At 43.5% G+C, this 288,358-nt stretch overlaps 8 protein-coding genes and 2 long non-coding RNA genes across 18 annotated transcripts in view; 4 read left to right on the forward strand and 6 right to left on the reverse strand.

Moving 5' to 3' along the window:
• LOC115106414 (uncharacterized) overlaps positions 1-16,440 on the reverse strand; it is an 81,313-nt gene extending 64,873 nt beyond the window's left edge. The window contains exon 1 of the long non-coding RNA XR_003860039.2: positions 14,630-16,440. This is a non-coding gene — a long non-coding RNA (uncharacterized LOC115106414). The remainder of the gene's footprint in view (positions 1-14,629) is intronic.
• An 8,468-nt stretch (positions 16,441-24,908) lies between these two features.
• On the reverse strand, positions 24,909-160,982 carry LOC115106415 (zinc transporter ZIP11-like). 2 transcript variants are annotated; one of them, XM_029629128.2, is made up of 10 exons: positions 160,908-160,982; positions 160,193-160,309; positions 159,414-159,452; positions 138,424-138,582; positions 89,253-89,361; positions 63,325-63,507; positions 49,779-49,848; positions 28,860-28,958; positions 27,613-27,771; positions 24,909-26,519 (listed from the first exon to the last, which is right to left on the reverse strand). In XM_029629128.2, exons 2-10 carry the CDS (start codon positions 160,298-160,300, stop codon positions 26,441-26,443), a joined length of 1,005 nt encoding a protein of 334 aa, XP_029484988.2. In that variant the 5' UTR covers positions 160,301-160,309; positions 160,908-160,982; the 3' UTR covers positions 24,909-26,440. The 2 variants fall into 2 exon arrangements, with proteins under 2 accessions (XP_029484988.2, XP_029484987.2); XM_029629127.2 differs by having other exon boundaries at positions 89,232-89,361.
• On the reverse strand, positions 116,982-120,467 carry LOC115106416 (uncharacterized). The gene is made up of 2 exons (XR_003860040.2): positions 117,770-120,467; positions 116,982-117,583 (listed from the first exon to the last, which is right to left on the reverse strand). It is a non-coding gene; the product is annotated as an uncharacterized LOC115106416 (long non-coding RNA).
• Positions 160,983-167,325: 6,343 nt separating the features above from the next.
• Positions 167,326-171,334, forward strand: LOC115106163 (somatostatin receptor type 5-like). The gene has a single exon (XM_029628721.2). It carries the CDS (start codon positions 167,930-167,932, stop codon positions 168,980-168,982), a length of 1,053 nt encoding a protein of 350 aa, XP_029484581.1. The 5' UTR covers positions 167,326-167,929; the 3' UTR covers positions 168,983-171,334.
• A 12,249-nt stretch (positions 171,335-183,583) lies between these two features.
• On the forward strand, positions 183,584-195,626 carry sstr2a (somatostatin receptor 2a). Its single transcript, XM_029629129.2, has 3 exons — positions 183,584-184,165; positions 187,738-188,526; positions 188,742-195,626. Exons 2-3 carry the CDS (start codon positions 187,801-187,803, stop codon positions 189,156-189,158), a joined length of 1,143 nt encoding a protein of 380 aa, XP_029484989.1. The 5' UTR covers positions 183,584-184,165; positions 187,738-187,800; the 3' UTR covers positions 189,159-195,626.
• A 9,130-nt stretch (positions 195,627-204,756) lies between these two features.
• Positions 204,757-210,903, forward strand: LOC115106418 (tumor necrosis factor receptor superfamily member 13B). 2 transcript variants are annotated; one of them, XM_029629131.2, is made up of 5 exons: positions 204,757-204,860; positions 205,679-205,828; positions 208,171-208,287; positions 209,218-209,502; positions 210,021-210,903. In XM_029629131.2, exons 2-5 carry the CDS (start codon positions 205,714-205,716, stop codon positions 210,272-210,274), a joined length of 771 nt encoding a protein of 256 aa, XP_029484991.1. In that variant the 5' UTR covers positions 204,757-204,860; positions 205,679-205,713; the 3' UTR covers positions 210,275-210,903. The 2 variants fall into 2 exon arrangements, with proteins under 2 accessions (XP_029484991.1, XP_029484990.1); XM_029629130.2 differs by lacking the exons at positions 204,757-204,860; positions 205,679-205,828 and having other exon boundaries at positions 205,835-208,287.
• Positions 210,904-211,389: 486 nt separating this feature from the next.
• Positions 211,390-249,829, reverse strand: usp22 (ubiquitin specific peptidase 22). 7 transcript variants are annotated; one of them, XM_029629133.2, is made up of 13 exons: positions 249,362-249,829; positions 231,456-231,588; positions 227,869-227,982; positions 227,273-227,374; positions 223,242-223,408; positions 222,750-222,897; positions 219,304-219,406; positions 217,036-217,194; positions 216,655-216,781; positions 216,412-216,503; positions 213,855-213,917; positions 213,549-213,698; positions 211,390-212,747 (listed from the first exon to the last, which is right to left on the reverse strand). In XM_029629133.2, the coding sequence occupies exons 1-13, from the start codon at positions 249,479-249,481 to the stop codon at positions 212,705-212,707; spliced, it is 1,521 nt and encodes a 506-aa protein (XP_029484993.1). In that variant the 5' UTR covers positions 249,482-249,829; the 3' UTR covers positions 211,390-212,704. The 7 variants fall into 7 exon arrangements, with proteins under 7 accessions (XP_029484993.1, XP_029484992.1, XP_029484994.1 ...); XM_029629132.2 differs by having other exon boundaries at positions 219,304-219,409; XM_029629134.2 differs by lacking the exon at positions 231,456-231,588 and having other exon boundaries at positions 219,304-219,409; positions 249,362-249,828.
• A 783-nt stretch (positions 249,830-250,612) lies between these two features.
• On the reverse strand, positions 250,613-252,426 carry LOC135563944 (general transcription factor II-I repeat domain-containing protein 2-like). The gene is made up of 2 exons (XM_065007929.1): positions 251,417-252,426; positions 250,613-251,236 (listed from the first exon to the last, which is right to left on the reverse strand). Exon 1 carries the CDS (start codon positions 252,342-252,344, stop codon positions 251,430-251,432), a length of 915 nt encoding a protein of 304 aa, XP_064864001.1. The 5' UTR covers positions 252,345-252,426; the 3' UTR covers positions 250,613-251,236; positions 251,417-251,429.
• A 4,449-nt stretch (positions 252,427-256,875) lies between these two features.
• Positions 256,876-270,663, reverse strand: cops3 (COP9 signalosome subunit 3). Its single transcript, XM_029629135.2, has 12 exons — positions 269,077-270,663; positions 267,901-268,030; positions 267,327-267,439; positions 266,184-266,233; positions 265,549-265,641; positions 265,247-265,426; positions 264,818-264,958; positions 261,622-261,795; positions 258,281-258,367; positions 258,029-258,142; positions 257,833-257,913; positions 256,876-257,626 (listed from the first exon to the last, which is right to left on the reverse strand). Exons 1-12 carry the CDS (start codon positions 269,129-269,131, stop codon positions 257,573-257,575), a joined length of 1,272 nt encoding a protein of 423 aa, XP_029484995.1. The 5' UTR covers positions 269,132-270,663; the 3' UTR covers positions 256,876-257,572.
• Positions 270,664-270,697: 34 nt separating this feature from the next.
• On the forward strand, positions 270,698-275,849 carry LOC115106422 (5'(3')-deoxyribonucleotidase, mitochondrial). The gene is made up of 5 exons (XM_029629137.2): positions 270,698-271,410; positions 271,912-272,012; positions 272,771-272,831; positions 272,945-273,059; positions 273,243-275,849. The coding sequence occupies exons 1-5, from the start codon at positions 271,141-271,143 to the stop codon at positions 273,380-273,382; spliced, it is 687 nt and encodes a 228-aa protein (XP_029484997.1). The 5' UTR covers positions 270,698-271,140; the 3' UTR covers positions 273,383-275,849.
• Positions 275,850-288,358: the final 12,509 nt, after the last annotated feature.

Genomic DNA, 288,358 nt, shown 5'->3' on the forward strand with positions numbered 1-288,358 from the left:
ACAGAGAGAGAGAGAGAGTGAGAGAGAGAGAGAGAGAGAGAGAGAGAGAGAAAAGAAAGAAAGAGAGAGAGAAAGAGAGACAGAGAAAGAAAGAGAGACAGAGAAAGAAAGAGAGACAGAGAGAGAGAGAGAGACAGAGAGAGACAGAGAGAGAGAGAGATAGAGAGAGAGAGGGAGAAAGAAAGAGAGAGAGAGACAGAGAGAGACAGAGAGAGAGACAGAGAGAGAGAGAGAGAGAGAGAGAGAGAGAGAAAGAAAGAAAGAAAGAAAGAAAGAAAGAAAGAAAGAAAGAAAGAAAGAAAGAAATATAGAGACTGCACACTCTCTAGCTACCCACTTAGAGCCGGGTCGGCCTTGGGTGTCTCAGAAGTGGAAAGAAATGAAGAGTGTTTCTTTTATTGTTTGTTTTTCTAGCACTTTGTGTTATTCTGGTTCCCTCTCTGTTCTCTCTGTCTTTACGTTACATAATGAGGTCCATCCATCCCAATTAGGAGGTGTTGCTTCCTGACGAGGAGTGTGTTTTGTGGGTGAGGGGAGGGGAGGGGAGAGAAGGGCGGAGGGGGGGACTCGGTTTTGCGTTGTTCTTCTGAGAACTTTTTTAATTGTGTATAAAAGAAACGGGTGTGCTGAGCATCAATCATTAGCTCATACAATTATCAAGAGGGGTAAAGCTAACCCAACTTCCCCTAAGGATTACACTATGGATTCGGTATGCAGAGCAACTGTGGTTCATCAATCTGGATGAACCCCGGGCAAAACCAATCAATCTACTCCTCATGAAATATGACAGTAAACCCTCAATTCAGTACTTTCAGCTTCCCTAGCTAGTCTCCAAAGAGAAACACGGAGACTACTCCACAAACGCACGTGCACAAACACCAAACACACACACACACACACACACACACACATTTCTCTCCCTCTATCACACATGCGGAGCTGGTGCTTTTGTTTTGGAAGGAAGAGGGGTTAATAACTTGCACTTCTCAATCAGAAACATCTTTACTGAGTTTCTCCCCCCCCCTCTTTTCTATTTAATTCTGGGGGAGGGAGGCAGGAAGGGAGGGAGTAGGGGGTTAACTCTGTGTGTCTCAATGGAGAACAGCTGCTGGGTGCGGGCCAGAGATAGTTCCACTTGGCTAGAGAGAAGACCAGAGACCCCCTGGGGAGGACAGGAGAGAGGAGAGGAGCTAGAACGATATAGTAGGAGCGGGAAGGAGATGGAGGGGGTAGAGAGATAGAGCAGGAAAGGAAAGAGAGGAGAATAAGATGAGGATTGGGGGGGATAATAGAAGTGCTTAGTGGTTCCCATAAACAGGACCTGGTTCAACAGATGATGGGAGCCTGAGAATATCACAACACAGTGGAGTGATTCAAAAACACACAACTTCATGCGCTAGCAGAGGACTAACAAACAGTCGTTGAAAGAGACCGATACTGGGATATCAACAGAAAATAACTTTACGAGCATACAGCAACATAACTGCCAACAAACAACCAAACTCAAACAACAACATGCATCATGAGTCTGTAAAAATGTTTAAAAAAATAAACCCCCCCAGAGCAAGAGGCACTGTGGGAACATGTTTGGTAGCGAAGCATTCTGGGTAAGGACACAAACATGTGTCAAGGCTCACCTGGGTGATTTACTACACTGGCGGTTTCTCTCCAGTCAATCAGGCATTGTTAATGCTTTAACGAACTGGCTGTCAGGACATGATGAGTTGTGTGTGACACCGCAGGAATGACACCTTATGTAAACAGCCCCTTCTCGGGATATAGGCTAGAATCAGAAAGGGGAGGGAGTCGTTCATAAAGGCGAGTGGTGATGATGAATTAGTGCAGCATGGTTCTGGGGTGTTACAGCTGTTGTCTGGTTTTGATCAAAAACGGACCGTGTTGCCAACGATGCAGACAACTCCATACTTTTTGGATTGTTCCTCTTGCCGTTCATGAGAGTTAGTATCTACATAGGACTATGTATCTGGCAATGCTGGAATCTGTAAGTTGGGTAATAAGGCCAGAAGACCGTTTTGGCTGGGACTGTTAACCAATAGCTACACGCGCTATCTGCATTAACCCTTTATGCACTAACTCTTTGAACTCATCACATGAGCTGTTATAGTTTGTTTCTCCTGTTGCCCAATCACTTTATCCCTACCTATATGTACATATATACCTCAATTACCTTGTACCCCTGCCCATCGACTCGGTACTGGTACCCTGGGTATATAGCCAAGTTATCGTTACTCATTGTGTATTTATTCCTTGTGTTATAATTTCTCGATATTTCTATTATCTCTCATTTTTTCCCTCTCTGCATCATTGGGAAGGGCCTTAAGTAACCGTTTCAGAGTTAGTCTACACCTGTCGTTTACAAAGCATGTGACGAATAAAATGTGATTTGTAACCCACAAATCCCAGTCCTCTGTGATTCTTTAACCACTGGGCACTTCATGCACTGAGCGTTGCTTCCACCCGGTGGTCAACTGGAGTATAACCTCTTCCCTGCAGTACTCTGTGACCAACTCTAGCACTTCCTGCTCCATTTCTGACCAATCAGGGGACAAGGAGGAGTAAGTACCATACTGCTTATACCTGTCAAGTCATTTCAGAACTATTTCAGGTGGCTCTAGGGTAGCGTTTCCCAAACTCTGTCCTGGGGACCCCAAGGGGCCCTACACAGCTGATTCAAATAATCACAGCTTGATGATGAGCTAATTATTTGAATCAGCTGTGTAGTGCTAGGGCAAAAAAAAAATGTGCACCCAGGGGAGGCCCCAGGACCAACTCTAGGGGTAAGATTTGGAATTAGGCAGTAGCCATCTGAACTCAAATGTGTGTGTGTGTGTGTGTGTGTGTGTGTGTGTGTGTGTGTGTGTGTGTGTGTGTGTGCGTGTGTGTGTGCGTGCCCACCTGTGCAAGCATGCGAGCGTAAAATCTTCAAAGTTGGACGTTTCTAACTTTCGATAATGCATTTCTTCACTATAAAGTTCTACAATAAAAGTAAACACTAACCAAAATATCTCACCAGGTGGTGTAGATAGCCAGATCACTAAGGACTTAACATAGTCCACACAAACCTGCAAAGTTGTGAAGAGAGCACGCCAGCACCTCTTCCCCCTCAGGAGGCTGAAAAGATTTGGCATGGGCCCTCAGATCCTCAAAAGGTTCTACAGCTGCACCATCGAGAGCATCTTGACTGGCTGCATTACCGCTTGGTATGGCAATTGCATGGCCCTTGACTGCAAAGCACTACAAAGGATGGTGCGAACACCAATGTACTTTACATCACTGGGGCCGAGCTCCCTGCCATCCAGGACCTCTATATCAGGCGGTGTCAGAGGAAGGCCCTAAAAATTGTCAAAGACTCCAACCACCCAAGCCATAGACTGTTCTCTATGCTACCGCACGGCAAACAGTACCGGAGCATCGGCCCTTGGACCAACAGGCGCCGAGACAGCTTCTCCCCCCAAGCCATAAGACCGTTAAATAGCCAGACTGCTAAATAGTCAATGAATGGTACACAAATGATCTACACTAGACTTTATATACACACACACGCCACTGTCACTCCCACACACATTCAAACAGCACATTCTCTCACACACTTTAACACACACCATTTGCTGGTGCTACTCTGTTCTTTGTTTTACTCTTATTATCTTTCCTGATGCCAATTCACTTTACCCTGCCTTCATGTACATATCTACCTCAAGTACCTTTACACATTATGCTAGGGGTCGTTGTCCATTTGGAAGACCCATTTGCGACCAAGCTTTAACTTCCTGACTAATGCCAGGAAGTTAAAGGCTTGCAAGCCTCCCCCTTTTTCCTGCAAACATAACGATGGTCATTATGGCCAAACAGCTCTATTTTTGTTTCATCACACCAGAGGACATTTCTACAAAAAGTACAATCTTTGTCCCCATGTGCAGTTGCAAACCGTAGTCTGGCTTTTTTTTTATGGCAGTTTAGGAGCAGTGTTTTCTTCCTTGCTGAGCGTCCTTTCAGGTTAAGTCGATATAGGACTCATTATATTGTGGATATAGATACTTTTGTACCGGTTTCCTCCAGCATCTTCACAAGGTCCTTTGCTGTTGTTCTGGGATTGATTTGCACTTTTCGCACCAAAGAACATGAATCTCTAGGAGTCTGAACGCGTCTCCTTCCTGAATGGTATGACGGCTGCGTGGTCCCATGGTGTTCATACTATCGTACTATTGTTTGTTCAGATGAACGTGGTACCTTCAGGTATTTGGAAATTGCTCCCAAGAATGAACCAGACTTGTGGAGGTCTACATTTGTTTTTCTGTGGTCTTTGCTGATTTCTTTTGATTTTCCCATTTTGTCAAGCAAAGAGGCACTGAGTTTGAAGGTAGGCCTTGAAATACATCCACAGGTACACCTCCAATTGACTCAAATGATGTCAATTAGCCTATCAGAAACTTCTAAAGCCATGACATCATTTTCTGGAATTTTCCAAGCTGTTTAAAGGCACAGTCAACTTAGTGTATGTAAACTTCTGACCCACTGGAATTGTGATACAGTGAGTTATTTGTGAAATAATCTGTCTGTAAACAATTGTTGGAAAAATGACTTGAGTCATGCACAGAGTAGATGTCCTAACCGACTTGCCAAAACTATAGTTTGTAAACAAGAAATTTGTGGAGTGGGTTAAAAATGAGTTTTAATGACTCCAACCTAAGTGTATGTAAACTTCCGACTGTAGCAAAGTGGATGCTCCTCAGAGGAGGAAGGGGAGGAACCATCCTCCTCAGTGAATTAAAAAATATTTATATTTTTAAACATTTAAAAAGTTATCCTTTTGAGATAAACCTACACTAAAATATAACCACGTCACCAAAAAAAACACAAAAAAAACACTGTTTTGCAATGAAGGTCTACAGTAGCCTCAACAGCACTCTGTAGGGTAGCACCATGGTGTAGTCGGGCGACAGCTAGCTTCTGTCCTCCTCTGGGTACATTGACTTCAATACAAAACCTAGGAGGCTAATTATTCTCACCCCCTTCCATAGACTTACACAGTAATTATGACAGGCTGGAGGACATCCTCCGGAAGTTATCAGAGCTCTTGTAGCATGAACTGACATGTTGTCCACTCAATCAAAGGATCAGAGAATAAATCTAGTACTGAAAGCATAAGCTACAGCTAGCTAGCACTGCAGTGCATAACATGTGGTGAGTAGTTGACTCATAGAGAGAGAGAAATGAAGAAGCAAGATAGATTTTGTCATTTTCTTTCACTTTCAGTTTCACTTACTTAGTTAGGAAATGCAGCTAGCTAGTTTAGCCTACTCAAACACCCTGCTCAAACAGAGGGATGCTATGTTAGCTAGCTGGCTATCACTATCCAACACAACACTGGAACTCTTCCAAGTCAAGGTAAGCTTTTGGTTTGACTCATTTATTGCCACAGGGGCCCGTCGGTGTAACTGCTTACTGATTGTACACTGTAACTTTACTGCGTGATTGTAGTGGGTTTACTAACGCATTAGTTCTATTAGCTATGTTGACTAGGACGTTACTTTAGTTAATATAGTGACAACGATGTAGGCTGTGTGTATCAGATGTGATATGGTTTGGCTTGAAAAGTTTTTTTTTCTGCCTGGTCGCATACAGCTGATTTGTTATGCGCTGAAGTCCACTGGCGAAGGGGAAAGGTGAGAAGGGGTGAGCGTGTACAATAGATACGAGTAGAAATACAACTTGGCTGCTATGAAAGTGAACTGTGTCTACTTGTGATCAGGGGTGTATTCATTCCACCGATTCTTAAACGGAAGCAAACGAAACGGCGATGAATTTACCTGAATTTGTCCAAAGTCTCTTTTGCAACTGTTGGACGAATGTTTACACCCTGTCTCAGCTAGATGCAGGCAAGAGTGTGCAAGGCGGTATTGAATGTCACTGTCTGTCCATATGTCTGTCACCTCAAATGTTTTCTCTCGACCTGTGTGCACCTACGTTGTAAACTTTCATTCATAGGCTAGGTTGTAGCAACCTCATGATGGGTATAGGGGAAATGTTTGTATCGTGTAGTAGCCTAATCCTATAAAATGTTACATTGAACTGGGTGAATGGAATATGAATGACAGTCATCTAATATGCTGTAATAGAAATAAAGCCGATCTCATGAACAAAACAAAATTGTTCTCCCTCATCTTAAACGATACTGACCACCACTGGCATATCTCCGTTCGAGTGTATTTTATTTGATTCCTCGTGTTAGTATTTCATTTTGTATTATTATCTGCATCGTTGGGAAAGGCTCGTAAGCAAGCATTTCACTGTGAAGTCTACACCAGTTGTATTCGGTGCATGTGGTTAATACAATTTGATTCGATTTAGTACACACTAGTGGTGGTGACCAAGATGGTTATTTTCCTTCTAATATAAAAATGCCTTGCTGCAGTACTAAGTCTTCACCATGAGGTGGGGGTATTTGACCATGTTGGGCATCTTGTGGTACATTGAGCGGGATCTAGGAGACTCCAAGATGTTGTAACCCGTTTAAACCACAAGGTGTCAGCAGAGCCTTTACTACAGACATGATAGATGCACCTGTACTTCAACAGGTAATAAATACACACACACACACACACACACACACACTACATGTTCTGTTTCACTGTTTAGGTCCACTGTTTTGTTCTAAAGGTCAATGTAAAGGTCTAATAAAGATTTACTTCATCACATACTGAACAGATCAGTTGCCAAACATAAGGACACCATTCAATGAACATCCCAGTGGAGGGAGAAGACAAAGGCCATTCATAAATTACATTCCACACCGAGAACATCACCCACATTGAACAAGTGGCCTTGGCTCCTCCAAGGGGAAAACAGCTCCTGCTCCCCAGCCGACACAAACCCACAGGGGGGCCAAGCTGAGTCAGGAATCCCTTTACCAGGTCTGAAGAACATTTTCCCATCATTACAAGTTTGTTTATTTCACTGTTGTTGCGTTTGAGGGGGCTAGCCGGAGTGCCAGTCTGTTTGTGCTAACATGTCAAATCCTTGTCACTAATTATTTTGGCTTGACAATAAGCAATGGAGTTGGCGAGAGCACCAACAAATCAGGGACCAGGCTGTGAGGGGGCCAAATGGGACTTGAAGCAGTGACCCTGCCGTTACATAACAACATAACCTGTGCCATAAAGGTTGCGCTAACTTGGCAGAAGTAAAGAAACATTTCCCCCACTGGGAGGGAAAACTGATATTGAATTGTATGAAAAAGTTGGAACAAGTCACCAGCGCTTCAGAGCAGCAGAGACAATAAGAACTTCAGTTCTCTGAATGTCACCATAGAAACGGCCTGTACAAAGTTGCTTGACATAGGCTACCTTTACGTTTATGATGGGATTATAAACTCTTTGGACCAAATGACAGCTTCTTACAGCCTTGCAGGAAACCATCTGACAGGAAACATGACTGATCAACCCAACATGACTGAAGCCATGACATTTTCATGGTTTCAGTAAGGCTATCACAACTAATTCAGGCAATACCATCTGAATTCCCATAACTGTACACATATCAATAATAGTGTGAACCCTTGTCAGAAGGACATGAAATGAAATCACATAAACTATCCTCCCCCAGGGGTAATTCTGTGTCGCGTTTCATAATTAACAGCAGACATCTTGACATGGTCCATAAAGATAAATTGAGTTCAAATCTCCGCTGCTCATACAGACAAAAGCCCGTGCGCAACACTAACTCTGCATTCTGTTTCCCCAGGCATGATCTACAAACAACACACAGACTCCGAATAAGTAAATAAGTAAACAAACAGTAGCTTATAAACAATATCATCAATGACTTGAATCCATTTTTATAAGTGATGGGCTCACAGCTTCGTCACATTTCCTCCCCCTTCTGACGAAGCAGAAAGTGCAGTGGAGAAAGATTCAGCAAAGCCGGGGTTGACCACACATTTTTAAGGACAAGAAGACCACAGATAATAAAGCCCATCTCGTGAGGAAATAATAGTGCATATCTGTCCATGGGTGGTAAGAAGGCGCAGCACACACTGGTAGTAGAATGTAGCCTACACCGTCAACCAGTACAATGGCTGCACTAGCCATTCAGGAGAAAAAAGGGAGCAGGAGAGTTGAAGGGTAATATTTGCTTGAGTCGGTAGGTAGGCCCTAAGGCTGGCTAGCCCATCTGATCTGACGACAGTGGCCACATCAGTAGGGAGACGATTTGGGACGTCAGGCCCAGAGCCATGGTCGCTTTCCAGACAGAACCTGCAGTACTCCTACTCCGCACACTCAAGATGACAGGAACGTGGCTCCCGCCCTGGTGAGATGTCGGGTCCCAGCAGATGCAGCAGGAATCTCTGGCCCCTGAAGCACTCCTCCTCGAGGGCCAGCAGGGTAGAGCTCCCCCAGCCATCAGGGAAACTGCACCCCAGGGCGTCAACCAGGAAAGGGGTGGCCTGCAGCTGGAGCCACTCCCAAAAGGTAGTCCACTTCGTCCAATGTCCTCCATCACCTCAGTAATAGCCGCCTCCATCGACGGCTCAGGCCCCAGCGGCTCCTCTGCTGGAATGGGTAGGCACTGCACCAGCTCGGGTAGATCAGTGAGGAGGCAGACAGGAGGTAGTGCTCACCCAATGTGCCAGAGTTCCAGGATTCTCAAGATAAATATATACTATTTATAAATATATGCAAAATGTACAAATTAAAGAAAGACTATACAGTGCATTCAGAAAGTATTCAGAACCCTCAACTTCTTCCACGCTTTGATACTTTACAACTGTCACGCGTGCTCCCTCTCCGGCCTCTAAGTCACCAGGCTTGCTCATTATGTCGCACACCTGCCACCATCATTACGCGCACCTGTTAGTCGTCAGGCTCACCTGGACTCCATCACTTCTCTGATTACCTTCCCTATACATGTCACTCCCTTTGGATCCTTCCCCAGGAGTCATTGTTTCTGTTCCAGTGTCCTATCTGTGCGTTGTTCGTGTTTTTCTGTTTTGTTTTATGTTTTATGTTACATTTATTTATTAACACTCACTCCATGAACTTGCTTCCCGACTCTCAGCGCACAAGTTACAACAGCCTTATTTTAAATTGTATTAAATTGTTTATTCACCTCATCAATCTACCCACAATACTCCATAATTACAAAACAAAAACCGGTTCATTTATTTTTGCAAATGTATAAAAAAAATACTGTAATATCACATTTACATAAGTATTCAGACCTTTTACTCAGTACTTTTTTGACACACCTTTGGCAGCGATTACAGCCTCGAGTCTTCTTGGGTATGACGCTACAAGTGTGGCAAACCTGTATTTGGGGAGTTTCTCCCATTCTCTGTAGATACTCTGAAGCTCTGACAGGTTGGATAGGGAGCGTCACTGCACAGCGATTTCCAGGTCTCTCCAAAGATGTACAGTCGGATTCAAGTCCAGGCTCTGGCTGGGCCTCTCAAGGACATTCAGAGACTTGTGCCGAAATCACTTCTGCTTTGTCTTAGCTGTATGCTTAGGGTCGTTGTCCTGTTGGATATTGAACCTTTGCCCCAGTCTGATGTCCTGAGTGCTCTGGAGCAGGTTTTCATCAAGGATCTCTCTGTACTTTTCTCCGTTCATCTTTCCCTTGATCCTGACGAGTCTCCCAGTCCCTGCCGCTGAAAAACATACCCACAGCATGATGCTGCCACCACCATGCTTCACTGTAGGGATGGTGCCAGGTTTCCTCCAGACGTGACGCTTGGAATTCAGGACAAAGAGTTCAATCTTGGTTTCATCAGACAAGAGAATCTTGTTTTTCATGGTCTGAGAGTCTTTAGGTGCCTTTTGACAAACTCCAAGCAGGCTGTCATGTGCCTTTTACTAAGAAGTGGCTTCCGTCTGGCCACACTACGATAACGCCTGATTAGTGGAGTGCTGCAGAGATGGTTGCCATTCTTGAAGGTTCTCCCATTTCTACAGAGGATCTCTAGAGCTCTGTCAGAGTGACCATCGGGATCTTGGTCACCTCCTTGACCAAGGCCCTTCTCCCCCGATTGCTCAGTTTGGCCGGGCGGACAGCTCTAGGAAAACTTCTTCCCCAGATCTGTGCCTCGACACAATCCTGTCTCGGGGCTCTATGACCAATTCCTTCGACCTCATGGCTTGGTTTTTGCTCTGACATGCACTGTCAACTATGGGACCTTATATAGATTGTTGAACCAAGATGGCGTAGCAGTTCAGACGTCTTTGTCTTCGTCTTGTCGTGTCCCGTGTATATATCTTTTTTTCCCTTTGTATATATATTTTTTTATATTTTAACCTCAGTTTCAACATACTATCCTGCAACCCGCCTCACCTAATGTGGTATGGATCTGCTATTTTCTATACTATAGAACCGGAACCCCCAACAGAAGGTAGCCAGCTAACTAGCTACTAGCTAATAGTCAGTTAGCCACGGCTAGCGGTCATCAGCTAACCTTAGCCTGGTCAACTCCTGCCAGTCTGCACAGCGTATTTCAACCCAGAGCTTACCGGACTGCTCTTTCTCCATCTCCGGTTTCCTACCGCAAGCTATGAGAACCTTTTCACCTGGATCATCACAGCTAGCTAGCTGCTATCCGAGTGGCTACCCCCCTGGCTAACGTCTGTGTCCCGAAGCAAGCACCAGTGAGCCAGGAACTAGCCTCATGCGAGGCCAAGCCCCCGGCTAGCTGAAGCGGTCCATAAGCCACTCCTTGGGCTACAATACATATTTTGCCAGGACCCCTTTTACTGCTGAAATGGAGCCCTGCCGATTCCACCACGACTGGTCTACCAACGTAAACCGCCCGAGGGGTGTCAACAGGCTCCTCTGTCACGACGTCCCCTGACGGCCCATCCACTAGCTGCTAGCCACTAGCTGTCAAGAGCATGTCGGACTGCTAGTGAAGAGGACCATCAGCCAATTTATTGGGCTACAATACCTATTTTGCCAAATTGGCCTGGACCCTTTTACTGCCTACACAGAGACCTGCCAATCCAACACGACTGGTCTGCCAATGCAAGAAACTCCAGCCCTGCTCAATATGCCTTAATATGCCCTTTTGTTTCACCTCCCACACATGCGGTGAGCTCACCTGGTCTAAATGATGACTCTAGAGACAAAACCTCTCTCATCGTCACGCAATGCCTAGGTTTACCTCCACTGTATTCACATCCAACCATACCCTTGTCTGTACATTATGCCTTGAATCTATTCTTCCACGCCCAGAAACCTGTTCCTTTTACTCTCTGTTCCAAACGCACTAGATGACCAGTCCTTATAGCCTTTAGCTGTACCCTTATCCTACTCCTCCTCTGTTCCTCTGGTGGTGTAGAGGTTAATCCAGGCCCTGCAGCGCCTAGCTCCACTCCCATTCCCCAGGCGCTCTCATTTGTTGTTTTCTGTAACTGTAAAAGCCTTGGTTTCATGCATGTTAACATTAGAAGCATCCTCCCTAAGTTTGTTTGATTCACTGCCTTAGCACACTCTGCCAACCCGGATGTCCGCGTCGTGTCTGAATCCTGGCTTAGGAAGGCCACCAAAAATCCTGAAATTTCCATCCGTAACTATAACACTTTCCGACAAGATAGTACTGCGAAAGGGGGCAAAGTTGCGTTGCAATCTACTGCAGAGACAGCCTGCATAGTTCTGTCATACTATCCAGGTCTGTGCCCAAACCATTTGAGTTTCTACTTCTAAAAATACACCTTTCCAGAAACAAGTCTCTCACCATTACCGCTTGTTATAGACCACCTTCTGCCCCCAGCTGTACCCCAGACACCATATGTGAATTGATTGCCCCCATCTAACTTCAGAGATCGTACTGTTAGGTGACCAGAACTGGGACATGCTTAACAACCTGGCCGTCCTACAATCTAAGCCAGATGCCCTCAATCTCACACAAATGATCAATGAACCTACCAGGTACAACCCCAAATCTGTAAACACAGGCACCCTCATAGATATCATCCTGACCAAACTGCCCAATAAATACACCTCTTCTGTCTCCAACCAGGATCTCAGCGATCACTGCCTCATTGCCTGCGTCCGTAATGGGTCTGCGGTCAAACAACCACTCCTCATAACTGTCAAACACTCCCTAAAACACTTCAGCGAGCAGGCCTTTCTAATTGACCTGGCCCGGGTATCCTGGAAGGATATTGACCTCATTCTGTCAGTAGAGGATGCCTGGTTATTCTTTAAAAAGTGCTTTCCTCACCATCTTAAATAAGCATGCCCCATTCAAAACATTTAGAACCAGGAACAGATATGCTAGCAAAGGCTAGCATTTTCAAACAGAAATTTGCATCCTGTAGCACAAACTCCCAAAAGTTCTGGGACATTGTAAAGTCTATGGAGAATAAGAGGTCCTCCTCCCAGCTGCCCACTGCACTGAGGCTAGGAAACACTGTCACCACGATAATTGAGAATTTCAATAAACATTTTTCTACAGCTGGCAATGCTTTCCACCTGGCTATCCCTAACCCAGTCAACAGCCCTGCACCCCCCACAGCAACTTGCCCAAACCTCCCCCATTTCTCCTTCACCAAAATCCAGATAGCTGATGTTCTGAAAATGTTGCAAAATCTGGACCCCTACAAATCAGCTGGGCTAGACAACCGTCATTCATCACATTCTTATCGGCAGACTCAACAGCCTTGGTTTCTCAAACGACTGCCTCGCCTGGTTCACCAACTACTTCTCAGACAGAGTTCAGTGTGTCAAATCGGAGGGCCTGTTGTCCGGACCTCTGGCAGTCTCTATGGGGGTGCCACAGGGTTCAATTCTCGGGCCGACTCTTTTCTCTGTATACATCAATGATGTCGCTCTTGCTGCTGGTGATTCTCTGATCCACCTCTATGCAGACGACACCATTCGGTATACTTCTGGCCCTTCTTTAGACACTGTGTTAACTAACCTCCAGATGAGCTTCAATGCATTACAACTCTCCTTCCGTGGCCTCCAACTGCTCTTAAAACGCAAGTAAAACTAAATTCATATCTTTAAGCATCAGCTGTCAGAGCAGCTCACAAATCACTGCATCTGTACATAGCCCAACTGTAAATAGCCCATCCAACTACCTCATCCCCATATTGTTATTTATTTATTTTTTGCACCTTTTCACCCCAGTATCTCTACTTGCACATGCATCTTCTTCACATCTATCACTCCAGTGTTTAATTGCTCAATTGTAATTACTTCACCACTATGGCCTATTTTTTATTTGACCTTTATTTAACTAGGCAAGTCAGTTAAGAACAAATTCTTATTTTCAATGACGGCCTAGGAACAGTGAGTTAACTGCCTTGTTCAGGGGCAGAACGACCGATTTGTACCTTGTCAGCTCGGGGATTCGATCTTGCAACCTTCCGGTTACTAGTCCAACGCTCTAACCACTAGGCTACCCTGCCGCCTCATTTATTGCTATTTATTCCCTTTACCTTCCTAATATTACCTCATTTGCACACACTGTATATAGATTTTTTCCCCCCTATTGTGTTATTGACTGTACGTTTGTTTATTCCATGTGTAACTCTGTGTTGTTGTTTGTGTCGCTTTGCTTTATCTTGGCCAGGTTGCAGTCGTAAATGAGAACTTGTTCTCAACTGGCCTACCTGGTTAAATATTTTTGTTTTTTTTAATAGACAGGTGTGTGCCTTTCCAAATCATGTCCAATCAATTGAATTTACCACAGATGGACTGAAATCAAGTTGTAGAAACATCTTAAAAGTGATTCATGGAAACAGGATGCATCCGAGATCAATTTTGAGTCGGAATACTTATGTAAATAAGGTACTTCTGTTTTTGCTTTGTCATTATGGGGTATAGTGTGTAGCTTGATGAGGGAAACAATGTATTTAATCAATTTTAGAATAAGTCTGTAATGTAACAAAATGTGGAAAAGGTCAAGGGGTCTGAATACTTCCCGAATGCACTGTATATACAAGGCTCAAAGTATTCTCTTTCAAGGCTTTTTGCTCTGGCCTGCATAACCCTCTCTCCTCCATGTCAAATGACAGCCTCTTATAGCCTTGTAGGAAACCACTTGACAGGAAACATGACTGATCAATCAACAAACATTAACATGGTTTAAACAAGGCAATAAATCAAAATGAACACATCCAGGTTAAACCATCTGAATTCCCATGAATGTACACGTCAATAATAGTGTGAACATTTGTCAAAAGGACATGAAATGAAACCATACAAGCTGTCCTCCCACTGGGATAATTCCCAGTGTTGGGAATTCCCAATGTTAAAATTGCTTATCTCCAATAAATCTGTTTGACACTTGATAACTGACCAAGCCATGCGGCGCCAGAACCCTCGCCAAACACAAGCGACAGGAGGACTCTTAAATGACTTGCACAAAGATTTACAATTATACGGCATAACATTACAGAATTAACGTAGGACATCTTGACATTGTCTATAACGATACATTGCGGTACAGACAAATTACCACGCGTAATAATAACCCGGTATGCTTTGTTGCCACTGTCACGTGATCTACAAACAACACGTCTCGTAATGAATAAATAACTAAACAAACAGTATAAACAACATCATCAATAACGGGCTCACAGCTTTATCACAAATAGGGAAAGTGATTTACCTGTAAGGCCACTTCAAAATGATGTTCTTGCCACGTCTTATCCAGGTGTGCCATTTTACAATCCAAAATCGAGTTTCTTCTTACATTTAAGCAAAGGGCCGTTATGTGGCAAGTTGTAAAACACGAGCTTGTTGACATCCACCTGTGTCATTGATGCTGATGCGTTCTATAGTTCTAACCCAACTCCTGGGCAACTGTCGCCAATGGGTCCGCGGGATATGAATATCCATAAGCATGGTGAGTAAAAAGCGATCCAAGTCGGATGTCGACATCTAAATGTTGAACCTCAAGCATGCGTAAATCGATCCACAGCTGAACATAACTCGATATATAACTCCATAACGCACAGCACGCACATCTGGCCGTGGGTCCAGGGATATCCAATGAGATCTGACAGTCAACGAACCACGGAGCAGATGCCGACGAAACCTGCTTAATTAATAAACATCGATTTAAACCGTATAAATCCGTTGGTGTGGATTAAAAGTCCAGTCAGTTCGTTGCGATGCCTTGTTCGACTGTAGCATGCTCCTGCAGTTTGGAGTGTGGTTTCTCACGCATCTCTACAGTTCCAGAGAGTCGCTTCTCACGCGGTGAAAGCCAGCACGAGTGCCAATTTATGCTTGATCCGAAAATGTATTCGGAGGCGCCGTATGGATATTGTGATGCAATCGCGGAGTCTCCAGAGGGACCCTGAGGCCAAATTGAGCTCCGTACCGCATCACCTAGCGCCTCTCAAATGTAACAATGTGGAGGGCTACATATAGCTCCGCATTTAAATGATTGGGTGGTGGTAGGTGAGGGATGGAGGTCCAGCATAAACACAAACTCACTTCCTTGATAACAGCCCTGCGCTGCTCAGCGAAGCGCAAGAAGTATGAATGATCTAACTTCTGCAGAGGCCATATAGCGCGTTTAACTGCAGATTGACCATGTAGCTAGCGCCTTTAACTGAGCCATGTGGAGAGCTGCTAACCCAAAGAATTCGGGCAGTGGCAGATGGGATATGTCCCCACCCACAACACTTTGTTACTCCAACAGTGTCCCCCAAGGTGAGTAACACACAGAATTATATTCAAAATGTGCACATTTGTCCTGTTGATGCAAGTAAGTAGGCTTTTTTCCTGTATATTCCTGGTCTCGCTTCAATCAAAATGAGCAGAATTTAGCAATAACACTAACGCTACATCCAATTGGTCCTTCTCTGCCTGAAAGCTCTGCTCGCGGTCTTACATCACCTCGAGGTATCCCTGCCTGCAGGCATGCTGTTATTTTTGGACTATTTTAAGTTACTAGCACGCATAAACTCGGTTTGGCTGGCTAAGGAGATGAGCGGATCTTTCCATAGAATGGACTGGATGGGTGTGGGAATTGTACATAAAAGGGCCAATCAACGGGAAGCCAACTGTCACAATCATGTCGGAAATAATTCATTCACAATCACTGCATCTCAGTTGGGCTCCAATCACCCATTTTTAAGCATATGCTTCAATATTTAAATGCATTCGTGAGAGATTATAGTTGTTTTATACAGCATATTGTCTCTTTATATTTTTTCTTGCAATAGACACATACGCAACTTTAAACTGCGTTATATAAGCAGTTATAAATTCCAGTTGTTCCTTTATTCGGGTTGGTTCCCTGTGTTGATGTATATTTCCAAGACGCAGAAAAAAGCTTGGAAGTCAAACTGCCAGATGTTTCGGTTCCACTCAATGTTTTTGTCCACACCGCGTTTTCCCTCCTACACTCACACCTGGATTCGCTCCAGTGCCCCCCAAGCACCTGAACTGCACGCGATCCTGTAGAGATGCAGGTACTTGATCACGCTCTTCTGCGAGCAGGGCTGAGCGGTTACGGAAAGTGTGCTCACACAGCGTTGCGTGACTACAGGTCGGGCCGGGGAACACAAAGACATTGTTCAGTGTGTGATCAGTTAGTCAGTCCGCCTCTCCAGCAACACAGCAACATTCCTTTGGCGTTCCTCAGCCTCCCTCTCCCGCCACAACTGCACAGGCTGCTGCTGAGGGTTAAGCAGGGAAAGCGAAAGTGATGTTTTTGTATTTATGTGTTATGGTGGTTCCAGCCATTTGTGTGGTTTTCTATATTTAACAACATGTCAGGGAGAAATTAGAGAGGAAACCTTATAAACACTAAAAACAGTGACTACAAATGATTCCTATTCACAAAGTCACTATGAGAACATGACATAAATCGATCAACAAATGTGTGTCAGAAGAACCCACTACTAGAGGAATTACTGAGAGATCTTAAGTCTTCATGATCACGTGTTTTAGGGTTTCGGGACACCACTTTCTATCTCTCTGGTCTCTCTCTTTCTCTCTGTCCCGTCTGTGTTTTTCTCCACTGACACAAGGGCTCATTCAGAGGCTGAAGAACAAATGTTTCCTTATGTAGCCTAGCTGTGAGGGATGCCAGCAACGGGGGCAACACAAGAGAGGCTGCCCTCTGCTTTTCTCTCCTCTCAGCACACTACAGCCCTTCAGCCTGGCTGGCTGCCGGCACTATCTGTGTCTGTCTTTCACTAATATGTGTGTGTGTGTGAGAGAGAGAGAGAGAGAGAGAATGAGTGAGTGAGAGACTGACAAACGCATGCACACACACACACACAGGATGGTCAGTGTTTGTGATAATGAGTTCTTAAGCATTATCCTATGGGGTTTGTCCATCTGCATTTACCCCATTGGACACAACATCCTGACTGTTATTATTATTATAATACCATGGCATTGTTGAATACTTGTTTCTGATTGGCTTGAAGGGCATTCTAGAGGGTGCATTATTTCCCTATAACACACAGTAGATTTGAATGCTTGAATTCTATGGCTATAGTTCATTCTTACATGTTCTATGTTTGAGATGCTTTTGAAAGCAAAAGTCGAATGAAAACAATATTGGAATTGTTGAATTCGATTTTCATAATGGCAAGCTAGGACTGATGGTTTGGTTAGCTAAACGAGCAAGTCTGGTTGTTTGGTTACCACAGCAACTACTGTAGCTATCTAGTAAACTTGCTAGCGACTTCAGTGTATGTTGAACACATTTCTACCTGCAAATGAACACCTTTCTAGAGGTGAATGTGTTAAATTATAGCCATGGTATAAATAATCAACTCGGGGCTCTATGTATTCTCTGGAGAAAAAAATGCAGCTCTGTGGGAGGTCAGTTCCACACCTTCCAGGTCGTTCATTATTTTCCATAGAACACAGCCCCTCGTTGATTATTCCTTACTTATTTTAAACAATTCTATAAACAATTATTAGTCACAAAAATTGTTGATTTTTTGGGGTTTCTATTACAAAGTATGTTATTGGCCTTTTAAGACACCATTGCCACTTTAAGATCTCTATTGGAGAAGTGGGTAGATGCATCTCAATATGGTGACTGGAGTATGGGCGAGTGGGCGTGTGGAAAGTAGAGGACGCCTGGAAAGGCAGTGGTGGAAAAGTACCCAATTGTCATACTTGAGTAAAAGTATAGATCTCTTAATAGAAAGTTACTCAAGTAACAGTGAAAGTCACTCAGTAAAATACTTCTTGAGGAAAAGTCAAAGTATTTGGCTCTAAATGTGGTTAAGTATCAAAAGTAAACATAACTGCTAAAATATACTTACGTTTCAAAAGTAAAAGTATAAATCATATAAAATTCCTTATAATAAGAAAAGCAGACAGCACCAATTTCTTGTTTAAAAAATGACATATAACCAGGGGCACACTCCAACACTCAGATATCATTAACAAAAGATGCATTTGTGTTTAGTGGGATGATCACGTGTTCTCTTGATATGTCTGTGAATTGGGCCATTTTCCAGTCCTGCTAAGCATTCAAAATGTAACGAGTACTTTTGGGTATCAGGTAAAATGTTTATTTATTCATTATTTCCTTTGGGAATGTAGTGAAGTGAAAGTACAGATACCCCAAAAAAACTACCTAAGAGGTACTTTAAAGTATTTTTTACTTAAGTACTTTACACCACTGTGGAAAGGAGTGGATGTGTAGAAAGGAAAGTAGTTGGGCGTGTGGGTGTATCGAAAGCACTCTGCTATAGGTTTGACTGTTTTGATTCAGCTTTGATTTATTCCTTCCATTTCTTACGCAACAAACTGACGATTGTTTTATTTTTGATTAAAAGTATCGATGATGGGTGTTGCTTAATGCCAGCAGCTACAGACCGCTGTTTGATTTGAGTAGCACAGTGGTGTGCGTTGTCGACTATTTAATTCCCTTCATCTGACCATCGGAGTCAGATGAAGCAACAATCACGCATGTCAGTTCAGTGCACACAGCGTGGCAGAGAACGCGTCACATTTGAGAATACATTTATTTGGGAATATATTTCGTCGAACAGACATGCTGCTGTCTGTATTAGGCAATGCCATGACTCAGGTATTAGGATCTATCACTGAAATCTCCCCTTTGTCTGAGCATGAGAGAGAAAGAGAGCGAGTCGGCCGTTGCGATGCAGCCTTCATAAAGGTAGTATTGTTAAGTTGCGTGCGAAGCTCCTGCTTTGAGCTTTGGGTCTCCGCCCACTCTTGTTCACCACAGACATATTTTTCTTCTTCTTTTACATCTTCCCCTTTCTTTCAGCTTCAGGTAAGCATTTGATGTCCGCACGCAATCCCTGGAGTGTCTCCTCCCCCGTTTCGCTGTTTGACTCCTCCTCACGCACGCACATATTGTCCCAGGGCATGAGTAAGCGCCTATCAATAACGTCTACTGTCATTGGTGGATGCTGTAGCCTTCCAAGAGACCATCTTCAGAGCTAAACTATCGTTCCTTTCTTGACACCCTCTATCTGATTGAGACAATACCTTATTTGAGATACTCTGTACTCATCCACTCACTATCTTCTCACACATTAGCTATATCTCTCATGCTCCCTTACCTCACGGTATCCCACTTTTAGCACCTACCCAACATCCTTACATCATGCTTTACTCAGCACTCTCCTACTCTAACAGTGATGTACTGTTCTTTGCCTTTGGAGTGTTTTTTTCTGACATTATTTGACCGCTCTCCAGACCAGATTGTTAGCAGACTGCCTGTGGTCAATGCTCTCCACTGTTTTCCTCGTACAGGACTATGAACCAGAAGGTTGCCATTCGAAACACAAAGCAAAGAAAGGGTCCCTTCTCTCGGATCCTGTGTGCGAGCGAGTGAGCGAGCGAGAGAGAGAGAAGGGAGCGCGAGAGAGAGAGACCAAGTGAGTGTTTGTATCTGTGTGTGTGTGCGATCCATGCCTGTGGCTTACCTCTCTCCGGTGCCCAATAAAGTCAGGGGAGATGTCCTGGCTTTACCAATCTCTGCCCACAGCGAGGTGGGCATGTTCGCCGCTGGCACACGGCGGCTGTGAAAGGGGTTCTTTGTCCTTCGCAACAAGGTGTGTTTCCTGAACTGGCATTCCGACTCAATAAGCGGCTAAACCACGTCTCGCCTCTCCCTATCACACATCACTTTCACAGCTCAAAAGAAAAACAAATAGGAGAAAGAGGGAGCGAACCCGCACTCGCATACATCTCTCTGTGTGTGCCAGTCGACTAGCTGCCAGGTCCTAGGCTTACAGTTGAGTATTGTTACACAAGGATGGGTCATGGTTCGGGATACTGCTACAGTGCCATTGTGTAGCACTCTGAACCTGCGTGGACAACGTGTATACATAGCACATTTATACAGCTCTGAGAGCCCCTTTGCTTGTGTTTGACCTCAGAAACGTCGCCATTCCATAGACTCGTGAGGGAAATAAAAATGTTGGAGTCAAGAGACTCGGGTAGAGAGCGGAGTCAAGAGAGAGTGAACTATGGCTCAACTCGAGACCAGGTCTCCGACAGAGTAAGGTCTCACTTCTCAACACGGATTCTCTCCAATGAGAGCTAAGGACTGAAATTACGAGAGAGAGAGAGAGAGAGAGAAAGAGAACATATGACAGAATCAGAGAGAGAGAGAGAGAGAGAGAGAGAGAGAAAGAACAGATGACAGAGTCAGAGAGACAGAGAGAAAGAGAGAGGCCCAGTACCTAGACTTGTAGAGTTGACCCTTTCTGTACTTTACCATCTCTCCACGGTCTCATGTCTACTGTTCATAGCACTGGCCAAACACACACACGTCCTGCCAACACAGAAGTGCAGTGTACACTCCATTGTAACTGTATGAAAATTGTACATTAGTTAGTACCTTCAGAAAGTATTCATACCTCTTAATTTATTCCACATTTTGTTGTGTTACAGCCTGAATTCAATTAATTTGGATTTGGGGATGTTCTCCCATTATTCCTTGAAGATTCTAAAATTGTACTAAGCTAACATTTGAAATTGTTTTAAGATGGTCATACCATAGATAATTTAGCTATTTCATTTAGAATTAAAAAAAAAAAAAAAAAGAATAAGAAATAAGGTTTTGTCCTAAATCTCAGAGAAGAAGAAAGCTCAGGAAATATACACTGCTCAAAAAAATAAAGGGAACACTAAAATAACACATCCTAGATCTGAATGAATGAAATATTCTTATTAAATACTTTTTTCTTTACATAGTTGAATGTGCTGACAACAGAATCACACAACGATTATCAATGGAAATCAAATTTATCAACCCATGGAGGTCTGGATTTGGAGTCACACTCAAAATTAAAGTGGAAAACCACACTACAGGCTGATCCAACTTTGATGTAATGTCCTTAAAACAAGTCAAAATGAGGCTCAGTAGTGTGTGTGACCTCCAGATGCCTGTATGACCTCCCTACAACGCCTGGGCATACTCCTGACGAGGTGGCGGATGGTCTCCTGAGGGATCTCCTGGACCTCCTGTGGACGCCGGGCCCTCATACCACCCCCATGGAGTCTGTTTCTGACCGTTTGAGCAGACACATGCACATTTGTGGCCTGCTGGAGGTCATTTTGCAGGGCTCTGGCAGTGCTCCTCTTGCTCCTCCTTGCACAAAGGCAGAGGTAGCGGTCCTGCTGCTGGGTTGTTGCCCTCCTACGGCCTCCTCCACGTCTCCTGATGTACTGGCCTGTCTCCTGGTAACGCCTCCATGCTCTGGACACTACGCTGACAGACACAGCAAACCTTCTTGCCACAGCTCACATTGATGTACCATCCTGGATGAGCTGCACTACCTGAGCCACTTGTGTGGGTTGTAGACTCCGTCTCATGCTACCACTATAGTGAAAGCACTGCCAGCATTCAAAAGTGACCAAAACATCAGCCAGGAAGCATAGGAACTGAGAAATGGACTGTGGTCACCACCTGCAGAACCACTCCTTTATTGGGGGTGTCTTGCTAATTGCCTATAATTTCCACCTGTTGTCTATTCCATTTGCACAACAGCATGTGAAATTTGTCAATCAGTGTTGCTTCCGAAGTGGACAGTTTGATTTCACAGAAGTGTGATTGACTTGGAGTTACACAACACAATGTAAGTGTTCCCTTTATTTTTTTGAGCAGTGTATTTATATATACAGTCCCAGTCAAAAGTTTAGACACACCTACTCATTCAAGGGTTCTTCTTATTTTTACTATTTTTCTACATTGGTGGGAGCAGTATCACCTCAGGTTATTTATGTATTTTAGCTCTTTTGTAAAGTAATAGTAAAGACATAACTATGAAATAACACATATGGAATCATGTAGTAACCAAATATATTTAATATTCTCTCAACCAGCTTCATGAGGAATGCTTTTCAAATAGTCTTGAAGGAGTTCCCACATATGCTGAGCACTTGTTGGCTGCTTTTCCTTCCCTCTCGGGAACCACACATGCGGAGATCATCCACTCACCTACTCTGTGTCTCACAAAGACACGGCAGTTGGAACCAGAAATTGACAGATTTCCTCCGGTCTAAGGTCCATTGCTCGTGTTCTTTGGCCCAAGCAAGTCTTTTATTATTATTATTGGTGTCCTTTAGTAGTGGTTTCTTTGCAGCAATTTGATCAGATAGGCCTGATTCAATGTAGTCCCCTCTGAACAGTTGATTTCGAGATGTCTCTGTGACTTGAACTCTGTGAAGCATTTATTTGGGCTGCAATTTCTGAGGCTGGTAACTAATGAACTTATCCTCTGGCGGTCCTCATGAGAGCCAGTTTCATCATAGCGCTTGATGGTTTTTGCGACTGCACTTGGAGAAACTTTCAAAGTTCTTGACATTTTCCGAATTGACTGTGTGGTGGTTAATTTCTTTACCATCAAATGAGAGACAAAGTTACCACACAAGTCAGAGTTATACTCACACTAAATCTTTAATAGTGAGAGCTTTGCAATAGCAATGGCTTGTCGACAAATCACCGTTTCTGATGATCTGTTGAAAAGCGACGAGACAAAAGTACAAAGTTATTTTATAACCAAGATACACACCTTTCAACCTACATGACGAACAAAATATATATAGAATGGGTCACAAGGTTAAGATTTGTATGAAAGTTACCTATAATACAAAGCAGACAGCATCTGCTGTGTCAACAGTTTTCATTTTATAGACCAGTGTCTGGCCCTCCGACTCCAAACTGGAACCATCTCTGTCTGGTACCATATAGAACAGAAACATTAACTCATGCTCTGGAATGCTCTTTAGGTTTCATCACCCAAAGACATAGGCCCATCCTCAGTATAAAACACACACAATATCTATAAGAATACTCTTATGTTGAATAAAACAACCATTTGATGCAATAAAAGTATTATAACAATCTTTCTCTCACAACTGACCTTCATGTCTTAAAGAAATTATGGACTTTCGTTTCTCTTTGCTTATTTGAGCTGTTCTTGCGATAATACGGACATGGTCTTTCACCAAATAGGGGTATCTTCTGTATACCACCCCTACCTTTTCACAACACAACTGATTGGCTCAAACACATTAAGGAAATAAATTCCACGAATTACCTTTTGTAGAGCAAATCGGAGAACACCACCGTGTTCATGAGTCTCCCGTTTCCAGAGTGGTCATAATATTTTGTAGGCCATTCGGACGCTACATATGTTTTCGTGAATGTGGTGGATTGAGATGCCTTCCATGAAAAACCCCTAATCTCTCTACCTTAAACTGACTGGTTTTTAATGAGGATTCTTTGATTATGTTACTTAGATTGACGCACTACTGTGTCAATAAACTCTTAAGGATTAAGTTAGATGGGCAGTGGCGGTAAACAGCCATCTTCAAGTCTTTCCACAGATTTTCATTTGGATTCAAGTCTGGCCTTTGGCTGAAGCCATTCCAGCCTTGGTTTGGCTATATGTTTGGGGTCATTGTCCTGTTGGAATGTGAATCTTCACCCCAGACTAAGGTCGTTTGCACTCTGAAGCAGGTTCTCATCAAGGATTTGTCTGTATTTGGCCACATTCATTGTTCTCTCTATCCTTAACAGTCTCCCAGTCCCTGCCGCTGAAAAGCATCCCCATAGCATGATGCTGCCACCACCATGCTTCACGGTAGGGATGGTGTTAGACAGGTGATGAGCTGTGCCTGGTTTGACCACATAATATTTTTGCCTTATGATCTGTTTTTCACTTGCCTTTTTGCAAACTCCAGGCGCGCAGTCATGTGGCTGTCTCTCAGGAGTGGCTTCCGTCTGTTCACTCTCCCATTAAGCCCAGATTGTTGAAGTGCCGCAGAGACTTGTCCTTCTGGCAGGTTCTGCCATCTCAACCAAAAAACTCAGTATTTCTGTCAGAATGGTCATTGGGTTCTTGGTCACCTCATTGCCCGGTTGCTCAGTTTGGTCATACGGACAGCTCTAGGTATGGGTAGTTCAATATTTTTTAATATGCCAATGATGGAGATCACTGCTCTCTTGGAAACTTTCAACACTCAATTTGGGAGTGTAGTAGCAAAGGGGAGTGAATACTTATGTGAATGAGACATTCCTCTATTTCATTTTCAATAAATGTGCAAACCTTTCTAAAAACATGTTTTCACTTTGTCATTATGGGGTATTGTGTGTAGATGGGAGAGATTTAAAAAAAAAAATTACACATCAGGCTGCAACACAACAAAATGTGGAATAAGTCAAGTGGTATGAATACTTTCTGAATGCACTGTATCGTGTTTTTATACATATCTCCCAATGGCATCAAAGCATGATTTACAAGAACCTTTAAGTTATTACATATCTTTTCAGTTAGGCTTAGACCCTGTGCAGTAAGAGCACAGTTGCATTTACGGTAAAGGTCTACAGTACAATATGTTAATGATTCCAGTGAATCGTGAGTCAGTGACTGAACCAGGGTTGACACCTCTAACTAACAACGGAGAAAAACGCATAGTGGAATCAGTTTTGGTTTATTACATCATCACCACATCTCTCTCCATGACACTTTTCCTTGGGAATGGTTCTATCCAGGCCCCGCCAAGAATAGAATCAGGCAGGGAGACCTGAGGGGTATACCGCGACGCAGGATCAATGAGTTAGCCAGCTAACTTGGATAAACAACCCAAAATAACTATTGCTTTTCTGTTTCATTAAGTAATCTAAGCTAAGATATGTGTTTTTGGTTGAGTTAAATCAGACCATGCCCGTTTCAGGCTAATCAAACACATTTAAAAAATAATAATTTATGTAAGTTTACTGGCTAACTCATTGATCCTGCTTTGTAGTATACTCCTCAGGGTTCATTTCAATCAAGCGTGTCCGAGTAAGAGTGCTGATCTAGGATCATTTTTTACTTTTTTAAATCACAATTAATAAGATTACATGAACGGGGGGGGGGCTGATCCTAGATCAGCACTCCTACTCTGAGACGTTGTCCCATACATAGCTGTAAGGCCAGGAGGTCTGCAGTACAATAAGGCCAGAGGGTTTAGAAGCCCCCACCAAACTCCAGCAGTACAGTACAGTTCATGAACATACAAATGAACAAGCAAAAAGGAGGTTGCATCTGGGTTGTGTAGCTAGCATTGCATTTGGCTAGCTGCAATATCGCTCTTTTCACAAACATGTCGTATTAGTAATTATATGTAATTTCACCTGTAATGATAACTGAATGTCATATTATAATAACGCAATACGAATGGAATGTGTATGCCGTAGTTGAGAAAAAGATAAGGAGAAGCTAGCTGTAAAATGTTGCTATTCACATTCTCTTCATCCACACCACATTCCCTTCATCCAAACACACACAATGGCCAGCCTGAGGTTGATAGAGAATGTATGCGAGAAAAAGCTAAATAAAGCAAGGAAAAAACAGACGGAACCACTTGGTCATTTAAATGTTTGATAATTGAGGAAGAAAAAAACATTCCATCCTGAATGAATCAGGGTGTGCACAATTTGTAAATACATTACATCGTTATCCGAGCAAAGATCCTTCTCAAGGATCAGGCAAGCCGACACATTCAGCTGGTTATTTGTGACATATCTGTAGACACAGATCCCTGTGTTTCCTTCAGTGACCATAACTAGCCTTCAAAACACAGTCTTGAGGTCCAACTGTGGAGTGGGCTGACACAGCTGGAGCCAAAATGGACTTAGCCCTTAGAGGTGTAAACCCAATTACACACACACACTCCATAAACATCTATTCAAAATCAACTATACATTTTTCATACATGGCTGTCTCAGTACCAGTCTAAACTAGTCATACAAACACCACTTTTCAAGTATCATCACATTTTATAATAAGGATCCAGTATCCCAAAAAGCAACAACCAAATTCACAAAATGTCAAAATAAAAATAAATACAACAAAAGCAAGCAATTAGAGAAGGCAGATTTGGTCCCTTTTTTCCCCAAGGTCTGGCGATTAGCCGTGACATCATTCTGTGACATCAGCGAGGTGTTCTACGTGGAGGTGAGGCCTCAGCCCAGCCCAACGTCAAGTGACATCATCACTACAAAGCCCAGGATGGAGGTCCAGGAAGCCAACTTACCGTTCCCACTTCAAGACAATATACATGGACAGTGTTAATCAATGTTGGTGTATTTATACAGTACTTCAATCATATACAATACATTGAGACACAGAGATAAGCCGAGCACATGGAAATCTGTCAGGTTACTAAAACACACACACAGACCCTAAACATGCTAGCAGGCACACACTTCACAGTGACAGTGGACCCACACAAGTCAAAAGGACAGCTCGTTCCCTGTCTCACTTCTTAAAGAAAACAACACGCCCAGGGTTGTGAAAACCAGAACATTCCAGGGGGACAGTGTCGTTGCTCCGCTCCCACTCTTCCTCCTCGCGACTAACACAAAGACAGCAATTGATCTAGTCCAGCTCAGAGTCACAGAGCTATGAACAACTACTGTACGCACAGAGTTGGAACCAGGGTAGAAAAATCTGTTAATGGACAGTATCAGTCAAAAGTTTGGGCACACCTACTCATTCAAGGGTTTTCCTTTATTTTCACTATTTTCTACATCGTAGAATAATAGTGAAGACATCAAAATGATGTAATAACACATATGGAATCATGCAGTAACCAAGCATTTCACTACACTCGCAATACCATCTGCTAACCATGTGTATGTGATCAATACAATTTGATTTGATTTGAAAAAGTGTTAAACAAATATAAATATATTTTATAGTTGAGATTCTTCAAAGTAGCCACCCTATGTATGGATGACAGTTTTGCACTCTCTTGGCATTCTCTCAACCAGCTTCATGAGGTAGTCACCTGGAATGCATTTCAATGAACAGGTGTGCCTTGTCAAAAGTTAATTTGTGGAATTTCTTTGAAGCATCTAAACTGTAAAATATCATTTGATTTGTTTAACACTTTTTTTTTGTTACTACTGGATTATATATGTGTTACTTCATAGTTTTGATGTCTTCACTATTATTCTACATGTAGGAAAAAAAAAAAAACTCTTGAATGAGTAGGTGCATCCTAACTTTTGACTGGTACTGTATTACTAGGAAATATTGTTCCAGTGTTTTCTAAAGGGTTGGACATGGACTAAGCCTTGACTAAGACATGGGTTAGGAGAGCACAGTAAAAAAATAACCTCTCTCTACACACCTGAGTTGAGCCTCTGGGATGATGTCATCAACCACCACATACACCATAGCTCCTGCAGCGAATGCCAGGGCGTACGGTAACAGTGGTTCTGCCAGCACCACGGCAACAGCTCCTAGCAACCCGGCGATTGGTTCTACCATTCCACTGAGCTGTCCGTACCTGAGAGAGGAGTTAGTCAAAACCCTAGATAGTACCCTTTATGTCATTTGCTGTCAAACAAAAACAATTATTTTAATATACAGTTTAATATACAGGAAGTATTCACACCCTTTGACTTTTTCCGTTACAAAATGGGATTAAAATGGATATAATTGTCATTTTTGGTCAACGATCAACACAAAATACTGTAATGTCAAAGTGGAAGAAAATGTACAACATTTAGGAAAAAAATGTATGAAGAAATAAAAACATCTTGATTCGATAAGTCTTCAAAGCATCCCATCATCTGGTGAGTCTTCTGCCCTCCACAGACAGGGGGTTAAGGGACTGTACGGGGCTCTGCCTGGCTAAAACTAGAAACTATTCCTGGAGATACAAGGCTGATTTGCCCCAAACATAACGCTTTGTATTCAGGACAAAAAGTTAATTTCTCTGCCAATTTGTTTTGCATTATTACTTAAGTACCTTGTTGCAAACAGGATGCATGTTTTGGAATATTTGTTTATTCTGTTCCAGCTTCCTTCTTTTCTTTCTGTCGTTTAGGTTGGTGCTTTTTTTTTTTTGCACATCTACCAATTGGTGCCCTTCTTTGCGAGGCATTGAAAACCTCCCTGGCCTTTGTGGTTGAATCTGTGCTTGAAATTCACTACTTGATTGGGGGACCTTACAGATAATTGTATATGTGGGGTACAGAGATGGGGTCATTCAAAAATCATGTTAACCACTATTATTGAACACAGAATGAGTCCACGCAACTTATTATGGGACTTGTTTTTACTCCTGAACTTATTTAGGCTTGCCATAAAGGGCTTGAATACTTGTTGATCAAGACATTTCAGCTTTTCATTTTTAATGAATATGTAAACATTTAAACAAACGTAATTACACTTTTACATTATGGGGTATTATGTGTAGATCAGCGCCACAAAATCTAAATTGAATCCATTTTAAATGCAGGCTGTAACACAACAAAACATGGAAAAAGTCAAGGGGTGTGAATACTTTCTGAAGGCCCTGTGAGTTAAGGTGCAGAGAAACAGTGATGATCATGTGGAGATACTGTTTGGATATTAAGAGTTGTTACTCACCAGAAGGCTTTCCATGTGGACATCCCTGCACCTCGCAGAGGGAGGCTCACCGCAAGGCCCTCTGGGAAATTCTGGATCCCTATGCCAATGGCCAAGTTCCTGTGGAACACATGATAACACTTTAGAGGACACCACTTCTTAGATCATTGTCTGATGGCCTTTCAGATGACATTTCTGATTGCCATTACCCTAATCAATGGGTCGCTCATTGACATTGGTTTAGAGGTCTAAATGGGAGAGATTCCAGAGCGTCGAGTTTGCATGTGAAGCATTACATTCACTTTAACCTCGCTGCTTCAATAGAGTTGGAGATGTATCGTGGCTACGTGTGGTAGACGTCTGGTTGGAGGGTGGGCGGGTGGTTGGTTGGTTAGCGAGGAGGAAACTGTATTTGAATGATGTACAGTACATAACATGGGGGGAAACTGTGTTATTTTGCTGCTGGCAGTTTCCGGGGTCAGTTAAAAGGCAGTAGTGCTCAGTCTAAAGAGTCAACACTGGAGGAGATCGCCATCACAATAAAACCGCAGACTATGGATCGGGGCTCATTCTCAGGACAGGAAATGACTTGGAAACAATTGCTAAGGAGACACACGAGGAGTCAGTTGGATATGAAGAGTTGGGAGAAAATGCATACTGCTGAACAATTAGAAGAGAAGAAACTCAAATCTATTCAAAACAACAACACAGCACTCATGTCACCCCATCCTAGGCCCTCCGGAGCATCAATAAACTGAGGCTAACAGCACACTCCTGTCCACACTATTAGCAGCCAGGGTGGTAATTCAAAGACATGCTCATAAGTGGTGTTAGTGCTCCTCGCACTCCACTGCATCCTTGTCGGACCGCATCAGTTCCCAGGGGGCAAAGAACACAGCAACACCACACACGGGTGTGTTTGGGAGGAACGTTTTAAGTTTCCTCTCTCCCTGTGAACCACTGTAACAGGCACAGAGTCAAGAGCCTGCCCCTGGAGAGAGAAGATTAATGACAGCTAGTCACGGAAAGGTTTACAGCAGTCACTGCCTAGGGGAGGGGGGGGGGGGAGACAGAGAGAGAGACAGAGAGAGAGAGACAGAGAGAGAGAGATGTGTTTTCAACATGCTAGAAAGAGTGTTTCTGTGTCAAGGAAAGAATGGGGATACAATGACAGGGAGAGAATCCATAAAAAAATGAAGAGAAGGCTGGAGTATAGAACGAGGGAAGTACGACAGAGAAGAACATCTGGGCCGCATGAGACAGAGAGAGGAGGAAAAAGAAAGAGGAAAAAGTGGATAGAAGAGACGAAGGAATAGTCTGGAGAGAGTGAGGGAGTAGACCCTGTGGGGTGTGGTTGAAGTGAACCCAGTCACTGGTCACATGGGGGCTGTGTTGGCAGGAAACACCTTTGTATACAGTACTATTTCATAAATCTGAGCTACATTTCCCCATTACAGCACAGCAGAACAGGGATAATGCAGCATAATGCAGTAATAGTAAGTTGCATGCTAGGCTAGTAGACCAAACCCTACGGGCTAGGCTACTATACACAATACAGTTAGGCTAACAAGGATATGACCATGGGGGCAGCCATTCTGGATGGGCCACATGACCATTGGATTGTGTAACAACAATCACCTGGAGAGAGAGAGAGACAGAGGCAGACCAAAGAGAAGGGTGGAGTATTGGAACGAGGGAAGGATGGCAGAGAGAAACATCTGGGCCGCATGAGAGAGGAGACCGAGAAGGAGGAAAAATAAAGAGAAAAGGGATAGAAAAAGGAGGTCAGGAAGTCCTGAGTGAGTCAGGGAGACCCTGTGCCTTTGGTGTGGTAGAGGTGAACCCCAGTCACCCAGTTCTGTTTTCACTGCTCATCACATGGGGGCTGTATTGGCAGGAAACACCTCCTTAAACAGTACTAATTAATACATGTGAGCTACATTTCCCCATTACAGCACAGCAGCATTTCATGGCAGCTATGTTTGTTCAGCTGCGGCATCAGGACAGGACTGGCCCAGAACAGATGGAACCACGCCTGTCCAGTCCTCAGTACTGAGGGAGGGAGAGAAAGAGAGCGAGAATGAAGAGAATGAGAAAGAGATTTCTGTCTGTAATAGAGCGAAATAAAGCAGGTATTGCACAGTGGTAATACATTAATAGCGATGTTGTGCTTTGGCCTGCTAGCCTAGCTAGCTAACTTACTGGTACTGCAATAAGCTGCTAGTTGGCCCTGTTCATATGGTGTGCTTGGTTATCCTCTGCATATAGTGTGCTTTTCCATTGTGCTATGGTTATATTAGGCTATGTTAGCCTGCTAGCCTTAATAACGTAACACAGCATAACATAGCACATAGCTATAACGTAACACTGTATGTAGCAGCATATCATAGCACATAGCTATAACGTAACACTGTATATAGCAGCATAACATAGCTATAACGTAACACTGTATATAGCAGCATATCATAGCTATAACGTAACACTGTATATAGCAGCATATCATAGCACATAGCTATAACGTAACACTGTATATAGCAGCATAACATAGCACATAGCTATAACGTAACACTGTATGTAGCAGCATATCATAGCACATAGCTATAACGTAACACTGTATATAGCAGCATAACATAGCTATAACATAGCAGCATATCATAGCTATAACGTAACACTGTATATAGCAGCATATCATAGCACATAGCTATAACGTAACACTGTATATAGCAGCATATCATAGCACATAGCTATAACGTAACACTGTATAACATAGCATAGCATAACACTGTATGTAGCACATACGTAACACTATATATAGCAGCATATCATAGCTATAACGTAACACTGTATGTAGCAGCATATCATAGCACATAGCTATAACGTAACACTGTATGTAGCAGCATATCATAGCACATAGCTATAACGTAACACTGTATATAGCAGCATATCATAGCTATAACGTAACACTGTATGTAGCAGCATATCATAGCACATAGCTATAACGTAACACTGTATATAGCAGCATATCATAGCTATAACGTAACACTGTATGTAGCAGCATATCATAGCACAGCTATAACGTAACACTGTATATAGCAGCATAACATAGCTATAACGTAACACTGTATGTGGCAGCATAACATAGCTATAACGTAACACTGTATGTAGCAGCATAACATAGCTATAACGTAACACTGTATGTAGCAGCATAACATAGCTATAACGTAATTGTCACGCCTTGGTCATTATATTTTGTGTTTTTGGTATATGTTTGGGTAAGCCAGGGTGTGACATGGGTTTATATGTTGTGTTTCGTATTGGGGTTTGTAGTAATTGGGATTGTGTTGATTAGGGGTGTGTCTAGTTAGGCTTGGCTGCCTGAGGCGGTTCTCAATTAGAGTCAGGTGCTTCTCGTTGTCTCGGATTGGGAACCGTATTTAGGTAGCCTGTGTTCACGTTGTATTTCGTGGGTGATTGTACCTGTCTTTGTGTATTCACCAGATAGGCTGTATAGTTTCACGTTCCGTTTGTTGTTTTGTATCTCACAGTTATTTCATGTATCGCTATTTCCTTTATTAAAGCACATGAGTAACCTACACGCTGCATTTTGGTCCGACTCTCCTTCACCATTAGAAAACCGTTACAGAATCACCCACCGTAAACGGACCGAGCAGCGTGTAAACTGGCAGCAGCTAAAGGACGACGTTATGGACAGCAGAAGTATGGAGTATACTACGTGGGAAGAAATCGACAGGTGGGCGGCCGACCCAGAGCGAGTGCAGGAGCCCGCCTGGGATTCCCTACAGCAGTGCGAAGAGGGCTACAGGCTAATGGAGTCAAAAAGGAAAACACGGCGACGCAGAGCAAAAACCGAAAGTAACGGGGGAGAGCGCAGAGAGAGAGTGGCTGAGTCAGGAATCAGACCTGAGCCTACTCTTCCTGTTAATTGTGAGGAGCAGCAATATAAGGACTTCTGGTCTTGGGAGAGGATCTTAGACGGAAAAGGACCCTGGGCGCAGCCGGGAGAATATCGCCGTCCCAAGGAGGAAATAGAAGCAGCTAAAGCGGAGAGGCGCAGGTATGAGGAAGCAGCACGGCGACTCGGTTGGAAACTGGAAAGTCACCCCAAAAAATGTATTGGGGGGAGGCTAGAAGGGAGAATAGTTATGCCAGGTAGGAAACCTGCGCATACTCCCTGTGCTCACCGTTGGGCTAGAGAGACCGGGCAGGCACCGTGTTATGCTATGGAGCGCACGGTGTTTCCAGTGCGGGTGCAGAGCCAGCTGCGACACATACCAGCTCTTCCTATTGGCCGGGCTAGAGTGGGCATCGAGCCAGGTAAGCTTGGGCAGGCTCGGTGCTCAAGAGCTCCAGTGCGCCTGCACGGTCCGGTCTATCCAGAGCCACCTCTACACAACAGTCCTCCGGTAGCAGCTCCCCCGCACCAGGCTTCCTGTGCGTGTCCTCGATCAAATACCACCAGTTCTAGCACCACGCACCAGGCCTTCAGTGCGCCTCGCCTGTTCAACACAGCCAGAGCCTTCCTTCCCTCCTACGCTGTCGGAGTCTCCCGCCTGTTCAGCGCAGCCAGAGCCTGTCTCCTCTCCTGCGCTGCCGGAGCCTCCCGCCTGTTCAGCGCAGCCAGAGCCTGTATCCTCTCCTGCGCTGCCGGAGCCTCCTGCCTGTTCGGAGCAGCCTGAGCTGCCAGTCTGCAGAGATCTGTCAGTCTGCCAAGTGCTGTCAGTCTGCATGAAGCAGCCAGATGCCAGTCTGCCCAGCGCCGCCAGTGCTCCCAGTCTGCCCAGCGCCGCCAGTGCTCCCAGTCTGCCCAGTGTCGCCAGTCTGCCCAGCGCCGCCAGTCTGCCAGGATCCGCCAGAAGTGCCAGACAACCAGTCTCTTCCAGATCCGCCAGACAACCAGTCTCTTCCAGATCTGCCAGACAACCAGTCTCTTCCAGATCTGCCAGACAACCAGTCTCTTCCAGATCTGCCAGACAACCAGTCTCTTCCAGATCTGCCAGACAACCAGTCTCTTCCAGATCTGCCAGACAACCAGTCTCTTCCAGATCTGCCAGACAACCAGTCTCTTCCAGATCTGCCCGACAACCAGTCTCTTCCAGATCTGCCCGACAACCAGTCTCTTCCAGATCTGCCAGACAACCAGTCTCTTCCAGATCTGCCAGACAACCAGTCTCTTCCAGATCTGCCAGACAACCAGTCTCTTCCAGATCTGCCAGACAACCAGTCTCTTCCAGATCTGCCAGACAACCAGAATCTTCCAGTTCCGCCAGCCAGCCAGGATTTACCGGAGCCTACTACCTGTCTGAGCTTCATCTCAGTACTGAGCTTCCTCACAGTCCCGGGCTTCCCCTCGGTCCCGGGCTTCCCCTCGGTCCCGGGCATCCCCTCGGTCCCGAGCTGCCCCTCTGTCCCGAGCTGCCCCTCTGTCCCGAGCTGCCCCTCTGTCCCGAGCTGCCCCTCTGTCCCGAGCTGCCCCTCTGTCCCGAGTGGCTCCTCAGTTATGTGGGGATCTGGGTGAGGACTATTAGGCCATGGTCGGCGGAGAGGGTGGATTATCCCAGGACGCGAAGGGGAGGAACTAGGACATTCATGGAGTGGGGTCCACGTCCCGAGCCAGAACCGGCACCATTGACAGACGCCCACCCGGACCCTCCCTATGCTCTTGAGGTGCGTCCCGGAGTCCGCACCTTAGGGGGGTTCTGTCACGCCTTGGTCATTATATTTTGTGTTTTTGGTATATGTTTGGGTAAGCCAGGGTGTGACATGGGTTTATATGTTGTGTTTCGTATTGGGGTTTGTAGTAATTGGGATTGTGTTGATTAGGGGTGTGTCTAGTTAGGCTTGGCTGCCTGAGGCGGTTCTCAATTAGAGTCAGGTGCTTCTCGTTGTCTCGGATTGGGAACCGTATTTAGGTAGCCTGTGTTCACGTTGTATTTCGTGGGTGATTGTACCTGTCTTTGTGTATTCACCAGATAGGCTGTATAGTTTCACGTTCCGTTTGTTGTTTTGTATCTCACAGTTATTTCATGTATCGCTATTTCCTTTATTAAAGCACATGAGTAACCTACACGCTGCATTTCGGTCCGACTCTCTTTCTTCCACAAACGAAGAACGCCGTTACAGTAACACTGTATATAGCAGCATATCATAGCTATAACGTAACACTGTATGTAGCAGCATATCATAGCACATAGCTATAACGTAACACTGTATGTAGCAGCATATCATAGCACATAGCTATAACGTAACACTGTATATAGCAGCATAACATAGCACATAGCTATAACGTAACACTGTATGTAGCAGCATATCATAGCACATAGCTATAACGTAACACTGTATATAGCAGCATAACATAGCTATAACGTAACACTGTATATAGCAGCATAACATAGCTATAACGTAACACTGTATGTGGCAGCATATCATAGCACATAGCTATAACGTAACACTGTATGTAGCAGCATATCATAGCACATAGCTATAACGTAACACTGTATATAGCAGCATATCATAGCACATAGCTATAACGTAACACTGTATATAGCAGCATAACATAGCTATAACGTAACACTGTATATAGCAGCATAACATAGCTATAACGTAACACTGTATGTGGCAGCATAACATAGCTATAACGTAACACTGTATGTGGCAGCATAACATAGCTATAACGTAACACTGTATGTAGCAGCATAACATAGCTATAACGTAACACTGTGTGTAGCAGCATATCATAGCACATAGCTATAACGTAACACTGTATGTAGCAGCATAACATAGCTATAACGTAACACTGTATATAGCAGCATAACATAGCTATAACGTAACACTGTATGTAGCAGCATATCATAGCACATAGCTATAACGTAACACTGTATATAGCAGCATAACATAGCTATAACGTAACACTGTATGTGGCAGCATAACATAGCTATAACGTAACACTGTATGTAGCAGCATATCATAGCACATAGCTATAACACTGTATATAGCAGCATATCATAGCACATAGCTATAACGTAACACTGTATGTAGCAGCATATCATAGCACATAGCTATAACGTAACACTGTATGTGGCAGCATATCATAGCACATAGCTATAACGTAACACTGTATATAGCAGCATATCATAGCACATAGCTATAACGTAACACTGTATATAGCAGCATAACATAGCTATAACGTAACACTGTATGTAGCAGCATAACATAGCTATAACGTAACACTGTATGTAGCAGCATAACATAGCTATAACGTAACACTGTATGTAGCAGCATATCATAGCACATAGCTATAACGTAACACTGTATATAGCAGCATAACATAGCACATAGCTATAACGTAACACTGTATGTAGCAGCATATCATAGCACATAGCTATAACACTGTATATAGCAGCATATCATAGCACATAGCTATAACGTAACACTGTATGTAGCAGCATATCATAGCACATAGCTATAACGTAACACTGTATGTGGCAGCATATCATAGCACATAGCTATAACGTAACACTGTATATAGCAGCATATCATAGCACATAGCTATAACGTAACACTGTATATAGCAGCATATCATAGCACATAGCTATAACGTAACACTGTATATAGCAGCATAACATAGCACATAGCTATAACGTAACACTGTATATAGCAGCATAACATAGCACATAGCTATAACGTAACACTGTATATAGCAGCATAACATAGCACATAGCTATAACGTAACACTGTATATAGCAGCATAACATAGCACATAGCTATAACGTAAAACTGTATATAGCAGCATAACATAGCACATAGCTATAACGTAACACTGTATATACCAGTGCTATAACCACTGTGTAATACCTGCTCTATTTCTGTCCATTACAAAAAAACAGTAATAGTTGACATTGGCAATATGCAGGGACCACTATCACTTCCACTTCTCATTGCCAATGTTGTATGTGCCCGTTAGGCGCAAAAGTGTGTTCTGTACATCTGTCTCCTACTGGTCATTCAGCCTTCTAACCCAAGGCCCCAGGCCAATTGTTCTATTCTAAACTGACACATCTTTCAAAGACAACCAACCAACCAACCAACAGGTGGCACTCTTTTTCAGTATTAAAGGTACAATCTGCAATATTTACAACTGTTCACTTTATTTATTTTTTACATTTATTTAAGTAGGCAAGTCAGTTAAGAACAAATTCTTATTTACAACGACGGCCATGTTCAGGGAAGAACGACAGATAGTTTTACCTCGTCAGCTCGGGGATTTGATCTTGCAACCTTTCGGTTAGTAGTCCAATGCTCTAACCACTAGGCTACCTGCCGCGTCAATGGTCATCTCATCTCAGTGATTGGTCTGTTTGAAACCTAAACAACATTGTTTTAGACTATTACATTATTTATAACTAAAATAATTTCATTATAAAAATATAACCACATCACAGGGACCATATTGTTAACACTGGCGACAATTCTACCAGACAAAAATATATCGACAAACTGTGCAAAGAAATTAGTAGATAAGTTACTAAAGAACAGTTGCAGATTTCTCAACGTCTTGGACAGCATCGGTTGAAATGACTTGCTACGTGGCTAAACTTATCTGACCAAATGTTCTCTCAAATCTTGGGCTTTAGTTGAACAAAAAATTTTCCATGATGAACCGGTCTCACGTAGCTCTACCTAGGATGTGTGTGTGCGTATAAAGACCGGGACTGAGCATCATCAACTGCATCATATCTGAAGAGGCATTGTTTCAGAATGAAGGGTGCTGTAGCTCTGCTGGTGTTGCTGTTCTGTCTGTCTGGGTCACGGGCTCAGGGAGGGAGTGGATGGCTCAGAGAGAATGACATCACTCAACAGGGTCACAGCACAGGCAGAGAGAGCACAGTGAGTGGAGTTCAGTGCGCAGAGGGACTGAAGCTACTGTCACGACCGACGAACGCACACCCACCGGACATGACTGCTTGACTGAGGTGCAGAAGCTGAGAGAATATGTCCTGAAGCTGAAAGAATTTGCGCTGAAGCTGAGAGATATCGTTTCAGAGGAGCGAGACAAGCTGTGAGTTATGGAGGCAAGAACGACAGCAACCGAGGGCTAGGTAGAGAAACTAAAGAAAGAGAATGCAGGTAACTCATTTCTCCTTACTGGGTGTATGAACAAGATTTTATATAGACTGTCAAAATGAACGGCTTTCGTTTCCATTAACGGCTTTTGTTTCAGGCCAAGGATCTGAACTGTCAGCCATGGGCGCCAGAGTGACAGCCAGCGAGAGAGAGGTGGAGGAGCTGGAGAAGGGAGATGTGGTGTACATGAGGCTCCCCTCAAAGAACCAGCTCTTGGATAGTGATTATAATCACAATATCTTTAGTGGCTTCCTGCTCTTCCCTATGTGAGAACGCCAACTGCTGTAATGGTCTCAGGTGAGTCTGTACTGTAACACCCTCTTGGAGACCCAACGCTCCTCTTACTACAACGAATAAAGCATTAAAAAGCAATAATACAGTGTATGTGTTATTCCTTTACAAATGCATGGTTTACAAATACTAAAGTAAAACAACTTGGCTCATAAGGCTCTTTAAGTTATATTTTTCCAGAATCAATGGGACTATAATATCATTCATTCATTGATATGACCATTGAAGAGTTGTAGATATCTTTAAGAGTGCCACCTGTTGGTTGGTTGGTTGTCTCTGAAAGAGGTGTCGGTTTAGAATGGAACAATTGGCCTGGGGCCTCGGGTTGGAAGGCTGAATGACCAGTAGGAGACAGATGTACAGAACATACTTTTACACCTAACGGGCACATACAACATTGGCAATGAGAAGTGAAAAGTGGATGTGATAGTGTTTTTTGTAATAGACAAATAGAGCAGGTATTGCACATGGGTAAAAGTCTAATAGCGATGTACTATGTTATCATTCATTTAGGAATAGTGTACAAACATTTAAAAAAATAAAAAACATGATATGCATTTCGAATATCCGGATAACCATATTTTAGGGGGGATATTATTGGAATAGCGAAATCATTTCAAATGCCTGACCACTACGTCCGAGTCTTCCCTGTGTGAGAACATTCTGAATGCGCAATGAATGCTATAATGATCTCAGGTGAAAAGTCTGTATTGAAAGACCCTCTTGGAGATCCAAACGCTCCTCTTGCTACTATTAATTAAACATTTCAAATCAATTATACTGTGTGTGTGTGTGTGTGTGTGTGTGTGTGTGTAAATTGTTCACAAAAACAATGTGTACAAAAAGTTAAACAATGTATTGTAACATGGGGTATGAGAATAAGGTACACAACATGACCAAATGTATGTGAACACCTGCCAACATCTCATTCCAAAATCATGCACATTGATATGGAGTTGGTTCCCCTTTCCTGCTATAACGGCCTCCACACTCTTCTGGGAAAGATTTCCACTAGATGTTGGAACATTGCTGTGGAGACCTTCTTCCATTCAGTCACAAGAGCATTAGTGAGGTCGGGAACTGATGTTGGGCGATTAGGCCTGGCTCGCAGTCGGTGTTCCAATTCATCCCAAAAGGGGTTTGCTGGGGTTGAGGTCAGGGTTCTGTGCAGGCCAGTCAAGTTCTTGCACACCGACCTTGACAAACCATTTCTGTATGGACCTCGCGTTGTGCACAGGAGGGATTGTCTTGATGAAACAGGAAAGGGCCTTCCCCAAACTTTTGCCACAAAGTTGGAAGCACAGAATGATCTGGAATGTTGATGAATCAAGGAATGTTTTTTTGCTCTACTGAAAGTGATTTACTTTGAAAACTTGACTGCTGATATACACAACTTTGGTGGATTTTATTAAGAGTGGACGAATGTACAAAACACCAAAACAATGTGAGTGTTGTATTACTCATGTGATCAAGTGAAAAGTTGCACATTAAAGGCCCAGTGCAGTGAAAAATGTGAATTGCCTGCGTTTTATATATACTGACCAAAAATATAAACACAACATTCAACTATTTCAAAGATTTTAATGAGTAACAGCTCATATAAGAAAATCAGTCAATTGAAATAAATAAATTAGGCCCCAGTCTATGGATTTCACCTGACTGTAAAAACAGATATGCATCTGTTGGTGACATATACCTTTATAAAAAAAAGTAGGGGCGTGGATCAGAAAACCAGTCAGTATCTAGTGTGACCACCATCTGCCTCATGCAGCGCGACACATCTCCTTCTCATAGAGTTGATCAGGCTGTTGATTGTGGCCTGTGGAATGTTGTCCCATTCCTCTTCAATGACTGTACAAAGTAGCTGGATATTTTTAGCTTTCAGGAATTGTGTACAGATCCTTGCAACATGGGGCTGTGCATTACCATGCTGAAACATGAGGTGATGGCGGAGGATGAATGGCACGACAATGGGCATCAGGATCTCGTCACAGTATCTCTGCGCATTCAAATTGCCATCGATAAAATCCAATTGTGTTCATTATCCGTAGCTTATGCCTGCCAATACAATAACTCCACCGCCACCATGGGGAACTCTGTTCATAATATTTACATCAGCAAACCGCTCGTCCACATGTTGCCATGCAAGTGGTCTGTGGTTGTGAGTCCGGGTTGGACGTGCCTCCAAATTCTCTAAAACGATGTTGGAGGCGGCTTATGATAGAGAAATTAACATTCAATTCTTTGGCAACAGCTCTGGTGGACATTCATACTGTCAGCATGCCAATTGCGCGCTCCCTCAAAACATTTTAGAGTGGCCTTTTATTGGCCCCAGAACAAGGTTCACCTGTGTAATGATCACACTGTTTAATGAGCTTCTTGATATGCCACAATGAATTATCTTGGCAAAGGAGAAATGCTCACTAACAGGGAAGTAAATACATTTGTGCACAAATTAGAGATCTCTTATTTATTTATTTTTATTATTATTTATTTTTTTTACCCCTTTTTCTCCCCAATTTCGTGGTATCCAATTGTTGTAGTAGCTACTATCTTGTCTCATCGCTACAACTCCTGTACGGGCTCGGGAGAGACGAAGGTCGAAAGTCGTGCGTCCTCCGAAACACAACCCAACCAAGCCGCACTGCTTCTTAACGCAGCACGCATCCAACCCGGAAGCCAGCCGCACCAATGTGTCGGAGGAAACACCGTGCACTGCACCCAGCCCGCCACAGGAGTCGCTGGTGCGCGATGAGACAAGGATATCCCTACCGGGCCAAACCCTCCCTAACCCGGATGACGCTAGGCCAATTGTGTGTCGCCCCACGGACCTCCCAGTCGCGGCCGGCAGCGACAGAGCCTGGGCGCGAACCCAGCGTCTCTGGTGGCACAGCTAGCGCTGCGATGCAGTGCCCTAGAACACTGCGCCACCGGGGAGCCTGCCACACATATTGAGAAACACCCACAGTACACACACACCAATATACAAATCTATCAATCTAAGCCAGTCAGCATGCAGCAAGCTTAAAGTGACAGTGCTACTCTCCAACCCCTCTCATAGTTGCTACATTAATCGACCTCCAGTGTTAGTCCTTGGGGATCTCTCGCTCAGTCGTCCTACAGTTCACTGTAGAGGCCCCCTCAGCCCTCACACACCGCTAGGCCCTCAGCAGTCTGGAGCGCCACACAATGTCCTCTGACATCCCACCCAGAATGACATTGACACTAAGGGCCTTCACGCTCACTGTCTTAGAACCGACACAGAGTCTGAAATGAGTACACCATGTAGGGAATAGTGTGCTATTTGGGACAATGTCACCGCCTGCCTGTCTACCTGACCTGGTTCACTTTCACTGGGCTTCTAGTCACTCTTCTTCACCCTCCTCCTTTTCTCCTCGCACACACACACACACACACACACACACACACACACACACACACACACACACACACACGCCATTGGATGGCTGTCTAAATTATCTCAGCCCAGTCTATAGAAGTGTTATGCCCAGCACTGGGAACTAACAGAATTGGCTGAGGGGCCTGTCAGGGGGAGACTGTACAGTACACTGAAAATCTACTGCCAGACACACAAGTCCTCCTTAAAATAATGCCGTTGAGTGACTGTGCAAATTTGTTATAAGCAGTGTGAATTACAGCGTATCAAACATCTGTCAGCTGCTTTAAGAGGGCCTGAGTGCCATAGTGGAACCTGACTTCATAAAGACACTATTCTTGTGCTGGGTGAGAGAAAGAGAGCCGAGTGGTTAGTGAAGGAGTGAAACACCATGCACACCAACACCCTATACCTCCCTCTCATTGACATCTCATTGACATCTGTAATTATGGCAGGATTTGGCTGCACTCCGGCCCTCATAGCCACCTGTGTGTGTGTGTTTGTTTGTGTGTGTGAAATGGCATAGGGGACGATTCAGTTCAATTGGCTGACACAACACAGTGCAAGCTCCGCCCACCACTGCCACCTCCGATAGAAGAGCCCGGATGCAGCGAGTCACAATGGCTTTGATCTCTGCTCCAGGAAAAACGTCCAGCTAACAGGAAGAACATGAGCTCAATGTTACAGAAATATCAAAAGGTTTTCACAGTAAGGCATGATTCTGTTTTGATTCCATATCTCATGCCAAATAGTATAGTACTTTTTCCATATTGGGTTCATTATGACAGCTATATTATGACTGAAAACAGCCAATTTCTGCCCTGGCCAATCCAGGAGGCGAGAGACAGAGGCAGAGAGAGAGAGGCAGAGAGAGAGAGAGAGGGAGGCAGAGAGAGAGAGAGGCAGAGAGAGAGAGAGAGAGAGAGAGAGAGAGAGAGAGAGAGGCAGAGAGAGGCAGAGAGAGAGGCAGAGAGAGGCAGAGAGAGAGAGAGAGGAGAGGCAGAGAGAGAGAGAGAGAGAGAGAGAGAGAGGCAGAGAGAGAGAGAGAGAGAGAGAGAGAGAGGCAGAGAGAGAGAGAGAGAGAGGAGAGAGAGAGAGAGAGAGAGAGAGAGAGAGAGAGAGAGAGAGAGAGGCAGAGAGAGAGAGAGGCAGAGAGAGAGGCAGAGAGAGAGAGAGAGGCAGAGAGAGAGAGAGAGAGAGAGGCAGAGAGAGAGAGAGAGAGAGGCAGAGAGAGAGAGAGAGAGAGAGAGGCAGAGAGAGCAGAGAGAGAGGCAGAGAGAGAGAGAGGCAGAGAGAGCAGAGAGAGAGAGAGAGAGAGAGAGAGGAGAGAGAGAGAGGCAGAGAGAGAGAGAGAGAGAGAGAGAGAGAGAGAGAGAGAGGCAGAGAGAGAGAGAGAGAGAGAGAGAGAGAGAGGCAGAGAGAGAGAGGAGAGAGAGGCAGAGAGAGAGAGAGAGAGAGAGGCAGAGAGAGAGAGAGAGAGAGAGGCAGAGAGAGAGAGAGGCAGAGAGAGAGAGAGGCAGAGAGGCAGAGAGCAGAGAGAGAGAGAGGCAGAGAGAGAGAGTGGTGCTAAACCCACCGAGCTCAGAGGGGCTCTCTGCTGGGGAGGGCCGGACCTCTGCAGACCCCAGAGGACTGAGCCAACAGCACAGGAATGCTGTGGTTTGGACCACTGTGTGTGTGTGAGTGTGTCAGGGTTCCTGTTAGGAAAATGTGGCACCGGACATTTGACCAGCAGCATTTTAATTTACCGGAAGTTTGACAAATTTACCGGACCCATATGCATTGGGGTGCGTAACCTGATTATGGCATCCAGACACAGTGCTCAGAACGACATAAGATGAATTACCACAATCTAAATGTAATTTAACAGAACATGCAAGTCAAGGATGCAGTGGTATATGTCCTTTTTACCGAATTCTGATGCTCACTATGAAGATGTTAGAATAACTGTCCACATTGACTTTTCCCCAGCCGACGAGACGAGCAACAAACAGAAGAATCACTAGCCTATGTCAATCTACGATCCCCCACAGTAGAAAAGTTGACCTCTTCTATTGGTCAGCTTGTCGTTCTGGACTGGTTTCCTGATAGGGAATGAACATAGGCTTACGAGTGTTTTAACGATGCATCTTTCCTACAACGGCCGAAGACGTAACATGCATTTCCCAAAACACAACGCAGAGAGAACGTTTGCTAAGTGCTTCGTTGGAGCATGTGTCAATACGGTACTGGTTGTATGAATCGAAAGAAAGGGAGCGCTGCTCTCGGATCAGCTTTCTCTCCTCAAATCTTTGGCCGGCATAAGATTGAGCATTTTAAAGTGCAATGTTAATTATGAGGATTTTTGGAAACAGCTCAGAGATTTAACGATGCTCCTACGAAAGGTTCTAACGATGAACTTAGCCTTAAGATGACTTTGGGAAACCGGGCCCTGTGCAAGAAATAGACTGAGACAGATGTGGAACGATAGATCCCCAAATTCAAACAACCAGTACATCAAACTAACTTCAAAAATAATTGAGGCTGAGGCAATACATCCGAAACATTTAGCAAAAATTTTTGATAAACAAATATTTCTTCACATTATAGCTATGCAGCAATGCACGCACGGCAGGAGGCTACACGCAAATGTTCGTTCCATAATGTAATTAGCGGAAAACACCATTGTCAAAAAGCTCACTCCCCCTGCAAGCGGTTTCATGTGACAGTTGAAAATATCTGTTTGAAATGTTGAAAGATGGGAGATCTGAAGACGCAACAGCTAGCATGGGTTGCTAATATGACCAAAATGGTGCCTTTGGCTACTGGACAATGAAAGAAAGAAAGCGGATTTAAAAACAATAGAACATGATAGAAATAGGCTACTTATTTCAATGGCACAAGTCTTTATAAAATAATTGCCTCCACGTATATAGAAATGGATTTTGTCTCGGCTACTTTGAAACAAGGTAAGACATGCATGGTAATATGAAGTTAAACGTTCAGGTTTCGAACAATTAAGTATATGTTTGCAAAATGCTTATTGCCTTCAGCTCACATTGCAAAGTGGTGATTGACGCACTAAAGCCTGCGTATCGCTGCTTCAATTACCAGTTGAAAAATAAAAATAGCAGTTATTTTTAATTCATGGCCATCAAAACCTATTTTAACACGTAACTGAGTTTATAATGGTTGCACAATAATTGGGCTTATAAAAGAATGTCTCACTCCAGCAGGAACAGGAACATGCAACACCTCTCAAACTAATCTCTGATCTGTATTCGTTGCACATGTAAAAAATAAGATGCATTACGACAAAATAAAATACACACGCACCAATTTAGCTCCTAAATTATGCAAATGTACCTATAGACCAGGGATCGACTAGGTTCAGTATCAGAACAATTTTTTATTGAGCGGATGGTCGGGGTGCCGGAACATAATTACAAATCATTTGTAGACTGCAAATTGACTGCAAGAAGACCAAACAGATATATTGTTTCACCAAAATATAATAATTTCAAACCTTGCTTAGATTCTCTATTATACGTGGGAATAGTTGAGAACAGTTTTCCTAAATTAAAATCACTTGGAACGGATTCTTGGTGTTTTTACAGTCTTATGTCCAACAATGAAAATTCAACAACAACAAAAAACTTAGGGGAGCAAATAAAAAACCCGCAGGCCACATTCGGCCCGCGGGCCGCAAGTTGGGGAACCCTGCTATAGACCATGTGTCAAACTCATTCCAAGATGGGCAGTGTCTGCGGGTTTTCGCTCCTCCCTTGTACTTGATTGATGAAATAAGGTCACTAATTAGTGAAGAACTCACAGTGCCTAGTTGTCTAGGGCTTAATTGAAAGGAAAAAACAAAAACCCACAGACACTAGGCCCTCCATGGAATGAGTTTGACACCCGATAAACATGACAGCTCAAATGCATTTACATCAATTATAATTTATTGGCTTTTCATTTTGGTGATCTTCCAAAAATCCGGCTAACAGAAACCCTATTGGACTGACTGGGTCTGCTGCAGTGACAAAGACTTTCTTGATTTTCCTGTCCGGGTTGGCGCCCCGCCTTAGGTTCGTGCCGTGGGGGAGATCTTCGTGGGCTATACTCGGCCTTGTCTCAGGATAGTAATTTGGTGGTTGAAGATATCCCTCTAGTGGTGTGGGGGCTGTGCTTTGGAAAAGTGGGTGGGGTTATAACCTGCCTGTTTGGCCCTCTCTGGGGGTATTGTGTCTCCCGACCCCTCTTGTCTCAGCCTCCAGTATTTATGCTGCAATATTTTGTGTCGGGGGGCTAGGGTCAGTCTGTTATATCTGGAGTATTTCTCCAATCTTATCCGGTGTCCTGTGTGAATTTAAGTATGTAAGTATCTAAATTTAAGAATTTAAGTATTTAAGTATCTAATTCTCTCTCTCTCGGAGGACCTGAGCCCTAGGACCATGCCTCAGGACTACTGGCCTGATGACTCCTTGCTGTCCCCAGTCCACCTGGTCATGCTGCTGCTCCAGTTTCAACTGTTCTGCCTGCACCTATGGAACTCTGACCTGTTCAAGGACATGCTACCTTGTTCCAGACCTGCTGTTTTCAACTCTCTTGAGACAGCAGGAGTCGTAGAGATACTCTGAATGATCGGCTATGAAAAACCAACTGACATTTACTCCTGAGGTGCTGACCTGTTGCACCCTCTACAACCACTGTGATTATTATTATTTGACCCTGCTGGTCATCTATGAACATTTGAACATCTTGGCCATGTTCTGTTATAATCTCCACCCGGCACAGACAGAAGAGGACTGGCCACCCCTCATAGCCTGGTTCCTCTCTAGGTTTCTTCCTAGGGAGTTTTTCCTAGCCACATTTGATTGATTGACTCTCTTCCTATTCACACTAAGGACTACAATACACTCTAAGAGGCTGCGCACAAGAGGCCACTTTACACTCAATTTGCAGACAATTCACACAAATAGGCATACTGTAATCCTACATTTAGACTTTCATTGACTGTCCCCCAAAACATATTGGGTTAAGATAGGTAGAAACGCATTGCAATACCACTGATTATGTGAAAGAATGTAGCCTCAAAGAATAAAAAAAGCAAATACATTTGGGATTGTTTTCCTCAGCTTGGCTGAAGAGGCCTCTTTGTTTAAATCACTACATTACCTGACTACCACCCTTTTCCTCTGGCTGACAGCACACACACACACACACACACACACACACACACACACACACACACTGCAGCTGGAGAAAGGCAAAGCCACTGGGATGGAGAGAACCTGCTCACGGCGTCCAGTCTACCTCCTGTGAAGAGGGTCTGCTAGAACACATCAAGGAGAAAGAGGTCAGGGCTGAGCCAAGCATAAACCGAGGAGCTGCACCTGAAGGAGAGCTAACACAGCTACCAGAGGACAAGAGGCTTTCACTAGGAGAGAGAGGGAGCGAGCGAGAGAAAGAGCGTGAGAGAAAAAGCGAGCGAGCGGACCAGCACCAGCGGCTAGTCCGCATCTGGAGGGCGATCTCCACACATTCCTCTGGATTCCTGCTCCCCTCCCTCCCGCCTCTCAATCGAACCATTAACAGACACACACAAATGCATGCCCAGGCATGCGCACACATACCCAGACACACAAACATGGAGACACACACACACACAAGCAGGTGAAACATGCACAGACACCAACAAACAGATGGACAGATGTATGCATGCGCGGACAGACAAATAGATATGCTCACTCCAGTTGCGGTCAGTGCCCTTCAATTTGATTTTCTTCATGAGCATGGCCTTATTTCGATTACAGCATATTGGATGACTGTCATTCACATTCCATTCACCCAGTTCAATCTAACAGCGATAGGTTTAGGCTATTACATGATACTCAAATTTTCCCTATACCCATCATGAGGTTGCTACAACCTAGCTTATGAATGAAAGTTTACAACGTAGGTACACACAGGTCGAGAGACCAATTCGATGTGACACACAGTGACATGGACAGACAGTGACATTCAATATCGCCATGCACACTCTTGCCTGCATCTAGCTGATCTCGGGTGTAATCATTAGTCCAACAGTTGCAAAAGAGAGTTTCTATTGGACAAATTCAGATATGTTCATCCCCGTTTTGTTCCGTTTAAAAAAATATTTCAACAGAATCGAATGAATTCACCCCTGATCACATGTAAACACAGTTCACTTTCATAGCAGCCACATTGTATTCCTTCTCACATCTACACGCTCTCCTCTTCTCACCTTTTCCCTTCACCAGTGGACTTCAATGCACAACACATCAACTATATGTGACCAGGTGAAAAAAACTTTCCAAACCATAACTGCTACACACAGCCTACATCGTTGTCACTATATTAACTAAAGTAACGTCCTAGTCAACATAGCTAATAGAACTAATGCGTTAGTAAACCCACTACAATCACGCAGTAAAGTTAGTGTACAATCAGTAAGCAGTTACACCGACAGGCCCCTGTGGCAATAAATGAGTCAAACCAAAAGCTTACCTTGACTTGGAAGAGTTCCAGTGTTGTATTAATAGTACATTTTGGTAGATAGAAGGTGCTCTTTGGTAAAAGGGGCGAATTGGTCGTCAAAAAGAAAGGAGGACCAAGGCACTCTTCATATACTTAATTAAAACTTTATTTTCATATACTTAATTAAAATGCGTTTATTTGTATGGCATGTTCAAAGAAATAAAACTCTTTTGAAATGTCCTCTTTTGACAATGTCCTTTCAGCTTTTGCATGGCCTCTTTTGAGTGCAAAGAAATAATACAATGTCCTCTTTTGACAATGTCCTCTTTTGACAATGTCCTCTTTCTTTTCAAAAGAGAACATCGTATAATTTCTTTGTACTCCCTGACGAAGGCGATGCAGACGAAACGCGTCGGATTTTTAAAACCTTGTTTCTATTGAACATGCCATACAAAAAGGCGTTTTAATTAAGTATATGAAGAGTGCCTTGGTCCTCCTTTCTTTTTGAGTTCCAGTGTTGTGTTGGATAGTGATAGCCAGCTAGGCAACATAGCATCATTCTGTTTGAGCAGGGTGTTTGAGTTGGCTAAACTAGCTAGCTGCATTTGCTAGCTAAAAAATGAAATTCGGTCTCATGCTTCTCCTTCATTTTGGAAGAAATGTATTTGTTCAAAACTGCTTCTGTCTCTGGGTCAACTACTCTCCACATTTGATGCACTGCAGTGCTAGCTAGCTGTAGCTTATGCTTTCAGTATTAGATTCATTCTCTGATCCTTTGATTGGGTGGACAACATGTCAGTTCATGCTGCAAGAGCTCTGATAACTTCCGGAGGATGTCCTCCAGCCTGTCATAATTACTGTGTAAGTCTATGGAAGGGGTGAGAACCATGAGCCTCCTTGGTTTTGTATTGAAGTCAATGTACCCAGAGGAGGACAGAAGCTAGCTGTTGTCCAGCTACACCATGGTGCTACTCTACAGAGTGCCATTAAGGCTACTGTAGACCTTCCTTGCAAAATAATGTGTTTTAATCAATTATTTGTTGACGTGAATATATTTAGTATAGTTTAATCTAAAAATGATAACTTTTTAAATTGTTCTCCCTTCCTCCTCTGAGGAGTCTCCACTGTCATCCTCGGAGGCTCATGCATTATTTATAAATTAAATATGGAGTACCAGTGGTGGCCACCGGGTGGTAGCAGCACACAGCAGAGAGCCGGGGCCCAGACAAAGCAGAGCAGCCAGGCACAAATACGGGCTGTTTTGTCCTCCTCATCCCCACAGAGTAAACAGTGCTTTCTCAACGGGAGGAACAAGTGATGCTCCTGTCTACTGATCACATGGTATGTGGAGGAGGATTATGATGACACACACACACACACAGATAAACGCACGCACACATCAAATCCCAGGCTCTTATGGCCGAGACCTAAAGCAAGGGCATCTGATCGTGGTCGAACCATTAACCAGACGTGTCCAAATCCTAAAGGGGCTGTGGGCTGTGGCCATAAACATAGGTCACATTAACCAATAGTGTAGACTCGGGCCTGGGTGATATGGTGACAAAGGTGATATCTACACAGTGTTGGAACACAGGTATGGAAGGCAGTTGTGGTATAAGTCTCTGTTTTCTTACCTGGCACTCTCAAATGTGGCAGATGAGGTCTTTCCTATGGCTCCAAACCCTACACCCACAGCCAGGCCCTCTGCAAGAGAACACACACAGCCATGGAGGTTAAAATGTGTGTGTGTTTGTGAGAGAGAGAGACAGCCAGAGAGAGAGAGAGAGAGAGGCAGAGAGAAAGACAGAGGGAGAGCGACAGAGAGAGAGAGAGCGACAGAGAGAGAGGGAGAAAACGGTAGAAAGAGAGCAGTAGAGACATAGATAGGTAGAGAGAGAGAAAGAGAGAGGGAGACAGAGAGACAGAGAGGGAGAAAACGGTAGAAAGACATAGATAGGTGTAGAGAGAGAAAGAGAGAGGGAGACAGAGAGACAGAAAACGGTAGAAAGAGAGCGGTAGAGACAGGTAGAGAGAGAGAGAGAAAGAGAGAGCGAGACCGAGAGAGAGAGAGCGACAGAGACAGAGAGGGAGAAAACGGTAGAAAGAGAGCGGTAGAGAGACATAGATAGGTAGAGAGAGAGAAAGAGAGAGAGAGACAGAGAGAGACAGAGGGAGAAAATGGTAGAAAGAGAGCAGGAGAGACATAGATAGGTAGAGAGAGAGAAAGAGAGGGGGAGACAGAGAGAGACAGAAAAGTAGAGAGAGAGAAAGACAGAGAGAGAGAGCGACAGAGAGCGACAGATGGAGAAAAACGGTAGAAAGAGTGCGGTAGAGAGACATAGATAGGTAGAGAGAGCGACAAAGAGACAGAGAGCGACAGAGACAGAGGGAGAAAACGGTAGAAAGAGAGCAGTTGAGAGACATAGATAGGTAGAGAGAAAGCGACAGAGAGAGAGAGAGAGCGACAAAGAGACAGAGAGCGACAGAGAGACAGAGGGAGAAAACGGTAGAAAGAGAACGGTAGAGAGACAGAGGGAGAAAACGGTAGAAAGAGAGCAGTTGAGAGACATAGATAGGTAGAGAGAGAGCGACAGAGAGAGAGAGAAAGACAGAGAGAGAGAGAGCGACGCAGAGAGATAGAGAGGGAGATTGAAAGAGCATGGACATGTGAGAATAGGTAGGGAACGGTTATAAAGAGCTGGTGAGTCAGAATTTACAGTCAGAGTTTTTCCAGCTGCTTGGCTCATCAACCAGAATGAATAAGAGTCCACATCTGTATTGAGTGTACTATTGAGAGTAAGAAGAGGAGGAAGGCAGAAAGAGAGAGACAGCTCTCCGTCTTCTCTGTCTACTGAAGGAAAGACGAGTAACACCCGCAGCAGGACAGACAGGATCCATGCCTCCAGGCTATTCACAATGAAGTGTGCTAATATAATAGATTTATCAATGAATGACTATGATTTCCTAGTCTATCAAATCTAATTCCCTCACTATGAGCGGCTGGGTGCGTGCTGGGTGTGCGATATAGTCTTGCATGAGCACCCACTCTCTCTCGCACTTATGCTGGTGTGAGCATGAAAGCACGCACACACTTGTACCAGCAACCAACTCCCTCTAATTGGACACAGCAGCTTCCAGCAGGGCATCTCTCTCCCTCTTTTCCCTCTCCCCTCTCTTCTTCCCCCTTTCATTTTTAACACTTGGATACAAATACAGCTGAAAAGGCCACAGGTTAGACTGACAGCCGTACACAAACACAGGTAATGATACTCCTAAAGGTCTGTGTGTGTGCGTGTGTGTAAAGCCTGGCTGAAAAACACACACAGAGCTCCATACTTAAAACATGAAGCCTGCAGGAGTACTGTATTAATACCGCCTATAGGTCCTAGTAGACTATAGTATTGTATATGGAATTAAGAATATATAATATATGGATGAGTAATTTCAGAGCGGCATAGACTAAGATACAGAAGAACAGAACACAGTATATACAAATGAGATGAGAATGCAAAATATGTTTAAAAAAAATAAATAATAATAAAGTAAAGTGACCAGTGTTCCATTTATAAAAGTGGCCAGTTATTTCAAGTCTGTGTGTATAGGGCAGCAGCCTCTAATGTGCTAGGGATGGCTATTTAACAGTCTGATGGCCTTGAGATAGAAGCTGCTTTTCAGTTTCTTGGTCCCAGCTTTGATGCACCTGTACTGACCTTGCCTTCTGGATGATTTGGGGTGAACAGGCAGTGGCTGGGCTCGTTGTTGTCCTTCATTATCTTTTTGGCCTTCCTGTGACATCTGGTGCTGTAGGTGTCCTGGAAGGCAGGTAGTTTGCCCTAGGTGATGTGTTGGGCAGACCGCACCACCCTCTGGAGAGCCCTGCGGTTTCGGGCGGTGCAGTAGTCATTCCAGGCGGTGATACAGCCCGAAAAGGATGCTCTCAATTGTGCATCTGTAAAAGTTAGTGAGAGTTCTAGGTGCCAAGCCACATTTCTTCAGCCTCCTGAGGTTGTTGCACCTTCTTCACCACACTGTCTGTGTGGGTGGACCATTTCTGTTTGTCAGTGATGTGTACGCCGAGGAACTTGAAGCTTTCCAACTTCTCCACTGCAGTCCTGTCGATGTGGATAGGGGCGTGCTCCCTCTGCTATCTCCTGAAGTCCACGATCATCTCCTTAGATTTGACGACGTTGAGTGAGAGGTTATTTTCCTGGCACCACACTCCAAGACCCCACACCTCCTCCCGGTATCGTCATTTTCGGTCAAGCCTACTACTGTTGTATCGTCAGTTAACTTGCTTATAGAGTTGGAGGCGTGCTTTGCTACACAGTCATGGGTGAACAGGGAGTACAGGAGGGGTTGAGCATGCACCCTTGTGTTGTTTCCTACCTGGACTGCGCATGCTCTGAAGATGCGGCTGGGAATGCCGTCTGGACCAGCAGCCCTGCGAGGGTTAACACACTTAAATGTCTTACTCACGTCGGCCACGGAGAAGGAGAACCCACCGTCTTTGGTAGAGGGCCACGTCGGTGGCACTGCGTTATCCTCAAAGCAGCCATTAGCCGTGGTACATTGGCAGTATACCACAAACCACCCAACTTTCGGCATATCTGACCACGACCCATGTGGTCAGATTTGCTTAAGTATAGCATAGTTACAGTGCATTCAGAAAGTATTCAGACCCCTTGACATTTTCCACATTTCGTTACGTTTCGTGTCTTTGGCATCATTCAAGTGAAGACTTTATCAAATCAATTCTCTGTAATTATTATTATGTGATTAAACTAATGTAATTAAGTAGGAAGTTGGGGCACCAAGGAAAATCTTCAGATTACAAAGTTATACTTTTCCTAATATATCTCTTCAGATATATAAATATGTGATAAATTAGTCTTCTAATTAATCAATTATTCTTTACCTCACGTTAGTCTCATTCCAAAGGTCGTAAATGGTTGGTTTTCTGCACGAACCCAGCCTTTACTATGAATCATCCATACACCAATTGGCTTAATCATTTATTTACTAACTAACTAAATAATCACAGAAATGCATAAACAAACAGTAGATATGGTTACAAGGAAATGATAGGGGAGGTTCCCTAGTGGGCTAAGCTGATATGACGGCTTGGTGGACAAAGGAAAGAGGGTGTGGACTGAGAAGGGCAGGAAAGATAAAAGGAATCCCTACACAGTTGATAATTATATTAATTGAAATGCTAATCCTTTGCACATGAACACTCACTCATTCGGAACAAATTGAAATCAATAAATATTTTCGCTCAGTGTGTCGTCTTTGTCTCTGTTGGAATCGTCCGTCTTTCGGTTGGAAAGTTCATCCACGCATCATTCTCTCTGCTTCCTTGAAGTCTTTCGTGGTTAGAATGGATACTTCAGAGTACCATTCAGAAATCTTCTTATAGAATAGATGTTTCGGCAGTTGTCGGTCTTCGCATCCAATGGTACATCATTTCTAGCTGCAGACTAGTAGTTAGTATCTAAGATTTGCATTTATTCTGTAGGGATCGATAGTCTCAGCGTTTAACCATTTCCAACCGTGTAGCCAATGCTCCATGTGGTTTGGTTAGGAATTCAACAACCATTACAACCTTAGCTTATACTGAGGTTTTTGTGGTCTCTACTCAAACCTTTGCCCCCTCGGTGATCGAGGGGGCATGGTCTGAAGAGGATTTCTTCAGATGGGTTTTTTAATCCTAACAGTAGAAAAGGGCTGTCCCATGAGCCAGATCATGTCGGTGCTCATGGTAGACGGGCCAACGACTGAGTTAAACTTTAAAGGGAATACAATTCTCTCACATTAACAGTTTAAAATCACATTACATAATTTCGCAAATAGTTTCATCTTTACTCATTCATTTTATACAATAACTAGACGCAAACCTCATAACCCAGGCTCCTGTATAAACAGAGTTATGGTAATGTGGCTGTATTGTCTTTCATGAGGTCACAACATGAAACAAAATGGGCAAAGTCGTAGCTGGCTTCTCCACCGACCGTTTACACATTCTCCAAAACATGGATATTGTTCAGTTCTCAAGTTCTGTGATGTAGAAGAAGTTCCTTTGTTCTACTGTGAAACTCTCTCTCTCTCTCTATACTGCCTGGCCAGGAAGAGAGTCTCTTCAAGGAATTTACGACCTGAGATAACAGAACCTGGGTGTAGGAGGGAGAGAGAGAGAGGGATGGTACTCGCTATACCCAAAGAGGGCCACGTCATGACATACGTTACAGCCTAATTCTAAAATGGATTAAATGTTTTTTTCCCCCCACTCATCAATCTACACACAATACCCCATAATGACAAAACAAAAACAGGTTTTTAGACATTTTTGCAAATTTATTACAAATAAAAAACTGAAATATTACATTTACGTCAGTATTCAGACCCTTTACTCAGTACTTTGTTGAAGCACCTTTGGCAGTGATTACAGCCTCAAGTCCACTTGGGTATGACGCCTACAAGCGTGGCGCACCTGTTTTGGGGAGTTTATCCCATTCTTTTCTGCAGATCCTATTAAGCTCTGTCAGGTTGGATGGGGAGCGTCGTTGCACAGCTATTTTCAGGTCTCTCCAGAGATGTTCGATCAGGTTCAAGACCGGGCTCTGGCTGGGCCACTGGTCCCAAAGCCACTCTGTCTCTGTGCTTAGGGTTGTTGTCCTGTTGGAAGGTGAACCTTCGCCCATGTCTGAGATCCTGAGTGCTCTGGAGCAGGTTTCAATCTTGGTTTCATCTGACCAGAGAATCTTGTTTCTCATAGTCTGAGTCATTAGGTGCCTTTTGACAAACTCTAAGCAGGCTGTCATGTGCATTTTACAGAGGAGTGGCTTACATCTGGCCACTCTACCATAAAGGCCTGATTGGTGGAGTGCTGCATAGATGGTTGTCCTTCTGGAAGGTTCTCCCATCTCCACAGAGGAACTCTGGAGCTCTGTCAGAGTGACCTTCGGGTTCTTGTTCACCTGCCTGACCAAGCTTGGTCCTTCTCCCCCGATTGCTCCGTTTGGCCGGGCGGTCAGCTCTAGAAAGAGTCTTGATGGTTCCAAACATCTTCCATTTAAGAATGATGGAGGCCCCCGTGTTCTTGGGGACCTTCAATGCTGCATACATTGTTTGGTACCCTTCCCCAGATGTGTGCCTCGACACAATCCTGTGTCAGAGCTCTACTAACAATTCCTTCGACCTCATGGTTTGGTTTTTGCGCTGACATGCACTGTCAACTGTGGGACTTTATATAGACAGGTGTGTGCCTTTTCAAATCATGTCCAATCAATTGAATTTACCACAGGTGGACTCCAATAAAGTTGTACAAACATAAAGTGATTTCAATTTTTTATTTTTAACACATTTTCAAAAACGTATAAAAACCTGTTTTGCACGTTGTCTTTATGGGGTATTGTGTGTAGATTGATGAGGGGGAAAAACAATTTAATCAATTTTAGAATAAGGCTGTAACGTAACAAAATGTGGAAAAAGTCATGGGGTCTGAATACTTTCCGAATGCAGTGTATATACAGATGAAAAACATTCCAAGCTTCACTGAAATACCTCATGTTCCATTGAGGGGCTTCATTCCAATCAGTGCTTTCATGTCAAGTCAAGAGCCATCTCACCCCATCATCCCATTGCCTGATTTACTAACGAGCTCTTTAATCATTGGTAATTTGCGTTTTTTTGGGTTGGGGCAGGTGATGAATATTCCCTCAGAATTCCCTCAGATTGAAATACATACGATATTCAGATAAGGCCATTACGGATGCATAACAGATCCATTTCAGTGGGAGGACCCCACTCTCAATCAGTTTCAATCGGCTGCTCTGGTATGGGCTTGTTGGAGCTGGAGGAGCCATTAAAAACTCAGGCAGGGGGAGTAATACCTTCATTTGTCACCATATGAGACATTAGGAGGGGTGCTGCCTGGGGGGAGGATCAGTCTCTAGCGTCAGAGTGGCACAGAGAAGGCGGTGAGTTTGATGGGGCGGAGGGGGTTGGTCTTTCCCATGTGGGAACCATATTTCAGTAATCAGCTTTCTACAGCAGTGTTAATAAAGTACATGCCTCGAGGACCGCAGGGGCGATCAGGGATAGATTTAGACCAAAAACAAAGAATTGTATACTATTCCGAGACATATGCCAAGCTTTTTGAGAAGATGTACAGTACCAGTCAAAAGTTTGGACACACCTACTCATTCAAGGGTTTTTGTAGAATAATAGTGAAGACATCAAAACAATGAAATAACACATATGGAATCATGTAGTAACCAAAAAAGTGTAGATTCTTCAAAGTAGCCACCCATTGCCTTGATAACAGCTTTGCACACTGTCAACCACCTTCATGAGGAATGCTTTTACAACTGTCTTGAATGAATTCCCATATGCTGAGCACTTGTTGGCTGCTTTTTCCTTCATTCCTTCGCTTTTCCTCCATCTCATCCCAAACCATCTCATTTGGCTTGAGGTCGGGTGATTGCAGAGGCCAGGTCATCTGATGCCGCACTCCATCACTCTCAAATTTGGACTCATCAGACCAAAGGACCAATTTCCACCAGTCTAATGTCCATTGCTCATGTTTCTTGACCCAAGCAAGGCTCTTCTTATTATTGGTGTTCTTTATTAGTGGTTTCTTTGCAGCAATTCGGCCACGAAGGCCTGATTCACACAGTCTCCTCTGAACAGTTGATGTTGAGATGTGACTGTTACTTGAACTCTGTGAAGCATTTATTTGGGCTGCAATCTGAGGTGCAGTTAAATCTAATGAACTTATCCTCTGCAACAGAGGTACCTCTGGGTCTTCCTTTCCTGTGGCGGCCCTCATGAGAGCCAGTTTCACCATAGCGCTCAATGGTTTTTGGGACTGCGCTTGAAGAAACGGATTGACCGACCTTCATGTCTTAAAGTAATGATGTACTGTTACTTATCTTTACTTATTTGAGCTGTTCTTGCCATAATATAGACTTGGTCTTTTACCAAATAGGGCTATCATCTATATACCACCCATACATTGTCACAACTCAACTGATTGGCTCAAACACATTAACATGAAAAGAAATTCCACAAATTAACAAGGCACACCTGTTAATTGAAATGCATTCCAGGTGACTAACTCATGAAGCAAGTTGAGAGAATGCCAAGAGTGTGCAAAGCTGTCATCAAGGCAAAGGATGGCGACTTTGAAAATATTTGTATATTTGTTTAACCCTTTTTTGGTAACTACTTGATTCCATATGTGTTATTTCACAGTTTTTATGTCTTCACGATTATTCTACAATGTAGAAAATCTTTTTTTTATTTTTTACGTTTAAAAAAAAACTTTAATGTATATGTGTCCAAACTTTTTTGACTGGTACTGTAAGTTTGTTGACTCACTAGCAACATTTAACGACAGCGAGTTGGGTGTAGGTGAGCGCCTGGCATTGCTATTACCATGTTGACAAGGCAAGTGGAGAGACTCTTCAGACTCTTGTGCCATTCAGCGACTGACTGAACAGCCTTGTGCTTGGGGGAAGTAACCACCTTAACATTTGATGTGTCATACATGACAACAAAATAGAGGGTTTGTGGATCTAATTCCATTGTGGATGGTCTACTCCTGGGAAAGGTGCAAAGTTCAACTTGACTTAAGTCCCATGGTTGATAGAACTATTAGTAAGAGTGGGACTTTACAATAGATCAACGTGCTCCGAGCAGTGGCCACTTTGCTAATACGGCCAATCTGCTAATCTTGTGATACTCTAAATGCATTAAATACCGCCAGGTAAGTGTGTGAGAGTCACTGTGGAAGCGACGTTTAATAGCATCCAGTCAATCATCGTTATCATTTTTGTAATTTATTACAATCCCCATTCACAGAAATGTTGGTGTCCCATTCTCTTCGAAAAGCCTTCACACTCCTGTCATAGCGCTGTCTCTAGGCTATCATAAAAATGTCACGCTGTCACCATAAAGTGTCAGAAACTGCCATAAAGCTGTCATGCGGCCGTAATTATTCTGTTATAGCGCCGTCTTCTTGCCTCTACATAATAAGTGTTGACAAGGTCAGAATGACTACAGAAATAGCACAAAATCATCTAATTGCCAGGTAAGAGTTTGGTCTGTGTGCTAGAAAAGGCTTGCCTGACGACTCATCCTCATTTTCATTCCGCTGCTCTATCGATGGCTAGACACATTGTTCATCTATCATAGTTGGATAACGTCATCATGTAGGCTGGCTCAGGCCCAACCCAGCGGTTTCTGGGACCAATCAGAGTGGTCAGAATGTGTTCACATTCTACAAGATGTCCGGAAAGAAACACTAGTGGGTGTGGTGTTTTGGCCCGGTAGATGGGTATTCAGGTTAAGAAAAGACTGGAGTTGGCAAAGAAGTGTGAAGCGAACATCTCTAATTAGCTAGAGAGTTGGAGAGAAGCCGGCAAACAGACATGTGCATCTTCAAAGCGGTAGAGAAAAATTGCCCGTAATAGGCAATATGCCATTCTAGGCATGTTAAAAGGGCTGAGGTAGCCGCAAAAAGATGTATATAGCTTAAGTGCCCTAATGCATCAGCTATGAGGGGATACAGAAATAAACCATTCTGGAAATGAATTATAATGGTTTCCTATCAGCTCTAATCACTCCAATCCCTCATCACTCCAGACTCCTTTTCTAGGGAGGGGTGGGATTACCATTCCTAGTATGCAGAGGCACACAGACACAGACAGACAGACAGAGACACACACACAGACAACAAAAACACTTCCATGTACAGTAAATAACGTCGCTCTCAGCTTCCTGTGTTCTCTCTCTGTGTTCAAAGTTTACTGTATTTAGTTGATGTTGAAATTGAAGTTTGCTGGTTTTCGCTCAAGCCCTGTCAAACGGCTGTGTATGTGTACGCTCAAGCACAGGCACGTGCACACACACAGTCAGCATGGAAAACAGAGGTGTAGAGGAATATGGGAGAGAATACTTAGTGAAACTACCGAGTCAAGACAAATGCCCTAGAACTGTATCTAAATGTGCCTCTTTCAGTGTAAGTTAAGAGTAAACATGAGGACATGGCTTGGAGACAAAGGGAAGTGGACACGATACTAGGATTGGGCGGTATACCGTATATACCGTATACCGGGGTATTTGGAAATAGCCACATGATGATTTTTCAATACTTGTTGAAACAATTTCTTTGAGGTTTTTCAATACATTTGAATATTTGCAGTCAACTTGTGCAATGCTTTATGAGATAAAGCAGATTGCGTTCTTCATTTCACCGGTCACATTATGAAGCTTACCGTAGTTCACCAGAACAGTTGAGCCAGTCACGTGTGTTTGTTTGTTAATGGCACAACGGGAGAAAGCGGGAGCGGGTGAGTCCAGCTGTCTATTGACAGGGGTCGCGTTTTATATTGAAGGTCAAGTGTTGCACATTAGTGCAACGAATTCGGCAGAAAATTGCTTCATTTTCATCAGATGATGACAAAAGTACAACGCTATTTGCCTGGCAGCCACACAAGTAAATGAGCTTACAATGAAAAAGCAAGTTATTTTTTGCAAAAAGACCATCATCATATGGCCATCATATTTGTAATGTTTAGGCCTATCATAGAAAGAATATAGCCAGCTACATTTCCTACTGTTTTGCTTCAAGTTAATCTTGCACTATACTGTAAAAAAAAATAGGCTGGCTACACTGAGAAAAGTACCAGGGAAAAGTAGCTACACGTCAGTCAGAGCGCTGTCTGCTGAATGCCCAATCATGAATTATTATCTGAGTGGAGAAGTGCAACTGAAACACAAATTTAGTCTGATGCCGAGCAGAAATTAAGAAGCATTTTAGATCTGCGTTTACAAAATGCAGCAAGATATAGTTTTTTTCCTGAGTGAAAGAGAAGTGCTAGTTTAACTGAAAGTGGCACCATCCGTGTTTGACGTCAAAGCCCAGATGCAGGCCAGCTGCCACTGCCATCTTGATTTCCTTGCATTTTTTATCCTCTCCATTCTTGGCTCCTCCCCATCTTCTCTGAGCAGGCAGGCCCGTTGCCCTAGCGACTCCACACAGACACAGCATGTAGACATACTGCTGGAGAGCCAGTACTGTATGTATCTAAACTTTGTTCATTTGCACAATGTATCTCGTTCACATTTGCTTGTTAAAGTCCGAACTCACCACATTCGGTAGCGCCTACCTATATATTAATACAATTATGAGCTATATTACTTGTCTTTGCAATTCATTTACTTTTGTTTTGCGCTCGTTAGCAAATTTAGCTAGTAGCCTCCATGGAATTCATTATTCATTATTAATTCATTATGCTAATTTTGTTAGCATTATGGTAATAGAGGCCCAATGGGCTTTTTAAAAGTTTTTGGCGCCCCCTTGTGTACTAAGCCTGATATACCATAAATCCCGGGGTGAGAGAAAGACGGAATGACGATATAAACATCTGGATACTGCCCAACACCACACTATACACTTCAGAGGTTGAGCTAAATCCCCAAAGCTCTCGTAAACATGACTACAGATTAAGCCGTACAGCGAGACTTCAAAGAAAAGGCCGTAGGCTGGGCGATAGTGAATCTACAGGACCAGAACGAGCTCATTTGGAGTCTGGGCTCATCCTCTCGCTATCGGTCTTTACCTCCCCTCTGCTCGCTCTCTCACTCCCTTTGATGGGATGTACTGACACAGAACCTATTCATTTGGCTCCTCATAATATTTTGTTAGGCTAGAATGCTCATTGTGAGTGTTATGTTGGAGGAGAGGGGGGAGTGTGTGTATGCGTGTGTATGGGTTGGGGGTTGTGTGCATGCATGCATGTGAGCGTGATCCGTATTCACCACCGCTAGTCTTCAGCTGTCAATCACATAGCCAACTCTGTCACACTCCTTGTTGGTTCTGCCAGAGTAAAGGCTTGGTAGCTCTCTGTGCACACACGTGCACACAAACCTCTCAGGGGAGGGACAGCTAGCAGCATAGCTTGGTGGGCTCAATGTGGGAAAGTTTAACAGGGGACTGGTGAAGCCTTCTCATAGTCAGTCACAGAGCCATTCTTCCATAACTAATATGCCTCAGAAGGGTTCTGTTCATGTCAGTCCAGTTCACACCAGCAGTCCAGACCAGCAGTCCAGACCAGCCGGGATGGGGAAACACTATACCAACCTAATGAACAGCCAACCGTCTGGTCTGTCTGTTTAGTAAATGGTGTTGGATCAGAGACTGGGAAAATGTGATCAATCAACAGTTCACAGCTGACACGTACGGGAGCGCTCACATGCATAATTTTACACGCTGAGGATTAGCGTGATAGCATTAGCATGTGTACAAACAAACTACTGGTCCCCAAGTCCTCTCTCTCTGAGCCATCACATTGCCTCACTGATCATCAGAGACCTCATATTTGCATGTACAGGACAAGCTAGTTAGGCCTCTATTTACCAATGTGAGCTGTGGAAACACATTTAACAGCTTGAAGGCCTATACTCTCACTCCAACAAAATCAAAACTGAATGGACACGTTGTAGCCTGAATGCTAGGCAGGTAGCCTAGCGGTTAAGAGCGCTGGACCAGTAACCGAAGGGTTTTTGTTTGAATCCCTGACATGACTAGGTGAACAATCTGCCAATGTGTCCTTGAGCAAGGCACTTAATGCTAAGTCTCTCTGGATAAGTGCGTCTGCTAAAGGACTAAAATGTAAATGTATGATAACATTGTGATATACCAGGTTCACAATGTGTAATGATATGCCTGTATCTGCACTGTAATAGTCACTACGGGTGTTGTTTCAAATGAATGCATTTCACCAGCTCTGATATCCCGTCACCCCTATAAAACTATACTGAATTGACGCCTTGTAACATGTCCTTGTCATGAAAACATGAAGATATACCAGGTTAATGATGTGTCTGTATAGTCAATAGTGTATTGTCGCTACGTGTGCTGATTCCGATGACTGTATTTCACCAGGCATATTCATATGGATCAGCGTTCATCTGCACTTCCTGGAAAAGACCTCTTTGGGGTGTAATTACCCCTACGTACAGACCTAGGATCAGCTTCCTCTCCCCGAATCCTAACCTTCACCACAACCGGTTAAGTCTTAAAACTGACCCAAGATCAGTGTGTAGGGGCAACTTCACCCTACACGCCACTAAACTGCAAGCACATCCATTCACGCCGAGTCAGGTTAGACTGCCGGTGAACACAGGAATCAATGAAACTTCTCACTCTTTGGACAGTTTTTTTTTCTCATCCATATTTCATTAACACATGTGGACATGATATTGACGTGTTACCATTCCAAATATACAGTACCTGGGCTTTAGCTCTTTTTGTGTGTGTCTAGGACACACGTATCATTTCAAGCCCCCAAACAACATATTTCATATGATAATATCCCTAAATGTATAGTTTCCCTGTTCTCCAATCAAGGATTGGCACCCAGTTCAGCCTTAGATATAGATATATCTCACTCCTGGTGTGGCTCAGTTGGTAGAGCACAGCACTTGTAATGCCAGGGGTTTGATTCCCACGGGGGACCAGTACAAACAAATACGAAAATGTCTGGCTCACTACTGTAATTGGCTCTGGATAATAACATCTGCTAAATGACTAAAATGTTTAAAAAATGGGGAAAAAATACATATATATTCCTCCTCAAGTATTGAACAATGACTCCAACAAGGAAATCAATCCATCTTTCCATTTGTACATTCTCCCACAGCAGGAATTATTCATAGAGCCTGCATGGGCAGTCCCCAGCAACTCACGTACACACAAACATGCACAGCCCCTATTACGGGGATGCTCCTGCCTCCAAAGCCTGTCAAATCTAAACACATGCGCTGAATACAACAGGTGTAGTAGACCTTACCATGAAATGCTTACTAACAAGCCCTTAATTAACAATGCAGTTCAAGAAATAGAGTTAAGACTAGTCACACTCATGGCCTCTGAAATGACCTCTTTGAAATCACTGCTGCAGCTCCCTCTGAGACGTAGCTTCAGCAATATGGTGAAAATGTCACAAAGGCAATCTGTCACCGTATTTCTGATTCCTAACAACCTAACCTATCCGATTCAGATGAACATGAATAACCTACGGAAATATGATAGGGGCTAGGAGCTAGGAGCTAGTGGCAGGGGTTGGTTTGGGACTGAGCATTACAGACTGGGCTGTGGTGGGTTCTTCTTCTCACCTGGGATGTTGTGGATGGTGATCGCCACGATCAGCAGGATGATGCGCCTCCATCTGCTTCCAGTTTGCCCTGCCCCTTCCTGTTGCCGGCTTCCCACTTCCTGTCCCTCGGAATCTGAGGAACCAGCGTCGAAGTGGGGGCCTTTCCTCCTCTGGTACACGTCTCCTCCGTTCTCAAGCTTGTCTGTAAGAAAGACAAGACACAACATTTGGACAACATTGCTACAACATGCAGTTCTTGCCAATTAAGCAATCTTTCAGATTCGTATACAATTAAGCACAATTAGAAGACAATTACGCAACGGTAACCTTTTTTCAGAAAATTGGGCTCTATGAAAATTCCAAGTGAGACAGAGGTCTGATGAGAAGCTGACATAAAAACGGTTACAATAAATGGAAAGCAAGTCTAACTAACGTAAACTCACCCCATTCGATACAAATGTGCGCAACCGCGACATTCAAACGAGGCTGACATCAAAATCTGGGGTGTGAACTTGGTTTCTATTCAAGCGTTGATTGACATGGTAATGGCTCTACAGTATTGGAGAAAAGTTGAGGAAAGCTGTACGTTACGTCGTGACGCGTCATGGCGTAACGTACAGCATGCACAAAGCAACTAATTCTGTCTTACAGCCTCTCTCCACCAGGTGTAGCACTTCTCTCACCGTTTAAAAACAAGAAAGGGAGACAGGGTAAGGGGGGATACCGAGTCATTTTTTTTGCTGATTCAAATTCGACACAAACATTGAAATAGGTATATAATGACACATGATATAAACTCTTTATAGTGTTTAATTTACATTTTAGAGGAGATAAGTTGGACAGATCGAGTGAAAAAAGCTGTTTCCCCGCACGACATCTCTCCTTCTCACTATTACGCAATAGGTTTGGCTTCCCCACCCGCCATTTTTAAAAAGACCCCGACGGAGCTCATTGCCTTCTTGAATCATGCAGAGATGGGCATTATGAAGGGTCTTGTCTTTGATATTGTTGGAAAGGGGAGAAATTGTGCTTTACAATGTTATTGATATTACAGTTGATCTGGAAGTGCTACGTTTTTTGGGCGCTAAAATAGGGTCAAATGTACGGACCAGCGCGATGTACAAAAGTGAGTTAGTTCACCTTAATTTACAAACGAGTTACATGCCAATATTCCCTCATTTCAATCCCATATGAATATATTGACAGAATAACACATGACATCAATGGAAATAGACAACAACAAGTGGATGCAATGGTTTACTCTTAATACCACCTGTTAACTCGGTTTGACCTGGGCCTCTTTGGGTCCATTGATTGACTGGCTAATCGGTAGATGGCTGCATTAAATGTGTTGATACTACAGAGACAATAGTCTATTCTAATCCAAACACACTCCCACAGTACAAATATATTGTAGATTAGGGGGGACTGAGCCAGTGGTGTAAAGTAACTAAGTAAAAATGCTTTGAAGTACAACTTAAATATTTTTTGAGTTCTGTATTTTACTACTTATATTTGTTTTACACTACAGTCGTGGCCAAAAGTTGTGAGAATGACACAAATATTAATTTCCACAAAGTTTGCTGCTTCAGTGTCTTTAGATATTTTTGTCAGATGTTACTATGGAACACTGAAGTATAATTACATGCATTTCATAAGTGTCAAAGGCTTTTATTGACAATTACATGAAGTTGATGCAAAGAGTCAATATTTGCAGTGTTGACCCTTCTTTTTCAAGACCTCTGCAATCCGCCCTGGCATGTTGTCAATTAACTTCTGGGCCACATCCTGACTGATGGCAGCCCATTCTTGCATAATCAATGCTTGGAGTTTGTGGGTTATTTGTGGGGTTTTGGTTTGTCCACCCGCCTCTTGAGGATTGACCACAAGTTCTCAATGGGATTAAGGTCTGAGGAGTATCCTGGCCATGGACCTAAAATATTGATGTTTTGTTCCTTGGGCCACTTAGTTATCACTTTTGCCTTATGGCAAGGTGCTCCATCATGCTGGAAAAGGACTTGTTCATCACCAAATTGTTCCTGGATGGTTGGGAGAAGATGCTCTCTGAGGATGTGTTGGTACCATTATTTATTCATGGCTGTGTTCTTAGGCAAAATTGTGAGTGAGCCCACTCCTTTGGCTGAAGAGCAACCCCACACATGAATGGTCTCAGGATGCTTTAGTGTTGGCATGATACAGGACTGATGGTAGCGCTCACCTTGTCTTCTTCGGACAAGCATTTCTCCGGATGCCCCAAACAATCAGAAAGGGGATTCATCAGAGAACATAACTTTAACCCAGTCCTCAGCAGTCCAATCCCTGTACCTTTTGCAGAATATCAGTCTGTCCCTGATGTTTTTCCTGGAGAGAAGTGGCTTCTTTGCTGCCCTTCTTGACACCAGGCCATCCTCCAAAAGTCTTCGCCTCACTGTGCGTGCAGATGCACTCACACCTGCCTGCTGCCATTCCTGAGCAAGCTCTGTACTGGTGTTGCCCCGATCCCACAGCTGAATCAACTTTAGGAGACGGTCCTGGCGCTTGCTGAACTTTCTTGGGCACCCTGAAGCCTTCTTCACAACAATTGAACCGCTCTCCTTGAAGTTCTTGATGATCCGATAAATGGTTGATTTAGGTGCAATCTTACAGACAGCAATATCCTTGCCTGTTAAGCCCTTTTTGTGCAAAGCATCGATGACGGCACGTGTTTTCTTGCAGGTAACCATGGTTGACAGAGGAAGAACAATGATTCCAAGCACCACCTTCCTTTTGAAGCTTCCAGTCTGTTATTTGAACTCAATCAGCATGACAGAGTGATCTCCAACCTTGTCCTCGCCAACACTCACACCTGGGTTAACAAGAGAATCACTGACATGATGTCAGCTGGTCCTTTTGTGGCAGGGCTGAAATGCAGTGGAAATGTTTTTTTGAGATTCAGTACATTTGCATGGCAAAGAGGGACTTTGCAATTAATTGCATCATCTGATCACTCTTCATAACATTGCTATCATACAAACTGAGGCAGTAGACTGAAAATTAATATTTGTGTCATTCTCAAGACTTTTGGCCACGACTGTACATTCCTAAAGAAAATATTGACTTTTTATTCTAATACAGACAGAAATATTGTCCAATTCACGCACCTATCAATATAACACGTTTTCATCCCTACTGCCCTATCTGGGGGACTCACTAAACACAAATACTGTCTTTTTAAATGATGTCGGAATGTTGGAGTGCACCCCTGACTGACAGTAAATAAAAATAAACAATCCCATCTGATTTTTTAAATATAAGATACTCCAGTTGTTCTTTGTACTTTTACTCAAGTATAACACTTTAGTACTTTTTACGTGGCAGGTAGCCTAGTGGTTAGAGCATTGGGCCAGTAACCGAAAGGTTGCTGGATCGAATACTCTAGCTGACAAGGTAAAAATGTGTCATTCTGCCCCTGAACAAGACAGTTAACCCACCTGTTCCCCGTTAGGCCGTCATTGTAAATAAGAATTTGTTCTTAAAACTGACTTGCCTAGTTAAATACAGGTTAAATAAAAATTAAAAAATCCACCACTGCACTTTAGTACAATTAAAACCAGATACTTTTAGACTTTACCCAAGTAGTATTTTACTGGGTGACTTGAGTCATTTTCTTTTACAGTATCTTTACTTTTACTGAAGTATGACAACAGAGTACTTTTTCCACCACTGATCGGACCTAAAAATGTATTTTTGTTGTCTAATAGCCACCACCAATCCCTCTTTCCCCTATTCCCCCTCCAACACTAATAAAGTCTCCAGAGCAGTGAGCCAGACGAGCAGAAGGCAATGTGGCAGCTATGCGTCATCAGTGTAGTACTAATCGACTTTTGATTACTCTAGGTAGTGGGCGTCCTTTTAAATCAGCTAAACTAAGATGACTTACTCTAACAGGAATGTTATTAGTTATTATTACATAAGTTACGTGAGTAGGGGAGATAAATAATGAGAAAAAGAGAGCAACTGGAAACAGATGAAAGGCTGGTCCTCAGAAGGATTCATGTCAGCATGGCTCTGTGCCCCCTAACTGGGGTGTAGCATATTCCCATATGGGGACATTCGTGCGGGTTAACCTAGCATATGAGCCGGAGAAACGCATTTGCATGTGGCTGCCAAGAGACGTCCACTGTGCTCGGGTGCCCACTTCTCTGGCTCTCATCTTGAAATTAGACTGGAAGTGGTCGGGAGACGGGGTTGTGTGTGTGTGTGTGTGTGTGTCAGGGGGCTGATTGATTACATTGATGGGTTCCAGACCCACACAGCCAACCCCTTTAGAGTAGAAACAAATCTATTCTATCACTAACCTACTAATCTCTCTGATCACTGGGAATAAGAGTCAGGAACACACACGCACACAAGTATGCGCACACACACAAACACACAAGCTTCATTGAATAGGAAACAGAGGGACAAAGACCCCACTTACCCATCTACACCAGGTAGAAGGACAAGATGACAGCCATGGTTTAGGCTACTATTACACAGGTACAAGAAGGTCTAACCCTCCTTGTGTAAATGCTCTCTTAGGAAGAAAATAATGGGATAAATGAGAGCACTTAGATCACCATGTTCTATCCTTACATATAGATTATTTGAGCTCAGAGTACATTTAGGCCTATTCATTTTATCTCTCTAAGGGAGAGAGGTAGGTAGGTAGGGAGAGAGGGAGAGAGGTAGGTAGGTAGGTAGGTAGGTAGGTAGAATATTAAAAGCTAAGGAGGAAGTAACAAACAGGGATAGTAGAAAGTGATTCCCTTTTCACTTATCTGAAATTTAAAGTGTAGGAAGCATGAAGTTTTACTCACTAAAGTAACAAAACAGTGTGATCAAATAACATAGCTTACTTATTTCTGGATATCTTCAAAACTACCCACAATGCGCCCTTTCTCAACATCATATGGAGAATCTACTCTCTGTTAGCTAGCTTGAGTTGGCTAACGTTAGCCACTAGCCATGCAGACCAAGTGTTGGCCGTGGTGAGCTAAAATCCACCAGTCATGAGGTATGATGTAAACAACCAATCAGATTCCCCACACGTGAGGGCCGCATGATCTCCGTGAAGTAGGCTACCAGAGTTTTTCAACCTCTTTCCCCTCAACTGACTGACTGTTTTGATCATTTCCCTCTGCCTGGAGCCCTCGATCGTAGTCTTATTGTTGACTGTTTCCCCTCAACTCCTGTGCCCACTGCCACCTCTGGATTATTGCCTACTTTTAGATTTACCTCACTATAGCTAGACTAATTAGCAGTCTAGGCTAGCTAGCAGGCTAAAATAACTAACTTTAGCTGACTGGGTTGCTGGCTAAGATAACGGCATTTACCAGTAACATTATTTGATAACTGGTTAGATGGCATTATTTAATTCCAAACTTTGGTTTACTTTAATGTAGCTGTAAGATAGGTGTTGATAGCACTGCATGAGTCAGCCAGTTGCTAACGTAACATTAACAGGCTGGTAGGGTTAATGTTAGCAGGCTAGTTGGCTAGAAACCTTGCAAACTGATTTGTAACAATACATACATAAATTATTTGCTTAAAAGTTGGCAGAACATTTGATTGAAACCAGTAGTTATGAGTGAAACCGATTTGGTTTAATTTAAGTTATTTCTGTTGGAGTTTACAATATAGTGTATAGTCTGGCTTGCCGGGTCCTCCATATTACGTCAGACCTCGCAAAAACATTTTCTGGCATGAATCCGGCATTCTGTTCGCTTTTATGTAATAACTTGAAAGACAAAGAGAGTTAGGTGTAACATTGCATTGGGACTATCGATGGGTATACTAATGCAAATCCATATGTTACGTTTATGCTACCTACCCTTTAAAGGGATTACATGTGAAATGCAGCACTCTCTTGGAAACTAGTTGAATTGCAAACAGACTTAATGTAGTCTGAATATATATATATTTTTTTGAAATCCTCCCCCCTGGATTACTTCCCATCTCCAGAAGTTTAACTTGTGTGTCTTTTTACTTTCAGTTTTGAACACCAGTTTGGTTCTTGAAAAGATATTTAACAGCGAATCAGATTGTACAATGATTCCCGACACTATACATTACTTTGTTTTGTCACAAACTGAAATGAGGAGAACATTTGACAATTTTAGCATCCATGGAATGGCCGAGCAAATTCTACTGCTATTGTTGATTCTGCTTGTGAGGGAATGACCATCTCCAGACGCTGAGGGCTCATCAGGAGTGTGTGCTGAACGTCCCTGTGGATTCCCTGAGGTTTGATTGCCAATCTCTAGTACAGCTATTTTACCTGTCAATCACTTTGAGTGAGATCAGTGGGACGTGCTCAACGGGAATATTAACACTAGTCTCTCATTCTGACCTTGACCGCGTGCACACACACACACTCCCCTGACTCAAAAAACAAGATTTTTTTTCTCCACAGGCTAATGTGTCACGTATTACAAAGGGGGGGGCACGACACAGACACATGACCAGAGTTCAACCACATTTAGGGAATCACTGCTGAAGATAGTGACTTTTATAACAGACCTCAAATTAAACTGCATCGGGCCATGTCATCTCTCCAGGCTTACCGTGGCTGTCATCTCATCCTTGTGCCTTGACAATAACACACATGCACACACCTGAGATCCATTTTGAAATAAGCTTCTCCTACGCACCTACGCTTCACTGAGTGGGAAATGGAGAGAGACACCCCACCACCCAGTCTACACCGGGTAAAAGGAAAGTAATCAGGGGTCTACTCAGCCGTGGTTTAGCCTACTAGTGCATACTTATGAAAAGGGTCTAACCTTCCTAATTGCTCTAACATGAATCGCTTTGTGGACACAAAGCGATGATGATACGTGGAGGGCGACGGCGATCAAAGTGAACGAACATTATCCACGTGCGAGAAGCTCGGCTGAGCGGCTTCCACGTGCACGAGAGCCCCCCCGCCTGGATAGAATATCGCCCAGCGTCTCTAGCTTCATTGAAAAATAATGGACCACGCAGCCCTCCGCTTTATATACGTAAAGCGCTTAACAGTTGCAATGACTTCTCATTACTACACTGACACACTTTCCATTGACACATCACCATAGAAATGGTTAGAAACTCTGGTGTTGTGTCCAGGCCACTTTGAGAACAGATAGAAATTGAAGTAAACCTGCTGTTTGCCTTTTGCCTTATTTGGTGTTATGGGTTATGCACTGTCCCTGGGACTGTCGCTGGCACTGTCGCTGCATTGACCTAATAACGCATGTGTATATGATGGATCATGTACTGTAGTACATTTAGCACTCACACCGCATCTCTATTGCTACCGTTGTTCCTAACACCTTCAGGCTGATTGAGTGAGTCCCACAACAATCTCTCCCTATTGACGTGCAGACGCTCATCTACTAAGAGATGAGTCTAAGAGAATGGAGAGGTCCTTGCTAAGTACAGTGCCTTCAGAAAGTATTCACACCCCTGGACTATTTCCACATTAAATTGATTAAATTAAATTGAGATTTCATGTCTCTCATCTACACACAATACCCCATAATGTCAAAGGGGAATTTGGGTTTTAGAAATGTTCCCAAATAAATTCAAAGTGAAAAGCTGAAATGTCTTGAGTCAATAAGTATCCAACCCTTTTGTTATGGCAAGCCTAAATAAGTTCAGGAGTAAAAATGTGCTTATCAAGTTACATAACTTGCATGGACTCAACTTGTGTGCAATAATAGTGTTTAATAGGATTTTTAAAGGACTGCCCCATCTGTGTACCCCACATACACAATTATCTTTAAGGTCCCTCTGTCGAGCAGTGAATTGAAAGCACAGACTCAACCTATGGGTGGCAAAGAAGGGCACCCATTGGTAGATGGGTAAAAAACAAACAGACATTGAATATCCTTTTGAGCATGGTGCAGTTCTTCATTTTATACTTTAGATGGTGTATCAGTACACCCAGTCACAACAAAGATACAGGCGTCCTTCCTAACTCAGTAGCCAGAGAGGAAGTAAACCGCTCTTGGATTTCACCATGTGGCCAAAGCTGATTTTAAAACCGTTTGAGTTTAATGGCTACGATAGGAGATAATCGAGGATGGATCAACAACATTGTAGTTACTCCACACTACTAACCTAATTAACTGAGTGAAAAGAAGGAAGCCTGTACAGAACAATAACAAATAAAAACATGCTTCCTGTTTGCAATAAGGCACTAAAGTAATACTGCAAAAAATTTGGCAAATTCATTTTTGTCCAGAATACAAAGTGTTATGCTTGGGGCCAATCCAACTCAAAACATCACTGAGTACCACTCTTCATATTTTCAAGAATGATGGTCATTGCATCATGTTAGGGGAAGGGAGTTTTTTTGTTGATAAAAAATAAACTGAATAGAGCTGGGTCAGTCTGCTTTCCAACCGACACTGGGAGAACAATTCACCTTTCAGCAGAACAAGAACCAAAAACACAAGAACAAATAGACTAAAGTTGCTTACCAAGATGAAATTGAATGTTCCTGAGTGGCCTAGTTACAGTTTTAACTTAAATCAGCTTGAAAAATACCAGCAACAGTGTGTGAAAACCTTGTGAAGACTTACAGAAAACGTTTGACCTCTGTCATTGCCAACAAAGGGTATATAACAAAGTATTTTTTATTGACCAAATACTCATTTTCCACCATAATTTGCAAATACATTCATTAAAAATCCTACAATGTGATTTTCTGGATTTTTTCCCCCTCATTTTGTCTGTCATAGTTGAAGTGTACCTATGATGAAAATTACTTTTTTAAGTGGGAGAACTTGAACAATTGGTGGCTGACTAAATACTTTTTTGCCCCACTGTAGATGGACCGTTTCCTGTCAGTTAGATATGACTGTACCCAATTCAATGCTACCTCCTTAAAACCACAATGCATTAATCTAGTCAAAATTATTTCATGATCCACTAAATCAAATGCTGCACTGAAATCGAAAAATAGTACACCCACAAACTTGCAATTATCCATAGCACTGGTCAGTCATGTCAACCAATGCAGTGGTAGTGGAATGGTTTTTGCGATAAGAATGCTGATTGGCTGTAATCAGATCATTCTTTTCCATGTACTCCCATATTTGTCTACTCACAATACCGTCCAATATCTTACTGAGTGTAGGGAGTAGACTAATTGGTCGACTATTGGCAGGAGTAATGGGTTCTTGCTGTCTTTGGGAATAGGACACAGTTTTGCATGCTTGCAAACATCCCCTTTTCCAGTGACCAATTAAATATGTATCTCAGTGGAACTGCAATCTGGGGAGCAGCACAGCGAAGCAAAAAATTGTCCATGAGACCATAACCTGTAGATTTACCATCAGGTAATGACTTCAATAGGTTTAACATCTCCTCCACTGACACCGTTTGCAGACTAAAAGAGCAGATCTTATTGCTCATAATATGATCATCAATCCATTGGACAATAGCTTGTTTGGAAGAATGTTAATTTACATTGTTGCTCAGTAAATTAATTTTCTTTGTAAATAAAATGCAAAACGATTGGCGATATCAACTGGTTTTGTTATTATTCTCTCGTCAACCTCCACACTAGATGGGCATGATGAGATAGATGTACCAAGCCAACCTCCACACTAGATGGGCATGATGAGATAGATGTACCAAGTAAGCACTTAACTGTGTTCCATACCTTTTTACAATCATTTTTACAATCAATAAAAGCATTGTTGTAAAATAAAAATAACAATCTTTCGATTCAATTTAACTGCATAATTACGTAATGTTCTATAATTCTGTTCATCAATTTCTAATTTTGACTCGGCTGCTAAGACTTTTGCCATATTACTTTGAGAAAAAGTCTCACCCAGTTCATCATCAATCCATGGAGATGGACGAGCACCAACTGTACTCTTTATTATAGGGGCATGATGGTCCATTACCTCAGTGAGCAACTCAATAAAACATGCTGTAGCGTGATTTAAATAATCCTCTCCCAGGGTACAGCAGCCAAATCATTTAGAAATAGCTCATGATTAAATGTTCTAACATTTCTCTTGACCACAATCCTAGGGGGTTTCTTTGGAACCTTGGTGTTCATGGTTATGGTCACAATATTATGGTCTGTCCAGCCCACTGGCATTGATCTGGCTTTTAAGCATTGCAATGGTATATTACAGAAAATCAGATCAATGCATGTGTCTGAACGATGCCCCAACTTAATTGAAGATCTAGTAGTATCATTAACCATTTGTTTCAAACCACAGTTCTTGGCATATCTCATCAATTTTGTTCTATTCAAATTATTGTGATCCTTCCAATTTATATTAAAATCACTCAAGATAAATACATCTCTGTTGCTATCTGTGGCCTGGTCAAACCCAGTACATAAGTCATCCAAATAGGACACCTTAGAGCTAGGAGGTCTATACACACATCCCACCAATATGGGTGCCTGGTGAGGCAGATGTCCTTGAGCCCATCGTGCCTCTATTTGACTTACATTAAGGTCATCCCCCCTCTTAAAAGCTATGTGATTCTGAATGTACAATGCTCCACCCCCACCATTCCTATTCCTGTCCCTTCTCAGTAGACTATATCATGAATGTTTATTTGCCCATCATTTACAGACGGATCTAAATGCGTTTCGGTCAAAACCAAAATATAAATATTATTTATGTTGACCAAATTATTAGGTATTTTCTGCATATGCATTGTTCTTTCAAAGGCCAAACCCACCACTGGTGTGCATGACCAAATACCTTTATTTTCATGTCATCTAACCACAGCACCACCTGGAGTCTGCTAAACGAAATTGGCAGTTGGATTGGAACCGGTGCTATGGTCATTGGTGGGTTTGGCCTTTGAAATAACAATGCATATGCATCATCCCTACTGTAAAATATGGTGGTGGATCTTTGATGTTAAGGGGCTATTTTGCATCCACTGGTCCTGAGGCCCTTACTAAGGTCAACAGCATCACGAACTTCACCCAGAACCAGGACATTTTAGCCCAAAAACCTGGTTGCCTCTGCCAGGAGGCTAACATTTGGCCGCAAGTGGATCTTCCAGCAAGACAATAACCCCAAGCACACATCAAGATCCAGAATGAAATGGTTAATTGGCCACAAAATCAGTGTCCAGACTTGAAACGTGGTTTTAAATGAAGACGGCAGTCCATAAGCGCAGACGAAGGATATCAACCATCTGGAAGGATTATATATGGAGGAGTGGTCTAAGAACCCTCTCAATGTGTTTTCCAACTCATAAAAAAGAAACAGGCTCAGTGCAGGTACCTTGCAATGTGAGATATTGAAAGGTATTGAAAACTGGGGTATCAATCATTTGAACCCCTGTTAAACAATGTCTCTTTCTCTGATCAATTGCATTAGTATAAAATAATATCCATTTTGTTTAGCATACAATATAGCTCGGTATTTGAATGATGTATTTTATACAGTCATTTTTGCGCCTCTTTATCAAGGGTGTCAATCATTTCAGACCCCACTCTAGCTCTCAGCTAATTAACACATCACTGCAGGGTGCCTTCATGCCTCTGCCACCTCGACAGGAATGCAGTGAAGCTTAAAAACCAAAAAAACATTGTTTGCGTGCCTGTTATGCTAAATTGGTGTAGTTAGCTGAGTGTTGACATTACTCGCCCGCCACCAGCAGCCAAACAGCTTACCAAACATTCAGCATTTGCCCACCTCTTTGAATAACACTACATCCCTACACCTAACTCCCCCCAACCACCCCTCTTATTCCTAGTTATGTGTACATATCTAGCTCAATTGCCTCGTACCCCGGCACATGGACTCAGTACTGGTACCCCTTGCATATAGCCAAGTGCTCGTTACTCATTGTGTATTTATTATGACGTGTTTTACTTCTCTATTATAGACTCGATTATATGTTTCTCTGCATCGTTGGGAAAAGGCCTGTAAGTAAACATGTCACTGTTAGTCCACACCTGCTGTTTACAAAGCATGTGACTAACACATTTTAATTTGATTTGAAAAGATAAATACTTTCCGCCCTCCACCTTGTGACGTACATTCTTCAGTCACACACTACGGCCCCTCCCTTCCCTCAAAGCACCCAACCCCCCGTTATCGCCTTCCTTAATATAGTTCCACATCTTCATGCCTCTAAACAACCTACAGAGGCCGTTAAAAAACAGAATGCCTCCCCCAACCTCTCACCTGACGTATCCTTGTCCTATACCCCCCCCCCCTGCGCACGCACACACCCTCCCCTAGTTTCCATTCTTATTACCAATCCCCATCTCTGTGCCTTTAATAGAGACTATTAGAACCCATCCTTTAACTTTTGCCTGTAAGTATCACGTTATGAGCTTAAATCACAAACTCAACAACCAACTTTAGTTTCTTGGTTAGTGGCAATTTTTGATCTTGTTTTTTTGATTGGGGAGCATCAAGCCAACCTGGGAAAAGTGCAGTGGGAACCAAATGCTGTGATGTTTTTGACATTTATCTTGATTCCCAGTGGAAGTGAGGCACTAAACAGAATAAATAATGTATCCTTATAAAAGAGAAGAGTTGTTATTTACTCTGTGTGCGTGTCTCTCAGAGTGCGTGTCTCTCAGAGTGCGTGTCTCTCAGAGTGCGTGTCTCTCAGAGTGCGTGTCTCTCAGAGTGCGTGTCTCTCAGAGTGCGTGTCTATGAGTGCGTGTCTCTGAGTGAGTGGCTCTCAGAGTGTGCCGCTATGAGTGTGCCGCTATGAGTGTGCCGCTATGAGTGTGCCGCTATGAGTGTGCCGTGTGCCGCTATGAGTGTGCCGCAATGAGTGTGTCGCTATGAGTGTCGCTATGAGTGTCTCTATTCTTTCTCTCCATTCAATTTCAATTTAAGCGGCTTTATTGGCATGGGAAACATGTGTTTACATTGCCAAAGCAAGTGAAACAGATAATAAACAAAAGTGAAATCAACAGTAAACATTACACTCACAGAAGTTCCAGAATAATAAAGACATTTCAAATGTCTTATTATGTCTATATAGTGTTGTAATGATGTGCAAATTGTTAAAGGACAAAAGGGAAAATAAATAAACAAATATGAGGTGTATTTACAATGGTGTTTGTTTCTCTTCACTCACCACTCACACATTCCCTCACTCACTCACTCACTCCCTCACTCACATTCACTCCCTCACTCACATTCACTCCCTCACTCACATTCACTCCCTCCTCACACTCCCTCCCTCACACTCCCTCCCTCACACTCCCTCCCACACTCACTCACACTCACTCACTCACTCACTCCTCCCACACTCACTCACTCCTCCCTCACACTCACTCACTCACACTCACTCACTCACACTCACTCACTCACTCACTCACTCACTCACTCACTCATACTCACACTCACTCATACTCACTCACTCATACTCACTCACTCACCTCCCTCCCTCATACTCCCTCACTCATACTCACACTCACTCCCTCACTCATACTCACACACTCACCTCACACTCACCTCATACTCACACTCGCTCACTCACTCACACTCGCTCACTCACTCACTACACACTCACTCCCTCACTCACTCACTCCCTCACTCACACTCCCTCACTCCCTCATACACACTCACTCCCTCTCACACACTCCCTCACTCACACTCACTTCCTCACACACACTCCCTCACTCACTCACACTCACTCACTCACACTCCCTCCTCACTCACTCACACACTCCCTCACTCATACTCACACACTCCCACACTCACTCCCTCACTCACTCACACTCACTCCCTCCCTCACTCACTCTCACTCACTCCCTCCCTCATACTCACACTCACTCCCTCATACTCACACTCACTCCCTCATACTCACATTCACTCACTCCCTCCCTCACTCACACTCATTCACTCCCTCACTCACACTCACTCACTCCCTCACTCACATTCACTCCCTCACTCACACTCACTCCCTCACTCATACTCACTCCCTCACTCATACTCACACTCTCACTCCCTCCCTCACTCACACTCACTCATACTCATTCCCACATACTCACACTCACTCACTCACACTCACACTCACACTCCCTCACACTCACACTCACACTCACACTCACTCACACACTCCCTCACTCATACTCACTCCCTCACTCATACTCACTCCCTCACTCATACTCACTCATACACACTCACTCCCTCATACACTCACTCACTCCCTCATACACACTCACTCCCTCATACACACTCACTCCCTCATACTCACTCACTCACTCCCTCATACTCACTCACTCCCTCATACACACTCACTCACTCATACTCACTCACTCATACTCACTCACTCCTCATACTCACTCACTCACTCATACTCACTCACTCACTCATACTCACTCACTCACTCATACTCACTCACTCACTCACTCACTCACTCATTCACACTCACTCACTCATTCATACACACTCACTCCACTCATACTCACTCACTCACTCATACTCACTCACTCCCTCATACTCACACACTCATACTCACACACTCATACTCACACACTCATACTCACACACTCATACTCACACACTCATACTCACTCACTCATACTCACACTCACTCATACTCACACTCACTCATACTCACACTCACTCACTCACACTCACACATACTCACACTCACACATACTCACACTCACTCTCACTCGGTCAACATAGGCCAACCACAAGGGACAAGGCATCAAGCCGTCAGCGTCCAAGGTTTGTTTGAGTATAAGTGTGTGTGTTTGCCTTTGTGAATGTGTATTTGCAAGAAATAGAAAGAGAGGGTGTGTGAGAGAAAGACAGAGAGCGAAAGAGAAGACAGAGGACAAAGCATGCAAGAGAGTGTGAGAGTAAAGTAGCAGAAGCCTTGGGATACAGTGTACATAGTCTAATAATACTGTGTGCATAGTCTATTAATACAGTGTACATAGTCTATTAATACTGTATGCTAATAAACTACAGTGTACATAGTCTATTAATACAGTGTCCATAGTCTATTAATACAGTGTGGTAATAAACTACAGTGTACATAGTCTAATAATACTCTGTACATAGTCTATTAATACTCTGTACATAGTCTATTAATACTCTGTACATAGTCTATTAATACTCTGTACATAGTCTATTAATACTCTGTACATAGTCTATTAATACTCTGTACATAGTCTATTAATACAGTGTGGTAATAAACTACAGTGTACATAGTCTAATAATACTCTGCACATAGTCTATTAATACGCCGCGCATAGTCTATTAATACTCCGCGCATAGTCTATTAATACTCTGTACATAGTCTATTAATACAGTGTACATAGTCTATTAATACAGTGTGGTAATAAACTACAGTGTACATAGTCTAATAATACTCTGTACATAGTCTATTAATACTCTGTACATAGTCTATCAATACTCTGTACATAGTCTATCAATACTCTGTACATAGTCTATTAATACAGTGTGGTAATAAACTACAGTGTACATAGTCTAATAATACTCTGTACATAGTCTATTAATACTCTGTACATAGTCTATTAATACAGTGTGGTAATAAACTACAGTGTACATAGTCTATTAATATTCCGCGCATAGTCTATTAATACTCCGCGCATAGTCTATTAATACTCTGTGCATAGTCTATTAATACAGTGTACATAGTCTATTAATACAGTGTACATAGTCTATTAATACAGTGTACATAGTCTATTAATACAGTGTACATAGTCTATTAATACAGTGTACATAGTCTATTAATACTCCGCGCATAGTCTATTAATACTCTGTACATAGTCTATTAATACAGTGTACATAGTCTATTAATACAGTGTACATAGTCTATTAATACAGTGTACATAGTCTATTAATACAGTGTGGTAATAAACTACAGTGTACATAGTCTATTAATACAGTGTGGTAATAAACTACAGTGTACATAGTCTATTAATACTCCGCGCTAATAAACTACAGTGTACATAGTCTATTAATACTCCGCGCATAGTCTATTAATACTCCGCGCATAGTCTATTAATACTCCGCGCATAGTCTATTAATACTCCGCGCATAGTCTATAAATACTCCGCGCATAGTCTATTAATACTCCGCGCATAGTCTATTAATACTCCGCGCATAGTCTATTAATACTCCGCGCATAGTCTATTAATACTCTGTGCATAGCCTATTAATACTCTGTGCATAGCCTATTAGTACTCTGTGCATAGTCTATTAATAGGGGCGGCAGGGTAGCCTAGTGGTTAGAGCGTTGGACTAGTAACCGAAAGGTTGCAAGTTCAAACCCCCGAGCTGACAAGGTACGAATCTGTCGTTCTGCCCCTGAACAGGCAGTTAACCCGCTGTTCCCAGGCCGTCATTGAAAATAAGAATTTGTTCTTAACTGACTTGCCTGGTTAAATAAAGGTAAAATAAAAAAATACTCTGTACATAGTCTATTAATACAGTGTACATAGTCTATTAATACAGTGTGGTAATAAACTACAGTGTACATAGTCTAATAATACTCTGCACATAGTCTATTAATACACTCGCTCATAGTCTATTAATACTCACACTCATAGTCTATTAATACTCTGTACATAGTCTATTAATACAGTGTACATAGTCTATTAATACAGTGTGGTAATAAACTACAGTGTACATAGTCTAATAATACTCTGTACATAGTCTATTAATACTCTGTACATAGTCTATCAATACTCTGTACATAGTCTATCAATACTCTGTACATAGTCTATTAATACAGTGTGGTAATAAACTACAGTGTACATAGTCTAATAATACTCCGCGCATAGTATATTAATACAGTGTACATAGTCTAATAATACTCTGTACATAGTCTATTAATACAGTGTGGTAATAAACTACAGTGTACATAGTCTATTAATACTCCGCGCATAGTCTATTAATACAGTGTACATAGTCTAATACAGTGTACGTGGTAATAAACTACAGTGTACATAGTCACATTCACTCCTCAATACTCACGCGTACTCAATCTCACTACTCCCTCGTACTCACATAATCACTCCCGCGTAGTCTAATAATACTCCGCGCGTAGTCTCATTCACTCCCTACTCACGCGTAGTCTACTAATACTCCGCGCGTCAGTCTACTCATAATACTCCTCGCCTCATACTCTAATAATACTCCACGCACAGTCACCTAATACTCCACTCCGCGTAGTCTCAATACTCGCGTAGTCTAACTCAATACTCCACTCCGTAGTCTCACTACTACTACTCGCGTCATACTCTACTCATACTCATACTCACTCCCTCAGTCTACTCACACCCTCATACTCCCGCGTCATACTCACTCACTCACGCCGCGCGTACTCACTCACTCCCTCATACTCACTCACTCCTCATACTCACTAGTCACCTCATACTCACTCACCCGCGTACTCTACTCATCATACTCACTCGCGCACTCCCCCACTCTACTCACCCTACTCACTCACATTCACTAGTCTACTCACACTCACGCGCGTCAGTCTCACTCACTCCCTAGTCTAATCACTACGCGCGTCCTCTCAACTCACTCCTCATACGCACTCACTCTAACTCAATCACTCGCACCTCATCTCACTCACCTCATACTCACATCACTCCCTCACTCATACTCACTCATACTCACTCCTCACTCATACTCACTCCTCGTCATACTCACTCCCTCACTCATACTCACTCCCTCACTCACACTCATACTCGTAGTCTCACTCATCCCTCATACTCACTCTCAACTCAACTCACGCCTCCCTCTCACACCCCTCACTCACGCGCGTCAGTCTCATACTCACTCACTCACGCACTCAGTCTCATACTCACTCGCGTCCTCTCACTCACTCATACTCGCTCATACTCACTCTCCCTCATACTCACGCGCGTGGTCTACTCACTCGCGCCTCATCACTCACTCGCGCGTAGTCTCAACTCACATACGCGCGTACTCACTCCCCTCTAATACTCACTCCCACGCGCGTACTCACTACGCTCATACTCACGCGCGTAGTCTCAATAATACGCGCGTAGTCTAATAATACGCGCGTAGTCTAATAATACGCGCGTAGTCTAATAATACGCGCGTAGTCTAATAATACGCGCGTAGTCTAATAATACGCGCGTAGTCTAATAATACGCGCGCAGTCTAATAATACGCGCGCAGTCTAATAATACGCGCGCAGTCTAATAATACGCGCGCAGTCTAATAATACGCCGCGCAGTCTAAGTCTAATCACTCGGCCAACATAGCCAGTCAATCAGGCATCGCCATCAGCGCAGGTTTGTCTAGTATAAGTGTGTGTGTTACGCCGCGCAGTCTATCAATACGCCGCGCAGTCTATCAATACGCCGCGCGTAGTCTATCAATACGCCGCGCGTAGTCTATCAATACGCCGCGCGTAGTCTATCAATACGCCGCGCGTAGTCTATCAATACGCCGCGCGTAGTCTATCAATACTCTGTACGTAGTCTATTAATACAGCGTACATAGTCTATTAATACAGTGTGGTAATAAACTACAGTGCGTCTAATAATACTCTGTACATAGTCTATCAGTGTGGTAATAAACTACAGTGCGCGTAGTCTATCAATACGCCGCGCGTCGTCTATCAATACGCCGCGCGTCAATACGTCGCGCGTAGTCTATTAATACTCCGCGCATAGTCTATTAATACTCCGCGCATAGTCTATTAATACTCCGCGCATAGTCTATTAATACTCCGCGCATAGTCTATTAATACTCTGTGCATAGCCTATTAGTACTCTGTGCATAGCCTATTAGTACTCTGTGCATAGTCTATTAATAGGGGCGGCAGGGTAGCCTAGTGGTTAGAGCGTTGGACTAGTAACCGAAAGGTTGCAAGTTCAAACCCCCGAGCTGACAAGTCTATTAATCTGTCGTTCTGCCCCTGAACAGGCAGTTAACCCGCTGTTCCCAGGCCGTCATTGAAAATAAGAATTTGTTCTTAACTGACTTGCCTGGTTAAATAAAGGTAAAATAAAAAAATACTCTGTACATAGTCTATTAACACAGTGTACATAGTCTATTAATACAGTGTGGTAATAAACTACAGTGTACATAGTCTAATAATACTCTGCACATAGTCTATTAATACGCCGCGCATAGTCTATTAATACTCCGCGCATAGTCTATTAATACTCTGTACATAGTCTATTAATACAGTGTACATAGTCTATTAATACAGTGTGGTAATAAACTACAGTGTACATAGTCTAATAATACTCTGCACATAGTCTATTAATACTCTGCGCATAGTCTATTAATACTCTGCGCATAGTCTATTAATACTCTGTGCATAGTCTATTAATACAGTGTACATAGTCTATTAATACAGTGTGGTAATAAACTACAGTGTACATAGTCTAATAATACTCTGTACATAGTCTATTAATACTCTGTACATAGTCTATCAATACTCTGTACATAGTCTATCAATACTCTGTACATAGTCTATCAATACTCTGTACATAGTCTATTAATACAGTGTGGTAATAAACTACAGTGTACATAGTCTATTAATACTCCGCGCATAGTCTATCAATACTCTGTACATAGTCTATTAATACAGTGTGGTGATAAACTACAGTGTACATAGTCTAATAATACTCCGTGCATAGTCTATTCATACTCCGTGCATAGTCTATTCATACTCCGTGCATAGTCTATTCATACTCCGTGCATAGTCTATTCATACTCCGTGCATAGTCTATCCATACTCCGTACATAGTCTATCCATACTCTGTACATAGTCTATCCATACTCTGTACATAGTCTATCCATACTCTGTACATAGTCTATCCATACTCTGTACATAGTCTATCCATACTCTGTACATAGTCTATCCATACTCTGTACATAATCTATCCATACTCTGTACATAGTCTATCCATACTCTGTACATAGTCTATCCATACTCTGTACATAGTCTATCCATACTCTGTACATAGTCTATCCATACTCTGTACATAGTCTATCCATACTCTGTACATAGTCTATCCATACTCTGTACATAGTCTATCCATACTCTGTACATAGTCTATCCATACTCTGTACATAGTCTATCCATACTCTGTACATAGTCTATCCATACTCTGTACATAGTCTATTCATACTCTGTACATAGTCTATTCATACTCTGTACATAGTCTATTCATACCCTGTACATAGTCTAATACTGTGTACATAGTCTAATACTGTGTACATAGTCTAATACTGTGTGGTAATAAACTACAGTGTACATAGTCTATTAATACTGTGTGGTAATAAACTACAGTGTACATAGTCTAATAATACTGTGTACATAGTCTATTAATATTGTGTGGTAATAAACTACAGTGTACATAGTATATTAATACTGTGTGGTAATAAACTACAGCGGACAACACACTTCAAAACACCAGCTCAAAGGGGTTAAGGATGAAACGTCTTCCACAAACATCTCCTTCTCTCATTGTGGTCCAAGCGCGATGGTAGCTGGACAAAGGCTGTACCTCATGATGCATTGACCCGATCAAGGCCTTTTGAGTTGAGTAGTGTCTTGGTTCCATGGCAATTCTGGATGTTAACTTTCATCATGCAACCCAGAATGATGATTGTCGCCAAGCAACAATCAAGGCATGACAACAGTAGGTCGATACGTATGCCATCTACTCAGGATGGCCAGTGACTCACAAACATACAAATACTCACACACACACACTTGTGTGCAGAAACGCATGTTTCATGTCACATGGACGCACACTCGCTTGCGCACACACGATCAACCTTGAGCACACACACCACATACTGGGCAGACGAAGGAGGTACAGAGCTGAGCGATACTCCCATTGTGTGTCCTGTTCCTGTGAATGGGACTACAATGTGTTGTGTAATGATAAGGGTATACAGAACCCCACTGGGCCCTCGTCCCCTCCTGTAAAACCTCATCTATGCAAAGAAAGAAAGAGAGAATGTGAAGAGGTATTACAGAGTGGGACAAAAAAGAGAAAGAGAGCGAGAGAGAGCCAGAGAGAGAGCCAGAGAGAGAGCCAGAGAGAGAGCCAGAGAGAGAGCCAGAGAGAGCGAGAGAGAGCGAGAGAGAGCGAGAGAGAGCGAGAGAGCGAGAGAGAGCGAGAGAGAGAACAACTAACTGTCTTGCATGGATACAGAAGGTGCATTATTGGCTACAATCCTGTGCCCACCTTTGCCTCTTTGTAATCGGTAGGACATGTGAGGAGCAAATCATATTGAGACTGTTTGCTAATTCAACAGGAACATAAATCAATTGTATAACAAACATCCTTCTGGCTGCTTCATAGATCTGTGTTTGTTTTATAAGTCTCCCTATCTGCTCCTGGGTGCTGTGACCAGAAAGGTCTCCTCCATTCAGACTGTCCCTTAATGCCACTGAGCATTCTGGGTAGGTTGTCTCCTCAACGACATGCAGAGAGGGAGGAGGAGTCCCACTCCAACCTTTCTCCTCTACTCTCGTTTCAGTTAATCTCACCTGCCAAGTCACCCGCAAACACTCAGACATAGACCACAACTCACGCACAGTGAGCTAAAATACCAACCCGATGACCTGAAAAGTCTTCAAAAATCTACTTGTTACATAATGGAGTGGGATAGTAGGTAGAAATCAGAGACAGTACTGCTCTTCTTCTTAAGACATAAGACTATATAAGGTTACATAAGATGATAATTAAAAACCAAGATTTGGCATTAGTGTGTTGTGTTTACCCCCCCAGTCCCTACTCGGTCAACACTTTGAGGTGACTATCTTATCTCTTGCCCTAAATGGTGTGACCAAAACAAGTCTGGAGAGCCTGTCTTGTTAACAACTCTTAAAGAGAAGAAGAAGGGTAGCTGTGCTTGATGTACTGGAATGGGACTTAAACCTTAAAAAGGGACAGCTCACTTCTTTGTAGTTTCTAAATAACCAGCAAACACACTTTTAAAATGGTTTGGAGGAAACAACGACAGCCTGCCAAGTTTGAAAAGAAGTTAAAACCTCAAAAAAGTGAACCATCCCCTTAAGATGTAGCCTTCTCTTTTAACCCCATTACAGAAAAGCAAACACGCGGATCGTCACAGCGAGTAGCTTTGATTCTCACCAAATACAGAGTGAATTATTCAGTAAGTCTCATGCATAAAGTATGAGGGATATACAGTGGGGTCCGAAATTACTCACACCCTTGATAAAGAATGTAAAATAAATACATTGAAATACTGAGCAATATTGTATGCAAAAAAAATATATATATGGAGACCAGCAGAGCTAGACTGGCTTCAAACCATTGGGATTGTAGCTACATGATGCTATAGGGTTCACTGGCTTTCCCAATCTGCCTTGGATATTGATATATGGTTGACAAGACAGTCAGTTACAAGCATGTTAGGCAGCCCTTAGCTTGTCACAAAAAAAGCAGTAATTAAATCAAAACATTATGCATGTGATTGGTTAGTGTCAACAATGGCAATACGTACCGTCCACATTCATATACCACACAGTTTTCGATTTAAAAAAAAGAAGTTGCTGTTGGTTGGACTTTGGGTTTTCTGTGATGGCTAGGAAAGGAATCACGGTTAAACAGGTAAGTACCATTAAACACTAAGAGAAGGAACCCAGGAAGATAATCAACAGAGAAAACCCCAATCACAATTCACGATCTGAGACAGACCAATCAAGAGACAGAATAGGGGAGAAGGGGCAGAAGTAGCATGGGGAGGAGGAAGCACAGAAGATCACAAGATACCTGGACTCATCAGTTCTGTCTCAAAACTACTCTCAAAAGTTACATTCACAATGCATATACAGTGTTTGCGGTGTGTGTGTGTGTGTGTGTGTGTGTGTGTGTTTCACTTCATATTGCTGAGGGAGTATTTGATGAGCAACCCCCCTCAACCACACATGGAGGGATTTTTCAGGCAGACACAGATATTTTTTTCTTAATAAGCTTAAAATGTATTAAACTTGTCATAAAAAATGTATATCGGCCATTGATATAGTTAGTTTTACTCTCATTATTAGTCCACTGGCTACCTCACGGTTTTAGGATATTCAAACACCTTTGAGATGAAACTCCGTTAGATTCAAATCATGGTTTGATCGGGAGAAAGCCATAATTGTAACAAACTTGATGAAAGCATAGCCTAACCCAAATTCATATTCATAGCCTATCGGTTGGAGAAAGGGAGAAGGGAATATATAAGTTTTTTTTAAACAGCAAGACACTAGATAGTTAAGGAGCATTATATATCTGTAAATAGGTTTAGGCTATAAGGCCCATGTATCCGAGAGAGAGGAGAGCTTTTGTGCTGCTTTGGTGGAATTCTCCACTCTGTCTAGCCTAAATCTCTCTCTTGCATTCTGTATATAACATATTTATAGAAGCATGCTGGCTGACACACACACACACACACACACACACACACACACACTGAACATACAGTCATACACTACTGAGTAATCCGGGCTAAGGCGATTCACTAACACCAATCAGAGTAGAGCAAGCTGCCCCACAGTGAAACCATCACAGCAGGTTGTGGAGTGTAGAATACAAAAGTATGTGGACACCTGCTCGTTAAACATCTCATTCCAAAATTATGAACAATGTATTTTTATTATTATTCATTATTAAACAATTACGAACAAATGTAGAATTACTGATGCTAGCATTGGATGTGCTCGTAGAAGCAGAACAACTTGTGTTGTCGACAGGTGCAGGTGTCGTTCTGCTGGTAGTAGCAGTACTACCAATAGAGCTGGTATGTGTCTCTGGCCTTACTTTTTTCGAGCAACCTCCGTTTGGGAATACCTGCACTCGATGATGGGAACATTGCTTTGGGGCCTTGCATCCATTCAGCCAAAAAAGCATTCGTGAGGTTGGGAACTGATGTTGAGGGATTAGGCCTGGCTCGCAGTCAGCGTTCCAATTCATCCCAAAAGTGTTAGATGGGGTTGAGGTCAGGGTTCTGTGCAGGCCAGTCAAGTTCTTGCACACCGACCTTAAATTATTTCTGTATGGACCTTGTTTTGTGCACTGGGGCATTGTCATGCTGAAACACAAAGTTTGAAGCACAGAATCGTCTAGAAAGTCATTGTATGTTGTAGCATTAACATGTCCTTTCACTGGAACTGAGGAGCCTAAGGAGCTGAACCATGAAAAACAGCCCCAGACCATTATTCCTGATCCACCAAACTCTACCGTTGGCACTATGCATTCGGGCAGGTGGCGTTCTCCTGGCATCCGCCAAACCCAAATTCGTCCGGCAGAATGCCAGATGGTGAAGCGTGATTTGTCACTCTACTGCTCCCGAGTCCAATGGCGGCGAGCTTTACACCACTCCAGTCGACGGTTGGCATTGCGCAAGGTGATCTCAGGCTTGTATGCAGCTGCTCGGCCACACACAAGGACATACAATTTTTACGCGCTGCTCACTTCAGCACTCGGCGGTCCCGTTCTGTGAGCTTGTGTGGCCTACCACTTCGCGGGGAGCTGTTGTTGCTCCTAGACGCTTCCACTTCACAATAACAGCACTTATAGTTGACCAGCGCAACTCTAGCAGAGCAGAAATTTGACATTCTAACTTGTTGGAAAGGTGGCATCCTATGAAGGTGCCACATTTAAAGTCACTGAGCTCTTCAGTAAGGCCATTCTACTGCAAATGTGTCTCTTTGAAGATTGCATGGCTGTACACAATTTTATACACCTGTCAGCAACGGGTGTGGCTGAAATAGCCAAATCCACTAATTTGAAGGGGTGTCTACATACTTTTGTATATAAACACAATGTACCTTTGGATGTCTACATCCACATTGAGTAAAGAGGGAACTGCTTCAATATGTGCTCCAAATCTATGTTATCATCTACATACGGTAGAGATGCTTTGAGCAATTATACCTGACGGTAATGAATATGAATTTACTACAGGAGTTGGACAGAGAGGATCAAGGAAACTGTTCATGTCACCGCCGCTGACGAGTCCTTTTGAAACGAGGGTCGTGTTCCCGATTTTAGTCCATCTGCGGTCGGTCAATATGCTCATTATGGTCAACATCCAGCTGACATAACTGTGACGCACTGCACATCCCCTCTAAATACAGTGCATGTCACATATCCTTCCCCTTTCTTAACGTGTCTGTCATCCCAACTTAAAAACATGGCCTCCCAGAGTGACTTCAACCAGGCTCTGGCCGAACAAATGCAAGACACGCATCATCATCATCAGTGGACGCATGGCTGGAGTGGATGCCTGTGACAGTACATGAGGGAGGAGGGGGGTCACAGTAAATGATTCACCCGCTGTATATTCCTATAGTCTAAATGAAATCTCTCCACTTGTTTGGCTCAGTGAATTAACCAAACTGAACACCATGCGCAGGGATCAAGTTAATAATCGCTGCAGGCTTCACTATTATGCAAGCCATTAACGTCCCGAACGCTGAATAAAACCATATCCTATTTTCTGTTAGTATATTGTCACAGTATTGATAAACCCGTTCTCAATATCCATCTAAACCAATCCACGATGCCTATTAACATAGAGAATGTGAAAATTGGCAATTATATCTAAGAGTTATTTTGCCCTATGCTCTGTGACTCTAATTGTGAGTAATGTTTTGTGTCGTAGGGGGGGGCGTACACGTTTATGTTTCGAAATAAATAAATAAATAAAACCAGCAGAAAAACATAAAACAAAGAACACCGGTGAGATGATTCAAGCGCCACAGGAAGCCAGTACAGATATTGATTGGTAAGATGAGAAAGAAGAGAAAGAGAGAGCGAGAGGAATATCCAAGAGCAAGCCATCAGAGAAATGAGACTCATGGTTTTAAATGGTTTTTCAGTTGAGTCCCTGCCATAGGTTGTTTGAGAGGTAGATGGGGGAGGTTGCTGATAATGATGTGGGTATATGAAGGGAGGCTTGCCTGAGAGCGGTCCTGCTCTACCTATCCTGATGGTCATCTCATCTGAGGCTGGGAACAAGAGGTCCTCCTCCTTGGCCAGTTTGGAGTCTGGGGACAGGGCCAGGGCTGTGTGGGGGTCCACTCCTACACCCTAAAAAACACAGGGAGTTAAACATTCCAATGTATTTATCTAGGTTATAGAGAATGAGAATATAGACCTGACCAAGAGACAGTGCAGTCGACACACACAGTCAGTGAGAAATAGTTTGGCATGCATGAAGGTTTATAAAAAAAACTTCTTATGATCATTTTATTACAGGGTTATTAATTCAGGTGCTGCTTGTCAAATTCATTTGTGGCTGTTGGACATTTCCGCCAACCCAAAGGAAAAACCGTTACACAACCCAATATGATCAATTCAGTCCGGAACAAAAACAAACATTTTTAAAAATCATTTGAAAATCAATAATTGATCATTTGGTATGTACTTATTCAGACTTATTTAAAGCCCATTCACACCTGCATTTTGAAGACTCAGCTTTAAAGGCAGGTAGAGAAAAACAGACAGGTTTTAGACTATAGGTGCCTCTATAGGTTCCCCTTCAAATAGGCTTTGTCCCCCATCTCAGACTTAGAAAAAGTTGGATCTTAGTCATAAGTATAAATGTTAGCGCAATGGCGAAGTCTATAGGTATCTACTAGCATGCTAGCAGATAGTGCAAGTCTATGTGTAACACTAGTTAGCATTGGCTCGGGAAACTACCTCTAGCTTCCTTCATACCGGACACAGAGACATACAACTGGTATCCACAAACTCACCTGATTCTGGGGAATCATTGCTAAAATCCCCTAGTATCCCTTTAAAGGAGGCCGTAACATTCCCATTAAAAAGTTATATTATATTAAGATGAGCTGTTAAACTCGACGGTAAATGTACCTATCAATAATCATCAAAACATCCATAAAACTGTGGGATCCTACTACACTGGAACAAATCCCAATCTGTGATTGTTGTTTTTTGCCTGTAAAACCCTAATGGTATTCGGCGCTTGGCCTGTACGCTTTTACAATTCCATTCATTTTTTAATGATGTTTGGGGCTGCTCTTGTTTTTGGAGAATGATCATTTCTGCCAGGGGAGATGAGGTGGCAAAAATAAAAGGGCAGCATTGGGCTAGAGGAGCAGAGATGAATCCGCTCGGTAGTCTTGGCTTGAATGTGAAATGTTGTGAGACTGCAAAACCCCCTCGAAAACAAAATCAAGCCCATTTGGGGATTGAGCGAGACCACTTATTGCAGAGCAGCCTTAAAAAAAAATGGCCAAAGCGGAGGGATGAGGGATTTGACATCAAGTTATACATAACTATGCTTAAATATAATTATTGTGTGTGTGTGTGTGTGTGTCCGTGCGTTAATGCACACATGCATGAGTGTGTGTGTGTGTGTGTGTGTGTGTGTGCGCGCTTTGGAGGATTGGAGATGTGCCTCCCCAGAGGGCGCAATTAACCCCAGTGGTCCCCTTCAGCAGCAGACCTGACAATCTCATCAACAGGAAGGGCTTACAGTAACCGTTAAACACCGCAAACAAGGACCTGGCTCTGATTGAAGTGCTCAAATGCACTCGAGTGTCTGCAGCTGCAGCACGGGAGCACAGCCAGATTACACCAGTACTACACCCTGGCTTGTGTCTCAAATGCCACCCTATTCCCTGTACAGCGCACCACGTTTGACCCCTATGGGCCCTGGTAGTGGACCATATAGGGAATAGGGTCCCATTTGGGACGCGTCCCTAGTCCTTCTCCAATGACATCAATGACATTACCTCTGGCTGGCTCTTAGCCTGGTTAAACAATACAAACATTGACTGAAACAATGGTGATTGCAGCATTCTCTCGGTTTACTGGTCTAATAACACACTGAGGGACTGTGAGGAGTGTTTCTGTTAGTGTGATGTCTCCCCAGATAGAGTCGTTTCATGTTGAGGTCAGATAGAGTGTGATGAGTAGTGGGGGGTGGATTAAGTACCTCTCTCACAGGAGAACTAAACCCGTCCAGGTTCAACACGAACCCTGTGTGTGTGTGTCGGTATGGGTGTGTGTGTGTGTGCGTTTAGGCTGTGCATGCTTTTTTGCTGTGTTTCAGTCGGAAAAATGGAAGTGTCCAGTCTGTATCCAGTAATTACATTCGTGCCTTGGACACATTCAGCAGGCGTCGCAGTAGTGAGTGGACAACCATATGCATTACAGTGTGTTCCTCTGTTATCGTACACCGGCAATGCATTTTCACCTGTTACATTTCTGTTTACTTTCACAACTCTGGCTTCCCCAAAATGACAAGAAATGAAGAGATAAACAACGTGCTCGACTCCACCTTATATAAACGTAAATCCTCGTACACAATCTACAGAACAGAAATAGGACAGCACTCCGGTAAATAAACTTAAATGGACATTTCTTTTGCCGCACAAACGCGTCGGGTATGAGCCTTTCTTCAGCGTGCGAGGCAATGGCAATCAATGTCACAACAACAAGACCTCACACGTGTGTATGTGTGTGTGTGTGTGTGTGGTAAGAATAATTGGAGGTGACACAACGGATCAATCCCAACGACAGAGAGGGCCGATTTGGGAATTTACAGTCTGGGAGACCGCACACAATGCATCATGTTTGATACAGCTCATCTGTGGTCCATCACATCCAATGTCCAATATCCACTGTAACATTTACACAGGGAGCGGAGAAACTCTCTGGGGAGGAGATGTTGTTATGGCAGAGAGATGAAAAATTATGGAGAGAGAAAGAGAGAGAGATGGAGAGGGAGAGAAAGAGACGAGAGAAGATAGAGAGTTCTTGGTGATGGATTGCTTGTCCTTGAATCCTCAACTTAAGCTCTAATCCCTATGAAGTGGACCAAAGTGAATTCTTCTTTATGTCAACAACTGTTGTCAGAGGTTGCTTCTTTATAGTCCATTCTCACTAGCCAGCCACTGTCTGAATAATTCAGAACATTCCTCAGAGTGTGCCTGACAAAATGACGCTAGAGAGTATGTATTATGATAAACATTTGCTTGATAAACGAGACGCTAGTGAGTACACTCCTTATAAACATCCCGCTAGTGAGAACACAACTTAGTCCAATTTAGCAGCTGTGTTGTTGTCAACTGGGAGTGAAAATAAAGATGTGTCCCTTGGGCCAGATGGTGTTTTAATTATCCATAAAGGCCCCATCTATCCATTCGTTAAGGCACCCTCCTTCATCCAGCAGATATTTAATTGCTCTGGAGTGAGATGTATTCATCACAGCCCCTGACCCTGCTGTTGGGAAGCTCGGTGTGCGTGCGTGCGTTTGTGCATGCGTTTAGATCGGGATGCAATTCTAACCTGGATTCAACAAATCCATCATTGGAGTATTGAAGGAAGCTACACGGATTTGCTACCTGTCCCTGATCTGTCAACATATATCCATGGTTAGCTCTTAGCTTTCCAAATGTCACACAGTCTCAAATCCAAATGTGACACAGTCTCAAATCCAAATGTGACACAGTCTCAAATCCAAATGTCACACAGTCTCAAATCCAAATGTCACACAGTCTCAAATCCAAATGTCACACAGTCTCAAATCCAAATGTCACACAGTCTGATCATCAGTACATATCGCTCTCATCTTTCTCCTTGTCAATTATCTGACCTCTTAGACTCTTATACCTTATTATTCTAACTCTTTATGACTTATCAGACTCTTATACCTTACTATTCTCACTATTTCTTGGTAGTCGATACGTAGGCCTTCATGTTCTCTCTTATATCCCGAGCTCTTCCTGTATACACACTTATCCCTGGCATCATTTGAAGTGGAGCACAGAACAACATGGCATCAGAACCAGTACCTCTCTGGAGTTCCCGGCCGAGAAACACAAAGGTTCCTGACTCATTGATATTGAGTACTGAGCACACAGCTCTCTGATGTGACCAGGGATATGGGGGGTTGGAGGAGGTGAGTGTAACCTACTGGTATTGAATCTTTGATGTCAGCATTCTGCTTTGAGACGTCTAGGATCAACATCTGTGGGAAAATACATCCTACTCTGGGCACACAGTGGAGTCAACTCTAAGTCTATTATTAAAAAGGTTCATTAAGGTTAATTATAATAATTAACCTATAATTATAATACTTTTTTTGCAAATGTATTAAAAATACAAAAATAAGCAGAAATACCTTATTTTCATAAGTATTCAGACCTTTTTCTATAAGACTCAAAATTGAGCTCAGGTGCATCCTGTTTCCATTTATTATCCTTGATGTTTCTACAACTTGGAGTCCACCTGTGGTAAATTCAATTGATTGGACATGATTTGGAAAGGCACACTTGTCTATATAAGGACCCACAGTTGACAGTGCATGTCAGAGCAAAAACCAAGCCATGAGGTCTAAGGAATTGTCCAGAGAGCTCCGAGACAGGATTGTGTCGAGGCACAGATCTGGGGAAGGGTACCAAAACATTTCTGCAGCATTGAGGGTCCCCAAGAACACAGTGGCCTCCATCATTCTTAAATGGAAGAAGGTTGGAACCACCAAAACTCTTCGTAGAGCTGGACACCCGGCCAAACTGAGCAATCGGGGGGAGTAGGGCCTTGGTCGGGGGGAGCGCTCAAAACATCAGACTAGGGCGAAGGTTCACCTTCCAACAGGACAACAACCCTAAGCACACAGCCAAGACAACGCAGGGGTGGCTTCGGGACAATTCACTGAATGTCCATGAGTGGCCCTGCCAATGCCCGGACTTGAACCAATCTTGAACCCAAACATCTCTGGAGAAAGCTGAAAATAGCTGTGCAGTGACACTCCCCATCCAACCTGACAGAGCTTGAGAGGATCTGCAGAGAAGAATGGGAGAAACTACAAATTCACTGAATGTGTGCCAAGCTTGAGGCGCCATACCCAAGAAGACTCGAAGCTGTAATCACTGCCAAAGATACTTCAGCAAAGTACTGAGTAAAGGGCCTAAATACTTATGTAAATGTGATATTTCAAGTTTTTTTTTTCAAGTTTTTAAAAAATAAATGTTCAAACATTTCTAAAAACCTGTCATTATGGGGTATTGTGTGTAGATTGATATGGGGGAGAAAAAAACAATTTAATCCATTTTTAGAATACGTCTGTAACGTAACAAAATGTGGAGAAAGTCCAGGTGTCCGAATACTTTGACGGCACTGTACATTAGTAATGGCGATACAGACATGAACTGGACTACTCTGGGACCGACTGGGAGAAGCAGAAATAGTCAGACTGACAGTGCCTACAAAATATATGGGATTTGCGAGGAAGACGTGATGTGTGAACTGTGAAAATGCAGGTCAAATACCAAGAAACAACAGACTAGCATTGGTTAGGAGAGCTCTAATTGGCAGTGTGGTGTGTTAGCCCACACATCAGAGATTGAGCCATGCTTATAGCATTGCTCTGTTGTAAAAAGATGATTCCCAGAGGCCTGATTGGGTATGGGGTTTGACCTAAGGGTCAGGAAGAGGTCATGCAGCACACCACACAGGGCAATTACTACTGGAGGGTAGCGTTTTATAGACAGCTCACACAAAGCCAAGGGACGGTAAGTGTATTATACAAATGTATTCAAGCAACGGAGTAATGTGTGTTTCTCAGCTTTCATCCGTGTGACTCATTATCATGCAAATTGCTGGCCGAACGCGTTGTCTCTTTAGCAAATTATGGGTCGTTTGGGCGATGGAGGGGGGGGGGGTTCAACAGATGACATTTAAAAACAATTCTGCCTGACAACCAAGGGATGAGTGTAACGAGGCAAGGCCATGCCCTCTCCATTACCTCCCAGTAATCATATTAGCATGCAAATACTGCATATGCACAGGACAGTAGTGTGGGCCTCACCAGCCTAGGACCCACTGGGAGACATTTGCCAACAGGCTCAAAAATATATATATTACTTTCCAACTGTAGCTCATATCTTTCAGCTTTAGGAATGAGAATGTGAACAGCTGCACCAGTGGGATAAGGATCAAAACTAAAACTCATGGGAGGAAAAAGTGACAGTTCCGGTTGAGGATAATATGAAAAAGGCAGCTAGACCGGAGCTCATTAACTTATGATTATTTTCTATAGATGGAGACTAGTGCCCACAACACTGATACATAAATGTGTGGGCAGCAGGTAGCCTAGCGGTTAAGAGTGTTGGACCAGTAACCGAAAGGTCGTTGGTTTGAATCCCCGAGTCGACTACGTGGGAAAAAATCTGTAGATGTGCCCTTGAGCACGGCACTAATTGGTCTGTAAGTCACTCTGGATAAGAGGGTCTGCTAAATGACTAAAATGTACATATACACACACTCCCTCTTGCACACACAACCACCATATACGTTGCTGCTACTATTTATTATATTTCTCGTGCTGCTCAACCATTTTACACCTAATTGTATGCATATAGACCTCATCCAGACACATCAGGGCTTCTAACTGTAGAACCCAGTTCCTACATCTGAATATAAAAATGGATTTTATCAAACAAAACTATGCTACATTTTTATCTCTGGGACCCTCAGGATGACAAATCAGAGCAGGATTACTGAATGTAAGTACATTATTTACCTTCAGAGGTGAATGTATCAAACCAGTTGCCGTGATAAATGTTTTTTGTTGTTGTGCACTGTAAATTGGACAGTGCAGTTATATTAACAATAATGTAAGCCTTCTGCCCATATAAGACATGTCTATGTCCTGGGAAATGTTCTTGTTACTGGCAGCCGTGCGAGGGTTAACACGCTTGAAAGTCTTACGTCGGCCGCGGAGATTGAGAGCAGGGCCCCCGCCGTGTGCTCTCGTTCTCTGCCGGCGGCTTTGTGTTTCTCTCCTCAAAGCGAAGGTATTCAGCTTATCTGGAAGCGGGGGGGGGGCAACGTGGCTGGTTTTCCCTTTTACAATCTAAAGTCCCTGCCTCATCCTATGACCTATACAGAGAGGGGTTGTGTGCAGTGAGCTAATCTAAAAATCAGACAGGCTTTAGAAACACAGGAAGATGGAGAGAGCGATAAAGAGAGAAAGAGAAACAGAATGAGGGAGAGAGAGGAGGGGAGAGGTACACCTGGACCAGTGCAGCTCGATAGCCACGGCGTCGAGCTTAATTTCAGCACTGGCGGGAGGCTGGGTTGATATTTGCTCCTCCGCCCCAGGCATATTCTATACAGAGATAATACATTTCTGTGATTAAGTATTCATATCCTGCAGGGGGGGACATCTATCAGGGACGGACAAGCGTGTTGAACCGGCAAGGAAAAGAGAGACGCAGCAGAGAAACTTTAGCTACAAAAGGTTCTACCAATAAACATTGCATTGGACTAGTGAAGCCTGAGCTCCAGTTGGCTTTGGCATGCCATCTGTTACCGCTGCGCACCACCCAGGAGCAATGTGCACTCATTGCATGTGTTCATCACACGTGGCTGGAAATGAGTCTAGAACACATTCCAGTTCATATAAATAGAACAAAGACTAAAGGCCTATAGATATTATATAAACACTATATTTGTCTGAATTTAATTGTCATTCCAAAAGAACACCTGTGGCCTTCTTAACAGCTACAGCACAGAGCTCGAAGGACAGCCATTCCAATGGATGATGTCACACTGCCCAGGATCTCTGTAGGCACTAACAAATCCACCTGTTGAGACATCCAGCCAACAACGATTGCTTCCTGCCCTCTAAATACATGAGCGAAATGTGCCCAGATGATTGTTGCTATTCACACTCCACCATGCCACCCGGTCTTTCTCACAGAGAAATTAATGGCATGTCTGATAACTATAATGAGTGAGGAAATGGATGTGGCTTTGCACATTAAGGGATGAATCAAACACACACAGACGGCACATAGACACAGATACACCAACACATGTGCAAGAATGTACTTCATTCCTAGTCCTGCAGCTGCTTTCTGTACCACACAAACGCATGAGCAAGCCATATTAGAAAAATGTGTTCCATGGCCTTTAACTATACTCCTTATGTTGATTTATCTGTTGCAGTTTTGCACGATACCATTAGTAATTAATTAGCTTCTTATAGGTAAAGTGGCATGAGGTGTGAAACTAGTTTCTACTTATAATACCAGATGCATCAGACCACCACACACACACACACCTAACATAACGTAAAAATAAAGATATATGATAGGCCAGGCAAGACACATACTGTAAGTAGTCAACTATCAGGAGAAAGTGGAAACAAAGCTTGCTCTCAGTAGAGGTGGCGGTGTCTCGACACCTGTCGATGCCCTGCCTTTTCAAATTGGCAGTTGATTGAGGAAGCCATCAGGTGTGGTTGGGATCCAGAGGGTAATCCTGTCAGGAAATCAGTCTCCTACATCTTCATTAACGACATGGTAAACAGAAAGTGGAGGGGGGGGGGACAACACACACACAAACAGCCTGATGCACTCACGCAAAGATTTATTCACATACACACAGACACACAAACACAGAGAGCCAAAATAACAAGCACACAGTGGTTGTGTAGACTGCCTATTACACTACACGCACAGCCTACGCAGCCAGGCATGTGGAAGGATAAATGAGCCATGGTGCCTGTTGTCCGAGAGTAATGATGAGTTAAGACTTGACACAATCCCACATCGACTGATCTACGTGATGACAGTAAAGACCAAGTCAAGTGTCTGAGCCAAGACCTCAGTTCACTCACCACCAGATTTCTAAAAAGCATTGCATGTCATGTTCCTTTATTCATGCGGCCGTTCCCGCACACACGCAGACGCACGTAGGCGCACACACACACACCTCTAACTTCCCAGGTAGAAGGAAAGAAACATAGAATTCCATATATAATCCATATACATAGTAATTTAATAAGATCTCGCAAATGACAAAAGATAGGCTAACATACATAGCATAGGCCAACATACAGTTGAAGTCGGAAGTTTACATACACTTAGGTTGGAGTCATTAAAAATTGTTTTTCAACCACTCCACAAATGTATTTTAACAAACTATAGTTTTGGCAAGTCGGTTAAGGACATCGGTTAAGGACTTGGTGTCGTCGGTTAAGTGCATTACACAAGTGATTTTTCCAACAACTGTTTACAGACAGGTTATTTCACTGTATCGCAATTCCAGTGGGTCAGAAGTTTACATACACTAAGTTGGCCATGCCAATAAACAGCTTGGAAAATTCCAGAAATTATGTCATGGCTTTAGAAGCTTCTGATAGGCAAATTGACATAATTGGAGTTAATTGGAGGTGTACCTGTGGATGTATTTCAAGGCCTACCTTCAAACTCAAAGCCTCTTTGCTTGACATCATGGGAAAATCAAAAGAAATCAGACAAAAATTGTAGACCTCCATAAGTCTGGTTCATCCTTGGGAGCAATTTCCAAATGCCTGAAAGTACCACGTTCATCTGTACAAACAATAGTACGCAAGTATAAACACCATGGGACCATGCAGCCGTCATACCGCTCAGGAAGGAGATGCGTCCTGTCTCCTAGAGATGAACGTACCTTGGTGCGAAAAGTGCAAATAAATCCCAGAACAGCAAAAGTATCTATATCCACAATATAACGAGTCCTATATCGACATAACCTGAAAGGTCACTAAGCAAGGAAGAACCCACTGCTCCTAAACGGTCATAAAAAAAGCCAGACTACGGTTTGCAACTGCACATGGGGACAAAGATCGTATTTTTGGAGAAATGTCCTCTGGTCTGATGAAACAAAAATAGAACTGTTTGGCCGTAATGACCATTGTTATGTTTGGAGGAAAAAGGGGGAGGCTTGCAAGCCAAAGAAGACCATCCCAACCGTGAAGCATGGGGGTGGCAGCATCATGTGGTGGGGGTGCTTTGCTGCAGGAGGGACTGGTGCACTTCACAAAATAGTTGGCACCATGAGGTTGGAAAATTCTGTGGATATATTGAAGCAACATCTCAAGACATCAGTCAGGAAGTTAAAGCTTGATCGCAAATGGGTCTTCCAAATGGACAATGACCCCAAGCATGCTTCCAAAGTTGTGGCAAAATGGCTTAAGGACAACAAAGTCAAGGTATTGGAGTGGCCATCACAAAGCCCTGATCTCAAACCTATAGAAAATTTATGGGCAGAACTGAAAAAGCATGTGCGAGGAAGTAGGCCTACAAACCTAACTCAGTTACACCAGCTCTGTCAGGAGGAATGGGCCAAAATTCACCCAACTTACTGTGGAAAGCCTGTGGAAGGCCACCCCAAACATTTGACCCAAGTTAAACAATTTAAAGGCAATGGTACCGAATACTAATTCAGTGTATTGTAAACTTCTGACCTACTGGGAATGTGATGAAATAAATAAAAGTAGAAATAAATACTATTATTATTCTGACATTTCACATTCTTATAATAAAGTGGTGATCCTAATTTTCACTAGGATTAAATGTCAAGAATTGTGAACAACTGAGTTTAAATGTATTTGGCGAAGGTGTATGTAAACTTCTGACTTCAACTGTACATAGCATAGGCTAACCTAACTTACACAGCATAGACTAAAATACAGTACATCATGCATAGGCTAACATACAGTGGGGCAAAAAAGTATTTAGTCAGCCACCAATTGTGTAAGTTCTCCCACTTAAAAAGATGAGAGAGGCCTGTCATTTTCATCATAGGTACACTTCAACTATGACAGACAAAATGAGAAAAAAAATCCAGAAAATCACATTGTATGATTTTTAATGAATTTATTTGCAAATTATGGTGGAAAATAAGTATGATGACAATTGCCCAGCAACAGCCCCAAAACATCACTACTCTAGAGGAGATCTGCATGGAGGAATGGGCAAAAATACCAGCAACAGTGTGTGAAAACCTTGTGAAGACTTACAGAAAACGTTTGACCTCTGTCATTGCCAACAAAGGGTATATAACAAAGTATTGAGATAAACTTTTGTTATTGACCAAATACTTATTTTCCACCATAATTTGCAAATAAAAATTCATTTAAAATCCTACAATGTGATTTTCTGGATTTTTTTTCAAAAATGTTCTGTCATAGTTGAAGTGTACCTATGATGAAAATTACAGGCCTCTCATCTTTTTAAGTGGGAGAACTTGCACAATTGGTGGCTGACTAAATACTTTTTTTGCCCCACTGTACATAGCATAGGCTAGCATACATCATGCGTAGGCTAACATACACCCTTGCGTAGGCTATTCGCAAAAATAAGTGATAATTTTGCATTCGGTCTGTGAATGTTGCCCATCATAATCCATTAGATCAGGTTTGTGTGTACACAGTCTTTGATGAGAGTAAAGATTTGGAAAAGAAAGACAAGAAGATCTATACGGAGGGTATAGAAATACCTCAAAAGCACAGGCCCCTTGTTTCACAGTATGAGCTGGGAGCTGAAAAGGGCACGAGACCAACATGACAGTATGTGTGACATTGATCCATGTGGTCACAGGATGCACAATGAGCAGACCAGCGCATGATTCCCTAGGCCTATGTCAAAGGAATGTTTAACAGTATGGCATGGGTTATTTTCTAAAGTTATCAAATAGCGTATAGTATACTAACCAGTCTTGTGGATAAGGAGCGCCACGCTCTTGATATGTGGTGCTCACTGCTCCTCAAATATAAATAAATAAATATATATAAATAAATAAATAAAATAAGCAGAGATTTCCTGACCACTTCTTAAGTCGTTCTGGATAAGACTGTATGCTAAATGACAAATGTAAACAGGACTTTGATTTTGGTACCTTGCAACACAGTGTTGTTCACAGCTTTCGTCCACAAGCATCTGGAGATTAAAAGCACTCCTTCTGCAGTGTCCCGACAAAAAGTGCTTGGTCAAAACAGAATTCAACAACTTTACTACTCTGAACCGCACAGGTCAAATCCACGTCCAAACCCAGTGGACAAACAGATCTGGCATTTGGTTCCTTCATTCCAACAACATATCTATGGACAATGCAGGACCGTACAGTTGAGACCAAGGCTATTCTCAAAAATAAACTATATTTGGATGAGCTGTCCTATCCAGGTCATTGTCAACGATGTGAGAGTTTGTGAAGTTTCTGAGGGCTGTTGGTGGATCTCCCCCGTCTCCAGCTCCATCACTCTGCCCTGTAGAGTGAGGTGGAACAGTGAAAGGTTGGAGCCCACAGTGGCCTGGTGCAGGGCGGACAGCAACTCTACCTGTGTGCCCCCGCAGGTTGGTTCTGAAACTCGGGCCCTCACCTGGAACCACACTGGCCCAGCGTGTCCTACCTGACCCTCCAGCCCATCTCCCTGTCCGACACTGAGGACTACCTCTGTCTGGCCTCCCCGGCTGACTACCGTGATCCAGACTGAAGGACTAGCCGGGCCTCTGCAGCTCTACGTGACCAGAGAAAGAAAGCCCAGTGTTGAAGAACTGTCGGGAAGATGACGTAGACGCACGGTGTTGTCATGGACTTCACTCGCATTGTCCCGCTTGTTGCGTTCACCTTGGTTGTCGTAATTCTGACTACCGGTTGGATTCTACTGGCCAGAGGAAGAAGGACGAGTCCACCAGCGGGGAGAGGGGTCAGAGAGGGGTGGGACCCTCTCCCTGAGGAAAGGGGGAGGAGGAAAAGCTTGAAGATATGTATGAAGATGTGATGCTGTACTAATGCACTGCTTAGCTGTATTCTGTGGTCTATAAAATAAAAAACTGGTTCCGGCCATACAATCTGATTGATCAACGTGTGTTCTAACTGCGCTCGCTTAGCCTAACTCCTTTGACTGCATCACATCAATACCAATAGGCTAACTGCCGTGACTTGTTGCTTCATCACTGAATGACTATCTCGGAAATGTTGAGCAGATAAAACCGTCAAGTGTTGTTTTGTAGCCATTACAGATCAAGTACACAGAAAGTCTGGGTGAGAGTGCTCTTCGTGTTCTCATGTTGATATCAAATAACATGGTACGTTTGCGTGTAACGTCTCAGAGAAGAAGAAGGAAAACATGTCATTATTTCAACGTTGCATTTCGGGTCATCTGTGCGGTGAAAGACTACAGTACACCCCCCCCGCGTTGCTGCTCTAAAGACCAGCTGATCCCTCTGGTCACAAACACATGGGCTACACATGAAGTTGGAAGGAGAGTGTGTTATTAACTAGCAGAATGCCGGTAGGGTGTGTGTAATTACCCGAATCAATCTCTCGAGCAGCTCCTCCGCAAGACACCTGGCACTGAACAACTGACATATCATCTTAAATTGTGACACTTAACTTAAATGAAATGCATATTATAATCACTAGCGGGAATTGGACTCTAGATAGATATAAGGCTTAAAATGTAAACATCGTTAAAACACACCTTTGAACGTGAAAGTATTACTGAGAGAAGTGGGATTTGAATAATCCTGATAGCAATTGATTCAAATCCTCACAGGTTTCCTGTTCCCGGTTTGTGAGATAAACTCAGCAGAAGATGAAAAGTCACTGAGCCACGTACATGGTTGGTACTGCAGTTGATGTCACTACTGAGACTCCCCCATACATCACCAAGCACACAGGGGTTGAGGGGACATTACTCAGTATTGCAGATGCTGAGAATTCTGTTTGCTGTAAACAGAGTGTACAAAACATTAGGAACACAATCGGTGTAGATGAAGGAGAGGAGGTTAAAGAAGGATTGTTAAGCCTTGAGACATTTACATTTACATTACATTTAAGTCATTTAGCAGACGCTCTTATCCAGAGCGACTTACAAATTGGTGCGTTCACCTTAAGACATCCAGTGGAACAGCCACTTTACAATAGTGCATCTAAATCTTTTAAGGGGGTGAGAAGGATTACTTTATCCTATCCTAGGTATTCCTGAAAGAGGTGGGGTTTCAGGTGTCTCCGGAAGGTGGTGATTGACTCCGCTGTCCTGGCGTCGTGAGGGAGTTTGTTCCACCATTGGGGGGCCAGAGCAGCGAACAGTTTTGACTGGGATGCGCGGGAACTGTACTTCCTCAGTGGTAGGGAGGCGAGCAGGCCAGAGGTGGATGAACGCAGTGCCCTTGTTTGGGTGTAGGGCCTGATCAGAGCCTGGAGGTACTGAGGTGCCGTTCCCCTCACAGCTCCGTAGGCAAGCACCATGGTCTTGTAGCGGATGCGAGCTTCAACTGGAAGCCAGTGGAGAGAGCGGAGGAGCGGGGTGACGACATGAAACATGGATTGTCTATGTGTGCCATTCAAGAGGGTGAATGGAGAACAAAATATTTAAGTGCCTTTGAACGGGGTATGGTAGTAGGTGCAAGGCGCACCGGTTTGTGTCAAGAAGTGCAACAGAGAAACTGTTGGATAACTCATTGGGCAAGACGATCAGATCCAGCGTAAGACTCCCAGCCCAGTCAATTACAGGGTGAAAGAGCAGCTGGACACTGGGTGCTGGACAGAGACAAGGGGGTGTGTTTGAGGTCTGTGGTGGTACCGTGGGACCCCTCTCTACAGCAGCCTCCCAGACCTTAGCCCGACTGGCCACAAACTGCCAACAAACAGCATTTAAATCCAGACAAACCACATGGGAAAAGCTACTGTGTAAGGACAGGTCTCTGGGGTACCACAGAGAGATGGAGAGAAGGCAAGAGGGAATGAGGAGTTTGGAAAGCCATGAGCAGGGGGACAAAGTGAGAGAGGGATAAATACAAGGCCAATTGTGCCATTATAAACAGTTTACCACAGTAATCATTAAAAGCACTTAATTATACTTAGCCCTTTGACGGATGGGTCATGGTCTTAAAAAAAACCTCTTTAGATAACATGGAATCCCTTGAGACATGAGGGGGGGTCACAGAGGACAACATGTTTAACCTTTGACCTTGCTAAGATTAACTTTATTTTCCCTAAGGAGAATAGCATTCAAATCAAATATGCCTGCTGTAGGTACAGCTGAAGTCATACATTTACATACACTTAGGTTGGAGTCATTAAAACTTGTTTTTCAACCACTCCACAAATGTATTGTTAACAAACTATAGTTTTGGCAAGTCGGTTAAGGACATCTACTTTGTGCATGACACAAGTGATTTTTCCAACAATTGTTTACAGACAGATTATTTAACTTATAATTCACTGTATCACAATTCCAGTGGGTCAGAAGTTTATATACACTAAGCTGACTGTGCCTTTAAACCACTTGGAAAATTCCAGAAAATGATGTCATGGCTTTAGAAGCTTCTGATAGGCTAATTGACATAATTTGAATCAAACTGGAGGTGTACCAGTGGATGCATTTCACGGCCTACCTTCAAACTCAGTGACTCTTTTCATGGGAAAATCAAAAGAAAATCAGCCAAGAACTCAGAAAAGGAAATTGTAAACCTCCACAAGTCTGGTTAATCCTTGGGAGCAATTTCCAAACGCCTGAAGGTACCACGTACAAAAAAAAGTACGCAAGTATAAACACCATGGGACCACACAGCCGTCATACTGCTCAGGAAGGAGACGCGTTCTGTCTCCTAGAAATGAACGTACTTTGGTGCGAAAAGTGCAAATCAATCCCAGAACAACAGCAAAGGACCTTGTGAAGATGCTGGAGGAAACCGGTACAAAAGTATCTGTATCCACAGTAAAACGAGTCCTATATCGACATAATCTGAAAGGCCGCTCAGCAAGGAAGAAGCCACTGCTCCAAAACCGCCATAAAAAGCCAGACTACAATTTGCAACTGCACATGGGGACAAAGATCTTACGTTTTGGAGAAATGTCCTCTGGTGTGATGAAACAAAAATAGAACTGTTTGTCTATAATGAACATTGTTATGTTTGGAGGAAAAAGGGGGAGGCTTGCAAGCCGAAGAACACCATCCCAACCATGAAGGACGGGGGTGGCAGCATCATGTTGTGGGGGTGCTTTGCTGCAGGAGAGACTGGTGCACTTCACAAAATAGATGGCTTCATGAGGTTGGAAAATTGTGGATATATTGAAGCAACATCTCAAGACATCAGTCAGGAAGTTAAAGCTTGGTCACAAATGGGTCTTCCAAATAGACAATGATGTATTGAATCACTAAACAAATATAACTTTTACATTTCCCTGTAGTTTTCCAATAAAATGGTCTGAGGGTGAAGTGGACATGCTCGGTACTCATATCCCAAAAGAAAGAAATTATCTCACTACAATACATTTTAATAGAAATTAGCAAAAATGGATAAGATGTTGCTATCCTGGAAATAAGTGTTTGTAAATTCAATCTGGAGTGCCAGAGTGCGCTCTGGGCGTTCATAAATTCACAGCGATGTCAGATAGAAAAACGCTCTGAATTTACGAACGGACTATCGGAGTGCTGGACGCTCTGGCTGAGGAGTAGGGTTGATCAGAGCATTGACCTCACAACAGCAGTCAAGCACCCAAGCTAACCGGCTAACGTTGGCTAGCTTGCTAGCTACTTCCAGACAAAATTGAGAGATGGCCTCACTGACCATTTCACTCGCCCTAGCAGAGCTGCTTAGGCTGTTTTCATGTTATGGTGACTAACTGAGCAACAATTTAATTAATCTTTTTTTGCCAACGTTTGCTGACAGCATTCAACACGAGTTGAGCGTTCGTAAATTCGTTAGTTATTCTGCGCTCTGGCACACTCAAGACAATCGTACTCTGAAATCGGAGTAGATAGGAACGTAAATTCACTCTGGCTAACTCGTATCATATCCCTATCAAGTCATATCCCAGTTTAACTATTTGCTTAACCCTTGTATGGTGTTCATGTATGTGTGACCCATTTTCAATGTTTTCAAAAATAAAAATGATACAATTAATTATCTTTTTAACCTGAGACTCATTGGCCTTGGCTCATTTTCTGTGAAGAACATGTAAAATAACACATTTTCATTGAGCACACACTATGCACCCCCCTACACACTTATATTACATATGTGGTGTTCGGGTCCACTATTTCAACATAGCACCAAAAACCTGTCCGTCTCCCTGCCTACCCTTTTTGGTGTGTGAAACTATACAATGTCTTGCGGGAACCTACACAATGTTATTACATTATTTCGATACATTGCAGTAAAAATGCAGTATTTTCCCACACTCTACCCCAGACAAGTGCAAATTTGGGGAGGGATACAACAAATAAAATAGCTTTGAATGTATGGCTCCTTACCACAATCAATCAGTATGGCAAAAATAATCTCTGCTCAGAGAGCAGAAGTTATTTTTGCAGAGAGAGAAGCTAGTGTGGAAGGAGCGTGAGTTGACAGTGACTTGAAAAAAGAGGATGACCCTCAGCCAGCCCCAGGACCAGCCTGTCAGCAGCCAGCCCCAGGACCAGCCTATCAGCAGCCTGCAGGAGAAAAATGGATGTCAGAAAATTGTGAAATTGAATGGTCTTCTTGCCCAAGGAATGAGCCACCCCGCATGGCTGCCAATGTGATAAGGATGTAACCAGGGCCGATGCGGATGGCGGTTAGGACATGAAGTCTTCTGTTGAACGGTTCATCACAGACACCATCCAGAAAATCATTCTGGACTGCACTAATTTGGAGGGAAGGCATGTTTTGTAGCGAGAATTTTTTTTTACATTTTAGGGGTGGATCAGCTTAATATTGTGAAATGCATACTTTGGAGTTCTTATCCTTGCTGGTGTTTTCAGATCCAATGGAGAATCCACAGAATCCCTGTGGGATGCAGAAACTGTCAGATAACTTTGCCGTGCAACATTGTCTCTAGAAAACTTCCACATTATTTCTTGGAATATTCACTTCGATAACCAAGACACCAGACCAGCTCGCCGGCAGAGAGACAAACTAGCTGCAATCAGGTCAGTGTGGGACAAGAGGGTGGACAGCTTTCCCTGTTCTACAACCCTGGGCCCAACGGTACTGTTAATGATTATGCCATCTAGGGGCCCTTGCCCCTTCAGGCAGTACATAATGTCGAAACATTATGTACGCTCAAAAAATGGAATCAAGATCTGGGCTGCCTGTGATGCTGCTTCATGTGCGTGGAACATGCAAGTGTATACAGGGAAGTCAGATGGAGGAACACCCTAGAGGAACCAAGGGATGCGGGTTGTCCTGGAAATGACAGGGACACTGTAGCCACAACATCACGTGATAACTTTTTTAATTTGCAAGAGCTCCTCAAGAGGAAGCTGACGATGGTAGGAACAGTACGAAAAAATAAGCCAGAGGCCCCACCTCAGCTGTTGAATACACAGAACAGGCCTATCACTTCCTCTAAGTTTGTGTTCACGGTCGACACATCCCTAGTGTCCTACGTGCCAAAGAAAGGCAAAAATGTGGTACTCATGAGTACACTGCATACGGATGGGAAAATCTGTGTTCAGGAACATAAAAAAACAAAAATCATAATGGATTACATTGCCACAAATGAGGGGTGGACCAACTAGACAAGCTGGCGACTGGCTAAAGCTGCAAAAGAAGAACCCTACGCTGGCCACTTGTGATATTCTTCAACATCTTGGACATCTCGGCGTACAACGCGTTTGTCATCTGGATGGTGTTGAACCCAGATTGGAACAGAGGGAAGTTCCAGAGGAGATGGCTCTTTCTCGAGGAGATGGGCAAGGCATTGGTAAGACCTCAAATCCAGAGGAGGCAACATATCCGAAGGACCACAACTACGTGGATATGTTGCAGCCTTCTAATTTGCCATGTCCGTAGTGTGAGACGCCAAAGACAGCGCTACAGAGAGGCACGACGGACAGTGGATCGTCCTCGCAGTGGCAGACCACATGTAACAACACCTGCACAGGATCGGTACATTCGAACATCACACCTGCGGGACAGCTACAGGATGGAAACAACAACTGCCCGAGTAACACCAGGAACGCATAATCCCTCCATCAGTGCTCAGACTGTCCGCAATAGGCTGAGAGAAGCTGGACTTGCAGGCCTGTTGTAAGGCAGGTCCTCACCAGACATCACTGTCGCCTATGGGCATAAACCCACCGTCGCTGGACCAGACAGGACTGGCAAAAAGTGCCCTTCACTGATGAGTCGCGGTTTTGTTTTATCAGAGGTGATGGTCGGATTCGCATTATCATCTAAAGAATGAGCGTTACACCGAGGCCTGTACTCTGGAGCGGGATCGATTTGGAGGTGGAGGGTCCATCATGGTCTGGGGCGGTGTCTCACAGCATCATCAGACCGTCTGCAATGACAACATGCTCAGTCTCAATGCTGTGCGTTACAGGGAAGACATTCTCCTCCCTCATGTGGTACCCTTCCTGCAGGTTCATCCTGACATGTTCCTTTAGCATGACAATGCCACCAGCCATACTGCTCGTTCTGTGCGTGATTTCCTGCAAGACAGGAATGTCAGTGTTCTGCTATGGCCAGTGAAGACCCCGGATCTCAAACCCATTGAGCACGTCTGGGACCTGTTGGATCGGAGGGTGAGGGCTAGGACCATTCCTCCCAGGAATGTCCAAGAACTTGCAGGTGCCTTGGTGGAAGAGTGTGGTAACATCTCACAGCAAGAACTGGCAAATCTGGTACAGTAGATGAGGAGAAGATGCACTGCAGTACTTAGTGCAGCTGGTGGCCACACCAGATACTGACTGTTACTTTTGATTTTGACCCCACCTTTGTTCGGGGACACATTATTCAATTTCTGTTAGTCACATGTCTGTGGAACTTGTTCAGTTTATGTCTCAGTTGTTGAATCTTGTTGTGTTCATACAAATATTTACACATGTTAAGTATGCTGAAAAAAAACAGTTGACAGTGAGGACGTATATATATATATATACACACTGCTCAAAAAAATAAAGGGAACACTTAAACAACACAATGTAACTCCAAGTCAATCACACTTCTGTGAAATCAAACTGTCCACTTAGGAAGCAATACTGATTGACAATAAATTTCACATGCTGTTGTGCAAATGGAATAGACAACAGGTGGAAATTATAGGCAATTAGCAAGACAACCCCAATAAAGGAGTGGTTCTGCAGGTGGTGACCACAGTCCACTTCTCAGTTCCTATGCTTCCTGGCTGATGTTTTGGTCACTTTTGAATGCGGGCGGTGCTTTCACTCTAGTGGTAGCATGAGACGGAGTCTACAACCCACACAAGTGGCTCAGGTAGTGCAGCTCATCCAGGATGGCACATCAATGCGAGCTGTGGCAAGAAGGTGTGCTGTGTCCGTCAGCGTAGTGTCCAGAGCATGGAGGCGCTACCAGGAGACAGGCCAGTACATCAGGAGACGTGGAGGAGGCCGTAGGAGGGCAACAACCCAGCAGTAGGACCGCTACCTCCGCCTTTGTGCAAGGAGGAGCAGGAGGAGCACTGCCAGAGCCCTGCAAAATGACCTCCAGCAGGCCACAAATGTGCATGTGTCTGCTCAAACGGTCAGAAACGGACTCCATGAGGGTGGTATGAGGGCCCGACGTCCACAGGTGGGGGTTGTGCTTACAGCCCAACACCGTGCAGGACGTTTGGTATTTGCCAGAGAACACCAAGATTAGCAAATTCGCCACTGGCGCCTTGTGCTCTTCACAGATGAAAGGAGGTTCACACTGAGCACATGTGACAGACGTGACAGTCTGGAGACGCAGTGGAGAACGTTCTGCTGCCTGCAACATCCTCCAGCATGATCAGTTTGGCGGTAGGTCAGTCATGGTGTGGGGTGGCATTTCTTTGGGGGGCCGCACAGCCCTCCATGTGCTCGCCAGAGATAGCCTGACTGCCATTAGGTACCGAGATGAGATCCTCAGACCCCTTGTGAGACCATATGCTGGTGCGGTTGGCCCCGGGTTCCTCCTAATGCAAGACAATGCTAGACCTCATGTGGCTGGAGTGTGTCAGCAGTTCCTGCAAGAGGAAGGCATTGATGCTACGGACTGGCCCGCCCGTTCCCCAGACCTGAATCTAATTGAGCACATCTGGGAAATCATGTCTCGCTCCATCCACCAACGCCAAGTTGCACCACAGACTGTCCAGGAGTTGGCGGATGCTTTAGTCCAGGTCTGGGAGGAGATCCCTCAGGAGACCATCCGCCACCTCATCAGGAGCATGCCCAGGAGTTGTAGGGAGGTCATACAGGCACGTGGAGGCCACACACACTACTGAGCCTAATTTTGACTTGTTTTAAGGACATTATATCAAAGTTGGATCAGCCTGTAGTGTGGTTTTCCACTTTAATTTTGAGTGTGACTCCAAATCCAGACCTCCATGGGTTGATACATTTGATTTCCATTGATAATTTTTGTGTGATTCTGTTGTCAGCACATTCAACTATGTAAAGAAAAAAGTATTTAATAAGAATATTTCATTCATTCAGATCTAGGATGTGAATGAATGAAATATTCTTATTAAATACTTTTTTCTTTACATAGTTGAATGTGCTGACAACAAAATCACAAAAATTATCAATGGAAATCAAATCTGCTTTTTATGGCGGTTTAGGAGCAGTGGCTTCTTCCTTGCTGAGCGGCCTTTCAGGTTATGTCGATATAGGACTCATTTTACTGTGGATATAGATACTTTGTACTGGTTTCCTCCAGCATCTTCACAAGGTCCTTTGCTGTTGTTCTGGGATTGATTTGCACTTTTCGCACCAAAGTACATTCATCTCTAGAAGACAAAACGCGTCTCCTTCCTGAGCGGTATGATGGCTGCGTGGTCCCATGGTGTTTATACTTGTGTACTATTGTTTGTTCAGATGAACGTGGTACCTTCAGGCATTTGGAAATTGCTCCCAATGATGAACCAGACTTGAGGTCTACAATTTATTTTCCTGAGGTCTTGGCTGATTTCTTTTGATTTCCTCATTATGACAAGCAAAGAGGCTCTGAGTTTGAAGGTAGGCCTTGAAATACATCCACAGGTACACCTCCAATTGACTCAAATTATGTAAATTTGCCTATCAGAAGCTTCTAAAGCCATGACATCATTTTCTGGAATTTTCCAAGCTGTTTAAAGGCACAGTCAACTTAGTGTATATAAACTTCTGACCCACTGGAATTGTGATACAGTGAGTTATAAGTGAAATAATCTGTCTGTAAACAATTGATGGAAAAATTACCGACTTGCCAGAACAATAGTTTGTAAACAAGACATTTCTGGAGTGGTTGAAAAACGAGTTATAATGACTCCAACCTAAGTGTATGTTAACTTACAACTTCAACACACACACACACACATTTAGAAAAAAAATATATATGGGGGATTGGAAATTATGCAGACAATTACATTGGACGCCACAATCGATCTTCAATATTAAAGCTGATCTACCCCCAAGCTAGAACAGTCAGCCTATTATTTATGGTTACCATCAAATGGCTTCTCTATTAATTTTGCTTCCTTGTTAACAGCATAGAAATGTAGGCGAAGCATGTGTTCCTTCTCATCAAGTCTGAATTGCAATTATCTGCTCCAATTTTGAAACCAAATAGGCCCCCCTCAGTGCAAACGTTGAGGGATCGTCTAGTTTAACTGCTCCAAACAAATGACAAATCAGTTTTTTCAAAGCTATTTAGCATTAATAAGCACATCACCCACTCGCAATCAGGGTGGAGGGGGGTTTGACTGACAATTTAAAAACCCTCAAGTGGATGCCTTAAATATATATGAGTGAACGACCAATGAACTACTCTAACATTTTCAGCATCTAGCCATCTAAAGAGGCTGAGCTCGTTGTCATGGCACCGGTTGCCGAGCAGTGGTCCTCTAAATGCTGTGACTGCTCATATTTGATCCCTTTCAAAAACCGCTCAAGCATAACCGTACATTGGCTGGGCCTGGGTCGACTCCGTATGGTATAGACCCCAAGGCTGCCCAGGGGATCTATGGATTGTCAAAGCACGAGTAGACAAAGACAGATTCACTTTAAAGCTCATTCCCACTATGGCCGATTACTCCACCGAGTCATAATGCAGTTGCCATGGTAAGACGCTCTAAGAACAGTGCGCCTCAGACCATTACAATGGCCATGGGCTGTTGGTCATAGTGAACTGGCGTGGAAAGACAGGATTACCACACAAATAAAAAGTGATTATCAGTTGGAACGAGATGTGTATGTATTCACGGGTGAGCTCCACAGAGAATCCCATAGTCGAGACTACAAACATCCAGCCCGATCAATTGTGATTAACCCCTCTATGCCTTTGAGAACCTCGCACCTGAGCTTCTGTTGCTTCCTACACGCGGAGCCACTTGGAAACCCTTTGTCGATGAAATACAGAAAAGGGAAGGGTTGTGAGGGGCTGTACTGAGGCTTGTTCCAAACAAAAGCCCACCCGGCCTCCAGTGTTAGACATTGTGTGGCAGTCATTACATAAATGCAGAAGGTGATGGCAAGACGCAAGAGCAGGGCTATTCAGAAGTCCACAGTACCTCGGGTTTACTTTTGCACCTAGTAGTTCCCTTGATTTGTTTTCATTGATTAGCCAGGGTGAGAGTTCTCACCAGGGGCCTCATTTATAACCATTGCGTAAATTTAACTGAAATTATCTGCGTGAGCCATTTCTGAAAATATAAAAATATTGAGATTCATAAAACTTGGTGCGCACCACACACACGTTTTCCCGAAATCTGACCTGTCGTGAACAAGCATTATAACTCCACTTGGAAAAACGCCCATACTTTGGACATATTGGAATTAGGCCGAGGCAACGTCTAAGGAAATAGCAATACAGTACATGGCGAAGTTGATCAAATGTCTTTGGATGGGATATTTGCTGTTTCTGACCGTGTCTGACAGACAAAAACAATTGCACATTAATATGCACATGGTAAATTGTACAGTGGTATGGCTACCTCTGGAATATGAACACACCATGGCCAAAAAAAGCTGAGGAATTATGGCACATATATTATGGTAATAAATTAAATATTGTCTACGAGAAATGTAACATTACAGTATTCAGATGTAGTAGCCAACAAACGTCAATGGAAAAGATTAACCTTCTGATCTACCGTTAGACTGCGCTTCGGATAAAAGAGAGAAAAATACTTGAAATAGCTTATCTATTTACTTCTGTGAAGTGGTTCCAATTAAATGAGAGATGGGACAAATGGTAGACTATGTGCCTAACTGAGCAGACAAAGTCACCACAAGCAGCAAGCATGCTTGTCTGCTGTGTTAGAGATGGAGAGAAACAGAGGCCCAACATTAATTATAGAAGCAATGTGTTCTTAGAACAAGGCAATACTCAGAGCGAGAGCCAGAGAAAGAGAACAAAAAACAGCGAGAAAGAGTGAGAAGAGAGAGAGCGAAGAAGAGAGCGCATGATAGACAATAGACAGATAAGAACAGGAAGAGTTCGAAGACATCCATCTCAGGTGTGTTTTTTCTGTTCCGTTCCCCAAATGGACACGGCTGTGACCAAGCGCATGGCCTCAGCCCAAGGATTAACGAGGCTACAAGGGACTGTAATTGTAGTCTAACAGAAACGCCCATCAGGCGCTCACAGGCAATGCATTCTATTAGCCCATAGGTGACGAGAGAATGAAAAGCACTTCCCCCAGTGTTTTCCATAAGCGCCGGCCCTCGGCTAAATAGCCGATAAGACTCATTGTAAGCTGCTTTTCCAAATTTTAAATTAACTTCTTTCCATTTAAAAGTTTCAATTCGCTAGTCAGGAAAGTCGGTTTAGCCTTCTCCCGCTAGAATGAATGATATGCATCTTCAACTGATAGGACTAGCGCCTGTTAGTCACAAAATGAGCGATGACAGAAACAGTGCTGGTTTGTCAGTCTGCGGTATGTGGCACATTCATTTCTTTTCTTTTGCGAGTTTCATAGGCATATACAGACACGGATACTACGCGCATAGGCTACTTACTGTGCTTTGATTGACGACCGAACAGCAAGTGTTGACTAGTTTATAAAAAGGTGTAGAACTGACTGAAGAAAGTCAATTTCCTACATCCCTGTCCTATTCATAAAAACATACAACGTAGTTATACAGTATACGTCCATGGTATCGCATCAGAACAAGTAAACCAAAGATCTTGTTTGTATTTACCTTGGACTCAAAGCCCATGTTGATACTTGCCAGCGACCCCTAACGTGACTCTTCAGTAGGGTTGCACATTTTGGGGAATATTCAGAGGTGAAAACATTCCGTGGGAATTAACGGAAATATATGCAAATTCATATAATTTAAATGTAGATGTTTTTGCATTAGATATATTTACCATATCATATGGAGACAGAAACCTAAACCTTTTTCCTCATAAGTAGACATATAATTGCAAATTATTAAATCCTTCCAATAGAAATATTTTAAAAAACGATTTAGTTACGAATTGAACTTTAATTAAATGAGTTGACTCTTTCCATGGGATGATTTCACTGAACAACTGAAGGGAATATTGAAAGATACCCAATGATCCATCGCATCTCCCAAAAATGTTTTCAACATGCATCTGTAAAATGAAACAAATGCTTTGGTTGTCTTCCTCTCAGGATTCCATGTCTTCCCCCTGGACCTCCTCGTGTCCACCTCTTGAACATCAGACTCTGAGGCCACATCTTCCCTGTCACTTTCCAACCTTGTTGAGGATGGCTCGTTATCAGGCTCAAAAAGCTTTAATTTTGGCCGGATGGCCACCAATCTTTCAACCGTTGTATTGGTCAGCCTGTTGCCTGCTTTGGTGTGTGTGTTCCCAAACAAAGACCAGCTGCGCTCTGAGGCAGCTGATGTTGGTGAGATTTGGAGGATGATGGTGGCAACAGGGGAAGAGCCTCAGATCAAAAAGATCAACAGACTGCCAAGAACAGGCTAAGGTGTTGAGACACGGTAGTGATGACACCATAGGACTTGTTGATCTCTGCACCAGACAGGATGATCTTGCCAGCATACTTGGGGTCTAACATGTACGCTATGGTGTGTCTTCACACTTTTTGATGTATTTCAGAACTGCAGTTTCCTCTGCTAGGAGCAACAGTGAAGTGGGCAGGGCAGTACGGATTTCTTCTCTTACATCTACAAGCAGTCTGAACATCCGACAGGATGGCTGGCATTGTCTCACTTAATTTAATCAATTTAGAATAAGGTTGTAACATAACAAAATGTGGGCAAAAGTCAAGGGGTCTGAATACTTTCCGAATGCAGTGTGTGTACATGGAACATTAGAGGGAGCCATAATCCCATTAAAAAGGAAGAAAAAAAAATGTTGCAAGAAATTCATTTGGATGATAAGGAGCATCTGAAATTTCAGTAAGGGGGTTTTGGAAAAGTGTTTCTCATCATTTACATCCAGTAGTAGAGGTGTAGCAATTCTTGTGATAAATAACCTACCACTTAAGGTGATGAATTGTGTGAAAGATACATTTAGTTGTTATGATCTAATTAAAAGGTCATTTACAAGGGCAAAAAAAATCCACAATGAATATTTACATCCTGCCCCCCCCGAGTTCCTCAAGGTATTTAGACACTTCTCAGAATTAAAAGCTCAGATAATGCTGCGGTTGGAGGATATTTTACTTGTTTAACCCCCTTATTGACAAGTTTCCCAGGAGCATAGCTTCATCCTGTCCTCAAGCTAGGTTGCGTTAAAAGCTATTTGTGACCTTTCCCCCTTCCATCCCTCCAACAGAGAGTTAACCTTTTTCTCTGCACCACATGGATGTCAGACTCGAATATATTGCTTTTTATGCACAAGACATCTTTGCAGCCTGTTTTATCTGCTAATATAGGAAGCATAGTCATATCTTATCACACTGAGGTGATCCTGGGAATGCAACTTCAAAGGGTCACCAAATCCATCAAGACAATGGAGATAGAACACAACCATTATTAAAGACCATACATTTACATCATATTTTATCAGAGTTCAATTTTTTTTCTCTAACTCCCAATCAACAGATAACCCCTCGCTACTTTGGGAAACCTGTCAAGTTTACGCCAGGGATTGGATTAAGTCATACTCAGCCACTAAGAAGCTGAAAAAAAGTGAAAAGGCGTTCAGAGGGTGACTTGGCAACTAAAGAGAAGGACCACCTTGAATATTTCCAATCATATCCTGTTAAAAGGAAATAGATCAAGTTCTCAGATCAACGTGGGACTCTTAACACAGGACGCTGAAAATAACATTTGATTTGTCAGGAAAAAGACCTACAAACATGGCGATTAACCAGGAAAATGATGGCGCCGACAGACGCCGACAGATATGGCAGCTCTGCTTCTAGCTCCTAAGCAACTTTGCAGGGTTTTTTCTTTGGTGTGTTATTTCTTACATTATTAGCCCATAACTTTTTTGTATTATCACATACAGCCGGAAATAACATTTTGATATCAAAGTTGGTGGTAACTTACAAGCTTTTACGACCAGGAATAAGACTTTCTCGAATTGGCTTCTTTGTTTGTACCCCCCAGGGCAATTGAACTTATCAAAGAGGTTGCTCCAAGACGCCGCCAAAACGCCTCGTCCTATTCAGGAGGCATGCACACCATCCACCGCTTCAGAGTATATTACTCGCTAATGTTCAGTCTCTGGACAGTAAAGTAGACGAGCTCAGGGCAAGCATCTCCATCCAGAGAAGCATCAGGGACTGTATCATACTGTTTCACAGAATCATGGCTCTCTCGGGATATAGAGTCCCCGTCCATACAACCAGCTGGGTTCTCAGTATATGGCGCGGATAGGATTAAAGATCTCTCTGGGAAGAAGAAAGACATGGTGTATGTTTCATGATTACCTACTCATGGTGTGATTGTGAAAACATACAGAAACAAGTTATTTTTGTTCACCCCGACCGGTTCAGATTTTTAAAAAATCACGGGTCAGATCATTTTTGGGATCAAAAAAAAAAAAAAAAAAAAAAAGACAATATAATGAAATGCTTTCCATTTATTCCTTAAAGAACACTTAAAGCAAGGAACTTTTCAATGTTTAAATACAATCTTAAAATAAAATATTCAATGCTCAATTGTTAAATTAAAGTGCAATATGAGGCATGATACCTTCTTCCTTTGAACAATAGTGAATGAAAAAATATCCTGTGTCCACATAAAAAAAAGTACAAAAAGAAAGAAAGCAAAACAGACCTGAGCATATATAACTTCAAATTATTTTTCAAAAAGATGAGGATGTCTACATTGTCTGGGGAGAGGGTAGACCTCTTTGCAGTCACTATTACCCTGCCGTGGAGAACACCCTCTCGCTAGGTACTGAAGTGGCAGGCACAGCCAACTAGCATCTTGCCATCATGGCGATGTGAGTGTATTTACACTCAATGCTTTTCCACCATGCCAGTAGATCACCATCCACTGGAACGCTGCTTGCTGCCTTGTAGGATGCCTCCTCTTTGATGGTGTTGGCAAACATCTTGCCTGTGTCCTTGCTCGCAAAGGTCACCCCAAAAAGCTCCTTCATGGCCAAATTATTTTTGTGGAGGAGATGCCTCTGTCTGCTCCTGTCAGCTGTGGTTTGACCTTGCAGAAAAAAATGATTTAATCTATTAAACTAACTAATTATTTATTTTCATAAAACTATTATTGTGGAAAAAATATTTTCTAAAAACAATTATTCCAAATCAAAAATGGATGATTCTAATAGCAATAGCATAGACTAAGATTAGACTGCACAATATTTATTAGTAATTAACTCTTATTTTTTACCTCTTCAGTGTTCACAATCTCAGTGGTGAGATCACTATGTCCTCCGCTGTAGGGCAGGGTCTAGGTGAGACAGACACTTGAATCTTGGATCCAGTGCAGTAGAACGATGAAGGTAGTCCTGTACATTAAGGGGGTATGTGGGGTTCAGGTCCTCTCTAATGGCAGCCTTGACCTCTCTATTGATGGTGCGGTCTTCCTGACTTGGGGCCATGGATTGTAGAATCCTTGTTTTCAGAGGTAGGATCATGGACACAGATGGTGCAGTTTCAGTGCTCAATAGGGTTGTAAACGTTTTGAGGGGTTTGAACACCTAGAGGACCTCCTCTGCCACTTTCACGTCTTCATCAGACAAGGTGACGATGTCTTTATATTTTTTTTCAAGGTCTTGTGTGTCAGTGCAGAGTATACAGCTGCCTGCTGCTCAAGATAGCGCTCCTACATGTCATAAGTGGAGTTCCATCTTGTTGTGACATCGTATATGAGCTTGTGGGTCGGTAGCTGTAGCGTTTCTTGCTTGGTCTTAAGCACATGAGTGGCTGTTGTGCTTCGGTGGAAAAAGGAAACCACCTTCCTGATCCTCCCAAGGAGGCGTTCCATCTGGTTCACTGAGATTCCCCTTTGGGATGATAAATTGATCACGTGCAAAGCAAACTATCTGTGGCCCCAGTCCAGCTTCTATCACTGCATTTACTTGGTTCTTGGCATTATCTGTGGTGATTGGGATACTCTCTTGCTTCCACTCTGCTACTGCTCCTAGCAGTACCTGCACCGGATTTGTGCCTGTGTGACTCTCATAAAGGGGGCGTGTCTGTAGCACCGGACTTCACATCTCCCACTCCTCTATGGTGAAGTGAGCAGTCACAGTCACGTAGCTTTCCGTTGCCCAGGAGGTCCACCCGTCTGTGGTGAAGGTAATAGAGGTCGTCTTGGATAATTTTTCGACAATTTTGATATTTTCCTGTTCATCAAGATCTGGCTCGATCTTCATACTGAAGTGGGTGCGCGAGGGGACTTCGTAGCGTGGCTCAAGCACTTACACCATATTTTTAAACCCTTTGTTTTCCACAACAGTGTGGCCTCATGTCTACAGCGATAAACATCCCAATAGATTTGGTGATTGCTTCAGCCCGGTCTGATTCTGCAGGAAAGGGCTGCCTAAATGCCGCGGTGAGAAGTTGTCTCTTGGCATCGCTGACATACCAGGTTGATGCCGCTTAAAATGTGTGGCCATGCTCAATGTATTTCCATGATCATTCGGCTTTCTTGTCGCACAATGTCTACACACCGTAATGGTGTTGTCCACCACCCTTATTTGACAGGGAAGCCAAAATTCTCCCATAAATGAGACTTAGATGAAGCGGGAGGCTTTTCCAGTTCTTCAGCTCCTCCGCTAGCCATGGCTGTCACTGCTCTCATTTCTTCTTTGCGACGCGAGCATCCAGGATTGATTCGTTGGGATTCAACATGCCCCTTTAATGTGAACAGTACACACAAAATAATCAAATCAACCTTCAGGCTTCAGAGTAAAACACAGCATGCATCTGTCTTGTCTATCTTTTCACTGCAACTCTGCATTGAGATTTAGGGAATTATTACTCTAAGTAACCGCTGCAGTAAAACTGTATTTCACACTATGATGGTTAAATTTTGCAATTGAACCGCGGTTCACATGTGTGCCGAACCGGCGGGGGGTGATCTGTATGGATCACAGTTCAACTACGGTCCGTTACACAACTATAAATTACTATCGCCCCGTAGCACTCACTTCTGTCATCATGAAGTGCTTTGAGAGGCTGGTTAAGAATCTTATCACCTCTGCCTTACCTGACACCCTAGACGACGTCATTTTGATTACCGCCCCAATCGATCCACAGACGACGCAATCGCACTGCACACTGCCCTATCCCATCTGGACAAGAGGAATAGCCATGGAAGAACGCTGTTCATTGACTATAGCTCATCATTAAGCTTGTGGCCCAGGATCTGAACCCAGTCCTGTGCAAGTGTGTCCTGGACTTCCTGACGGGCCGATCATGGACTTCAGGAAACAGCAGAGGGAGCACGGCCCAATCCACATCGACGGGACTGCAGTGGAGAAGATGAAAATCTTCAAGTTCCTCTGCGTACACATCACTGACAATCTGAAATGGTCCACCCACACAGACAGTGTGGTGAAGAAGGCGCTACAGCGCCACTTCAACCTCAGGAGGCTGAAGAATTTTGGCTTGGCTCCTAATACCCACAAACTTTTACAGATGCACCAGTGAGAGCATCCTTGTCAAGCTGTATCGCCGCCTGGTATGGCAACTGTACTGTCTGCAACCGCGAGGAAAAGAATTATCTTACAGTGGGTTAGTGACAAGGTGCCTTCTATTAAAGATTGGCATAAGATAATATTTGAAAGGGTTCCATTGGAATAGTTGACTTATACATTACATTCTAAAACAGATCAGTTCCACAAAGTGTGAGAAACTGATTTCAGCTTTTATGCAGCAAGGTTTTTCTTAAAATGGCGGTTGTTTACTTATCTCAGGATTACATTTTACAATCCATGTATTGGACGTAATGCCTTTATTTAAACTAAGGTTTCGTGTCTGCTCATATATATATATTTTTTTTATCTTTGTTACTGTATATCTCTTAATGTGGAAGAGAACTGTGAAATTCCAATAAAAATACTATTAAAAAGAAAGGAGGACCAAGGCACTCTTCATATAATTAATTAAAATTCCTTTATTATTATGGCAGTTTCAATAGCCTTGGTCCTCCTTTCTTTTTGATGACCAATTTACCCCTTTTTCCAAAGAGCACCCATCTACCAAAATGTACTATTGTGTACCTTAGTAGCGCTTCCCTTCCTCCTCTTTCTACTAGTTAAAAATACTATTACGTTTGTTAAAGGGATACGTCGGGATTTTGGCTGCACACAGAGACATAAAAATGGTAGCCACAGGTTCATCTGACTCTGGTGAATTAGATAAAGGGCTTCATTGCCAAAATCCAGAAGTGACCCTTTAACTTGCACGAGCTGCATTTGAAGTTGCATGTTATCGTATCCACTGCTAGATAAACAAAGATTTAGTGGGAAACTGTATCACGCCCGCAACCTTTCATGACACGGCAGGGAAATAGGGAAATCATTGCAATCTGTCAACATTAAAATGATCATAAAAAAGTTTACTACTGATTATTTGGCTTTGTTTTTAAATTACATCACTATAATGCACTTTTGTGAAAATCATAATCGGTGCCAATTGAGAACACATTTAGAATGTTCAGTCTTCAAAACAATATTGTGAATAAAACAGGCAACCCATGAATAGCATGTCTAAATGGAGAAATGAATAAAAGGTGATCATTATCATCAGCTCTCACCACATTATGCAGAGAACTAGGGAGCCACTGAGTTTGTGAGCTGACATTTAAAAAAAGGTGGATGACTATTCAGAGCAACAGCGGAAGGAAAAACACAGGCTGGCATGTTGCAGATCACTGGTCCGAGGTGTGATATTCCGTGTGCACAATGAGTTCTATATACAGCGCATTAATAAACAAAGCCGTCAGCAATGCTGCCGACCGCCACCGACCTGCTGCATGATGCACGACGGAAGCTTTCCCTTCGTAAAAGACTCAAACCACTGAGATGTAGCATGGACTGTAAGCACGTACACACACATACAAGAATTCATTCCAGATACATACACAACAACATTTCAATAAATCACTGCGCACCTAAGTGAGACCAATTTATTCCTCTTCCTAAGTCTTACGCTAAAGCTACCCCCTCAAAACAGCAGATGAAACGGACCGGTCAGCCAATCTCCTTGAAGATCACTATTCTTACGTCGCAAACAGCTTTTGTTCGTACCCAGTACTGCAGGAATATAATTATTCCTCTAGGTCTCATTCAATCTGTGTGTTTCTCTCCCTCTCTTCATCTTCCACTTAAAATGAGAGCCCTTGGTGGCGTCCTTCTCTGTCCTTGCGAGGGGGAAGCTGAGCCGTATAAGGGAGGTTCCTGTTAGTATCGAGACACACTGAAGGTGATACCTGGGCAGTGGAAGTGGACTGGTGGCGTTTTTTAATGATGGCGGCGCAGGAAAAGGCTGGTTCTAATGCCAGCAGACGAACCATCATTAATGCAGTAGATGACATCCTAAAACTTGACACACTGCAGGGGGAAAGCGCCACCGCACCGGGCCTGCTGAAGACATCTAAACGCCCGGGGCCAATTAGTTACACCTCTCACTTGGCCTCTGCCTGGAGATGGAGCTGGGGGCCGCTACTCACAGACACACACTGGATAAGCCCATAATGCTTAGAGACAGGGCCCCATGGAGACGGCAGCCCAGCTTGGTCCAAGACAGAGAAAATCAGCTAGCTAAATCCAACGTTCATAATTGCAAATCACTTTGGACCGAAACATGAAGCCATGCCATTAAGTGTGGTTTCTCCATACACTATCCATCCCTATGAGATCATAACAGAGGACTCAGTCCAGCGCTCAGTCATAAAACATAGATTACAGCCATTCCAGGAACCCGGGGCGTAATACTGCCAATGGGAAAACATGACTTATTCAAGAAAATAATAAATCACAGCGACTCCATTCAGATAAGATATTAATGGTACGGGGAGAGGAGGATATGTGGAGCCCCTAACAAGTCATTGATCTAAAGCGCTGGTAATATGGGAGAGAGAAGACAACACAGAGCACCATGGGTTACACCTTGATCACACCTACAGTGGTATTGCGCAAAATGGTACTCGGCATCAACTGGATATGTGTGCAACGAAAGTTCAACATTCACCTTCTTCTACCATTTCTGTCAAGCAGTCTACGCATGCAGTTTAACACCCACGGTAGATAAATCCACTGTATGCAAGACACAGAATGCACTGCAACTACCTCTGCAACGCAATGCAAAAAACACATGAATGTACTTCTGGTGTCCTGAAATGCAGTGGTGGAAAAAGTACTCAATTGTCATACTTGAGTAAAAGATAACTTCATAGAAAATTACTCAAGAAAAAGTGAAAGTCACCCAGTAAAATACTAGAGTAAAAGTTTAAGTCTTTGGTTTTAAATGTTCTTAAGTATCAAAAGTAAAAGTATAAATAATTTCACATTCCTTATATTAAGCAAACCAGACAGCTCAATTTTCTTGTTTTTCTTTTATTGAGGGATAGCCAAGGGCACACTCAAACTAATTTACAAACAAAGAAAGTGTGTTTAGTGAGACTGCCAGATCAGAGGGAGTAGGGATGACCAGGGATGCTCTCTTGATAAGTGTGTGAATTGGACCATTTTCCTGTCAAAATGTAATGAGTACCTTTGGGTGTCAGGGAAAATGTATGGAGTAAAAAAGTACATTGTTTTCTTTAGGAATGTAGTGAAGTAAAACTAGGCCATATTAATAGTAAAGTACAGATAACAAAAAAAAATACTGAAGTATTACTTTCAAGTATTTTTACACCACTGCTGAAATGTAACGACGCTGTCGGTGTGATCGAGGCGTTACAGCGCCAAGTCAAGAATTTTGGTTAGAAGGAGAAAGATGGAATAAAACGGGAGACAACAAATTGCTCGTTTGTTGCCATTCACTGCAGCAGATATCCCGGGGGTTATCGCGCCGCAGATATCCCGGGGTTATCGCGCCGCAGATATGCCGGGGGTTATCGCGCCGCAGATATCCCGGGGGTTATCGCGCCGCAGATATCCCGGGGTTATTATCGCAGATATCCGCAGATCGCCGCGCAGATATCCGGGGCTATCGCCGCAGATATCCCGGGGGTTATCGCGCCGCAGATATCCCGGGGGCTATCGCGCCGCAGATATCCCGGGGGCTATCGCGCCGCAGATATCCCGGGGGTTATCGCGCCGCAGATATCCCGGGGGTTATCGCGCCGCAGATATCCCGGGGGTTATCGCGCCGCAGATATCCCGGGGGTTATCGTGCTGCAGATATCCCAGGGTTATCTGCAGCAGATATCCCAGGGTTATCTGCAGCTTCCATGAAGTTTCTTTTAAGACCGTTTTAATGCCACTTGGAATGCCATTTAATATCAATTTTGAGGCCTGCGCACACCACACACCTGCAAATTTTACCCTCTGGAAATGATCCCATGTTGGCAAAAATGTATATTTTTAAGGATGGCTCTTTCAAAGACTATAGCCTACATGGCTCATATTATCAGGCAGGTGTGCTATTTTCGCAATGAGCATTCTCCTGGAGCCTAACGGACATAGTAGCATAGTCGCTAGGCTACAGAAATCTGCATGGGTTGCCCATCTGTATTTGTTTATTCTACTCCAATGGGCTAATCATTGGCCAGATCACAAACTCTAAGCGTTCAGAATTTTGGCTTAGATACCAATACCAACTATAATCATACTCAATACCACTGTGAAAAAAATGCCTTCAAGTAAAACATACAACGCTGATACTGTATAAAAACAAGTGGTCAACTCGCCATCTGGAGAGGTAGGCCACAGGGTGTGCAGGCTTTTCAATCAGCTTTACAAGGTCCTGGTGAGCAGCTGATTTGTTGAATCTGTTTCCGTTGATCATCATTGAGATGTTTCTACAACTTGATTGGAGTCCACCTGTGGTCAATTCAATTGATTGGACATGATTTGGAAAGGCACACACCTGTCTATATAAAGATCCCACAGTTGACAGTGCATGTCAGAGCAAAAACCAAGACACGAGGTCGAAGGAATTGTCCGCAGAGCTCAGAGACAGGATTGTGTCGAGGCACAGATCTGGGGAAGGGAGTGCAGGCTTTTTATCTAACCCTGCATAACACACCAGAGTGCGCTTATCAAGAACCTCATTTTTGTTTTACAATGTGGTGTGCTTGAGCAGGGCTGGAGCTAAAGACTGCACACCCGATAGGGTTGTGCCACCCTGCAACATTGCAAATACAACAAAATACTTTGTCTTTATAAAAGAATTCCCTCATTCAATAAATCAGGGATCAAATGCCTAAGGTGGGTGAGATAGCTAACTAAGATGTTTATCTATTTGTAAGGTTAAAATATTCAGTGTACAATATAGGAGTTACTTGTCAATTAGGCTATTCTAAGATCCTTTCTAAACGTTCTCAAAATTCCATGGCCAGTATTGAATAGAGGATAATCCTAGCCAATTTTGAGCGCTTGAAACACTGTTTTACAACCGGAGTATGCAACTGCACACTTTGCCCGTGTATCAACTACTTGTTGGCTATTTGCGGTTAAAAACTGGGGCGGATTGGCCATTTGGCAAATGCCAGATGGGCTGGAATATTTCTTTGTTGGGTGGGCTGGTGGAAAAATGTTAACGTTTACATGGCCTGAGTTACCACTGGCTGACATTGGACATCACCTCGATAAAATAATTTTTCGGTAGTTAAATGAAACAAAACATTATTTATAAAAAGCAAGCTATTAATGTGGGCTGGTGTGGATAAAATGCCAGCGACTAATTATTGTCCTAGTCCGCCCCTGGTCATACACAAGTGCAGGTGTAAAGTTATTTTAGGACATCAGACATGACAATAACACTAACGCATGCTAAATAGTTAACTAGCGAAATTGTTAACTCAGAGCCATTTGCATTGCTAAATTACAGCCTAATGTTAGCTAGCTAACATTGAACCTGGTTGGTTAGACAACTGCAGATTCATGCAGGGTAGTAACATCATGAGTTGGGATTATGGTTCATTGTTTACCTAAATAGCTAGCTACATGTCTTAACAAAAGAAGACTCCAGTGTGCAAGTAACCATTTCAGATGCGTTTGTAAATTCAGTCTGGCCATCTACTCCGATTTGAGAGCACTCTCGTCTGAGTGTGCAAGAGCACAGAATAATTGATGAATTTACGAACGCCCAACACTCATTGAAAATGGCCGGTGTCAGTAAAAGTCAGCAGAAAAAGCATAATTAAATTGTTACCAACAGCACAGTTACAGTCACCAAAGCTCTGGATAACATGAACAGCCTAACCAGCTCTGCTAGAGCAAGTAAAATGGTGTAAGTTTGGGTGGGGGCTAAAGCTTAAAAGGGTGTGAACGATGCTGAATAGGTGTAGACACAGAATGCCTCTCATGTAGGTACCAAAACATTTAAAGGCCATTTTCTCAAAAGTGAGGTTACAAGTTCATCAACTTTCAAATCAGAATTACTTTCCCATTGTTCCTCAAATGCATTTTGTAGCTCTGGGTCTCTGCTTTTATCAAATGTAAAAAACACCATTTCAAATTTTGCTACATAAGACCGAATCAAGGCGATCGGTCACATTTTACCTGCTGCACAAATGTCTCTCCTCTCACTCTCCTCTGGCAACGGCCCACACGCAAGTGATGCAAACACCATGACTTTTCCAGGATATTCATTGCTGACCAAAAATGTGCTATAACTGGGCAAATAACTCAAAAGCAATAATTCTCAACAAATGTGCAAACCCGGCTAGGCTCGCTTTGATCTCAAACACCACATCTCGCTTGAAAGATCACTCACGCCTGTCAATGCAGGCCTACAATAATTATACTCTGATGCGCTCTACAGAGATTGGGAGGACAGTATGCAAAACATTGCGTCGGATCCAATTCTGATCGGATTGGCCTAATTGTTTAACATGGTGATTTTTGCGTGATATATTTTTGCGTGAAATATCTATATTCTGCACGTCCAATAATTTTATTGTTGAGCCCTGGCCTCGAGTATTATTTGAAGTTTTCTTTTTTTGTAACAATTATGCAGCGGCACAATGTAATGAAAACCCTGTAGTCATCGCAATCACATTCTTTAAGAACTTTGAAAATTGAATTTGAGACATTTTAAGACTTAAGGCCTTTAAATCAGATAAAGTAAAGTAAGACTTTTTAAAAGGACACCCCGTATCCACATCTAAGTGCGAGTGTGTGTCCGTGTCTCATAGCAGTAATGAGTGGTGTGTGTAACCTGGGCTGAGTGGAGTGAGATATGAGAAAATGGAAGCTTTCATTAACGATTCTCACTGGTAATAAAGGCTTTACAAAAGAGCCTAGAGAGAAACAGGTTAACAACCACGGCTCTTAGCGAACGTCTAAGGTAGACTGTTGAGTGTGCAATATCACTAAACACACCCATTCAACCCATCATAACTAACAGACTAGACACATTAAGATTAGAAACAACAACGTCAGTTATTACATAGACCTCATCTTCAAAACAGAAAAAAATTATCTTTCTCTCGCTCTGCTAAAGCACGTTCCAAAAGAATAAAGATATTTCAAATGTCACTATGTGCAAATAGTTAAGTATAAGAGGGAAAATAAATCAACATACAAATGGGTTGTATTCACAATGGTGTTTGTTCTTCACTACTGTGATGGAATTTCAAAATTGGGTTTGTCATCCTACAAGAAACTTGGTATAGAGGAGACCCTCCAGGTTACAGAGACCTGGTAGTCCCATCCATCAAACTACCAGGTGTGAAACACAGGGAAGAGACTCAGGGGTATGCCATTTTGGTATAACTCATAACTAACTCACTCAAAACAGGAACATTTTACATTTGGCTAGAAATTCAAAAGGAAATTATTTAAACCGAGATCAATTTCCTCCTGTGTTCCACCTACAGCTGAAGTCGGATGTTTACATACACTTAGGTTGGAGACATTAAAACTCGTTTTTCAACCAATCCACAAATGTATTGTTAACTGTAGTTTTGGCAAGTCGGTTAGGACATCTACTTTGTGCATGACACAAGTCATTTTTCCAACAATTGTTTACAGACAGACAGTGGTCCAGAAGTTTACATACACTAAGTTGACTGTGCCTTTAAACAGCTTGGAAAATTCCAGAAAATGATGTAATGGCTTTAGAAGCTTCTGATAGGCTAATTGACATCATTTGAGTCAATTGGAAGTGTACCTGTGGATGTACTTCAAGGCCTACCTTCAAACTAGTGCCTCTTTGCTTGACATCATGGGAAAATCCAAAACAAATCAGCCAAGACCTCAGAAAAAAATTGTAGACCTCCAAAAGTCTGGTTCACCCTTGGGAGCAATTTTCAAATGCCTGAAGGTACCACGTTCATCTGTACAAACAATAGCATGCAAATATAAACAACATGGGACCACGCAGCCGTCAGACCGCTCAATAAGGAGACGAGTTCTGTCTCCTAGAGATGAACGTACTTTGGTGCGAAAAGTGAAACTCAATCCCAGAACAACAGCAAAGGACCTTGTGAAGATGCTGGAGGAAACAGGTATAAAAGTATCTATATCCACAGCAAAACGAGTCCTATGTCAACATAACCTGAAAGGTCGCTAACCAAGGAAGAAGCCACTGCTCCAAAACCGCCATAAAAAAGCCAGACTACAATTTGCAACTGCACATGGGGACAAATATCATACTTTTTGGAAAAATGTCCTCTGGTCTGATGAAACAAAAATAGAACTGTTTGGCCATAATGATCATTGTTATGTTTTGAGGAAAAGGGGGAGGTTTGCAAGCCGAAGAACACCATCCCAACCGTGATGCACGGGGGTGGCAGCATCATGTTGTGGGGGTGCTTTGCAGCAGGAGGTACTGGTGCACTTCACAAAATAGATGGCATCATGAGGTAAGAAAATTATGTGGATATCTTGAAGCAACCTCTCAAGACATCAGTCAGCAAGTTAAAGCTTGGTCGCAAATGGGTCTTCCAAATGGACAATGACCCCAAGCATACTTCCAAAGTTGTGGCAAAATTGCTTAAGGACAAAAAAGTTTTAAAAAAGGCCTACAAACCTGACTCAGTTACACCAGCTCTGTCAGGAGGAATGGGCCAAAGTTCACATAACTTATTGTGGGAAGCTTGTGGAAGGCTACCCGAAACGTTTGACCCAAGTTAAACAATTTAAAGGCAATGCTACCAAATACTAATTGAGTGCATGTAAACTTCTGACCCACTGGGAATGTGATGAAAGAAATAAAGGCTGAAATAAATCATTTTCTCTACTATTATTCTGACATTTCACATTTTTAAAATAAAAAGAGGTGATCTAACTGACCTAAGACGGGGATTTTTTACTAGGATTATATGTCAGGAATTATGAAAAACTGAGTTTAAATGTATTAGTATAAGGTGTATGTAAACTTCTGACTTCAACACTATATATCCCCCCACTAGAATCCCATACTTTAATGAAGACGGCTTTTCCATCCTGGAAGGGGAAATCAATCATGTCCAGGCCCAAGGACATGTACCTGTCTGTGGCAAACTAAATTCCAGAACTGGACAAGAACCTGACACCCTCAGCACAGATGGGGACAAACACACCTACTATACATGGAGGTGACAGCATTCCCTCCCCCATATGCACCCCTTGGCACAACTACGACAACATAAACGGGTCACAACTCCTGCAGCTCTGTCGCAAGGTAGGCTTCAATGTTAGGCTTTGAGGGGACGCCAACATTAGGTACACCTATAGCTTATCTCTTGGCAGTAGTACTGTAGACTACTTTATCAATGACCTCAAAAAAGCTGCACTTTCCTTGAATTATTTGTGGGTCTGTGTAATCGTGTGTGTCTCATATGGTCATCAGGAGATTAGGAAGTGAATCTCAGTTTCCACATTTTGTGGGCAGTGTGCACATAGCCGGTCTTCTCTTGAGAGCCAGGTCTGCCTAAGGTTGCCTTTCTCAATAGTAAGGCTATGGTCACTGAATCTGTACATAGTCAAAGCTTTCCTTTCCTTTTGGGTCAGTCACAGTGGTCAGGTATTCTGCCACTGTGTACTCTCTGTTTAGGGCCATATAGCATCATAGTTTGCTCAGTTTTTCTGAAATGTATTTTCAATGTGTCAAGCAATTATCTTTTTTCTCATGATTTAGTTTGGTCCAATTGTGTTGCTGTCCTGGGGTTCTTTTCTGGATTTTGATCAATAGCGGATACCAGCCTAATTCTGCTCTGCATGCATTATTTGTTGTTTTACGTTGTACATGGAGGATAAGTATGTAAAATTGTGTGTTCCTTTTGATGGCATAGAAGGCCCTTCTTGCCTTGTCTCTCAGATCGTTCACAACTTTGTGGAAGTTAACTGGGGCGCTGTTTAGGTTGAGGTGTGTATAGTTTTTGTGTGCTCTATGGCAACAGTGTCTAGAGGGAATTTGTATGTGTGGTCCTGGCAACTGGACCTTTTCAAATCAAATTTTAAAAAATTGTCACATACACATGGTTAGCAGATGTTAATGCGAGTGTAGCGGAATGCTTGTGCATCTAGTTCCGACAACGAGTAATCTAACCTAACAATTTCACAACAACTACCTTATACACACACAAGTGTAAAGGGATGAAGAATATGTACATAGGCAAGATGCAGTAGATGGTATTGAGTACAGTATATACACATATGAGATGAGTAATGTAGGGTATGTAAACATTATATTAAGTGGCATTGTTTAAAGTGTCTAGTGATACATTTTTTACATACATTTTTCCAATATTAAAGTGGCTGGAGTTGAGTCAGTATGTTGGCCGCAGCCACTCAATGTTAGTGGTGGCTGTTTAACAGTCTGATGGCCTTGAGATAGCTGTTTTTCAGTCTCTCGGTCCCAGCTTTGATGCACCTGTACGGACCCCGCCTTCTGGATGATAGCGGGGTGAACAGGCAGTGGCTCGGGTGGTTGTTGTCCTTGATCTTTATGGCCTTCCTGTGACATCGGGTGGTGCAGGTGACCTGGAGGGCAGGTAGTTTGCCCCAGGTGATGCGTTGTGCAGACCTCACTACCCTCTGGAGAGCCTTACGGTTGTGGGCGGAGCAGTTGCCGTACCAGGCGGTGATACAGCCCGACAGGATGCTCTCGATTGTGCATCTGTAAAAGTTTGTGAGTGCTTTTGGTGACAAGCCAAATTTCTTCTGCCTCCTGAGGTTGAAGAGGAGCTGCTGAGCCTTCTTCAGCACGCTGTCTGTGTGGGTGGACCAATTCAGTTTGTCCGTGAGGTGTACGCCGAGGAACTTAAAACTTACTACCCTCTCCACTACTGTTCCGTCGATGTGGATAGGTGGGTGCTCCCTCTGCTCTTTCCTGAAGTCCACAGTCATCCCATTTGTTTTGTTGACATTGAGAGTGAGGTTATTTTCCTGACACCACACTCCGAGGGCACTCACCTCCTCCCTGTAGGCCGTCTCGTCGTTGTTGGTAATCAAGCCTACCACTGTAGTGTCGTCTGCAAACTTGATGATTGAGTCGGAGGCGTGCATGGCCACGCAGTCGTAGGTGAACAGGGAATACAGGAGAGGGCTCAGAACGCACCCTTGTAGGGCCCCGGTGTTGAGGATCAGTGGGGTGGAGATGTTGTTACCTACCCTCACCACCTGGGGGCGGCCCGTCAGGAAGTCCAGTACCCAGGTGCACAGGGCGGGGTCGAGACCCAGGGTCTCGAGCTTGATGACGAGTTTGGAGGGTACTATGGTGTTAAATGCTGAGCTGTAGTCGATGAACAGCATTCTCACATAGGTATTCCCTTTGTCCAGATGGGTTAGGGCAGTGTGGTTGCGATTGCGTCGTCTGTGGACCTATTGGGGCGGTAAGCAAATTGGAGTGAGTCTAGGGTGTCAGGTAGGGTGGAGGTGATATGGTCCTTGACTAGTCTCTCAAAGCACTTCATTATGACGGAAGTGAGTGATACAGGGAAGTAGTCGTTTAGCTGAGTTACCTTAGCTTTCTTGGGAACGGTAACAATGGTGGCCTTATATGCGCCGTGGAAGTTAGAATAACAATGATCCAGGGTTTTACCAGCCCTGGTAGCACAATCGATATGCTGATAGAATTTAGGGAGTCTTGTTTTCAGATTAGCCTTGTTAAAATCCCCAGCTACAATGAATGCAGCCTCAGGATATATGTGGTTTCCAGTTTCCATAGAGTCAAATAAAGTTTGTTCAGGGCCGTCGATGTGTCTGCTTGGGAGGGAATATATGCGGCTGTGATTATAATCGAAGAGAATTCTCTTGGTAGATAATGCGGTCGACATTTGATTGTGAGGAATTCTAAGTCAGGTGAACAGAAGGACTTGAGTTCCTGTATGTTGTTATGATCACACCATGTCTCGTTAATCATAAGGCATACCCCTCCCGCCCCACTTCTTACCAGAAAGATGTTTGTTTCTGTCGGCACGATGCGTGAAGAAAGTAGCTGGCTTTACCGACTCCGATAGCGCGTCTCGAGTGAGCCATGTTTCCGTGAAACAAAGAACGTTACAGTCTGATGTCTCTCTGGAATGCGACCCCTGGATTTCATCAACCTTGTTGTCAAGAGGCTGGACATTAGCGAGTAGTGCGCTCGGGAGCGGTGCGCGATGTGCCCGTCTCCAGAGCCTGCCCCTTTTACGGCGTCTTTGTTTTGGTTCGCCGGCAGGGATCCGATCCATTGTCCTGAGTGGTGGGCAAAACACAGGATCCGCTTCAGGAAAGTTGTATTCCTGATCGTAATGATGGCGAGTTGACGTTGCTCTTATATCCAGTAGTTCCTCCCGACTGTATGTAATAAAAGATTACCTGGGGTACCAATGTAAGAAATGTAAGAAATAACACGTAAAAAAACTAAATACTGCATAGTTTCCTCGGAACACGAAACGAGGCGGCCATCTCTGTCGGCGCCGGAAGTATTTTTTGGAACACCATTATTTTGTCTTACTAAGATTTACTGTCAGGGTCCAGGTCTGACAGAATCTGTGCAGAAGATCTAGGTGCTGCTGTAGGCCCTCCTTGGTTGGAGACAGAATCACCAGATCATCAGCCAACAGACATTTGACTTCAGATTCTAGTAGGGTGAGGCTGGGTGCTGCAGACTGTTCAAGTGCCCTCACCAATATCTACCTACACACACACAAAAGTTTGGGGTCACATACAAATGTCCTTGTTTTTTTAAAGAAATGCACATTTTTTACATTAAAAGAACAACAAATTGATCAGAAATACAAAGTCGATGACTATTGTAGCTGGAAACTGGAAGCTGGAAGCTGGAAATATCTACATAGGCATACAGAGGCCCATTAACAGCAACCATCACTCCTGTGTTCCAATGACACACGATGCTCGCTAATTCAAGTTTATTATTTTAGAAGGCTAATTGATCATTAGAAAACCCTTTTGCAATTATGTTTGCACAGCTGAAAACTTGATCTGATTAAAGAGGCAATATCTGGAGCATCAGCATTTGTAGGTTCGATTGCAGGCTCAAAATGGCCAGAAACAAAAGACCTTTCTTCAACTCGTCAGTCTATTCTTGTTCTGAGAAATTAAGGCTATTACATGTGAGAAATTGCCATACAAGCTCCCTTTACAGAACAGAGCAAACTGTCTCTAACCAGAATAGACAGAGGAGTGGGAGGCCCCAGTGAACAACTGAGCAAGAGGACAAGTACATTAGAGTGTCTAGTTTGAGAAACAGACGCCTCACAAGTCCTCAACCGGCAATCGAACCCACAAATGCTGATGCTCCAGATACTCAACTCGTCTAAAGGCCAGTTTTATTGCTTCTTTAATCAGAACAACAGTTTTCAGCTGTGCTAACATAATTGCAAAAGGGTTTTCTAATGATCAATTAGCCTTTGGATTAGCTGACACAACGTGCCATTGGAACATAGGAGTGATGGTTGCTGATAATGGGCCTCTGTACACATGTAGATATTCATAAAAATTCTGCCTTTCCAGATACAATAGTCATTTACAACATTAACAATGTCTACACTGATTTCTGATCAATTTTAAGTTGTTTTAATGGACAAAAAATATGCTTTTCTTTGAAAAACGAGGACATTTCCAAGTGACCCTAAACCTTTGAACGGTGGTGTATCTTGAAGAGGGTGGGACTTAAGCTGCATCCCTGTCTCAACCCACGACCCTGTGGAAATAAATGTGTTTTTTGCCAATTTTAGCCGCACACTTGTTGCTTGTGTGCATTGATTTTATGTTGTAAGCTTTTTTTCCCCAACACCACTTTCCATCTATTTGTATAGCATGCCAAATTGATTTAAAAGCTTTTTTTAAATCAACAAAGCACCGGAAGACTTTGCTGTTGTTTGGTTTGTTTGTTTGTCAAATAGGGTGTGCTAATTTGATATTTGCTCAGTGCATTGTTTTCACTGAGGAAATGTATGAGTCTGCTGTTAATTCTCCCTCTCCCTGTTCCCCCAAAGTGTCTGCAATTCTCATCCATGGCTGCACAAACAGAATTAAACACCATGCCTATTGGCCACAGTATGAAAAAGCTGCTGAGACAGATAGGCAAGCAGACCTGCCATCACCCCTGCTGTCGTTCCAAGTGACCCGGCCCTTTGATGGAGTCAGATGGGAGAGCTCATTACGTCCTTTAGGGGTGGACAGGGAAGCAAGCACTGCCTGCTGTGTTAAAACAGGCTGATTAATTCAGGTCACAGTTTAGTAATGAGGTCAGTTTTACCATTTCATGAAATTAATCAAGCCTATCTAGCCTCCACAAACAAACCTGTTGAAATGTCCCTATTATGTTACAGGCTATCCAAGCAACACCTCATCTCAGGGTATCCCCATCACAATAATTAGCACTATAGTCAACCTACTCCTCTCACAAATACATTCTCTCTTGTTAGGATTGTCTTCTGAAAACGGCCAATTCTTACTGAGGGTTCTGTAACCACGGTAACCCGCTGTGTCCCTCTGAGGTTGTGGCTGGAACCGGGCCCATCCGTAGCTCTGCTGAGGGCCTGCCTCCTCACCAGGAGTCCTGCAGAGCTGAGAGCCTTGGTATTTCAGAACATATGGCTGTTTGTTATAGACCTAATGGCCACACCTGCACTGCATGACATTATACTAGGGCCCACAAGAGTGATGTTTACATTTCATTTTTAATATGACAACTAGGCTAACAAAGCAAGTTGTGTGTTTTTCATTCAGATGTTACTTATTCATCTTTATCTTTAGGTTCCGTGATTGCCAACCTTGGGTTATTTACTCCTGCTAATTTAATATTTAAATTGTTTTTGTGTGTACACATTTTACTTCAAACTTAATGTAGCTTATCAAGTCTAGATTGTAGATATCCTGAAATCCTATCCCGAAAATGCTAACCTGGACAATTAAACCAACTTCATCAACCTGCTTCAATATCCCAGAGCTACTCACTGATATTCTTAGGAAGTTTCCAAAAGATGCGGACACCCATTACTTTGTCGTTGCCAGAGGATGCCAGAAGACGCCGGAAAGGGAAGCGAGCAGGTCGTAACTCCCGGGATATTCAAACTATTGTTGGAAATAAATTCTCCTCTGAGTGGCCGTGAACTTTAAACAATGCACTCCAGCAAAACTTAATTCACATCCAGACCACCACCCACAAGAACCCAGGACAATTTACCAAGCTAAAAGCCATCCGTCGTGAAAGATATTTTATTATAACCAGACTGACTGCTCATCTTAAAAAAGAAAACCCAAAACCGTGGCACAGACAAACAGGTGGCTGGAATGAAAAAAGGACCCCCTCTGAATTCCCCTCCCAGTGGAAAGAAGCCACAGTCCTGCCCATCCCCAAGACCCACCCTCCGTTGGTCAACTAGCTATGGCCATTATCCCGGACACCACAACCACCAAAATTGCTGAGAACGTCGCTGCCACCTGGATGAAAGAAGACATAACACCCAACATAGACCACAGACAGTTTGGAAGCTGACCAGAAAGACAGTTTGGAAGCTGACCAGAAAGATCATCTTCCCACACACTCGTTACCCTCCTGGACTGTTTATACAAGCAATCAGACATCCCATAACCACCCTCATCACCACTGACTTTTCCCAAAGGCATTTGACAATTTATTTATTTTTAAAATCGACCACACCGTAACCATTGAATGCCTAATCCAACTGGGTGTCAGACCTGCCCTCAAAGCAGCCAACAACAGGTACGCTACCAAGACAGTCTCTCAGACTGACGGGCAGTGTGGCTCAAGGAACGTCCCTCTCATCTTCCTTGCGGTCATAGACAGTGTAGCCCGGGATGTTGACAATAGGTGGCAATATGTTGACGATCTAAACCTGGTCCACACGCTTGGTTACCATAGTAACAACCTGCACAACAGGAAACATCAGCACACCGCAGCAGGCCCTGAAACTTTGACACGTGGGTTCATGTAAGCAGAATGTTACTGAATCCTGCCTCTCCGGATCGAGGGCCAGAATCTCAAAGTGTGTGATAGTGTGAATATTTTAGGGGTAATTGTACAGGAGGACTTGCAATGGGGCGAGCAGGTTGTTACTATGGTAACCAAGCGCAACATAAAACTTCTCCTTCACTGCCTTAAAAAAAGGTTTGATTTGTCACAGGAAGACCAGATGAGCATTTCCACATGCAACGTACACCCCACCCTGGAGAATCCCGCTCCAGCATGGCACAGCTCACTGACCCAGGCCCAGTCTGATGACCTGGAGCATATTCAAAAGAGAGCATGGCGCACCATCCTAGGAGAATAATCCAGTTATATTGAGGCACTTCAGACCCTGTCCCGACCCTGGCTTCATGAAAGACCAGACACAACTCTGCATCGACTTCGCTGTCAGCTTCAGAGACTGGCTACCCCCCTGACTCGAACCAAAGCGACAGGCAAGAGCATCGCAGCCAAAACAAACTGACCATAACAAAGTGTAGAACTGAACAGTACATGAAGTCAACAATCCCACATTTCTGCTCATTGATTAATGAGTCACTTTAAGACTACAGGACATGATCGATGTACATCTTCTTTTACTCTTAATTGTTTTTATGTGTTGCTCTTATCCATTAATAGGTTGTATGCTCATGGATTACAGTTTGTATTGAATGCTATGAGTGTAAAAAATGTCGTAAAAAAACAGTTGGTTAAGATCTCAATTTTCCTTTCAAATAAATGACCAGATAATGTGTTGCAAGAGAAAGGAGAAGCTTTCAGTGGTCTCTAGGTGTAGTCATGGGTATTCATCAAACGCTGGGGTATAAATATTCTGAAAGTCAACACTGACGGTGATCAACAGGGTACTATCGTAAATACGGGCAACAATGACTTGGCCTAAACATTCTGACCATTCATTTTCAGAAGAGACAGGCACCCGAGAGACGGCAAACATGGAAGATGTCATCTGTTTGAGGGGCTGAACATGTTGGCATTGTTACACTCAGCCCTTGCTGTGGATGGGAACTAATGTTATCTCCCATGATGCAACACTCCCATTGTGAGGGGCAAAATCCTGTGACCCGATTTGTAACTTGTGCACAGCTGAGGTTGCCATGGATACCACTAGACATGGGGTAATTAGTGTGCTTATTACACAGGTGTGATAAGAAGCTAACATCATAGAAACTCCAGTCAACCCAGCTACCTGGCTGGATAGCTTAATCAAGTCTAGAAGGATGTTCTTTTAGAGAGGAGAGGTGTGCAGAGGTGAGCAGATGTGCAATACACAAAATAGCCTGAGAATAAGATGCAGGCCTAGCTATTGTTTGACCAGGTCCAGTTAAGTCAGTAGCATCTCCCTGACAAAGAGCTTGCCTTCAGATACTGAGATACTGTGCCTGGTCCTATGACACTTAATCCTGCAACAGCTTGCTCCACCGTCACCCAACCTCCTGACGTTTGTTTCCCCTTATCCTAGAGACGCTGCCGGCACGCAAAAGACCGGGACTAGGGAAACTGTAGCTTTGATAGGGGAGAGAAAGCGAGAGAGATAGATGCAGAGAGTTCCAGGAACAGGGCAGTGCTTATCACCAGGTTGAAGGGGTTCAGCAAGGGGTTGACAGACTCGGGCGATGCTGCTGCTAGGCTAGCACTGCCTTCTCTAGTGTTCTGCTCTTCCCTCTCTCATTCAGGGCCCAGTGTTTGCTTAGGAGCCAGTAAAAGTGACACCAGCAGCTGTCCAAACAACCCGGTCCGACCCCCAATGGGGGCACCCTGGCCCCCCGCCAAGACCCCACATCTCCCCCTCCCCATTTCTACACTGCTCTGTCCTCCCACTGTCCACACTGGGGAAACTAGAGGAGATGAGGAGGAGCAGGAGGTAGAGGAGGTGGAGAAAAAGGAGCAGCAGCAGGAGAGGAAAGGAGAAGATGGTGAGGACCACTGTAATGATTTGTGATTATGTCTAATCACTGTAGAAGAATGTGGGGTGTTAGGATGTAGTTTAACAAATGGCATACTTTCAGTTTAGCTTACTTCAATTGACCACCAACTGCATCCTGCTTACATTTTTGATAAATTGATCAGTGGTACTCCCACTGAGCTAGTGCAGAATGGAAACCACTGTATTTAACAGCATCAAGTAACCTAATTTCCCATCTAAATGGGAGCATACACTGCCATGTAAAAAATAGGTTGTTGTGACTTGGTGAAGCAGAAAACCTGTAATTGCCTGAGTGATTACACTTAAATGGGCTTCAAACCACTCTCACGGCACTACTGTCTGGAATGACCAGGCCAGCAAATTGTGGCTTATAACTTACCTCTCTCCCTCCATCCCTTATCCTGTACTGCCTATACCACATTTCCAACAGGTAGGCCTATATTACCTGTGGTTTATGCACAATTTAAACAGTGTATTGAGGCCAATTTTTTAGGCTATTGTGTTTGACATGGCATGTCAGAGTGCTATGTATGTGTGAAGAAATATCCTCACCGGGAGGCTGCAGCAGGACTCACCAGAGCAGGCATCATGAGGTCAGCCAGGTACACGAAGGCCGCTCCCAGGGCGAAGCCCACCGCCACGGGGACAAAAGCAAACGAGCCGTACTTCCCCGAATCCTCCGCCATGTCTATGGCCGGAGCCAGCAACGACCAATAGGACGCCGCCAACATCACCTGAGGGAGAAGCAAAAAGGAAGCCACAGTTAGTGGAAATTATTATCTGCTGTGTTCAGTGAGTCAGCCTTCAACTCCGAGTGGGGACGTTCAGTTGGCGTCAAAACACCCCAGTGTTCACCAAAACAGAAAGACGATAGAAAAAGTCCTTGGAGGATCTCACTCTTTTGGAACGGGGATGTTGTGGAATGATAAAGGTGACCGCATTCCCTCAGAAACATTTGGAATGAGGGCATGAATTGAATGCAGTAACACAAATAACGAAAGGGGGCAGAGGGCAAAAAATAAACAACGCCTTCAAAATTGAAAAAAGGCCTGAAGAAATCTTGCTAAAGAGATAAGACTCTCCAAGGCTGCAACTGTGACTCAGTGGACAGTTTCCTTTGAGGTGTGAATTTTGAGTGGATAGTAACTGGAAGGGAAGGACAATTCTCCTAGACTTCGTCACTGGAGATGTCTCAGTTTACCCATGGAAGATTTGATTTCACACACACACACACACACACACACAGCCCACCCACCCAATAGTCGTCTGGAATACGTCACACACACACCTATATGCCTTGGCACTTTCCACAGTACACAGGGGTGGATGATTGAATAATGCATACACGTCTGGGGTTTCGATCCTCGCTCCTCCTGAGCCATCGGGGAGTGTGAGTGTGTACACCGTACTGTTCAGTTCAAAGCGAACCTCTACAAAAGCCGCCAGCCTCAGAGCATCCAACACACTACTTCCCAATAGCTTGATCAAAGACTCATTAATTCAACCTTCCACTAGGGCACAGCAGAGGAATAATGAGAAGCAAAGCCCACAGAGAGGAGTGTGTGTTGAGTTTCGGTCTCACCGATGGCCTTATCCCAGCTCCTCTGGGAACAAGAAATAATAGCATTAGATAGCACCCACGGCAAAAACAGGATTGGTCACCAGCCGACTCGCTTCAGGCAACGGATTAAGACCTAATTCGGAGTCATCAATACGACTTGTTTGTTCATAGTGCCACCGGTACCGGCAGTGGGCTCAAATAATGTCCCTATTTAAAGACTGTTCGCAGGCAAGGACATTGCAGTGGTCCTATAAAAAAACACACATCCCATCATGCACTTCTCTGCCTAATGAGGTGAGGCTTATAGGTCGATTAGAGGTTTGTGATCATGTTAATTACCCTCAAACTGGAACAATTATCATGTACATACTAAAACACACGACACAGCTGCACTAGTGAGAAAAGGCAACGCAATCCCTTGTATGGAGCTCACTAATGTTCTGACTGCACATGTACAATATGGTGAAGGCTGACAAACAACCATGGTATGATTCATATCTGACTTCATGCACCCCACTAGCTGCTACCAAAATAACTCAACACTTAGTATTGTCATTCCATGCGCATTGCCCTTCGTACGCATTTAGACAGTGAAGCTACCATTTTACATGTGTCTCTTTACTCCAGCATTTTTTGAATTTGAGATCAAATGTTTCATATGAAGCGACAGTTTAGAATGTCACTTTTTATTTTAGGGTATTTCATACATTTATTTTTTACCGTTTAGAAATGTACTTGAAATATCTAGTCCCCCTCATTTTGGGGCGGCAGGTAGCCTAGTGGTTAGAGCATTGGGCCAGTAATCGAAAGGTTGCTGGATCGAATCCCAGAGGTGACAAGGTAAAAATCTGTCATTCTGCCCCTGAACAAGACAGTTAACCCATTATTCCCCGGTAGGCAGTCATTGTAAATAAGAATTTGTTCTTAACTGACTTTCCTAGTTAAATAAAAAAGGTATAAAAAAATTGATAATGTCATAAGTATTTGGACAATATTCAAGTCGTCAAAAGTGGGAGGTATTTGATCCCATATTCCTAACACCCAATGACTACATCAAGCTAGTGACTCTAAACACTAGCTGGATGCATTTGCGGAGGGGGATATTTTAAGATAGTTTTTGAAAAGGTAGTGTTTCAGGGACTCTGCTATTCTAGATTCAGGGGGAAGCTGGTTCCACCATTTGGGTGGCAGGACTGAGAAGAGCTTGAACTGGACTGAGTGGGAGGTTCAAGAGAAGGTGGCAGAACGTAGTGCTCGGGTTGGGGTGTAGGGATTGAGCAAAGCCTGAAGGTATGGAGGGGCAGTTCCTCTTGCTGCTCCGTAGGTAATCACCATGGTCTTGTAGTGGATGCGAGCTTCGACTGGAAGTCAGTGTGCGGAGGAGCGTGGTGACTTGGGAGAACTTGGGAAGATTGGACACCAGGCAGGCTGCAGAGTTCTGGATAAGTTGCAGTGGTTTGATGACACAAGCGGGGAGCCCAGCCAAAAGTGAGTTGCAGTAGTCTAGACGGGAGATGACAAGTGCCCGGATGAGGACGTGCGCCACTTCCTGTGTGAGGTAGAGTCGTACTCTACGGATGTTGTAGAGCATGAACCTCATTGCTTTGATGTTGCAGAGAACGACAGGGTGTTGTCCAGGGTCACGCCAAGGTTCTTTGTACTCTGGGAGGGCGACACTGTGGAGTTGTCAAACTTGATGAAGAGGTTTTTGAGCGGGCAGGCCATCCCCGGGATGAAGAGCATCTCTGTCTTGTCGATGTTGAGCTTGAGGTGGTGGGTCGACATCCAAACTGAGATATCTTAACTAACAAAAGTGGCCACATCTCTCACAAAATCGGATCAAAAATGAAATTACGGATAATTATAAGGGAGCAGTAGAATTTAAAAATTGGCTACAATAATTACATCTAAGGTCATCTATGACCTATCTAAGGTCTTCGAAAGCCAAGTCAACAAACAGGTCACTGACCATCTCGAATCCCACCGTACCTTCTCCGCTGTGCAATCTGGTTTCCGAGCCGGTCACGGGTGCACCTCAGCCACGCTCAAGGTACTAAACGATATCATAACCGCCATCGATAAAAGACAGTACTGGGCAGCAGTCTTCATCGACCTTGCCAAGGCTTTCGACTCGGTCAATCACCATATTCTTATCGGCAGACTCAGTAGCCTCGGTTTTTCGGATGACTGCCTTGCCTGGTTCACCAATTACTTTGCAGACAGAGTTCAGTGTGTCAAATCGGAGGGCATGCTGTCCGGTCCTCTGGCAGTCTCTATGGGGGTGCCACAGGGTTCAATTCTCGGGCCGACTCTTTTCTCTGTATATATCAATGATGTTGCTCTTGCTGCGGGCGATTCCCTGATCCACCTCTACGCAGACGACACCATTCTATATACTTCCGGCCCGTCCTTGGACACTGTGCTATCTAACCTCCAAACGAGCTTCAATGCCATACAGCACTCCTTCCGTGGCCTCCAACTGCTCTTAAACGCTAGTAAAACCAAATGCATGCTTTTCAACCGTTCGCTGCCTGCACCCGCACGCCTGACCAGCATCACCACCCTGGATGGTTCCGACCTTGAATATGTGGACATCTATAAGTACCTAGGTGTCTGGCTAGACTGTAAACTCTCCTTCCAGACTCATATCAAACATCTCCAATCGAAAATCAAATCAAGAGTCGGCTTTCTATTCATCCAACAAAGCCTCCTTCACTCACGCCGCCAAACTTACCCTAGTAAAACTGACTATCCTACCGATCCTCGACTTTGGCGATGTAATCTACAAAATTGCTTCCAACACTCTACTCAGCAAACTGGATGCAGTTTATCACAGTGCCATCCGTTTTGTCACTAAAGCACCTTATACCACCCACCACTGCGACTTGTATGCTCTAGTCGGCTGGCCCTCGCTACATATTCGTCGCCAGACCCACTGGCTCCAGGTCATCTACAAGTCCATGCTAGGTAAAGCTCCGCCTTATCTCAGTTCACTGGTCACGATGGCAACACCAATCCGTAGCACGCGCTCCAGCAGGTGTATCTCACTGATCATCCCTAAAGCCAACACCTCATTTGGCCGCCTTTCGTTCCAGTACTCTGCTGCCTGTGACTGGAACGAATTGCAAAAATCGCTGAAGTTGGAGACTTTTATCTCCCTCACCAACTTCAAACATCTGCTATCTATCCATGATCTCGCCATCACGGTTGACAACTTCACTGTGTCCTCCTCCCAGAGCGCTAAGAACCTTGGCGTGATCCTGGACAACACCCTGTCGTTCTCAACTAACATCAAGGCGGTGGCCCGTTCCTGTAGGTTCATGCTCTACAACATCCGCAGAGTACGACCCTGCCTCACACAGGAAGCGGCGCAGGTCCTAATCCAGGCACTTGTCATCTCCCGTCTGGATTACTGCAACTCGCTGTTGGCTGGGCTCCCTGCCTGTGCCATTAAACCCTACAACTCATCCAGAACGAACCGCAGCCCGTCTGGTGTTCAACCTTCCCAAGTTCTCTCACGTCACCCCGCTCCTCCGCTCTCTCCACTGGCTTCCAGTTGAAGCTCGCATCCGCTACAAGACCATGGTGCTTGCCTACGGAGCTGTGAGGGGAACGGCACCTGGAATAGGTTTTGAGTGCCCTCTTCTTCTTGGTGGCTTGGAATGTTAGTTTGCTGGTGATGTGGACACCAGGAACTTGAAGCTCTGTGGGAGCCGTCTGGTGACCTTCCCAAGTTCTCTGTACCCGCTCCTCACTGGCTTCAGTTGAAGCTCGCATCCGCTACAAGACCATGGTGCTTGCCTACGGAGCTGTGAGGGAAGGCAGTACCTCCAGGCTCTGATCAGGCCCTACACCCAAACAAGGGCACTGCGTTCATCCACCTCTGGCCTGCTCGCCTCCCTACCACTGAGGAAGTACAGTTCCCGCTCAGCCCAGTCAAAACTGTTCGCTGCTCTGGCCCCCCAATGGTGGAACAAACTCCCTCACGACGCCAGCGGAGTCAATCACCACCTTCCGGAGACACCTGAAACCCCACCTCTAAGGAATACCTAGGATAGGATAAAGTAATCCCTCTCACCCCCCTTAAAAGATTTAGATGCACTACTGTTCCACTGGATGTCATAAGGTGAATGCACCAATTTGTAAGTCGCTCTGGATAAGAGCGTCTGCTAAATGACTTAAATGTAAAATGTAAATGTAACCTGCTCCACTACAGCCCCGTCGATGAGAATGGGGGCGTGTTCGGTCCTCCTTTTCCTGAGGTCCACAATCATCTCCATTGTCTTGATCACGTTGTTGTCCTGGCACCACATGGCCAGGTCTCTGACCTCCTCCCTATAGGCTGTTGGTGATCAGGCCTACAACGGTTGTGTTGGTAGTTTATGATGCAGTGCATCTTGTCATCTACTGTACCAGATTTATAGATCCAGGATTCTTACAAGGTTCAATGTCTAATTGAACTAATTAATGCATAATATGTGGTAAAAGGGCAACTAACACAGGCATAAATGCAACGACAGAAAAGTAATGTTTTATGTCACACGATTTTTGACAAATCCGTTAAGACACCAACCATAAGAAAGGGTTAAACATATGGTTTTCAATAAAATCGGGAATTTTCTTGAATATATCTAAACTCAGCAAAAAAAGAAACTCGTAAAAATCCAAATAACTTCACAGATCTTCATTGTAAAGGGTTTAAACACTGTTTCTCATGCTTGTTCAATGAACCATAAACAATTAATGAACATGCACCTGTGGAGCGGTCGTTAAGACACTAACAGTTTACAGACGGTGGGCAATTAAGGTCACAGTTATGAAAAATTAGGACACCTAGAGAGGCCTTTCTATTGACTCTGAAAAACACCAAAAGAAAGATGACCAGGGTCCCTGATCATCTGCGTGAATGTGCCTTAGGCATGCTGCAAGGAGGCATGAGGACTGCAGATATGGCCAGGGCAATAAATTGCAATGTCTGTACTGTGAGATGCCTAAGACAGCACTACAGGGAGACAGGACGGACAGCTGATGGTCCTCGCAATAGCAAACCACACGTAACAACACCAGCACAGGATCGGTACATCCAAACATCAAACCTGCGGGATAGGTACAGGATGGCAACAACTGCCCGAGTTACACCAGGAATGCACAATCCCTCCATCAGTGCTCAGACTGTCCTCAATAAGCTGAGAGAGACTGGATTGAGGGCGTGTAGGCCTGTTGTAAGGCAGGTCCTCGCCAGACATCACCGGCAACAACGTGGCCTATGGGCACAAACCCACAGTCTCTGGACAAGACCGGACTAGCAAAAAGTGCCCTTCACTGATGAGTCGCGGTTTTGTCTCATCAGGTGTGATGGTCGGATTCGCGTTTATCATCGAATGGAATGAGCGTTACGCTGAGGCCTGTACTCTGGAGCGGGATCGATTTGGAGTTGGAGGGTCCGTCATGGTCTGGGGGCGGTGTGTCACAGCATCATCAGACTGAGCTTGTTGTCATTGCAGGCAATCTCAACACTGCGTTACAGAGAAGACATCCTCCTCCCTCATGTGGTACCCTTCCTGCAGGCTCATCCTGACATGACCCTCTAGCATGACAATGCCACCAGCCATACTGCTCGTTCTGTGCGCTATTTCCTACAAGACAGGAATGTCAGTGTTCTGCCATGGCCAGCGAAGAGCCCGGCTCTCAATCCCATTGAGCACGTCTGGGACCTGTTGGATTGGAGGGTGAGGGCTAGGGCCATTTCCCCTAGAAATGTCCGGGAACTTGCAGGTGCCTTGGTGGAAGAGTGGGGTAACATCTCACAGCAAGAACTGGCAAATCTGGTACTGTAGATGAGAAGATTCACTGCAGTACTTAATGCAGCTGGTGGCAACACCAGATACTGACTGTTACATTTGATTTTGACCTCCCCTTTGTTCAGGGACGCATTCTATTTCTGTTAGTCACATGTCTGTGGAACTTGTTCAGGTTGTCTCAGTTGTTGAATCTTGTTATGTTCATACAAATATGAACACATGTTAAGTTTGCTGAAAATAAAACGCAGTTGACAGTGAGATGTTTCTTCTTTTGCTGAGTTTATATTCCCCACATATCTTAATGCAATGATATTTAAAAAATGTGCAACAGGTCATCAACAGATGTAACAAGTTGTCCAGTGTAGGAAATCCTCACTGCTACACTAGTTTATAGAAAGACCCATACGTGTAGATTACTACACAGTAAGCTGTAAAAAGCCACAAAAAAATGCACTTTTAGTGTAACCTAACTGAAACCATAGTTAAGTGTTTGTGGACACCGCCCCCCAAAAAATCAAAAGCGATTTTTATGCATCATGGTTTAAAAATTGCAGATTGAGTAAAAAAAATACATATAACAATTATTGGATTGGAAGGACCAAACAACACAGTTCATTACAAAGGGGAAAGAATCTCAAACATAGCCAGCGATAGTATCTGGTCATAAAGGGAAGAACATATTCACTGACTCATACTTCCAATAATGGGCTGAAAATAACCCAATGAGTATCAAATAAATAAGATGGCCTTGGTTACATGGCCACAGAGATGACAATGGTGTCTGCACAAAGAGACTCATTTCTGTCGTTTCAATTAACCCACTGTGGCCTCCCCTGAACTCAGCTGCCAATGAACTACCTCTGTGCTCCATCCAGAGAGCACCAACCCCTTGGGTGAACTCAACTAGATGAACACTTGTAGACTGTCACACTCAATGCCAACGCTCTTTAACCACCCTAAAGACTTACTGTAATCAGACCTCTCCCTCATATAGAGGTAGTCTAATAACCTAATTTAAGAGTTTGGGCTGTAGGTGATAAGTCATCTTATTAACGGATGTGCAATGTGTTAAAACTTGAACAGGCTGGGGCTCCGAGCTATTGGCTGGGTTTGTCTGGCATCTGCATATTTATCCAATTATTACGCTCGTTTTTTTACTCCAAATAGAGCCACCAGGTTTAAAGTTAACTTCTGGGAGACAAAAAGCCTTGATTTGTTATTGATGACAGCCATTATTCCATCAACGGCTGGATGCGAGAGGCAAGCTTCAACAGGCAGCTCCGTCAGTCAGTCTGTCCGGGGGAGTGATTAGTTCTTCACAATATGGAGCTGTTTTTTTTGTGTTACCCTGACTTCCTTCCTGCTGCATCAATTATTTAGATACCTAGTCTCGCTCTCAGGTTTTGGGGACTTAAAAAGTGAACACTGAGGCTTTTCGTTGACAACTACCATTATCAGCAACAATAGCAGAGTAACCTGTAATTATGACTTGCCCAGGCATTTTTCCTCACCCTGGGTGGAGGAAAGAGTGCACATCTCCACAGTATATCTGGGGTCAATTATATAACTCAGATAAGGTTTTAGGGACTGAACAATGAACGCGCTCTTCCTCATTGCCTTTCATCAAAGGGGCTCCACTAACTATGATGACAAAGTCACCTGGTTGAACAAATAGATATTTTCGCAATTATTATTTCAACGTGATATTCTTCCTCACCCTGGGTGGAGGATAAATGGGGTCAATTATATGTATATATCTGGGGTCAATTGTTCAGTCAGTTACACCACACAGCAAAGAGATCTCCTTGTCATGGAGGTCTTGGCAAGAAATAGATGATTGGGTTGGAGTCACCTGTTGCTCAAGGACAGAAAGTAGTCTGAAGTGTGTAGCGGCATAAATCAGTCCCCTATTGGTAATATGTCTCTGGTCTTCCTGGGTCGGACATCTGAGGAAAATTGGCAATTCCACCTGAGCGTTTGGCTGCTAATTACAGTGTCTTAGACTTGGTCTGGGGTCCGGAGACTAGGGAGACGTAGGCTGTATTAATTTCCCCCAAGAGATCTCGCGGCCTTATGGCTTACACAAAAAAAGCCATCCGAGAAATTGAGCTGCGACAGTGGAGTCCTCTAGAATTTGAAGCATGGGTGACCTTCCTGTACGACCCGGAGCCGAGCGTCATTTCTCTCTCAGCCTAAGGTCTCAACAAGTGTCATTTCTCTCTAAGCCTAAGGTCTCAACAAGCATCAGGTATCAAGGTGAGAATAATGGATTCTAGTTTGAGGTTTGAAACACTGATACAGTGTTGCGATGTAGCTATGAAAATAGCCAGTGACAATGCCTATGATCAAACCTATCACGAAGATATCATTCTCTTTGAACAAACACTTAGTGTTGTATGACTGAGCTGCACATAGCTTGGTTGCCACGTTGATCGCACTTCAGAGGGCATGATACAGTGCCGTGAAAAAGATCTCTACTTTTGCATATTTTGATACTAAATGTTATCAGATCTTTACCAAAACCTAATATTAGATAAAGGGAGCCTGAGTAAACAAATAAAACAATTAAACTTGATTAATTTATTTCAGAAACAAAGTTATGCAACACCCAATGCCCCTGTGTGAAAAAGTAATTGCCCCCTTACACTCAATAACTGGTTGTGCCACCATTAGCTGCAATGACTCCAACCAAACGCTTCCTGTAGTTGTTGATTAGTCTCACGTCGCTGTGGAGGAATTTTGGCCCACTCTTCCATGCAAAACTGCAGTAACTCCACGGCATTTGTGGGTTTTCAAGCATGAACTGCTCGTTTCAAGTCCTGCCACATCATCTCAATTGTGGTTAGGTCTGACTAGACCATTCCAAAACATCAAATGGTGTTACTTTTTTAGCCATTTTCATGTAGACTTGTGTGATTTTTGGATCGTTGTCTTGCTGCATGATGAATCTGTGCTTCAGCTTCAGCTCACAGACAGATGGCCTGACATTGTCCTGTAGAATTGTCTGACACAGAGCAGAATTCATGGTTCCTATATACATATGGTTGCTGCAGGGACTTCCATTCAGTCACAAGAGCATTAGTGAGGTCGGGAAATGATGTTGGGCGATTAAGCCTGGCTCGCAGTCGGCGTTCCAATTCAATTCAATTCATTCCAAAGGTGTTCGATGGGGTTGAGGGCAGGGCTCTGAGCATGCCAGTCAAATTATTCCACACTGATCGACAAAAAATGTCTGTATTGACCTCGCTTGTGTATGGGGACATTGTCATGGTGAAACAGGAAAGGGCCTTTCCCAAACTGTTGCCACAAAGTTGGAAGCACAGAATCGTCTAGAATGTCATTGTATGCTGTAGCGTTAAGATTTCCTTTCACAGGAACTTAGGGGCCTAGCACAAACCATGAAAAACAGCCCACAGCCCCCGAACCATGAAAAACAGCTGCAGTCACCTGGAAATGCATTCCAGGTGACTACCTCATGAAGCTTGTTGAGAGAATGTCAAGAGTGTGCAAAGCTGTCATCAAAGCAAAGGGTGTCTACTTTGAAGAAAATCAAATCTACTACATGATTCCATGTGTGTCATTTCATAGTTTTGATGTCTTCACTATTATTGTACAATGTAGGAAATAGGAAAAATAAAGAAAAACCCTTGAATGGGTAGGTATTTTTCTCCCTATTTAAGGTCCCACCAATACATAGAGAGAAAGAGAGATATCCTCATTATTTTTGCGTTACTATTTTCCCTTTAGTTTATTGAGCTAATTTTTTTTTTTACTTACTTTTTTTATAACTCTGCATTGTTGGTTAAGTAAGCATTTCACAGTGAGTTCTACACCTGTTATATTCGGCGCATGTAACAAACACCCCACAAAAAAAATCATTTGATGATCACACCTGCAGGTGTGCACTTCCTTATAGCCAATGTCCACCTATCTATCTATACATCTTTACCATCTACCTCGTTCAACATCAATTGAAGAAAGGACATTCAGAATAGAGAAGCTTGCCTGCTGAGCAGTCTCCGTCATGGGTTATTTGAAAATCTGTATGATATGTCAGTGCACATCACATCTCAGGATATTGCACAATTAGGCCTAGCAGTCAGGATTGATCTGGCTTCTGCATGTGGAGAAATCCATTTTTTTCAAAAGCATCCCTTATTTTATGGATACCCGAGGCTTTCCACTCTGTTCCACATCAACTAAAATAAGGAACACACTGTGCATAATCCAGAGTTCAAACAGGCTATTCAATCTTGATATCGTTTATGGACTGTTGTTTACTGAGGCATGAGGCAGAAGAACCAATGACCTATATCACATTGTCTCTGAATAGGTCAAAGAATCAATTTTCTATGCATTTTTTATGTAGGAGAAAACTGAAAGGACTGTTCAAGCCGCAAGAACCTGGTGTACGATAACGATCATGAAAATTCCATACCTTCTTCGACATATGCCGACGATGAGCATTCTTGAAGCAATCGACATTGGTCAACAAACTTCAACAAACATGTTGAGAACTTTGTTTTGTTTGTTGAACCTAACGAAGCCAATGGGTAATTAAGAAAAGTTACAGTAGTCTTCCTGGAACAGTTATAACTTTGTAAACGGTCACGGATGTCTGCCTATCTGGTCCAGTAGTCTGCACATGTCCAAGTCTACAGCTATGCTAATTCGAGTCTGCCGGCATAACTTGGGAGTATCCGTGACCATAATGTATGCGAGTGTGAGATAGGTCTACACAATGAATTTAATTCAGCTCGAAATGATCTGACATGTGCAATATCAATATTGCGATTTTCTCCTTTCTTTGACACTCCATTAATACAACAGAAACGAGACTACAGTACCTCCTCCAATGAGATATGCTACACTCCGGTCATTCGCTCCCGACACGCACAGAGGACGCTGACCAATCACATACTGGCCAATCACAAACATCCCCGTTCAGAGCGTGCAGTTAGAGGCTGGTGAGGAGAGAAAGGGCTCTACCTCAGTAAACCTGGGAAACATGGAGTGCTGCGAGTGCTAACGAGATCGATTTGGTGCCAAAGTAGAGCGCATCTTCAGTGGTATGGCAGTTTTTCAGTTACAGGCAAAACTACACTGCTCAAAAAAAGGGAACACTTAAACAACACAATGTAACTCCAAGTCAATCACACTTCTGTGAAATCAAACTGTCCACTTAGGAAGCAACACTGATTGACAATAAATTCCACATGCTGTTGTGCAAATGGAATAGACAACAGGAGGCAATTAGAGAAGACACCCCCAATAAAGGAGTGGTTCTGCAGGTGGTGACCACAGACCACTTCTCAGTTCCTATGCTTCCTGGCTGATGTTTTGGTCACTTTTGAATGCTGGCGGTGCTTTCACTCTAGTGGTAGCATGAGACGGAGTCTACAACCCACACAAGTGGCTCAGGTAGTGCAGCTCATCCAGGATGGCACATCAATGCGAGCTGTGGCAAGAAGGTTTGCCGTGTCTGTCAGCGTAGTGTCCAGAGCATGGAGGCGCTACCAGGAGACAGGCCAGTACATCAGGAGACGTGGAGGAGGCCGTAGGAAGGCAACAACCCAGCAGCAGGACCGCTACCTCCGCCTTTGTACAAGGAGGAGCAGGAGGAGCACTGCCAGAGCCCTGCAAAATGACCTCCAGCAGGACACAAATGTGCATGTGTCTGCTCAAACGGTCAGAAACAGACTCCATGAGGGTGGTATGAGGGCCCGACGTCCACAGGTGGGGGTTGTGCTTACAGCCCAACACTGTGCAGGACGTTTGGCATTTGCCAGAGAACACCAAGATTGGCAAATTCGCCACTGGCGCCCTGTGCTCTTCACAGATGAAAGCAGGTTCACACTGAGCACATGTGACAGACGTAACAGAGTCTGGAGATGCCGTGGAGAACGTTCTGCTGCCTGCAACATCCTCCAGCATGACCAGTTTGGCGATGGGTCAGTCATGGTGTGGGGTGGCATTTCTTTGGGGGGCCGCACAGCCCTCCATGTGCTCGCCAGAGGTAGCCTGACTGCCATTAGGTACCGAGATGAGATCCTCAGACCCCTTGTGAGACCATATGCTGGTGCGGTTGGCCCTGGGTTCCTCCTAATGAAAGACAATGCTAGACCTCATGTGGCTAGAGTGTCAGCAGTTCCTGCAAGAGGAAGGCATTGATGCTATGGACTGGCCCGCCCGTTCCCCAGACCTGAATCTAATTGAGCACATCTGGGACATCATGTCTCGCTCCATCCACCAACGCCACATTGCACCACAGACTGTCATCAGGAGTATGCCCAGGAGTTGTAGGGAGGTCATACAGGCACGTGGAGGCCACACACACTACTGAGCCTAATTTTGACTTGTTTTAAGGACATTATATCAAAGTTGGATCAGCCTGTAGTGTGGTTTTCCACTTTAATTTTGAGTGTGACTCCAAATCCAGACCTCCATGGGTAGATACATTTGATTTCCATTGATAATTTTTTTGTGATTTTGTTGTCAGCACATTCAACTATGTAAAGAAAAGGGGGGGGGGGGGGGGGTGACTGCACCAAAGCCACTCAGCCACCCATCTTAAACAGGCATGCCATTGCGTCGTCAAAAGAATATCTCGCAGTCACATAGGTGATAGCCTCTGGGGTTTATATCACAAACATAGACATGATTCCTATTATACACGAGTCAGCAAAGACGGCTTCAGCAAGATGATAGACACGCGGAACAGGATATACAAGAATCCATCTCGCACATATTTCTCCAAAGTCACCATCCCAACACTGTATAACAAAATGAAGGGAAAAGTTAACAGAGCGCGTTGATTATTACGCGACGACAACAGACCTTGGGTAGAACAGGCGAGCCCTACAGTACAGTAGTTTGACAATACACTTTATTGATGAGGAGTTTCAACTGAAAGGTTGGTGCTTGCAAACATCACAGGCTACTTCCCCGGAGATCACACGGGAGAAAACGTCACTCTGGGGTTGAGAGAAGCTTTAGCCCCCTGGGGCCTGAATGAGGAGCAGCACGTGTGCATAACGATAACGGCGAAACGTGGAAAAAGCCATCGCATTGAACGACTAGCCAGACTCCAATGTTTTGTCCACATACTGCACCTGCATCAGTAGGCTACGTGTTACATGGTAAGGCCATGTAAATGATTGAGCCTACACAACACAACCATAAGCTTCTTATTCCATCTGAATGAGTAAGTGCTGCGCTTATAGCACACTATGTTTTGATGATCATGCTAAACATTTCTGTTTGTTATGTAGGTTTAATAATCCTATCTATTATTATATGTCTAACAATGTTAGAAACGATTTTTTTCATTTAGTTTTGCGTTCAGTTAGCACAGTATGTATCAATTCATATGAACTCATTTTAGTCACCCTGACACTTGTTTTTAACATGTCTGATGGAATTACCAAGTTTTCACCTAGGTGTAACCCTGCAATTAATTTACCATGTTCTACCTTTGTTGGCTTGTTAATACACTATAATGGCAAAGGCATATTCACAGTCGACCTAAATCAAACCAGGGTCGTGTGCAGTCACTGTAGTGAAGGATCTTCCCATAGACACCACAAGTTGAGCTTTGAATAGTTTATCCCTGCTGTCCTATAAAACATAATGTTTGTTTATCTGTACAAGTAACACTAATCTGAAAACGTCGCTGTTTCAAACACAATGGGTAACAGTCTTTGTCGGAGCCTAAAAAGGTGCAAGGACAATAAGCAGCCAATTTCAGAAAGTCCGTCTAGAACTCACGGAAGTTGGAACTGATAAGGAACGAGACATGATTCATCTTTAGCACTAAAAAAATATTGCTGTTTTATTCCCCATTTCATTTATTTCTATACATTTTGATTAATTACAAGGCGTTGAAGACGATTAACATATCCTGCTCTTATCAGAATGTAATTCTCCTTCGCATGTGCTAGAATAACCACATTCCTCAATACTATGCATGTTCCTTGACTGCATTCTTTCTCCCACACTAGGCTTTGTATGCACCCAGTCATATCCACTGGAGTAAAAAGCAAACGCATTGTAAGAATATCCGTCAAACAACAATCCAATTATGCGAAGTCAGTGCGAAATTCATTCATTTCAAATTCCATTTTGCACCCAGTGGACCGTTACAATATCGCCTACTGTATCACGTCAGGTCATCAATGATTCAATTTCAACCTCTGTTCTTTCTTTAGTGTCGTTCACTCTTTCCTACAGATGTCCTCTCTTAAATTTGACCAGTTTCTCACAGCAGGAAAATAATCCTGCAGCAACAGGACATGTGAATTATTATGTGGATTACAATTAAGGGACATTTTTGTATGGGTTGATGCCATTTTCGTTAGGGAAGATCCAGTCTGAAATGTTAGTGGAAATTATAATCTTTAGAAGCCTTTTTAAACCTCGGAGCCACTACACGTTTGAATTTCCTGCAGCGCAGGAAAATTCTCTGCAAGAAAAGAGTGATCAAATTAAGAGAACGCAAACATCCCCTTTCCCCATCTCATTCTGTTATTCTAGAAGTTTCTTCTAGACAGGAACTTGTGTTTCTATAGACAGCTCCCTCCTGGGTCTAACGCAGAGATGCCTCAGAAGCCACATTTCTCCTGAGCGAAGCAAAGGGAATGCCATGCATGACACCTGAATAAATAAAAGGAACTTGGCCAACTTCTTACCTGAAACTAATCTCTCCCTCTCCATATTTAGTGTTTGTGGACACATACATGACATTTAGAAAATGCTAACTGACTCCGTGCCAAATTAGGTGGACGCCAGAAAGATGAAAATTGAATGTTGATGCACATACATAGCTGGCACGGGAGCTGGACAAAAAGAGAACAATGTCAATCAAATAGTAAAAGGTACTGATTTCAGCTCCACTAAACTTCAATCTCATATTTCTTATCTGCAGTCTCCCTCGTACGTTTTCTCTATTCATAGCTAGGGACATTGTTACAGTAGCGGTCACCTCTCTGGTATAGCCTAGTATCTATTTGTGACTCACCTACTTCTGACAATCCTTTCTACTATCTTTGAGGTCTGCTTTCATGAATCCTGATCCCCTCATGTCCCTGAGGGAGAGCTCACCTTTCCCCCATCCAGATTCCCTCATCACCCTGAGGGAGAGCTCACCTTTCCCCCATCCAGATTCCCTCATCTCCCTGAGGGAGAGCTCACCTTTCCCCCATCCAGATTCCCTCATCTCCCTGAGGGAGAGCTCTCCATTGTACTCAGGAGGTCTTTGTCTCAGATCAATAGTCCCTTTAAAATTCCTCTCCACCCTTAGGCAGTCACGACTCCACACTCACCACCGACTGACTGCAAACACCAGCATCTCTTAAATGAGCATCTGTAGGATAAGGATCTCTCTCTCCTTTACACACACACACACACACACACACGCACGCGCTTGCTACCTGAGCCTCTAAAATAACGAGGAAATGCAACCACTCCAAAGAAGGCGACATAAACACAGTGGTGTTCTACTGTAAACTTTCTACAGATGCTTGTCTGAATACAGCCCTTTGGGTTGTGTCTAGACTGCGGTTTATTTGTTATGACTGAAGAGACCAGTGGGACTAGTAACAACAGAACCGCACTTCCTTCAACCTGCTCTCCTCCCATAGGGACCCACTCCAGAGTAAAACACAGCATATGACTTTGTTTGCCAAGACTAGCTAAATGTCTATGCCACGGTCCAAGATGCAAGACTTTACAGCCAAATGTAAAAGCTGGGAAGAGCTGCAGTAAAGATGGAGAAAGCAGAGAGGAATGGTACTGAACCCCTCAGCAAAAAAACTATTCCCAGCGCATTTCAGGGACTGCGTGAGCTACCTGTGAGCATCAGAATACAAAGTGAGTGAGGCAGTGGAGGAGCAGATGTCTACAACAGACTTTAATGAACAGACCCCCACTGCCTGTGAGAAGGTCACCATGAGGAGGAGTGACGAATGAGAGAGGCAGGTAGAAGCAGCTCTCGGCCTTGCCTCTGCATAGGGCAGGACTGGAGGATTGTATTTGCATTTTGCCTTGCAATGTTATTACTAAATTCCCTTCCAGACCAGACACTCCTCAGTCACCACAAGCCAACTGTTACATTCTACTCTGATAGTACTGACGAGTCAAAAATAGTCCTAAAGAGAAAAGTCCTAAAGTTAACCAGCACAAGGAAAAGTAGCTGGTACACAAACATACTCAAAGTTTGCAGCTTATTTTCAGGTATTTTTCTATACTCCGTGTAGGATAATAGTTTAATTCATGTTCATAGTGATCAATCAACTGCTCCTTACATCCTCCCTCAAAAACAGCTCAGATCTAGACCATAGTTAGGCCCAAAAATAAAGCGAAGCTAGTTCAGACCGGAAACCTGAGTGTTTGATATCATCAGCTGATATTGGAGAGGCAGGTAGCCTAGCGGTTAGAGCGTCGGGCCACTACCCAAAAGGTTGCTAGATCGAATCCCCAAGCTGACAAGGTAAAAAAAAATCTGTCGTTCTGCCCCCGAACAATGCAGTTAACCCACTGTTACTAGGCCGTCATTGTAAATAAGAATTTGTTCTTAACTGACTAGTTAAATAAAGGTTCAATTTTAAAAAATATGTAGCTATGATGTGCTCACTCCCTGAAGTTTTTGGTAATGATTTAGGTTTAATATGGCAGTGAGCTACCCTGAAGCTGCAGAGCCTAACGTCAAGACTTAAACTATTGTCATGTAAAAAATGGTTAAACTGTAGTGTTTTCTGTCAGAACTCCTCACAGTGAAAATATTTCATGCAGGCATCAGAATGATGTAAAAGCATCAACTGTGAAATTAATTTCACTCAGAATTTGAAAATCCAGCACATAAAAAAAAAAAAATTGTACCCATTTGTATGAATTATTTAATAAACTCATACTTTATGATTAAAAATGGATTGCTGCTGTGAACTTATGGCTAGTTCAAAAATAACTAAATCTCTCTGAAACCATAGCGGCCACATGGCTCTCTTGATTTCATTTGAATCAAATCAGTATATTAATGTTACTTAGAAAATACAATTCTTTGGGGAGAGAGATACTTTTACTAGAAATGTTCATATAATTTCCAGTTTCCCCATGGCACCTACTAAAGGTAGACTTCTTTCAGGGGACCGGAGCCCTAAGACCATGCCTCAGGACTACCTGGCATGATGACTCCTTGCTGTCCACAGTCCACCTGGCCGTGCTTTTGCTCCAGTTTCAACTGTTCTGCCTGCGGCTATGGAACCCTGACCTGTTCACCGGACGTGCTACCTGTCCCAGACCTGCTGTTTTCAACTCTCTAGAGACAGCAGGAGCGGTAGAGATTCTCAATGATCGGCTATGAAAAGCCAACTGACATTTACTCCTGAGGTGCTGACCTGTTGAACCCTCGACAACCACTGTGATAATAATTATTTGACCATGCTGGTCATTTATGAACATTTGAACATCTTGGCCATGTTCTGTTATAATCTCCACCAGGCACAGCCAGAAGAGGACTGGCCACCCCTCATAGCCTGGTTCCTCTCTAGGTTTCTTCATAGGTTCTGGCCTTTCTAGGGAGTTTTTCCTAGCCACTGTGCTTCTACACCTGTATTGCTTGCTGTTTGGGGTTTAGACTGGGTTTCAGCACTTTGAGATATCAGCTGATGTAAGAAGGGCAATATAAATACATTTGATTTAAATTGAATCAGTGTTTGTAGTGGTGGCAACAATACCTTACATAAATATTGTTCTTCTTACATTCTACAAGACTTAGGAGAGTATAAATCAGATGCATAATTAAGATCCCGAATCTGAGAGGGCCTCCCGAGTGGCGCAGTAGTCTAAGGCATATACAGTGGGGCAAAAAAGTATTTAGTCAGCCACCAATTGTGCAAGTTCTCCCACTTAAAAAGATGAGAGGCCTGTAATTTTCATCATAGGTACACTTCAACTATGACAGACAAAATGAGGGGGGAATTTTTTTTTTTTTTAATCACATTGTAGGATTTTTAATGAATTTATTAGCAAATTATGGTGGAAAATAAGTATTTGGTCACCTACAAACAAGCAAGATTTCTGGCTCTCACAGACCTGTAACTTCTTCTTTACGAGGCTCCTCTGTCCTCCACTCGTTACCTGTATTAATGGCACCTGTTTGAACTTGTTATCAGTATAAAAGACACCTGTCCACAACCTCAAACAGTCACACTCCACTATGGCCAAGAACAAAGAGCTGTCAAAGGACACCAGAAACAAAATTGTAGACCTGCACCGGGCTGGGAAGACTGAATCTGCAATAGGTAAGCAGCTTGGTTTGAATAAATCAACTGTGGGAGCAAATATTAGGAAATGGAAGACATACAAGAACACTGATAATCTCCCTCGATCTGGGGCTCCACGCAAGATCTCACCCAGTGGGGTCAAAATGGTCACAAGAACAGTGAGCAAAAATCCCAGAACCACACGGGGGACCTAATGAATGACCTGCAGAGAGCTGGGAACAAAGTAACAAAGCCTACCATCAGTAACACACTACGCCGCCAGGGACTCAAATCCTGCAGTGCCAGACATGTCCCCCTGCTTAAGCCAGTACATGTCCAGGCCCATCTGAAGTTTGCTAGAGAGCATTTGGATGATCCAGAAGAAGATTGGGAGAATGTCATATGGTCAGATTAAACCAAAATATAACTTTTTGGTAAAAACTCAACTCATCATGTTTGGAGGACAAAGAATGCTGAGTTGCATCCAAAGAACAACATACCTACTGTGAAGCATGGGGGTGGAATTATCATGCTTTGGGGCTGTTTTTCTTCAAAGGGACCAGGACGACTGATCCGTGTAAAGGAAAGAATGAATGGGGCCATGTATCGTGAGATTTTGAGTGAAAATCTCCTTCCATCAGCAAGGGCATTGAAGATGAAACGTGGCTGGGTCTTTCAGCATGACAATGATCCCAAACACACCGCCCGGGCAACGAAGGAGTGGCTTCGTAAGAAGCATTTCAATCCTGGAGTGGCCTAGCCAGTCTCCAGATCTCAACCCCATAGAAAATCTTTGGAGGGAGTTGAAAGTCCGTGTTGCCCAGCAACAGCCCCAAAACATCACTGCTCTAGAGGAGATCTGCATGGAGGAATGGGCCAAAATATCAGCAACAGTGTGTGAAAACCTTGTGAAGACTTACAGAAAACGTTTAACCTCTGTCATTGCCAACAAAGGGTATATAACAAAGTATTGAGATAAACTTTTGTTATTGACCAAATACTTATTTTCCACCATAATTTAAAAATAAATTCATTAAAAATCCTACAATGCTATTTTCTGGATTTTTTTTCCTCATTTTGTCTGTCATAGTTGAAGTGTACCTATGATGAAAATTACAGGCCTCTCATCTTTTTAAGTGGGAGAACTTGGACAATTGGTGGCTGACTAAATACTTTTTTGCCCCACTGTAACAACCGGCCAAGATCAGGAGTCCCATAGTGCGGCGCACAATTGTCCCAGTATTGTCCGGGTTAGAGTAGGATTTGGCGGGGGGGGGGGGGGCTTTACTTTGCTCATCGCGCTCTAGCGACTCCTTGTGGCGTGCCGGACGCCTGCAGCCTGACCTCAGTCGTCAATTGAACAGTGTTTCCTCCAACACATTGGTGCGGCTGGCTTCCGGGTTAAGCGGGTTGGGTATTAAGAAGCGTGGTTTGACGGGTCATGTTTAGGAGGACGCAGGACTCAACCATCGCCTCGCGAGCACGTTGGGGAGTTGCAGCTGTAGAGCAAGGGGAACTACTACTTCAAGGTCTCAGAGCAAGTGACGTCACTGATTGAAACGCTATTTAGTGCTCACCGCTAACTAAGCTAGCCATTTCACATCCGTTACACAGCGATGAGACAAATACAACAAACAAAAAATTGCGAATCAGATACCTAACTGTAAGGGAGGCAATGCGTCTGCCAAACTATCCCAGAAAGATAAGACTTCTTCTTATAAGGCAGTAGGCAATACCTTCGGAAAAGTCTCACCCTTCCTTTAGCTTTGAGGATCTTCAAGAAATGTTTGGAAAACAAAGAACGGAGTCTACCAAAACAACTCAAAAGGCTGTCACATCTGACATCTGCTCGTACTCACATGTTGACAGATAGCAGAGAAACCCTGGGCTTGGAAAAAAAGAAAGGACAGGTGTGTGTATGTGTGTTCAAAAACATATTTTCTTACCCCAGCAGCAAAGCCCAGACTTCCATCCAATATCCGCTTCTGAAGAGGGCAGAGAGAAAGGAGGAGTGAAGTCAAACCAAGGGCATCAACAATCCAATGTGATGTTTAGTTCAGAGCAATTCCATGGTAACGGAATTACACTGAGACACTGATTTTTCACTTTAAAATGTAAACCAAACAAAAACCATGTTATTTCAAAGTTTAACAAACCATATGACGCTATGCTCAATGACTACTTTTAAGAATTTTAACTAAAAATGTTACTAATACACATTTACAGGAAGAACTGTGCATATATAAAGTTTGGTAACAGAATAAAACTGAGGGATATTTTACTGTAATTCTTTTTACCAAACGTTTCATCTGCAGTCTTTCCAGTAAATGTTTTATAATTGTTCTGTGTAAATTGTTCAAAGTAGCCATTGTACTACTGTATGGTTTGTTCAACTTTAAAATCAATGTTTTTTTTGTTTAACATACATTTTAAATAGGAAAAAATCTGAGTCGGTGTAATTCCATTGACATGGAAATGCCCTTCTCAAGGACAAAAAAATAAAGAAATGAAGGCATGTCTTCAAAGATATTGAACTTTCCATTTCTATGGAACTTGAACTTCTGAAGCCATTCAAATGTACTGCAATTGATTTAGTGAAACTAAGGGACATATTAGAGTTCACACCAGGGACATAAACTGTATTTGTCTGCATATAGCAGTGTCACAACACAGTAAAACATCATACAGCGGCAACACACAGAGAAACGTTGTACCAGTTCCTTACCTGTCGGCTGGAGAAGATGAAGACCAGGGCAGCCCCAGCAGCAGTCAGGCCCCAGGTGAACAGAGTTCCCAGCAGGGCCTGGGTCACAGGACTGTAGCCTGGAAGCATGGTGCCAATCTTGGGGACAGAGAGATGCACACAGTGGAGTGGAGCCGCACAGGATACTTTAGGTTGTTTTTACGACACAGTCACAGTAGCTAGCTAACTTGACGAATGTAAGGTACATTGTCGGGAAATCCCTGTAATATGAGTGCTCCAAATAACAGATCATTTTGTAGAACAAAGGCGTGTGTGCTAAATCCTGTTGGTTCAGGAATGTGACAGGGTGGCATGTTTGCAAATTACTGCCCAACCCCACACGCGTCCTGCTTAGCTGTCTACATAGCTAAATAAACTTGCTTGGCAAGCAAGAAGAGAAACATTTGCTAATGCCTTTCATTGCATTGTTACATCTTTATTTGTGTCCAAAATAGCTGTCTCTTTTGGCTCTCTATCTGAAATCAATGTGCGTTGCTAGTATCATCTAAAGAGTTGGCCTAGCAGTATCAGACGACACTGTCAAGATAACTTTGCTTTTGTTCGCTGCGCTGGTTGTGTTGCAACGAAACACGTGCTTTACGGCATTACCAAGACACATGCGTTATCCGGGGACAGATTAATATATTCTCATTTTATTTTATGGTTGTAATTCATTAAATCATGTAAAAATACTTACTGTCACTTCTGGCACCGCAAGTCGAATGTATTTACTTCCTACTTCCCTGTATACGTATCTGTGACAGGTTGAGGACTGCCCCTCGCAAGATGCCATTGGCTATTCCAGCATTTGGAGGCGTGTATTGTAATTTGATAAGCCAATAAGCCTTCGTTCACAAAGTCACAGCCAGCCACTAACTTTTGACATCAATATTACAAATGGTGTTTTATGAATGTCATGTTAGATTTTTTCAAACAGATCATTTCCTGCATAGTATTATTTTGATAATTTTTTATTGATTTTGCATATCACACTATATAGCTTTTGTCAGGAGGTCATTTTTATTTACAATCTCTCATGTCTTGCCCAGCGGATGACGTGAAGCAGTTTAGCAATGTAGCAGAAAATAGGTTGAAGTACCTCTGCATGGGACAGTTCAGGTAAGGTGACGTGGTTACACCCCTTGAAATGCCTCTGTGAATGTAAGCTGTAAGCTATTTTTGAATGTCAATAGACCACTGACAATTTGCTAGGGTCTGTTATTTGCAATGGTCTGTTATTAATAGTCTGTTATTGTGCTTGAGGATTAGTAAGTAACCATTGTGATTATTTTCCTATATCAGCTTCAATATATAAGCTGTCCTTGTGTTGGCAGTAGGGCCTTAAGCAGATAAATTCCAAATGTTCCTCTCAATGAATGTACTCTCCCCACTGGGCACACACTGGTTTTCATTTTCAACTAACTAACTTTGAACCAACGTGGAATATACGTTGAATTGACGTCTGTGCCTATTGGTTTACTCTAAGGCTTTAAGCGTTCTCTTGCTGATCTGTTGTTCTGGCTCTGCCTAGCTTAGTCTAATATTAACTGTAGGTACATTATGATCCTTACCATGCATGACATAGCCAAAGCTGTCAGAGCTACCACCCTCTTATGTGACACGTCATTGTGCAGACCAGCTCTCAAATGCACAAAGAGTGAGAATAATGCATGGTTCAGGATTTTTAAGCCCTTGAAACCTCAAGACAGGCAGTGAGTTTTCCTTATTGTTAATCAATAGTGCTATAGTCCAGTTAAAGGCCCAGTGCAGTCAAAAACATGATTTGCCTGTGTTTTATATGCATTTCCCCACTATGAGGTTGGAACTATACTGTGAAATCAGAAAAAAATATGATAAGGCCATTTTAGAGCTGTTTAAAAGTAGTTGCTGAAATTTCAACCTGTTTCGGTGGGATGGAGTTTTGACCTGCCTGGTGACATCACCAGGTGATAAATTACTTACTAGACCAATAAGAAAGAGATTTCGAAACCTCTCTGCCAATAACAGCTAGTTTTCTGTCTTCCCCTCGCCACTCAGACCACTCCCAGACAGTCAAAATTATTGTTTGAGAAATTGCTCTTTGCTAAGAAGCTATTTTTGTTTATTTTTGACCATTTTAATTGAAAACAATCACTGTAAGGCAGTTCATTGTTATGCAGAAATGATTTGATATTGAGATAAAAGTGGCTGCATTGGACTTTTAACCAACTTTATTTGGTTTGTAATCAGTTGGTTCCATTTAACAAGTAGCCCTGAATGGTCAGGCTGTGTGGGTCGCATCGCAACGCCCTAGATTCCATTCTGTGGAAATCTTCTGACAATACACAGCAAAGAGGATGGAGGTAAACTCAGGTCTCTAGTCATCCAGCTAAAAGCATTAAGTATTGTGTGTGTGTGTGTGTGTGTGTGTGTGTGTGTGTGTGTGTGTGTGTGTGTGTGTGTGTGTCTGTGTGTGTCTGTGTGTGTGTTGTTGAAAGTGCTTCACAGCTCTGCTTGAGTGGTCCATGCTGTGTTTTGATAAAGATGGGAGTAGAGTAAACGTAGTGGCACACTGGAATGTTTTTTCCACACAGACAGTGGAAATGACCTCATTAAATCTTTGGCCTGTAAATACTCATGGTTCTTTAGTTTTTGCCTGACTGACCCCTAAAGTGATCATACGTCATTTATACAACTTCACAGCTCAACACAGCTCGACACTCTGACATACAGTACTTTTTGGTTGTTTATTTACAAACGGCACATAGATTTCCCACTGTAAATGTTCAGGAGAATTAGTTGATCATAAACCAACATCTTTGCACTTCCTTTTCTAAAGACAGCTAGAAAAAATTATATGTGAAATCCAAGGCCTCTGAGAAACTCGGAACATTTAGCTCCATGAAACCGAATGCCTCTAGAGTAGTTTTATGAGAGGAAAACCAGCACCACTCTATGAAGTACTAACAACCTAAACAGGTACTGAGACTACAAAGGCATTTGTCACTTTAAAGGGGCCTGTAAAAGGCCAGGCGCCAGGAGTTGATGGGTGTGGGTAATGGCAAGTGAGAATTTAGGAAACATTTAGAATTTGAGATCTTCTCAGATACAGGAGACAGTGGATCAGACAGGTACACTACCTTCAGAAACTATTCACAACTCTTGACTTTTTCCACATTTTGTTGTGTTACAAAGTCAGATTAAAATGGATTTAATTGTACTTTTTTTTGTTGATGACCTACATGAAATACTTTAATGTCAAGGTGGCTGAGAAATTCTAACATTTGTCAAATAAAAATCATAAGCAATAACAACCTCATATATCTTGATTATTTAAGTATTCAACCCCCTGAGTCAATACATGTTAGAATCACCTTTGGCTGTGATTACAGCTGTGAATGTTCCTGGGTGAGTCTCTGGATTGTACAATATTTGCACATTATTCTTTTTTAAATGTTTCATGCTGGTTGTTGATCATTGCTAGACAGCCATTTTCAAGCCTTAACATAGATTTTTAAGTCAAAACTGCCACTCAAGAACATTCAGTGTTGTTGTGCAACTCCAGTGTATATTTGGCCTTGTGTTTTAGGTTATTGTCCTGCTGATATTTGAATGTGTCTCCCATCATCTGTTGGAAAGCAGACTTAACCAGGTTTTCCTCTGGGATTTTGCCTGTGTTTAGCTCTATGCTAGTTTATTTTTATCATAAACTCCCTAGTCCTTTCAAATTACAAACATAGTCATATTTTACTAGGCAAGTCAGTTAAGAACAAATTCTTATTTTCAATGACAGCCTAGGGATAGTGGGTTAACTGCCTTGTTCAGGGGCAGAACAACAGATTTTTACCTTGTCAGCTCGGTGATTCGATCTAGCAACCTGCCGCCCCATAACATGATGCAGCCACCACCTTGCTTGAAAACATGACAAGTGGTACTCTGTTTAGTGTTTTGTGATTTGCCTCAAACTTAATGCTTTGTATTCAAGAGATAAAGTTACTTTTTCAGTTTTACTTTAGTGCCTTATTGTATGTTTTGGAATATTTTTATTCTATACAGGCTTCCTTCTTTCCATCTTCAGTTCTCTCCTAATCACAGCAATTAAACCTTGTAACTGTTTTAAAGTCACCTTTGGCCTCATGATGAAATCCCTGAGAGGTTTCCTACCTCTCTTGCAACTGAGTTAGGAAGGGATATCAGTCTGCTTTTTTATTTTTACCCATCTACCAATAGGTAGGCTTTAGAAAAGCGAGGCTTTAGAAAACCTCCCAGGTCTCTGTGGTTGAATCTGTGTTTGAAATATTAATGCAACTTATTAAGCACATGTTTACTCGTGAACCTATTTAGGGTTGCCATAATATAGGGGTTGAATACTAATTGACACAAGACCTTTCAGCTTTTCATTTTTTATTCATTTGTAAACATTTCGAAAACCATAATTGCACGTTGACATTATGGGGTATTGTGTGAAGACCAGAGACCAGTCTTCTAAATTGAATCAATTTTAAATTCAGGCACAACAAAATGTGGAAAAAGTCAAGGGGTGTGAATACTTTCTACAGGCACGGTGCTGTAATTATGATGGTACTGAACGTTCCACCCGCCTGTACCACTTTAGCACCTGGACATGTTTGAAGTGTTGATGATGTCGTTCAAGTGTTGAACTCCAAGGTAACCTGCCTAAATGACTATAGCCCCGTAGCCCTCACATCTGTAATCACGGGCACATTTGGAAAAGAGACCTCAATATGTCTTCCCTGTCAAAATAAAGGTTGAATAATGAAGTGCTTTGAAAGGCTGGTCTTAACACGCATCAACACCATCATCCCAGACACCCTGGACACACTCTAATTCACATACCGCCCCAACAGATCCACAGATGACACAATCTCTATTGTGCTTTAGAATGCTGTTTCCCATCTGGACAAGAGGGGAAATGACTATGTGAGAATGCTGTTCATAGACTACAGATCAGTGTTCAACACTATAGTCCCCTCCAAGCTCATTACCAAGCTGGGGACTCTGGGACTGAACACCTCCCTCTGCAACTGTATCCGAAGCCACCTGACATTTACATAAGTATTCAGACCCTTTACTCAGACTTTAAGCACCTTTGTCATCGATTACAGCCTTGAGTCATCTTGGCCTGTATTTGGGGAGTTTCTCCCATTCTTCTATGCAGATCCTCTCAAGCTCTGTCAGGTTGGATGGGGAGCATCGCTGCATCGGGTTCAAGTTCCTGCTCTGGCTGGGCCACTCAAGGACATTCAGAGACTTGTCACGAAGCCACTTCAGCGTTGTCTTGGCTGTGTGCTTAGGGTCGTTGTCCTGTTGGAACGTGAACATTTGCCCCCAGGCTGAGTTCCTGAGCACTCTGGAGCAAGTTTTCATCAAGGATCTCTCTGTATTTTACTCAATTCAACTTTCCTTCAATCCTGACAAGTCTTCCAGTCCCTGCGTCTGAAAAACATACCCACAGCATGATGCTGCCACCACCATGCTTCACCGTAGGGATGGTGCCAGGTTTCCTCCAGACGTGATGCTTGTTATTCAGGCCCAAGAGTACAATCTTGGTTTCATCAGACCAGAAAATCTTGTTTCTCATGATCAGTCCTTTAGGTGCCTTTTGGCAACACCAAGCAGGCTGTCATGTGCCTTTTATTGAGGAGTGGCTTCCATCTGACCACTCTACCATAAAGGCGTGATTGGTGGTGTGCTGCAGAGATGGTTGTCCTTCTAGAAGGTTCTCCCATCTCCACAAATGAACCCTGGAGCTCTGTCAGAGTGACCATCGAGTTCTTGGTCACCTCCCTGACCAAGGCCTTTCTCCCTGGATTGTTCAGTATGGCTGTGTGGCCAGCTCTAAGAATGTTGGTGGTTCCAAACTTCTGCCATTTAACAATGATGGAAGCCACTGTGTTCTTGGGGACCTTCAATGCTGCAGACATGTTTTGGTACCCTTCCCCAGATTTGTGCCTCGACACAATCCTGTCTCAGAGCTCTATGGACAATTCCTTTGACCTCATGGCTTGATTTTTGCTCTGACATGCACCGTCAACTCTGGGACTTTATATAGACAGGTGTGTGCCTTTCCAAATCATGCCCAATCAATTCAATTTAGCACAGGTGGACTCCAATCAAGTTGTAGAAACATCTCAAGGATGATCAATGGAAACAGGATACACCTGAGCTCATTTTAGAGTCTCATAGCAAATGGTCAGAATACTTATGTAGATACGCTATTTCTGTTTTTTATTTTGAATTAATTTGCAAAAATGTCAAAAAATCTGGTTTCGCTTTGTCATTGTGGGATATTGTGTGTAGATTGATGAGGATTTTTAAATTGATTTAATTCATTTTAGAATAAGGCTGTAACGTAACAAAATGTGGAAAAAAGGGAAGAGGTCTGAATACTTTCCGAATGCACCGTACATATCTACCTCTAATCCCTCGTACCCCTGCACATTACCATACCATATAGCTGCCTTCATTCTTGTGCATTTTATTCCTCTTATTTTTTGTTGGGAAGGGCTCACAAGTAAGCATTTCACGGTAAGGTCTACATCTGTTGTAATTTGACGCATGTGACAAAAAAAAAAAGATTTGTTGGATGTGTTGATGTGTTTGTTTAGTGCCAGGTGGCTCCTGAGTCTGTGGGCTGTTGGAGTATTCTAGCTATCCATGTCTGAGGAAAACAGGACCCGAGACAATCACTCACCCTGCATTTTATCTGCCTGCCTACCGGCCATCTCTTTCTTTTTCTCTCTCTCTCTCGCACTCACTCACTCTCTCGCTCTCCCCATGATGAATGAACTGCCACGGAATAAAGCCAATCAGAGAGGGAAGCAAAAGACAAAAGACGAAAAACAACTGCGAGAAAAAACAAAACAAGCCTCAATAACCAACAGGGGCTTCATTCCTGTCCACAGCTCATCCGTTATAGCCAGTTTAGAAGGTGGGTGGCCCTAGCGGGAAGTGGTGGGGTATGTGGCAGTGGGGGCTAGTTCAGCTCCGAGTGACACCCCCCCCAAACTGTGAGGGGAGTATAGGAGAGCAGAGGGGTGGGTTGGGTGAGACAGAAGGATGGGGTGAGGGTGAAGAGGAGAGAGGAAGAAAAAAAAGAAGCTGGATTGCACTTTGTGGAGAATGTTTAGTTTAGTTATCAAAACAAAAGTATTGTAACAGATGGGGCTGGTTACACCTTGGAAACGGCATAACAGCGGGGCTGGGAGTGCCAAGGGAGCTTATTAGGCTTATAGGAGAGCCAGAGGGAGACTGATGGGGCTCGCAGCCGTAGACACACACTTCAATGCTGCAGGGGAGATATAAAAGCCCTCTCACACACAGCGTCCAGCTTCACTGAAGTGCTCCATGTGACATGGGTGTGAGTTTCTTACCACAGAGAATGCTTCCTCCAGGACACCAAAGGACTCAGCTTGAAAGATTTTAAAGGAAAAAGAAACAGTTGGTTTGGACGGCATGTGACCACAGAAATTGCCTGTGTTTGAGGATGGATGTTTTCTTAGGCTAAGTAACAGACAAGTTTTTGGACTTATTTTTGTCATGCTAATGGTGGACAGGTACTGTCAAGCTGTTTGCAGAGGAAAAGACAGACATGTTTTTGAACTCTAACTGTTATTGTGACATTTTTGCTACTTTTTATCATATATTTTTCATATATTTTTTTAAATAGTCCACAATTTATCCAAACCAAACTTTGAAAAACGGAAGTATTGAGCGAAGATGGACTCCTCATTCACCTCAGAGACGTTTTACAATGCGGGGTCGATAGCTGACCCCACCACCAGTTACCTGGACAAGGACATGTATCTGCAGGAGGATCTGGATATGTTCAGTGTGACAATGGCTGTTCTCTACCTGGCTGTGTGCATCGTAGGGCTGGCCGGGAACACCCTGGTCATCGTGGCCATCTTAAAGCTGGACAAGATGGCTTCTGCCACCACGGTGTACATCTTCAACCTAGCCCTGGCTGACGGCCTCTTTATGGTGGGCCTCCCCTTCATCGCCATCCAGAATTTCCAGAACCACTGGGCATTCGGGGACCTTGCCTGCAAGCTGGTCATGGTCCTGGACGGCATCAACCAGTTCACCAGCGTCTTCTGCCTGACCGTGATGAGCATTGACCGTTACATGGCGCTGGTTGACCCGCTGCGGTTCGCCCGCTGGCGCACGCCCAGGCGGGCCAAGATAGTCAGCAGCTTCCTGTGGCTGTTCTCTCTGTTGCCTGTCCTCCCCATAACCATCCATTTCTCGGCTAGGGACGGCCTGTGTAACCTGGACCCCCAGGTGGCTTCCGACTCCTGGTGGCTGGCCTTCATCACCTACACATTTGTCCTGGGCTTTGCTCTGCCCTTCCTGGTTATGATTGTCTCCTACACCGCCTTGGTGGTCACACTGAGGACCCACCGCCACCAGGCCAGCTCCCCAAGCCAGGAGAGCCCTTGCCTGGAAACCCAGGTCACCAAGATGGTGGTGGCGGTGGTGCTGGCATTCGCCGTGTGCTGGCTGCCGTTCTACGCCTTCAACTTCTGCTCGCTGTACCATACGGACCTGGTGCTGACCTTCGCCAGGTGCTTTGAGTTCGTGGTGCTGTTGTCCTATTCCTGGAGCTGTGCCAACCCCATCCTGTACGCCTGCCTCTCAGAAACCTTCGGACGCCACTTCCTTACCCTCCTCTGCCCCACCAAGAGGTTTCCCAGTGTGCAATGCAACCCTGACACGGAGCGCTATGACCTCAATGATACAAGCGGGATGGGCAACAGTGCGGTGGCATAGAGATTCCTGAAAAACATTGGAAACTTTTTTATGTACGCCAACTTTACCTTTAAATGATGACATTTTATTCTGCCTTTGGACATGTCCTTTGTATATAAAGGAGGTTGGTAAAGATTAGTGTGTTTTTCTATATAAGTGTTTCTACATACATTTCTGTACAGCTGTTTTTCTACTGGATAATAGGTTTTCTATTTCTGCACCGCTCTGACTTGTTCTCTAATTTCATTTCTAATAAGGCAGCGGTGAGGCCCCGCTGCTCTATCACACCACTGTAATTTGATTTTCCATAACTAATTAAATGAGGAATAAATTCTGTGACAACCGGGAGACAACAACAGGTGGCATGTAAACAAGATGGTAGCAACAGTATGTGCCGCTGGCCAAGACAAAGAGCTCCCAGAAGACCCACAAAAGACGTTGACTTAACACTTTCACATCAACTTTGTGTGGACATTTTCAGTGATGTCATGGAAGTCAGCTCAAAGACGTTTACTTTATGGGAAATTCTTCCTACAGAACTGTTTGGGGTGAGATACAAAAGACAAGTAGAAAAGGTGTTTGGTTCATCCCAAGATTAGTCCTATATTGAATGGTCATTGAGTAAGAATGTTTATACTGTAACTATGGATGGTTTATACTTATTAAAATGGAATAGAGGGAGGTTTTTCACGATAAAGGCAGATGAATGAAACATGAATTACTTTATGGGAACTGATTCTTTATCAAGACGATGGACAAAGAAAATACAAGACAGAGATTGATGGCATAATCATCTTTATCATCATTATTAAAATCATAATCATCTTTATCATCATTATTAAAATCATAATCATCACTGCCATCGTCATCAACTATTTTTGTTGTAGTAGCTTTCATGTTGCGTTTTACGCCCAACCTATTGTCGTGTTAAATTAGTTTCACAATTTACAAATATTATTTATGGATACGTATTACATATTGCTGATTGAATCTCACTTACTCACTACAGGATCATCACCTTTCTGTTTTAAATATTAAATCACACGAGAGAAAAGTAATTGATGGAAATTTGCATTGAAAACATACAAAGCACAATTATGTGTTTTGTCTTCTTGTGTTCATAACAAAAATGATTAATCTGTGAGGCTCAACTGCTTAGTAGCATGCATGTCTGACTGTAGCCTACCTGGTATATAAACAGTTGACTTGTGGTGGATTGATTGTGTGGTGAAGTCACATTATGAGAGAGGCTCTGACTAGGGTTGCAAAGGGAGGGTATATTACTGAAAACGTTTCATGTTTACCAGTAAACTACCAGAATGTTGGTACATTTTTCAAGGATTTTATGTCTTCTATCACAAGACATCTAGTGACCCTTTTTGGTACTTCAGATTATCACAGGTGTCTGTAATTATCTCTGGCCCTCTGTATGGCCTTATCACATGTCAAATTTATGAAATCATTGAATAAGTTGATTTTAAAATGAAAAAAATCTCATTTCAAAGCTGTAAAACATGATCCAAAATATAAACCTTAAATTTAGTGAATACCACTGATGTTTAATATGAGGGTTTCAGCATGAAATATCCTATATTTTCATTTATTTTACGATGTCATTATGTATTGGTTGTCAATATTTTAGCATCAAACTGGTGGCAGTTGTGAAAAAAGTCAATAGTTGGAAGAGTTGCAGAGTTAATTGAAAATAATGGCGTTGTTGATTAGAGACTTTTAAATTAATTAGGTTATTTTCTCTTGAACCATACACTGTAGACTATTAGAAACTCATGAACAATATGGACACAGATGAAATACTATATATGAATGCCTTTTTTAAAAAGTTATTCAGGAATAAATTACCAAAGTTACGATAGATTGTCATAGATTATCTGTTAATTACCAAAATTACTGAAGATTCTAGTAACTTTTGTAAATTATCAGTAGCTTTGCAACCCTAATTCTGACCAATTCTCTGTTACAATTAGTGGTTCTCTGTGAAGCGTAGTCTGGAGCTGCTTTGAGTCTAAAGTGTAAGACCTGCTAACTACCCACTGGTTGAATCAATGTTGTTTCCACATCATTTCAATGAAGTTATGTTGACCCAGTGTGGAATAGATGATGTATTGACATCTGTGACATCTGTGCCCAGTGGGTAGCGACTTGTCTGGCAAGTGGACTATGTTTATGAGGCAATAATATGTGGAGCCGTTTACAGAAAGGAGTTGACGTTCCACTGGCTATAAAATTGCTCCTTTTCAATGGTTCACTGACAGATTTCAGATGAGTGTAAATTGTCGCTTATTTTTGTATATATTGTTTTTTAACAACCTCTTATTGCAAAGGGAAGATATTAAAAAAGATTTGGAAGCTTTCTGCCTGGCCATATTTGAGGGACAATGAGGAAGAAATAAAGTGAACCCACACAACTGGACATAGCGGTCTGTGTGTATACGTGGGCCCCCAGCCCTCGGAGCTCGAGGTAAAGGGTTGACGGTCAATGACACATAGCCACGTTTGATCAATATCGAGGGCCATTGGGGGCATGTTTGCTTAATGCATCATCATTCTGGGTTTGAACAACATGAAAGGGAGATCAAATTCTTGACTGTGACTCCAAGGTCGTATATGTGCAATTCTATGATGTGCAAGTCCATAGGAATTATGGGTATCTGAAATTGGGTCATTAGGGGTCACTGCGTTTAAAAGATAATCCTACACCAGGGTTATTTCTGCTAGATGCGATCCAACCCTGTTCAGTAATAGGAGCAGCTGCTAACTGTCTGTGAGAGACTGCAGTAAAGAAAAGTAATGGCCGCCATGGGAGTGTAGGTGGGAAACGAATCAATAAAGTTAAATTACACAATTTATGTCTGATAGCTGTCAGCACGTCTTTATCAATAACTCTCTCAATCCCTCTCTCTCACACACAGACACACACATCCCATTGGGCACACACTGATTGAATCAACGTTGTTTCAACGTAAATTGTCAACATATTGTGCCGTGGAATCAACATGGAAAATACATTGGATTTTTTAAAAAAGTTATCAACCAGGACTGTTTTCATATCATTTCAACTAGCATTGAAACAAGCAGTAAACATGTCATCCCCCATGAATGATGCAGCACTCACCCTTGGGCCAATTGAAACATTGCGTATGACTAACACATTTCAGTTAATTATTATAGCTCCCGCCATGGGCCAATCAGTGTAATTGCCGTATTTCTATGATTATTTGGTTGCGTTCTCAATTCAACAACCAGTTTGTCTACAAATTAATGATTTGATATGTTGGAATCACGTCTCCATCTCAACCAAAAAGTTACAGAATAGCACCAAATCAAACGTTACATGTTGTTAGGTTCTAATTCTCCGAGTAAATAACTCAACTGTTTGTGTGTGTGTGTGTGTGCGTGCGTGCGTGCGTATCAATCCTTACATCTTTTATGGGTCGACAGGAAGACGAAGTGATAGGGTAATAAAGTTTCAGATGGATATCTTGAAGTATGAGCAGACTACACAACATTTAGTGGAAAGTCACCCAGGTACATTTGGGCAAATCGTGAAGGAGACATTTACATTCACTTTACAATTTTCTGTGAGAATATCGTCATCTGTATACTTGGACTTTTTTTTTTTTTTTTTTTCCAGTATTAGTAGCCATATTATAAGTTCAACATTTGCAAAACAACCAGTTTTCATAACTCTCCATATTCTTCTAATTTGTCACGGCCGTTGAAAGAACTGGACCAGGGTGCAGCGTGGGGAGCGTACATATTACTCTATTTCATATGATGCCGACAAAAACAATAAACCATCCAAAACAACCGTGAAGCTAAAGGCTATAGTGCCAACAAACAAAGACAACTACCCACCAAGACATGTGGGAAAAAGGGCTGCCTAAGTATGGTTCCCAATCAGAGACAACGGTAGACAGCTGTCCCTGATTGAGAACCATACCCGGCCAAAACAAAGAAATACAAAACATAGAAAAATTAACATAGAATGCCCACCCAAATCACACCCTGACCACAACAAAAGGGCGTGACATAATTTTTGTCCAAAACGAAAAGCCTTGCTGTAGCACAAGGTTAGCAGCTACATATGGGAGTATCCGGAACCCCCCAGATACGGGGTTTCCGGATACTCCCGTAAAGCCCAGCTCATTGGCTATCTAGCTAGTGAAGACCGCCCGCGTCATCCGCGTGCCATGAAGGCGTTGCTCTCTAATCAAATTTGGTGTCCTATAGGATATTCTACACCCCTAATGATATAGTGAAGTCTGGTTACGTTCTAGGATCTCTGAGGAATAAATAAGAACGTGATCTGACTGATTGAAACAACATCTAGGGTTATATTTTCACAGATTCCTTTCTTTGCAAATTTAATGAGTGGAAATACAAAATCAATGGTGCATGCTATATGGACTTTTTAGGATATGAGAAATGATTTCTCTAACAAAACGACACTTCATGATATCTCTGGAAGCCTTTGGATGATAAATCAGAGCAACATTTCTGAATGTAAGTACACATTTCTCCTTCAGAGGTGAATTTATCAAACCTATCGCGGTGAAAAAAGCGTTTTGTTGTTAGGAGCTCTCCTCAAACAATAGCATGGCATTTTTTTCGCAGTAATAGCTACTGTAAATTGGACAGTGCAGATATATTAACAAGAGTTGAAGCTTTCAGCCGATATAAGAGACTTCTATGTACCGACATTTGTTGTTTCTCTAAAATCTGCGATCGTGACACAAGGCGCTGCATGATTTACAACTGACGCCTATCCCTATTAACTTCCGATGTTAAAACCAATCTCTATCACTCCTCGGATACTATACTTCTGAGTATAACAATGTCCCAAGTTTAACCCAGAATCTAACAGTGTGTTATAAATACATTTGATTTGATTCAGTCCTATTCTTCAACTTAGATTTTTGGTTGAGATGGAGATGTAAATCCAACTTGTCGACTACATTTGATATCAAACAACCATCCTTCACGTACAATACAATATCCAAAAGGTAAAAGTCTATTATTAATATCATGCATTTGGCATCCTATTGGGCTACGGGTGACTACTTCTAAACTTTCTAAGAGCCAATCAAACCTTGGATGAATGACAGTGTGCCGAGCTACACGTTGAAATGATGGTGTCCTTTGGGCAAATCAAATGTCAATGTAGCCTACATAAGTCCAACCTCACTCCGAATGTACTTTCACGTACAGTTTATGTACGAAAAGTTAGTTACCCAATGTGATTTCGGCAGTCTGCGCAAAGAAGTATGAAAGTGATCAATGTCTAAATGTGTTGACGTGATGGCTCAGCTAAGACAAACACAGGTTATTTCTTAAGCTAAGCAGCATACATAGCAGGAGGCATCTGGATGGGGGACTCACTGACGTGCATCACCTGTCCTATAACGGTAGGAGTCACTATCCAGGAAGAAATCATTCGACTGTGGCCTCATATTTTATTTCAATATGCCTCTATGTTTGTATTGATATCGTGACGTCAAAAACAATCCCTCTGGGCACAGAAGTCAATTCAACGTTTATTCCACGTTGGTTCAACGTAATTGCATTGAAATGACATGGGTACCACATTGATTCAATCAGTGTGTGCCCAGTGAGATGATATTGATTCAAATATACCATTGATTCAAACATACCACATAACCATTGATTCAAACATACCACATAAAATATGTCTAATCAAATCTAAAATTCAACATAATATCTACCACCCAATCAATATAGGATAAATGTTTTTTTATTTTTTTATTTTGTGGAATTGTCAACGCAATTTCAATATATACATAGTTCTGATGATTATGTTGAAATTAGATTGACTTAACCTGACTAATTGGTTGGTACATCAATATATTTAAGTTGAGATCTTACCCTAATTACATTTTTCACAATGCTGGTTGAAATGAGATGAAAGCAGTACTGGTTGAAGAATTTTTTTCAAATCATATGAATTGTCCACGTTGATTCCACATCACAACACATTGACAAATGATGTTGTAACAACATTGATTCAACCAGTGTGTTCCCAGTGGGATAGCATCTCATTTTTCATCCTCAGACAGATTTTTTTTAAATGTCAGGCTTTTAAAAATAATTTACCGAAGACCCACTCTGAATATCATATCCCAACATAGTCCGAAGAAGATAAACATTCTTTCATTTTCTAGTCACAACACAACAAAACTCCAGAACTGGGCTTATCACTAAGCTTTGTGGTACTGGGTTCCCTGAGTGAGGCTGACTCTCACACTGATAACAACATTTCTCCCAGGCAGGCTATGTAATCCCTGGGTTTGTTGTTCTCATGGGGGGTCCTGGTAGTTTACTCCATGTTTTTCTCCGGCAGCAGGGAGAGAAAATCCCTCTTCATTACAAACAGATATGACAGCTTTAAACGTCCAGGAAGCCATAGAATAAACAAGGAAATCAATTCAATGTTCACCATACTCCTATGCTACCACTAGCTTTAAAACCAAGAATGGAGGTATGACATCGCAACTGCTACTTTTTGATTCATTGAGATTTGGTCTGCATATTCCTGGAAAACATCTATCAAACTATTTCCTGTTTGGAGAGTCAATGGATATCATGGTCATGATGATATCAGAATCCTTGTGTGTGCAGGTCCAGAGGTGTCAGAGAAGAATCACAACATGTCACTTCGCTATCTCTATATCCTCTTGACGTGCCACACTCTGCGACGTGCTGCGAGGGCAGACAGAGCGGAGAGAATCAATGTCATGGACGTGGGGGAATGAAAAAGCACAACAAAACAACATGGCTGCAGATGACCTGAGATGGGAAGATGTGATGTGTCCACTACAGCACAGCGGGTTGTTCTTCAGAGGTAAAGGAGTCTCCCACTCAGACTCTGACCCTGGGGACTCTTCTGGAACAAACAGCCATCAATCCTGGTTCTAGCCCCCACACATCCACTCAAGCATCTTTACAAACAACTGTCAGTGGTTATGCGATAGATCATGGGGGAAAGAAGACGACAAAAACAAGTAATTCATGTCATAGCCTGTGCAAGATCTGGAACTGAAATGGCACATTAAAATACTTTCATTTTAAAGTTGGCAAGGATTGGAAGCTTGGAAGCTTCAGGGTACTGACCTCAAAGCCTTGAAATGTTTTAAATACCCACGTTTCGTGGAATATCTGTGATATATAATGGTGGTAGTCTGTTGGTCAGGCAGTGACAGATTTGACATGTTTATTAAAGTCATTTTTGGAGGTTTTGGAAATCAGCTCAAATAATAAAGATAAGAGCATACCCAGCAAACCAAAACTGGTTCTGTTAATGTTTCCTGAACATTTCTTTACGTTGTGGTAAAGGTGTAAGAACATTCCCTGGAACACTTTATTTGGACAGTCCATCTGTAGATGCTCTAACCCTAGCCCTAACCCTAAACTAAACCCTAATTCTAAACCTAACCCTAACCTTAGTAAGCAGTTGCTTATCAACAGATGGTCATATTATCAACAAACTATCAGTAGAACATCTACAGATGGACTATCCACCCTGTCCAAATAAAATGTGAACCATCCCGCCCAAAAAGTTAGAATAACACAAAATCTGTCCAGTTTTGTTGATGATTATAAACTGGGTGGTTCTAACCCTGAATGCTGATTGGCTGACAGCTGTGGTTTTTCAGACCGAATACCACGGGTATGACAAAACATTTATTTTACTGCTCTAATTACATTGGTAACCACTTTTTATAATAGCGATAAGGCACCTTGGGAGTTTGTGGTAAGTGGTCAATATAACATGGTTAAGGGCTGTGTCCAGGCACTCCGCTTTGCATCATGCGCACGAACAGCCCTTAGCTGTGGTATATTGGCCATATACCACACCCCTTCGGGCCTTATTGCTTAATTATACAATGTTGGCATTGTGTAATCACCAAGAATGTTAACAGTTCATATTTGGCCTTGCTGCTATTAACGCACTGAACAACTGATTCAACATGGGAAAACAGACAGACAGTCAAAAAATAAATGAAATAAGACAGAATATGTTTTAACGTATCTGAGCATTGTAAGAAAGATCAGGAAATGATTTATATTTTGCACTAAACTAATTCCATGTGCACTGAGTGTACAAAACATTAGGAATATCTGTTATTTCCATGACATAGACTGACCAAGTGAATCCAGGTGAAAGCCATGATCCCTTATTAATGTCACTTGTTAAACATTGAGACAATTGAGACATGGATTTTGTATGTGTGCCTTTCAGAGGGTGAATGGGCAAGACAATAGATTTAAGTGCCTTTGAAGGGGGTATGGTAGTAGGTGCCAGGCGCGCCAGTTTGAGTGTGTCAAGAACTGCAACGCTACTGGTTTTTTCATGCTCAACAGTTTCCTGTGTGTATCAAGAATGGTCCACCACCCTAAAGACTTCCAGCTTACTTGATACAACTGTGGGAAGTGTTGGAGTCAACATTGGCCAGCATCCCTGTGGAATACCTTTCGACACCTTTGTAGAGTCTATGCCCTGAAAAATTAAGCCTGTTCTGAGGGCAAAAGGAGGGGGTGCAACTCAATATAACAAAGGTGTTCTTAATGTTTTGTAGACTCAGTGTACTGAATGTTCAGGTGCCATTTTTGGAACAATCACATCATAACATCACATGTTGTTCTTGATGATGTCTCCATGAACATAAGCAGAACATTCGGGTAATCTTTTCTCAGAACCAATGTAATTGAATTCAGACACACAGTCACTTTCAAGATTATTGGCACCCTTCATAACGATGAGCAAAAAATACTATAAAATAAATATTACAAATACTGAGCTATATTGTATGCTCAAAAAAATAGGGGAAAATATATTACTTTATAATAATACAATTGCTCAAAGATAAATATTTTGTTTAATAATACAAACAAATCTCTGAAGGACAGGTGTCAATTCTTGGCACCCCTAAAGATTCTAATGAATAAAATCAAACAAAATTAAATCTGCATTAACATCCTACTTTTCTAAGTTCATCTCAGTTTCAGGAATTGTAATTGTGGCCTTCCATGGCTTCCTGTTTCACTGGGGTCTAAACATTTTGTAACACGCATGTAAAAATCCATTTTGGAAAAGAATTCACAAGCAAAAAGAGACCAACACCCTGGGACCACGCAGCCGTCATACCGCTCAGGAAGGAGACGCGTTCTGTCTCCTAGAGACCAACACCATGGGACCACGCAGCCATCATACCGCTCAGGAAGGAGACGCGTTCTGTCTCCTAGAGACCAACACCCTGGGACCACGCAGCCATCATACCGCTCAGGAAGGAGATGCGTTCTGTCTCCTAGAGACCAACACCATGGGACCACGCAGCCATCATACCGCTCAGGAAGGAGATGCGTTCTGTCTCCTAGAGACCAACACCATGGGACCACGCAGCCGTCATACCGCTCAGGAAGGAGACGCGTTCTGTCTCCTAGAGACCAACACCATGGGACCACGCAGCCATCATACCGCTCAGGAAGGAGATGCGTTCTGTCTCCTAGAGACCAACACCCTGGGACCACGCAGCCATCATACCGCTCAGGAAGGAGACGCGTTCTTTCTCCTAGAGACCAACACCCTGGGACCACGCAGCCATCATACCGCTCAGGAAGGAGATGCGTTCTGTCTCCTAGAGACCAACACCATGGGACCACGCAGCCATCATACCGCTCAGGAAGGAGACGCGTTCTGTCTCCTAGAGACCAACACCATGGGACCACGCAGCCATCATACCGCTCAGGAAGGAGACGCGTTCTGTCTCCTAGAGACCAACACCCTGGGACCACGCAGCCATCATACCGCTCAGGAAGGAGACGCGTTCTGTCTCCTAGAGACCAACACCATGGGACCACGCAGCCATCATACCGCTCAGGAAGGAGACGCGTTCTGTCTCCTAGAGACCAACACCATGGGACCACGCAGCCATCATACCACTCAGGAAGGAGACGCGTTCTGTCTCCTAGAGACCAACAACATGGGACCACGCAGCAATCATACCGCTCAGGAAGGAGACGCGTTCTGTCTCCTAGAGACCAACACCATGGGACCACGCAGCCATCATACCGCTCAGGAAGGAGACGCGTTCTGTCTCCTAGAGACCAACACCATGGGACCACGCAGCCATCATACTGTTCAGGAAGGAGACGCGTTCTGTCTCCTAGAGACCAACACCATGGGACCACGCAGCCATCATACAGCTCAGGAAGGAGACGCGTTCTGTCTCCTAGAGACCAACACCATGGGACCACGCAGCCATCATACCGTTCAGGAAGGAGACGCGTTCTGTCTCCTAGAGACCAACACCCTGGGACCACGCAGCCATCATACCGCTCAGGAAGGAGACGCGTTCTGTCTCCTAGAGACCAACACCATGGGACCACGCAGCCATCATACCGTTCATGAAGGAGACGCGTTCTGTCTCCTAGAGACCAACAACATGGGACCACGCAGCCATCATACCGCTCAGGAAGGAGACGCGTTCTGTCTCCTAGAGACCAACACCATGGGACCACGCAGCCATCATACCGCTCAGGAAGGAGACGCGTTCTGTCTCCTAGAGATGAACGTACTTTGGTGCGAAAAGTGCAAATCAATCCCAGAACAACAGCAAAGGACCTTGTGAAGATGCTGGAGGAAACAGGTACAAAAGTATCTATATCCACAGTAAAACAAGTCCTATATCGACATAACCTGAAAGGCCACTCAGCAAGGAATAAGCCACTGCTCCAAAACTGCCAGATTACTGTTTGCAACTGCTTTTTGGAGAAATGTCCTCTGGTCTGATGAAACAAAAATAGAACTGTTTGGCCATAATGACCATTGTTATGTTTGGAGGAAAAGGGGGACGCTTGCAAGCTGAAGAACACCATCCCAACCGTGAAGCACGGGAGTGGCAGCATCATGTTGTGGGGGTGCTTTGCTGCAGGAGGGACTGGTGCACTTCACAAAATAGATGTCTCATGAGGATGGAAAATTGTGCGGATATATTGAAGCAACATCTCAAGACATCAGTCAGGAAGTTAAAGCTTGGTCACAAACGGGTCTTCCAAATGCATAATGACCCCAAGCATACTTCCAAAGTTGTGGCAAAGTAAGGACAACAAAGTCAAGGTATTGGAGTGGCCATCACAAAGCTCTGACCTCAGACCCATAGGAAATTTGTGGACAGAACTGAAAAAGCTTGTGTGAGCAAGGAGGCCTACAAACCTGTCTCGGTTACACCAGCTCTGTCAGGAGGAATGGGCCAAAATTCACCCAACTTATTGTGAGAAGCTTGTGGAAGGTTACCCAAAACATTTGACCCAAGTTAAAACATTTCAAGGCAATTCTACCAAATACTAATTGAGTGTTTGTAAACTTATGTCCCACTGGGAATGTGATGAAAGAAACAAAAGCTGAAATAAATAATTCTCTCTACTATTATTGACATTTCACATTCTTAAAATAAAGTGGTGATCCTAACTGACCTAAGACAGGGAATTTGTACTAGGATAAAATGTCATGGAATTGTGAAAAACTGAGTTTAAATGTATTTGGCTAAGCTGTATGTAAACTTCTGACTTCAACTGAATATACTGAACGGGGTGGCAGGTTAGCCTAGTGGTTAGGGCGTTGGACTAGTAACCAGAAGGTTGCAAGTTCAAATCCCCGAGCTGACAAGGTACAAATCTTTTGTTCTGCCCCATACAGTGACGAGATCCTGAGGCCCATTGTCGTGCCATTCATCTGTCGCCATCACCTCATGTTTCAGGATGATAATGCACGGCCCCATGTCGCAAGGATTTGTACACAATTCCTGGAAGCTGAAAATGTGTCAGTTCTTCCATGGCCTGCATACTCACCAGTCATGTCACCCATTTGAGAATGTTTGGGGTGCTCTGGATCGACGTGTATGACAGTGTTCCAGTTCCCGCCAATATCCAGCAACTTCGCACAGCCATTGAAGAGGAGTGGGACAACATTTCACAGGCCACAATCAACTGCCTGATAAACTCTAATCGAAGGAGATGTGTCATGCTGCATGGTGCAAATGGTGGTCCCACCAGATACTGACAAATGTTTTAAGGTATCTGTGACTAACAGATGCATATCTGAATTCCCAGTCATGTGAAATCTGTAGATTAGGGCCTAATGAAAATATTTCAATTGACTGATTTCCTAATATGAACTGTAAATGTAATAATTGTATATAGCCTATATAAAAGATGAGAAGGTTAGGCCTAACCCCAGAGAGATAGATGTAGAGTATGCCAGTGGCATGCTACGAGACAAACATTTATTTCTTTATGTCAATCCGACTATTTTGGACAAAAAGGAGCATTATATTGTTAGATTATAGGAGTAAATTTGATAGGCCTGAAACAATCTTCCTCACCTCAAGTTCAACTGTTGGAGTCAGTTGGAGCGCCATGGCGCACTGCAGTAGCTAAAGCTTAATAATAGCCACACCATACCAAACCTTCACAAAGGTTTCTAAACTGTATTAGGTTAATACCAATAGGGAAAATAAGAGCCGAGGGGCGAAAATTACATGAAGTTGATGCAAAGAGTCAATATTTGCAGTGATGACCCTTCTTTTTCAAGACCTCTGCAATCAGCCCTGGCATGCTGTCAATTAACTTCTGGGCCACATCCTGACTGATGGCAGCCCATTCTTGCATAATCAATGCTTGGAGTTTGTGGGTTTTTTGTGGGGTTTTGGTTTGTCCACCCGCCTCTTGAGGATATATATATTATTATTATTTTTATTTTTTTACCTTTATTTTACTAGGCAAGTCAGTTAAGAACAGATTCTTATTTTCAATGACAGCCTAGGAACACTGGGTTAACTGCCTGTTCAGGGGCAGAACGACAGATTTTGCACCTTGTCAGCTCAGGGATTCGAACTTGCAACCTTTCAGTTACTAGTCCAAACGTTCTAACCACTAGGCTACCCTGCCCACAAGTTCTCAATGGGATTTAGGTCTGGGGAGTTTCCTGGCCATGGACCCAAAATATCGAAGTTTTGTTCCCCGAGCCAATTAGTTATCACTTTTGCCTTATGACAAGGTGCTCCATCATGCTGGAAAATGCATTGTTCGTCACCAAACTGTTCTTGTATGGTTGGGAGAAGTTGTTCTCGGAGGATGTGTTGGTACCATTCTTTTTTCATGGCTGTGTTCTTAGGCAAAATTGTGAGTGAGCCCACTCCCTTGGCTGAGAAGCAACCCCACACTTGAATGGTCTCAGGATGCCTTACTGTTGGCATGACACAGGACTGATGGTAGCGCTCACCTTGTCTTCTCTGGACAAGCTTTTTTCCAGATGCACCAAACAATTGGAAAGGGGATTCATCAGAGAAAATTACTTTACCCCAGTCCTCAACAGTCCAATTGCTGTATCTTTTGCAGAATATCAGTCTGTCCCTGATGTTTTTCCTGGAGAGAAGTGGCTTCTTTGCTGCCCTTCTTGACACCAGGCCATCCTCCAAAAGTCTTTGCCTCACTGTGTGTGCAGATGCACTCACACCTGCCTGCTGCCATTCCTGAGCAAGCTCTGTACTGGTGTTGCCCCGATCACACAGCTGAATCAACTTTAGGAGACGGTCCTGGCGCTTGCTGGACTTTCTTGGGCACCCTGAAGCCTTCTTCACAACAATTGAACCGCTTTCCTTGAAGTTCTTGATGATCTGATAAATGGTTGATTTAGGTGCAATCTTACTGGCAACAATATCCTTGCCTGTGAAGCCCTTTTTGTGCAAAGCAATGATGACGGCGCTTGTTTCCTTGCAGGTAACCATGGTTGACAGAGGAAGAACAATGATTCCAAGCACCACCCTTCTTTTGAAGCTTCCAGTCTGTTATTCAAACTCAATCAGCATGACAGAATAATCTCCAGCCTTGTCCCCGTCAACACTCACACCTGTGTTAACGAGAGAATCACTGACATGATGTCAGCTGGTCCTTTTGTGGCAGGGCTGAAATGCAGTGGAAATGTTTTTGGGGGATTCAGTTCATTTGCATGGCAAAGAGGGACATTGCAATTCATCGTATCACTCTTCATAACATTCTGAAGTATATGCAAATTGCCATCATACAAACTGAGCCAGCAGACTTTGTGAAAATGTATATTTGTGTCATTCTCAAAACTTTTGGCCAGGACTGTACAAGACAAAAACTGCTGATACACAACAATATGTCGAATTGCACCTGGTTGTATTCTACTTTTCTTACTCTCAATTCTTACTCTCAATTGAGACCCGGCTGAATTCCTTTTTTTTTGGAACCAAGTTAACCTAGTGTGCAATACATGCCTCATGCGGAAGAAGGTGCTTGAACAAGGGAAACTTTCTCAGACGCTTTTGACAGAGATCGTTCAGAAGATGCTTATCCTCCAGTGTTCACTATAAACTCTGGTTGCGCAGTCTGTCGCGCTCGTGTAAACAGATAAAATGCTCCGTCTGGTGACTGACCCAACCGTTTCCATTAAAGACATTAGTACGAGCACATATCCTCCCTAGAAAATATAAGAGCGAGGAACTCTTAATGGCAGTTTCCTTCACGCAGGCGGATGGACACTGACGCACATTGGGGGAGTTTGGTGAGGAGGGAGGAGGGGCGAGAGCATAGCGGATCGGCAGCTCCATCTGCATGCAGAGATGAAACCTGCAGCAAACGCGCACTCACCCATCATTCAATTCCACCGAACGCAGCAGTGAGTGGAACGCTCATCAGCGCGCTGACAGGCTGCGCTCTCCTTTGCGCTTCAGTCGTCCTGCTAGAACAGATTTCGCATTTGCTCTGGTCGTTGATTCAGCGCCAGTAGGCTACTTTTGGATACATCAGTTGCTCAAAACGATCTACAAATGATTTACACAATTGTAATTGCTATCTGAGGTATTTAAAATATATATATATATATACTGGAGCCTATTGCCTCTTTAACATATTACACATAACTGTTAGATATGTGGTGATGACCGTCACCACTTTGGTGCACAAGATACCACTGTGCGTAATGGGAGGACAGGTGTATCATACTTTAAGTGGAAGCCACGGGGCAGAATGCTGCCTTCCCATGGACTTTCACTGATGCCCAGAAGTGGAAGTCGGAATACTCTTGGCTGAAATAACACCTTGTCAAAATGGAGCTAATGTGGCGTACAATTTTCACAATAAAAGGTACGTTTAACCTACATGAATCTTGAAATTGTACGTGCTATTACCAAACAATAAGTAAATTAATTGTGATAACCAGTCGTCAAAGGTTAAATATGCCTACCAAACGTGTAACCAATGTATATTTTTAATCGGACATGGATATTTCTTTATTTCAATTGTCACCTGTTCAATTTTGTTATCTGTATTCATTTATAACAGCGCACCTGTTATTTTATATTCTGATCAAGATTAGGCAATTTCTCGTGCGCATGTGTGCGCCATTGTGCCCGCTGTTGAATTTTAATGCTCCAAATGTATCAGTAAAGGTCCATTGTTGAAATTCCAAACGCCATGTAGTACTTGACATATGACATTAATTTAATGTTAGTGTCTACATTTGGAGGCCAAACAGAGAAAGCAATCAATGAGAACACAAAATAACCTCTGCACCAGCAATATTGACAAAAATATCATAGATTGAAGACTTGTTTGGCGTGAGAAATATTTTAGAATGATAGAAGACAGAATAATCATAAACATCTTGCATTTTAGAAGGCCAATATTTCTGCATAAAATATGCACATAATCGATACTGAACCAAAGAGTTGTCTAATAATATCATAGTAAATACTATCTAACATTTGTCTGTTGGCTACGATTTAAATATATCTAGAATATTACAAAAAATCCAACTCCAAAGAGAATTCCTGCCACAATTTTTTTCGAATTGTGAAAAAAAATAATCTAGTCAAGTAAAAAATATATGTACGTGTAAACTGTATACAATGTCATGAATAGTATTTGCTCCCTTTCTAATGTTCTCTATTTTTGCATATTTTTTTATACTGAATGTTATCAGATCTTAAACCAGAACTCAATATTATATAAAGGGAACCTGTGTTTGCAAATAACCAAAAAAATATGATACTTATTTTATTAATTAAAGTTATGCAACACCCAATTCCCTTGTGTGAAAAAGTAATTTTCCTCTTACACTCAATAACTGTTTGTGCCACCTTTCACTGCAAAGACTGCAACCAAACGCTTCCTGTAGTTGTTGATCAGTCTCCCACATCACTGTGAAGGAATTTTACATGCAGAACTGCATTAACTCAGTGATATTTGTGGGTTTTCAAGCATGAACTGCTCATTTCACGTCCTGCCACGACATCTTAATTGGGATTAGATCTGGACTTTGACTAGGCCATTCCAAAACTTCAAATGTGTTGCTTTATAACGATTTTCATGTAGACCTGATTGTGTGTTTTGGATCATTTTCTTGCTGCATGACCCAGCTAAGCTTCAGTTCACAGACGGATGGTCTGACATTCTCCTGTAGAATTCTCTGATACAGAGCAGAAATCATTGTTCCTTCTATTAAGGCAAGTCTTCCAGGTCCTGAGGCAGCAACGCATCCCCAAACCATCACACTACCACCATTATGCTTGACTGTTGGTATGAGGTTCTTACTGGGGAATGCAGTGTTTGGTTTTCGCCAGACATAATGGGACCCATCTCATCCAAAAAGTTGACTCAACTTTGCCAAATAAATAAATAAATAAATAAAAATCTGGATGATGATCAAGGTTCTTTGGAAGAATGTTCTATGGACAGATGAGTCAAAAGTATAACTTTTTGGACAACATGGGTCCCATTATGCCTCTGCATTCCACAGTAAGAAACGTATACCAACAGTCAATCATGGTAGTGGTGGTGTGATGGTTTGGGGATGCTTTGCTGCCTCGGGACCTGGAATAAGTATGGAATTGTTGTTATTTGTTCATTCAGGTTCCCTTTATCTAATATTAGGTTTTGGTTGAAGATCTGATAACATTCAATATCAAAAATATGCAAAAGTAGATCACATTTGAAAGGGGGCAAATACCTTTTCACAGCACTGTATACACGGAGTATAAAAAACATGAAGAACACCTGCTCTTTCCATGACAGACTGACCAGGTGAATCCAGGTGAAAACTATGATCCCTTATTGATGTCACCTGTTAAATCCACTTTGATCAGTATAGATGAAGGGGTGGAGACGGGTTAAAGAAGGATTTCTAAGCCATGAGACATGGATTGTGTATGTGCCATTTAGAGGGTGAATGGGAAAGACACAAATGTAAGTGTCTTTGAACGGGGTATGGTAGTAGGTCCCAGGCGCACCTGTTTGTGTCAAGAACTGCATCGCCGCTGGGTTTTTCACGCTCAGCAGTTTCCCGTGTGTATCAAGAATGGTCCACCACCCACAGGACATCCAGCCAACTTGACCCAATTGTGGGAAGCATTGGAGTCAACGTTGACCAGCATCCCTGTGGAACACTTTCGACGCCTTGTAGAGTCCTTGCCCCTATGAATTGAGGTTGTTCTGAGTGTTAGAATAGTAGAATACACAAAGTGAAAATTTTCCTCTTGTTTTAGGTCAGTCACTGACAGTCACTCAAATAGCCCATGTCAGTTATTAAAATGTTTTAGATTGGTAAATTAGTCTAAACTAGTAATCATGGCCGAATTACTGATCGGGCATGCAGGGCACGTGCCCAGGGGCCCTGACCTCCATGGGCCCCCATAGATTGTTGTTGTAATTTGCATATTAATATATCATATTAACATGGCATCAGTCATGGCAAAATGTGTAGAATTACAGGAAATTAGCTGTTAAACTGCAAACAAACCAATTCTATAAAGCAAATGTACTTGTTTATCTTTCGTTAATAAAATCGTTTTTCTGCTAACAGATTCCTTTGTACATATTCAATTTCAGTTTTTTAATCCCGGTTTTGAGCTAATGTGAGTGTAGCGGCTAATTGTATAGCTAATAGGCTATGTCTTAGTAGATCGACGGAGGTGAATGAAGCTACATCAACCAATGTGATAATGGCTGGGGGTCATTGATGCTTGATTTTGCTGTTGTCCAAATAGCATTTTTGAGTTTTTAAACTGTATAGAAATGCAGTAAACGAGCTTCAACTGTCTTAACAGACCTCTAAAACTCAGACCCTGGCTACGGCCCTGCTGCCACTGTCTCTGACCAGAGCGCTACATGTTTCCCATGCAGTGCGAGCTTCTCATCACCACCAATCCAATAGAGGACCTGTGTTTGCACAATAAACCCAGATCCACAGAGCTTTATGCCCAACAGAAATAACAGCATGAAATCCTAACCTTTTCCCTGCCCATGGATTTTGGTTTTCCATTTTAAATCAATTCTCAACAAACATTATTTTGGCTTGGTCTGGTCCTTTATCATAAAACAAACACCTTTGCATTGGAGAATAGTTTCATTACTGGACACTTGAGAATCCATGGGTGTTTTTCAAGGGGTTTCACATCAGCTTGGTGCTGTTTGTTCAACACATTCAAATGAAAACACCAAAAGCCCTACTGGAGGAGTGTGGAGTCCTGCAAGTCCTATATTGTGTGGGGACCTATAAATGAAGGGCCAGGCTTTATTATGTAACTTAATGTTGAGTGTAAACCATTATATAGCAGGCTCAGTTACCATGGTGCTTTGAAGGAATGTATTCTCCCTCGTCGTTGAGTTTCTCTGTTCTCACCCACTGTCTCCATTCTCTCTTTGTACTGTACACTCAGGTGGGATGTGAGATTAGTGTCTTCAACCCTGAAACAGAGCCAACCCAGCCCTCCTCTGTCAGCATGGATCCCTGGCCTCTCCTTCCGTCGCCCCCCAACCTCTCCCTCCCCGAGCCCCTGTACTACGACAGCTACTTCCCAGGGAACGAGTCTGACCTGGGGTCCCGGAATGACACTCCGGACGAGACCCACCAGGCCTTCGACAAGACCAGCTCCGTAGTTATCACCTTCATCTACTTCACGGTGTGCGCCGTGGGGCTGACCGGCAACACCTTGGTGATCTATGTTATCCTGCGCTACGCCAAGATGAAGACGGTGACTAATATCTATATCCTGAACCTGGCTGTGGCCGACGTCCTCTGTATGCTGAGTCTACCTTTCATCGCCGTGCAGCTGGCCCTGGTCCACTGGCCCTTCGGCTCCGTGCTCTGCCGCCTGGTCATGACTGTGGACTCCCTCAACCAGTTCACCTCCATCTTCTGCCTCACGGTCATGAGCGTCGACCGCTACCTGGCCGTGGTCCACCCCATAAAGTCCACCAAGTGGCGGAAGCCACGTGTGGCTAAGATCATCAACCTGACCATGTGGGGAGTGTCCCTGCTGGTCAACCTGCCAATCATGATCTTCAGCGGTCTGATGCCCAATAATAACCAGGCTTGGGCGTGTACCATTGTGTGGCCGGAGCCTCAGGGGGCCTATCAGACGGCCTTCATGTTCTACACCTTCCTCCTAGGTTTCTTCCTGCCGCTCATCGTCATCTGCCTCTGTTACCTGCTCATCATCATCAAGGTGAGCCCCTCCCTGTTCATGGTGTTTTTATTTTCAAATTGGTGTTTTTATTTATTATTGCTGACGTCTTTGGTCAAGTTCTCCGTTCTGAAATGCTGGAACCTGTTATCTATCTACCTGTTGCCTGTAACCATAGCGATAGGCACAGTTGTAGCATCTAAGAAGGTAGTATCACCAATAACAATGGATGCATCCCCTCTCTCCCCGTCCAATAGGTGAAGTCGTCAGGCATGCGCGTGGGCTCCACTAAGCGTAAGCGTTCGGAGAGGAAGGTGACCAGGATGGTGTCCATCGTAGTGGCCATGTTCGTGCTCTGCTGGCTGCCCTTCTACGTGTTCAACGTCACCTCGGTGACCGGCACCATCGACACCACACCCGTCCTCAAGAGCACCTTTGAGTTTGTGGTGGTGCTGGGCTATGCCAACAGCTGTGCCAACCCCATCCTGTACGCCTTCCTGTCAGACAACTTCAAGAAGAGCTTTCAGAATGTTCTGTGCTTGAAGAAGGTGGCGGGCCTGGATGAGGCGGAGCGCAGCGACAGCCGCATGGAGCGAACGCGCATGGTCAATGACGTCACCGCGGAAATGCACAACGCCGCGCTGCTCAATGGCGAGCTGCAGACCAGTATCTGAGTGTGTGTGTGTGTGTGTGTGTGGGCTGCTTGTGTGTCTCCTTGAGCAGATGGACAGTGTGGAGCAGTTAGAAGGACTACTCATATTAAAGGCACTCTTCTATAATCTCCTGTACAACGGCCCAAACACCAGGGGGGTCCAGGCTTTCCCGACCCCCCCCCCTCCCCTCCCCTCCCCTCCCCGGGTGCATCTTTTGGTTTTTGCCCCCAGGACTACACAGCTGACTCAAATAACCAACTCATCTTTAATTATTTGAATCAGCTGTGTGGTGCTAGGGCAAAAAAAAACAGCGTGCACCCAGGCTTGGGAAAACCTGCATTAGAACACATCTGCCAAGATCCGTCTCAGAAAAACAAAGACAGAGATGGAATGGAAGAAGATGAAAAAGAGGTCTCTCATGTCTCTTCATTGACATGGATTGATTAGTGCTGTCTTGATCAGGATATGAGAAAGCACACTTTTGATAACGCATCTTATTTATTGATCAGGAAAGATGAAACTCACCAAGCCAGATGTCCTCTGACTGAAGCTGGAGACTTTTGAGTTTTGCATCCAGGATCATTGATCATTGATTCTCCGACTTCAAACGATCTTGATGCTGTACATAGACATGGTTTTCTGTGATGTGTTTTTGATCTCCTTGTAAACCCCAGTTTAGCATAGATCACACCCCATGTTAACTTCCCCTTGTTACTACCATTCGTCTGTCGGCAGTTATCAAGATCAATACTCTGATTTATAGTTGGCTCAACCTTTAGATGCTAGCATGGCCAAACACACACACACACACACACACACACACACACACACACACACACACACATTCACGGTCTCTGAGATGGGCTGTTCGTATACTGTGTACAGTTTATAATCTGGTATGACATTTTCTCTTCTGCTGTCAGCACTAGTTGGCTTAAAGGTGATATGCTCCTAGCATAACCAAGCTGTCGTGGTGCCAATCTTGTTGCTACTCAACAGGAGGAGTTGTGTTTCAGAATCACTTCTATGCTGTCAGAGTGACGCTGATGATTTCTGAATGGACAGTATTGCATCACTGAGGGAGCCACAGCTGCAGTGTTTTGATTGGTAGAGAGATGGGTGCATTTCACCACCACAGTCCAAGGGCAATGTTGTTATCTCTCTAAATGTGTACAGATGGAGAATCCATGGTTCTGTGTGTGTGTGTGTCTGTGTACTTGCCTGCCTTCCTCTGTGTGTGTGTGTGTGTGTGTGTGTGTGTTTTCCCTGAAAGGCCTCACCATGTTAGGGTGTGTGTGCGTCACTATTTTCACAGCCCATTAAAAGGAAAGATTCACCCAATTTGAATGTTATATTGTTTTGATGCATCTCGGAGCGATGTTCTATCAATTCCCGGAGACATTTCATGTTTTCATGTGTATCTGAGCTATTGCCATTCAAGCAGGCAGAAATCCACCCGGTATGACGTAGCACTGCGATAAAGCCGTTCTTGCTACACTGGAAGTTAATAGGAACATGACTTTTAGATGGTGAAAACGTCTATCATACTTGTCAGATTTCAATACTGACCAATGCCATAACACAAGAGGTTGTCTTCTATCTAATGAGCCATTGATCATATTTTTGCGATATTCCTACCTCGAGAAATGTTTAATTTAACAGAGGGTCCACCACATTTCTCCTATTTGTCGGTCTCTTCAGTCCAGGGTGCATTGCATGATGCCATTGCATGGCCATTGAGAATGTCAGACTCCACTCTGTGAGGCACATCGATCTGCAGGTTGAACATGGTAATTTAGTGAACATTTTTCTTTTGAGGGGGGGGGGGTGATTTTACAGCTAACTAGCTACTTTACATGCTGATATTGATTTTGGTATTACTGTGTGTAGCTACATTTGCTAGCTAGCAGCCTACCAAGCTAGCCAGCCAGCCCATAGAGAGAGCATTGCATTGTGGGTGTTGTAGTTGTTGAGCTGCAACAGATTTCCACAACGATTTCCACATGTTGCTACCAACCTTAACACGACAAAATGAAACTTTTGTTCACAAAAAAATTGTCTTCGTGTATTAGTGTTATTTAACACAGTAAATTATAGGAATGAATGATTCTCTTTAACATAGTGACATCAGGCATTGTAATTAGCATCATTATGCCAGAGGCAGTTGAACTCTCTCTCTCTCTGTACAGTAGATTAGGTAGACCGTACATAGATTTAACCCAAGAGGACGAGGGCGTAGGATAAAGACATATAGGATCAGGAGGATGGAACCTCAGCCTTCTCTCAATGTGTCGTTCATTTGTGAAGGGCTAGAAGCTGCTATCACTACCTTGCTCCTGCACACAAACACACAGATACAGACTGACACAGACAAAGTCCCACACACCTTGAGGAGAACAGGTGGTGTTTGTATGGAGAAACTATCTACACTCTGCCTCACCCGAAATGTACTTACAGGAGAGCAAAGATGGCAGATATTAGATATAATGTCATACATTCTTCTACTGTAAGCACCTATTGTCCTCTGTGTGTGAGCAATGTCTCTAAGTCGCTTGTTTTCCTTCAGTTCGCAAACCGTATGCACAGTGTAAAATATTGTAAATGACATGTCATAATTAGTTTGTTACATGTGAGTTCTCAGATGGATGATATTTTATACTGGTGTTTCATAATACAGGGCAGTGTGTGTGTGTGTGTGTGTGTATGTGTGTGTATTGGTTGGCTCTTCTATCCTTGTGGGGACCTAAAATCCCCCAAAGTACAACAAGGATAGTAAAACAAGGAAAATGCTCCCTCGTGGGGACATTTCCCACATCCCCATGAGGACAAAGGCCCTTAGAGGTTAGGATTACAATTAGGGTTAGAATAAGGATTTGGGTTAGATTTGGGGAAAATAGGATTTTGAATGGAAATACATTTTAGGTCCCCACGAGGATAGAACAAAATGTGTGTGTGTGTTGAGTCCAATCTCGATTGGCAGGGAGTCAGGGACTGCCGCTTGATGTCACTCATCATTTGTGTCGCCATGACTCACTGCGGTCACTAGGGTATGTACTGAACACTGAGTCAATGTGCACACATCTATCTAGCCCATTCATTACGGCGTATCAGCTGTGGCAGTGTTCCAATAAAATCTACTTCATTAGTGAATAAATGAACGCTCCCGAACCTTAAAGGAAACGTGATCATATAAAGGATCTGGAGAGATGGCATAAGTACAGAACACTGTGTGTGTAATGATTGTTAACTAAACAAACGACCCACAGAGAGCGAGAGGAAGGGGTCGAACGCGGTCGTACACTGTCCTCAAACGCAGTCTTTTCCGTCGGAGTAAAAGCAGAGGTCAGCCCACACCGTCCCTTTCATCATGTCAAGGGTCTGTCTCTCAGGTTCGAGCGTCACAAGTGGTTCACCTCGAAATGACTCAGGGGCCGTACACTACTGACTGGCAGTCAAAGGAAGGAGCAGTTCTCATAATCAGATATTGAGAAAAACTATCAGCTCCTCTTCTTGCTCTACAAGGTGAAATGCAGTAACCTGATCCCAGATCTGCTTGTGCTCTTGCCACCTCCATTGCTGTCATTGTTTGGCCTGACAAACATGTTTGGCCTGACAATGAGTTTTCATGATAGCACAAACAGACTGGCAAACGCAGTTGATGCTAGATACTCGAGTACATGCAGTATCCTCACTGAAAGAGGAGAGTGAGTGTGGAGTGGCTCGCACATCGTTTAATTTTAGCTGCAGGTGATGGGCAGGACTCGCAGGAGGTATGTTTGTAAATTAATTTTGATCAAGCTATGTAGCCTATTGATTCCTTCTTGATGAATAAATAAAATAAATGTTTTGTTGTTTCTCTGTAATGCTAGCCCTCTTGAAGTTTTATGAGGTTGGCTTTCTCCCACCCTCATAACTACCCACTGGGCACACACTGGTTGAAGCATCAAGTCATTTAAATGAAATTACGTTGAACCAACATGGAATAAAAGTTTAATTGACGACTGTGCCCAGTGGGTAGCTACCAAGCTATTGAGACTATCAACAGTAGTGTACAGTAACTAAGTAAAGATACTTTGAAGTACTACTTAAGTCATTTGGAGGTATCTGTACTTTACCATTTATATTTACTTTACTTTTACTCCACTACATTCTTAAAAGAAAATATGTACTTTTTACTGCATACGTTTTCCCTGACACCCAAAAGTACTCGTTACATTTTGAGTGCTTAGCAGGACAGGAAAATTATCCAATTCACACACTTATCAAGAGCACATTCCTGGTCATCCCTACTGCCTCTGATCTGGCGGACTCATTAAACACAAATGCTTCTTTTGTAAATTATGTCAGTGTTGGAGTGTACCCCTGGTTATCCGTAAATAAATAAAATATATAAGTCTCTGTATAAATTTGCTTAATATAAGGATTTGAAGTATTTACTTTTGATACTTAAGTATATTTGAGCAATTATATTTACTTTTGATACTTAAGTAAAACTCAAAACAAATAGACTTTTACTCAAGTATTATTTTACTAGGTGACCTTCACTTTTACTTGAGTCATTTTCTATTAAAAAAAGGTATCTTTACTTTTACTGAAGTATAGCAATTGGGTACTTTTTTCCACCACGGAAAATCAAGTTAGATCAGCTTGTCTAACATTCCTGCTGGCAAGGTTGCTAGACTTTAGAAAAGCAAGCAATCACTAAATGTACTGAATAAGACTCACATTCCTTTCAATATTTTACCCAGATATTAGCAGAGATGAGGGGAAGCATATTTAGTCAAAAGAAAAAAAAACACACCAGTTAGGAGGATAAAGACAGCTTGACATATGCTTAGATATGCAGAAAAAAAATACTTGCTTTAAATGTAATCTGGCACCTTATGATAATATCATGATATTTGTGTATTAATTATGAAATTATATGTGCCTGTATTGATTGTGTGTTATCATCCCATGTACTGTGTTGTAATTTGAATGTAATATCCGAGGCATGTTTGTGCAGTACGTTAAGATTTGGGATTGAAAACAGTCAGAATGACACCCTCTGGAATGTGTAGAATAGAATTAGGCATAATGATTATGGCTATAGATTGCAGGGGGAAAAAAGCTGCTTCAGGTGTTTGAAACCCCCTCTATCCTCACATACATCCTGCCACCTCGAACATAATGGCCGCCTGATGCCACTGCTGTTCCAATTGGTTTGATAGAGAGTATTCAATGTTATATGAGGTAGTCTACTGGGGCTGGAAATAGTTTTTACTGGGGTGGTAATTTACCAGGTGTACAGTGTACATAACACTGCAATGTATCTCCTCTGACACTGTGTTCTCTTGTAGAGATAGAGGTAGCAGAAGAGACACCCCGTTAGCAAATTATTAGAACAATGTTTAGAGGTTCTTTTACTCTCAATGGCCATAGAAATGGGAGGGATATGTATATTCTATAAAATCGTTGAAAAACCAAATGTGTTTTATGGCTAATACTGTAATACAGCAAATCTGGTTGGGATATCCCAAAAAATGCTGCTAAATGTCTCCCTCAGCTGGTTAGCTTTGAAATTGTGTAATGTGATTGCCCCAAGGATGTTGGGCGGATATAGAGATTCAAACTACTCTGCAATGGTAGGCCACTATGGATACACTATATCTACAGACTGGTCCATAATTATTGGCACCCTTGATAAAGATGAGCAAAAAAAGACTATAAAATAAACAATATAAAGAGCTATGTGGTATGACAAAAAAAATAAAATAGGGGAATTATTTTATACTAATACAACTGTTTAGAGAAAGATTTGGTTTAACAAACAAAATAGGGGTTAAAATGATTGACACCCCTGTTTTCAGTACTCCAGCACCCTCCCTTTACGAGGAAAAAGACAGCCACAATCCACAAAGAAATGGCTCAACATTTTGCAATGGCCATCTCAGTCAACAGACATGAACCCCATTGAGAACCTGTGGTTTGAATTGAAGAGGGCAGTTCATAAGAGCAGATGAAGGATATCAAGGATCTGGAAAGATTCTGTACGGAGGAATGGTCAAAAAAACAAAACAAAAAAAGTGTTGTTATCTTTGCAAGAGGACAGTCTGGGTACCTAAAACAGGGGTGCCAATAACTGACCCCTGTTTTTTTGTATTACTTGTTAAACTGAATCATTCGATAAACAATTGTATTAGTATAAAATACAATTTCCAATTTTTGTTGCAGACAATATAGCTCAGTGTTTTGTATTATTTATTTTACACGGTCTTTTTGGCACATCTGTATCTAGGGTTCCAATAATTATGGACCTGGATGTACATACTCTGATAGGATTAAAAGAAGGCTCTTTGTCCATACAGCTGCACAACCAAACAAACAGACATTGTGAGATCCTGAATGGTTTTTGTAAATATGTCATATTGTTGCTTCTGCTACTGCTGTTACTACGACTACTACTTGCAATTAAAAGCAGTTCCATTTGAAAATGGATGGCTATACTCATTTGGTTTGACTAATCGGTTAGCTTTTGAGATGAGTGTGTTGACTTGTGTGGTCTTCCTTTCTCCTCCTATTTGACTGAACATCTGTTTCTTGTAAGTCTATTCTGAGGATTAGTAGGTTTCTGTAGGTGAACTGTTTGCCTGTTTCTACATGAAATCTACTTCAGGCTGGCAGAGAACTTGTCCACCGGGTGCAGAGGAGGGTGTAATTATGCGTCGCCAATTTTAGTTTCACAGTGACTCAACACCCATGCATATTTACTTTGCTGTGAAGTCATTGCAAATTCCTTCCTTTGCAAAAGTGTTATTATTATGATTAAATTAAGTAAGTGGCCTTGTACGAGCCAGAATGCTCATAGGCATTTCTGTAGCATGAAGCAGCTTGACGTACAATTACACCCCCGATCTATCTCCTTAATACCAAGCAGAGAGTCCCATCAAGTCCCATTTTGACCGTTTTTAGTGTGACTCGGCCGTGGTTTAAACTCCCAACGTTCCCATCTAAAAACGGCTTGCATGCACGTGAAAACAAAACATTGATTTGCAGTATATGTAACGTCTGCATTCATCAACGGTCACATATGAAACAAAACATGGTACCGCAGGACAGATGCGTCCACGCTCCTTCAAATAGCATAGTGAGATGGCCATGTAAGTCTATTGCAAATTATAAACTGGGTGGTTCGAGCCCTGACTGCTGATTGGCCAACAGCTGTGGTATATCAGACCGTGTACCATAGGTATGACAAAACATTTATTTGTACTGCTCTAATTACATGGTAACCAGTTTATAACAGCGACAAGGCACCTTGGGGGTTTGTGGTATGTGGCTCAATAATGGTGTGTCACTGGCTCATGGTACATTGGTCAAATGTAATGTAACGGAGACTGCAGACTCACAGCAGCCTTGTGGCATGATGAGGATTCGGAGAGCAATATAAAGCTCTTATTTCATTTTTTTATTTCACCTTTATTTAACCAGGTAGGCTGGTTCAGATCAAGTTCTCATTTACAACTGCAACCTGGCCAAGAAAAAGCAAAGCAGTGTGACACAGACAACAACACAAAGTTACCATGTTGTCAGTTGTCTGTAGCTTGTGAGGTATGGAAACACTTGTTGTTGCTTTTATGGATTTTGTCTTGCTGCTTTTTGTTCTATGTTGCTCTGTGTGTGCTCATTGCTCAATGATTGTCTATATTGTAATTTTTTTAATAACCTGCCCTGGGACTGTGGTTGAAAATTAGCCGCCTGGCTAAAATTTCAAAAAAGTTCTGGGACACTGTAAAGTCCATGGAGAATAAGAGCACCTCCTCCCAGCTGCCCACTGCTCTGAGGCTAGGAAAAATTGTCACCACCGATAAATCCACTATAATTGAACATTTCAATAAGCATTTCTCTACGGCTGGCCATGCTTTCCACATGGCTACCCCTACCCCGGTCAACTGCCCGGCACCTTCCACAGCAACCCGCCAAAGCCCCCAACCATTTCTCCTTTACCCAAATCCAGATAGCCGATGTTCTGAAAGAGCTGCAAAATCTGGACACCTACAAATCAGCCGGGCTAGACAATCTGGACCCTCTCTTTTTAAAATTATCTGCAGAAATTGTTGCAACCCCTATTACTAGCCTGTTCAACCTCTCTTTCGTATCGTCTGAGATTCCCAAAGATTGGAAAGCTGCGGTCATCCCCCTCTTCAAGGGGGGTGACACTCTAGACCCAAACTGCTACAGACCTATATCTATCCTGCTCTCTCTTTCTAAGGTCTTCGAAAGCCAAGTTAAACAGATTACTGACCATTTTGAATCCCACCATACCTTCTCCGCTATGCAATCTGGTTTCAGAGCTGGTCATGGGTGCACCTCAGCCACGCTCAAGGTTCTAAACGACATCATAACCGCCATCGATAAGAGACATTACTGTGCAGCCTTATTCATTGATCTGGCCAAGGCTTTCGACTCTGTCAATCACAACATTCTTATTGGCAGACTCGACAGCCTTGGTTTCTCAAATGATTGCCTCGCCTGGTTTACCAACTACTTATCTGATAGAGTTCAGTGTGTCAAATCGGAGGGCGTGTTGTCTGGTCCTCTGACAGTCTATGGGTGTGCCACAGGGTTAAATTCTCGGGCAGACTCTTTTCTGTATATATCAATGATGTCGCTCTTGCTGCTGGTGATTCTCTGATCCATCTCTACGCAGACGACACCATTCTGTATACTTCTGGCCCTTCTTTGGACACTGTGTTAACTAACCTCCAGACGAGCTTCAATGCCATACAACTCTCCTTCCGTGGCCTCAAACTGCTCTTAAAACGCAAGTAAAACTAAATGCATGCTATTCAAACTATCACTGCCTGCACCTGCTCGCCCGTCCAGCATCACTACTCTGGACGGCTCTGACTTAGAATACGTGGTCAACTACAAATACCTGGGTGTCTGGTTAGACTGTAAACTCTCCTTCCAGACTCAGATTAAGCATCTCCAAACCAAAATTAAATATAGAATCGGCTTCCTATATCGCAACAAAGCATCCTTCACTCATGCTGCCAAACATACCCTCGTAAAACTGACCATTCTACCGATCCTCGACTTCGGTGATGTCATCTATAAAATAGCCTCCAACACTCTACTCAACAAACTGGATGCAGTCTATCACAGTGCCATCCGTTTTGTCACCAAAGCCCCATACACTACCCACCATTGCGACCTGTACGCTCTCGTTGGTTGGCCCTCGCTTCATACTCGTCGCCAAACCCACTGGCTACAGGTTATCTACAAGTCTCTGCTAGGTAAAGCCCTGCCTTATCTCAGCTCACTGGTCACCATAGCAGCACACACTCGTAGCACGCGCTCCAGCAGGTATATCTCACTGGTCACCCCCAAAGCCAATTCCTCCTTTGGTCGTCTTTCCTTACAGTTCTCTGCTGCCCATGACTGGAACGAATTGCAAAAATCTCTGAAGCTGGAATCACATCTCCCTCACTAGCTTTAAGCACCAGCTGTCAGAGCAGTTTCCAGATCACTGCACCTGTACTTAGCCTATCTGTAAACAGCCCATCTATCTACCTACCTCATCCCCATACTGGTATTTATTTATTTATTTTGCTCCTTTGCACCCCAGTATCTCTACCTAACTTGTTCGACTTCCGGCGCCGACTGAGATGGCCGCCTCGCTTCGCGTTCCTAGGAAACTATGCAGTTTTTTGTTTTTTTACGTGTTATTTCTTACATTAGTACCCCAGGTCATCTTAGGTTTCATTACATACAGTCGAGAAGAACTACTGAATATAAGATCAGCGCCAACTCACCATCAGTACGACCAAGAATATGTTTTCCGCGACGCGGATCCGGTGTTCTGCCTTACAAACAGGACAACGGAATGGATCGCATGCAGCGACCCAAGGAAACGACTCCGAAAAAGAGGGAAACGAGGCGGTGTTCTGGTCAGACTCCGAAAAAGGGCACATCGCGCACCACTCCCCAGCATTCTTCTTGCCAATGTCCAGTCTCTTGACAACAAGGTTGACGAAATCCGAGCAAGGGTAGCATTCCAGAGGGACATCAGAGACTGCAACGTTCTCTGCTTCACAGAAACATGGCTTACTGGGAAGACGCTATCCGATGCGGTGCAGCCAACGGGTTTCTCCACACATCGCGCCGACAGAAACTAACATCTTTCTGGTAAGAAGAGTGGCGGGGGCGTATGCCTCATGACTAACAAGACATGGTGTGATGAAGGAAACATACAGGAACTCAAATCCTTCTGTTCACCTGATTTAGAATTCCTCACAATCAAATGTAGACCGCATTATCTTCCAAGAGAATTCTCCTCGATTATAATCACAGCCGTATATATCCCCCCCCCCAAGCAGACACATCGATGGCTCTGAACAAACTTTATTTAACTCTTTGCAAACTGGAAACCATTTATCCGGAGGCTGCATTCATTGTAGCTGGGGATTTTAACAAAGCTAATCTGAAAACAAGACTCCCTAAATTTTACCAGCATATCGATTGCGCAACCAGGGGTGGTAAAACCTTGGATCATTGTTACTCTAACTTCCGCGACGCATATAAGGCCCTGCCCCGCCCCCCTTTCGGAAAAGCTGACCACGACTCCATTTTGCTGATCCCTGCCTACAGGCAGAAACTAAAACAAGAGGCTCCCACGCTGAGGTCTGTCCAACGCTGGTCAGACCAAGCTGACTCCACACTCCAAGACTGCTTCCATCACGTGGACTGGGACATGTTTCGTATTGCGTCAGATGGAAATATTGACGAATACGCTGATTCGGTGTGTCGAGTTCATTAGAACGTGCGTCGAAGATGTCGTTCCCATAGCAACGATAAAAACATTCCCAAACCAGAAACCGTGGATTGATGGCAGCATTCGCGTGAAACTGAAAGCGCGAACCACTGCTTTTAATAAGGGCAAGGTGTCTGGCAACATGACCGAATACAAACAGTGCAGCTATTCCCTCCGCAAGGCTATTAAACAAGCTAAGCGTCAGTACAGAGACAAAGTGGAATCTCAATTCAACGGCTCAGACACAAGAGGCATGTGGCAGGGTCTACAGTCAATCACGGACTACAAGAAGAAACCCAGCCCAGTCACGGACCAGGATGTCTTGCTCCCAGGCAGACTAAATAACTTTTTTGCCCGCTTTGAGGACAATACAGTGCCACTGACACGGCCTGCAACGAAAACATGCGGTCTCTCCTTCACTGCAGCCGAGGTGAGTAAGACATTTAAACGTGTTAACCCTCGCAAGGCTGCAGGCCCAGACGGCATCCCCAGCCGCGCCCTCAGAGCATGCGCAGACCAGCTGGCCGGTGTGTTTACGGACATATTCAATCAATCCCTATACCAGTCTGCTGTTCCCACATGCTTCAAGAGGGCCACCATTGTTCCTGTTCCCAAGAAAGCTAAGGTAACTGAGCTAAACGACTACCGCCCGTAGCACTCACTTCCGTCATCATGAAGTGCTTTGAGAGACTAGTCAAGGACCATATCACCTCCACCCTACCTGACACCCTAGACCCACTCCAATTTGCTTACCGCCCAAATAGGTCCACAGACGATGCAATCTCAACCACACTGCACACTGCCCTAACCCACCTGGACAAGAGGAATACCTATGTGAGAATGCTGTTCATCGACTACAGCTCGGCATTCAACACCATAGTACCCTCCAAGCTCGTCATCAAGCTCGAGACCCTGGGTCTCGACCCCGCCCTGTGCAACTGGGTACTGGACTTCCTGACGGGCCGCCCCAGGTGGTGAGGGTAGGCAACAACATCTCCTCCCGCTGATCCTCAACACGGGGCCCCACAAGGGTGCGTTCTGAGCCCTCTCCTGTACTCCCTGTTCACCCACGACTGCGTGGCCACGCACGCCTCCAACTCAATCATCAAGTTTGCGGACGACACAACAGTGGTAGGCTTGATTACCAACAACGACGAGACTGCCTACAGGGAGGAGGTGAGGGCCCTCGGAGTGTGGTGTCAGGAAAATAACCTCACACTCAACGTCAACAAAACTAAGGAGATGATTGTGGACTTCAGGAAACAGCAGAGGGAACACCCCCCTATCCACATCGATGGATCAGTAGTGGAGAGGGTAGCAAGTTTTAAGTTCCTCGGCATACACATCACAGACAAACTGAATTGGTCCACTCACACTGACAGCGTCGTGAAGAAGGCGCAGCAGCGCCTCTTCAACATCAGGAGGCTGAAGAAATTCGGCTTGTCACCAAAAGCACTCACAAACTTCTACAGATGCACAATCGAGAGCATCCTGGCGGGCTGTATCACCGCCTGGTACGGCAACTGCTCCGCCCTCAACCGTAAGGCTCTCCAGAGGGTAGTGAGGTCTGCACAACGCATCACCGGGGCAAACTACCTGCCCTCCAGGACACCTACACCACCCGATGTTACAGGAAGGCCATAAAGATCATCAAGGACATCAACCACCCGAACCACTGCCTGTTCACCCCGCTATCATCCAGAAGGCGAGGTCAGTACAGGTGCATCAAAGCTGGGACCGAGAGACTGAAAAACAGCTTCTATCTCAAGGCCATCAGACTGTTAAACAGCCACCACTAACATTGAGTGGCTGCTGCCAACACACTGTCATTGACACTGACCCAACTCCAGCCACTTTAATAATGGGAATTGATGGGAAATGATGTAAATATATCACTAGCCACTTTAAACAATGCTACCTTATATAATGTTACTTACCCTACATTATTCATCTCATATGCATATGTATATACTGTACTCTAGATCATCGACTGCATTCTTATGTCACTAGCCACTTTAACTATGCCACTTTGTTTACTTTGTCTACATACTCATCTCATATGTATATACTGTACTCGATACCATCTACTGTATGCTGCTCTGTACCATCACTCATTCATATATCCTTATGTACATATTCCTTATCCCCTTACACTGTGTATAAGACAGTAGTTTTGGAATTGTTAGTTAGATTACTTGTTGGTTATCACTGCATTGTCGGAACTAGAAGCACAAGCATTTCGCTACACTCGCATTAACATCTGCTAACCATGTGTATGTGACAAATAAAATTTGATTTGATTTGCACATTCATCTTCTGCCGATCTACCATTCCAGTGTTTAATTGCTATATTGTAATTACTTCGCCACCATGGCCTATTTATTTCCTTAACTTACCTCATTTGCACTCACTGTATATAGACTTTTTGTTTTCTTTTGTTCTACTGTATTATTGACTGTATATTTTGTTTATTCCATGTGTAACTGTGTTGTTGTGTGTCGAATTGCTACGCTTTATCTTGGCCAGGTCGCAGTTGTAAATGAGAACTTGTTCTCAACTAGCCTACCTGGTTAAATAAAGGTGAAATAAAAAAATAAAACCACCACTTTTACTGAAACGTTGATTAATGTGCACTGTCCCTGTAAAAATAAAATCAACTCAACACATGGAATAAACAAGCGTACAGTCAATAACACAATAGAAAGAAAAAAAAAGTCTATATACAGTGTGTGCAAATGGCGTGAGGAGTTAAGGCAATAAATAGGCCATAGTAGCAAAGTAATTACAATTTAGCAGATTAACACTGGAGTGATAAATGAGCAGATTCATTTATTTTATTTTTATTTCACCTTTATTTAACCAGGTAGGCAAGTTGAGAACAAATTCTCATTTACAATTGACCAAGATGGCCAAGATAACGCAAAGCAGTTCGACACAGAGTGGAGTAAAACAAACATACAGTCAATAATACAGTAGAAAAATAAGTCTATATACAATGTGAGCAAATGAGGTGAGATGAGGGAGGTAAAAGGCAAAAAAAGGCCATTGTGGCGAAGTAAATACAATATAGCAAGTAAAACACTGGAATGGTAGATTTGCAGTGGAAGAAAGTGCAAAGTAAAGATAGAAATAATGGGGTGCAAAGGAGCTAAATAAATAAATACAGTAGGGGGGAGTGGTGGTTGTTAGGGCTAAATTATAGATGGGCTATGTACAGGTGCAGTAATCTGTGAGCTGCTCTGACAACTGGTGCTTAAAGCTAGTGAGGAAGATAAGTGTTTCCAGTTCCAGAGATTTTTGCAGTTCGTTCCAGTCATTGGCAGCAGAGAACTGGAAGGAGATGCGGCCAAAGAAAGAATTGGTTTTGGGGGTGACCAGAGAGGATGTTTTTAGCATAAAATCGTCAATAATGTTCCAACCGGAGAATTCCTTTGTCTTCAGAAATGCAATGGAACTCAAGCTAACTCTCACGTGGACACACGTAGGTCAGCTCATGCCACTCTGCCAGACCACTGACTCATTCAGCTCCCATTCCCCCCTCCTTCACAGTAGAAGCATAAAACAAGGTTATAAAGACTGTTGACATTAGTGGAAGCCTTAGGAAGTGCAATGTGACCCCATAGACACTGTATGTTCGATAGGCAAAGAAAAAGATCAACCTCAGATTTCCCACTTCCTTGTTGGATTTTTTCTCAGGTTTTTGCCTGCCATATGAGTTCTGTTATACTCACAGACATCATTCAAACAGTTTTAGAAATTTCAGAGTTTATTCTATCCAAATCTACTAATAATATGCAAATATTAGTAGCTGGGCCTGAGTAGCAAGCAGTTTACTCTGGGCACCTTATTCATCCAAGCTACTCAATACTGCCCCCAGCCATAAGAAGTTTAACACAGTGTCCAAAGAAGGGCCAGATGTATACAGAATGGTGTTGTCTGCGTAGAGGTGGATCAAGGAATCACCCACAGCAAGAGTGACATCATTGATATGTACAGAGAAATGAGTCTGCCCAAGAATTTAACCCTGTGGTACCCCCATAGAGACTGCCAGAGGTTCGGACAACAGGCCCTCCGATTTGACACACTGAACTCGGTCTGTGAAGTAGTTGGTGAACCAGGCGAGGCAGTCATTTGAGAAACCAAGGTATTGAGTCTGCCGATAAGAATACGGTGATTGACAGAGTCGAAAGCCTTGGCCAGGTCGATGAAGATGGCTGCACAGAACTGTCTTTTATCGATGGCGGTTATGATATTGTTTAGTACCTTGAGCGTGGCTGATGTGCACCCGTGACCAGCTCGGAAATCGGATTGCACAGCCTGAGAAGGTATGGTGGGATTCTAAATGTTCAGTGATCGGTTTATTAACTTGGCTTTAGAAGACTTTAGAAAGGGGTGGTGTGGTATATGGCCAATAAACCACAGCTAAGGGCTGTGTCCAGGCACTCCACGTTGCTTCGTGCTTAAGAACAGCCTTTAGCAGTGGTATGTTGGCCATATAACCACACCTCCTCGGGACTTGCTTAAATAAGAGCTTTATATTGTGCTCCAAATCCTCATCATACTACAAGGCTGCTGTGAGTCTGCAGTCTACATTACATGCCATTTTTACCAATGTAACAGACCACTGTAAATAACATACTGTCTGTCTCATTCAATATTTGGGAAAGGTAGGCAAGTTCACATTGCTTAGTAAAAGTATATGAATAGACATGACAGAATTCTAACTCCTAGTCACAATTCACACCCATCAAGCACATGACTCACCATAACAAGAGAGTAGCTCACCTTCTGTGCAAGGGGGAAGTCCCAGAAAAGACATTGTGGTTGTACCCAAATCAGCCCCCAACTCAAATACATGTAGCCCAACGTCACTGCACGAGAGGCACATTTCAAACAAAGGTCCATACATGTCTTTCATCTCTCTGTGGGTAAGTCATATGATATCTGTTTTGTTACATTATGTCACGAGATGCATTTTTTAAATTGACATGCGAGTAGGTTAATGGTTATGCTGTTCATGGTTTATAACTTTTTAAAAGATGTAGTCTTTAATAATTAATTGACCACCTGGGAATGGTAATGTAGGGGGGGGAATGTTTACTAAATCGGATATCCAGACATAAAGATCAACATCATGCCTTGAATACTTACTGGTGTATGCAATGAGCCATTGTTTATGCTACAGAGTGTTACACCAACAAAAACACCATGATAACGTCACGTGTGGTGAAAGGAACCAAATCAGTAGTAAAGGCCTTTACATGACACTGTTGGAGAATTGTTTAAGCAAATGCACAGATAAGAACAAACGTATGAGTCAATTTGATGAAGTTGAAGAATAAGGCGAGGCGCAGCTTCATGTGTACTTTCTCCGGCTCAGTGATTCTGTGCCCAGCAGAGCGCAGCGCATTATTCTTCTGTCAAGAAAAGTTCATTTAAATCTTTGAAATTGTATTGAGTTGTTTTTGGAGCCTTGCCCTCTCTTCTGATATATTCTGGAGCTAGTTGGACAGGGTCATTTTGTGTAAAACTAAAGAGGTTTGAATCCATCCAAACCAAGTGATCCAAGACTGATTACTATGCGTTATGAAATGTAATGTAACATTTTTTGTATATAACTGCCTTAATGTTGCTGGACCCCAGGAAGAGTAGCTGCTGACTTAAATGATGATCCTTAATAAATACAAAATACAAATTACACAAGGATCCCCATGAACTGACCCTGATTTCCCCATCTGTCATTCAGTGAGTCAGAGTGTGAGTTGACACCCGAACTGAGCCATGGGATTAGGCTGTTCTGAGGGTTACTTCTGGGACCGCCTGGTCAGGAAGTGTCTGACCTGTCAGATGGTCTGCCAGCAGCCCCATCGCCACCTCAGATGCATCGAGTACTGTGGTAAGTTCACATACACACAAACGCTCGCCGGGGGCAATAACACATACACTGACTTGAGAAGTCAGTGAGAGGCCAATACACCGTGTGATTGTCCTTATGACTCAATCAGTGGAAGTTGCTGAGTGGAGGACGGGTCATAATAATAGCTGGAACGGAGTGAATGGAATGGCATCAAACATATGGAAATCATGTGTTTGACATATCTGATACCATTCCACCTATTTCCCTTCAACCATTACCACAAGCCCACCCTCCCCAATTAAGGTGTCGCCAACCTCCTGTGGACTCAATCTTCAAAGTTATATATAGAGATAAAGTGCGTATCATAAGTATTCACCCCCTTGTGTTGCATTTCAAAGTGGGATTCAAATTGATTTCATTGTGATTTTTTGTCGTCACTGATCTATACAAAGTACTCCATATTGTCAAAATGATATTTTTGTTTGACAAATTAATAAAAAATGTATTACTAAAATGTTTTGGTTGCAGAAGTATTCCCCCCCTTTGTTATGGCAAGACTAAATAGTAAGTTCAGGACTAAATAGTAAGTTCAGGACTAAATAGAAAGTTCAGGAGTAGAAAAGTGCTCAACAAGCCACATAATAAGTTGCATGGATTCTGTGTGTGTTAAGTTTAAAAAAAAATGACTAACCCATCTCTGTACCACACACAAACAATTAGCTGCAAGGTCCCTCAGTTTAGTAGTGAATTTCAAGCACAGATTCAACAAAAAAGACCAGGGAGCTTTTTTTTCTTAACAATGCCTTGTTAAGAAGGGCAAAAAAGGGTAGATGGGCTAAAATAAAAAACGATGATGAATATCCTTTTGAGCATGGTGAAGCTATTGATTAGGCTTTGGATGGTGTATCAATACACCCAGTCACTACAAAGATACAGGCGTCCTTGCTAACTGAGTTGCCAGTGAGAAAGGAAATCTCTCTGGGATTTCATTATAAGGTCCTTGGTGATTTGAAAACAGTTAGAGTTTAACGGCTGTGATAGTTTTCTCCTGAGTCTGGATCAACAGTGTAGTTACTATACAATAATAACCTAAATGACAGAAAAAAAAAGTGTGTACAGAATACAAATATTCCAAAACATGCATTCTGTTTGCAACAAGGCAGAGTAATACTGAAAAAAATCTGGCAAAGGAATAAACTTTTTGTCCTGAATACAAAGCGTTATGTTTGGGGCAAATCCAACAACACACCACTGAGTACCACTCTCCACATTTTAAGAATGGTGGTGGCTGCGTGATGTTATGGACATGCTTGTCATCGGCAAGGACCAAATATTGCACAATCAAGGTGTGCATAGCTACCCAAAAAGACTCAACAGCTGTAAATGCTGCCAAAAGGTGTTTCTAACATGTATGGACTCAGGGGGTGAATACTTATCTAGTCCATATCCACTGAGTGTACAAAACATTAAGAACACCTACCCTTTCCATGACAGACTGACCAGCTGAATTGACGTGAACGCTACAGTATGATCCCTTATTGATGCAACCGGTTAAAAGCCACTTCAATCAGTGTAGATGAAGGGAAGGAGACAGGTTAAATAAAGATTTTTAAGCCTTGAGACAATTGAGACATTGAATGGCACACACACACAATCCGAGGGTGAATGGACAAGACAAAATATGGAAGTGCCTTTGAACAAGGTATGGTAGTAGGTACCAGGCGCACTGGTTGGAGTGTATCAAGAACTGCAACGCTGCTGGGTTTTTCACACTCAACAGTTTCCTGTGTGTATCAAGAATGGTCCACCACCCAAAAGACATCCAGACAACGTGGCACAACTGTGGGAAGTATTGGAGTCAACATTGGCCAGTATCCCTGTGGAATACATTTGACACCTTGTAGAGTCCATACCCTGACGGATTGAGGCTGTTCTGATGCAAAAAGGGGTGCAATTCAACATTAGGAAGGTGTTCCTAACGTGTTGTGAACTCAGTGGATATTAGTGTTATATTTTTCAATCATAAAAAATAAAATGTTTCATCCAGTTTGACATTAGAGTATAATTTATCCAGTTTGACATTAGAGTATAATGTGTAGCTCATTGCCATTTTTGAATTAAATCCATTTTAATCACACTTTGTAACACAATAAAATGTGAATAAATCCAAGGGGGTTGAATTATTGATAGGCACTGTATTTAATTATATGGTGTTGTATCAGTGGTAAAAGGATCATACAAAAGGTTAATGAATCTCAATACCATTTTTGTCGGGTTAAGTAACATGTATAGCCTACTGGAATCATGGCTGATTTGGAACATAGTAGCCATTTTGTGTCAAAACACAGGAAGAATATACCATGCATGTTTGTCTGTGCCAGTGTCTCTGGGGTGTAAGGCGGTCCCAGGGCAGTACTATGACAGGCTGTTGAAGAGGTGTCTGAGGTGTGCTGCGGTGTGTGGCAGCCATCCCTCAGAGTGTTCCCACCAGTGTCAGAGTGAGTGAACAGCATTCTAAAGTACTATACATCCGCACAGTATGTTGTAGCTATTACAAAACATATAGGACACTCACTTAGCAAACCCTTTTTCATCAGAATTTTAGGTGCTAAATGTTCTCTTTTTGTCTCTCGTTCTCTCTCTGTAACGCACTCAAACCGTCATAATAGTTTGTACACTACTAAGTAATTAATTGAGCATACAGCCATCTCCAAAAGAGCTTCTGGCAGTCGAGCCAATATGTATAACAACTGACATGCAAGTGACCCCTTCACAAATGCAGCAGCCTGTCATATATTTTGTTTAAAGGAAAAACCCACTGGAATATTCCTTACGTTTGAATGCCCTTTTATTTTTTTTAAATTGTAGAAGCAGAGGTCAGAGCAAGCGGACAAGTTTCAGCCACAGTCTTCGTCAGCATTTGGTCAAGGCTGTGGCCTTTTGCTCTGACCTCTGTTGCTAAAAAATATATATAAATAAAAAGACATTAAAACGTCAAGAATATTCCCGAGTGTAGGTTTTTCCTTTCTTCAAATATATGCCTTTTGAACTCAGCAACCAAATACTTTTTTCTTCTACAAACATTTGAGTTGAGCACACCAATTCCTTCAAATGCCCTTTACCCAGCCAGGTGCTTCATTACCTCAGGGTTACACGACTGGACTAGCTGAAATGTAATGTCTATGTCCCAAACGGTACCCTCCCATAAGGTGCCATTTGGTGTTCTCTCTAATTCAGTCAAATTTAAATAAGATAACTTTGGGATTAAATGCATTTGGCTTTGATGATGTTCAGAACTGAGAACCGTCTGGAAGTAGAGCGTTGACATTTGGAAATGGTGCATACGCTACGTTACGACTCACTTCACATTACATGGACGTTATTGCAGAGTACATAAGGATTTAATTTAGGCATTTAATTCCCTCAAGCCCAACAGTCTGCCTTGAATGGAATCTTGAGGCCTGTGGATGGGAATGCCTTCCAGAACCATACCATCAGGGGGGGCTACCTACCCAGAGGCCTGCCCTACTCAACCATCCTGGTGTACTCTCTGCTGGGCCTGTGTCTGACTCTGCTGCTGTTGACCCTGTCTGTGGCTCTGCTGGTGCTGCTGAGGAGGCCCCCCCGACCAGGGGCCACACAGAACAGTCACACCCAGGGTCATGAAGGTCAGAAGGGCCAAGAGCCTAACCAGAACACCCAGTCCTCCAAAGGTCAGTTTGGGCACACATCTAGTGTAAAAAAGGTAGCACAGGTCACAGCTTCATAAAGCCACTCAGAATATAAGTGCTGATCTAGGATCAGCCCCCCTGTCCATTTATGAATATTCATTAAGATCTAAAAAGGTAAAAAACAAACAATCAAATGTATTTATAAAGCCCTTCTTACATCAGCTGATGCCACAAAGTACTGTACACAAACCCAGCCTAAAACCCCAAGCAATGCAGGTGTAGAAGCACGGTGGCTAGGAAAAACTCCCTAGAAAGGCCGGAACCTAGGAAGAAACATAGAGAGGAACCAGGCTATGAGGGGTGGCCAGTCCTCTTCTGGCTGTGCCGGCTAGAGATTATAACAGAACATGGCCAAAATGTTCAAATGTTCATAGACGACCAGCAGAGTCAAATAATATTAATCACAGTTGTGATCCAAAATCACAATCTTGTAACTCAACATGGCTCCTTTTAGATCGAGATAACCTGTGTGTGTGTGTGTGTGTACGTACCATCTTTAGACTGCCCGATGGATCCATCCCTGCTCCAGATAAACAGTGTGACACTGAGACGTTCATCCAGCCCCACAGAGACTTGTGTGTGTGTCCACTGCTTCCCTGACCTCGGAGTGCCTGGCAGGGGAGAGAAGCAGCAGAGACCCCCACTCACCCTCTACCAGCAGGCTGTCCCCCAGGACCTCCACTCTCCGACCAGAGCCCCTCAGTGTGGATCATCACCGCGAATCATTTGCTCCCCCAGTCAGCCCAGCTTCTGATTGCAGAACTGAACCAGACTGGACACTAAATAAATAAACAACTCAGGACAGATCTGATACCGCCCACTCCAGGGTGAAGTTTCCCCTAAGTACAGATCTAGGATCAACTTCTACTCCCTAATCCTAACCTGAACAATTAGTGGGGGGGAGAAAAACTGTCCCAAGATCAGATGTGTGAGCAGTCTGGAGAGCAGAAATTAATAGGTGGTGAAGGATACAGGAGAAACTGGAGTGAGACAGAAGCGAGTGACATAGAACATTATATACAGTGGGGAGAACAAGTATTTGATACACTGCCGTGTAGAGCATGTAGAGGTCTGTATTTTTTTTATCATAGGTAAAAATTACAGACCTCTACATGCTTTGTAAGTAAGAAAACCTGCAAAATCGGTAGTGTATCAAATACTTGTTCTCCCCACTGTATGCCTGTACAGATGTTGGATATTCATTTGAGCCAGTTTTCTACAGCAGGAAACTAATCCTGCAGCAACAAGAAATGTGAATTATGTGGATTATAATTAATGGACATTTTTGTAGTGGTTGATACATTTTTCAATAGGGAAAATCACGTCTGACATTTTAAAATGGAGATTTTAAAAACCTTTTAAAAGCTTTTTAAAAACCTTGAATACACACGTTTGCATTTTCTGTTGTGCAAGAAAATTCTCAGCAACAAAAATTATCAAATTAGGACACCCTCTCAGTCTCTCGGGAGACATTACATCTACCTCTCAGTCAGAATTAGACGTTCATCCATGTTTCTCAAATGTCAAATTACGAAGTTCATGTTTAAGGTTAGGCATTAACTCAGAATATTTAAGGTAAGGGTTACGGTTTGGGGTAGACTTAAAACAGAAATCTCAAAAGCATATTTTTATTGCTAGATTTGAACATGCAACCTTTGGCACCAGAGGGGGATGCGTACGCATTCACTGTTGCCCCTAGTGGCCGGTTTCCACGTCATCATCCGACGTGCTCAGACATGGACGGACACCAAATACTGACTATCACAGGTGACCTGGCTGGACATTCACAGGCAGGTGGCCTCCACGTGCCATGAAAGACCTCCAGTAAATCTTCAACAAGCTAATAAAACCCTGCAGCACACAGGCGAGTAAAGATATAGGTTTTTATTTGGGGTCTCACCATCAGTGTCCAGTTCTTGCAGCAGATAAAGTGTTGGGGGTGGTCTTGACTAGACCATAATGATCCTTGGCCGATAAAGTAACTCAGTTTATACCTTGGTTTCTTATTTTAGCATACATACATGTGAAAAAAAAAACTCTCCGACACCGACTTTATATCCATCGTAGACAGCATGCTGAATTGAAAGTACTGATTCAGTACACAAACATATGCACAACACACGTGCGCTCGCGCATACACGGAATTCGAGAAACACGTGGACAAGTTTTAACACTGTCAGATCGAGCCATCGTCTCCGGGAAGGATGCACAATGTGCCAGTCTTTTCCTTATCCACAACAGCGCATCACCTGAAACAAATTCCCCACGATACGTCAGCAACACAAGAATTATACCATCAGCGCAAGAAAGGAACAAACGTGAAACGGTGTCTTTTTGAAAAGGACACTGACTGCACAACATAAGGTTGTTCGAGGCAGAGGGGAGGATGGGAAACCATAAACAAGGACTGAAATTAATTATAAAAATATACTTATGTATTTTCGCTGCCATCGCGAATAGTAAAACACAAAAGAGGATAGCTTTTTCACAGAACAACACTCCGCTTATTCAACTCAAGTCTTTTTCCGTGGTTACAAAATAGATGTGTTAGATTAATCATACAGTATTTTTTTCCTAAAAAGTCACAAACAACTATTATAGTAACCACTTTTGTCTTTGCAATATTGTAAATACCATTTGTCAGCTTGTTTTGCAGTCAGCGCAACAATAATGCATATAGAAATTAGACAACCAAATATATTTCCGCCTTTGAAAATGCTTGGTCACTTGTAGATGGGTGTATGTGTGGGTGGAATGATGGATTTCAGAAATGATCAAATAACTGAATGTGAAGTTTTTATGAGATGTGCCCACGGTCAGTCTGTCCCTCCATCTGCCCGTCTGTCTGAAACAAGAATAGAGAGAGGGAGATTGAGAGCGATGGATGCACCTTCTCTTCCAACAAGGCCTCCATAGTCACACACCCCCTCCCCCTCTCCATCCTGCAATCTTCCCTCCCCCTCTCCTCTATTCCTCCTTATCAAGTAGATCCGAGTCGCTTCAGTGCAGATTGGTTTTGGAGTGTCCTTTACACAGAAAGGATGCATGATTCATTTTCCTTTCCCTCCATTCCCCCAGCTTCAATCTTCACTGACGTAGAGTTTCAGGGAGGCGTGCGTCCTGTCGCCACCTTGTTGTTGCAAGTCTCTTGGTGGCTGTTGACATCAGTGCTGAATGAAGGTGGCTATTCGTACTCCAGAAACTGTTTATGGTAGAACAAGAGGTACCTGAGAACAGAGAGAGATTTATCAATAAGATTTCACACTGATACATACAAGTAATTATTCACGATAATGAAAAAAATATGAACAACAGAAGGTAGAGGCTACTGCATCATGATGGCAATGGAGTTGTGGATTACATTTGGAGAGGACCTAGCTGGACTAGGTCAAAGGTTGCTGGATCGAATCCCAGAGCTGACAAGGTAAAACATCTGTCGTTCTGCCCCTGAACAAGGCAGTTCCCCGGTAGGTAGTCATTGTCAAATAAAAATGTGTTCTTAATTTACTTGCCGAGTTAAATAAAGGTTAAATGAAATGTTTAAAAAGCCTCGGGGGTGGGGCAAATGCAGAATGAAAAGAATTGGCCATGCTGAAGATGTCTATATAGGTACACCGGACGAGTAGGACACTACTTTGGTGAAGAAATGTAAACCAGTATTATCTGTACTGTTCATGTGAATACTTGTGGAATATAAAAATACTTTATTGATATATTTGATCAAGAAAAATATTTCATTTGATGTGGATGTTTTGAGTCTTCGCACCTTTTGATGTACATGTTTTGTTCTTTCTGGATTCCAGTCAACTCCTACATTTCCAACTATTGAATCCTGCAGGATACCGTTCTTAATTACACAGCTACCTTTTCTGCCAAAGGGGAGATGCAGCTAAATAAACAGTCTGCCCGTGCTACAGACGTCTCCATATCAGTCTGCTAATACTAGTAAAGGCCCAGTGTACTACTTTTGTGAACAAATATTACTCGTTATGACCACAGTTCAAACTTCGGATATTTTCAGAGCTTACCCTTCGCTGTCCAGTACGTCCTTGATGCTGGCCTTGGTGATGACGGCGTCGTCGCACTTGAACCACTGGTCCATGTGCTGCCGGATGAACGTGGTGTAGTGACCGCTCTCCAAAGTACCCTGGTGGTTGACCACCGCAAACAGAGAATACCTGGAGGGAGAGAACAGGGGAGATAAGAAGCGAGGCAGAAAATGGATTAGAATTGGTTCGAGTCAAAGCGAGAGAGAACACGAGAGCCAATTCACTGTCATTATGGTGTTCTTTATATGCAACCTAGTACCATTGTTTGCGGGACAGCGCACATACTTATTGTCGTTGTTGAACACGTCTACTGACTGCTGGTACTGTCCGTTCATCCTGCTCTCTTTACTGAAAGACACACAGACAACATGTCAACAACGATGAACAAAGGCCATCATAAGCCATCCTTAGGCTTCACTCCAGGGATAGTTCACCAAAATGAACTTAACCTGTCTATGGACAAGATGAGACGGCAATCTACGCTTTGATTTAGTTTCCCTGTCACCGCTTCCACATGCTACCGCTAACAGTACCAGGGAAACTAAACCAAAGCATGGTTTAACCGTCTCACCTTGTCCATAGACTGCTTACAGGGTGAGGAAACCAATGTGATTTTGTCATTTGGGTGAACGATCCCTTTAATACCACACGTGTAGATTACAATGAATCCTATAGCACCCCTATTAAGCCGTGTTAGCTATGACATTAACATCTCACCCTGCCAGGCACGGTTTCCAATGAGGCCCCTGACTGACTGCCTGCCTGCCTGGTGTGACACTAACCCTACAGATTACATTCCCACCTCCACACCATTATAACGCATCTCTTTCATACACACCCACACATTCATTCAGTCAATTAACTGATGCAGTTCCAGGCATCGCTCTTCCTCTCTGGAGGAGAGAGATCTGAATCCATTTGAGTCCCCCTCAGCAGCAGGTGTTGTTTTAACATGCTGTGCATCAGGGGTGTCATGACTGTCCTGATCAGGTCAGGTTACAGGAGACCACAACCCTACAGATTATCTCTCAACCCCAGAGGAGGAGAGACTAGGGGTCTGATGATGTGGGGGTTTTATGACCCCTCACGCCCCTGGTAAATCTCAGGCCACAGACAAATTTGTTTGTCTTGTTACTATGGAGAACGAGCCTCAGAACATTAAACATGAAATAAAGGGACTTTGGAACAATGGTTTCCGTCAGCCACAATGGTGGTCATGACGATAGATGGAATATGAAAATGTATGTAATTCTTGTTTTGTTATTAAAGGTTAATAGATGACGTTATTACGAAAACATTGTAACGTGGAGAGTTTTCCTAGCATATGTTTGAGGTTTATACATTGTACGTTGTGTGGAAAATGTCCAAATCAAAGGGAATGTTTCGGTAAAGATGTAATGTTAAGTTAGTTGTCTAAAATTGGATTTGAATCAAATCTAGACCTGGCCTCATTAACTTGGTACGCCCAGAGAATTGCCCTAAAGGCGGTTACGCCCACTTCTGACCCAAGGGTATAAAACCTGTGAGTAAAGAATTCACAGAGAAGACTACGTGACCCAAGCTGCAGCCACGGTCTAAAAAGTCAACGAACCCAAAACGCAACACAAGTTTGAAGACAAAGAAATCCTTTTCTACCCAAGCTACGGATGAGTAGCTGTGTCTAAGTGGGTGAATTCAAGCCGGACCCCGTTAGCATCCAATCCCAGCGAATCGCGGTATCTAAAGGGTTTCATTCCTATGCTGTGAGCTCTGAGCTACAGAGCAGTCTGTCCCCTTCCAGAGCAAAGGGTGAGGGAACAGACTCCTAAGACAAAAGGACACTGACATCGGGAGGACGATCAGAGAGGTGCGCCGGAGAGGTGCATCATCGAGCAGCTGAACGGTCCCCTGAACGATCCATGCAGAGAATCCTCGGAGGTCTACCCCACGTAATTACATCATTATATTCTGACCCATAAGAGCGGCAATTTGGGGCAAGGCTAGGGTTAGAATAGCATAGCTGACAAATTCACCCAAATGTACTTTCTCTTTTCCTCTCTCTTTGAAATCCCCATTGTGGGTAACACCATAGTGTGTTGGCCCGTTATACTAAGTTCTAAGCAATAGCCTATAATGTGTTTTGTCTGTGTGTATCTTTTATCATCATTTTAGCTTTTTAGTACATACATATTCAACTAAGATTGGTGTGGTATGAACTCATTGGCGAGACCCGGGTCCGTGCAGATTCACGGGCTATACGACGTTCAGAACGAGATTGTTAGAGGCAACTGGTTAATTAGCGGCTGTTGTAAAATCGATATTCTGATATTCTTTGAGTTAATTTGGGAAATAGAAACTCAATAAAAACTAGTTTCCCCATGGTTCCCCAGGTTAATGAGTTAATAATTGCTTGATTCAGTTAATCACGCAATTAGAAACTTGTAATCATTCGATGAGCAACAGTCTAATGAACTAATACAACGTCACGACAGGGGATACGCATAGGGAGTTCTGTACTAATGTGTACACACACACACCTGTGTCTGGCTAATTAAGTTAACAGACCAATTAAACACACAGAAAATGGACGTGGTTGGTCAGACAGCTCATACACCTATTTAATTCTATGACATAAAAGGGCTGCATCTCAGTCGACTCAAGGGGCTTTCTTTCCTCGTCTCCTTTCCTTCGTTAGCACGGATTTGAGAATTGCCTCGTGAACGCTACATAGCAAGGAGACCATCAGAGGGCTGACTTTCACTTGGTGACTTCACCTGGCGAAAATATGTGGAAGTAACTTCAGACTACTGAGATGCAGCCCTCATCTCTTCCACGGTGGGCCTGGCTCATTGTTCAGACTGACCTGGAGGCCATGAAGGGAGTCATGTCCAGCTCTAAGGGGAACGAGACATAGGTAGGGATCTTCCTCCGCAGCTTCGCTGAGTGTTCAAACCGCTGGAGAGAGAAAGAGGAGAGCGAAAAAAATGAAAGAGAGATTGGGTAGAGACAACAGAGGTAGGACATGAGTTTGAAGTGGAAAAGGGAACTAAAACTGGAGCGCTCACTACCTTTTACACAAATACAGAGAAAACACACACACACTGACTTTGAGGTGGAAACACGCCACAATGGGGAGCTTCTTCATGGTCAGCTGTTTGGTGGACTCCTGGTAACTATGGCAACCGCTACATTTAATCTTGGCGCTGCTCCCCAAGTGTTCTGGTCGGGTAAACCTGCAGAAGACGGGACCATGGTCAGAACACACTCCGGGTGTTTGTGTGTGTGTGTGTGTGTGTGTGTAAGAGATTGGTGGGGTCTCCATTGATGTGGAGAGAGCTGGACAGCAGACTAGAGAGATAAACAGGAAGTGATATGGAAGTGAAGAATAGTAATGAGATACCGGAGTAGACAGTCAGAGTGGTGGCCTTTGATAGATGGAGAGAGGGATAGAGAAAGAAAGAAATCGAGATAAAGGGGTGAGTAGTACCTGCGAAGACAGTCTGTGAGCGTGGTGGCCCCGGAGAGGTGGCTCTCTCCGTTCAGTGTGCTGCCGTCCCCCCCGGGGCTGAGGGGCCAGAAGGGCGTGGACGACCCTGGCAGGTCCAGACTGATGTCCCAGAACGGGTCAATTGTCGTGGAAACACCGCTACAGGACGAGAGGGGAGGAGTCTGAGGGAATGGCACTGTAAGGTTTGGGCTTCGACAAACCTGAAGCTTATGGAACCATAAATATGACCCCCACCAGTAGTCACAACACTGTGACAATATTTGTTTGCATGTAAACTCAGCAAAAAGAAGAAGCGTCCCCTTTTCAGGACCCTGTCTTTCAAAGAGAATTCGTAAAAATCCAAATAACTTCACAGATATTCATTGTAAAGGGTTTAAACACTGTTTCCCATGCTTGTTCAATGAACCATAAACAATTATAATGAACATGCACCTGTGGAACGGTCGTTAAGACACTGTCAGCTTACAGACGGAAGGCAGTTAAGGTCACAGTTATGAAAACTTAGTACACTAAAGAGGCCTTTCTACTGACTCTGAAAAGCACCAAAAGAAAGATGCCCAGGGTCCCTACTCATCTGTGTGAACGTGCCTTAGGAATGCTGCAAGGAGGCATGAGGACTGCAGATGAGGCCAGGGCAATATATTGCAATGTCCGTACTGTGAGACGCCTAAGACAGCGCTTCAGGGAGACAGGACGGACAGCCGATCGTCCTCGCAGTGGCAGACCACGTGTAACAACACCTGCATAGGATCGGTACATCGGTCTAGGGCGGTGTGTCACAGCATCATCGGACTGAGCTTGTTGTCATTGCAGGCAATCTCAACGCTGTGCGTTACAGGGAAGACATTCTCCTCCCTCATGTGGTACCCTTCCTGCAGGCTCATCCTGACATGACCCTCCAGCATGACAATACCAGCAGCCATACTGCTCGTTCTGTGCATGATTCCCTGCAAGACAGGAATGTCAGTGTTCTGCCATAGCCAGAGAAGAGCCCAGTTCTCAATCCCATTGAGCACGTCTGGGACCTGTTGGATCGGAGGGTGAGGGCTCGGGCCATTTCCCCTAAAAATGTCTGGGAACTTGCAGGTGCCTTGGTGGAAGAGTGGGGTAACATCTCACAGCAAGAACTGGCAAATCTGGTGCAGTCCATGAGGAGGTGATGCACTGCAGTACTTAATGTAGCTGGTGGCCACACCAGATACTGACTGTTACTTTTTATTTTGACCCCCCTTTTGTTCAGGGACACATTATTCAATTTCTGTTAGTCACATGTCTGTGGAACTTGTTCAGTTATTGTCTCAGTTGTTGAATCTTGTTATGGTCACACAAGTTAACTTCTTTGGGCTAGGGGGCAGTATTTTGACGCCCGGATGAAAAGTGCCCAAAGTAAACTGCCTGCTACTCAGGCCCAGAAGCTAGGATATGCATATAATTAGATTTGGAAAAGAAAACACTCTAAAGTTTCTAAAACTGTTAAAATAATGTATGTGAGTATAACAGAACTGAAATGGCAGGCGAAACCCAGAGGACAAACCATCCCCCCCAAAAAGCAATTAATCCTACCACTTATTTCAATGGCTGGCACTTTCAAAATAGGGCGAAATTGTGCCCGATTGCAGTTCCTAGGGCTTCCACTAGATGTCAGTCTTTAGAAAGAGTTTCAGGCTTTTTTTTTTTTTGCCAGAAATTGTAGTTTTTCTAGGTGGCTCCCATTTTGGCTGTAGTGTTTCCAAGCGCTTGGATGAGAGCGTGTTCTTTGGTATTTTTCTCCGGTAAAGACAATAACGATTCTCCGTCTTAAATGTTATCGTTTATTTGCTTATTAGGGGACCTGAGGTTTGATTATAAACGTTGATCGACTTGTTTGGATAAGTTTATTGGTAACGTTTGGGATTAATTTTGTATGCATTTTGAAGGAGGAAACCCGAGTGGATTATTGACTGACTGCAATGCTCCATGTGTCCACCAGGTGGGGATAGAACACTGTCTGTCTACACTGTCCAGTAGGGGGCCTGCTACAGCAGAGGGAGTGAAACAGTGGGTGGTGTGTGTCTGTTCAAATCAGTCCCACTCTCCCTGACTCACTGCAGAGGAGAGGGGGTCAGACCAGGGCTGACACTGAGTGATGTAAAACATGATGCAACAAGAGCACAGACAGAGAGACAGAGACACAGAGACAAAGTAAGGATGAAGCATAAATGTCACATAGAAGGAAAAAAACAATGACACACACACACGGGCGCTTACTGGCAGACTTGACATGTGACGTCAGACTGCAGGCCTCCAGTGAAGATTTGGTCGATGATGCAGTTGCAGTTATTGGGGTTGTTAGCCTTCTTCCCGTTGTCATCTCCTTGGTGAGCACAGGGACACACGATTGAGAATCAAAGCATGTCGAACTACCACATCAACCCTCCCCCTGACCGCAATATCAGAGAGGGAATGAGACAGAGAGGGATGGTGGAGGACGACACAGAGCCAAGCAAACACAATCAGCGCTTTTATGTAAAGAGTGTCTGTGTCAATTAGTAACCTCTCAGCTCATCAAATCCAGGCCGTCAGCTATCTGGCTCTCATCTCATCCAGGCCGTCAGTTATCTGCCTCTCATTTCATCCAGGCAGTCAGTTATCTGCCTCTCATCTCATCCAGGCCGTCAGTTATCTGCCTCTCAGCTCATCTCATCCAGGCAGTCAGTTACCTGCCTCTCATCTCATCTCATCCAGGCAGTCAGTTACCTGCCTCTCAGCTCATCTCATCCAGGCAGTCAGTTACCTGCCTCTCAGCTCATCTCATCCAGGCAGTCAGTTATCTGCCTCTCAGCTCATCTCATCCAGGCAGTCAGTTATCTGCCTCTCATCTCATCCAAGCAGTCAGTTATCTGCCTCATCCAGGCAGTTAGTCATCTGCCTCATCCGGGCAGTTAGTCATCTGCCTCATCTCATCCAGGCAGTTAGTCATCTGCCTCATCCGGGCAGTTAGTCATCTGCCTCATCCGGGCAGTTAGTCATCTGCCTCATCCGGGCAGTTAGTCATCTGCCTCATCCGGGCAGTTAGTCATCTGCCTCATCCGGGCAGTTAGTCATCTGCCTCATCCGGGCAGTTAGTCATCTGCCTCATCCGGGCAGTTAGTCATCTGCCTCATCCGGGCAGTTAGTTATCTGCCTCATCCAAGCAGTCAGTTATCTGCCTCATCCAAGCAGTCAGTTATCTGCCTCATCCAAGCAGTCAGTTATCTGCCTCATCCAAGCAGTCAGTTATCTGCCTCATCCGGGCAGTTAGTTAGCAGACCAGCACAGCTATTTCCCACACTCTCCTCCTCTGCAGATGCCTCTCATCTCATCCAGGCAGTCAGTCATCTGCCTCATCCAGGCAGTTAGTCATCTGCCTCATCCAGGCAGTTAGTCATCTGCCTCATCCAGGCAGTTAGTCATCTGCCTCTCATCTCATCCAGGCAGTCAGTTATCTGCCTCATCCAGGCAGTTAGTCATCTGCCTCTCAGCTCATCTCATCCAGGCAGTCAGTCATCTGCCTCATCCAGGCAGTTAGTCATCTGCCACTCATCTCATCCAGACAGTCAGTCATCTGCCTCATCCAGGCAGTTAGTCATCTGCCTCATCCAGGCAGTTAGTCATCTGCCTCTCATCTCATCCAGGCAGTCAGTTATCTGCCTCATCCAGGCAGTCAGTTATCTGCCTCATCCAAGCAGTCAGTTATCTGCCTCATCCAGGCAGTTAGTCATCTGCCTCTCAGCTCATCTCATCCAGGCAGTCAGTTATCTGCCTCATCCAGGCAGTTAGTCATCTGCCTCTCAGCTCATCTCATCCAGGCAGTCAGTTATCTGCCTCATCCAAGCAGTCAGTTATCTGCCTCATCCAAGCAGTCAGTTATCTGCCTCATTCGGGCAGTTAGTTAGCAGACCAGCACAGCTATTTCCCACACTCTCCTCCTCTGCAGATCCTTCTCTCCCCTCTCTCATATTCCTGCTTTTCCTCCCACCCGTTGACTGTGGAGAGTGTGGGTGCCATTTGAGTAGAGCAGTCTGCTTTCTACAATCTGTGTGTAAGTCTGTGTAATATATGCGTCTCTGTATATACAGTGTATTCAGAAAGTATTCAGACCACTTCCCTTTGTTTTTTACATTTTGTTACATTACAACCTTAATCTAAAATGGATTAGTTTTCCTCATCAATCAACACAGTATACCCCATAATGACAAAGTAAAAACAGATTTAGAATTTTTTTTGCAAATCTATTACAAATATAAAACAGAAATACCTTATTTACATAAGTATTCAGACCCTTTGCTATGAGACTCAAACTTGAGCTCAGGTGCATCCTGTTTCCATTGATCATTGATGTTTGTACAACTTGATTGGAGTCCACCTGTGGTAAATTCAATTGATTGGACATGATTTGGAAAGGCACACACCTGTCTATATAAAGGTCCCACAGTTGACAGTGCATGTCAGAGCAAAAACCAAGCCATGAGGTCGAAGGAGTTGTCCGTAGAGCTCCGAGACAGGATTGTAGGGAGAAACAGATCTGGGGAAGGGTACAAAAAAAATGTCCACAGCATTGAATGTCCCCAAGAACACAGTGGCCTCCGTTATTCTTAAATGGAAGAAGTTTGGAACCACCAAGACCAAGCACCTGATGGTCACAGACATAGTTCCTCTGTGGAAATGAGAGAACCTTCCAGAAGGACAACCATCTCGGCAGCACTCCACCAATCAGGCCTTTATGGTAGAGTGGCCAGACGGAAGCCACTCCTCAGTTAAAGGCACAAGGCAGCCCGCTTGGAGTTTGCCAAAAAGCACCTAAAGGACTCTGACCATGAGAACAAATGGGGTGGGGATGTTTTTTCAGAGGCAGGGACTGGGAGACCAGTCAGGATTGAGGGAAAGATGAATGGAGCAAAGTACGGAGGGATCCTTGATGAAAACCTGCTCCAGAGCACTCAGGACAACAGAGTGGGGTGAAGGTTTAAAAAAAATATTATTTCACTTTTATTTAACCAGGTAGGCCAGTTGAGAACAAATTCTAAATTTACAACTGCAATCTGGCCAAGATAAAGCAAAAGCAGTGCGACAAAAAAAACAACACAGAGTTACACATAAACAAAGGTTCACCTTCCAACAGGACAACAACCCTAAGCACACAGCCAAGACAACACAGGAGTGGCTTTGGGACAAGTCTCTGAATGTCCTTGAGTGGCCCAGCCAGAGCCCGGACTTGAACCCAATCAAACATCTCTGAAGACACCTGAAAATAGCTGTGCAGTGACGCTCCCCATCCAACCTGACAGAGCTTGAGAGGATCTGCAGAGAATGGGAGAAACTCCCCAAATACAGGTGTGCCAAGCTTGTAGCGTCATATCCAAGAAGACTCGAGGCTGTAATCGCTACCAAAGGTGCTTCAACAAAGTACTGAGTAAAGAGTCTGCATACTTATGTAAAATGTGAGTTTTTTTTTTTTCTTCTAATAAATTTGCTAAAATTTCTAAAAACCTGTTTTGGCTTTGGCATTATGGGGTACTGTGTGTAGATTGATGAGAAAAATAAAATGCTATAAAATTTAACAATAAGGCTGTAAACGTAACAAAATGTGGAAACGGTCAAGGGGCCTGAATACTTCCCGTATGCACAAGGTAGTTCTAAGGCGTATAATGTAGTGTGTGTACTATGATGCAGACCTTTGCAGTGGCGGTGCAGCACATCCAGGGCAGCGATGAGGAACTCGTGGGCATCCTGCTGCTCGTAGCCTGCAAGGTGGCGCGCGTGAGTCCACACCAGGTGCAGCAGCCGGAAGGGAATGTGGGGCGAGCGGTGGCCCGAGTAGAACTGACAGAGAGAGAGAAGAGAAGAGAAAGAGAGAGAGGGAAGAAAAGGGAAACATTAGGAGGAGAGGCAGAGGATGTGGAAAAGAGAGAAAGAAAGTAAAGGTGAGGCAAGGGGAAATAAGAGGGAGAATGAAGGTTGGAGAAAGGACGGGATGAAACAAGCACTTAAACCATACTACATTCTAAGTACGTCCACAATAAGTTTTAGAAGGAGAGAAGAGTGAAGATAGTTGGGCTGAGACGGATGAAGGAGGTTAGACAGCTGTAGAGGTAGGCTGAGAGAGAACGAGGTAGGAGAAAGGAGGCGTGTGAGACTGAAAGAGAAATATATTTTTAAGCCCATACCTCCTGAAAGAGCTGTGACATCTCACACACCAGACAGGAGTTGGACTGCATCTCACACTTGTGTCTGTCGGACAGGAAGAAGTCCCGCAGCAGGGGGGTGTGGGTGAGGGCCTGGACGATGCAGTTCATAAAACACGTGTTTCCCAGGTTGATCAGACCTCGAAGACCTGAGGGAGGCAGAGAGACAGACAGCGAGAGAGGCAGAGAGACAGACAGCGAGAGAGGCAGAGAGACAGACAGCGAGAGAGGCAGAGAGACAGACAGCGAGAGAGGCAGAGAGACAGACAGCGAGAGAGGCCGAGGGAGAGCGCGAGAGATCCAGAGCGCGAGAGAGAGCCAGAGGGAGAGCGCGAGAGATCCAGAGCGCGAGAGAGAGCCAGAGGGAGAGCGCGAGAGATCCAGAGCGCGAGAGAGAGCCAGAGGGAGAGCGCGAGAGATCCAGAGCGCGAGAGAGAGCCAGAGGGAGAGCGCGAGAGATCCAGAGCGCGAGAGAGAGCCAGAGGGAGAGCGCGAGAGATCCAGAGCGCGAGAGAGCCAGAGGGAGAGCGCGAGAGAGCCAAAGGGAGAGCGCGAGAGAGCCAAAGGGAGAGCGCGAGAGAGCCAAAGGGAGAGCGCGAGAGAGCCAAAGGGAGAGCGCGAGAGAGCCAAAGGGAGAGCGCGAGAGAGCCAAAGGGAGAGCGCGAGAGAGCCAAAGGGAGAGCGCGAGAGAGCCAAAGGAGAGCGAGAGAGCCAGAGGGAGAGCGCGAGAGAGCCAGAGGGAGAGCGCGAGAGAGCCAGAGGGAGAGCGCGAGAGAGCCAGAGGGAGAGCGCGAGAGAGCCAGAGGGAGAGCGCGAGAGAGCCAGAGGGAGAGCCAGAGGGAGAGCGCGAGAGAGCCAGAGGGAGAGCGCGAGAGAGCCAGAAGGAGAGCGCGAGAGAGCCAGAGGGAGAGCGCGAGAGAGCCAGAGGGAGAGCGCGAGAGAGCCAGAGGGAGAGCGCGAGAGAGCCAGAGGGAGAGCGCGAGAGAGCCAGAGGGAGAGCGCGAGAGAGCCAGAGGGAGAGCGCGAGAGAGCCAGAGGGAGAGCGCGAGAGAGCCAGAGGGAGAGCGCGAGAGAGCCAGAGGGAGAGCGCGAGAGAGCCAGAGGGAGAGCGCGAGAGAGCCAGAGGGAGAGCGCGAGAGAGCCAGAGGGAGAGCGCGAGAGAGCCAGACAGAAACAGACAGACAGACGACAGAGAGAGAGAAAACGCATCTTGAATATAGTTTCCAGTGCCAAAAGTACTACAGTAATCGAGGACCAGTGGAGGCCACACTATCACAGATGGCCACAGTGGTCCCTAGAGGAAGGTTGGAGTGACAACAGCAGCCCCAAACTGTCAGGACAACAGGGTAAGAGACCCAGAGAGATGGGCGTCCCTGACAGGTGAGACCAGGCACACACAGTTGGCCCTGACCAACTGCTCCCTCTAGAAGTTTAGTTACAAGAAAAATAGAGATGGAGGAAAAAGGAGGAGGGATGGAGAGGGAGAGACAAGAGTGAGGAGGTTGCTCCTTTCCGGACACTAAACCCCCCCACAGAGCACCCTTCTCTGTGTCTTTCCTAAGGGGGCAAGAGCGCATCTTGACAAAAGAAATGATCACATTTGATATTTCTCACGAGAGAGTGAGACCGAGAAAGAGAGAGGCAGACAGAGAGAGAGAGCGAGGGTGCAGAGGGAACGCGAGTGGTTAGCGGCTAGCAGTAGCCTGCAGCGATGCAGTTTAACACCATTCATTCTCCATCGGCGGCTCCCTCGCTGTGTGGATGAGGGGTGAGAAAGAGAGGGATGAGAAACTAAGGTCATTTCCCCCCACTGTACCGCACTTCATTAACAGCTGATCGATAATAACATACTACTGAATATTGGTCTCCCTCTTGCACAAACACACACAGGCGGAGGCTAAATGCCATGCTCTGAAGCCTGGACCTGCTCCAAAGCCCTTGTTCATGACCACCTGCTCACGTTACAACCCTTAGTTTAGTTAACAGAGAAAACAGGGACGAGGAGGGACGGAACGAGAGCGGGATTGAGGAGAAGACAAGCAGATCCAGTTGCGAGCACCTGTCAAGAGAGCGAGGAGGCTTCTGCCTTCTGGACATGAACACATTCCCCATCATGCACCATTCTCTGTGTCGCATAGGCTTCATTCAGGTTCAATGTACTTGGACTCAGCCACACACACACACACATAGGCAGCTTGACAAAAACACATTTAGACTTGGTCTTTCTTCATCTCATCCAACCTCATTACGTTTAGCATAGAGCGAGAGGAGAGGGACAGCGAGCGGCTAGCAGTAGCCTGCAGCGACGCGGTTTAACACCATTGATTCTCCATCGCAGTCTGAGCAGATCTGCTCCCTCGCTGTGTGGATTAGGGGTGAGAAAGGGAGGAGAGAAAGGTTTTATTTCCACAATGGACAGCACAAATCCCAGATCGATAACATACTATTGATGGGTTCTGAACTTGAAATATGAAATCTCCTTGTTCATGGTACTGAGGGACAGAGGAGAATACGGAAAGTTCACATTATTGTTAGACATCAGGTATCCTCTGGAAAGGAGAAGGGCCACAGTCTGGTTTCAGTTGTTGGGTTGTAATTTGAACTACTTGCTACACCAGAGGTGAATGGTTATCTGTAGGAGGAATGTATATGGTGGGGTCAATTAAGGTTGGATATGGATAGAGGCTTGGAATGTTACTGAGTAAGGGAAAGGGCAATCACATGGTTGTGGTCACTGATAAGGGTGGAGAGCTGTGGATTGGTGAGGAATGGGGGCAGAGGTCAGGTCAGGTCACATTAAGGAAGAAGGGACCGTTTATTACCCACGTCACTTAACTTTGAGAAAAGGAGGAGACTTCATCTAAAGTGGGGTATATATACTTGTACTGGCGGGAACATGCCTTTGCCTGTTCAGCTGTCTGACCCATTGGGTGAATAAACTTGGTTTGAGATTTTCCTTGTTGTCCGGTACTTAGTACCTAACACAACTGTGTATATTTCGCACTTGCGCACACCTTTTCAGACACACCCAACTGGAGTCCCTGCAATGAGATTCAGGAGAGACTGGGAGTTATATCCACCCATGTGTTCCAGACACCCAGTCTGCACTGCAGCTGCTGTCATCACACTAAACCTCATAGGGAATGAACTACACCCAGAAAGAGAGATGCAGACCAGGCTTGTGTTAGTCCCGGCCTCCTTCCTCTAACCCTTGTGTGTTTGCAGGTCTGGTGTGTTGAATATGGCAATGACTCCACCAAGCCTTAGAACTTCCTTCTGCCATATCGCTTATCCCATCATTGGGTTACTTCAGATTTGGAAACACAGAAAGGGGAAAGCCTAGGGTAAGGAGCTAGGATTAAAGGGTCCAGGGTAAGGAGCTAGGATTAAAGGTACCAGGGTAAGGAGCTAGGATTAAAGGTACCAGGGTAAGGAGCTAGGATTAAAGGTACCAGGGTAAGGAGCTAGGATTAAAGGTACCAGGGTAAGGAGCTAGGATTAAAGGGTCCAGGGTAAGGAGCTAGGATTAAAGGGTCCAGGGTAAGGAGCTAGGATTAAAGGGTCCAGGGTAAGGAGCTAGGATTAAAGGGACCAGGGTAAGGAGCTAGGATTAAAGGGACCAGGGTAAGGAGCTAGGATTAAAGGGACCAGGGTAAGGAGCTAGGATTAAAGGGACCAGGGTAAGGAGCTAGGATTAAAGGGACCAGGGTAAGGAGCTAGGATTAAAGGGACCAGGGTAAGGAGCTAGGATTAAAGGGACCAGGGTAAGGAGCTAGGATTAAAGGGACCAGGGTAAGGAGCTAGGATTAAAGGGACCAGGGTAAGGAGCTAGGATTAAAGGGACCAGGGTAAGGAGCTAGGATTAAAGGGACCAGGGTAAGGAGCTAGGATTAAAGGGATCAGGGTAAGGAGCTAGGATTAAAGGGACCAGGGTAAGGAGCTAGGATTAAAGGGATCAGGCCCAAGACAACTCTTGCTATAGCCAGCCTCTGCAGCGCTGGAGGTGCCCTCACCGATGGTGCAGTTTGTTGTTATTTTCCGGCGCTTTGGATTGTGCCGCAGCAGTTCCAGCTCTCGCTTTGTGGGCTCCCACGTCGAATACTTCTCCCCTACACCTGACATACAAATGACAGGAAAGAAAACAAAAAATGAAATATGTTACCCTCTTTGTTGTGCTATCATCAGATAATAGCTTCTTATGCTTTCGACCGAAAGGCCTTTTTAAAATCTGACATGTTAGCTGGATTCACGAGTGTAGCTTTAATTTAGTATCTTACATGTGTGATTTAACGAAAGTTTGATTTTTATATTTGCCGCGCTGCATTTTCCCTGGCTTTTGGCCAAGTGGGACGCAAGTGTCCCCAATACCATAAGAAGTTAACCATAAGCCTGAGAGGAAGTGAATAAGAAAGATTGAAACATATGTGGCCCAAGGCAGTGGAATCTCTATTAGTGAATACAGGTATTTTACATAGTGCGTGTACAACAAGAGGTGCATCAATGTACTACACTGTGGATCCCTAAAGATGTACCTACAGCTGAGGTGTCAGTGTGCTATGGTGCAAGCCAGAGGGCCCTACTGAGGGATTAAATAGGGGAAAGAACCTACCTTGCAACTTCCACGCTTTCCTTTGTTCCTCTTTGGCAATCTGTTCCATGTCTTTGTCGTATATGTAGTCTTGGCACACAAAGCAGTATATCCCGCCGTACAGTAGATCTATAGCTGGAAGATAAAAAGAAAGACCGAGAGAGGAAGAAATTAGATGGGAGGAGGAAGAAGGAATGAATAAGCTCAAGGCTATGTTGGCTAATTTGCAGCCCCCGGGTTAGCTGTTGAGAAAGGTGGGTATGCAGCTAGCTTGCAGCTACACCACTCTTGAACACATTCTATACCTCTGCAAGGCCAGCTTATGTGCTGACATCTTTACTGAGACACAGCCAGCGGAACGGAGACACAGCCAGCGGGACGGAGACACAGCCAGCGGGACGGAGACACAGCCAGCGGGACGGAGACACAGCCAGCGGGACGGAGACACAGCCAGCGGGACGGAGACACAGCCAGCGGGACGGAGACACAGCCAGCGGGACGGAGACACAGCCAGCGGGACGGAGACACAGCCAGCGGGACGGAGACACAGCCAGCGGGACGGAGACACAGCCAGCGGGACGGAGACACAGCCAGCGGGACGGAGACACAGCCAGCGGGACGGAGACACAGCCAGCGGGACGGAGACACAGCCAGCGGGACGGAGACACAGCCAGCGGGACGGAGACACAGCCAGCGGGACGGAGACACAGCCAGCGGGACGGAGACACAGCCAGCGGGACGGAGACACAGACCAAAAAATAAATAAATAAAAATAAAAAAAAGTGAAAGCTACCGCTCTATCCCGTTACCTATCATATCCTCCTCACCTTTTAAGCAACCGCAGCGTCAATACCCGTTTGCAGTTCCCATGACAACCTGCCTCTTTCAATTGTCTGCTTGAGGTAGAAGTTATGAGCACCAGGTGTACATCACGGACGAGCGCCCGTGTGTGTGTGTAAATGGTTGGCCGCGTGATTAATTACAGTATTAATGTGGATTAGATATGGTGTTGACTGGTGTGACTGAATGTATTGAAAATGTCAGGCTGGGCCCTGCAGGGTATAGGTGAATTAGTACCAAGCTGTAGTTGATAGCAAATACAAGAACATCAAGTCTGCCTGTAGATTCAATTCACACCAAAACAAATAAAAACTTTGTTCTACAGATGCAATATGCCGTGGAAATTGCACCTAAGCCTATAATGCCGATATTGCGGTGAAAAGAGAACTTCCCTGCAGATTGTCACATCAACGACGGAGGCAACTCCCTAATCGAGCACAACAGGACAGAGAGAGTGAAACACTAGCTTTGGGCCTCAGATTGAATGACAGAAACGCTGTCAATGGCACGACAAGAACAGGAGAGAGAGAGAACAGAGTTGTGTAACAAGGTGAGACCAGGCTTATTGCTGGAGAGAAGACCAACACAAAAATAAACCAACGGACCTTCAGGTAACCATGGGAACGCAGAAAAGGGAGGGGGAGAAAGAGAGAAGACAAACATAACATGAGGTAAATAGAAGAACAGATCAAATATCTGAAAGGAAGAACATTTAAGGAAAATGGAGTGAAAGGATCAAGAAAAGAAGGAATCATTGAAATTGAATTCTGTAGTGTTTACGAAGACTTTAATTACCCTGCACGCTAGTCTAGTGAGATCTGTCCTTTTCTTCTGCTGCTGCTCTAGCGTAAATCTATCTGCACGCTGGCACATTTTTATTCAGTAGCTAACCTAATTAACACACCAATTAATCTCCAGTGGCTGGGAGGGAGGGCACGCACGGGCCTGGGCTAGGAGATAACACTGAACTGTCTGTGTTGCCAAGCACATAGGAAGCCTGCAGTGCCGCAGCACTAACACTAGCCTATATCATCCCCCTAACAAGCATTACTACATCTAAACATGGCACAATAACTTTTGTCCATTATTCCCTATATTGGGAAGAGAAAAGCAATTGCCACACACACACACACACACACACACACTGGACAGTTTATTAGGAACACCACCCCGTTCACAAAAAAATCTCTCCTACAGACAGTCACGTGGCCGTGGCTTGCTATATAAAGCAGGCAGACAGGCATTAAGTTACTGTCCCATTGACCGTTAGAATGGGCAAAACGAGTGACTGGGCGTGGTATGATCATCGGTGCCAGCCATGCCAGATTCAGTATCTCAGAAACAGCCGGCCGTCTGGGCTTTTCACACACGACAGTGTCTAGACACGACAGTGTCTAGAATGGTGCGACAAACACACATCCAGTCAGCGGCAGTCCTGTGGGCGAAAACAGGGGTCGAAGGAGAACGGCAAGAATCGTGCAAGTCAACAGGCGCAGGACAACAATGGTGTGCAGAACAGCATCTCGGAACGCACAACTTGTCGATCCTTGTCCCAGATGGGATATTGCAGCAGACTACCACACTGGGTCCCACTCCTAGCAGGTACAAACAAGAAGCGACTCCAGTGGGCACGCAGTCGACACCGGACAATTGAGGAGTGGAAAAACATTGCCTGGTCCGACAAATCCCGGTTCCTGTTGAGTCTTGCTGATGGCAGAGTCAGGATTTGGCGTAGGCTGCATGAGTACATTGACCCATCTTTCCTGGTGTGAACAGTACAGGCTGGTGGTGTACCGCTGTCCAATCTGCAGAAACTGCATGATGTCATCACGTCAGCATGGACCAACATCCCTTGTAGAATCCATGCACTGAGAATTCAGGCTGTTCTGGAGGCAGGGGGGGTCCGAGCTGGCACTAGATTAGTGTACCAAATAAACTGAGTGTATATCCTATCCTAGCTCCGAGCCGGAGGCCCATTACTTTGTGTTGCAGTGCAGTCGCATAGTATTGAAAAAAGAGGACAAGGCCAATTAGACCCTGGTCTGCAATGCACTGACCTAGCTGCAGAAAACAACTCATTGGTGCCTAGAGTCTAGGTGGGACCAAATACACAGGTGACATTCAATAGCTCCTGGGGAATAGTCCTGGGGTGTTGTATTGTGTTGTGATTAAGTTCCATAAGGATTTGGTGATTTGCCGGCAACAGCAGTAACAAAGTGTGTTGACACGTTCAGCTTGACACGGGGTCTCTGGGTGATCATTTGGGGTTTTGCCATTAAAAAAAAAGCAGTGATTTCTCTCATCTTCATGCTTTCCCTTGAGGAGAACAAAAGGCCACTGTGTTAAATTACCATCTCCCTGCTTCATGAAGCAGGCTGCGTGCTTTATTACCCTCCTCCACAACAGTAGAATTAGCTACTTGTGTGAATAGAGGCGGCAGAGGGGCGGCCAAGGCCTACCTCGTTAAGCGGAGGGGGTAATTAGTGGTCTTTGATGTTTCGGGGGGGGGAGATCTGGCAGTGGGCGGTGTGTTGTGGCGGTGCTAATGGTGCTGATCAGGTCCGATGTGTTGAATATGAATGTGTTAGGAGACTGAGGCAGTGGAGCAGAGCAGATGTTCTATGGCCTCTCCTCTCGGAGGGCAGGGCTGAGACGGTGGGACTCAGGCTGTGGTCCATAGGGGCGGAGCGACACTACAGCCACACAGCTCTTTGCTGTGACGTTCTCATAAGCAGGGTTGTCGGTTGTCGTGCTTGTGATCGTCTTACCTAGATTGTGTCGTTTGTTTTTGGCGTGCTCGTGAATGTGTTTCTTGGTGAAGCAGCCGAAGAAGACGCAGGAGAGGCAGGAGTGGAGCCGGTTCAGGTGGGCGCCGCACATGTGACAGATACACGACTTGGCCTGCAGGGGGCGAGAGAGGGCCACAGGTTGAGGATCACTAACAGAGAAACCAAAAGCATCGTTATCATCCTAAACTCACGAAGAAGCTGGTAAGTCAATTAGACTGGATTTAGACAGTTTAGTGACTATGGGCAGCCATCAACGAAATGAGGAGAAAATTGACATTGTTCTTTACGATCTTTTCACCAAACAGGCTAGGTTGCACACCTGGCATCTCTGAGACAGAAAGGGATTGAGGGCTAACAACATATGCCTTTTTCATAGAGAGAGAAAGCCAGCGTGCAATTTTCAGCTGACATGTTTAGTTTCACTGTCCTTGCCTAATCTCTGCACCTTTGGCAGGGTGGAGAAGATTGACAACAGGGTTGCCAGATCAGCAGCTCCCACACCTGCCAAATCTCTCTTTTCCCATACCAATGACATCGTCAGTCTGGAGATCACGAGTCCACTAGAGGAGTACCCATATGAGGAGTACCCATATGTGACACAGGAGTACCCATATGCGTTGTGGCTTCAATACAAGTGCCCCCTGTCAGTCAGCCAGGGTTTATACACATCATTGTCTTGAACCTGCTCTTGAAATAGACCTAGAATCAGAGGTCACCAAATGCAGGCCTAGATCAACCCCTCATATTTTGTATTTAAAATATATATTTTTAAATGTAAACATGGGACTTTAAAAAAGTAAGCCTATGCAACAACCTATGTAAAAGCCGTTCTGGAGCAGTGAGATTTGTGCAGTAGGCTATATGCCCAATACATTATCACTGTCTGTTGGCTATGCTTGAATTGCCCTACCAACGTTGTTCTTCTCAAACCATTTTGAAATTCTATTTTTAAAAACCTTAGGTATATAATCAGACTGGTAATAGATTTGTTGTATTACTTGTGAGGCCCAGCTTAAATGAGCATAAATTGAAATAATTTGTTTTCTTTATTTTACTGGACTGCTGGTGTCTGCATCTGACGGTCAGTCTCAGCGGAAGGAGAGCATCAGGGGTCCACCTCTCAAATTCAGACCGCACTTCAGCTCTCCCCCTCTGCTAATGCCCCGCACACATTGTGACATATTTCATTACGCCGTACACCATGTTCACGGAGGCTTTCCCCGCTACAGAAGGGATAAATGTAGTCATTTACAGTAGGAGAAAATTAACCATAATGTGCAGAACAAGCAAGGCGGTGGACAAAGCCAAGCACAAGCTAGCGAGATCCTATTGGTGTGTTGTATCAAGTATTTGCATATTTTCTCAGTGAAGTGCACATACTCAATTCAACCTTGCAGTACTAAACAATGCAATTGAAAAAAAAAAAAAAAAACTTTGGCTCAGTGTTAAATCTATCAAATTTAGTGCACTCGTAAACAAATTCTACACTGAACAAAATGTTTTTTTTTAAATGCAACAATTTCAGACTACTGAGTTACAGCTCATAGAAGGAAATCAGTAAATTGAAATAAAGTAATTAGGCCCTAATCTATGGATTTCACGACTGAGAATAGATATGTGTCTCTGTTGGTCACAGATAAACAAAAAAATGTTTTAAGCTAGGAAAGTAGTGTGGATCAGAAAACCAGTCAGTGTCTGGTAAGACCACTACTTGCCTCATGCAGCGCAACATCTCTTTCACATAGAGTTGATCAGGTTATTGATTGTGGCCTGTGGAATGTTGTCCCACTCCTCTTCAACGGCTGTGCAAAGTTGCTGGATATTGGCGGGAACTGGAACACGCTGTCGTACATGTTGATCCAGGGCATCCTAAACATGCTCAATGGGTGACATGCCTGGTGAGTATGCAGGCCATGGAAGACCAGGACATTGTCAGCTTCCAGGAATTGTTTACAAATGCTTGCAACATGGGACTGTGCATTATCCTTCTGAAACGAGGTGATGGTGGCAAAGGTATCTCTGCGCCATCGATAAAATGCAAATTGTGTTCGCTGTCCGTAGCTTATGCCTTCCCCTAACAACCCCACCGCTACCATGGGGCACTCTGTTCATAACATAAACACGAACAAACCGCTCACCCACACAATGCCGTCAACCATCTGCCCGGTACAGTTGAAACTGGGATTCATTCGTGAAGATAATTTACCCACTGAAGTCGGTTACAACGCCAAACTGCAGTCAGGTCAAGACCCTGGTGAGGACAACAAACACGGAGATGAGCTTCCTAGAGGCGGGTTGTGACAGTTTGTGCAGAAATTCTTCGGTTTGGCAAACCCACAGCTTCATCAGTTGTCCGGGTGGCTACATGTTGTTTACAGTAGTGAGGTTGGTTGGATGTACTGCCAAAATTCAATAACATCAACGCTGGAGGCGGCTTATGGTAGAGAAATTAACATTCAATTCTCTGGCAATAGCTTTGGTGGACATTCCTGCAGTCAGCATGTCAATTGCACGCTCCCTCAACTTGAGACATCTGTGGCATTGTGTGACAAAACTGCACATTTTAGAGTGGCCTTTTATTGTCCCCAGCACAAGATGCACCTGTCTAATGATCATTCTGTTTAATTGGCTTCTTGATATGCCACACCTGTTAGGTGGGTGGATATTCTTGGCAATGGATACATGCTCACTAACAGGGATGTAAACACATTTGGCACAAAATTTAAGCTTTTTGCTCACATTGAACATTTCTGGGATCTTTTATTTTAGCACATGAAAAATGAGACCAACACTACATTGCGTTTATTAACATTTATTTCAGTATCGTTTTGGGAACAGGAAAATGTATTGGGATCAGATGTTTCTTCGATGACAAAATGATCAGAAGTTCCATCTTCTCCCACTACTGGACTTCCTCCCACTACCATATTTGGGGGTGAGAAAATGTTCTACAAACAGATGCTTCAGCTCGATAGCCCGTATGATGCGTCTGGATTTCCCCTCAGACACGTCACAGTGAAGTGTTTGTAACGCAAGATGGAGGAGAGTCTGTCTTTGGTCAGAGATCACATTTATTTTGGTAGATTGCAAAATATTCCTTTTCATTCAAGACAGAAATATATTGTTTCAAGTTATAAAACATGCTTTGATTATTACTTTTTCCTCAATTTGTTTCTCTAACTTAGCTAAAAGCTAGCTAAAAGCTAGGCTAGGTTGAAGATACCGCTGTAGCTAGCGACCTCCACATAATAACTATCAACAACAAAAGTCATTACCATCCCAATAAACTTAAATGGGAGACAGTCAATTTGCTTTGCAGACAATGTGTAGCTTATTATTTTAACATTACCATTAAAATAGCACTCACTTATAGGAATGGGTAATTGTTTACAAGTTGCTAGCTATCCCATAAAGTCATCACCGAAAACTTCAGTGGTTTGGCCACTTCCTGTTCTTCGATGGACTGAAGACAACGCAAAGTTTGGAAACATTCAAAGTATTTGAATTACGTATCAACGTGGAAGCTGCAGACACGCTGACCTGAGCAATCCGACTGACTCACGGTAAGCCTATAGGTACACTTGATTTACTCTCCAGGCACGATGACTATGCAGAGTTTGTACGCATGAATCGGCTCGATATGGGAACACTTCACCAACCAGGCGCAGGGCAGCTGAAATAAGTGCACCTATTGCCAAAAGCAGTAGACAGAAAATAATAGGAATGCAAGGCTTTATTGTTGTTTAGTTTTGAAATGTTTCGCAATCGACTCGGAATGCCTTGGAGATCAATGAGTCGACCGGCTGTTTAGTAACCACTAACCTAGATATTTGGATCCCTTTTCTTTAGGCTGCCGTTAGGGTAACCTTACTGTCACGGTTTCTCTGCTGTACCATTTTGCACCCCATTTATGCAACGAGACCATGTCGCCGTGTTAAAGCTGTCCTGCCAGGGTGTCCCTAGCGGCACGCCACCTGAGTGAGCCGAGAGATCACAGGGACATCTTCACACCTTTATTGCCTCAGCCTCAAAAAAAAAATCATCACACAACGCAGTTGGTGAGCAGCAGTGAAAGCACAATCACAGTGCGTGTGTGAGAGAGAAAACAAGACTAGAGCAGGGTGGAAAGGAGCGAAGAGGAGTGATAGAGGGAAAGAAAGAGGAATGCCAAAGTCAATCCTGCCTAATCTAAGCAGAGCCTTGAGACTCAGCAGCTGATCTCCGCCAGACCAGAGAGGGAGACGAAGAGAGGGAGGGAGCAAAGTAGAGCAGGGATGTAGAAAGAGAGGACGGGAGCAAAGTAGAGCAGGGATGTAGAAAGAGAGGACGGGAGAAAAGTAGAGCAGGGATGTAGAAAGAGAGGACGGGAGCAAAGTAGAGCGGGGGATGTAGAAATAGAGGACGGGGGCAAAGGGGAGCGGGGGATGTAGAAAGAGAAGACGGGAGCAAAGGATGTAGAAAGAGAGGACGGGAGCAAAGGATGTAGAAAGAGAGGACGGGAGCAAAGGATGTAGAAAGAGAAGACGGGAGCAAAGGGGAGCGGGGGATGTAGAAAGAGAGGACGGGAGCAAAGTAGAGCGGGGGATGTAGAAAGAGAGGACGGGAGCCAAGTAGAGCAGGGATGTAGAAATAGAGGACGGGAGCAAAGGGGAGCGGGGGATGTAGAAAGAGAGGACGGGAGCAAAGGGGAGCGGGGGATGTAGAAAGAGAGGACGGGAGCAAAGTGGAGCGGGGGATGTAGAAAGAGAGGACGGGAGCAAAGTAGAGCGGGGGATGTAGAAAGAGAGGACGGGAGCGGGGGATGTAGAAAGAGAGGACGGGAGCAAAGGGGATGTAGAAAGAGAGGACGGGAGCAAAGTAGAGCGGGGGATGTAGAAAGAGAGGACGGGAGCAAAGGGGAGCGGGGATGTAGAAAGAGAGAACAGGAGCAAAGTAGAGCGGGGGATGTAGAAAGAGAGGACGGGAGCAAAGTAGAGCGGGGATGTAGAAAGAGAGGACGGGAGCAAAGTAGAGCAGGGATGTAGAAAGAGAGGACGGGAGCAAAGTAGAGCGGGGGATGTAGAAATAGAGGACGGGGGCAAAGGGGAGCGGGGGATGTAGAAAGAGAAGACGGGAGCAAAGGATGTAGAAAGAGAGGACGGGAGCAAAGGATGTAGAAAGAGAGGACGGGAGCCAAGTAGAGCAGGGATGTAGAAAGAGAGGACGGGAGCAAAGGGGAGCGGGGGATGTAGAAAGAGAGGACGGGAGCAAAGGGGAGCGGGGATGTAGAAAGAGAGGACGGGAGCAAAGTGGAGCGGGGGATGTAGAAAGAGAGGACGGGAGCAAAGTAGAGCGGGGGATGTAGAAAGAGAGGACGGGAGCGGGGGATGTAGAAAGAGAAGACGGGAGCAAAGGGGAGCGGGGGATGTAGAAAGAGAGGACGGGAGCAAAGTAGAGCGGGGGATGTAGAAAGAGAGGACGGGAGCAAAGTAGAGCGGGGGATGTAGAAAGAGAGGACGGGAGCAAAGGGGAGCGGGGGATGTAGAAAGAGAAGACGGGAGCAAAGGGGAGCGGGGGATGTAGAAAGAGAAGACGGGAGCAAAGGGGATGTAGAAAGAGAGGACGGGAGCAAAGTAGAGCGGGGGATGTAGAAAGAGAGGACGGGAGCAAAGGGGAGCGGGGATGTAGAAAGAGAGAACAGGAGCAAAGTAGAGCGGGGGATGTAGAAATAGAGGACGGGAGCAAAGTAGAGCGGGGATGTAGAAATAGAGGACGGAGGCAAAGGGGAGCGGGGGATGTAGAAAGAGAGGACGGGAGCAAAGGGGAGCGGGGGATGTAGAAAGAGAGAACAGGAGCAAAGTAGAGCGGGGGATGTAGAAAGAGAGGACAGGAGCAAAGTAGAGCGGGGGATGTAGAAAGAGAGGACGGGAGCAAAGTAGAGCGGGGATGTAGAAAGAGAGGACGGGAGCAAAGGGGAGCGGGGGATGTAGAAAGAGAAGACGGGAGCAAAGGGGAGCGGGGATGTAGAAAGAGAAGACGGGAGCAAAGGGGAGCGGGGATGTAGAAAGAGAGGACGGGAGCAAAGTAGAGCGGGGGATGTAGAAAGAGAGGACGGGAGCAAAGGGGATGTAGAAAGAGAGGACGGGAGCAAAGTAGAGCGGGGATGTAGAAAGAGAGTGAGGGAGCAAAGGGGAGCGGGGATGTAGAAAGAGAGGACGGGAGCAAAGTAGAGCGGGGGATGTAGAAAGAGAGGACGGGAGCAAAGGGGATGTAGAAAAAGAGGACGGGAGCAAAGTAGAGCGGGGATGTAGAAAGAGAGTGAGGGAGCAAAGGGGAGCGGGGGATGTAGAAAGAGAGGACGGGAGCAAAGTAGAGCGGGGGATGTAGAAAGAGAGGACGGGAGCAAAGTAGAGCGGGGGATGTAGAAAGAGAGGACGGGAGCAAAGGGGATGTAGAAAGAGAGGACGGGAGCAAAGTAGAGCGGGGATGTAGAAAGAGAGGACGGGAGCAAAGGGGAGCGGGGGATGTAGAAAGAGAGGACGGGAGCAAAGTAGAGCGGGGGATGTAGAAAGAGAGGACGGGAGCAAAGGGGATGTAGAAAAAGAGGACGGGAGCAAAGTAGAGCGGGGGATGTAGAAAGAGAGGACGGGAGCAAAGGGGATGTAGAAAGAGAGGACGGGAGCAAAGTAGAGCGGGGATGTAGAAAGAGAGTGAGGGAGCAAAGGGGAGCGGGGGATGTAGAAAGAGAGGACGGGAGCAAAGTAGAGCGGGGGATGTAGAAAGAGAGGACGGGAGCAAAGTAGAGCGGGGATGTAGAAAGAGAGGACGGGAGCAAAGGGGATGTAGAAAGAGAGGACGGGAGCAAAGTAGAGCGGGGATGTAGAAAGAGAGGACGGGAGCAAAGGGGATGTAGAAAGAGAGGACGGGAGCAAAGGGGATGTAGAAAGAGAGGACGGGAGCAAAGTAGAGCGGGGATGTAGAAAGAGAGGGAGGGAGCAAAGGGGAGCGGGGGATTTAGAAAGAGAGGACGGGAGCAAAGGGGAGCGGGGGGATGTAGAAAGAGAGGGCGGGAGCAACGGGGAGCAGGGGATGTAGAAAGAGGGGGCGGGAGCAAAGGGGTTAAAAGCAGCAAGACGTGAGAGGTAGAACACAGGATGTGGAATCTGCTAAATGACTGGAAGAACAATGCATTCCTCCTCATTTTTTTGTTTGAGTAATATAATCCAGCCAAAGACCTAGGATCAGGTTATCTTCATAAAACAGAGGAAATACACACACCCCTAGTCTGACACACACACACACACACGGTGTTCTGCACTGCAGTACAGCTGCTCTCAGCCTCCCTCTCCCTCGGTCTGTCCCAGACTCACAGCTTGTCCTCACACATCCTTTGAGATCTTTCCTCCACTGTTCACTCCCCCTCTTCTTTCTTCCTTTCCGTCTGTTCCTCTCATCGTGCTCTTCACTTCAGCCATCTGCATTCCCCATCCTCTGTCCCTCTCCCATTTTCTCTTTTCTTGGTCTCCTGAGTGGTGCAGCGGTCTAAGCCACTGCATCTCAGTGCTTGAGGCGTCACTACAGACTCCCTGGTTCGCATCCAGGCTGTATCACAACCAGCCGTGATTGGGAGTCCATTAGGGCGGCGCACAATTGGCCAGCATCGTCCGGGTCTGGCTGGTGTAGGCCGTCATTATGAATAAGAATTTGTTCTTAACTGACTTGCATAGTTAAAAGGTTAAATAAAAAGGTAAAATACATATTCACACTCCCTTCAAGAGAGAAATGCTGGTTAAAATGGCATGAGGAAGTCTTTAAAGCCTTTAATGGTTGGATTTTGGTTACTTTGAAGCAAGTTAAGAAGACATTTCTCACTATTTGAAGTAAAATGTTCAGGTTTCAAACTATACAGCCTCAAGGTCACATGGTAAAGTGGTGGCTGATAGCTTTCGTACAGTTGACTATTGCCTACGCACTCCAATGGCAGGCACGCTTTAATTACCAGTTGAGAAAATAAATAATAATAATAATATTTTTTTTTAAATCACCCTTTTTAAAGAACATGGCCATCAAAACAGTTCACAATTCTAAAAGCAATCGTGTGTTCATTCTTGCACAATGACCGGGCTTATAAAAGCACGTTTCACATCCAGTACCAGCTTTGAGGGCCTGCTCTCGTGCCATCTGAGGTGATGGGCAATTCCGCTCCTCAAAACAGGTTCTCTGTATGCTGTGCGTGTGTGATAAATAAGATGCATGACGAATAACGAGTACACACGTTATGCAAACTAGCTACATAAAGCTAAAATGAACCTAGCCCGATAAACATGACCAGTCAAACGTATTTTAGGCAGTTAACATCTCTAACACAGACCCATAGAGATCTATAGAGGGCACACTTGCCAATACACAGGAAAGCTCTATGGGCTTTGCGATCACAGAAGTGATCAATGGCAAAGATCCGTGGTGCACCCTCTATGCATTTTTATGGACAGCAGCTGTCATGGCATTTCTCTGCTAGCTTGAAAACTGAGGAAACCGGCCAAATCACAGAAACACTCACCCGGTAGAGATAGGATTGTGAAAGTAACGCACGCGTTGTTTGACAAAGCAACTGTAATATTACCCAATTTGAAAAAGTAAAGCGTACCATAATCAACTGGCCGTTCAGCGCAGTACAGTTTCCGCTGATTTTCGAAGTTGCACACCGTACTGAACACAAAGCCAGAGTATGGCAGTGTTGTCAACACCCTTTTATGTTGGTGTTAATATCCTATAAGGAGGTGTATCCATCGCAGCGGTGCCCTCTGACCAGATCATCTAATAAAGAGGACTAAAGACAGAGCAGCTTCCTCTTACAAGACTGCTGCTGGCTCGCTATACACTGATACATCACACACACGATACAAACCCATTCATGCTGAAGCTTTTTAGTTGAACACACACACACACACACCTAGATCCTGAGGGTGACTGTGGAAGTGGAACTGGACAAGAGTGAGTGGCCTAAGAATGTTGATTGTTCTTCTTCCGGGATGACATCAGACTTTGGCTGGGCCGGAGTGAGAGAAGGGCTGCTCTGTGTTGGTGATGGAGCATGATGCAGTGAGATGGAAAGGGGGCTAGTCAGAGGAAGTGCGACAGCGCCAACTACACAAACATAACAGGCGAGGCGAGCAGCAGGCCGATGGAGAGATCCTCAGTGTACTGACCAACAAAGACAGTTACTTACGGTCCTGCTCGGAACGAGACAGACAGACAGACGGGGAAAACTGGGCTAGAACATCTTACACATAACTGACGGCTAGGGCCACCATACCCTGAATCCATTGTGACTGGTTGGGTATATGGAATGGAAGGCATACTGCTGCAGAGGGATAATGTGAAATATGGAGGGTGACTTGGAGAGAAGAGAGAGCGAGGGACCTAGAGAGAGAAAGAGGGGGAGGACGTGGCAGCAGAGGATGAATAGTGACAGTTCAAACGCATGCAGATGAGGCGAGCTTGCTGCTGTGAGCCAGCATGGCTGTGAAGTGCAAGGCATGATGGGATAGAAAGCAATAAGATGTGCCCGAGAGATGGGGAAGAGAGAGCGAGAAAGGGAGAGAAGAGAGGGATAAATGGAGTTGAGAGAACAGGGGAGAGACCCTTGGAAGCCAAAGGCCATGCAGCATAGTTGGTTTGCGCTTGAACATTTGCTAACCCTCAGTTCCTTCTCTCAAGAAACTTTACTGAGAAGAATCCATCTTCAACCGAAATCTAAAGTAAACAAAAATGGAATACCTATTCTTTGGCTATAGCTCAGAGGTAGTATACTGAACAAAAATGATGAACGCAACACGTAAAGTGTTGGTCCCATGTTTCATGAGCTGAAATGAAAGATTCCAGAATGGTTCCATTCACAAAAAAACTTTTCTCCCAAATGTTGTGCACAAATGTATTTACATCCCTGTCAGTGAGCATTTCTCCCCTGCCAAGATAATCCATCAACCTGCCAATATTTGTCTTTGGAGATTGCATGGCTGTGTGCTCGATTTTATACACCCGTCAGAAACAGGTGTGGCTGAAATAGCCGAATCCACTCATTTGAAGGGGTTTCCACATACCTTTGTATATACAGTGCACATGGAAAGTAATGACTCCTTCACTTTTTGATACAGCCTTATTCTAAAATGGATTATTGTCCCCCCCAATCAATCTACACACAATACCCCATAATGAGAAAGCAAAAACAGGTTTGGGAAAAAAAAAAAAAAATTAAAACAGAAACATCACATTAACATAAGTATTCAGATACGTTACTCAGTACTCAATATTTTTTAGGTACAGTGGGGCAAAAAAGGATTTAGTCAGCCACCAATTGTGCAAGTTCTCCCATTTAAAAAGATGAGGCATGTAATTTTCATCATAGGTACACTTCAACTATGACAGACAAAATGAGAAAAAAAATCCAGAAAAATCACATTGTAGGATTGTTAATTTATTTATTTGCAAATTATGGTGGAAAATAAGTATTTGGTCACCTACAAACAAGCAAGATTTCTGGCTCTCACAGACCTGTAACTTCTTTAAGAGGCTCCTCTGTCCTCCACTCGTTACCTGTATTAATGGCACCTGTTTGAACTTGTTGTTATCAGGATAAAAGACACCTGTCCACAACCTCAAACAGTCACACTCCAAACTCCACTATGGCCAAGACCAAGGAGCTGTCAAAGGACACCAGAAACAAAATTGTAGACCTGCACCAGGCTGGGAAGACTGAATCTGCAATAGGTAAGCAGCTTGGTTTGAAGAAATCAACTGTGGGAGCAAATATTAGGAAATGGAAGACATACAAGAACACTGATAATCTCCCTCGATCTGGGGCTCCACGCAAGATCTCACCCCGTGGGGTCAAAATGATCACAAGAACGGTGAGCAAAAATCCCAGAACCACACGGGGGGGACCTAGTGAATGACCTGCAGAGAGCTGGGACCAAATTAACAAAGCCTACCATCAGTAACACACTACGCCGCCAGGGACTCAAATCCTGCAGTGCCAGACGTGTCCCCCTGCTTAAGCCAGTACGTGTCCAAGCCCTTCTGAAGTTTGCTAGAGAGCATTTGGATGATCCAGAAGAAGATTGGGAGAATGTCATATGGTCAGATGAAACCACAATATAACTTTTTGACAATGATCCCAAACACACCGCCCGGGCAACGAAGGAGTGGCTTCGTAAGAAGTATTTCAAGGTCCTGGAGTGGCCTAGCCAGTCTCCAGATCTCAACCCCATAGAAAATCTTTGGAGGGAGTTGAAAGTCTGTGTTGCCCAGCAACAGCCCCAAAACATCACTGCTCTAGAGGAGATCTGCGGAAGGAATGGGACAAAATACCAGCAACAGTGAAAACCTTGTGAAGACTTACAGAAAACATTTGACCTCTGTCATTGTTATATACCCTTTGTTGGCAAAGTATTGAGATAAACTTTTGTTATTCACCAAATACTTATTTTCCACCATAATTTAAAAATAAATTCATTAAAAATCCTACAATGTGATTTTCTGGATTTTTTTCTCTCATTTTGTCTGTCATAGTTGAAGTGTACCTATGATGAAAATTACAGGCCTCTCATCTTTTTAAGTGGGAGAACTTGCACAATTGGTGGCTGACTAAATACTTTTTTGCCCCACTGTACCTACCCATGGAGAATGGAGAGGGTCATTAAAACAGGACATGTTCGACAATGGATTGAGTGAATTCCTTGACGGGCCATGGTCCTCTGAATCAAGCACTAAACCTAGCCTACACATTGAAGTGCACCAGGACTGACAGACAGCTTCTATCACCAGGCCATCAGACCGTTGAACAGACATCACTAGCCAGCTACCTGCCCAGTACTCTGCCCTGCACCTTGAGACTAATGCTCCATGTACAGTGCTGGCTAGTGTACAGTGCATTCAGAAAGTTCAGACCCCTTGACTTTCCCCCCATCCAGCTACACAAAATACCTCAATGGCAGTGAAAACAGGTTCAGTACATTTTCATTTCTAAAAAACAGAAATACCTTATTTACTTAAGTTCAGACCCTTTGCTATGAGACTTGAAATAGAGCTCAAGTACATCCGGTTTCCATTGATCATCCTTGAGATGTTTCTACAATTTGAAGTCCACCTGTTTACACTTTGTCATTATGGGGTAGTGTGTGTAGATTGATGAGAAAAAAACTAATATTTAATACATTTTAGAATAAGGCTGTAACATAACAAAATGTTGAAAAGGTACTCTGAATACAATATATATAGTCATTGAACACTGATCACTTCAGGTACTATTTATATTACTGTCTGGACATCAGTCACCAATATACCTACTACTGTACATATTTTATTTTCCAAATTATATCCTGTATACACAAACATACATTTACATTCTGGAATCTGACATGTGTTTAAATGTTTTTATTATTTGTGTTGCATTTGCTAGACATTCTCCTACACTGTTGGAGCTAGTATGACAAGTATTTCACTGCACCTGTACGTGACAAATAAACTTAGATTTGAAGGTTTCTCTAGAGAAAGAGTTAGGTGGGAGGGACACATGGTCGAATTACGGTTATGATTTTGACCATAGGTATTAGGCGCTAGGCTTTCCTCAACAATCAGATCGCTCAAAAGACCCATGTGCCTGAAGATTTAATGCGAGCGAAATTGAAAGTTAATGGGGCATAGAGTGGATGGTCAAAGGCGGTGAGGAGGACAGCACCAAGGTGCGTTCAAAACAACTGCTTCAATGGAGCAGCCTTCATAGGCTTTAGGAGGTGGGCACTGCCAGTATCATAAGAGAATGACTAGGTTGAGGCATGGAACAGGTTTGAAAAAGTGATAGAGGGAGGTAATACCTGCAGTTATTTTAATACATTTCTGTTTCAAAGGGTTTGGCTACGGTGTGCCTTAGTGAACACGACCTGGGTGCCATGTCACCTCTGTGGGTCTGTTCTCTCTCAGGACAGAAATGAGGCGTTTAAACAGACTGATTATACAATCAACTGCTCATTAGGAGGTCCAGCCCAGATGGTCGATCCGTTTGTTTTCTCCTCATCCCTGCATCACTCACTCCGCTAACCCTAATTGAGGTATCCATGGAGCAGGGGTGACTGCATGGTGGGGGGGTATGAAAGGAGAGCTGAAGGAGAAAGAAAGAGGTAGAGAAAGAACTTGACAGAAAGAGGGGGTAAGAAAAAAACAATAGATAATCATCAGTCTGTCGCTGCCATTCCACAACCCCAGATCGCCGCGTCAGCCCTGATTAAACACACCAAGCCTGGTCATTGACAGCTCTGAACACAAGTCTCCCCATAACACAGTGGACAGGTGGGTTGAGATTACCATGCCACACATGGTTAAATATAGATTCCCGGCCTAACGCAAGATGGGGTGGTGTGGAGTCAAACAACTAGAAAGCAGGGATGCTAACTGGTGAGGGCCCAAAAAGGTGATGGTTTAGCACAGACACACACAACAACAAAAAATATATATATATAGTTGGTAAAGTACAAGAAAAATGGCCTATTATCAGAGTGAGGTTGTCACTATACCAACATTTGACTAACAATGTGATATCAGGCCAAATATCACAGGGGTTGCCCTGCCCCAGATGCCTGTTTTCCATACATTCTGCATGTGTGCTGCACTAAAGTCTTTCCCTGGTATTCACACATGTCCTTAATACAACACAATTAATTTAACTTCACATTTTCTCTGTATAAGAGAAAAGGCTATTGCTGAAAATAGCTGATTTACTCATATCCGAAGACTACCTGTGATTGGGCAGGAGGAATGTAGTAAGGAATATAAATGCATAAATCAGCTACATTTTCATTGGGGCAGGGGAAAACAATATGAAACCATCTTTAGCCTACTCTTCAGACAACTTTACACAGCCTACAATCTCTCGCTCGCTTTCTCCCGCACACACACAGCAGTCATTCTAGTTCGCACAGACACCAAAAGGTAGGCACCAAACAATTTAACACCAGAACTAGAGATTGATTTGACTCAGATTTATCTTTGAAATACACTAGGCATATGTATCCTACCTTTGAAGCATCTGAGTAGGTTATCTATCCCGTTTTCTGTGCCATCCAAATGTGTGCATAGCCAAGGTCCCATGTGGTTAGCTTGCTAGCCAAGTAACATGACTTAACAGGATTGTTTGTAATCAAACCAACAATTTGCAGCCTACGAGATGTAAAAAAAATAATATATTTTTTAAAGACAAAATAAAAAAAACTGCCCCCGACATGGTTTATAAAATTACATTAAACGTACGCCAATTCGCGGTACAAGGGAGAGAGGGTAAGGATGACTCACTGTGCCCTCTTTTTCATCTATGGCAGTGGCACTCAGAGGCAGCGTGACAGCAAAGTCAGACTGGCCTGCTTGTTCTTACAGGAGATACGCATCCACTGGGCTCACGCTGCAAGCCGCTCCAACCCATCCCTGTCTGCACACTCTAGCTCGCCATCACGGCTAAGTAACATATTAAAACTGATGGAGATGTGCAGAAAGAACAGATGGAGAAAAGCAGCAGAGTAGGCTACATGGTACTGGTTGGGGGGGGGTTGCAGTAGACTGCTCACAGCTGTCACACATGGTACTGGTTGAAGCACTTATTCGGATATGACAACACTCTCTGAACTCAGACATTCTATTTGTAGGATGCATGCATTCTGTGCCCAGTCATTAACTTCGATACGAGAAACAGACACCATTGTTTAGTGATCCGACAGGGAGAAGATCTGTTTGTGCCTCGAACAGTCAAGACTATTTTATTTTCATCCTGGGACAAGCCACCAAGCACATTCCACCAAATAGTATCACAGTATTACATTTTTTTAATACATCTCTGGCAAAAAGATGGAGTTGACGTCCGTTCCCATGCCTATCCCCAACTCAAACAACCAGTGATGAGGACTCAAAGGACAAAATTGTTCATGATGTTTTTAGATCGTGAGATGGTTACCATTTACCTTACAAAACACTGGCTACAGTGTGTGTGTGTTGGGGTGAGCAAGCTGAAGGCCCTGAGATGAAACAGTTACAATGTTGAAACTAAAGGTCGACCGATTAAATCGGAATGGCCAATTAATTAGGGCCGATTTCACGTTTTCATAACAATCGGAAATTGGTATTTTTGGTCCCCGATTTTTTTATTGAATCTTTATTTAACTAGGCAAGTCAGTTAAGAACACATTCTTATTTACAATGACGGCCTAGGAACAGTGGGTTAACTACCTTGTTCAGGGGCAGAATGACAGATTTTCACCTTGTCAGCCCGGGGATCCAATCTTGCAACCTTACAGTTAACATGTCCAACGCAATAACGACCTGCCTCTCTCTTGTTGCACTCCACAAGGAGACTGCCTGTTACACGAATGCAGTAAGCCAAGTTAAGTTGCTAGCTAGCATTAAACTTATCTTATAAAAAACAATCAATCATAATCACTAGTTAACTACACATGGTTGATGATATTACATTCATTCAAACAGCACTTTCGTGCGTTTTCCAGCAGCTCATCATTGTGCGTCAAGCATTGTGCTGTTTATAATTTCAAGCCTATCAACTCCCGAGATGAGGCTTGTGTAACCGAAGTCAAATGGCTAGCTAGTTAGCGCGCGCTAATTGTCGTTGTGCTGCTGGTTCGAACCCAGGGAGGAGCAAGGAGAGGGACGGAAGCTATACTGATACACTGGCAATACTAAAGTGCCTGTAAGAACATCCAATAGTCAAAGGTTAATGAAATACAAATGGTAGAGAGAAATAGTCCTATAATTCCTATTATAACTACATAATAACGTTTTTTTTTACCATTATTTAACCAGGTAGGCTAGTTGAGAACAAGTTCTCATTTGCAACTGCGACCTGGCCAAGATAAAGCATAGCAGTTCGACACATACAACAACAGTTACACATGGAATGAACAAAACATAGTCAATAATACAGTAGAAAAAGAAAAAAAAAAACTTACCTGGGAATATTGAAGACTCGTGTTGAAAGGAACCACCAGCTTTCATATGTTCTCATGTTCTGAGCAAGGAACTGAAACCTTAGCTTTCTTACATAGCACATATTGCACTTTTACTTTCTTCTCCAACACTTTGTTTTTGCATTATTTAAACCAAATTGAACATGTTTCATTATTTACTTGAGAATAATTTGATTTTATTGACGTATTATTTTAACTTAATATAAGTGTTCATTCAGTATTGTTGTAATAGTCATTTTTACAAATACATATATATATTTTTTTTTTATTATTATCGGCCGATTAATCGTTTTTTTGGGGTCCTCCAATAATCGGTATCGGTGTTGAAAAATCTTAATCGGTCGACCTCTTGTTGAAACCATTTGGAAGGAAGCTACACTGTACACGACACCAATAAACCCTTGAACCCACAGAGACAGAGGCCTGGGGGGGAAACAGAAAAGGATTCTAGCTTCATTACCTCAAATATTTTCCATTGTGCTCCTAAATGTGTGTGTGCAACTACATTTTTCAACTATAGGCGTACACGTGCTCCTTATAAAAAAAGTTCAGTGTAGAGCCCTGCACCCCTGCTGCATCTACATCGCTGCACTGAACAGACAATACTGTTACATGAGGGCTAAGGTATGCAAACTCCTGGGGTTAGTCCAACCACACACATGATATGTGGATTGGGTCTCAAGAATAGACATTGCTGGCTTCCTGCTTGTGTGAATCCTTCACTGCAGCCTCTCAGTATCACTTGATGAACTCGGGCAAAACGCTTAGTGGGTTTAAGACGTAACCTTTGAAAATGTGTGTGAACGGAGGAGATGGTAGGCGATGCACTGCCTACCAACACAATGACACCAACAAGTGGAGGCTCTTGTCTCGCTAGAACGACAGCAGCTATATGACGCATTGCGTGGACACAGACTGTACTGCACGAGAATTCTAATGCAGACTAGCCGAATATGCTTTGAGAGATGATCTCCCAAAACTGTCTGAAAATAAATTTATGAAAAAAATATTTGGTGATTCTCTCCTACTGTGTGTTAATACGCACAGCCTGTAGCCAATGGATGCATCGGTTAAATTATCATGATATGGACACACATGTAATATATATTTTTTTTACAATCGCTAACTACGTTAGTTATATAATATCCCCAGATCCGACTGTACTTGACTCATAAGGAACATAAGATAATCGTATTTTGTCTGTCTGTACCGTTGCGCGGGGGCGGCCGGTGACGAGCGCAGATGGCACACGGAAAAGTAGAGCTAGCAAAGGAATTGTACACTTGGATGAAATAACCCAAGTAACTGTGTTCATGTTATTCAAGAAGCATGCAGATTGCTGAGATGTACTTATTTTCTGTGTAGCCTACGAGATACTTTCCAGGCGGACAAGCAATGTATCTAGCTGGGGATGCAAGCACCGTAAACAGAGTAGGGACTGCTTACAGGCACACATGATTGTGTGATGCATGAGACGTAAAGAGGTTAGGTAGTATGTTAAAGGTCTCTCTCACACACACACACACACACACATCAGTGTCAATATCCTGTCCAAAACTGCACCTGCCCAAGCCGAGAGAAACAGACATGCCTGAAAATGTGTACTGTGGTTAGTTAACGTTACCTAGCCAACGTTTGATACGTGTTATGGTGGTAACCCGTAGCAAATATCACTAGTTAGACCTAACGTTCACGATAGCTAATTGACTAACCAGGGTCTGTCACACACTTGTATGAGCTGCCTCTTCCTGTGTGACTTGGTATTTAGACATAGTGATGTGCGACAGCTAGCCTGTGAGACGTCGATGGCAGTGCACTTGAGGAGCGGGTCTGCTGCAGCATGTTCTGAGCTAGTCAGCTAACGTTAGCGTTTAAACATTTTACCTTGCGTTTCCTGGTTTCGGCAGATCCACTCCACACAAAGCATTGGTAAATAACCCGTAGATTCTGTTTCCAGTTATCCACTTTGAAACCGTTCACATGGGGGCAACCGGCTGGACTCATGACAGAAACAACATTCGTTTTGCGTATTTTTAGCGATGAAACGTGCACCGTCCTTGTCCTACTACATATAACACAAGTCTGTAGTTACTGTAGTTTGCTAGCTACGTTAGATAGCTGGCTGGTTAGCTACCGATTGTTCCGATTCGGCTAGCTTGAGAGTTAGCTAGCCACGGAAAAACCAGAGGAAAATGCAGTCCACTTCAATGCAATCCTTAAGTAATCCTATTTCCGAATGTTAACATTTCTTCTGCAATTAAATCCAACATTTTGTCTTATTTCTCGTTGTCTCCACTTCGGTAAATTGTTAGTCCGTTGTTTTAATGGTCGGCAATGGAATTTCAACAGAACACCGCGAGCTTTGCGGCAAGCCCCACCTCATTCATACCTCTACTGACCAATGGAAAGGAGGTACCTGGTTTTGATTGAGAGGATTATATTACAATGGCACGGGATGCACGGGGCGGAACCGTACACGACCTGCTCAAATCGAACAGTAATTTGCGCCGCTCAGTCAATGTTGTCTCGTTATATTTTCCATGAAATATGTCGAATTTTCAAACTCGTTTTAATTGGTAAGGCAGATAAATGCGTTCCTATGAAAAGCAACCACTTAGGCAGGTGAAAACACCGAATCATACTCTGCTCCGCGTGCTTAACCGAAGAGAAGAGTTTGAGCCTACTTCCTCACCGGCCAAAACGGGATAACTATCTCGTGACCGTGAGAAAGCCAAGTTCCAAACTGAATGCAAATCACTTTTCACCCGGTAAATGGGCGCCCGGTGCAGCTTAATCGACTCTCCTCCTTGGTGTGTCCCTATGATGTCTTGCCCCTATGCGGAAACTGATTGGCTCAATTCTTTATTACAAACCACATCCGCCCGTCAAGCGATTCCCACTGGCTACATAAAAGCACTGGTGGCAAATACATTAAATACATCACACTGACTGTACCAAATATATTTTAACTATCCCTTTTATTTGTGACTAAAATATACAGTTCCGTCTTCCATATTTAAACGCATTCACGTCCAGAACACATGTTTGGTGTAAAGGCATGACATTGGGTTGTCAACATACTGTGCATTAGGAAAGTATTCAGACCACTCGACTTTTTCCACATTTATTTCTAAAATCAATGACATAGTTTCTCACCAATCTACACACAATACCCCATAATGACAAAGCAAAAACATTTATATAACTATTTATACCTTTTACTCAGTACTTTGCTTTAGCAGCCATTACAGCAGGGGTCCCCAAACTTTTTCCTGTGAGGGCCACATAACTTTTCCCTTCTCTGATGGGGGGCCGGTGTCAGTTTGTAACAGAAAAAGTGTGACGATCGTAGGGGAGCTTAAAAAATGTATTGTTTTCCAGAAAGCCACACATAACCAAATAACCCTTTCCAGGTTCTTTACAGAAAAAAAGTCAGGAAACAAATAATAACACTATTAATGAAATAAATAATAACTAAATAACCCTCTCTGAGTTCTTCACAGAAAAAACAGGAAATAAATAATAACTAAATGAACTCTCTCTGGGTTCTTCATAGAAAAAAAAGCCATGGAACATTAACTTTCTGTCGTGCCATGCACAATCTTAACAGATAAAAGTTCAGCTCAGTTGTCAGAGCAGAATCTCTCTGACACATATGAGCAGTCTCTTAAAGTTCTTGTGTTCCTTCCTTATAATCCTTTTGTAGGTTCCAGTAGGCTTGTAGACACCGCTGTTTGCAGCTCTCTCTCATCAACCTCCCTGTGAAAACCACAAAAGAAGCAGGTTGAGAAACTGAACTAAGTGATACAGCACCTACACAGCACAATACATTTCACTACCAGTATGGTTGTAAAGATGGATTTTATCCCAGTAGATTTTATTATGATTATATTTGTTTATGCTCAGAATGACTCATTCAAGTCAGAAAAGTGAGCTTACCTATGCATGTTCATCAGTGTGAACTGTGGGCCTGCATCTGGCTGGTGAGAAGTTGAATATCAGGTTCCATTCTAGTTACAGCCAGTCTCAAGCACTGATGCAAATGTTCATCTGTCAATCTTGATCTCATCGGGGTTTTCAGCAGTTTCATGCGAGAAAAGGTTTTCTCGCAGATATACGTGCTGCCAAAAACTGTGGACATTTTCATTGCGTGTTTTTTGATGTTTGGATATGTGTCGTTTGGGAGGGCGGCATAGAAGTCAATGAGACTGTTTGGCTTGAATGTGTCTTTCAGAACATCACAGTTCTGTAACTCAGCCAACTCAAACTGATATGAAGGCTGGGCTTCATCAATGTCGGCAACAAAGGGGTTCTGAAAAAGACGGATTTCTTTTGCATGAACATGTAGTTCACTGAATCGCACACCGAACTCCGCCTTCAGCATTTCCAGTGCTTCCACGCACTTTTCAGCTGGGAACGGGACCGCTGGGTTCTCTGTCGACAGGTTTTGGGTAGCAGGAAGATGGACGAAGTTGCGCTTTTTCACTTGTTCCAAAAGCAGCGCTAATTTCACCTCAAATGCTTTTATGTGTGAATACATGTCGCAAATGAGTTTCCCCTCGCCTTGTAGCTGCAAGTTAAGGCTGTTAAGTATTTCTGTCACGTCTGTTAAAAATGCGAGGTGCCATTTCCATTCTGGGTCGATCAGCTCTGGGACCGTTTTGTCTTTTAAATGAAGAAATGCGTTAATTTCGGGTAGCAGCTCGTAAAAACGCCTCAAAACTCTGCCCCGGCTCAGCCATCGGACCTCTGTGTAGTACAGCACATCTCCGTGCGTAGACTCCAGTTCAGACAGGAATTCTTGGAACTGCCTGTGTTTAAGTCCCTTTGCTCTGATGAAGTTTATGCACGAGACCACAACCTTCATTACAGAATCCCACTTCAACACTTTGCAGCACAGTGCTTGCTGGTGAATTAGGCAGTGGACTCGTAGCGGGGCGGTGAGACCCCTTTTTCCAACTCCGGTTCATCGTCCTATTAGACCGCGAGTTTCGCCCACCATGCTAGGAGCCCCGTCAGTCGTGATGCTAGCTAGCTTTGACCAGTCCAGGTCCAACTTCTCCATGGTTTGGCACACTTTGTCAAAAATATCCTCTCCCGTTGTAGTCCCTTTGAGACTTTGGAGGGCTGCCAGCTCCTCGCATATCTCAAAGTTTGCGCTAACTCCACAAATAAAAATGAGCAGTTGCGCTGTGTCTTGCACGTCCGTGCTCTCATCCAGTGCTAATGAAAAAAGTCAAATTCTTTCGTCTTCTGCTGCAGCTGGGCATATACATTACTCCCGATTTCTTCAACGCGTCTGGTGATTGTACTCGCCGACAGACTTACGGCATTAAATGCATCTTTCTTCTCGGGACACACCTCCTCCGCGACAGCATCCATACATTTCTTAACAAACTCTCCGTCAGTGAAAGGCTTACCGCTTCTTGCTATCAGTTTAGCAACCCGAAAGCTGGCCCGAACGGATGCCTGGTTCAGCTGAGCTTGGCGTACAAATGTATTCTGCTGAGATAGTAGTCCACTTTTTAGCTTTGAGAGTTTGTCTGCTCGTATTTGGCCTTGCAAGCTATCGTACTTGTCTTTGTGACGGGATTCATAGTGTCGGCGAAGATTGTATTCTTTGAATACCGCCACCGTCTCTTGACAGATGAGACAAACAGCCTTTTCTTTGCATTGAACAAAAAAAAATTGTTTGTCCACTGCAGGTTAAATACCCTGCATTCTGAATCAATTTTTCTCTTACCTAACCTTTTTTTCTGGAGGCCAAATAGGAAAAAAATTCGATAGCGTCTCTGGTATTGTTCAGAGGGCCGGGCCAAATGTGCTGACGGGCCGTATCCGGCCCGCGGGCCGTAGTTTGGTGACCACTGCATTACAGCCTCAAGTCTTTTAGGTATGACGCTACAAGCTTGGCACATCTGTATTTGGGGAGTTTCTCCCATGTCTCTAGTTCTGTCAGGTTGGATGGGGAGTGTCACTGTACAGCTTTCTTCATGTCTCTCCAGAGATGTTCAATCAGGTTCAAGTACGGGCTCTGGCTGGGACACAAGGACATTCAGAGACTTGTCCCAAAGCCACTCCTGGAGTTGTCTAGGCTGTTTGCTTAGGGCTGTTGTCCTGTTGGAAGGTGAGCCTTTGCCCCAGTCGGAGGTCCTGAGTGCTCTGGAGTAGGTTTTCATTAAGGATCTCAACTTTGCGCCGTTCATCTTTCCCTCGATCTGGTCTCCCAGTCGCTGGAAAAAAATCACCACAAACAATGTTGCTACCACCATGCTTCACCGTAGGGATGGTGCCAGGTTTCCTCCAGATGTGACGCTTGGCATTCAAGCCAAAGAGTTAAATCTTGGTTTCATCAGACCAGAGAATCTTGTTTCTCATGGTCAGAGAGCCTTTAGGCAAACTCTAAAAGGGCTGTCATGTGCCTTTTACTGAGGAGTGGCTTCTGTCTGGCCTGATTGGTGGTGCTGCAGATATGGTTGTCCTTCTGGAAGGTTCTTCCAATGCCACAGAGGAACTCTGGAGCTCTGTCAGAGTTACCATCGATTTCTTGGTCAACTCCCTGACCAAGGCTCCCCATCTCCCCAATTGCTCAGAGCGGCCAGCTCTAGGAAGAGTCTTGGAAGAGTCTTGTTGGTTCCAAACTTCTTCCATTTAAGAATGATGGATGCCACTGTGTTCTTGGGGACCTTTAATGCTGCAGAAATCTTTTGGTACCCTTCCCCAGATCTGTGCCTCAACACAATCCTGGCTCGGAGCTCTAAGGACAATTCCTTCGACCTAATGGCTTGGTTTTTGCTCTGACATTCACTGTCAAATGTGGGACTTTATATAGACAGCCTTTCCAAATCATGTCCAATCAATTGAATTTAGCACAGGTGGACTCCAATCAAGTTGTAGAAACATCAAGGATAATCAATGGAAACAGGATGCACCTGAGCTCAATTTCAAGTCTCATAGCAAAGGGTTTGCATACTTAAGTAAATAAGGTATGTTTTTTAATACAAATTAGCAAACATTTCTAAAAACCTGTTTTTGCTTTGTCATTATGGGATATTGTGTAGATTTGAGGACATTTTTTTATTCCGTTTTAAAATAAGGCTGTAACATAACTACAATGTGGAAAAAGGAAGGGGTTTGAATACATTCCGAAGGCACTGTAGTTAGTACAAGTGTCCAGACAGGCAAATTGGCCAAATGTTACAATTTTCATAATCTATCATACTTCCAATGTCAAAGTTGGATTTGAGAAAACGTTTTAAAAATATATTTTAAAAAACTTCAGCATATGTATATCGAAATATATTAGACTTAAATTGTTTAAAAGCAACCACTATTTTTATTTGACCCATTCTAAGCCAAATGCCAAATATGTTTCAAAAGGTAAAAATATATGAACAGTTATTGCATGCGATTTGTAGCGAATATTGACTGAAGTAACCTGTGCTGTCTGCGGTGGATGTTTTTGGTTGTATCAAAACACCAAGTCGCCAGACAGACAGGACCTATCATGGCTGTTTATGTTAAATATTATGTAGAGTACTATGCATGACATCACCATGGAGAGGAAGAGATAGGAGGAGCAAGAACTCTAAAAAGATGTATGGAGAGAACTCTAAAAAGATCTATGGAGAGAATGTAAGGGGTGAGAGACACCCCTCAGGAGGGAGCACAGTTTCAAACCTGAATAAGCCTTGGAGATGAACAGATCACACAGAGGAGAAAAAGGATAGATGAGATGATTCTCCTTCACTCCATTTCAGGATTAGTTCTATACGGTGTATCAGCAATGATGGTGCTGAAAGAATGGAAATATTGCTCATTCTACAGGTAATATACTTGCTAGGCTAAGAGTCCTCATTTTCTCAATCCCCACTCTTTATTTGGCCCCTATTGGAATGTATTAGGTTCCTCGTATGACCCTTTTAAATGGGTTACATAAGGGAATTTAGGTTTAAGCACCGTCTCTTCCTTTACTGACCTTAAATGGGTATTGCCGTCAGACACCAGATGTTGCCATTCCTGGATTTCGTGAAGGGTCCGATGAGGTCCACCCCTAACATTTAAAGTGTTAAAGAGTAGATTACTTTATTCTTAGCCATATCATACAGTATACAGATTTCATATGTGTAAGAATACTTACACAACGTTCAATACTAAAAACTACTAAAGTGATGGAATAATAATGACAAATGGCAACAATATACTCATAGAAAACAAACAATGAGAATTCAAGTATACACACACAACTTCAAGTAGCATACTTGTCATTTTAGAAACACCAAAATAAAGAATAAAGCAATGTGTTAAAGTTGGTCCCCCTTTGCTGCTATAACAGCCTCCACAGGGCACCAATGTTGGTCGATTAGGCCTGGCTCGCAGTCTGTGTTCCAATTCATCCCAAAGGTGTTCTATGGGGTTGAGGTCAGGGCTCTGTGCAGGCCAGTCAAGTTCTTCCACATCTATCTCGACAAACCATTTCTGTATGGACCTCGTTTTGTGCACAGGGGCATTGTCATGGTGAAACAGGAAAGGGCCTTCACTAAATTGTTGCCACAAAGTTGGAAGTACAGAATTGTCTAGAATGTCATTGTATGCTGTGGAATTAAGACCTCTCGTCACTGGAACCATGAAAAACAGTCCCAGACCATTATTCCTCCTTCACCAACCTTTACAGTTGGCACTATGCATTCAGGCAGGTAGCATTCTCTTGGCATTCGCAAAACCCAGATTCATCCATCGGACTGCCAGATGGTGACGCGTGATTCATCACTCCAGAGAACGCATTTCCACTGCTCAAGAGTCCAATTGTGGCGAGCTTTACACCACTCCAGCCAACGCTTGGCATGGTGATCTTAAGCTCGTGTGCAGCTGCTTGGCCATGGAAACCCATTTCTTGAAGATCCCAACGCACAGTTCTTGTCCTGACCTTGCTTCCAGAGGCCATTTGGAACTCGGTAGTGAGTGTTTGGCACCGAGGACAGGTGATTTTTATTTTACCTGCTTCAGCACGCTTTTTTGTGTAGATGGATAGGACACACACATCCAGGCAATCTATATACACCAAACATCATTAAGATCTGATCATTTGAACGTATTCACATGACTTGATTAATGAAATGTAGTACAATACCAAAAACTCACATTGTATACATAGGCTTTGGCCGATACTTTTTTTTCTCTTCTTCAAATTATCCATCAGTAAGCTCAGAGAACAAGTGTACCAAAGGACATTTAAAAATGTCTTATGGACATGAATGGGTTAAGTTGAGGCTTTGCAATACAATAAATCCTACATCTCTCTGTTCACATATGACAAACGAAACACTGCACAAATAGCTGAGGCATAAGTAGCACAGAATGTCAGAAGACTAGGGTAAACACTGCTGACAAAACAGGAATGTGATGTGATCCATTTAATCCAAAATTGTGTCAATTTACTGAATCAATGTATTCTTGAGTCCTTCCAGATAACAGATATGTATGCCTCCAGCTCAGAGCTCATCCCACCTGCAGTAAATGCAAACTACAGTACAACACAGTACACGAGAGACCTCTAGGGGATGGGAAAAAAACAGTGCACCAATTGTTTTATTTTTTTAAGCTGTACTATCCTCTCTACATTTGTTCATGGGCAGAAGTACAGCCTTGTTTTTGTTGTCAAATCTCCATGTGATATACCAGAAAATTTGTCTAGCAGGTCAAGGGAAATGATTGATCTTCGAAACATGAGACTTAAGATTTCCTCAAATGTTGCATGTTATCCTATGAGGAAATTCCTAAAAAAAAATATCATGCAACAGAAAAACGGTGCTTTAGCACACATTCCTTTTGAACAAATAAGTCCAGTTTTTATTATTATGGTTGTTAATGCAGCAGTGGCTCTTCCGCCTGAACAATGATAAATAAAACACTGACAAAATTGTTTTTTTGTTTAGGTTTCCTCAAGACACCGTGAAAGAAATAACCAAATTATCATTCCACACATTTAGATTTTCCTTGACCAATGTCCATACTCAATAGAATGTTTTTCCACTTTAAAAAAAGTAATCCAATGAGAACCGTAAGGGTGGCAGTTTTCTCCCCTGTCCATGGCCCTCAGGAGTAACTTGACGTTTTGCTGCCTACATCATCCTCCTGCGTTCCCATACTCTGAAACACACAATGTGATGCTAACCATTAGTAATCATTTCTATACTAATAACTGGAAGACCAGACGTTTCATATAGCTACTTCATAGGTCTTAGAATGGGATAAAAATAAAAATAAAACACCAACCCTCAAACACCTGAATTTCAAATTTACTCCTCTTGAAAAACCTCTAGAGGAGCCTAGAAAACGGAACAGTTGCTTTTTACCTTCTGCACAAACTGCGGGTTTACTGTGATTTCTTGATCCATGGACTTTAGTTTCTCATCCAGCTCTATACACTTCAGCATCTGTGAAGGACACAGAACAAGGCATTTACTTCACTAAAACATTACCAAAAGAGACGCCATTGTACCTCAGTCATTTTCATACAAGGATAGATAATCAACACTGCTATTCTCTTACCTCTTGGTCAATTTTGTGAAGCATTGCGGGGTTGTTGTATTTCTCCGGGTTGTCATGGAAACAGACCATGCCATCCTTTTGGTTGATACTGGCATAGATCTCGCCATCTTCAATCTGTAAGGAACAGAAAACGTAACCAATGGAAAAATCTAAATCAGGTAAAGCCCATTTTCTTTCAGACATTCAAAAGTGAGTGTTCTTAGGAGTACTGAGATACAGCATGCCTTTCCTCCTGCGGTCGCATTGGCTTACCATGTGCAAGACATACTTCTCCGCCTCCTGGGGCCCTGACAGCTGCACTCGACTTGCCATGTCTTGCAAGGACAGCGTCAAGAAAGTCTGCAAAAATAGAACGGTGGTCATATACAATCTGACCATTTACTTGAAAAACTTTGTTCACACCCTGGTAACAGGGCGAAGATAGGGATGTGGAAGGTTTATTTGAGGTGAAGGACAGACGGTATATTTTGAATATAGCTGAATGCGGACAGAGGGATATTAGGGATGAGAATGGTATGTTAGGGGTAAAGGTGAGGTATTTAAGGTGAGCGGGGACTATTGGTAGACATATTAGGAGGGAGGTATATGTGAGGTGAGGGGGGCATATGAGGTTAAGAAGATACATGAGCTAAAGGGGGTATATTTAAGTAAAGGGAGGTATATTGAGGTAAAAGACTAAGTCCATTTGGAGGTTGTGGGAGAATATATATTTGGGCTGAGTTGATAGTCAAATTTTATTGGTCGTGTCTACAGCTGAAGTCGGAAGATGACATACACCTTAGCAAACTACATTTACACTCAGTTTTTCACAATTTCTGACATTTAATCATAGTAAACATTCCCTGTCTTAGGTCAGTTAGGATCACCACTTTATTTTAAGGATGTGACATGTCAGAATAATAGTAGAGAGAATTATTTATTTCAGCTTTTTCTTTCATCACATCCCCAGTGGGTCAGAAATTTACATACACTCAATTAGTATTTGGTAGCATTGCATTTAAATTGTTTAACTTGGGTCAAACATTTTGGGTAGCCTTCCACAAGCTTCCCACAATAAGTTGGGTGAATTTTGAGTCGGGTTTGTAGGCCTCCTTGCTCGCACATGCTTTTTCAGTTCTGCCCATATATTTTCTATAGGATTGAGTTCAGGGCTTTGCGATGGCCACTCCAATACCTTGACTTTGTTGACCTGAAGCCAATTTGCCACAACTTTGGAAGTATGCTTGGGGTCATTGTCCATTTGGAAGACCCATTTGCGACCAAGCTTTAACTTCCTGACTGATGTCTTGAGATGTCGCTTCAATATATCCACATAATTGTCCATCCTCATGATGCCATCTATTTTGTGAAGTGCACCAGTCCCTCCTGCAGCAAAGCACCCCCACCACATGATGCTGCCACCCCCGTGCTTCAAGGTTGGGATGGTTTTCTTCGGCTTGCAAGCCTCCCCTTTTTCCTCCAAACATAACGATTGTCATTATGGCCAAACGGTTCTATTTTTGTTTCATCAATCTACAATCTTTGTCCCCATGTGCAGTTGCAAACCGTAGTCTGGCTTTTTTATAGCAGTTTTGGGGCAGAGGCTTCTTCTTTGCTGAGCAGCCTTTCAGGTTATGGCGATATAGGACTCGTTTTACTGTGAATATAGATACTTTTGTACCCGTTTCCTCCAGCATCTTCACAAGGTCCTTTGCTGTTGTTCCCGGGATTGATGTGCACTTTTCACACCAAAGTACGTTCATCTCTAGGAAACAGAACGCGTCTCCTTCCTGAGCGGTATGGCGGCTGCGTGGTCCCATGGTGTTTATACTTGTGTACTATTGTTTGTACAGATGAACGTGGTACCTTCATGCGTTAGGAAATTTCTCCCAAGGATGAACCAGACTTGTGGAGGTCTAAAAATATTTTTCTGGGGTCTTGGCTGATTTCTTTAGATTTTCCCATGATGTCAAGCAAAGAGGCACCGAGTTTGAAAGTAGGCCTTGATATAAATCCACAGGTACATCCACAGGTACACCCCCAATTGACTCAAATTATGTCAATTAGCCTATCAGAAGCTTCTAAAGCCATGACATCATTTTCTGCAAATTTCCAAGCTGTTTAAAGGCACAGTCAACTTAGTGTATGTAAACTTCTGACCCACTGGAATTGTGATACAGTGAATTATAAGTGAAATAATCTGTCTGTAAACAATTGTTGGAAAAAATCACTTGTATCATACACAAAGTAGATGTCCTAACCGACTTACCATAATCAGTTTGTTAACAAGAAATTTGTGGAGTGGTTGAAAAACAAGTTAATGATTCCAACCTAAGTGTATGTAAACTTCCGACTTCAACTGTATATGAATAGAAAAGGTGTGTACAGCAGAAGTTACAATGCATTCAGAAAGATTTCAGACACCTTGACTGTTTCCACATTTTGATACGTTACAGCCTTATTCTAAAATGTATCACATAATATATATATATCTATTTTAAATCAATCAACCCTACACACACACACCAGCCCCTAAGACAGGATTGTGTCGAGGTACAGATCTGGGGAAGGGTCCCAAAAAATGTCTGCAGCATTGAAGGTCCCCAAGAAAGCAGTGGCCTCCATCATTCTTAAAAATGGAAGAAGTGTGGAACCACCAAGACTCTTCCTAGAGCTGGCCGCCCATCCTAACTGAGCAATCGGGGGAGAAGGACCTTGGTCAGGGAGGTGACCAAGAACCCGACAGTCCGCTTGGAAAGGACTCTGACCATGAGAAACAAGATTCTCTGGTCTGATGAAACCAGGATTGAACTCTTTGGCCTGAATGCCAAGCGTCATGTCTGGAGGAAACCTGGCACCATCCCTACGGTGAAGAATGGTGGCGGCAGCATCATGCTGTGGAGATGCCTTTCAGTGGCAGGGACAGGAAAGACTAGTCAGGATCAAGGGAAAGATGAACGGAGAAAAGTACAGAGAGATCCTTGATGAAAATCTGCTCAAGAGCACTCAGGACCTCAAACTGGGACAACGACCCTACGCACATTCGGGACAAGTCTCTGAATGTCCTTGCGTGGCCCATCCAGAGCCCGGACATGAACCCAATCGAACATCTCTGAGATGAGACCTGAAAATAGCTGTGCAGCTACACTCCCCATCCAACCTGGCAGAGCTTGAGAAGCTCTGCAGAGAGGAATGGGAGAAACTCTGAATACAGCTGGGCCAAGATTGTAGAGTCATACTTAAGAGGACTCGAGGCTGTAATCGCTGCCAAAGGTGCTTCAACAAAGTACTGTGTCAAGGGTCTGAATACTTACGTAAATGTGATATTTACGTTCTTTTGTCATTATGGGTTATTGTGTGTAAAATCCATTTTAGAATAAGGCTGTAACGTAACAAAATGTGAAAGGTAACAGTGACTAAAGTTCAGGGCAGGGTACTGGGCGTAGGCCGGCTAGTTGGGGAAGCTGTTTTTCTAGGCTCTCGGTCATAGCTTTGATGCACCTGTACTGTCTCCAGCTTCTTGATGGTAGTGGGGTGAACAGGCTGTGGCTTGGGTGGGGTGAGGGAAGGATATCTTGGCTAAGGGTGACATGTGGTAAGGGAAGGAAGTATACCTTTGTTAGCCTCTGTATATTCTTCTTGTAGAGGGATGACAGGCACTGCTTGACAAGGCCTGTATTGTTGTCGCGTGTGAAAGTCTCGCTGTGTTTGTTCACCTGGGTGCGCAGTTCTGCTGGGTTGTTGGTGGCGTACACCTGAGCAAGCTCATGGTAGGCGTTGCTGAGAGGCTGCAGAAACAAAGCAGTAGAATATGTAATACTATGTCATATGTATAGTATATAGTACAAGAAGCACAACACTAGAATCGCTAAAGCAGTTATTTGGACTGTTCATAAAATGTAAATAAATTATTACTCTGCCATTTTTAAAGTCATGCCCCCCCCTCAGACCACGACTCTATATAACACATGGTTGTTAGAATATTAATATCAGACAGACTGGAGTTACAGCCAGTTTAAGGAGGGCATGTCATTTTTTAAATCGTTTTCCCGTTGCCCCTCCTCCCAACAGTAGGTCCTGCTCCGCTCCTTCTCCTGATAGTGGAAGACGCAGTGCTCAATTGATGATCACCCCGCAGATTGCCTCAAAACTGAACCTAAACCAAAACTAATTTCGCACGTCAACAGATTAAATGAAATAAAGTGTGATGGGGGCAAATGGGTGAGTTGATGAGCAAGGGGAAGCGAAAGATGCAGAACTATGTAGTCACTAATTGTGAATGAAGAACAGACCATTCTATTGAATTCATCTATTCTAACTGTAATCCAAAATATGCTATGTACCAGGGTTTCAGTTAGCCGGTCACTGCTGGCTTTTGGACGATATTCTTTGTTGAAAAGCAGATAAATCAAATTGGCACTGGCCAATTATCCCAGAGAAGAAGAAAAAAATCACATTGCGAAATAACGCTTTTTAACCTATTCATTGATGGAAATAACAGTCGATGGAAATACATTTGACTGGTCATGCTTATCGGTCTATAGGTGACACTGCATCATTTTGTGCAATTAAATTGGCGCGTGTACAGTATATTCGTTATGTATCTTATGGATCACACACCTAGGCCTACAGTATACAGAGCCTTTGAGTGGAAAATCTGTCAGACAGCTTCAGCATCTCAAACAGCATGCATAGGCAACAGAACAGGCTTCATCAGCACGTCACACACCACTTTGCAATGAGCTGGAGGCAGTATGCAGTTTGAAAACATACTTAATTGTTTGAAACCTGAACGTTTTACTACATATTATGAGGCATGTCTTACATTGCTTCAAAGTAGCCCAGTCAAAATCAGATCATATCCCTGGAGGCAATTATTTGATATCAACTCTTTCATTGTCCAGTAACCAAAGGCACAATCCTAGTCAAATTAGCAATCCATGCTAGTTGTTGCATACTAGAGCTCCCCTCTCTAAATGATTTATTTTAAGATATTTTCATCTCTGTCACATGAAAGTGCTCGCACATGCGGTGTGCTATGACACCGATGTTTTCCAGTTAAGTGCATTATGGAACAAACATTTGCTGTTACCCTACTGGCTTGCGCGCATTGCTGCGCTTAGAATGTGAAGAAATAATAGTTTATCAACAGTTTAAGCTAAACGTTCTGATCCGACTTGTTAATATAGCCTAGGTCTACTGGTTGTACACATTTTGGATCTCTAGTCCAACAACTGTCCCAGAGTCTGTTTGGAATAGGCCATTTCTTTCTCAAAAAGCTGACCAATAGAAGAGGTCAACTTTTCTACTATGGGGGATCATAGATTGACATAGGCTAGTGATTTTTCTGTTTGTTACTTGTCTTGTTGGCTGAGGAAAAGTCAATGTGGACAGTTATTCTAACATCTTCATAGTGAGCATCAGAATTTGGTGAGGACACACGCCATTGCATCCTTGACTTGCATGTTCTGTTAACACAAATTACTATATTCTAACTCTGATTTCTGTCATTCTGAGCACCAGTTGCGCACCCAATGCATATGGGTTCAGTAAATTTCTCAAAATGTCAGATAAATTAAAATGCTGCCAGTTTCTTAACGGAAACCCTGGTATGTACCCTATATCAGTCCACCCAATCCAATTAGTCTACTTGGAGTACACAGTGAGAGTGTGTAATTTACAGTGGCAAAAAGACGAAGACTAATGGATGCACATTTGCTACAAGATCTGAAAGAAAACGACTCAGAAGGCAGGGGAAGAAATGAATCATGACGTCTCTGATGATTATTCTTCTGATTCTGAGCCACAGCCTGAACCTTCACCTCCGAGGCCTAATCGTTAAAAAAAGCCAGAATAGTGAGCAGGTGGCTGTGCCACCACCAAATGAAAACGGTGAGACAGGACAAAACAAAGCCGGTGACAATGCTGCAGCTGATTATCAAGCACAAAAATATCAAGAGAGCAGATCCAACATTGCAAGCAAAAAAACACCTGCAACGCACTCACCAGCTTTCGTTTGTGACATGAACACCCTCCAACTGATGCCATTGCATGAAGCAGCACAACATGTAAGCACAAGCTGACAATAACTGACGATTTGTGTTTACTGCTGTCATATCAACACTTATATTCATTATAATGGGGCGGCAGTGTAGCCTAGTGGTTAGAGCGTTGGACTAACAATCGAAAGGTTGCAAGATCGAGTCCCCGAGCTGATAAGGGAAAAATCTGTTGTTCTGACCCTGAGCAAGGCAGTTAACCCACTGTTCCTAGGCCATCATTGAAAATAAGAATTTGTTCTCAACTGACTTGCCTAGCTAAATAAATGTAAATAAATAAATAAATAATGCCATTATTGCTTTTGTGCTGATTTTCATTACTCATCAGGCACACTTATGATGTTTAAGCTACTGATGTTTTTATCATTTGGCCACACGTCTTGGTGGTTGGTGTTACCGCGATCCAACACGTATGCTTTCTGTTTCATACTTAAAAAGGTACTCCACACTTGAATGTTGGTGCTTTTTCTTTTTAAATATAGTGTACAGTAACAAACTAATGAAAATGCTATTGTTATTTGAACATTTTGTTTTCTTATTGTAATGTTCCTAAGACCTTCATAAATACAACCAAATCATATATTTTTTGCGATAGCATATATATGATGTATTAATTACACTGTTAGACTGGTGCAGTCAGAATGACTGGGGGGGGGGGGGGGTCCCTCGAGCCCCAGCGGTTCTAGTGTTTGAGATGTAATGGCACATCTAAGGATGTAAAATATGGCCCTGTTTGCATATTCACTCTCACCTTTATGAACCTCCCAACTATCTGTGATGTGTATTTGGGGAGCTGCTGCACTTTGCCGTGTAGAATCAAGGAGACCAGGATGTACTTCTTATAGGCCTCCAACATGATGTGACTGACTGCCATAGCTGGAGTGGTTATTGCCTGGGGGGGGGGGGCATAAGAATATCACACAATGGAATTAGAGACGTAACCAACTACAGCCAAGTCAATGCCCTCACAGATTCAACGTCAACGCGAGGTGTAGTGTACTAGACTACTGCATGCATACACAGTATCAAAATAGTAACTTAAAAAAGGTCATTTCAAATGGTATTAAGATGAACAAATGTGTTACTAGTAGTCTGCTAAATCAATTCACTTTCGATAAAAGGAACACACATCCAAAACAGCTTTAGCACACACATTTTAGATTCTCAAATAAGCCAGTACCTGTTCATAAAAATACAGTGCTCTTTCAAAGTTCTTCAGACCTGTGTAGATCATGCCTCCGTAATAGTAGTAACATAGAAAGTGCTTTGCGTCGTAGGCGCCATTCTCCTTACAGATGTCCATCATGTCAAGCTCAAGAAATGGGAGGACAGGCTTGAAGCACTTTGCTAACAAGCACAGCTGTGGATGTACACACAAAATAATGGAGAGCTCATTCATGCTTAGTCTCATAGTCAAGCATCAATACATTTCAATAATCATGTAAAGTCCAAAGAGCCAGTTGACATGAAGCGGTTACACACCTGACACAGGTCCGCATGAACTGAGGTAAGTTGGTTTGTGTTCATCTGCATTTTGTCTATTGCCTGTTTTAGAATGCCGACGCCTCTCAATGGCTGTGAAGGAAAGAGATGCATTAAACCAAATGTAACAGAGACAACAATATGCCAGGAACTCACTCCACAGCTAGCTTGAAATGTCGCCAATGGTGCCATCGAGGTTCCGTTTTGGTGGCATAACTGGATAGTACGTTGCCAAGCAGGGCGATCACGTGTGCTAGCAAGGCAGAGGTCCACAGGTTTGAGCCTTGGTACGATCAGTTTACCCTGAGTTGTCTGGCACACGTCTGTTTCACATACCCTCCACTGCTGTGATTACAAATTAAATATCCAAGCATGGAATTAACAGTGCCAATTCTATCCTTCTTTGAAAAAACTGCTGCATTAAACTTATATAAAATAGAATGAACCAATATGCTCTCTCATTAGTTGGCTTTATGTTTTTTTTTAAATCCATGTAGAGTGGTAATGACATAAGCTGGGTCTTATCTTGTAAAAACACACGTCCTTTTTTCAAACAGACCAAGTTTATCGACAAGTAAGTTCATGCATTAGCTCTTCTGATTGAAATGTGTTGCTCCCATTTTGGCAAGACTTACCTGTTTTCGTTCTACAAGGGCGTTTGTCAACTGATGGCAGAGGCCGGCAACTGTGGAGAGAAAAATCAAATAGTGGGTTTTGCATTTCCCAAACTTGGGGTCACCGGATATGAAAGTGGGATCGCGAGAAACTCAGAATAAAAATACAGAATAATTGTGCTTGGTTCATAGAATCGCGGTTACATCTAATCTCTGGTAGCCGCTAGATGCGGTTGTAATTAACAGAGCCATTTCTGTTTGCTTCCTACAAAATGTGTCTCTATCCCTTTGAACAGTTTATGCTACAAAATATACAACCACATCACTGAAAGATAACACTCTCAGGAACCCGTACCCATCTTCTGTTTCCCTCTACAATGACCACAAGCCGAGCAGGATTCATTAGAACACTGAATCATTAGGCACGAAATCAGACAGGGAAAAGAACACCAACAATGACGTTCTTTTCTACACAGATCATCATACAAAACAAGAAAACATGACACCCCCACAAATGATGCAGCACACCCCCTTGGGCCAATTGGGATATCACACATTTCAGTTAATTACTACAGCTCCCGCTATGGGCCAATCAGTATCATTTTGTAAATGCCGGATCTCTACAAGACGCATCATTCACCAAAGTTACATCAAAAATCGGGCCAGTGCTGTCTGACTCGCGTGTGACTAACGTACAGGGACAGATCCACAGTCCCCTCCCCGATTCCATTGCAGTTATTGCCTGATGATCTTCTGAACATCCCAATACCTTTGATGCATTTCAGTCACTTCAAACTATGCTTCCTCAGATTGAAATACTGTCCAGAAAAATACTGTCAGACTGATATGTAATAGACTGTCATAAACCAATTTAAAAAAGTAAACATTGGCCGTTGATTACCACTTTTTTCTTTTTTTTCCCCCACATGGTGGGGTCGCAAGAAATGTTGACGTCAAATGTGGTTGCAGGGCAAAGAAAATGTGCGAACCCCTGGTTTAACAGGTTCAAGCGAAATACATTTTGCCCTGATCATTTGACCTTGAAAAACATTATCCACATTGCTTAGAAAACACTTTGATCACTACAAGACGTTAACACTGTATGGAGTAAACACATCAATACATGGCTTCTAGAAACCAAAAATAAGTTACGATTAGACTTACAAGTGTCTGTTGCATATCTGATGTGCTCCCCATTGCAGGTACTGATAAAGAGCTGGACTTGGGAAAAGAGCGTCTCAAAGTCAGGGATGTTTGGCATGGAGAACTTCACAAACCTTTATGAAGGGAAAGTGAAAACTGGCCGTGAGTACACAAGAAAAAAATGTTGTCACCGTATTAAAACAAAGAATGTAGACTGTAAAAGACAACCAGTTTCAACAGACACAATTTTATTTTAACACCTTGATCTGTGTGATATTTGTATTATTTCACCAGGTAGGCTAGTTGAGAACAAGTTCTCATTTGCAACTGCGAGCTGGCCAAGATAAAGCATAGCAATTCGACACATTCAACAACACAGAAATGAAATAAACAAAACATACAGTCAATAATACAGTAGAACAAAAGAAAACAAAAAGTATATATATACAGTGAGTGCAAATGAGTTTTAGATGAGCCTCAAATGCACACAGGTACAGTAAGCAGAAACTGACTCAGTCATATCCTAGATCAGTGATTGACTTATAAAATCATTGATCAAGGATTAGATAACTGCAGAAGAGAGCAGGCTACTCACAGCACAGCCAGCACGCCCAAGGAGTGCTCCTGGATGTCCAAGGCCCCCAGTACAGTGTCCAGGTGGGACAGGTTCTTGGCCAACAGCTCCCCGCTCTTGTTGATCAGTTCACACAGCTGTGTCATCTGACCTGATATGCAACAGTAAAGACAATAGGTAAACAAACAATGCAGCACTTGATAGTTGAGCCATTAGAGCTGGTTGAAGAGTACAGGTCCAAATTAAAACGGGAGTTCATGTGTGAATATAGGATGAAGAGTCTATATCATAAATAGTTTAATTGACACAAGTGTTTCTCCCATTTTTAGATGGAGCCCTCCCAAACTCTACTGTCCAACAGCAGACCCACGTTACACTCATCTTACCCAGAGATGAAAGCCCATGATAGTCAGAAATAAATATTTAATTATGTTGCTCGCTTATTTCTAACAATATAATAGACTATAATAGCAAACCTCTATAAACCTCTGTACCAACAAAATAGCCAGAATGTCAACTGAATACACCCGCATATGTAAATGATAACGTTAATCATTTAGTAATATATATTTGTTTTAAAGAATATAATATTGGGTGCCAATAAGAATATTGAGCACGTTTTTAGAATGGAACGCGGTCTAGCTGCATAGCTCACATTCTTTGCGGTTACTAAACTTCCCCCGTGGATGAAATCATCGTGGACTTGAGGTACTTGGCAACTGTGAAATATATCGGCCGGTCAAGTGTCCTGTCAAGGCCTGCACTGGGTACATTACCAATGGAACTATTGCATATTGCGTTACAGATGGGACTGTCGCCCAATAACATTTGACAATGGCGCTCTTCATCCAATCGCGCGTGCTTAGGGCGGAACTACCGGAAGGCATACTCCAGAAATTATTTTCTCTAACAAAAACAAAAAGTAAGATTTTAAAACACGTATTCGTTTGCAGTGTTGTTTGAGGTACACATTAGTGTCCCGGGGTAAAAACGCATCTTTGTGAACTACTTTTTGAGGCCTCGTTCACCAAAACAATACATTTAGCGCTGTGTTTACATGATAAAGCAAAACGGATCTATCCAGTTTGGCTACCTAGCCTAGCTAGTTATACATGATAACAGCACAGTAACCCATTGGTTAGCATTAGCTAATAGTTCCAGCTCGTCTGAGAACTAAAACCTGTTTAGTGTCCATACCTTGAGCAGAGAGCTGCCGCACATTGTTCACGAACTGCTCCAAGGCTGAAGCCATTATTTCATCTGTCCAAAGTGGTAGCAATTCAAACTGTTTTTCATTCAAATGTCAGAAACAACTCCGTCCGTGCTGGCTGAGACAGGGGGCAACACAGCCGCCACTGAGAGAGAGAAGTGTCGTGAGATCTTCGTAAGAACAGACGGGATCTAACGAGATTTACGGTTGCAACTTTAGGCTCTTAAATTGACAGGCACAGATTTGCTGAACGCAAAATATAAATTTATCCAGAAACCTAGTTATTGCCGTTTGTTACCGTTTATTTCCTCCTTTGCTCGAAACGTACACCCCCTGAAAACATCTGCTGATTGTCTTTATGTTCTATAATGAATTTTATTCATTGGGAATATGTCTCCCTGTGCTACCACTTTAAGGATCGCACACTAGTAAACACAGGAAGTACAGTGCAGATGCTACCGGGTTGCAGGCAAAGACATTGTATAATTGGAGATTTCCCACTCGAATACAGCCGTGGAGGCCACAGAGCAGTACTGTTTTTTTGTTTTGTTTCCCTAATCGGACTGATTCAAATCAGGACTGGGACACCAGTAACACAAGGTTAATTGAATAGCCCTGCACCTGTATTTGACTGTATGTGTGTATGGAGTCAAGTTTACTTGTCATATTCACAGGATACACATGGTACAATACAACAATTAAAATAATACATGAATTAGCATGTCTACCACGTTAGCCTTGTTTCAGATGTGATTTGGCAAAACTAGATTGGAGGCCCCTACAAGGGGACACTCAAAGTCTCCCTGCAGCTTAGCAACCAGCCAGAGACCTCCCCTGCTCCCTACCACAGACAATTATCAAACCACACAATAGGCCAGCACACTCCACTCTGTTAACTGTAGCTGCTTCTCAGAATCTCTTCATTGTTCTGGGGCCTCCTCATTGGATATGTCTTCCCATTGACCACACCTGTGTAGTCTTGCTAGCCAGATTCATGGCACTCATGGCTGTGTGGGAACTGGAAAGATTCTAGCACCTGTGTTCTCCAGAGCTGAAATTTGGCCTGTCCCCGAGGGCCCCCACCCCAACGACATTCATCACTGTTGCAGTTGTTAATATGTATATTATTACTCTTATTTCACTTTGTCCCCACACCCACACAATGGTCTTGCTGCTCATTCTCCCACCCCCTCAACAGGCTTTACTCTAATGGACATTTATTTATTAATCACTGCTACAGATTGTATGGTGTATATAGTGCTATTTCTATTGTTGTTTTTATTACAATTTTCATTATTTTATTCCACTTAGTATTGCATGTTGGAGCTCAGCACCTAAGATTTTCACTGTACCCTGCAATCACACCTGCAAACCCTGTACATGTGACTATTAAACACTCTGAATCTGACTGATTCCTCCCTTCCCTGTTATTTTTCTCCCTCTGCTGCATGCATGCTCAGCTTCTTTTGATGTAAAGGTTAAATGTTGTAGATGTTTTCCAGTTAACACTCCATGATAGAAGAATGCCTTTTTAAACTCCACTGAGAAACTGAGGACACGTGCGTAATCTTGTTTCACGACATTGTCTTTGACTGCAGGATTTTGTACAGTAGGCGACACATCTAAGAGTATTTGTACCCAATTTCACAGCTGCTGTGCGGCTGACAATGGTTGTGAGATGCGACACTAACTGCCGAAGAACCAGTCCATACTGACAAGAATCGTAAACAAGTCCAAATACATTGCTGAAAGGCATTGGTCAAATTTGACCCTGTGCGCTAATCAATATACCGGTAGTGCTAACGTTAGCTAGCTTGCTGCCAAAGCCTGACCAATTGCAATAAAGGTTGAAACCATAAATAAATAGCTGACCGTGTCAAATAGTTAGTTACATTAGCAACGTCCCAAAATATATTTTGTTTAAATGGCACCCTATCAGTATTAGGAAAAACACATTTTTCTCATCTGGACTTTCGAATACTTATCTCGCGCTTCGTGAGTCTTGAAGCCATCGTTCGATCACCGACAGAAATCAGCGAGGCAAGTAAATCATGTCATTACTGCCCAAGATAGTAACGTTACGCGACAGAGGGAGGATCTTACTCCATGACCAGTTCAAGTATATTTCCGCGAAGATGTCTTCATCCTCTGGTAAGAGACTTCGGGTTCTAGTAGACATGGATGGCGTCATTGCAGACTTCGAAGGGGGATTCCTGAAGAAATACCGGGCCAGGTACCCCAATGAACCGTACATCACCCTGGAGGACAGACGAGGATTCTGGGTGTCGTCTCAGTATGGGAACTTGAGGAGTGACCTGTGTGTAAGTAGTTCCGAACTGTGCATTCTGTCTGAAAACGGGAAATATCCATACATTAATTGTCTGTATAGTCTGGCATTATGTCGCTCATTCATTTGCATCAGAAGTCCCCTGCATGTTCAAAAGGTTTCAAGAGCAGCAGCTGTCAATACATTGAATTATGTAAATGCCAGTCACACACAGATCTGATTTATAAGAAAGTCCTTGTGCTGAGTTAACCCCTGCTCACATGGTGGCTCGAAAAAGTGCTTTAATTTCTGCTTTATAATGCAACCCCAGTTTCTCCAGACAGTGCTCTATTTCCACAGTATAGTCATAGCAAGCATGCACTTGATAAAGATGTCTCCCATATCCCTATTATTGTATAATTGTATATAATACTCTCATTGTATAATGAGAGTATTAAAGTATGCCATGCGTCTAGGTCCTCAGTGTCTGCCATAAATTAACACACACACAATCTGTAAAAGTCTGGATGATAAGCAGAGGCTATATTGACTGTAGGAGAAGGCCATCAGCATTTGGGAGTCAAAGGACTTCTTTATAGAGCTGGAGCCCCTTCCTGGAGGAGTGCAGGCCGTCAAGGAGATGGCTAAGATGGAGAAGTAAGTTTGAACCATATATGGTCATTCAAACCATATCTGAACAATACCATAGCTTACGAAATATTCTTAAAATACTCACATTTATTTCAAAGACACTTGCCCGGTGAGTCAGCTGTATTGAGTCAGCTGTTCAAAGAGAAGGAATTGCTGTTTTGTTTGTGTTCCCAACGTGCTTTACAATGTTTTGACCCTCACCTAGAGACTATTTGCCATTTAGTCATCACCCGTTAGGCTATAAACAAATAGGGTGGAGAAGGCGGGCAGGTGGTCCTGGAGTAGCATGGTAACCCTCTCAGGAAGGGAACTGCTATGACATGGTGTGCTCTGCTGTATGCATTTGCCGTGTTAAAATGTCATCATGCTAATAGCACATTAACAGACAGATGCTTTTCTCCAAAGCGACTTAGTCATCCGCGTGTGCATTTTATGTATGAGTGATCCCAGGAATCGTACCCACTATCTTGGCTGTTGCAAGTGCCATGCTCTACCAACAGCTACAGAGGACCACGCCGTCTTTATAGAGGGAACCTTTGCTTTAGTGTTTCATTTTGGACGACCTTATGTCAACAACCATATAGTAGTTCACCTCAAGCAAATGCCCTCACCATGAAACAGTACATTCACAGTAACTCTGTTCCAATACTAGCCTATATCCTCATGTTAGGACATCCCCTTTGCTCACCTTTCAAAAACGCCATGTTGTAGAAGATTTACCTTGAAAACAAATGAACCCTGTTGTGTTCTTCTCCGTTTTCCAGCACAGATGTCTTTATTTGCACCAGCCCTATAAAACATTATATCCACTGCCCTGGTGAGAAGGTAAGCTCGGAGTCAAGACAGTAAAACCCTTTAGGCTGGAGGCCGAGTGGTGGTTGTGGTACCTCTTCCTAACAATAGTTCGGGTCTTTGCGCTCTCCCTGTTGTGTGTTCAGTATGCCTGGATAGAGAAGCACCTGGGCTATGATTTCTTGGACCAGATCATCCTAACCAGAGACAAGACTGTGGTGACTGGGGACGTCCTTATAGATGACAAGCCAGACATCCTCGGTGAGTCAAGTGTTTGTAGCAAAGCTGGAAAACTGTGCGCGTGTAAATATATGTGCATTTATTTATATGATGGCGCCATATGCATGCTAGTGTCATACATATAGGTATTTTCGGTAGTTAGTATTTGACTGTTCGATTAATCTACAAGCGTCACATGACCTTTGTGATGTGCCTCTGTTGCAGGTGTAGAGCCCAACCCAAGCTGGGAGCACATCCTATTTACAGCCTGCCACAACAAGCACATACTTCCCAGCTCCAGCCACCGGCGCCTGCTCTCTTGGGCAGATGACTGGAGGGGCATCCTGGAGAAGAAGATGCTCTGATGAGCCCCCCTCATACACACATCAACCTCCCCTTCTCCACTCTGATTACCTACACTGTATTGGGGTACAAAGGGTGAATACCTCCACTAATACACCACAGTCAGTCTCGAACTTGAAGTTTAGGGTTCTACTGTACCTTATTTAGCCAATGTCAGAGAATATGAATCTGTTTTACCACTAGGGGGCACACATCGACTGAAGCATGAGGTAGAAATACTGAAAATGATTGCAGTGAAAGACCAGCAACAATATTGAGTAGAGAGTAAATGCAGAGTTTACTGTTTTGACTCACTCTTTATAGTTGTATAAGACTATTATTAGTTGTTCCTTCTACATATTTTGTTTGTATGTTGACCAGGACATTGGCCAGAGGGCAATACAGTTTTGTTTCACAAATACTGTATAGGAGTGACTCCATTTTGTAAATGTTGTGTTCCAACATTGTGCCAACATGGATCAAATTGTAGCCTATATATTATTTTCTCAACTTAGTTTAGGTAGATTTTTAAAAGTGTTTTAAAGCATCCACCAATCCACAGGCAAGTATTGAGAATGACAGATATGACTAGGTTGCATGATATTAACTTAATGTCTACGGATTTAAAACAGATTTAGAAAAAGTGAATATACTTTATTTAAAAATATATATAAATTATATATCAAATGTATTATAAAGACATGCTAAACCTTTCTATTTTATTTCAAATTTTAACATTACGTAATCGATTTGCATTAGTCTTATGTGTCTTATTGTTTGAGACAAGAAAATGGTTGACTGAAAAAAATATCATTACTTATTACACCTCAAAGTATCCAATACGTTCTGCTGTGAATATGGTCAAGCTCTTCCATCAAAACAAATGTATTTCTTTTCATAAGTGTCTTTACAGGCCTTAAAGTATATTCACAAAGCAACCTAACGTAGCAGGCAAGACACCTGAGCAGACTCCCCACGTTTTTCAGGGGAAATGGAAGTTTGGTTGAAAATACTGTATCCCTGAAAACCAGAAACATCCACATTCTGCTGACTCCGCGGAGAGTGGTCACAAAGTGGTCCAGTGAAGAAGTTATACTTACACCTAGCTGAATGTCTCTAGCCTTTTGTAAACATTTTCAAAACAGTTGAAATTGGTGCTAATGTTGTTCATTGCTAGTTCACCTATTGTGAGTATCCCTTTCCCCAGTGATTCACATAGAGGGCATAGCTAGCTCTGGCCTGACCTCTATAGAGGCCCACAATGGAGGTGTTATAATACCTATCAAATCTAGCGGTCAAACGGAAATGGTTCCAATTGTTTTTCGACCATACATTTTTCCCATAGTGGATTTTAGAAACGCTTAAAATAAGGGTTGTTTCGTGTAGGCTTACCATGGTGTGACATTTTGATAAACATGTAAATCTCTCTTGTACATGGTGACTTCTATCAATATACTCGGCTCTATTTACTCTGATTCAAAAATCCTAATCCTAGCATCAAAGTAGACACCATTCAAAACTACAAATCCCTCCAAGCTCTTGCACGTCATCTCTAACTGATACCTTTGCTAACAGGTAATGTGTCAATTTAAAACGTACACAAGACAGTTCACAGAATTGTCCATTTAAAAAAATGTAGCCTATTTATTATTTACTACATTTAGCTAACATTAGATAGTTAATCCAGAGATTCTTACCTTTGCCTTGATTCGACAGTCTCATCCAGATCATCATGACATTTGTTGTTCTTTATGATATCCAGTTTAGCAGCTAATTAGCATTTCCATTTTTGGGGGTAAATATAGGCGAATATATTGATTTAGAAATTACCTTGTCCTAGAGAGATTTTCACAATTATCAAAACGTCACGCCAGGGTAAGCCTACACGGAACAGCCCTTATTTAAAGTGTTTCTAAAATCCCCTATGGGACAAATAAATGGTGGGGAAATTATTGGAACCATTTCCCTATTTTAGGTTGTATGGGTATTACTCTATAAGGCTCTGATTCTAACTGGTTTTAGTCTAACCCTTTCAGCATGCTGTTGTATCCTCATTGGCTAGCCACGTGTCCCAATGTCACCTCCTTTCCTCTACTCGTATCTCTCATGTTAATCACATTTTAAAAGCCACGGATTCTCTTGTATTGATTTTTTTTACCCTTCCAAGTGTCTTTTCAGTTGTCATGAAGGGAAGGCGATGTGGTCAAAACTTTTGGAAAATACTGTACGTACACAGCCTAAGTGTTACGATTGCCCTGATGATGACCCTGTCTGTGGGGTGAGTTAGGGTTAAGCGATGTGTGTAGAATCCACTGCTAGGTCAACCACTGTATCTCACAAAGTCTGTTCACTGCCTGTCACTGCATCTTGTCAATGAATGTCTCATGTCTTTGGTGCTGGATGATATCTATGTCAATGTGTTTTTTGGAGAACAGAGAATATACTAAATGTTGTCGTTAACAGATCGAATAAAGGATGCAACATTGAAAATAGCAATATTCAATAATTTATAGATGTCATTTTTTTGTATAATACATTTTATTTTGGTTAACCTTTAATTTAACTAGGCAAGTCAGTTAAGAACTAATTCTGATTTACAATGACGGCCTACCCCAGCCAAACCCTAACCCGGATGACGCTGGGCGAATTGTGCGACGCCCGATGGGTATACAAAACATTAAGAACACCTTCCTAATATTGAGTTGTTTCCCCCACCGCCCTCAGAACAGCCTCTTTGTCCAGGCATGGACTCTACAAGGTGGCAAGCATTCCACAGGGTTCCTGGCCCATTGACTCCAATGCTTCCCACAGTTGTGTCAAATTGGCTGGATGTGCTGTGGGTGGTAGACCGTTGTTGATACACACGGGAAACTGTTGAGTGTGAAAAACCCAGCAGTGTTGCAGTTCTTGACACAAACCAGTGTGCCTGGCACCTATTACCATAACCCGTTCAAAGGCACTTAAATATTTTGTCTTGACCATTCACCCTCTGAATGGCACACATACACAATCCATGTCTCAAGGCTTAAAAATCCTTCTTTAACCCGTCTCCTCCCCTTCATCGACACTGATTGAAGTGGATTTAACAGGTGACGTAAATAAGGGATCATAGCTTTCACCTGGATTCACCTGGTCAGTCTATGTCATGGAAATAGGGAAGCAGATATTCCTAATGTTTTGTACACCTGTTACGATCTGGAATGCCATTCCACAGCCACCCATAGAAGGAGCCACCACCACCACAGTGACATTTTCCTAAAAAAGAAGACAGGCCAGATTTGAAGCAAGAAATGCAGACAACGAGCCCCTAGCTGGCCCCTGGTCAATGCCTTGTGGTGACTATAGCGGCCCTGGGTCTGCAAAGACCAAATGCGTCAGAGGCCTGAGCATTCCCACTGGGGCTTTAAAATACAGACTGAGGATTCTACGTAATGATGTTCTGGCAAGAACACAGAATGGAACTATAATGGAGGACATTCTAGCGATCAGGACTCTGTGTTTCCTATGATGGGTTGATGGGACTGTTTTTGTGTGTCTCTGTTAATATGTAGCCTTGCATGAGCGAGCCGGAATGGCTTATAGGAGCAGGAACCTGTCCTGTTTCTGTAGCATGAGGCAGCTTGATCTATTAAGTACACCCTGTGGACAGGATGCTAGTCTAACGCAGTGCCTTACCTCCATTCTATCTCCTTAATGCTGAGTGCCAAGCAGAGACGCATCAGGTACCAATTTTACAGTCTTTGGTATGACTCGGCCGGGGATTGAACTCCCAATCTCAGGTCAGACAATAAAGGCCACTGAGTTAACACTGTGTCTCTGTGGATAAGGAGTAAGGCTCTGCCGTGATTAAGTCGATCTCAATTATGAGACGGAACCTTTTGTGGAAAAAGCACATTGTCCAGTCACTCACAAACACTGGAAAACAAGCTGGAAAAACAGGCATAGTGATAGAGACAGAGCACTGACGAGTAAACAACCAAGGTACAGCATACAGCCAACCTCTGGGCTCCTCTAAACCACATATGTCAGAGTCAAGGCCCGCGGGCCACATCCGGCCTGCAAGAAGGTTTTTTACGGCCCCTGGGATGATCTTGATTTATTATTAGAACCGGCCCGCAGCAAGCCGGCAGCCCGCAGATCTTTTACACGCACCAATACTACATTTCCCACAATGCAAAGGTGACGCACCGAGCAGTAGGCTGCTTCATTTCAATATTTATTGGCACAGCAGTCGTCAGCATCACAGTAAAATTAACTTTCAGATACCCATCAAAAATGGCAAAACGGAAGGTGGATACTGAGAACCGGGGGTTTCAAACAAGGTGGGAGTCGGAGTATATGTTCACGAAGGTAGCTGGAAAACCTGTGTGTCTTCTGTGTGGAGAAAGTGTGGCTGTACTGAAAGAGTATAATCTGAGACGACATTATGAAACGAAACACGCGGACAAAAACAAGAATATGGACATGGAACAAAGGCTACAAAAGGCAGAGGAATTAAAACGAGGCCTCAAATCTCGACAGGCTCTGTTCAAAAAAGCCAAATCACAAGGCCAGGCTGCTGTCAAGGCCAGTTTTATTTTGGCAGAAGAGATCGCTAAATCAGCCCGGCCATTTACGGAGGGGGATTTCATCAAAAACTGCATGATTAAAGTTTGTGACGAAGTTTGCCCAGAAAAAAGGCAACTCTTTTTAAATGTGAGTCTGAGCAGAAACACCATTGCCGAGAGTAGACCAGTTGTCCATCAATCTAAAAGAGCAGCTTGTGAAAAGGGAAAAGATTTTATTGCATATTCCTTGGCTGTGGATGAGAGCACCGACATTTCTGACATTGCCCAGTTGTCAATTTTCATCCGCGGAGTGGACTCCAACCTAAGCGTGACAGAGGAGTTTTTGGCTTTACGTCCTATGCATGGCACAACTACGGGGCATGATTTGTATGAAGAGGTGTCAAGATGTGTAAATGAGATGGAGCTGCCTTGGGAAAAACTCGTGGGTTTGACAACCGACGGAGCACCTGCGATGTGTGGACACAGGAGCGGACTGGTGGCGAAGATACGGGAAAAGATGCAAGAGGAAAACGCGACAGGTGAGCTGACAGCTTATCATTGTATCATACACCAGGAAGCGTTGTGCGGTAAAGCCTTGAAAATGGAGCATGTAATGAGCATCATCACGCGCACAGTTAACTTTATCAGAGCCAAAGGTTTGAATCACCGCCAGTTCAAGGCATTTCTGACGGAGTTAGAAACGGAGCATGGTGATTTGCCTTATCACACAGAGGTGCGATGGCTAAGCCAGGAAAGGTGCTTCAAAGATGTTTCGAGCTTCGTGAGGAGATTTGTCTGTTCTTGGACAGCAAAGGGAAAGACACAACACAACTCCGAGACGAAATGTTTCTGTGTGAAATGGCTTTTCTGTGTGACATTACGAGTCATCTGAATGCAATAAACTTGCAGCTGCAGGGTCGGGATCGTGTCATCTCTGATATGTACAGTACAGTGAAGGCATTTAAAACCAAACTGACTCTGTGGGAGACGCAGATGCGGAAAGAAAATTTGAGCCACTTTCCCAGCTGCCAGACCATGAAAGAGAAGCTCTCTACCAGTGCGTTCCCGAGCACACAGTTGGCTGATAAAATAGGTATGCTTGCCGCTGACTTTCGACGCCGATTTGCTGACTTTGAAGCACAAAAAAGCAGGTTGGAACTGCTCGGTAACCCATTTGCTGTTGACGTGGAAAGCTCACCACCAAACCTCCAAATGGAGTTGATTGACCTCCAATGCAATGATGCACTGAGGGCAAAATATGCGGCAGTGGGTGCTGCGGAGTTCGCCCGTTTCCTCCCCGGCACAATGCCCCAGCTGCGCATCCAGGCTGCTCAAACGTTGTCTATGTTTGGCAGCACATACCTGTGTGAACAACTGTTTTCTTTGATGAACCTGAACAAAACATCACACAGAAGTCGACTTACTGCTGAACACCTCCACTCAATTCTGAGGATTTCTTCAGCTCAGAGCCTTACCCCGAACATTGATGAACTTGTGGAAAAGATGGGACACCACCAAGTATCACCCTCAACCTCAAACAAGTGAACATTACTGTGCAATCACATATTTAGAGTTTTTACTCAGTTCAAGTTTAAAAGTTAAAATTTAATATTTGTTTTCACTGCATGTTACTTCTCCTTAAACAAAGTGTTGTTTTTGATTAATAGATTTTTGCACTTTATTTTTTTGTATTTCAATCCAATTATATTTTAAAAATATTTCAGTTGAGTGGATGATAGAAAATTGCTATTATTGTTTTTTCTTTGAAGTAAATTTAGCCCACTTTTGCTAAAATAGAAAATATAGTCTACTGATGGTGCCTTGAATACCGGTTTCTTTCATTTAATGTTCATGTTATGGGGATATTTATATAAAGGAAATTTGTCTTTTGTGTCTGTTGAAAATTAAAGATTACTGACAGAGCCATAAGAAAATATTGCTTTATTTATCTGATCATATTGTAATATATTTGTTAGGTTTTCAGTAGGTTCAATTAGGTTCACTAGACTATATGCGTCATTTAAAAATTTTTCAATGAACATTCGAACAGTCCGGCCCTCGTCTTGTAGCTGATTTTTTTATTTGGCCCTCCGTCCATTTGACTTTGACACCCCTGCTCTAAACGGTTGTTCAGCTCCTTAACATCTTTCTATTTGTCTTTTCCCACTCTGTCTATGCGCTTCATAGAGGAAGGGAGCCATCTGTCTTTTCGTTGAGACAGTGTGCTTCCCAGCACTGACTGGCCCACCAGTGAAGTGTTGTACTTTGGTTCTCACAAATTGCAAGGTATCTTATCAGTTTTTCCAAAGTCTTTATTGTAATGTTAATGTACTTTGATTATGATTTGGGTAAAAGTGAGAAAATGTCTCCATGACTGCTGAAATGACATGGAACATTAAAGAGTTGTGATGATCCTGCATGTGACTACCTGCTTCCAGACCCATGTTATGTTGTCTTAGATGATAGTGTAAACAGCTGAGTTAGGTGCTCTTACTCTTCTGTATACCTACCTGGCCTACTGTTCTCTTTACCTACGTACCTACCTACCTGGCCTACTGTTTACTTGACCTTCCTTCCTACCTACCTACCTGGCCTACTGTTCTCTTTACCTACCTACCTGGCCTACTGTTCTCTTTACCTACCTGGCCTACTGTTCTCTTTACCTACCTACCTACCTACCTACCTACCTGGCCTACTGTTCTCTTTACCTACCTACATACCTACCTGGCCTACTGTTCTCTTTACCTACCTACCTATCCTACCTACCTACTTGGCCTACTGTTCTCTTTACCTAACTACCTGGCCTACTGTTCTCTTTACCTAACTACCTGGCCTACTGTTCTCTTTACCTAACTACCTGGCCTACTGTTCTCTTTACCTAACTACCTGGCCTACTGTTCTCTTTACCTAACTACCTGGCCTACTGTTCTCTTTACCTAACTACCTGGCCTACTGTTCTCTTTACCTAACTACCTGGCCTACTGTTCTCTTTACCTAACTGCCTGGCCTACTGTTCTCTTTACCTAACTGCCTGGCCTACTGTTCTCTTTACCTAACTGCCTGGCCTACTGTTCTCTTTACCTAGCTACCTGGCCTACTGTTCTCTTTACCTAACTACCTGGCCTACTGTTCTCTTTACCTAACTACCTGGCCTACTGTTCTCTTTACCTAACTGCCTGGCCTACTGTTCTCTTTACCTAACTGCCTGGCCTACTGTTCTCTTTACCTAACTACCTGGCCTACTGTTCTCTTTACCTAACTGCCTGGCCTACTGTTCTCTTTACCTAACTGCCTGGCCTACTGTTCTCTTTACCTAACTGCCTGGCCTACTGTTCTCTTTACCTAACTGCCTGGCCTACTGTTCTCTTTACCTAACTGCCTGGCCTACTGTTCTCTTTACCTAACTGCCTGGCCTACTGTTCTCTTTACCTAACTGCCTGGCCTACTGTTCTCTTTACCTAACTGCCTGGCCTACTGTTCTCTTTACCTACCTACCTATCCTACCTACCTACTTGGCCTACTGTTCTCTTTACCTAACTACCTGGCCTACTGTTCTCTTTACCTAACTACCTGGCCTACTGTTCTCTTTACCTAACTGCCTGGCCTACTGTTCTCTTTACCTAACTGCCTGGCCTACTGTTCTCTTTACCTAACTGCCTGGCCTACTGTTCTCTTTACCTAACTGCCTGGCCTACTGTTCTCTTTACCTACCTACCTGGCCTACTGTTCTCTTTACCTACCTACATACCTACCTGGCCTACTGTTCTCTTTACCTACCTACCTATCCTACCTACCTACTTGGCCTACTGTTCTCTTTACCTAACTACCTGGCCTACTGTTCTCTTTACCTAACTACCTGGCCTACTGTTCTCTTTACCTAACTACCTGGCCTACTGTTCTCTTTACCTAACTACCTGGCCTACTGTTCTCTTTACCTAACTGCCTGGCCTACTGTTCTCTTTACCTAACTACCTGGCCTACTGTTCTCTTTACCTAACTGCCTGGCCTACTGTTCTCTTTACCTAACTGCCTGGCCTACTGTTCTCTTTACCTAACTGCCTGGCCTACTGTTCTCTTTACCTAACTGCCTGGCCTACTGTTCTCTTTACCTAACTACCTGGCCTACTGTTCTCTTTACCTAACTGCCTGGCCTACTGTTCTCTTTACCTAACTGCCTGGCCTACTGTTCTCTTTACCTAACTGCCTGGCCTACTGTTCTCTTTACCTAACTGCCTGGCCTACTGTTCTCTTTACCTAACTGCCTGGCCTACTGTTCTCTTTACCTAACTGCCTGGCCTACTGTTCTCTTTACCTACCTGGCCTACTGTTCTCTTTACCTACCTACCTACCTACCTACCTACCTACCTGGCCTACTGTTCTCTTTACCTACCTACATACCTACCTGGCCTACTGTTCTCTTTACCTACCTACCTATCCTACCTACCTACTTGGCCTACTGTTCTCTTTACCTAACTACCTGGCCTACTGTTCTCTTTACCTAACTACCTGGCCTACTGTTCTCTTTACCTAACTACCTGGCCTACTGTTCTCTTTACCTAACTACCTGGCCTACTGTTCTCTTTACCTAACTACCTGGCCTACTGTTCTCTTTACCTAACTACCTGGCCTACTGTTCTCTTTACCTAACTGCCTGGCCTACTGTTCTCTTTACCTAACTGCCTGGCCTACTGTTCTCTTTACCTAACTACCTGGCCTACTGTTCTCTTTACCTAACTGCCTGGCCTACTGTTCTCTTTACCTAACTGCCTGGCCTACTGTTCTCTTTACCTAACTGCCTGGCCTACTGTTCTCTTTACCTAACTGCCTGGCCTACTGTTCTCTTTACCTACCTACCTGGCCTACTGTTCTCTTTACCTAACTACCTGGCCTACTGTTCTCTTTACCTAACTGCCTGGCCTACTGTTCTCTTTACCTAACTGCCTGGCCTACTGTTCTCTTTACCTACCTACCTATCCTACCTACCTACTTGGCCTACTGTTCTCTTTACCTAACTACCTGGCCTACTGTTCTCTTTACCTACCTACCTATCCTACCTACCTACTTGGCCTACTGTTCTCTTTACCTAACTACCTGGCCTACTGTTCTCTTTACCTAACTACCTGGCCTACTGTTCTCTTTACCTAACTGCCTGGCCTACTGTTCTCTTTACCTAACTGCCTGGCCTACTGTTCTCTTTACCTAACTGCCTGGCCTACTGTTCTCTTTACCTAACTGCCTGGCCTACTGTTCTCTTTACCTAACTGCCTGGCCTACTGTTCTCTTTACCTAACTGCCTGGCCTACTGTTCTCTTTACCTAACTGCCTGGCCTACTGTTCTCTTTACCTAACTGCCTGGCCTACTGTTCTCTTTACCTAACTGCCTGGCCTACTGTTCTCTTTACCTAACTGCCTGGCCTACTGTTTTCTTTACCTACCTACCTACCTACTTGGCCTACTGTTCTCTTCACCTAACTACCTGGCCTACTGTTCTCTTTACCTAACTACCTGGCCTACTGTTCTCTTTACCTAACTGCCTGGCCTACTGTTCTCTTTACCTAACTACCTGGCCTACTGTTCTCTTTACCTAACTGCCTGGCCTACTGTTCTCTTTACCTAACTGCCTGGCCTACTGTTCTCTTTACCTAACTGCCTGGCCTACTGTTCTCTTTACCTAACTGCCTGGCCTACTGTTCTCTTTACCTAACTACCTGGCCTACTGTTCTCTTTACCTAACTGCCTGGCCTACTGTTCTCTTTACCTAACTGCCTGGCCTACTGTTCTCTTTACCTAACTGCCTGGCCTACTGTTCTCTTTACCTAACTGCCTGGCCTACTGTTCTCTTTACCTAACTGCCTGGCCTACTGTTCTCTTTACCTAACTGCCTGGCCTACTGTTCTCTTTACCTAACTGCCTGGCCTACTGTTCTCTTTACCTACCTGGCCTACTGTTCTCTTTACCTACCTACCTACCTACCTACCTACCTACCTGGCCTACTGTTCTCTTTACCTACCTACATACCTACCTGGCCTACTGTTCTCTTTACCTACCTACCTATCCTACCTACCTACTTGGCCTACTGTTCTCTTTACCTAACTACCTGGCCTACTGTTCTCTTTACCTAACTACCTGGCCTACTGTTCTCTTTACCTAACTACCTGGCCTACTGTTCTCTTTACCTAACTACCTGGCCTACTGTTCTCTTTACCTAACTACCTGGCCTACTGTTCTCTTTACCTAACTACCTGGCCTACTGTTCTCTTTACCTAACTGCCTGGCCTACTGTTCTCTTTACCTAACTGCCTGGCCTACTGTTCTCTTTACCTAACTACCTGGCCTACTGTTCTCTTTACCTAACTGCCTGGCCTACTGTTCTCTTTACCTAACTGCCTGGCCTACTGTTCTCTTTACCTAACTGCCTGGCCTACTGTTCTCTTTACCTAACTGCCTGGCCTACTGTTCTCTTTACCTAACTGCCTGGCCTACTGTTCTCTTTACCTAACTGCCTGGCCTACTGTTCTCTTTACCTAACTGCCTGGCCTACTGTTCTCTTTACCTACCTGGCCTACTGTTCTCTTTACCTACCTACCTACCTACCTACCTACCTACCTGGCCTACTGTTCTCTTTACCTACCTACATACCTACCTGGCCTACTGTTCTCTTTACCTACCTACCTATCCTACCTACCTACTTGGCCTACTGTTCTCTTTACCTAACTACCTGGCCTACTGTTCTCTTTACCTAACTACCTGGCCTACTGTTCTCTTTACCTAACTACCTGGCCTACTGTTCTCTTTACCTAACTACCTGGCCTACTGTTCTCTTTACCTAACTACCTGGCCTACTGTTCTCTTTACCTAACTACCTGGCCTACTGTTCTCTTTACCTAACTGCCTGGCCTACTGTTCTCTTTACCTAACTGCCTGGCCTACTGTTCTCTTTACCTAACTACCTGGCCTACTGTTCTCTTTACCTAACTGCCTGGCCTACTGTTCTCTTTACCTAACTGCCTGGCCTACTGTTCTCTTTACCTAACTGCCTGGCCTACTGTTCTCTTTACCTAACTGCCTGGCCTACTGTTCTCTTTACCTACCTACCTGGCCTACTGTTCTCTTTACCTAACTACCTGGCCTACTGTTCTCTTTACCTAACTGCCTGGCCTACTGTTCTCTTTACCTAACTGCCTGGCCTACTGTTCTCTTTACCTACCTACCTATCCTACCTACCTACTTGGCCTACTGTTCTCTTTACCTAACTACCTGGCCTACTGTTCTCTTTACCTACCTACCTATCCTACCTACCTACTTGGCCTACTGTTCTCTTTACCTAACTACCTGGCCTACTGTTCTCTTTACCTAACTACCTGGCCTACTGTTCTCTTTACCTAACTGCCTGGCCTACTGTTCTCTTTACCTAACTGCCTGGCCTACTGTTCTCTTTACCTAACTGCCTGGCCTACTGTTCTCTTTACCTAACTGCCTGGCCTACTGTTCTCTTTACCTAACTGCCTGGCCTACTGTTCTCTTTACCTAACTGCCTGGCCTACTGTTCTCTTTACCTAACTGCCTGGCCTACTGTTCTCTTTACCTAACTGCCTGGCCTACTGTTCTCTTTACCTAACTGCCTGGCCTACTGTTCTCTTTACCTAACTGCCTGGCCTACTGTTTTCTTTACCTACCTACCTACCTACTTGGCCTACTGTTCTCTTCACCTAACTACCTGGCCTACTGTTCTCTTTACCTAACTACCTGGCCTACTGTTCTCTTTACCTAACTGCCTGGCCTACTGTTCTCTTTACCTAACTACCTGGCCTACTGTTCTCTTTACCTAACTGCCTGGCCTACTGTTCTCTTTACCTAACTGCCTGGCCTACTGTTCTCTTTACCTAACTGCCTGGCCTACTGTTCTCTTTACCTAACTGCCTGGCCTACTGTTCTCTTTACCTAACTACCTGGCCTACTGTTCTCTTTACCTAACTGCCTGGCCTACTGTTCTCTTTACCTAACTGCCTGGCCTACTGTTCTCTTTACCTAACTGCCTGGCCTACTGTTCTCTTTACCTAACTGCCTGGCCTACTGTTCTCTTTACCTAACTGCCTGGCCTACTGTTCTCTTTACCTAACTGCCTGGCCTACTGTTCTCTTTACCTAACTGCCTGGCCTACTGTTCTCTTTACCTACCTGGCCTACTGTTCTCTTTACCTACCTACCTACCTACCTACCTACCTACCTGGCCTACTGTTCTCTTTACCTACCTACATACCTACCTGGCCTACTGTTCTCTTTACCTACCTACCTATCCTACCTACCTACTTGGCCTACTGTTCTCTTTACCTAACTACCTGGCCTACTGTTCTCTTTACCTAACTACCTGGCCTACTGTTCTCTTTACCTAACTACCTGGCCTACTGTTCTCTTTACCTAACTACCTGGCCTACTGTTCTCTTTACCTAACTACCTGGCCTACTGTTCTCTTTACCTAACTACCTGGCCTACTGTTCTCTTTACCTAACTGCCTGGCCTACTGTTCTCTTTACCTAACTGCCTGGCCTACTGTTCTCTTTACCTAACTACCTGGCCTACTGTTCTCTTTACCTAACTGCCTGGCCTACTGTTCTCTTTACCTAACTGCCTGGCCTACTGTTCTCTTTACCTAACTGCCTGGCCTACTGTTCTCTTTACCTAACTGCCTGGCCTACTGTTCTCTTTACCTACCTACCTGGCCTACTGTTCTCTTTACCTAACTACCTGGCCTACTGTTCTCTTTACCTAACTGCCTGGCCTACTGTTCTCTTTACCTAACTGCCTGGCCTACTGTTCTCTTTACCTACCTACCTATCCTACCTACCTACTTGGCCTACTGTTCTCTTTACCTAACTACCTGGCCTACTGTTCTCTTTACCTACCTACCTATCCTACCTACCTACTTGGCCTACTGTTCTCTTTACCTAACTACCTGGCCTACTGTTCTCTTTACCTAACTACCTGGCCTACTGTTCTCTTTACCTAACTGCCTGGCCTACTGTTCTCTTTACCTAACTGCCTGGCCTACTGTTCTCTTTACCTAACTGCCTGGCCTACTGTTCTCTTTACCTAACTGCCTGGCCTACTGTTCTCTTTACCTAACTGCCTGGCCTACTGTTCTCTTTACCTAACTGCCTGGCCTACTGTTCTCTTTACCTAACTGCCTGGCCTACTGTTCTCTTTACCTAACTGCCTGGCCTACTGTTCTCTTTACCTAACTGCCTGGCCTACTGTTCTCTTTACCTAACTGCCTGGCCTACTGTTTTCTTTACCTACCTACCTACCTACTTGGCCTACTGTTCTCTTCACCTAACTACCTGGCCTACTGTTTTCTTTACCTACCTACCTACTTGGCCTACTGTTCTCTTTACCTAACTACCTGACCTACTGTTTTCTTTACCTTCAAACAGTTGAAGTCGGAAGTTTACATACACCATAGCCAAATACATTTAAACTCAGTTTTTCACCATTCCTGACATTTAATCCGAGTAAAAAATACCCTGTTTTAGGTCAGTTAGGATCACCACTTTATTTTAAGAATGTGAAATGTCAAAATAATAGTTGAGATAATGATTTATTTCAGCTTTTATTTCTTTCATCACATTCCCAGTGGGTCAGAAGTTTACATACACTCAATTAGTATTTGGTAGCATTGCCTTTAAATTGTTTAACTTGGGTCAAATGTTTCGGGCAGCGTTCCACAAGCTTCCCACAATAAGTTGGGTGAATTTTGGCCCATTCCTCCTGACAGAGCTGGTGTACTGAGTCAGATTTGTAGGCCTCCTTGCTCGTACACACTTTTTCAGTTCTGCACACACATTTTCTATAGGATTGAGGTCGGCTTTGTGATGGCCACTCCAATACCCTGACTTTGTTGTCCTTAAGCCATTTTGCCACAACTTTAGGCTTGGGGTCATTGTCCATTTGGAAGACCCATTTGCGACCAAGCTTTAACTTCATGGCTGATGTCTTGATGTTGCTTCAATATATCTACATAATTTTCTTCCCTCATGATGCTATCTATTTTGTGAAGTGCACCAGTCCCTCCTGCAGTAAAGCACCCCCACAACATGATGCTGCCACTCCCGTGCTTCACGGTTGGAATGGTGTTCTTCGGCTTGCAAGCCTCCCCCTTTTTCCTCCAAACATAACAATGGTCATTATGGCCATCGTTATGAGTTTGAAGGTAGCCCTTGAAATTCATCCACACCTCCAATTGACTTAAATTATGTCAATTAGCCTATCAGAAGCTTCTAAAGCCATGACAACATTTCTGGAATTTTCCAAGCTGTTTAAAGATACAGTCAACTTAGTGTATGTAAACTTCTGACCCACTGGAATTGTGATACAGTGAATTATAAGTGAAATAATCTGTTTGTTAACAATTGTTGGAAAAATGACCCGTGTCATGCACAAAGTTGATATCCTAAAC

This window comes from Oncorhynchus nerka, linkage group LG23 (assembly GCF_034236695.1).
Source record: "Oncorhynchus nerka isolate Pitt River linkage group LG23, Oner_Uvic_2.0, whole genome shotgun sequence".
Lineage (NCBI taxonomy): Eukaryota > Metazoa > Chordata > Actinopteri > Salmoniformes > Salmonidae > Oncorhynchus > Oncorhynchus nerka.

What these genes read in the sequence shown, in the direction of transcription:
- LOC115106415 (XM_029629127.2), bottom strand. Translation starts at nt 160,300, where the DNA reads ATGCTTCCAGGCTACAGTCCTGTGACCCAGGCCCTGCTGGGAACTCTG. An exon ending in ACCTCATGATGCCTGCTCTG is followed by an intron (nt 89,362 to 138,423) that starts GTGAGTCCTGCT and finishes TGTGTTTTTTAG; the next exon opens with GGTGTAGGAGTGGACCCCCA. An exon ending in ATCCCAGAGGCTCAACTCAG is followed by an intron (nt 26,520 to 27,612) that starts GTGTGTAGAGAG and finishes ATTGTCTTGAAG; the next exon opens with TGGGAACGGTAAGTTGGCTT.
- LOC115106163 (XM_029628721.2), top strand. Translation starts at nt 167,930, where the DNA reads ATGGACTCCTCATTCACCTCAGAGACGTTTTACAATGCGGGGTCGATA.
- sstr2a (XM_029629129.2), top strand. Translation starts at nt 187,801, where the DNA reads ATGGATCCCTGGCCTCTCCTTCCGTCGCCCCCCAACCTCTCCCTCCCC. An exon ending in ACCTGCTCATCATCATCAAG is followed by an intron (nt 188,527 to 188,741) that starts GTGAGCCCCTCC and finishes CCCGTCCAATAG; the next exon opens with GTGAAGTCGTCAGGCATGCG.
- LOC115106418 (XM_029629130.2), top strand. Translation starts at nt 208,038, where the DNA reads ATGAATCTCAATACCATTTTTGTCGGGTTAAGTAACATGTATAGCCTA. An exon ending in GTGTTCCCACCAGTGTCAGA is followed by an intron (nt 208,288 to 209,217) that starts GTGAGTGAACAG and finishes AATTCCCTCAAG; the next exon opens with CCCAACAGTCTGCCTTGAAT. An exon ending in GAACACCCAGTCCTCCAAAG is followed by an intron (nt 209,503 to 210,020) that starts GTCAGTTTGGGC and finishes TACCATCTTTAG; the next exon opens with ACTGCCCGATGGATCCATCC.
- usp22 (XM_065007925.1), bottom strand. Translation starts at nt 224,468, where the DNA reads ATGCGTTTTCTCTCTCTCTGTCGTCTGTCTGTCTGTTTCTGTCTGGCT. An exon ending in GTCACATGTCAAGTCTGCCA is followed by an intron (nt 217,195 to 219,303) that starts GTAAGCGCCCGT and finishes CTCGTCCTGTAG; the next exon opens with CGGTGTTTCCACGACAATTG. An exon ending in GACGTACTGGACAGCGAAGG is followed by an intron (nt 212,748 to 213,548) that starts GTAAGCTCTGAA and finishes CTCTGTTCTCAG; the next exon opens with GTACCTCTTGTTCTACCATA.
- LOC135563944 (XM_065007929.1), bottom strand. Translation starts at nt 252,344, where the DNA reads ATGAAGGTTGTGGTCTCGTGCATAAACTTCATCAGAGCAAAGGGACTT.
- cops3 (XM_029629135.2), bottom strand. Translation starts at nt 269,131, where the DNA reads ATGGCTTCAGCCTTGGAGCAGTTCGTGAACAATGTGCGGCAGCTCTCT. An exon ending in CCCTTGTAGAACGAAAACAG is followed by an intron (nt 265,642 to 266,183) that starts GTAAGTCTTGCC and finishes TTTCCTTCACAG; the next exon opens with CCATTGAGAGGCGTCGGCAT. An exon ending in AGAAGTATGTCTTGCACATG is followed by an intron (nt 258,143 to 258,280) that starts GTAAGCCAATGC and finishes TGTTCCTTACAG; the next exon opens with ATTGAAGATGGCGAGATCTA.
- LOC115106422 (XM_029629137.2), top strand. Translation starts at nt 271,141, where the DNA reads ATGTCATTACTGCCCAAGATAGTAACGTTACGCGACAGAGGGAGGATC. An exon ending in ACTTGAGGAGTGACCTGTGT is followed by an intron (nt 271,411 to 271,911) that starts GTAAGTAGTTCC and finishes TATTGACTGTAG; the next exon opens with GAGAAGGCCATCAGCATTTG. An exon ending in TGACAAGCCAGACATCCTCG is followed by an intron (nt 273,060 to 273,242) that starts GTGAGTCAAGTG and finishes CCTCTGTTGCAG; the next exon opens with GTGTAGAGCCCAACCCAAGC.